This window comes from Heterodontus francisci, chromosome 47 (genome assembly GCF_036365525.1).
Source record: "Heterodontus francisci isolate sHetFra1 chromosome 47, sHetFra1.hap1, whole genome shotgun sequence".
In the NCBI taxonomy this organism is placed as follows: domain Eukaryota; kingdom Metazoa; phylum Chordata; class Chondrichthyes; order Heterodontiformes; family Heterodontidae; genus Heterodontus; species Heterodontus francisci.
Genome location: NC_090417.1, coordinates 6468629 through 6712421, shown reverse-complemented (window position 1 = coordinate 6712421; position 243793 = coordinate 6468629). Strand labels below are relative to the sequence as shown.

Genomic DNA, 243793 nt, shown 5'->3' with positions numbered 1-243793 from the left:
TGATAACCAATGGAATTCACTTCCTATTTTCAGATTCGAGTGACAGACATCTTTGTCAGTTGCTTCTGTTTCGAAAAAAAAACTCTATTTAAAGGTGTCCAATGCCTTTTGAGAAAGATGTCCATCTCTGCTTTGAGTAAAATGTGACTCCCCATCAGGAAAATAAAATTTCTTGAAGTACAATTCACAATTTTGCTCTTGAAGGATCTCACAATTGGTTTTTCAGGCTGAAATGCAAAAAAAAAATGGTTAAACAGTTAGAATATGCACTGCACACAATATGGCAAAGGATAATCCTCAAACATTTCTACAAAATACATCAAAAAACATTTTCTGAGATTCTTTTTACAACAGGATTACTGTTGCATTAAGGTTAAGCTCACTTCTATTATTTCCCGTCTTTTGAAATCTGACTGAGAATGCAGGCAGATGCTTTGCTCTCAGACCCTCTATTTATGGTTTCTGATAATTGGACAGCTTGAGATGACCTGTGACTTTTTTCCCAATTATTTTGCTGGTGCCTCATTCCGATGGGCAATCGTATAGAGCTCTGCTCATCACCTTATCATGGAAGGATAGCAAAAAATCTGTGCAGTTTCAAATCTGGTTCGCTTTCAGAATGATTCACAACATTATGTTACAGTTACCTTCACATGTAGGATGCTTCTCCATGCGTGCAACTGCCAAAGTCAAAGCTTCTTTACCCTTAAGTTGCACTGTATGGGCTGAATTTAGTGCTCCTGTCACGAGTCCCAGTGGCAGAGCCGAAAGCGGGTGCCCTTGTCATCTGTGATGGGTGCAGCCAGCCGACCGTCATTAAGTGGTGGGCAGCCACTTTGCATAATAGAGGCGTGGGGCTCGTCGCACGACAGGGAAGGGCTCTGAGGCGCTGATTGCAGCACATCCAAGATATAGCCCACCAAACCGTTGCACCTAATACAATGCCTACCCATGCAGAGTGACCCCCACACAGTCCCCACTGGACCATTGTACCTATTACTATACCCACCTGACCTCACCCGAGACCAAGTCCAGCCGTGCAGAGTGCACAGCCGACAGGCTTCCACTTCCCTTCTTCCCCTATCCACTGCTCCCGATGGCTACCTTTTCATTGCGGCACTTTGCACCTTTCACTGGCTGGGGATCCAAAGGCACATGAGGGCTGACCGTCATCCAATTAATTCCAAGCCCTCCATTGAATTGCAATAAATTGCCTTCAAATGTATTGTGTGCTTTGGGACATCCTGAGATTGTGAATGGGAGTATATAAATGCAAGTCTTTCTCTATTATATTTTCTACTTGATGTAAATATGCAGCAAAGGATTAAGATGCATCAGTTCAAGATACAAAAGCACAGAGTTAGGCTAGTTTCCAGGAAGTACCTCTTTACTCAGGCAATTATCGACCTCTGAAAGAGGCTGTCAGTGTGTACGGTGAGTGTGGATTCATTTCAGGCCTTCAAAAGGGACCTGGACAATTCTCTGCATGTGGATGGACATCGAAAGTCCTGGAAGGTTGATGGGTTAACTGGACCTAGTGATATCAGTTGCCAATTACTTGCTTACTTACCTTCAGGAATCTCCCAGAGTTTTTCTCCTACAGCATTTACCTTGGGGGTTGTGGGGGAGTTGATGGTGCTTCTCAAGGTGGAATGGGTCAAGCTTGATGGACCATTTGGTTTTTTGTCCTTTTTCAATGCATCGTAAAGCTGGGGTCCAAATTTACCTTTCTAACAAAAGAGCAGGAGAAATATATCTTGGAAATTAAAGACACTCTTGGAAAATTATAGCCTCAGTAATTGCACCCTTCAACGCTGTAGGCTCCTGTAAATTAATGGGTTAGTTACATTCTTTTTCCCTTGTTCCCATTTTTAATTTCAGGAGTGCACTGATGGACACACATGCACGAAGGCACCTCGTACAAAAAATGCCTACAAGGATGCTCTTTGACGCCAAACAATCCAACATGGAAGCACTACACCAAACAATATTTCAGATTTAATTTGGTAAAACTGAGATATCACAGGCTTCGCTAATTTTTAATACCTGAACTTTACAAATATTTAAAATTTTTCAAATTAAATGATATCGAGTGAATTTCAGCAATTTGGAGTCTATTATTGGTTCCAATTAAACCAACAGCTGAGGGTTCAATGAAAAGTGAAGTGTCACCTTTCTCTGCTCAAGTATGTAATTACCATTGACTACCATGCATATGTATGGGGATGTGAATATGACTGAGGACCCAAAGATAAAATGCAGCAGATTTTGACCTGTTTCATGAACAGCAATAATTTTGCAAATTTTCCTTTAAAATATAAAATTACTGTTGAGACCTTTTACAATTCTGATTCTACCTCCAATAATTTGTCAGTTAAAATGCAAGTTAGTAACCTCAGGCAGAGTGAAGTCTTGCTCCCGCACTGGGCCTGTGATTCTCAATGTTAGAGGTCTAAGCACACCATGGTTGACCATTTTCAACCACCCCTTTCTAAAGGAGCATGTGGCATTATAAAAGAATCTGAAGGCCCTGATGTTAATCCTGAGAAAAGTTGGGAGTGGTGGTGGGGGGGGATGTTCCAACATTGCATGGGAAACCTGAAGTTTTAACCCACCTGTCAGAGGTTTTTTAACCTAGCCAGCTCATTCGCATTTTGTCCGTCCATTGCACAGTGGCAGGAGTGATGTGGTCCTGAATAATGCGATCTGAACTCCAGTATTTAAAGGACCACTCTGAAGACAGAATTATGAAGTTTGAAACAAGACAAGGTGTGACAATAAACACCAGACTGGAAAAGGCTGTGCTGCTGGGGTCAGTGAGGAGCTGGAGAGAGATACAGTTCCCTGGCAATGGGACAAAACCTGCTGCCGACACTAACCAGGTTAGGCTGGAGATAGCCAAGGAGGTCAGCATGTGCCACGCTCATGACTTCCATGCAGAAAATGCTTTAATGACCCAATCAGGTAACCAGGTCAGGAAAGGCAAGTACAGTTACACATTCACCTACATCCTGCTGTGTGTATCACCCTATCCCCTCACTATGCCCTCTCAAGCTATTCTATCACAGCACTCCTCACTGTGAAATGCCCTCCCATTTAGTTTGCAGTTGCACCCATCCCTCTCTCTCACTATACACTTCTTCACATTCCTATCGATTCACCACTGTCGCTCACCAAATGAACTCCATCCACTGGCTGACCACATGCTATTACACCCACTCACAGGTCTGTTCTTTCCTTTGTTGCAGGAGGAGATTACAGAACATGAGAGGGAGAGAACTACAGGTGGTCCTCTACAGATTTGCCAACTCACAAATGCAGAGGAGGAGTGCTGGAGATAAGTGGTGGTTGGTTGTTTGCAGGAATTCTTTGCATCGGTGGCATTGGTGGAGAGGTGGGGGCTGGTCTGGTGCAACCTAAGTAAACTAATAAGTTGATCCCTTACAACCCAGAGAGCAATGTGAGCAGCTGGTGCTGCTTTGTCCTCAATACCTTCCTCCTCCATGTCTTCCTCATCTTCCTCCTCCTCCTTGGAATCATCCAAAGAGGATCTGCGCTCTTAATTTTGTTCTTCCCGAAAGCTCAAACTTCGGTCCCGCACAATGTGCAGCATGCAGCACATCACAACTATTTTGGACATCCTCGCTGGTGCATACTGAAAGGACCTACAGATCTGCCCAACACCTGAAGTGCATCTTCAGCATACTGATGGCTTGTTCAATCACACATCTGGTAGTCATATGGCATTGATTGTGGCACTGTTGGGCTTCATTAATAAGGTTTCTGACAGACAAGTTTGAAGTGGGTATCTCTTGTTTCCAAGCAGCCACTCCTAAGTCTACTGGCATGTTAAAAGACGTCCGGGAACTTGGACTGCCACAGGACGAAAGCATCAGAGTAGCTCCCTAGGAACCTTACACACACTTGCATAAATAGCTTTTTGAGGTTGTACACTAGGTGCATATTGATGGAGTGAAAGCCCTTGCAGTTGATGAATATTCCTGGTTGATCTGGAATGCGCATATTGCCAAATGTGTGCAGTTGATGATGCCCTACACCTGTGGGAAGCCAGTCTGAAACACAAATCCAAGCAGCCGCACATTCTGACTGGCATCATTGCAGGCCAAGTTCACATAATTGCTGGCACTGGCAAACAAGATATCAATCACCTGATTCATGCATTTGCATGTTGCTAACTGGGAGCTACTGGATATGTCTCTGGCAGAGCCCTGAAAGTATCCAAAGGCTAAAAAGTTGAGGTTAGTGGTGACTTTGGCAGTTACTGATAATGCATGGCACCAGGTCTTTTTTAAGGAGGCTGCAGATGTCTGATAGTATCTGACACAACAGCCTGAACCTCCTGAAACACTGCTCTTTGAGTGTCAAGGAAACTCAGGCTCTGCCTGTACACCCTATATCATGGGTAGTGTCTCCAAAAAGTTGCACCACTCTGCTGCTCTTCTTTCTGCTGCACAGCTACAGGTCTCAGGAACAGTCTGATTTCACTGGTACTGGTCGTATTGGTCCTAATCCAAGGTCCAGTCTAAGGCGGCCAAAGTGCCCCCAATCCCGCCATACTGCTGTGATTCAGAGAAGCCCTGAAGTGTAGAAAGTAAACTTTCAGTAAAGTTACTGTGCACAAATTCATTCCCACTCGCAGTTAAAAAAGCAGCTATGAGTATTAAGTATTTATCGCCATATTTCCATGAGATGGATTAACCCCTCAATTGCAATTGTGTTCTTGCCTTGATTTCAGTGGCGAGTTTCAGGAAGCCCAGGAAGTTCGTGGATACAGTGTTAAATTTCAAAGTGAATTGAAATATCATTCCAGTTGAGTAATTAGCATATGTTAATAGGCAGCCATCTCTCCTGTGAGGGTTGCACGCAAGCAGCCGAACATGCTCGAGTTAAAGGTGAAAGTTGGTGGGTTGGAGCCGGCTTTTGTTCGCATTAACCCCCACCCGCACCCAAACCCACCCGAACCTCCAGGTGAGAATCCCCTCCACCCCTCCCCCCTGGCTTCATTGTCATATTTATCATTGAACCAGATCTAGAAAAAGGAGCTGCTCAGAAGCAGGGCTAGGTGAACAAGGAAGTATATTTCCTAATTCCTGTTCTTCCATTTTCTCCTTTTTCCTTCCCTCCTCCCCATAAAATAATGAATTACCTTGAGGCATGTCAGTTGCATCTTGTGCCAAAACAGTCACATGCACGACCACTCTCCCAGTATATACACAGGCCTGGTTACTTGAGATTGCTTATTCATTCATCCTTTTACATTTTGGGATCCCACTTTCCTCTCAAAGACTCTGTACTGCCATTTCAATCCTGATTAAATCAATATCCCATCAGCAGGATGCTCAAGGTGCTGTGAAGTATGCAGGGTACATTAATAGCAATGCCATCTTAATATCAGTGTGTTTTTTTAAATAATGAATAACAGAATATAGCAGCCTGATCACTAATGGGGAGTTACTGATAGTCCAGCTGATGTAATTTGATGATTACTGCATTCTTGCATCTCTTTTAATTAAATGATAAATTATGGATCTCGCTCTGTTTTTGAAGCTATTTAATTCAACCATTTAACAAATAGTTTGAGACTGAAATGTTGATTATGCCATTGCTGCATTAAAAGACAACTCTTTTCCAGACGTTTTTGTTAACAGGCTGTTTCATTAACAGCCTTCATATCATTACAAGAGCTATGAAACAAAAATCAAATGTTTGAGGCTCTGTGGCTATAAATTTGTGCAACTTTCCACATGGAAAAGGTATATGGAAAGTCAAGCCAATCTAATTAGGAGTAGGATTCTTATGCACACTTGAAATTACCAGCTCGTGGATTCCTAAATGTCGAGGAGTCAGCAATTTATAATTATTTTACTCGTGAAACAGACCAGCGAAGCTCAATCAGAGCATTGCTGCTTTGAGTTATGTTGCTGCTTTTAACTAAGGAATACAGATCTTGCTAAATGATTCAAATTCCAGTTTCTACTGGAATGGGTCAGCTAATAGTTGATTTTGCTTTCTGAGCAGGAACTTATTCTTACACAGTAACATTTGTAGCAGAGATTTTCCATTGTCAACTGCCAAGCATAATCTGGTCAAATGTTATGAAATTCATGGATGTGCATACAGAATAGTCCTTGGGATCCCAAGCCACATGGCCTCTCAATAATATCATAGACAAGGAAAATACAATCAGATAATAAAAGCAAAATACTGCGGATGCTGGAAATCTGAAATAAAAACAAGAAATGCTGGAAATACTCAGCAGGTCTGGCAGCATCTGTGGAGAGAGAAGCAGAGTTAACATTTTGGGTCAGTGACCCTTCTTCGGAACTGGCAAATATTAGAAATGTCAAAGGTTATAAGCAAGTAAAGCGGGGGTGGGGCAAGAGATAACAAAGGAGAAGGTGTTGATAGGTCAAGGTCACAGAATAGCTGACCAGAAGGTCATGGAGCAAAGGCAAACAATATGTTAATAGTGTGTTGAAAGACAAAGCATTAGTACAGATAGGGTGTTAACGGACTGAAGATTGAACAGCAGCAAGCACAAACATGAAAAAAAAACAGTGGGTAAGAAAACTGAACAAACTAAGATGAAATGAAATAAACAGACAAAAAAAATGTAAAAAATGTAAAAAAGAAAAAATAACTCAAAATAAAAGTAAAATGGGGGGCCCGTCATGCTCTGAAATTATTGAACTCAATGTTCAGTCTGGCAGGCTGTAGTGTGCCTAATCGGTAAATGAGATGCTGTTCCTCAAGCTTGTGTTGATGTTCACTGGAACACTGCAGCAAGCCCAGGATAGAGATGAGAGCAGGGGGGAGTGTTGACATGGCAAGCAACCGGAAGCTCAGGGTCCTGCTTGCAGACCGAGCGGAGGTGTTCCGCAAAGCGGTCACCCCGTCTGCGTTTGGTCTCCCCAGTGTAGAGGAGACCACATTGTGAGCAGCGAATACAGGATACTACATTGAAAGAAGTACAAGTAAATCGCTGCTTTACCTGAAAGGAGTGTTTGGGGCCTGGGACAGTGAGGAGAGAGGAGGTAAATGGGTAGGTAATACAATCAGATCCTCCGAAAGACTACTTCTGAAAGAATAGAAAAGTTAAAAGGTAAGAAAATTTGCATTATCAAAGGAAATACATAAATAATAAAAATTTCAGTAAATTTAAGCTGATAATCAGTGTTACCTGTGGCTCAGTTGGTAGTGCTCTCACCGCAAAGTCAGTAGGACTTGAGCACAAAAATCTAGGCTGACACTCCAGTGCAGTACTGAGGGAGTGCTGCACTTCTGGAGGTGCTGTCTTTCAGATGAGATTTTACACTGAGGCCCCATCTTCCCTCTCAGGTGAATGCAAAAAATTCCATGGCATTATTTGGAAGAAAAGCAGGGGAGTTGTCCCTGGTCACTGGCGAATATTTTTCCCTCAATCATCATTTAGTTGTTTGGTAGTACAGAACTTGAGTATTGCTGAAAACAGAAACATTTTGTTGAAGCTTTCATCTTGCACTCATCAGGACAATTTGCAAGAGTACCAATGTAAGGGAAGTGAAAAATTTATACTGTATGAGAAGAGAGTGCTGATTGGTTGACAAGTGGACTCTGGTAGAGGTTCAGCCATGGAGAATGCAACAGTTTATGGTGACTAACAGTTAACTGCCAAGCTTTGTTCAAAATTTAAACCAGGCAGCTTGACTCTGATTGGTCAAGGCATTGCCCTGAGGAATGAACCAGCAGATGGCTGTCACTTACTTTGTTTAGCTGAAACAGGCACAATGTGTGTCCATGTTCTTTCTGTCTGCAAAGAATAGGGCCCTGCATATTAATTTATGTAGTTTCCAGTATGCACAAATGCACCACACTGCGAGCCCTACTGACAATCTTAAATTGGTTGTCAGCGTAGTTCATAGCACACTGAGGATTATTTAGCAAATGTTATCCAATTGCGGAATCACATCTCATGTTGGACACTGTTTTGAGTTTTTCAAGCACGGGCTGGTTGGGTATGGCCTGTACCTTGTCCGTTGCGAACAGCGGAAGGGGCATGTTGTTTGATACGATCTGCCAATCTTTGGGATGTATGGCCTATATACCTGGCATCACACTGGCATTGAAAGTCATACATCATATTAATCATTTGTGTGATAGGCAGAATGTCTTTTAGGATTGACGTTGTTTCACGCTGCTACTATGCAGTGGCAACACGTGTGGTGTTCGCCACTAACAGGATGGTGCCATCAAGCCAAAAAGACATTCTGCCTATCATTCGCTGGTTCATTCCTCAGGGCAATGCCTTGACCAATCAGAGTCAAGCTGCCTGGTTTAAATTTCAAACAAAGCTTTGCAGTTAACTGTCAGTCACCATAAACTGGTGCATTCTCCATGGCAATGCCTCTACCAATCAGAGTTCACTTGCCAACTAATCAGCACTCTCTTTTCATACAGTATAAATTTGTTGCTTCCCTTAAATTGGTATTCTTGTGGATTGTCCTGATGAGTGCAAGATGAAAAGCTTTGACAAAATGTCTCTATTTTCAGCAATTCTCAATCAACGTTACAAAAACTGATGATCTGGTCATTATCACATTGCTGTTTGTGGGTGTTTGCTGTGTGAAAATTGGCTGCTCCTTTTCCCACATTACAACAGCGACTACACTTCAACAGTACTTCATTGGCTGTAAAATGCGTTGGGACGTGTTGTGGTTGTGAAAAGCACTATAGAAATGCAAGTCATTCTTTTTCATTTTTTTAATCTTGAAATTTAGCTGTTAAATAATGTAGGAACTTCGGAATATAGGAACAGGAGTAGGCCATTTTAGCCCCTCAAGCCTGTTCTGCCATTCAAAGAGATCATGGCTGATCGGCAACCTAAATAGCTTGACCATTGCTGTCTTGTTACATGATGCCATATGAACTGCTCAGTCAGACTATTGCTTATAAGGTAAATATCATCCTATATTTATTTGACATGTGATCTGGAAACTGTGGTGGTATTTATCAGTTAACTACTTGTGATGTCATTTAAAAATCACGAAGACTGCCGATTTCCACCTACCTAACATTGCCTACGCTCATCTGCTGCTGAAACATTCATCGATTCCTTTGTTACCTCTAGACTTGACTGTTCCAATGCACTCCTGGCCGGCCTCCTACATTCTTCCCTCTATAAACTTGACCTTGTCCAAAATTCTGCTGCCCATGACCTAACTTGCACAAAGTCTCACTTAGCCATCACCCCTGTCCTCGCTGACTTACATTGGCTCCAGGTTAAGCAATGCCTTTAATTTAAAATTCTTTTCCTTGTTTTCAAATCCTTCCATGACCTCGCCTCTCCCTAGCTCTGTAATCTCCTCCAGCCCGTAACCCTCCGAGATATCTGTGCGGCTCTAATTCTGGCCTTTTGAACATCCCCAGTTTTAATCACTCCATTATTGGTGTCTGTGCCTTCAGCTGTCTTGGCCCTAAGCTCTGGAATCTCCTCCTTAAACCTCTCTGCCTCTCCACCTCTCTTTCCTCCTTTAAGATGCACCTTAGAACCTACCTCTTTGACCAAGCCTTTGGTCATTTGCCCTAATTTCTCGTCATTTGATTCGGCACCAAATTTTGCTTCATAATGCTCCCGTGAAGTGCCTTGGGATTTATTATGATATTATAGGGGATATATAAATACAAGCAGTTATTGTTGATGAGATGCGATGACATGGATCAACCGGCAGCTGAAATGTGATTTTATTTTTAAGGGTGGAGGGGAGGGGGTGGTGCTAAGGCAACAGACAAAAAAAAGAAAAGAAGATAGAAAAGGCTGTCAAAGAGGCCATGCAGCACTGGATGGTATATGAATTATCAGCAATGGACACAAGCCAGCAGTCAGTGAGGATTGAAAGCATACAGAAGAAAATAATACCGCTTGGTCCAATAAAGATGATTTGTCTTTTTCTGATTCAGTAACACATTCACAGTGAATTTTGACAACCACAGAACATCTTTGATGTCACTTGTGTGTCTGGCCTAGAAATGCATCAAATATACATGGACAGGTTGCAGATGTGAAAAGCGTTTCTTGTGTGGAGACACAGAAATCAGAGATTTTTGTTGCAAGGGAAATACATTTCAGGAAAGCAGAGTTGCCATTTTTAAAAAATAGAATTCAACCTGCCTTCGCTTAAGCAGTTTGAGACTTCCACTCGTAAATCATTGCAGAAATTTTCCTTTCATGGACATCTTTTTACAAGTTTAACTGAACTATCAGACTGTATCCCATGCCACTGTCACAGAGGTAAATTTATATTGTGTCGGACACTTTTATATGTTTTCACTATACTGCTGTCTTGCATTTACACTTAGATACGAAAGCCAATCTCTATCAGTACATTGTATATTATGTACATTAGTACATTACTACAGTTCTCTTTCTGTAGAAACCATCAGGCACCAAATGTGTAGGATCAGTACCTGTGCTTACAAAGTTGAAACTAACTGCCCCTATTTCCAACAGTGAATTTGTAGACCCATTTCAGTGGGTCTGTGTTGCTGTTAGTTCCCAGAATCTAGGCTTGTTTAAATTGTGAAGTGCAGTCAACACAGAAATACTGTGGGTCAACCATCAGTTGTACCTCTGGACTTGACTTTCAAGTTCATTCTAAGCCTTTCCCTCCCTTCCTCAGATCCAGATTGCGTGCAGGGAGATTTAAAAAATATATATTTTATTTAAACATAGGGCAAATCGGGGAGGCGGTGGCATAGTGGTATTGTCACTGGACTAATAACCCAGAGACAGGGTATTGCTCTGGGGACATGGGTTCGAATCCCACCAGAGCAGAAGGTGAAATTTGAGTTCAATTCATGAAAACCTGAAATTAAAAAAAAAAGCTCGTCTAACGATGGCCATGAAACCACTGTCAACCCATCTGATTCACGAATGTCCTTTAGGGAAGGAAATCTGCTACCCTTACCTGGTCTGGCCTACATGTGACTCCAGACCCAGAGCAATGTGGATGACTCTTAAATGCCCTCTGAAATGGCCGAGAAAGCCACTCAGTTGTATCTAACTGCTACGAAGTCAATAATGAACGAAACTGGACAGACCACCTGGCATTGACCTAGGCACCGGAAACGACAACGGCAAACCCAGCCCTGTCGACTCTGCAACGTCCTCCTGATGAACATCTGGGGGCTTGTGCCAAAGTTGGGAGAGCTGTCCCACAGACTCGTCAGGCAATAGAATCATACGTTATGGACAATGTCCCAGACACCGCCATTACCATCCCCGGGTATGTCCTGTCCCACTGGCAGGACAGACCCAGCAGAGGTGGCGGCACAGTGGTATACAGTCAGGAGGGAGTTGCCCTGGGAGTCCTGAACTTCGACACATGATCCTATGAAGTCTCATGGCATCAGGTCAAACATGGGCAATGAAACGACCTGCTTATTACCACTTACCACCCTCCGTCAGATGATGAATCAGTTCTCCTCCATGTTGAATACCACTTGGAGGAAGCACTGAGAGTGGCAAGGGCACTGAATGTACTCTGGGTGGGGGACTTCAATGTCCATCACCAAGAGTGGCTCAGTAGCACCACTACTGACCGAGCTCGCCGAGTCCTAAAGGACATAGCTGCCACTCTGGGTCTGCGGCAGGTGGTGAGGGAACCAACAAGAGGGAAAAACATACTTGACGTCGTCCTCACCAATTTGCCTACCACAGATGCATCTGTCCATGACAGTATTGGTAGAAGTGACCACCGCACAGTCCTTGTGGAGACGAAGTCCCGCCTTCACATTGAGGATACCCTCCATTGTGTTGTGTGGCACTACCACTGTGCCAAATGGAATAGATTTCAAACAGATCTAGCAATGCTAAACTGGGAATCCATGAAGCACTGTGGACCACCAGCAGCAGCAGAATTGTACTCGAGCACAATCTGTAACCTCATGGCCGGCGTAACCTTATGGCCCGGCAAATCCCCCACTCTACCATTCCCATCAAACCGGGAGACCGACCCTGGTTCAATGAAGAGTGCAGGTGGACATGCCAGGAGCAGCAGCAGGCATACCTCAAAATGAAGCGCCAACCTGGTGAAGCTACAACCAAGGACTACATGCGTGCCAAACTGTGTAAGCAGCATGCCATAGACAGAGCTACGTGATCCCACCATCAACGGATCAGATCTAAGCTCTGCAGTCCTGCCATATCCAGTCGTGAATGGTGGTGGATAATTAAACAACTAACTGGGAGAGGTGGCTCCACAAATATCCCATCCTCAATGATGGGGGAGCCCAGCACATCAGTGCAAAAGATAAGGCTGAAGCATTTGCAACAAACTTCAAGCAGAAATGCCGAGTTGATGATCCATCTTGGCCTCCTGCTGAAGTCCCCAGCATCACAGATGCCAGTCTTCAGCCAATTCGATTCATTCCACGTGATATCAAGAAACGACTGAAAGTACGGGATATTGCAAAGGCTATGGGCCCTGACAACATTCCGGCAATAGTACTGAAGACTTGGGCTCCAGAACTAGCCATGCCCCGAGCCAAACTGTTCCAGTACAGTTACAACATTGGCATCTACCCTGCAATGTGGAAAATTGCCCAGGTATGTTCTGTACACAAAAAGCAGGACAAGTTCAACCCAGCCAATTACCGCCCTATCAGTCTACTCTCAACCATCAGTAAAGTGATGGAAGGTATCGACGACACTGCTATCAAGTGGCACTTGCTGAGCAATAACCTGCTCAGTGACGCTCAGTTTGGGTTCCGCCAGGGCCACTCAGCTCCTGACCTCATTACAGCCTTGGTTCAAACATGAACAAAAGAGCTGAACTCGAGGTGAGGTGAGAGTGACTGTCGTTGACATCAAGTCAGCATTTGACCTTGTATGGCATCAAGGAGCCCAAGCCAATCTGAAGTCAATGGGAATCAGGAGGAAAACTCTCCACTGGTTGGAGTCATACCTAGTGCAAAGGAAGATGGTTGTGGTTGTTGGAGGTCAATCATCTGAGCTCCAGGACATCACTGCAGGAGTTCCTCAGGGAAGTGTCCTAGGCCCAACCATCTCCGGCTGCTTCATCAATGTCCTTCCTTCAATCATAAGGTCAGAAGTGGGGATGTTCGCTGATGATTGCACAATATTCAGCACCTTTCATAATTCCTCAGATACTGAAGCAGTCCGTGTAGAAATGCAGCAAGACCTGGACGATATCCAGGCTCGGGTTGATAAGTGGCAAGTAACATTTGCGCCACACAAGTGCCAGGCAATGACTATCTCCAACAAGAGAGAATCTAACCATCTCCCCTTGACATCCAATGGTATTATGATCGCTGAATCCCCCACTATCAACATCCTAGGGGCTACCATTGACCAGAAACTGGAAGAGCCATATAAATACTGTGGCTACAAGAGCAGATCAGAGGCCAGGAATCCTGTGGCGAGTAACTCACCTCCTGACTCGCCAAAGCATGTCCACCATCTACAAGGCACAAGTCAGGAGTGTGATGGAATACTCTCCACTTGCCTGGATGGGTGCAGCTCCAGCTTGACACCATCTAGAACAAAACAGCCCACTTGATCGGCACCCCATACACAAAAATTCACTCCCTCCACCACCGATGCACAGCGGCAGCAGTGAGTGCCATCTACAAAATGCACTGCAGCAACGCACCAAGGCTCCTTAGACAGCACCTTCCAAACGCGCAACCTCTCCCACCTAGAAGGACAAGGGCAACAAATGCATGGGAACACCAGCACCTGCAAGTTCCCCTCCAAGCGACACACCTGACTTGGAACTATATCGCCGTTCCTTCACTGTTGCTGGGTCAAAATCCTGGAACTCACTTCCTAACAGCACTGTGGGTGCACCTACCCTTCAGGGACTGCAGCGGTTCAAGAAGGCAGCTCACCACCACCTTCTCAAGAGCAATTAGGGATGGGCAATAAATGCTGTCCTAGCCGGCAATGCCCACATCCCATGAATGAATTAAAAAAATGTTAATTTACTTGGATCACAGCATGAGCCACATAATCTCCTCAAGTAATTCTCTGCTATTCAGCATTGCACAGCATTGCACCCTTCAGTATTCTCAGGCTTGCTTTGGCAACTGTAACTGTGTGGTGTCACAGTCAGAGATATCACTTTCCTTAAAGACCACATGCCACTCTACAAACATTCAGCATCATAGAAATTTTAGCACAAGAGATCATTCAGCCCATTGTGGTACAAGTGCTAGCTCTACATCAAAGTCTAATTACATTTAAAGCATCTTTCAATAGAATTCTTCAATAATTTATCTAGTTTGATTTTAATTATTAGGTTTTATTCAGTGCTCGACTGGAAAAAAATGCCCTCCCATTACCCGTCTTACACCATTTTCAGGCAGGCCTTGAAATGGGCATCTCAAACTGCATCGTGTTGCAGGCAGGATCCTTATTAAATTGGGGTTCTGTGTGAGTTGCAGTCCTATGCATAAATTGTGCACTATGGGCAGAGTGATTTTTGTGAAGCCAGCAATGCTCCTCCTGGCCCCTCAAAAATCTTCAGGTCCACTACTTTTTTTTAATTTCCAAAATATACTTTATTCATAAAAATCTGTAAAAAATACATTACAAACAGCACCAAGTCAAAAAATACAAACAGGGCAAAGGAGATCAGTTTCCTTCAATACAGGAGTGAGTTGCCTCACAACCCTTCCATTTCATTTTTCAAGCCATATACATTTTACGGCAAACAAAAATTTTCCAGATACAGTTTGAGGTGTTTTCCACGGATCCAGCTCCTCAGTTCAGCTTGGTGGGGGGACCTTACACAGGGGTCTTTCCCCATTGAGCATTCGCTGAGGCTGCCCCAAGCTTTAGTGTGTCTCTCAGCCCGTAGTCCTGAATCTTGGAATGTGCCAGTCTGCAACATTCGGTCGTGGACAACTCTTTGCGCTGGAAGACCAGCAAGTTTCGGGCAAACCAAAGGGCGTCTTTCACCGAATTGATAGTCCTCCAGCAGCAGTTGATGTTTGTCTCGGTGTGCGTCCCTGGGAACAACCCGTAGAGCACAGACTCCTGTGTTACAGAGCTGCTTGGGATGAACCTCGACAAAACCCACTGCATCTCTTTCCACACCTGCTTTGCAAAGACACATTCCAGAAGGAGGTGGGCAACTGTCTCTTCCCCACCACTGCCACCGCGAGGGCATTGTGCAGTGGGGGTGAGACTTAGGGTGTGCAGGAAGGATCTGACGGGGAGGGCTCTTCTCACTACCAGCCAAGCTACATCTTGGTGCTTATTTTAAGGAATACACAGCATTATGGGGTCTCGCAGTGGGGTTTTTTTTGCCAGTTGTTTGGGGTTTGGACAAGCTGCCTGGCCCTGTGATATGTACACATTTATCTGCATTGTTCTATTACAGGTCTGACAATGTTTTCCTTCCCAATGAGAACCACATGGAGCCTTTAAAAGAATTCTGTTCGTACATCAATATTTTCTATTAGTATGTTGTAAAGGTGGCTGTGAATTTTCATTTGGAGTGATGTGAAACTTCTCAAACAACTTATCACACACATATTTTGGAGGACCAAAGAATTATATCTGGTTCATGACCAGCTATTATTGCAATTTACACTTTCCATTATTCCATGGAAATGGGCCATGCTTACCATGAAATGAGTGATAAGAGAGGCAGAAAATAAGACAAGGACAGGCCATAGTGTCAGCTGCCAGTAATACCGCTGTATTTGAATTTTCCATCCGGTCTAATCAATACTACACTATTGGTCTGGCTTTGAATGAATGCCCAATGCATATTCAGATCACATAAGGAATGGTTAATGACAAGCTGACAGCTGCTGCTTTCTGCTGGGGAAAATAAATATCTGTGTGGCACAATGCACTTATGAACTCGCATGAAGCTACACTTTGACACAAGTCATTTTCAACAGAGATCTATCTGATATAGAAAATGGCAGATTCAAGAAGCTGTGGGATTTGCATCTGTAGGCACGTGAACATGAAAAGCTGAGGGGCAGGAAATACCAGCTGGTCCATCCATTCTGACCCACATAGTTATGTTGTAATTAAGCATCATGATCCTCAATGTTCCCCACCCACCAACAATTATGTAATCGTCTGGGAGATTTAAAAAAAATCTGAGATTAAGTCAGGGAAAAAGAAGTCTTGGACATTCCTTCATGATCCCCCCCACCACGCTGAAGGCAATGAAAACAAGACCACAGTGATCATAAGGATAACCACCGAACATCACATCTCCCTTTTTTCTCCAATCATTTCGGACTTATTCAGGAACTCAACCAGCACCCTTTGAACACTTGCAATGATTCACCCTTGACCACCGATCCATCAGGCAGTGGTCTGCACGGAATGTCCTCAAGGCCCTACGGGAAAAGGAGACTGTGGATCCGGTCGGATGGTTCCCCGAGCAGACCGCCAAAGTCATTTGGCGGAATGCCTCATCACCAGAACTTTCAAACAAGCACCAAGATGTAGCTTGGCTGGTGGTAAGAAGAGCCCTCCCTGTCAGATCCTTCCTGCACGCCTGAAGTCTCACCCCCTCTGCACAATGCCCTCGCGGTGGCTGTGGTGGGGAAGAGATGGTTGCCTACCTCCTTCTGGAATGTGTCTTTGCAAACAGGTGTGGAAAGAGATGCAGTGGTTTTTGTCGAGGTTCATCCCAAGCAGCTCTGTAACACAGGAGTCTGTGCTCTACGGGCTGTTCCCAGGGACGCACACCGAGATAAACATCAACTGCTGCTGGAGGACTATCAATTCGGTGAAAGACGCCCTTTGGTCTGCCCGAAACCTGCTGGTCTTCCAGCGCAAAGAGTTGTCCACGACCGAATGTTGCAGACTGGCACATTCCAAGGTCCAGGACTACGTGCTGAGGGACGCACTAAAGCTTGGGGCAGCCGCAGCAAAGGCTCAATGTGGAAAGACCACAGTGTAAGGTCCCCCCACCAAGCTGAACTGAGGGGCTGGATCCATGGGAAACCCCTCGAACTGTATCGGGAAAATTTTCGTTTGCCTTAAAATGTAAAAATGTATATGGCATGACAAATGAAATGGAAGGGTTGTGAGGCAACGCATGATTGTATTGAAGGAAACTGATCACCTTTGCACTGTTTGTATTTTTTGACTTGGTGCTGTTTGAAACTGTCTGGGAATGTATTTTTTACAGATTTTTATGAATAAAGTATATTTTGGAAATAAAAAAAACTTGCAATGATTCAAACTCACTGCACTCGTTGCTAACTTGCTCCAAAGGTCGATGACCTTCTGTGAATAGAACAACCTCCTGACAACCTATGCTAATGCATATTGTATTTCCCTTTGTTCTCCCTAACCGATCTAATTTCAATCGCCTATTCACATGAACAGTCTAATCCCAACTGAAGTCTTAAACTCAAGTTTACAGAAGGTAGAATTTGGGAAGCCAGCCTGGAGTCCAGACTCTCAATAACAAAGGCATGGGTGAGGGCTTCAGCAGCAGATGAGCTCAGGCAGAGGAGAAGTTTTTAGAATTAGAATTAGAATTAGAATATTACAGCGCAGTACAGGCCCTTCGGCCCTCGATGTTGCGCCGATCATCTGACCTACACTATTCCATTTACATCCATATGTCTATCCAATGACCACTTAAATGCCCTTAAAGTTGGCGAGTCTACTACTGTTGCAGGCAGGGCGTTCCACGCCCCTACTACTCTCTGCGTAAAGAAACTACCTCTGACATCTGTCCTATATCTTTCACCCCTCAACTTAAAGCTATGTCCCCTCGTGTTTGCCATCCTCATCCGAGGAAAAAGACTCTCACTATCCACCCTATCTAACCCTCTGATTATCTTGTATGTCTCTATTAAGTCACCTCTCCTCCTCCTTCTCTCTAACGAAAACAACCCCAAGTCCCTCAGCCTTTCCTCGTAAGACCTTCCTTCCATACCAGGCAACATCCTAGTAAATCTCCTCTGCACCCTTTCCAAAGCTTCGACATCCTTCCTATAATGCGGTGACCAGAACTGCACGCAATACTCCAGGTGCGGCCTCACCAGAGTTTTGTACAGCTGCATCATGACCCCGTGGCTCTGAAACTCGATCCCCCTACTAATAAAGGCTAACACACCATATGCCTTCTTAACAGCCCTATTAACCTGGGTAGCAACTTTCAGGGATTTATGTACCTGGATACCAAGATCTCTCTGCTCATCTACACTACCAAGAATCTTCCCATTAGCCCAGTACTCTGCATTGCTGTTACTCCTTCCAAAGTGAATCACCTCACACTTCTCCGCATTAAACTCCATTTGCCATCTCTCAGCCCAGCTCTGCAGCCTATCTATGTCCCTCTGTACCCTACAACACCCTTCGACACTATCCACAACTCCACCGACCTTCGTGTCATCCGCAAATTTACTAACCCACCCTTCTACACCCTCATCCAGGTCGTTTATAAAAATGACAAACAGCAGTGGCCCCAAAACAGAACCTTGCGGTACACCACTAGTAACTAAACTCCAGGATGAACATTTGCCATCAACCACCACCCTCTGTCTTCTTTCAGCTAGCCAATTTCTGATCCAAAGCTCTAAATCACCTTCAACCCCATACTTGCGTATTTTCTGCAATAGCCTACCGTGGGGAACCTTATCAAACGCCTTACTGAAATCCATATACACCACATCCACGGCTTTACCCTCATCCACCTGTTTGGTCACCTTCTCGAAAAACTCAATAAGGTTTGTGAGGCACGACCTACCTTTCACAAAACCGTGCTGACTATCGCAAATGAACTTATTCTTTTCAAGATGATTATAAATCCTGTCTCTTATAACCTTTTCCAACATTTTACCCACAACCGAAGTAAGGCTCACAGGTCTATAATTACCAGGGCTGTCTCTACTCCCCTTCTTGAACAAGGGGACAACATTTGCTATCCTCCAGTCCTCCGGCACTACTCCTGTCGACAATGACGACTTAAAGATCAACAACAACGGCTCTGCAATCTCCTCCCTGGCTTCCCAGAGAATCCTAGGATAAATCCCATCTGGCCCAGGGGACTTATCTATTTTCACTCTTTCCAAAATTGCTAACACCTCCTCCTTGTGAATCTCAATCCCATCTAGCCTAGTAGGCTGTATCTCAGTAATCTCCTCGGCAACATTTTCTTTCTCTACTGTAAATACTGACGAAAAATATTCATTTAACGCTTCCCCTATCTCCTCTGATTCCGCACACAACTTCCCACTACTATCCTTGATTGGCCCTGTTCTAACTCTTATCATTCGTTTATTCCTGATATACCTATAGAAAGCCTTAGGGTTTTCTTTGATCCTATCCGCCAATGACTTCTCGTGTCCTCTCCTTGCTCTTCTTAGCCCTCCCTTTAGATCCTTCCTGGCTAGCTTGTAACTCTCAAGCGCCCTAACTGAGCCTTCACGTCTCATCCTAACATAAGCCGCCCTCTTCCTCTTGACAAGTGCTTCAACTTCTTGAGTAAACCACGGCTCCCTTGCTCGACAACTTCCTCCCTGCCTGACAGGTACATACTTATCAAGGACACGCATTAGCTGCTCCTTGAATAAGCTCCACATTTCGTTTGTGCCCATCCCCTGCAGTTTCCTTCCCCATCCTACACATCCTAAATCTTGCCTAATCGCGTCATAATTTCCTTTCCCCCAGCTATAATTCTTGCCCTGCGGTATATACCTGTCCCTGCCCATCGCTAAGGTAAACCTAACCGAATTGTGATCACTATCGCCAAAGTGCTCACCTACATCTAAATCGAACACCTGGCCGGGTTCATTACCCAGTACCAAATCCAATGTGGCATCGCCCCTGGTTGGCCTGTCCACATACTGTGTCAGAAAACCCTCCTGCACACACTGGACAAAAACAGACTCATCTAAAGTACTCGAACTATAGTATTTCCAGTCAATATTTGGAAAGTTAAAGTCCCCCATAACCACTACCCTGTTACTCTCGCTCCTGTCGAGAATCATCTTCGCTATCCTTTCCTCTACATCTCTGGAACTATTCGGAGGTCTATAGAAAACTCCCAACAGGGTGACCTCTCCTCTCCTGTTTCTAACCTCGGCCCATACTACCTCAGTAGACGAGTCCTCAAACGTCCTTTCTGCCGCTGTAATACTTTCCTTGATTAACAATGCCACACCCCCCCCTCTTTTACCCTCTTCTCTGTTCTTTCTGAAACATGCGATGTTACAGAAGCAGGAGTTGATGGTATTCGTGGTGGCATGGATATGTGGTCGGAAATTCATCTTGAGGTCAAATATGGCACCTTAGGTAGTCATTTTATAGATTCAAGGAGAAAAGTACAAAAAACATAGACCATTTACTTCCCTTTCACCTGCCTTTTATTCACACCAGCCTTTATTCTCTGTTCCACATACTCTCTATGTTATTTTTATCATTTAAACTTTTACTTGCTCCTCGACCTCATTTTCTTTTTTTTTTAAGTGACTTTAAACATTTCCCTTTGCTGTTCATTCCTCTGGCTCCTAGACCTTGTCCATTTTGGAGGTGGAACTAATCTCAAAAACAAACTGACTGCACATTGAAAACTGGCTCTGAATAGACACATTTTAAGGAACTAGTCTAGTTCGCTTAACATCAGAAATGATTGGAATCCTTACTCAGAGATGTAACAGAAAAACATCTAGAAACTGAAAATATAACAAAGAATAATTAACACAGATTTCGAAAGCTTTGCTAACCTTGTTGAATTCTTTGAAGAAGTAACAGAAGGAAAACACAACGGTAATGCAATGGATGTGCTGCACATGGACTGGAGAACATAGAACATAGAACAGTACAGCACAGTACAGGCCCTTCGGCCCACGATGTTGTGCCGAACCTTTAACCTACTTTAAGATCAAACCTACCCTTCATTCTACTATCATCCATGTACCTATCCAAGAGTCGCTTAAATGTCCCTAATGTATCTGCTTCTACTACCACCGCTGGCAGCGCATTCCACGCACCCATCACTCTCTGTGTAAAGAACCTACCTCTGACATCTCCCCTAAACCTTCCTCCAATCACCTTAAAATGATGCCCCCTGGTGATAGCCCTTTCCACCCTGGGAAAAAGTCTCTGACTATCCACTCTATCTATGCCTCTCATCATCTTGTACCCCTCTATCAAGTCACCTCTCATCCTTCTTCGCTCCAATGAGAAAAGCCCTAGCTCCCTCAATCTTTCTTCATAGGACATGCCCTCCAGTCCAGGCAGCATCCTGGTAAATCTCCTCTGCACCCTCTCTAAAGCTTCCACATCCTTCCTATAATGAGGCGACCAGAACTGAACACAATATTCCAAGTGTGGTCGAACCAGGGCCTTATAGAGCTGCAGCATAACCTCACGGCTCTTAAACTCAATCCCCCTGTTAATGAAAGCCAACACACAAGACACCTCCTTAACAACCCTATCAACTTGGGTGGCAACTTTGAGCGATCTATGGACATGGACCCCAAGATCCCTCTGTTCCTCCACACTACCAAGAATCCTGTCTTTAAGCCTGTATTCCGCATTCAAATTCGACCTTCCAAAATGAATCACTTCACACTTTTCCAGGTTGAACTCCATCTGCCACTTCTCAGCCCAGCTCTGCATCCTGTCAATGTCCCGTTGCAACCTACAACAGCCTTCCACACTATCCACAACTCCAGCAACCTTCATGTCATCGGCAAACTTGCTAACCCAGCCTTCCACTTCCTCATCCAAGTCATTTATAAAAATCACAAAGAGCAGAGGTCCCAGAACAGATCCTTGTGGAACACGACTGGTCACCGAGCTCCATGCTGAATAATTTCCATCTGCTACCACCCTCTGACTTCTACGGGCCAGCAAATTTTGTATCCAGACAGCCAACTTTCCCTGAATCCCATGCCTCCTTACTTTCTGAATGAGCCTACCATGGGGAACCTTATCAAATGCCTTGCTAAAATCCATATACACCACATCCACTGCTCTTCCTTCATCAATGTGTTTTGTCACATCTTCAAAGAATTCAATAAGGCTTGTGAGGCATGACCTGCCCCTCACAAAGCCATGCTGACTGTCTCTAATCAAACCATGCTTTTCCAAATAATCATAAATCCTGTCTCTCAGAATCCTCTCCAATAATTTGCCCACTACCGACGTAAGACTGACTGGTCTATAATTCCCAGGGTTATCCCTATTCCCTTTCTTGAACAAGGGAACAACATTTGCCACTCTCCAATCATCCGGTACTACACCAGCGGACAGTGAGGACGCAAAGATCATCGCCAAAGGCGCAGCAATCTCTTCCCTCGCTTCCCGTAATATCCTTGGATATATCCCGTCTGGCCCCGGGGACTTATCTGTCCTCATATCATTCAAACTTTCCAGCACATCCTCCCTCTTAACCTCAACCTGTTCGAGCATATCAGCCTGTTCCACGCTGTCCTCACAATCGACCAGGTCCCTCTCACTAGTGAATACTGAAGCAAAGTATTCATTTAGGACCTCCCCTACCTCCTCCGACTCCAGGCACAAGTTCCCTCCACTATCCCTGATCGGCCCGACCCTCACTCTGGCCATCCTCTTGTTCCTCACATAAGTGTAGAACGCCTTGCGATTTTCCTTAATCCTACCCGCCAAGACTTTTTCATGTCCCCTTCTAGCTCTCCTAAGTCCATTCTTCAGTTCCTTCCTGGCTACCTTGTAACCCTCTAGAGCCCTGTCTGATCCTTGCTTCCTCAACATTAAGTAAGCTTCCTTCTTCCTCTTGACTAGCTGTTCCACATCTCTTGTCATCCAAGGTTCCTTCACCCTACCATCCCTTCCCTGCCTCATCGGGACAAACCTATCCAGCAGTCGCAGCAAATGCTCCCTAAACAACCTCCACATTTCTTTCGTGCATTTCCCTGAGAACGTCTGTTCCCAATTTATGCTCCCCAGTTCCTGCCTAATAGCATTGTAATTCCCCCTCCCCCAATTAAATATTTTCCCATCCCGTCTGCTCCTGTCCCTCTCCATGACTATAGTAAAGGTCAGGGAGTTGTGATCACTATCACCGAAATGCTCTCCCACCGAGAGATCTGCCACCTGGCCTGGTTCGTTGCCAAGCACCAAGTCCAACATAGTCTCCCCTCTAGTTGGCCTATCTACATATTGAGTCAGGAAACCTTCCTGGACACACCTGACAAAAACTGCTCCATCCAAACTATTTGCACTAAGGTGGTTCCAATCAATATTAGGGAAGTTGAAGTCACCCATGACAACAACCCTGTTACTTCTGCACCTTTCCAAAATCTGCCTCCCAATCTGTTCCTCCATGTCTCTGTTGCTATTGGGGGGTCTATAGAAAATTCCCAACAAAGTGACTGCTCCTTTCCTGTTTCTGACTTCCACCCATAATGACTCAGTCGACAAACCCTCCTCGACGACCTCCCTTTCTGCAGCTGTGATACTATCCCTGATTAGCAATGCCACTCCCCCACCTCTTTTACCTCCCTCCCTATTCCTTTTGAAACATCTGAACCCCGGAACATCCAACATCCATTCCTGCCCCTGTGATATCCACGTCTCCGTAATGGCCACAACATCTCCAAGTACTGATCCATGCTCTAAGTTCATCACCCTTATTCCTGACACTTCTTGCGTTAAAATAGACACACTTCAACCCATCATACTGGCTGCAACTTTGCCCTGTCAACTGTCTAACCTTCCTCACAGACTCTCTGCACTCGGTATCTGCCTGTTCAACAGCTACCCCATCCACTGATCCGTGGCTCTGGTTCCCATCCCCCTGCCAAACTAGTTTAAACCCTCCCGAAGAGCTCTAGCAAACCTCCCGCCCAGGATATTGGTGCCCCTCCAGTTCAGATGCAACCCGTCCTTCTTGTACAGGTCCCACCTTCCCCAGAAGGTATCCCAATGATCCACATATCTGAATCCCTCCCTCCTACACCAGTTCTGTAGCCACGTGTTCAACTGCACTCGCTCCCTGTTTCTAGCCTCACTAGCACGTGGCACCAGTAACAATCCTGAGATTACTACTCTGCTCGTCCTGCCTTTCAACTTCCAACCTAACTCCCTATATTCGCTTTTCAGGTCCTCATCCCTTTTCCTAGCTATGTTATTGGTACCGATATGTACCACGACCTCTGGCTGCTCCCCCTCCCCCTTGGGAATCCTGTGGACTGGATCCGAGACATCCCTGACCCTGGCACCCGGGAGGCAACATACCATCCGGGAGTCTCGTTCGCGACCATAGAATCTCCTGTCTGTTCCTCTAACCATTGAATCTCCTATCACTAGTGCTCTCCTATTCTCCCCCCTTCCCTTCTGAGCCACTAAGCCAGGCTCAGTGCCAGAGACCTGGCCACTGTGGCTTTCCTCTGGTAGGTCCCCCCCCCACCAACTGTATCCAAAACGGTAGACGTATTATTGAGGGGAACGGCCACTGGGGATCCCTGCACTGTGCGCCTATTCCCTTTCCCTCCCCTGACGGTCACCCAGCTACCTTTATCCTGTAACTTAGGTGTCACTACTTCCCTATAACTGCTCGCTATCACCCCCTCAGCATCCTGAATGATCCGAGGTTCATCCAGCTCCAGCTCCAGTTCCCTAACGCGGTCTGCGAGGAGCTGGAGTTGGGTGCACTTCTCACAGGTGAAGTCAGCAGGGACACAAGTGGTGACCCTCACCTCCCACATCCTGCAAGAGGAGCATGCAACTGCCCTAGCTTCCATCCCCTCTGCACTAAATTGACAACAGAGATTTAAAAAAAAAGGAAAACCTTACCTTACCAAACCCTCCACACAAGAGTCCTTTTTTTTTGGTTCGAGGAGAAGGATGGGTGGGAGACACTACACGTGTAGTGTTTCAGGTTTAGCCACTGCCCGAATATATAGGTTTACTTACCCAGCAGTCCCCCTGTCCGCCGAAACAAAAGGTAAGTTATTTTAAACTGAAACTCACCTTCCCAGCTGACACCTCGCTGGCACTATCGCTGCTTCAGAAAAAGCTGCTTCCCAGCTGACACCTCGCTGGCACTATCGCTGCTTCAGAAAAAGCTGCTGCAACAACTTTCAAAAGGCTTTAGAGATAAGGTACCAATAGACTCATGACTAAGGTCAGGGCATGTGAAGTCAGGGAACTAGTAGCAGAATGGATAACAAACTGACTACAAAACAAGAAACAAAATAGGGATTAATAGGGATCGGCGTTGGTAACACATAAATAATTTGGACTCGGGAATCTGAAGTACAATATCAAAATTGTGAATGATACACCAAACTGGTGTGTTTCGCTCACACTGAGGAAAACTGACAAAATATGAGATGACGTTAACAAACGTGCAGAATGGGTATGGAAATGGAAAAGTAATTTAAATATAGATAAGTGTGAGGTGGTGCAGTTCAGTAGGAACTTGGGCTTCATAATGGGCAGCACAGTGGCACAGTGGCTAGCACCGCAGCCTCACAGCTCCAGCGACCCGGGTTCGATTCTGGGTACTGTCTGTGCTGAGTTTGCAAGTTCTCCCTGTGATCGCGTGGGTTTTCGCCGGGTGCTCCGGTTTCCTCCCACAGCCAAAGACTTGCAGGTTGATAGGTAAATTGGCGATTGTAAATTGCTCCCAGTATAGGTAGGTCGAAATTGAGGGAAGGTGGGGATGTGGTAGAATATGGGATTAATGTAGGATTAGTATAAATGGGTGGTTGAAGTTTGGCACAGACTCGGGTGGGCCGAAGGGCCTGTTTCAGTGCTGTATCTCTAAATAAATAAATAATTAGAGGTATTGAGTACAAAAGCAGGGAAGTTATGTTAAACCTTTATTAAGAATCCTTTATGAAGAAGGGGGTCGATGTACTTATCTGGCAGTGGAGAAACGGTGATCAGAAAAAGTTTTCCCAGGGGAGAAACCATGATCAGTGACTTTTGATCCTGGGTATGCTTTGAGTAAAATGGCTATAACCAATCTTCGAGCTTCAGGCCAAGGAGTGAGTAACACCGTTCGGGTGGTGGTGAAGGACAAGGAAGGAGATGCACCGGTTGATTGCACCTTCTTCATCAAGAAAATCCTCATCGATTGCTGTGAATTCTAAGCTACGGACATCTTCTGCCTGCAGGACTTCCCCAGCAGTGGATATTTCGACGTGACATTTAAGAATGTGGCGGGATGCATCAAGTTCCTGAAGATGTTCAAGGAGAAAGGGAACCTGGCGCCGCTGTCCATCCTCAAAGCGGAGCCACTCTTCATGCTCCCATCACAACGTGACCGGGTGGTGACAATTCACCTCTACAACCCCCATGTTCCTGTGGTGGATGTCTTCGCCTTTCTCACCAGGTACATCAAGGTGGCCGGCAGCAGCACTGATGTCAAGGACCCATTTGGGATTTGGACCAGCAAGCGGCAGGTCAAGGTGACCTTGAAGGTCGATGCCAATGCAGCCATCATCCACCCTCCCTCCAGCTTAGCTATTGGGGGAAGTCCAGGCGTCTTGGTCGACGCTGGGCAGCCCTGAGTTTGTCGCACCTGTGGCAAATCTGGTCACGTGGCAGCTAACTGCAGCGCGGTTGTTTGCAAGAACTGCAAGAAAGAAGGCCATCAGATCAAGGACTGTAAGCAGAGTAAGTGTTGCAACTTGTGCGGTGCGGCTGGCCACCTCGACAAAACCTGCCCCAAACACTGCCTCAGTTATCTTCACGCGGCAAGGTCCAAGAAAAGGCCGGGAGAAGGAACAACGAAGGCGTCTGGTGCTGGAAAGGAGACAAGCAACCCTCTCCACAGCGAGGAAAGTCCACCTGAGAAGGAGAAGAAAGGGGAGGCAGCTGAAACCAGCGACCCAGCATCGACCCTGTGCCTGGAAACCCCTCCTCCACAGACAGAATCAATGGAGGAGAAGGCAGCAGATGGACAAACAGGTCAGTGGCAAGTGGTACAAAGGAAAACCACAAAGAAAACACCCTCAAAAGTGGAACAGGCCACCACCCAAACCAGTGGCAAGAGGAGGCTACCGTCTGAGACAGACTACAGCAGTTCCTCCTCACTGGACGAGGAAGTGCCGGAACGACGGCACCTTCAAAAGAGGCGGCAGAACTCAAAGGAGATGGAAGATAAAGCCCCCCAGCCCCCAGGCACTGGAAGCTGTGATGGGCCCAGCACGCCCCAAACCCAAAGCGCCAAATCTAGCGACATGGCCAGCGCATCCCAGCTCCGGGACACTGAGAGCAACGACATGTCTGGCGCACTCCAGCTCCGGGAAGCTGGGAGCTGTGAGGTTTTCGAGGAGGAACAGAGGGGAACAGCAGAGGACAGCCCAATCCTTGCTGCCTATAAGACCGCCCCCCGATGTCACCCCAGCGGAAAAAACCCTGCATGAAAAACTAGGAGGGGTTTCTGAGCCCAACGATCGTGAAACAGCTTGCATACACTATGGGTATGCAGGAACATACTGAAGGACTGGGACTAGCAAGGACAAATGGTATGGGAAGTAACAACTAACTTAAAAATGGGCATAAAGATTGCTTCAATTAACGTGCAGAGCACTAAATCCACTACGCAATGTGTTTCAACCTTGGATTATCTCGCCAAGGTCAAAGCCGACCCACTGTTTCTGCAGGAGTGTGGAATACCACACGTCAGCACCTACTGGCAATGGTTGCGATGGTGGTCCCACGGGCCATCGATCTGGTCAGGGGGGAATGATTCCCGTCCCTCTGCTGCGGGGAGGTAACTTCACCATCACCGAAGTTAAGGAGGTGGTGGGCGGTCGCCTCCTCATAGCAGATATAATGTACAACAACGCTCCGCTCCGGTTGAGCAACGTGTATGCCCCGGTTCAATGCAGCGAGCGGCTGACTGTCTTTCAGCAGCTCCCATTGCTGCTGGCAACGTCCAGGCCGGTCATCCTAGGCGGTGACTTTAACTGCATCATCGATGCAGCTGGACGATCTGGCAGAGACGACAGAAAACTGGACGCTACGTCCAGATTCCTAATAGAAACAGTTAAAGATGCCAAACTGCACGACGTCTTCAGCAAACCTGCAGACGGAGCGCAGCATAGATACACATGGTCAAGATCGGACGTGTCTGCCCATTCCAGGATTGACTTCCTGTTTGTGTCCCGTGCTGTCACGGTCAGATCCACCGACGTCAAGCCGGTGTTCTTCTCCGACCACTGCCTCTTACTGGCCGACTGTCACTTACAGGATGACCAGCGGGTTGGCAGGGGGATATGGAAGCTCAATGCTACACTGCTCACCCCAGAGAACGTTGAGGAACTCAAAAGGGATTACAAAGGTTGGAGGACCGTGAAACCCCTCTTTGTGTCTCCAGTTCACTGGTGGGAGGCGATCAAGGAGAACATCAGGAGGTTCTTTATCTTCAAAGGTGTTCAGAGGGCGAGAGAAAGACAGAGAGAAATGTCCCGACTGGAGAAAAGTATGCAAAATCTGCTTCGGCTGCAGTGGATGGGGGTCGAGGTCAAGGAGGACCTCCATGATGTGAAGAATCAGCAGCCTTGCTCTTTGCCACGGAGGCCTCCAAGATCATCTTCCGGTCCAGAATCCGCTCCATTGAGCAGGATGAGACGTGCTCGCGTTACTTCTTTCAAAAGGTACACAGAGAGAGCTCTGTCATCAGAAGCCTGAAGGAAGAGGATGGCTCGGTAATGTCTTCGCAGTCCGACATACTAAAGATCAGCAAATCCTTTTATGCTGGGCTGTATGACGCGAAGCCCACAGACAGCAGAGCCTCCCAGTCCTTCCTGTCATCTATCACAGAGGTCTTAGATGACAGCATGAGGGAGAGACTGGACAAGCCGTTAACTCTGGATGAGTCTTTCGAGACGAGTAAAACTCCCGGAAGCGATGGCTTACCGGTTGAGTTGTATTCGGCCCTGTGGGACCAGGTCGGCCCGGACCTGATGGAGTTATACAACCGTATGCTCCTGGCCGGCAGCATGTCAGAATCCATGAGGAAAGGCATCATCACCCTCATCTACAAGCGGAAGGGGGAGAGGGCAGAAATCAGTAATTGGCGGCCCATCCCACTGCTCAATGTTGACTGCAAGATTCTTTCAAAAGTCATAGCCAGTCGAGTCAAATCTGCTCTGGAGTTGGTGATTCACCCTGATCAGACCTGTACGAAACCTGGCAGATCTCTGATAGTCTTGCGCTACTCAGGGATACGATCGCCTATGTATGGGACAGGAGGGTGGACACCTGCCTCATCAGCCTGGACCAGGAGAAGGCTTTTGACAGGATATTACACACCTACATGATGGGCATGCTTTCCAAAATGGGGTTTGGGGAGGGAATCTGCAATTGGATCCAACTGCTCTACACTATCGGTCTCGCTGTCTCAATCAATGGGTGGGAATCAGAAAGTTTCCCGATCCAATCTGGAGTCAGACAGGGCTGTCCTCTCTCCACTGTCTTGTTTATTTGCAATATTGAACCTTTTGCTGACTCTATTAGGAAGGATGTGAGCATAAGAGGGGTAACAATCCCAGGCAGAGGAGGCACTCAGGTTAAAACCTCCCAGTACATGGATGACGTTGCCGTTTTCTGCTCGGACCCGCTGTCTGTGCGCAGACTGATGAGCATCTGCGACCAGTTCGAACTGGCCTCGGGAGCCAAAGTTAACCATGGCAAGAGCGAGGCCATGTTCTCTGGGAATTGGGCTGACCGATCCTTTGTCCCCTTCACCGGCAGGTCAGACTACCTGAAGGTGCTCGGGATATGGTTCGGAAAGGCCGGGGCATGCACCAAAATCTGGATGGAGCGAGTAGCCAGGGTACACATAAACTGAGCATGTGGGATCAGCGATCCCTCTCCATTATGGGTAAGAACCTGGTCATCAGGTGCGAGGTGCTCACATTGTTGCTGTATGTGGCACAGGTCTGGCTCATACCCCACTCCTGCGCTGTGGCGGTCACCCGAGCCATTTTCCGCTTCATCTGGGGATCCAAAATGGATCGGGTCCGGAGGGACACGATGTTCAAATCTCTGGATAAGGGCGGACAAAATGTACCCAACGTCGCCCTCATCCTGATGACTACCTTCGTGTGCATCAAGCTGAGTGTAGACCTCCAGTACGCAAACTCCAAGTGTCACTTCGTGCTGAGGTCCTATCTGTCCCCGGTGTTGCGAAGGATGGGCCTGGTCACATTGCCGTGGAATGCTCCATCCAGTTGGACTGTGCCATACCACCTATCCTTCATGGAAAAGTTTCTGCAGAAAAACACCTTTGACCACTGATCCATCAGGCAGTGGTCTGCACGGAATGTCTTCAAGGCCCTACGGGAAAAGAAGACGGTGGGTCCTGTTGCATGGTTCCCTGAGCAGACTGCCAAAGTCATTTGGCGGAATGCCTCATCACCAGAACTTTCAAATGAGCACCAAGATGTAGCTTGGCTGGTGGTGAGAAGAGCCCTCCCCGTCAGATCCTTCCTGCATGCCCGAAGTCTCACCTCCTCCACACAGTGCCCTCGATGTGGCTGTGGTGGGGAAGAGATGGTTGCCCACCTCCTTCTGGAATGTGTCTTTGCAAAGCAGGTGTGGAAAGAGATGCAGTGGTTTTTGTCGAGGTTCATTCCAAGCAGCTCTGTAACACAGGAGTCTGTGCTCTACGGGCTGTTCCCAGGGACGCACACCGAGACAAACATCAACTGCTGCTGGAGGACTATCAATTCGGTGAAAGACGCCCTTTAGTCTCCCCGAAACATGCTGGTCTTCCAGCGCAAAGGGTTGTCCACCACCGAATGTTGCAGACTGGCACATTCCAAGGTCCAGGACTACGTGCACTGAAGCTTGGGGCAGCTGCAGCAAAGGCTCAATGGGGAAAGACCACTGTGTAAGGTCCCCCCACCAAGCTGAACTGAGGGGCTGGGTCCATGGAAAACCCCTCGAACTGTATCCGGAAAATATTTGTTTGCTGTAAAATGTACGTGGCATGTAAAATGAAATGGAAGGGTTGTGAGGCAACCCACTCCTGTATTGAAGGAAACTGACCTCCTTTGCACTCTTTGTATTGTTTGACTTGGTGCTGTTTGGAACTGTTTTGTAATGTATTTTTTACAGATTTTTCTGAATAAAGTATATTTTGAAAATAAAAAAACGAACCTCAAATGAGAGTTATTGCATCCAGTCTGGTCACCACACTTTAGGAAGGATGTGAGGATCCTTGAGAGGGTGCAGAGAAGATTTACCAGACTGGTTCCAGGGATGGGGGATTTTAGTTACAAGATTGGGTTGGAAAAGCTGGGGTTGTCCCCTTCGTTAAAGGAGACTGAGGGGAGAGTTGACAGAGGTATGCAAGATTATGACAGGCTTAGATAAATTAGACATGAAAAACTGTTCCCATTGACTGATGGTACACGGACTGGGGGAGACAAATTTAAGGTTTTGGGCAAGAGATGCTGGGGAGTGTGAGAAGGAACTTCTTTACACAGCGAGTGGTGTTGACGTGGAACTTGCAACCCACAAGGATGGTGGAAGCGGGAACAATCAGTGATTTCAAAGGGAAATTGGATGGCACTTGAAGGAAATAAACTTGCATAACCATGGGGATCGAGCGGGGGAGTGGGTCTGACTGGAGTGCTCTGTAGAGAGCCAGCATGAACTTGATGGGCTGAGTGGCCTCCTCCTATGCCATAAATTACTCTCTATGACTCTATAAAGAGAGCAATTGAAGCAAATAACATTGATGCATTTAAGAGGAAGGCACATGAGGGAGAAATGAATCGAAGGATATGTTGATAGGGTGAGATAAAGTAAATAGAATGGGAGGAGGCTCGTATGGAGCAGAAACACCGGCATGGCCTGTTGTGGTGAATAACCTGTTTCTGTGTTGTAAATTCTCTATAATCTAATCTCAGGGTTGATAAATTAATCAAGCTTTGCTGTTATGATCTGGACCCCTCAATTTAGATTACTGCTTTGGAATTGCTCTTGGCTAACCATTATTCAGTGTAATTTTAGAAAGTGGCACAAGGTGTACTGTTGTGCTCTTGTTTATATCACATTAGGTTGTCCTATTGACAACCTCCTTCTCCTGTGGGAAAGCACTTCTGTTGCTAACTTCCATGAAGCATATTAGTGACAGCCCCTGAGTTTAATTTAATTCAAATACACCATCTGAATGGCACAAACTGTGAAAGAAGGGTCTGAATTTGAAACCAATGATGATTAAAGGCAAATGGCACAGCCTTTACGGTCCTGGCATCTTACCCAGCAAATAAGCAATGCTTATTACTTAAAAAATCTTGAAGGAATTTATAAAAACAACTTTTAATGGTGTACAAATTTAAAACAAAGGGAAGGAGCTGTTTCAATCACTGCATTTGGAAGCTTTCAGGGTTATGATTGCCAGTACTTTTTCTCATCAATTCAGAAAATCAGCTTTGGACATCAATTCTGTCCAATTATACTAATAGAGTACCATCCCTCTGACTGAACCTTTGCATTCTAATTCAATAAGCAGCTTCTGGCACTGGCTGGAAACAAGGATAATCTGGCAGAAGGAACACATTTCATTCTTTGACCAGTGCAGACCTCTTGCACAATTTCCTCCAAGTGATGGTTGGATAGTTATCCAGTAAGTATGTTCAACTGACTGTTATGACTGTTACATTTTGCACTCCAACAAGCCACATTTCTCACAATGAACACTAAAAGTCCACTCCGATAGAGAATACTCTTTTGATGGGAAGTTTAAACCAGTGTGCAATGCAATCTGGGATAGTATGCTTGGGGAAACAACAAACCCAGGCATTGTCTTTGAATTTATACATAGGTTTACCATTATGCACCCAAATGACTTCTCAAGATGATTCATATTAGTTACATCACTGCCAGACCCTACATATCAGACTGGATTTGTGAAATGGGCAGAGCACCTTGCAATAGCACAAAATTGTAGGCAGGTTTTGAAGTCAGCTCAAATCAGACAATCGTTTTGAACCAGGTCATGAAAGAGCTAAATAGTTAAACCAGCTAGAAGAGTTCCCTTTGAGCAGTCCTTCTTTATAGACAGTTCAGATGATAGATGGTATACTTTTGGGAACTTGTACTCTCAACCTGACTGGTTCAGAATCACCTAAACATTCCTAGCAATTGAGTTAGCGTCTTGCATAGTTCTGTCTCGCCTCGACCTCCTGCAGGTCCAAGCCAGAGTCTGCCCCACAGGAAAGCCCCAGGAATGCCAAGCAGTGTTAAAGTTTGCAGACCATTAATGCATGCCATCGACCCTTTTTCCTGACATTTGTGTGTGTAAAACTCTCAGTTGGCAGATGCAAGAGCCAGGAAGATTGACCTTAGTATCTTTTAGGCCTTGGCTTTCTTTTTTCAAATTTTTACACCAAATACACTGTTTCACAATATGCAAACTATTTTACTGCTTAACAACTGTGCTACAAATAAAGAGCAGAGTGCTACAAATGAAAGACATGTGCCTGTGAAAATGCAATAACATGCAGTATCCACTGTACTATTAGTTAATGTGAAAATAGTGGTTTGCAAAGTAATTTCAAACAGAACTGTGAACCAATACTTTTTATAATGGTAATTTATCATGTTTTCATTTTGCAAACTTGAAATTGTTTGTGGATATTTAAATGCAAAGCATACTTTGTTCATTTTAATGAGGTATAGCCGGAGGCCTGCATTATGTCTTTAACCTTCTTTGACTTGTTCTACTGGCAACACAGGCGAGCAAATTATCACACTGAACCTCAGTGTCCATGTGCAGATGTTTGCAATGTCAGAGACCTACGACAACACTCTTCAAGATGCGTAATGGAAACTTTTGTAGCATAGAGTGCAGATTAACAGTGAGTGACTCCCTGATAAAAAGATTCTCTCAACTATGTTTTCTATTTAAGGTAATGAAATTGGAGATCCTGAGCAGCATGGTTAATTACAACATCTTCCTTTATGCCTGACCTGCAGGCTTAAATCCAGCCCAGACTGATGGAATGGAAGCCACCTCTTGCAGATAGCCGGCCAGGTTCCAATAAGATCAGTTGAAACACTCACTCCATCTCGCTCTTCACAGTGATAAATGAACAGCACATCACCGCTGATAACTGAACACAAATTGGCAGTGTCACTCAGAAAGATGACCAAATTACAGTAGTGGGAGATGGAAAGGCCATAGTAATGCAATATGTCATGAATTGCCAAATGGGGCCCAAAAGTCATGTATGGTTCCTGAACCTTGGCAATAAGATCCTTAAGGTCCAGACAAATCAGACCTCTTTGTGTTTATATTTCTAATATGCTTGGTTTTAGTTCGTGGAGTGCTGTAAGTATAGCAGGCTTGGCACTCTTGATTATTTCAGGGGTAATGCTGTCCTTCCCAGGGGCTTTTCCACTGGCTAGAGAATCAATGGCATCACTGAGTTCCGATTTTGTTGGCTGCTTGTCCAGCTCATCCATGACTGGCAGAGACTGGGCTGCATTGAGGGCGGTCTCAGTGACAACATTTTCCCTGGAGTACACTTCTTGGTAGTGCTCCACCCAGCGGTCCATTTGCTTGTGTTGGTCAGTGATCGTGTCCCTGATTTAGACTTGAGGGGTGGGGGGGGGGGGCGATCTTCCTGATGGTTGGCCTAAAAGCTCTCTTAATGTCATCATACATTCCTCTGATGTTTCCAGTGTCAGAGGTCAGCTGAATATGACTGCATAGGTGTTGCCAGTAGTCATTTGCGCTGCGCTTGGCTGTTCTTTGTGCAGCGCTTCTGACTGCTTTAAGTGCTACGGATGTTAACTCGCTGGGGGCTTTCTTGTAGTTTAACAGTGCAATGCGCTTAGTGGCTATGATAGGTTCCAGCTCTTCAAAATGAGATTGAAACCAGTCTGCATTCTGCTTCACACGTTTGCCATTGGTGGTCATTGCTGAGTCATGCTGGGATGAGGGGGCAGTACCACAGGACATGCACAATGCCAATATCCTCTACTGGCAACACCTATGCAGTCATATTCAGCCGGCCTCCGACACTGGAAACATCAGAGGAATGTATGATGGCATTAAGAGAGCTTTTGGGCCAACCATCAGGAAGATCGCCTCCCCCCCTCAAGTCTAAATCAGGGACACAATCACGGACCAACACAAGCAAATGGACCGCTGGGTGGAGCACTACCTAGAAGTGTACTCCATGGAAAATGTTGTCACTGAGACCGCCCTCAATGCAGCCCAGTCTCTGCCAGTCATGGATGAGCTGGACAAGCAGCCAACAAAATCGGAACTCAGTGATGCCATTGATTCTCTAGCCAGTGGAAAAGCCCCTGGGAAGGACGGCATTACCCCTGAAATAATCAAGAGTGCCAATACCCTCTAGAAGAACAATGGTGACCACGGTGACTGCAACAACTCACGTGGAATCTCCCTGCTCAACATAGTGGGGAAAGTCTTTGCTCGAGTCATTTTAAACAGGCTCCAGAAGCTGGCTGAGCGTGTCTACCCTGAGGCACAGTGTGACTTTCGAGCAGGAGATCCACCACTGACATGCTGTTCTCCCTTCGCCAGCTACAGGAGAAATGCCGCGAACAACAGGTGCCCCTCTACGTTGCTTTCATCGATCTCACCAAAGCCTTTGACCTCGTCAGCAGATGTGGTCTCTTCAGACTACTAGCAAAGATTGGATGTCCACCAAAGCTACTAAGTATCATCACCTCATTCCATGACAATATGAAAGGCATAATTCAGCATAGCAGCGCCTCATCAGACCCCTTTCCTATCCTGAGTGGTATGAAATAGGGCTATGTTCTCGCACCAACACTGTTTGGGATCTTCTTCTCCCTGCTGCTCTCACATGTGTTCAAGTCTTCCGAAGAAGAAGGAATTTTCCTCCACACAAGATCAGGTGGCAGGTTATTCAACCTTGCCTGTCTAAGAGCGAAGACCAAAATACGGAAGGTCCTCTTCAGGGAACTCCTCTTTGCTGACGATGCTGCATTAACATCTCATACAGAAGAGTGTCTGCAAAGACTCATCGACAGGATTGCGGCTGCCTGCAACGAATTTGGCCTAACCATCAGCCTCAAGAAAATGAACATCATGGGGTTGGACGTCAGAAATGCTCCATCCATCAATATCGGCGACCACTCTCTGCAAGTGGTTCAAGAGTTCACCTACCTCGGCTCAACTATCACCAGTAACCTGTCTCTCGATGCAGAAATCAACAAGCGCATGGGAAAAGCTTCCACTGCTATGTCCAGACTGGCCAAGAGAGTGTGGGAAAATGGCGCACTGACACAGAACACAAAAGTCCAAATGTATCAAGCCTGTGTCCTCGGTACCTTGCTCTACGGCAGCGAGGCCTGGACAATGTATGTCAGCCAAGAGCAACTCATTCCATCTTCGCTGCCTCCGGAGAATCCTTGGCATCAGGTGGCAGGACCGTATCTCCAACGCAGAAGTCCTCGAGGCGGCCATCATCCCCAGCATATAAACCCTACTGAGCCAGCGGCACTTGAGATGGCTTGGCCATGTGAGCCGCATGGAAGATGGCAGGATCCCCAAGGACACATTGTACAGCGAGCTCGTCACTGGTATCAGATCCACTGGCCGTCCATGTCTCTGCTTTAAAGACGTCTGCAAACGTGACATGAAGTCCTGTGACATTGATCACAAGTCGTGGGAGTCAGTTGCCAGTGATCACCAGGGCTGGTGGACAGCCATAAAGGCAGGGCTAAAGTGTGGCGAGTCGAAGAGACTTAGCAGTTGGCAGGAAAAAAGACAGAAGCGCAAGGGGAGAGCCAACTGTGTAACAGCCCAGACAACCAATTTTATCTGCAGCACCTGTGGAAGAGTCTGTCACTCTAGAATTGGCCTTTAAAGCCACTCCAAGCGCTGCTTCACAAACCACTGACCATCTCCAGGTGCTTACCCATTGTCTTTCGAGACAAGGAGGCCAAAGAGAAGAGAGAATGCTTGGTTTGTTCTGTTCACATATTTTCAGGTTTGTCCTGTTTGAATTTCATTGGAGAAAACTGTATTTAACACTATTAGCACATTGGTCAATAAATAATCAAAACAACAAGATCTGTTGGTAGCAGCAAAAGTGGATTTCAGCTTTCAATATAGCTCCATCGTACACATCTAGACTACCCACAAATGCAAAATCTTGGACAATCCTGCAGTAGATGTTATTCAATGATATTCATACTCAAATTAACAGGCTACCCATATTCACAGCCACTCCCTTGACCTTGTCTTCTCATGTGGCCTCACTACTTCCATTTTGTCAATCACAGATAAGGCCATTTCTGATCATTTCCTTGTCTCACCTTCTACTCACATCCCCCTTCCACCTCCCAACCTCAGTTCCTTCTGTGTTTGCCCCTGGAAAAAACTCTCCCACCAAGTCACTTAAAACGGCACTTTCAAATTCCCAACTTTTTAGCCTTTGGCCCTCCATTCACCATCACAGTTCCGCAGCTACCAACCTGCTCAATCACACGCTCACCTCCACCTTTGATGCCCTGGTCCCAAGTAAAACCACTACTCTCTCCCTAACATTGGTTGTTCCCCCTGATATGAACCTCATCTCCACTCCCTTAACTCCAAAGGATGCAGACTTGAACATTTATGGCAGGCAACTGACTTAGCCATTCATCACCAGAGCTATCTTGGCCATATAATGCTCTCCTTTGCTAAAACTGCTCAATGTTCCAAGATCATCCTGGAATGCAAAGTTAATCCTGGGCTTCGCTGCTCCACTACAAACCGTCTTCTTAAACCATTCTCCCAAGCGTCCTCCACCCCAATCTCCAGCAACAAGTGCAAGGAGCTCATGGATTTCTTTATCAGTACGATTGAGACGATCCATTCAGCTGCCTCTGCTGTTTCGCTCCCTTCCCATAGCCCACCGAGCTAAATCTCCCCGAAGATTCCCTCATGCCCAAGTCCCAAACTTGCATCTTTCTCTAATTTCTCTTCTATCTCTCCACATGCCCTCTCCAAGATCATCTTGTCCATTAGACACACCTCTTGTTCTCTCGACCCTGTTTCCACGAAACTGCTAACCACCCAACTTCCCTTCCTGACGCCCCCACCCCCACCAATGTTAGTTGATATTGTTATTGGTTCCCTTTCCTCAGGTACTGTCCCCCTCCCCTTCAAATCTCCATTCGTCATCGCCCCTTCTAAAAAAACCTGCCCTTAACTCCTCTAGCCTTGTAAACAACCTCCAATTTCTCTTTTCTCTCTAAGGTCCTTGAATGTGTTTTTGTTTTCCAAATCTGTGCCCATCTTTTCCTCAACTCTATGTTTGAACTCCTCTAACCAGGTTTCTGCCTGTGTCACAGCACTGAAGTGGCTCTTAACAAAGTTACAAATCACATCTGTTGTGACAGTGACCATCATAAATTATCCCTGCTGATCTTTCTCAACATGTCTACATCCTTTGATATGGTTGACCACACAGTGCTCCTCCAACACTTCTTTCCTTTGTCCAGCTGGATGTGGCTGCACTTGCCTAGTTTGATTTTTAGCTATCCAGCGTAGTCTTGAATCATAGGTACATAGCTCCCGTACAGTTGCCTCTGGAGCCTATCTTTCGGCCCCTCCTATTTCTTACCTACAAGCTTCCCTTCAGTGGCATCATCCGAAAACACATCAGGTTCCACATGTATGTGGATGACCCCCAAGCTCTACCTCACCACCATCTCTCTAGACCTTTCAACTTTCTTGGATTCGTCATGCTTATTGCCCGAAATCCAGTACTGGATGAGCAGAAATTTCTTGCAACTAAATATTGGGAAGACAGAAGTCACTGCCCTTGCCATCTCTTTCACTGGCCATAGTCTGAGGCTGAACTAGTTTGTTCACAACCTTGGCATCCCACTTTACTTTGAAATAAGCTTCCAACTATATATCCGCTCCATCACCGCCAACTTACATCTCTGCAGCATTGCCTGTCTCCATCTGTCTCATCTCATCTGTTGCTGAAAACCTAATCCATGCCTTTGTTACCTCTAAACTTTGCTGTTCCCTCTTCTCCTGACCAGCCTCCCATTTTCCACCCTATATTAATTTGAGATCATGCAAAACTCTGCTACCTGTAGACTAACTCGCATCATGTCCTGTTCAGGCATCAGTCCTGTGCTTATTGACCTACATTGGTTTCTGGTCTGGCAACGCCTCAATTTTAATATTTTTATTCTTATTTGCAAACCATCCATGACCTCGCACCTCCTTAACATTATAATCTCCTCCAGCCCTCTCATTCTTCAAGATCACTGTTCTCCAATTATGGTCTCTTGCTCACCTCTGATTTTAATTGCATCACCATTGGCAGCAGTGCCTTCAGCTGCCTAGGCCCTAAACTCTGAAATTCTCTCCTAAACCACTCCTAAGCTATCTGTCCACATCTCTCTCCTCCTTTAAGATGCTCCTGAAAACTTGCTTCTTTGGCCAAGTTTTGGTCACCTGTCTCAATATCTGCATATGTGGCTTGATGTCAAATTTGTTTGATAACGCTCCTGCAAAATACTTGGGGTATTTTACTCTGTTAAAGACGCTATATAAATGAACAATGTTAATAGGGCAGTAATAGAACAATGGAAATCCAGCCTATGCCAAATCATTGCTGCACCTGATATGAGCTTTGTTGCTGGTCAGAATTAGCCTTCTACTCCCCTATACCAATAGTAATTGAGTACAGCATTTCACCCATCTTTATTCTAAAGTATTTCATGAAAATATGGAATGAACAACAAAAAATAAAAAGGTAAGTTTTCAAGAGTACAGTTCACCGAGAATTCTTATGGCTTTTTACTACTAACTTTTCAGGTTGATCTGTGATCACCAGAGTTAAAAATTCTTGGGGCCCTGGGCTCCATTCTCCTGCACCACTTCACAAGATCCACCTCGATCCATTTAAACACTAATGTCCACACACATCATTAATAATATGGCAAATCGTATTACAATATATGATGCTTAAATGAAACCTGTCAGGTAGTTATATGCAGTTTTTGTGTGTTACATTGTGTTTTACTGAGAGCCCCACTGGGCAGAAGCCCTGTAGCCTTTCTGTTTATCCAGCCCGGAAGTCAGTGCTTGGAGGTATCACATATTTCCATCAAGCACTCCAGGATCAAGGATCGCTGACAATCTTGAGCCTCCTATATTTAGCATGACAGATTCCAGGATCCTAAATTGAATAGAGGAGGGTGTTAGGAGGAAATACAGGCAATATTAAGAAAAGGGACAAGGATCAGGTAAACCAATCTGAGAACAGACACAAGCTGAGTAAAAGACTACACCCAGAGAAAAAGAAAGCAAGCAAGTGTCTGATACCACTGCACTACAGTAATGCAACCTAGAACATGTATTGTTCTGAACCCCAAATCTGTCATATAAACTGATCTTCTGCAACCCCTGAACCTTTTGAAGGTGCTTCAAGTGTTTTTTTATTCATGTATATGCAACTGCAGACAACTAATAATTCAAAGTTGTTCATTGTACTAAAAAAGGAATTATCCAATCATTTGAATAAAAGTGAAATGCAGCAAAATGATAAAATATTGCACTGTCAGATAATTTGAATTAAGAGGCAGGATGTTATATTTATTTTTGCAAGTGTAAGCCTTCTACAATAACAGACCCATGTAGTGGTTCACACATACTGAATGAAATTTAAAATATTTTTCATATTTCATGGAGACATCTCATAACAATGGAACCATTTTTGATTTGAAAATTTATTTGAAGTGAATCTTCTGAATACTGTGTTCAAATGCTGTACTTGTGGATGAATCAGAACTTGCATTGCCTGCAGTTATACTGGCACCAAACCAGAAAGAAATATAGTGGCCGATTAAATCCATTTCTTTCGCAGCTTTAGCTCATTAACATTACCTTGTTCTTTAACAGATTAATATTTAGCTTATGATCTAAACAGTATAAATTTGAAGACCTGAGAGATATAATTTGTAATTCTAGGAGTTGGCCAGTACTCTCTCTCAGCTTCATCGCTTATGCTTTGCCAGGTCAGTGAGTTGAGGATATAAGTAATATCTGACAGGTCTTCCAACTACATCCACTGCTTAGGCAATCAAGGCAATAGGGAAAATTGTATGTACCATTTAGCAGTCATGGGATTTCCTTGGAATCAATTTCACATGATTTCTTGAGAAACGTGTGGGAGTTACATCACAATCAGTCTTCATTGTCAGCTAATGGTCCTACAGTAATGATGTGAATAGATTAAGTACACTGGTTAGTGACTAGTGTCACTGAGGGAGATAAAGAATGATAAAATCTGAAAACCCATTCTCATAGTTTATTATGTCATCTGAGCTTTGTAACTGGATTGCTGCCTGCAGCTCATTATGGTAAGGTTTATTGGCTATAAATATTGGCCCTGGATTTCTTCACCATCAGGCATGTCATTGTTGCACTAAGTTGAGCTGGAGAGTTATGCTATTCACCAGCAGGGAGATTTACACTTAAGCTTCCTGGTGTGATTCAAGTATATAAGCTGAGCCCAACCGGCCCACCCACCACCCAGAAATTTATGTGCAACAACTGGGTAACTATTTACAAGTGCTCTAAAGCCGGAGCATTGTGCAGCTAAAGGTAATCAACTGACAAGTGTTTTTACTGCCAATTTCCAACAACTCACTAAATGATCACTTACTTCCACTTCTATAATATCGCCTGCCTTCATCACCCATCAACTGCCGAAATCCTCATCCATGCCTTTACCAACCTGCAGACTCGACTATTCCCATGCTCTCCTGATCCATCTTCTATCATATATAAACTCATCCAAAACTCTGCTGCATGTATTTTAACGTACACCAAGTCTCCTTTGCCCAACACCCAAGTGCTTGCTGATCGACATTGGCTTCTAGTCCCCAACATCTCAAATTTAAGGTTTTCATCCTCAGGTTTCACCCTCAAGGCCCCTCCCTATCTCACTAACCCTCTCCAGCTTTACAAGAACCTTCCAGATCTGGCCTCTGGACATCCCTGAACTCCCTCCGCCTTTCAGAACCCAGAAGATTCAATGAAAGGAAAATCATGTCATCGAGTCATTATGGCAGAGAAGCCGGTCATTCGGCCCATCGAGTCCATGCCACTTCTCTGTAGAGCAATCCAATTAGTCCCATTGCCCTGCTCTATCCTCGTAGCCCTGCAAGTTTATTTCCTTCAAGTGCTCATTCGATTTCCTTTTGAAACCATTCATCATTTCTGCTTCCACCACACTCGTTGGCAGCAAGTTTCAGGTCATTATCGCTCGCTGCGTGAAAAAGTTCTTTCTCACAACACCCCACTGCCCCCCACCTCATCTCTTGTCCAAAATCTTAAATCTGTGTCCCCTAGTCCTTGTACAATCAGCTAATGGAAACAGCTTTTCCATGTCTACCTTAGCTTAACTTATCAATCTCGTACACCTCTATCAAATCTCCCCTCAATCTCCTTTGTTCCAAGGAGAACTTCAACCTAACCTTGTACCTAAAATTTATCATCTCAAGAACCATTCTAGTAAATCTCCTCTGCAACCTCTCACGGACCCTCACATCCTGCCTAAAGTGTGGTGACTAGAATTGGACGCAATACTCTATTTGTAGCCTAACTAGCACTTTATAAAGGTTCAGCATAACTTCTGGGCTTTTGTACTGAATATCACCCAAGATTCCATGTGTTTTGCTAACTACTCTCTCAGTATGTCTTGACACCTTCAAAGCTCTCTGCACATGAATCCCCAGGTCCGTCTGCCCGATACACTCCATTCAGTCTGTATTGCCTCTCCATATCCCTCTGTCAAAATGCATCACCTCACACTTCGGTTTTTGATCGAGAAGGGAGTCAAAGATTATGGGGGCAGACAGGAAAGTGGATTTGAGACCACAACCTTATCAGCCATGATCTTATCAAATGGCGGAGCAGGCTCAAAGGGCTGAATGATCTACTCCTGCTCTTAAGTCCTATGTTCCTACACTTCTCTCCATTAAGTTCCATCTGCCATTTGTCTGCCCATTCTACTAGCCGACCTATGTCCGTTGTAGTCGATTGGTATCATCCTCACTGTCTGCCACACCTCCAAGTTTGATGTCATTGGTAAATTTTGAAATTTTACTCTGTATTCCAATAGCCAAGTCATTTATATATATCAAAAAAGCAGAGATCCTTGCACTGAACCTCAGGGAATATCACTGACTAACATCCTTCAGTTTGAAAAACAACCATTTACCACGACTCACTGTTTTCAAGTTTCTGGTTATCTAACTTAAGCCAGTGAAGATACTGAGTGAATTAGTCAGAATGGAGCAGTTTAGCAGGCCGACAGTAGCAGAGGCATCATTATGGGTGGTGGGCCAGAGGGGAGGCTGTTGGCATTTGGCAAGTGAATTAGAAAGGGAGCTGGGTGTAGAATTAATCTCAGTGAGCAGATGTTGAGCTTCTTGCGCGAGGGAAAATAGAGAGATATGGTTCTCAAGTGAGGTGAGGAAGCATTCAGAGATAGTGTTCTCCGTGATTAAGAATGAGAAGGCCACAAGTGATATCGAGACTGTGCACATAGATGAAGACTGCAACAAATATAAGCTTGGAAATTATGCTGTGCAATATTATCATTCAAATCCTTAATATGTTCTTATCAAATTAAACAGAATGACTTGCATTTTCATAGTGTCTTTCACGACCTCTGGGTATTCAATCATGTTTTACAGCCAATTAAGTGCTATTGTCATGTAATAACTTCATTATATTGACAAAGGCATTTTTAAAAATTCTTTCACGGGATGTGGGCATCGCTGGCTAGGCCATCATTTATTTCCCATCCTCAATTGCCTGTGAGAAGGTGGAGGTGAGCCACCTTCTTGAACTGCTGCAGTCTATGTGCTGACGGTACACCCGCAGTGCTGTTAGGAAGAGAGTTCCAGTATTTTGATCCAGCGACAGTGAAAGAATGGTAATATAGTTCCAAATCAGGATGGTGTGTGACTTGGAGGGGAACTTGCAGGTGGTGGTGTTCCCATGCATCTGCTGCCCTTGTCTTTCGAAGTGGGAGAGGTCGTGGGTTTGGAAGGTACTGTCGAAGGAGTCTTGATGAGTTGCTGCAGTGCATCTTGTAGATGGTACATACTGCTGCACTGTGCACTGGTGGTGGAAGGAGTGAATGTTTCAGGTGGTGGATAGGGTGCCAGGCAAGCGGGTTGCTTTGTCCTGAATGCTGTCGAGCCTTTTGAATGTTGTTGGAACTGCACTCATCCAGGGAAGTGGAGAGTATTCCATCACACTCCTTGTAGAAGGTGGACAAGCTTTGGGGAGTAAGGAGGTGAGCTACTTGCCACAGAATTCCCGGCCTCTGACCTGCTCTTGTAGCCACAGTACTTATATGGCTGGCCCAGTCAGTTTCTGGTCAGTGGTGAGCCCCAGGATGTTTTAAGTGGGGGATTCAGCGATGGTAATGCTCTTGAAGGTCAATGGGAAATGTTTGGATTCTCTCTGGTTGGAAATGGTCATTTCCTGGCACTTGTGTGTCACGAATGTTGTCCAGGTCTTGATACATCTGGACATAGACTGCTTATGTATTTGAGGAGCCGCAAATGATGCTGAACATTGTGCAATCATCAGTGAACATTCCCACTTCTGACCTTATGATGGATAATTTTTAAAAGGTTCGCACCAATATTAAAATAGCAGGAAAAACTTCACACTTCAATTTCAAGGCTATAAAGAAAGAAAGATTTGCATTTATATAGCACTTTTCAATGATCACCGGACATCTCAAAATGCTTTACAGTCAATGAAGTACTTTTGAAGTGTAGTCACTGTTGGAATGTCAGTAGTTTTGGAAGGTTCAGATTTTCCTTAGCAGTAAACATGGTGCTGCAACAGTGGAAGCTTTGGAGCTGTCAGTATGCTGACATTTGCATCCCTGACAGTGTATTTTTATGGCTGGTTTTGAAGCTTTTAGCATTTATTAGCTCCAAGCTGCTTCTGTACCATATCCAGATCTGCATTTCAATAAAACCATCGTCATTTAAAACTAATATTGTGTTGGCTTTTCAAACATCTCTGAAATATACAATGAAATGCTGGGCAATGTATTAAGTTTAAAAAATTAATTTAATTGTAAGATGCAGGGATAACCTTGACTCTAAAATAAATTCTGTGATGGAAAACAGTCCACAAAAAAGAGTAATTTGTCTTCCTGAAGGTCAAGTTGTATCCTTTTTTCCTGTTCTAGTCAGATAAACTCTTTATCTTGTTGAGAAAAATAGGATGCAACAATCATTTTTGAAATATAAGAACAAATTTGCCTCTACAGTGCACTGGCATGCTGCAGTCTGAATATTGCACATTCTGACATAAACTATGAATATTTCTGCAGAAGAGGGATTCTGAAACTCTTGAGCAGCTGAAATCCAGTGATTTGGTAATACATGTATTACACAAGGACCGAGAAGAAGGAGGTTTTTGTTATCAGTGGGGGCAATTAAAAAAGAGTGACTGAATGAATTCTTTGGGAAAGGTGAATGGAAATATGTTCGGCTCACATTGATATTGAAGAGAGGGAAGAGGTGCAAAATACACAAGTAATGAGCTGAGGTATTAAATAGGCTGTCAGTTTGATTGACAGTATAATGGGCTTTCATAATGTTCGAATCACACTGGAAGCGACAATGAATAATACTGTCAATCACTCATTTGATTTTTTTTAAAAACACCTGTGAAATTAAGTCATAAAAATACCTGCAGTCATGTCAGAAGGATATCTTTAGCTAGGCCAGCAAAATATATTTAAAACTAATTTGGCTGGTTATCACTGCACAGCACAGAAGATTGGCTCAAAGCTTTGCAACTGTCAAGCTTTGCACATTGAAATTTGTTCCAGTTGACACTTCTTTCATTATCATGTGGTGAATGAGCACTGTCTCCTTCAAGAAAGATGACCTTGCAAGATCAAGAGAAGGAGAAAAGGCCATTCCGCTTGAATTTTGGTTTTGGTTGCTCTAACAGTCTGATTCCTTCATCTTTGTACTAAACTTGATTCTGCTGAAATGGTAACTATCAAATTTTCCTTCAACCATGTCCCCTTTCACTGCACCAATTGTCATTTTATTTGGTAAATCTGATGTAAAGTTACTTTTGACGTTTCACTGAAAGTTTTCTTTTCACAAAGTATGTCTGCAGCTCAACACGGTTCTCATTAAAGCTGCTGTTATATTGCATGAGACATGCACTCATGCTACCAGTTCCACCAGGTATGGCCTTTGACATATGGATGTAAAGCTCAGACCAGCATCTTGAACGACTCACTAAAAACAAACAAATGGCGAGAACCATCCATGTCTTGTTATGTGCATGGTTATTTCCAATAGGATCACTTGCAACAGACAACTACTAATTTGCGACCTCTTCCATTACCTGTAAGCCCTTGAATTTTGTGGGTTATAAAACCCACATTGCAGAAAACTGTGATAAAGCTACCATCAGTGATGTGGGAAAACCTGGACTGTATTCCCTGGACCAGGTTAAGGATAGATCTAATTCAAAATTGTGAAAAAGGTTGAAAGGATAAATAGTGAAACATTACTTCCATTAGCAGATAAATCTGTAACAAATGGGCATGAATTTAGTAACAGAAGCATAAAGGCTGAAGTTAGAAGAACATTTTTTACGCAATGGATTATTAGCATATGGACTGTATTATCAAGAGTGGTTATTAAAGCTGAGTCACAAGTTTGAGAGAGAATTATATAAATTAAAGGTATGGGAAGGAGCCAGGAAATGGAAAGAGTAGAAACCTCTCATATGGATCTCCACCAATGAACAAGAAAATCCGGTGGGATGTATAGCGGGTGTTTTCTGTCATTCCCGAATGTGAACCATGAGCCAAATGGCCTCCTTTTGAGAAACTTGTATTATTTTCCATCTTCATCTACCTTCACTGCTCCCCTCCTCCCCCCGCCCCCCCCCCCCCCCCCACCCCCTCCCCGGCCCCATTCAAGCAGATGATCAGTTCTCAAGAGTGGATGCAACAAGCAGCTCCACTGCTTGAACAGATGTGAGTGCCTTAGGCTAATTTTCTTTGAGGTATTTGTATTTATAAGTGGCTGTTATGCACCTTCATCTCCTTTTAATAAAAAACTTGAAATGTATTGTCTTTGTCAAATGAAAATAAATGTCATTGTGGGTTTTTTCACCATTGAAGATCGCATTTCAGTGTCAGCTTATGGTGTAGTTTTTGCCAGAGTCAAAAACTGTAGAGCTCTTTATCCCTTTAAGTCTTTGATTCGTCTTACAGCCTCAGGCATTTTAGACACTAGCCGGCACCACCTGATCACTGCTTGTGATTTATCTCTTTTTTGCTATTTTCAACCTTGGATGTGTGATGAGCAATGGGTCCGAACCCATGAGTTCCAAATTTTAAAAGTAAAATGTTGGAGTTCCAAAATGCTTCGCCATTGAGCATTAAGATGCAGAATTACAGTACTTATTGTCTATACATTGAATTAAAGCCACTGGAACTAATTGTTTGATTTGATTTGCTTATGTGCGCTGACTTTATAAATGATTTACACTACCAGTGAAGGTGCCTTTATTTGAAACAAGTAACAGCTTGTTAGTTCTACTCTGCGCCAGTACTTAATAGATGTCAGCTGCTGTCCCCCAGGGAACTGGTGAACTAAGGAGACCATTCTTGGACACTATAATCCTGCTCCTTGCATTTCTATAGGTCCTTTAGCAGAATAAAATGTCCCAAAGTTTTTCAAAAAAGAGTGGGGCAAGCAGTCGTAGAAAAGTTATGAGAATTTATAACGTGCAGTTCAGAAAATAACTTTTGAGCAGGAGTTTAAAGCTGTGGAGAGAGGCCACAAGGCAATAGAGATGTAGCATGTGACTTTCAGAAGATTGGCTTTCAGCCAGGAGATCCTAAGAGGGAGGGGTATGATGCCTAGGAGACTAACTTAGGGATATGAAGGGCATGGCTGATGACGATGAGGTAGAGATAGGTTTGGGCATGGTCATGGAGGGGCTTGTAAACCAGGACAAGGATCTTGGCTTGAGTGTGTTATCTTTGTAGTCAATGGAGTTCAGTTACGACATGGATGATCAGTGAGCAGCACCTCATGTGGGCCAGGATACTGAAGGCTAACTGTTGGATCGGTTGGAGTTTGGAGGCCTGATGAGTACATTGAAGTCATACGATTCCACTGTGGAATTATATGTACACAATTTGAACTCCTTGAACTCACTCTCTAAACTGCGTAGAACAGTTTTTGTTCCAGAATCAGAATCTCATTTTACAGTGAACTAATTACATGCAATGCACTTCCTTCCAGTTTTTCTCCTTTATTCCCTTGTGGTTGATGCTGAGTAATTATAGTGAAAGTGCAAAGGTTACATATTAAAAGCAAACCAAATATATCAACAAAAACACATTTATTTACCATGAATAAAGACTAAATGTGTCAGTGGCTTATACAGACATCTATTAAAAACGACATAACACGATATACACAAGATAACAGCTATGTTGATGTGACAAAAGACTTGTTAATAGCATTGCAATTACTAATGATACAGTTATATCGTAACTTTTGCCTCAATGCAAACAGATTTTGTCTCTGAGGAATTGAATCCAAGATGGCTGTATAACTTGGGTGTCAGGCTCCAATGTATGTCCTGAGTGCACGATAGCCAAGTGGTGTGAGTGACCTCAGACATGGGCTCAATCTCCTATGAACACTCCAAACTTTTTAACCTCAAATATTCATCGAAATTGGTTGCTCCTGCCTGCTATTTACAAAAATGAAAAATTGGCTGCTCAGAGCCCAGAGCTATGCATTTGTGTTCAAGCGTGTATGCAGAGCTCTCTTGTCACTGATCTGCATGTGATTGGCAGCAAACCTCTTGTTTTCCCACTGTGCACTCACTGTATTGCAATAGTGGCCTGAGCCAGGCAGTGGCAGTATAACTGCAGCATGAACTGTTAACAAGGTGTCAAGAAATTTCCACTGTAAATATTTCACACAGCCTGTAAAATGGCAGGAGCATTGACTGACAAATTGGTCCAGATTTTGCTCGAGCGGGGCATCACACAGTGTGCACGATTATACATTTTCCGACACCAGTCAGCTCAAAAAACTTTGCCTTGAAAGTTGCTTTAAGTGCGAGCTGGTAATGGCATGGCAAGGGTAATGGGCCATCTGGTACCTTGGTGAATGATGGGACCAACAATCTCGGATTGAGGAAGAAAAAGAGGAATGATGGAGAAGGAGGGTGAATTAGAGTCAAATCATGAATAGAAAGAGAAATAAAGAGAGGGAAAAAAATATTGGATTAAGATGGAGACAAAAGGAGACAGAAAGGAAAAGTAAGAAAAAAACTAAAAGTGCAAAATGTTTGAAATCTCCGAGAAGAATAATTTACTATATTCAAGAGTGAGTCTCAACAGTTTACATTTTTCCATTCCTGGACCAGAGAGGTTGTTTGGAATTACATTAACAATTATCATGCCATTTAAAGGGTAGCCATGCTGTTAAGTACCAGCTCAAACATCCTGCGGTGAGTTTAATTCCAGTTTAATGTGCAAATGCAGCAATTTCTTAAAGGTAACAGGGAGGTTGAGGGTGAGCTGGCTCATGAGGCTAACGACGGAGCAGCGCAAATTGTTCAACTTGTGGCAATCTAATTCACAGGGTATCTCTTCCTCACCACAAGTCGCTGGATGATTTATGCATTAATAACAGTCAGCTCCGTTAAACACGCTGTTATTTTAGTGGCAAAATCTGGGCCAATTTTTGCTTTTCAATTGTGTTGAAGTAGTGAAAAGACATGCTGAAAAATTGAGTCATTTTGTCACATTAAAAATAACTGTTTTAAAGAGGCATAAGAATAATTGTGTGTGTGCTTGCAAACTGCATTATCAAAACATGGCTTGATATTTTCTGCTATGTTCAGATAAATTAAACAGAACTTGAATACTTAGTTATGTGGGCAGGATAAAATATGTCTGATGTAAGCTTCACTGAAATGTGTCCTCTTGCTGCAATCCATCAAAAGCAATGATCTTCTACAAAAAAACCTTAATCTGCTACATGAGGAAGATGTAAATTGGATAAGAGGCTCCCTTTGCGAAAAGGTTATGGTGAAGATAGAGCAACGCTATGTCAATTTTCATTTCGAAACAAGCAGTTGAAAGCACAGAACGGATGTTCCCAGGGGAGCCGGGAACAGTTCTCTCTGGGTGATTTTGTATTACCAATTATGCCCTATGTAATTGCTTTTTTAATTTTTAATAAAATGCCTGAAGTATGTGGGCTTCCATTAGTGCAGACAGTATTCCTGCAATGACAAAACCAGCCCACGTTTTTTTGCTTATTTGTCCACAATCTCCATGGGGTCACTGTTTCTTGCATTCAGTTTACCACTGAAGAAAAAACTACAGTAGATTAATAGAATTAGGCACTATATGCATCGTTAAGTTTCACAAAAAGTGAACCTGACATTCTCTGTGATCAGCTAATATTGTGTACATTGTAAAATTGAGCAGATGTTGAATACAGAGAGCAGTGAAAAACAATTCACCGTTATGCAAGAAATAGGCTGCATAAAATTTGATACATATTTATAACTTTTGAGTGCATGTCAGGTATTAGAAAGACTATCATTATTCTGTGTATATTTAAAGTTACATCTAATGTGGGGCAGTGGGCTAAATGAAATTGGGAAGTGCCCTCAGGTAGGTGAGTTTAGGCCAGTTCTTGTAGGAGCCATTTGACACCTTTGGCCTCAACTTCACCATTTCTCGATTCACTCTAGGCTAAGCCCAGAAATATGGAAAGTTTAGTGTCCTGCTCGACCCCACACTCAGCTTCCTCATTACATCTGGTCCACATCAGGACCATTTCACTTTTATTTCTGAACTGTTGCCAAGCACCCATAGCTCCAAGGATTAGATTATGAGGAGAGTTTCATAAACTTGGCTTGTATTCCCAAGAGTATTGAAGGTTAAGGAATGATTTAATTGAGGTTTTTAAGATTTTGAAAAGAATTGATAGGGTAGATGGATACTTTTTTGGTTGCGGAGAGTCAAGTCGAAGGGGACTTAACCATAAAATCATAGCCAGGCCATTCAAGAAGTTAGGAATCACTTCTTCATACAGAAGGTGGTAGAAGTATGGAGTTCTCTCCCACAAAAAGCAGTAGATGCCACCTCAACTAATAGTTTTAAGACTGTGATTGATATATTCTTGCTAGCTAAAGGTATTAAGGGAAATGGAACCAAGGATGGTAGATGGAGTTAGGTGGGTGGATGGAGTTAGGACACAGATACACCATAAAATGGTGGAACGGGCTCAAGAGGCCGAATAGCATACTCCTGTTCCTAAACAAAACAACTACATTTCTGAAGTTATAAATAAATAAATAGTGAGAAATATAACAAATACTGCTGGATAAAGTCAACGATACATGCATTTTCCCAGTTTATTTTTCCAACAACTAAAACAATATTTGATAGCTGTGGTCCAGCTTCCTGTCACAAGAGATCCCTTTGGCCTTTTATTGAAATTGGTGCTTTACTCTTTCTGTCTTCTCTTGTAATGCAATAATTAGTTACAACAAAGGTGTTCCAGCATTCTGACCCAATCATTATCGATATATTCATTTACACTTTCAGGTTTTCACTGAGTTTAAATATTTGAAATTGGTTTATTATGATTACATCAGTAAGCAAGGATGAGAGGGTAGCAACTCAGCAGCATACCAACATAACATTTTTTCCATTAAACTTTTGGTAACGCTTTCTCCAAATTGATGTTTTACTTACCTGTATGGTGATACAGAAGAAGCATTCATTCCATCTGTTAAACAGCACTGAAATTGTCCTGTCAGGTTTAAAACATCAGTGATCTGTAGTATTTTTCAGCTAATTTTATTCTGACTTTAACAGGAAAAAGATGCAACAACAAACCCCAAAACTGAAAAATGGGTCAAAATGCACAGAGAAAATTGCAAAAGGGAGACAGAAATGAAAGGCCTTTTATTTTTTTTGTTCAGAATTTGCTGACACTGACTGTGCCCCATGAGTGGATTACTTCCCAACACGCTTTAGTGGTAAATTGTTTTGCAGCCCAGTGCGAGTTGATCATGGTGTGGTGAAATCAATGGGGCACCTGAGACCTTGGTGAACAGCGCAACCAAAAGAGTATCTTCTTAACCAAAGACATTTAAGTATAGAGAAATAGAGGAATGACCAAGTAACAGGGTGAATTAGAGTCAAATTAGATACAGAAAGATAAGCAGAGAGAAGGAAAGATTGGATTAAAAGAGAGGGAAAAAGAGACAGAAATGAAAAGTGAGGAAAAAATGTTCAAATTTGAAATTGAAAAAGCCCCGAAGAACAAGTTACTGCTTGCAGAGTTGAGAGTCCATAGTTTCAGTCGTTTTCTTTGTGTCTTTGAGGTTGAGTGGCAGTGCAGGAACATAAAATCTCATCATTAAAAGTATTCTTACATAATTAAATACCTGCCCGAAATTTCTGTTTAATTTGTATTTATGGCATGAATGCAGCAATTTCTTGAAACCCATGGGGATGTTGATGGGGAGGTCCCGATTTTGCAAATATGACAGAGTCAAACAAATTGTATGGCAATTTGTGGCAAATGACAACCTGTCTCTCATCATAGATTATTAGGTTTTTAACATGCGAATAACAGCAAGTGCCATGAACTCATCATCATTTTCCCAGCAAATTCTGGACCATGATATAATAACAAGAAAAAAACTCCAAACCTGAAATGAGAAATAAAATCCTATAAATATACTCAACTTCTACCAGCACCGAAGAAAAAAATATTGATTAATATTTCAGATGGAGACTTTGATAAAGGGTATCGCTTTCAAGTATTAACCTGACTTTCAGATGCTGACTTATCTGGTGTGAATATTTTTGTTTTTATTCCAGACTGTATTCTTGGTTCATGTACTGCTATGGTTTATCTCGGAAGGGAACATTCATTCAGTGCAAGACCTTTTACAAAGACACCATCCAAGCTGTTGCAGTGACAGAGACAACTGGGATGTTTGCTGTAAGTATATTGAGACAGCTCTTTCAGAAAGGTGTCAAGCCGAACAGTGCTGAGAGCAAGGCCAGTGTTTCTCAAAACCACTAAATGAGTAGTTATGATGCAGAAACAGTTTTGTAAAAAATTTGGCTGCAATTCAGCAAATGCACTATGATATGTAGAGCAATCAGAATAATTAGCATGTGTGTCTGTATCTATCTGAGGTGTGGTATGATCTGACTAATTGCATACTGCATACAAAGAATTCTAATTCTCACAAATTTCATACAATATCGCTGCTCCAACCATCTCAACTTCCAAAATCTAACCTCAACCCCATGACCTTTTTCATTTCCCACATCAGCCATCCTCGTGGTGTTTGAGTGAACTACTAACTTTGAATGTTGAACTTGAATAGTTATATTCTGTGCACTCATTTCCATTGGATCTGTCAGTTGGCCACCTAATTTCACTTGGAACTTCCAAAGACTTTAACTTTCAAAATTGAATCATAGAATAGAATCATAGAAATTTACAGCACATAAGGAGGCCATTTGGCCCATTTGTACCCTCTCTATAGAACATTTCTGACATTCTGAAAATGATTTTAACACACAGACCCCAGAGATAACAAAATTGTAAGGAGACATGTGCTGTGGATAAAGGGGAACCGGTGGATCTACTGTACTTAGATTTCCAGAAGACAATTGATAAGATGCCACATGAAAGGTTATTGTGGAAAATGAAAGCTTATGGTGTAGGGGTAATATATTGGCATGGATAGAAGATTTGCTAGCTAACAGGAAACAGAGTAGGCATAAATGGGTCATTTTCTGGTTGGCAAGATGGAAGGTGTGGTGTGGTGCATGGATCAGTGCTAGGGCCTCAACTATTTACAATTTATATGAATGACTTAGACGAAGGGACCAAAGGTATAATTGCCAAAATTTGCTGATGACACAAAGATAGATAGGAAAGTAAGTTGTGAAGAAGACATATGGAGGCAATAAAGGGATATAGATAGGTTAAGTGAGTGGGCAAAGATGTGGCAAGTGGAGTATAATGCGGAAAGGTGTGAAATTGTCCATTTTAGCAGGTAGAATAAAAAAGAGGTATTTTATCTAAATGGTGCGAGATTGCATTGTTCTGAGATGCAGAGGGATCTGGGTGTCCTAGTGCATGAATTGCAAAAGGTTAGTATGCACGTACAGCAAGTAATTAGGAAAGATCATAAAATGTTATTGTTTCTTGCGAGGGGAATTGAATACAAAAGTAGGGAGGCTATGGGTGGGTTGTCTTATGAGGATGGTTGTAAGGACAGATTAGGCTTGTATCTGCTGGAGTTTAGAACAATATGAGGTGACTTGATTGAAACATATAATATCCTGAGGGGTCTTCACAGGTTGAATGTGTAAAGGATGTTTCCTCTTGAGAAGATCCAGAACTAGGGATCACAGTTTAAAAATAAGGGGTCACCTCATTTAAGACAGAGATGAGGAGAATTTTTTTCTCTGAGGGCGGTGAAAGCAGAGTCTTTGAATATTTTTAAGGCAGAGGTAGAAAGATTCTTGATAAGGAAGGTGGTGAAAGGTTATCAGGAGTAAGCAGGACTGTGGAGATGAGGTTACAATTAGATCAGCCATGATCTTGTTGAATGGCGGAGCAGGCTCGAGGGCCCAAATGGTCAAGTGGCTTACTCCTGCTCCTAATACGTATGTTCGATCCACTGTCCCATTTAATTCTCTCAGTGGTATAACCGACCAAAGTAGTTTAATTTCTTTGATAAAATCTAAGTCACTTTGATATGGAACAACAGGCGAGGGATTTGACACCCACTGGGCTCAATCTTAACTCTGTATAAGTGTTTTGAATGGGTTAAAATTGGGCCCATTATTTCAGTTAGCCTAGCTTGATGTGAACATAATACTTGAGGCCTGCTGCGGTCTTATGTTTATCAAATTCAGAAATTGATTTTCAAACTAAGTTAATTTTTGGTCTTCATTATCTCAAAATATACTACTCAGTTACAAACCTAATGATTCCCCTGAGTGGCTGTTACAGTTGACGCCTCCGCCAACACTTGTTTCAGGTGTGAATAGTTGAAAGCTCGTTTCTGTAAATTGGGCATGCCCCTTACGAACTGAAATATGCATCTTTTAATGTCGATAACATTGACTGAACGTGGCTGCTTGATCATTCATTTATTCTGTTCATGCTCACTGGAGATTATTTAGGATTCGCGCTACATTCATTCACTGGAAGGTAGCTATTATTCACACCAGCAGACTATTTAGTAAAGGCTATCCATATTTATTCACTGAGGAAAACAATTCTAACCAAGATACTACAAAGCACCGCCAACCATTTACACAACCTATAATGGTACCCATCTGTGCCCAGCTCCTTCCAGCAAACTCTTGGAAAGATACAGTTGCTGGTATTACAAATATAAGCACTGCTTATGGGGCTCTATCTACGCAAAACAGATACTGATGAGGTGCTAACATATTCCTACATCATGAAACCATTTTGCTTTTGTAATTCAATTTCTTTGACGACTGTTGCCCATCCTGCTTGATTACATTGAGCATCAGAACAATGGTGTATTGCTCCATCACAATAAAGCCAACTTACAATGGCTTCAATTGCTCAGCAAGTTTGGGAATCAAATGCTATATGCTTCCAGCAGTTAATTCATAGATACTGGAATAGCATTATTGGCATGTAACCTGAAAACACATGTGTCCACCAGATTTAAATAACACGTCGACAGTCTGATGAGTTCAAATGATTAAATTCTCTCATTTACGTGGCCCAGGACAGCTAAACAATGGGCAATGTTTTGGGGAAGTTTGTGCCATGAGTCATGCCAATTGCAAATAACTTTCCTTTCTGAGATAGCAATCACTGAATTAGCATTTTAAAATTACCTCTTCCCTTTCAAAGAAGGCTGCGTTTGCTGACAATGTAACCACTAGGTGGTGCAGTACTAGGACACGAGCAAATGCAGCCTCTTCCATTGAAACGTCACTATCTGCAACATTCAGGCAGCTGCCAGGATTAAAGATGGCGCTGCTCATTTCATCACAGAAAAACAGCTTCAACCTGAAAATCCCCTCAAAGGCTGCCATTGCTGCCTCCATCCCACCCCCAACAATTCCCCGCTCCCTCCTGCCAGTACTTCATTTGTATAATTTCTTGGATGTCTCCTGCTCAACTGTTTTGATTTTTTTTGACAAAGACAGAAGATCTCTGGTATGATACTGCCATTGAAATTTGGAATGTCTAGCAACTTTCTATGGGACAGTAAAGTCAACATTTACACTGAAGTTTATGGAGGAAATAACTCAATTTCTACCCCACCCCCCCAGACCTCCGCCTCCATTCCACAATCTCCCAATCCACACATTCACACTCGCGACAGCCATGCCGCTTTCATCCTCTCGGCCACTTGCTCCTAAGATCGATCGTTCTCCACGTGCCGCCTGAAGAAGCAAGGCGGGTCACAAGGGGTGACGGGGCAACGTAGAAGCGAGTGGCCGAGAGAATGGAAGTGGCACGGCCTAGAGCTAGCCTCTGGAAGTTGGGGGTGGGGGGGGAAGCGGGGAATGAGCGGCTGGAGAGCAGGGTGGCATGGGGGAGGGCGGGAACAATTGGCCGAGGGATGTGGGGGGAGCAGTGGCGAAGTCTGGGCTGAGCGGCTGAGGGGGGGGTGGGGGGGGGGTGGGGGGTGCTGAGAGATACTAGGGCTTATGGGAAATGAGGAAGGAAATTGGTATTAGTCTTAGTAAGAAGGTTGGATTGGAGATAAGGTTGATAAGTCCCCAGGACCTGATATTCTACATCCAAGAGTGTTGCAAGAGGTAGCTATGGAGATAGTGGATGCATTGGTGATCATCTTCCAAAATTCTATACATTCTGGAGAAGTTTCTGCAGATTGGAAGGTCATAAATGTCACCCCACTATTTAAGAAAGGAGGGAGAGAAAAAACAGGGAATTGCGGACCTGTTAGCCTTAAATCAGTCCTTGGGCAAATGCTAGAATCTATTCTAAAGGATGTGATAAATGGATACTTGGATAATAATGATCTGAAGATTGGGCAGAGTCAACATGGATTTATGAATGGTAAATCATGTTTGACGAACCAGTTGGAGTTTTTTGAGGATGTTACCAACAGAATTGATAAAAGGGGAGTCGGTGGACGTGGTATACTTGGATTTTCAGAAGGCTTTTGATAAAGTCCCCAACAAGAGATTGGTTAGCAAAATTAAAGCACATGGGTTAGGAGGTAATATACCAGCAAGGATTAAGTATTGGTTAACAGGCAGATAGCAGAGAGTAGGAATAAACGGGCCAATCTCACATTGGCAGGCTGTGACTAGTGGGGCATCACAGGGATCAGTGCTTCGGACCCAGCTGTTCACAATATACATCAATGATTTGGATGTGGGGACCAAATGTAGTATTTCCAAGTTCGCGGATGACACAAAATTCAGTGGGAATGTGTGTTGTGAGTAAGATGCAAAGTGGCTTCAAGGGGATTTGGACAGATTTAGTGAGTGGGCAAGAACCTGGCAGATAGAATATAATGTGGAAAGATGTGAGGTTATCCACTTTGGTAGGAGGAATAGATGTGCAGAGTATTTCTTAAATGGTAAGAGATTAGAAAGTGTAGATGTACAAAGGCACCTGGGTGTCCTTGTCAAAAAGTCACTGAAAGCTAACATGCAGGTGCAGCAGGCAATTAGGAAGGCTCATAGTATGTTAGCCTTTATCATAAGAGGATTTGAGTACAGGAGCAGTGAAGTATTGCTTCGGTTGTATAGAACCTTGGTTCGACCGCACCTGGAGGACTGTGTGCAGTTTTGGTCCCCTTACCTTATGAAGGATATTGCCATAGGGGGAGTGCAACGAAAATTCACCAGACTTGTTTCGGGATGGCGGGACTGTCCTATGAAGAGATTGGGGAAACTGGGCCTCTATTCTCTGGAGTTTCGAAGAATGAGAGGTAATCTCATTGAAACCTACAAAATACTTAAAGGGATAGACAGGGTCGATGCAGTTAAGATATTTCCCATGGTTAGGGAGTCTAGAACCAAGGGACACAATTTCAAAACAAGGGGGAAACCACTTAGGACAGAGATGAAGAGAAATTTCTTTACTCAGAGGGTTGTGAATCTTTGGAATTCTCTACCCCAGAGGGCTGTAGAAGCTCAGTCATTGAGTATGTTTAAAGCAGAGATTGACAGATTTCTAACTAAAAATTACAAAAGGGGATATGGGGATAGTGTGGGAAAAAGGCATTGAAGTAGATGATCAGCCATGATCACATTGAATGGCGGGGCAGGCTCGATGGGCTGAATGGCCTCCTCTTGCTCCTATGTTCCCTAGGAAAGCAGTCGGTGGGGAGGAGGGGGGAAGGGAAGAAAGCATCGAAGCCTGGAGCAAATGGCCAAGGGGGGAGAGCGACCGGAGGGGTGGGAGAGAGTAGCTGAGTTGGGGGGTGGGGGGAGCGAATAGCTGATGATGTTTTCCGACACATGCGCCAATTAGTCCTGGCAAGACGTAAGCTGCGCATGCGCAACATTTCACTGAGAGCAGGAGACCGTTTGTACATGTGCGCAGCTTGGAGCACTCTGATGATGTTGGCAGGCCGCTGCGTTGTCAGGAGTCACTTTGTTCAAAGAATACCTTGACCGTCACTCTTTTTTGATCAAAGATTGTGGCTGGATTTTCTCACTGGCGTTGGACCTGCAACGTCGAGACCAAATGGGGGTCCCAAAACTACACTTATAGGCAGGTCACCTGACGGTGCAATCTCCCAGAGGCAGCCTCCTAATTGGCTGCCTCCTTGCTCGCCGTCACACCCGATGCTGCCAGCCCTAGCCGGCAGTTCTGGAGCCTCGGCAGCCCCACCAGGAGAAGTAGGTGCCGCTGAGGCAAGTCAGGGACCGCGAGGCCACCTCAACATGGAGACGTGCATTTAAATTACAAATTCTGAAGGGCGAAGCCATTTGTTTCCTCAGAGCAGAGGGGACACCTCTCCGGGTGGATCGTTTGGGCGACCTGTGTGGCCTTTCCTGGCCACAGCCCCCACCCTTTGGGGCATGAAGCCTTTGGCTTTGATGACTTTCTGGCCTGCTGCAGGTCGGCTGCTTCCACTGCGATGGCAGCCTCAGCACCCATTTGGCCTGCAAATTCGGACCTAATTGGGTCTGTAATCAGCTTAATTGGCAGCCCGCCTCTGTGGAACCATGAAAATTCAGGCCTTTGGGTCTATACAAACCATGGCTAAGCAGCTAATTCACTTTTCAATACAATTTAGAACTAGATTACCACCACTTTAAAAAGCTATGCATACAAGATGGAGCGGTTGAATGGGATGAAAATCCTATTCTTCTAATATATTCTTCATATTTTAGGTTCATGACTTTTACTTGCAGCTTTCATTTCCCAATGACAGTTCATTTATATTTCTGATGATGGAGAACTTTATATCTCAGTGTCAATGGTCAAGATAGCGATGTGGGTGGGAGATTTGAAATCTCGATATGTAATGAGCCCATTACAGGCAGAAGCGCAACTCTTCAGCAAATCTAGGATTCTGGCTTGCTCACAATCGAACATACCCTGATTTCTACATGCACCAGGTAGGAAGCAGGAATGTCAATGTGATCTAGAACTTGAAAGAGACCATGTCAAGTCAGCATTTTAACCACCTTGTTCCAGAGTTCTGTAATTTATACAATTTTCATTTGAGAGTCTCTTTTAATGAGAAACTGAGGTCAGGTGTTAACACAGGGCACTGCGAAGGTGAACAAGTCTAAAAAAAAAATAAGGTCAGTTAAGGCTACTTACTTGGTCTGATGTTTGGATCCCTGTAGGTGGGCATAGTACTGTTCAATTGAATTCAGGATCACGTGACACAAACTGCAGGTGTAACTGCGCTTCAGTGCTGCAAGAGAAGATAGCTGGATCAAATTGATGATAAACTAATGATCCCAGTTTCAGGAGATACCAACTTTCATTGCTTCTGCTGAGTAGTACTGCTATTGGACCATTTTTCACAATCTGAAAAATATCTCAGTGATTTTGAAGTGCATAAATTAAGTAAGTTCGCAGATGACACGAAAATTGGTGGTGTCATAAATAGTGAGGAGGAAAGCCTTAGATTGCAGGACGATATAGATGGGCTGGTAAGATAGGCAGAGCAGTGGCAAATGGAATTTAATCCTGAGAAGGGTGAGGTGATGCATTTTGGGAGGACTAACAAGGCAAGGGAATACACAATGGATGGTAGGACCCTAGGAAGTACAGAGGGTCAGCGGGACCTTGGTGTACTTGTCCATAGATCACTGAAGGCAGCAACACAGGTAGATAAGGTGGTTAGGGATACTTGCCTTTATTAGCCGAGGCATAGAATATAAGAGCAGGGAGGTTACGATGAAGCTGTATAAAACGCCAGTTAGGCCACAGCTGGAGTAGTGTACAGTTCTGGGCACCACACTATAGGAAGGATGTGGTTGCACTGGAGAGGGTGCAAAGGAGATTCACCAGGATGTTGCCTGGGCTGGAGCATTTCAGCTATGAAGAGAGACTGGGTAGGCTAGGGTTGTTTTCCTCAGAGCAGAGATGGCTGAGGGGGGGACATGATTAAGATATACAAAATTATGAGGGGCATTGATAGGTTAGATAGGAAGAAACTTTTTCCCTTAGGGGAGGGGTCAATAACCAGGGGGCATAGATTTAATGTAAGGGGCAGGGGGTTTAAAGGGAATTTGAGGAAAAATGTTTTCACTCAGAGGGTGGTTGGAATCTGGAACGCACTGCCTAAAGAGGTGGTGGAGGCAGGAACCCTCAACATTTAAGTAGTATTTCGATGAGCACTTGAAACGCCATAGCATACAAGGCTACGGGCCAAGTGCTGGAAAATGGGATTAGAATAGTTAGGTGCTTGATGGCCGGCACAGACACAATGGGCCGAAGGGCCTGTTTTTGTGCTGGATTGCTCTATGACTCTAACTCTGACTCTATGACTCAATATAAAGAGATTTTCTTCTATGGCCTTCCTGGCATGGAACTTTGCCCAGTGGGAGCACGTATCAGGAATTTTCACACCTCTCCTGCTCAAGCCCATGATGGCACATTCATTCAAAATAAATCAATGGAACATCAGACTGGGGTTGCATGATCTTCCAATATGTGAACCTGATGTGTCTCTTTCCACACTGGAATTATAGATGAAAAGAATCTCACTTAATATTTATACATTCTTTTTTTAAACTAATAAAGCTGAGGTTGAGAATTCATTGGAGAAAAATGGAGGCAATGCACTTATGCTGACTTTGGCCCACATGTTAAATTTGCTCTGAATGCTTCTGCTTTCTTGTATAATATTCCTATTACAACATTAACAACTTGTGTTTCACAGGGGCATTATCAAACAAAAATTCACACTGAGCCACATAACATAGTTCAAAACTTGTAAGACTGCTTCTTTGGGATGATGCTGAAGGCTACACCTGGATGTACATGCTTGCTGTGCACTTGCAGGGCTTCGAAGGAACTTCTTAACCTGCAAAAGTAGGTTGACTTTTGGAAATTTATAGAAGCATAAGGGGTTGGCAGCAGTCTGGAGACGTTGGCTGCTGGAGGAACCTGAAATAGGCTCCGGATTGACAAGGTTGGAAAATGTAATGGGAGAAATGAAGCTGTGAGTTGGTAATGGAAAGATAATGAACAACAGTTACTCAGCTCATGCAGTAATGGGAAAGTGACAATCCAGCTGCTATTTAGGACACTTTCATTAACTCTAAGAAACGCAACATGCATGCTAATTAATTGTTTTGTGTGGCTTTTATTGCTTGAGAAATGGTATCTGTCTTGTACATGGTCCACTGAAGCTGTAATTAATGCATGGAGGCAGTGGGGGGATGAAAATTATCTCAAATTTGCACTAATCTACCCCAAATCTCCTGCAATCCTTAAGTATTTAATAAATATTACAAAAGCATACAACATTTAACTTTCAAAGCAAGCACAATGCCCTAGGACCCATTGACTACCCGATGTTCAGTCTGCAAATACAAGCAGCACTGTGACTTTGGAAGACCCAAGTCCCTATGTGTGCAACCTCTGAACTGGCCAGCATACTGGAGGTGCACTGAACATTGTTTCTTCCAGGAGCTGGGATTTGTTAACAACAACTAGCATTTATATCGCACCTTTAATATAGTAAAACATCCAAAGGCGCTTCACAGGAGCATTATCAAACAAAACGTGACACAGAGCCACATAATGAGATATTAGGACAGGTGGCCAAAATCTTGATCAAAGAGGTAGGTTTTAAGGAGCGTCTTAAAAGAGGAGACAAAGATAGAGGTAGGGAAAGTTTAGGGAGGGAATTTTGGTTCTTAGGGCTTCAGCAGCTGAAAGCACAATTGCCTCTAGAGAAGTGATTAAAATCGGGGATGCTCAAGAGGCTAGAATTGGAGTAAACACCATTGACTATAGCATAATAATTTGCTTCTTTATTGCAGCCTACAGAAAATAGGTGACACTGCTAAATGTTAATAGTGCTTTATTTACACGGACGACCCACATCTTCCTCAAAGTCAAGTTGATCTCAAAGTCACATAACTTTCCTTTTATTCTATGTGAGCAAGGTAAAGTCGAGAGGAAAGAAAATTATATAAAACACACCGAAAATAATTTCCCAAAAATTGGAAAAAGAGATTATGCAAAGGACCAAACAGTGGCAATTGTTATACCCCAATTCATGAAAGGGAGAAATCAGGAAGTTATAAGCCAGTTACATTTGTGGAAGAAGATGTCTAAAGTTGATAATGTGGGATGAAATTAGTGAACTCTTAGAAAGACATGGGGTAAATAGGAATGGGTAACATGGATTCATAAAGGGAAGATCATGCTGGATTACTTGAATGTTTTGATAAATGCATAATATATGAATAGAGGGATGGGTGGATGTATATATGGCTTATTCAGCAGAGTTTGAGAAGGTGTCACATCGGAGACATGTTGTAAAAATAGATGGACAGGGGGTGGGAGGATAGAAGAATAAATGAATGCTTTTAAGATTGCTGGGATGTGTGTTGTGCTGTGCCCCAGAGGTCTGCTCTTGGACCTCTTTTGTTTTCCCATTTATAGAATGGATTTGTTTACATAGATACAAGAATGATATCAAAATGCACCGATGATCGAAAGAAAGAACCTCATTTATTTAGCGCCTTTTATAGCCACAAGAGCCCCAAAGAGCTTCACAGTCAATGAAGTACCTTTTGAATCACAGCAGCCAAAAATTATACACAGTAAGGTTCCACAAACACCAATGAGATAAATGTTTAGGCAATCTGTTGAATTTTGTTGGTTGAAGACTGATTGTTGGCCAGGAGAACTCTGCTGTTCTTTTTCAAATCGTGCAATGGGATCTTTGACATCCACCCAAGAGAGCCTTTGTTTAACTTCTTATCTGAAAGATAGAACTTCCAACTCTCCCACTACTGCACTGAAATGTCAACCTAGATTATATGCGGACGTAAAGGCCTGCTCAAGTGACAAAAAAAACCCCATCCCAAACCACATGGGACCCGAGCCCGACCACCTCCATTTTCCCCCCGACCTGGCCCGACCACCGCAATGTTCTCTTCACTTACCTTCCAACTCCCAATCTGCCGGAAGCTCCAGCATGAGCATGATGACGTCATAGAGACGCTCACACGCTCACTGCACAGACTCAGAGTTTCCCTGCTTGACGTCCCGGCCTCGCAGCTCAGGTAAGTTTTTAAACTTTTAATACTTACCTTGCCGTGTGTGTCCGACCTGGACCCAGCCCAAGCCCGAAGGCCGGACCCAAAAGAACGGCCCGACCCAACCCGGGTCCCATCAGGTTCAGGTCGGGTAGCAGGCCTTTATCTGAAGTAGTGCTGGAACCCACAGCCTTCTGGCTTAGAGGCAAGAGAGCTATCACCGAGCCAAGGCACCTCATATCACAAATGTGTGAAGGAATGCAAGGGATCACAGGTTGACAAAGTGGGCAGTGACTGGCAGATGTTGTTCAATGTTGATAATTGTGAAGTACAGCATTTTGTGGAAAAGAAGATTGAAAAGAAGCGTACATTAAATGGTTAGATTTTTCAGAGTGGAGGGTGAGGGAGATCTCAAGTTACAACCACATACAACTTTAAAATTGGAGGTATAAAGAGAAAGACACATTAACGAGCTTGTGGAATATGTAGGGACATTGGATGAAAAAGCAAGGAAGTTATGAAGAATTTGTACAAGACATTAGTTAGGCTACAGTTGCAGCATTACTTCCAGTTCTGGACATCTGTTAGGGCCACAGAAAGGATACAATGAAGAATTTCACAATTGTAAAACGTTTTGAGACAGTAAATGGTGAAAGATTATATCCATTGGTTGCTGATTCAGTTTCGAGGCGGAAGTTAATATTTTCACACACAGGATTGTAAGAATGTAAATGACTTACCATAAGGATGATTTAAAAAGAAATTAGTTAAGGATTTGAAAAGGAAGAATATAAAAGAACACATCCCAAGAATGAATAAAAAAAATAAAAGCCACTGATCATGTTTCCATGCAAGTACAAGTAGCCCTTTCTTGTTGACAAATTTGTAAACCTGTTTCATCAGTTAGTTCTTGATCTTGACAAGCAAGATATAGTTATTCTCTGCTGCTGTATTCTGCGTTGGTCATTGAAAATGTTAAGTAGACAAGAGCAGATTTGTCACTGCTCACTGGTTACTTGTACAACGAGGTTAAAATGTTTCTCATTGAAAATTTCAGTGATTAACCAAAACAACTAATTGTTCTGCATTGATTTGCCATCTGTCTTTATTTTCCTACTTCTCCTCAAATGGGTTGAAAAAGCACAATTAAAGACTATAATGGAAATCCAATTAAAAGACTGTAAACTGCATGTAACCATCACAGAAATCCAAGAAGGTTCATTTAAAGAAAACTTAGTACAATTGCTGTTTATCAAGGTCTGCTATTCAGTTTTTAAAACTCTTTCATTCAAATGGCCCGTGTCTTTTTTTTTAAAGAGTAAACAATGTTTTCACTTTCAGGGAGCTGTAAAATAATGGTTATGTTCCTGGACTAGTAATCGAGAGGCCTGGACTAATGTTCTAGAGAATGAGTTCAAATCCCACCATGACAGTTGGGAATTTAAATTCAGTTAAATAAATCTGAAATGAAAAGCTAGTAACAGTAATGGTGACCATGAAATTTGTTGTAAAAAACCATCTGGTTCACTAATGTCGTTTAGGGAAGGAAATCTGCTGTCCTTTCCCAGTCTGGCATATATGTGATTCCAGACCCACAGCAATGACTCATTCCCACTTTTGAAATGGCCGAGCAAGCCACACAGTTAGGGAAATTAGGGATGAGCAACAAATGCCAGCAACTCCTGCATCCTGTGAATGAATAAAATAAATTGTAAAGCTAAATATGAAATTTCAAGAAAACTATGATTTTTTTTCTTTTTTACTCCCGGGGACTTACCTTCACCAGAGTCTGGAGGAGTCCATTTACCTTTGTAAGTTACCAGAATGCAATCTAATCTTGAGGTTCAGTCGGTTTTACACACGGGAGCACAGGATTCTTTGGGAGTGTTTACAAGGCTGTACTAGGGATTGTAGAAATACATAACATTTACGGCACAGAAGGAGGCCAGTTGGTCCAACAGGTCTCTGCCGATGTTTATGCTCCACACGTGCCTTCTTCTACCTTACCTCATCTCACCCTATCACCGTATCCTTCTATTCCTTTCTCCCTCATATACTTATCTAGCTTTCATTTAAATGGATCAGTGATTGCAGGTTTCCTATCAGAACAATATTACAGCCTTGAGATGCCACTTATCACTTTGCAGCCTGAATTTTTTTCAAACATACAATTTTGGTTTTGCCAGCACCCATCTGAAGAATAAACAGGATATATTGACAGCAATAAGGAGTTCCAAGCATTCTTTATCCATCCAAAGACGATTACACTTCATTCACAGCTTTATCAGATTGCGCAAAGTTTACAAGAATCCATCATAGAATCAAAGAATTTTACAGCATGAAACCAGGCCATTCAGTCCATTGTGCGCACGCTGGCCGACAAGTGTCTAGCCTAATCTTACATTCCAACTCTTTTCCGTAGCCTTGCAGGTTATGGCACTTCGAGTCTGAATCCAAGTACTTTTTAAATGTTATATGGGTTCCTGCTTCTACCACCCTTTCAGGCAGTGAGTTCCAGATCCCCATCACCCTCTGGGTGAAAATATTTCCCCTCAAATCCGATCTAAACCTCCTACCTCTTACCCTAAATCTATACTCCTGGTTATGGACCTCACAACTAAGGGGAATTGGGCCTTCCTATCACTCTATCTAGGCCCCTCAATTTTATACACTTCAATTAGGTGCCCCCTCAGCCGATGTTCAAAAGAATACAGCCTAGCCTATCCGGTCTTTCCTCATAACTAAAATTCTCCAGTCAAAGAACAAAGAACAGTACAGCACAGGAACAGGCCATTCGGCCCTCCAAGCCTGCGCCGATCTTGATGCCTGCCTAAACTAAAACCTTCTGCACTTCTGGGGACCGTATTCCTCTATTCCCATCCTATTCATGTATTTGTCAAGATGCCTCTTAAACGTCATTATCGTACCTGCTTCCACCACCTCCCCCGGCAGCAAGTTCCAGGCACTCACCACCCTCTGTGTGAAGAACTTGCCTCACACATCCCCTCTAAACTTTGCCCCTCTCACCTTAAACCTATGTCACCTAGTAACTGACTCTTCCACCCTGGGAAAAAGCTTCTGACTATCCACTCTGTCCATGCCGCTCATAACTTTGTAAACCTCTATCATGCTATCCCCCCACCTCCGTCGTTCCAGTGAAAACAATCCGAGTTTATCCAACCTCTCCTTATAGCTAATGCCCTCCAGACCAGGCAACATCCTGGTAAACCTCTTCTGTACCCTTTCCAAAGCCTCCACGTCCTTCTGGTAGTGTGGCGACCAGAATTGCACGCAATATTCTAAGTGTGGCCTAACTAAAGTTCTGTACAGCTGCAGCATGACTTGCCAATTTTTATACTCTATGCCCCGACCGATGAAGGCAAGCATGCCGTATGCCTTCTTGACTACCTTATCCACCTGTGTTGCCACTTTCAGTGACCGGTGGACCTGTACGCCCAGATCTCTCTGCCTGTCAATACTCCTAAGGGTTCTGCCATTTACTGTATACTTCCCACCTGCATTAGATCTTCCAAAATGCATTACCTCACATTAGTCTGGATTAAACTCCATCTGCCATTTCTCCGCCCAAGTCTCCAACCGATCTATATCCTGCTGTATCCTCTGACAATGCTCATCACTATCCGCAATTCCACCAACTTTTGTGTCATCTGCAAACTTAATCAGACCAGCTACATTTTCCTCCAAATTATTTATATATACTACAAAGAGCAAATGTCCCAGCACTGATCCCTGCAGAACACCACTAGTCACATCCCTCCATTCAGAAAAGCACCCTTCCACTGCTACCCTCTGTCTTATATGACAGAGCCAGCTCACCTCTGATCCCGTGTGCCTTCACCTTTTGTACCAGTCTGCCATGAGGGACCTTGTCAAAGGCTTTACTGAAGTCCATATACATAACATCAACTGCCCTTCCTTCATCAATCATCTTTGTCACTTCCTCAAAAAACTCAATCAAATTAGTGAGACACGACCTCCCCTTCACAAAACCGTGCTGCCTCTCGCAAATAAGTTTGTTTGTTTCCAAATGGCAGTAGATCCTGTCCCGAAGAATCCTCTCTAATAATTTCCCTACCACTGACATAAGGCTCACCAGCTTATAATTTCCTGGATTATCCTTGCTACCCTTCTTAAACAAAGAAACAACATTGGCTATTCTCCAGTCCTCTGGGACCTCATCTGTAGCCAATGAGGATGCAAAGATTTCTGTCAAGGCCCCAGCAATTTCTTCCCTTGCCTCCCTTAGTATTCTGAGGTAGATCCCATTAGGCCCTGGGGACTTATCTACCTTAATGCTTTGCAAGACACCCAACACCACCTCCTTTTTGATAATGAGATGACTGAGACTATCTACACTCCCTTCCCTCAGCTCATCACCCACCAAGTCCTTCTCTTTGGTGAATACTGATGCAAAGTACTCATTTAGTACCTCGCCCATTTCCTGTGGTTCCACACATCGATTCCCTTCTCTGTCCTTGAGTGGGCCAACCCTTTCCCTTGTTACCCTCTTGCTCTTTATATATGTATAAAAAGCCTTGGGATTATCACTAATCCGGTTTGCCAATGACTTTTCATGACCCCTTTTAGCCCTCCTGACTCCTTGCTTAAGTTCCTTTCTACTGTATTTATATTCAAGGGATTCGTCTGTTCCTAGCCTTCCAGCCCTTACGAATGCTTCCTTTTTCTTTTTGACTAAGCTCACAATATCCCGCGTTATCCAAGGTTCCCGAAACCTGCCAAACTTATCCTTCTTCCTCACAGGAACATGCTGGTCCTGGATTCTAATCAACTGACATTTGAAAGACTCCCACGTCAGATGTTGATTTACCCTCAAACAGCCGCCCCAATCTAAATTCTTCAGTTCCTGCCTAATGTTGTTATAATTAGCCTTCCCCCAATTTAGCACATTCACCCGAGGACTACTCTTATCCTTATCCACAAGTACCTTAAAACTTATGGAATTATGGTCACTGTACCTGAAATGATCCCCTACTGAGACTTCGACCACTTGGCCGGGCTCATTCCCCAATACCAAGTCCAGTACGGCCCCATCCCTAGTTGGACTATCTACTTATTGTTTCAAGAAGCCCTCCTGGATGCTCCTTACTAATTCTGCCCCATCCAAGCCCCTAGCACTAAGTGAGGCCCAGTCAATATAGGGGAAGTTAAAATCACCCACCACTGCAACCCTGTTACTTTTTACATCTTTCCAAAATCTGTCTACATATCTGCTCCTCTACCTCCCGCTGGCTGTTGGGAAGCCTGTAGAAAACCCCCAACATCGTGACTGCACCGTTCCTATTCCTGAGCTCCACCCATATTGCCTCGCTGCACGACCCCTCCGAGGTGTCCTCCCGCGGTACAGCTGTGATATTCTCCTTAACAAGTAATGCAACTCCCCCACCCCTTTACATCCCCCCCTATCCCGCCTGAAGCTTCTGAATCCTGGAACATTTAGCTGCCAATCCGGTCCTTCCCTCAACCAAGTCTCTGGAATAGCAACAACATCATAGTTCCAAGTACTAATCCAAGCTCGAAGTTCATCTACCTTACCTGTTATACTTCTCGCATTGAAACAAATGCACTTCAGACCACCAGTCCCGCTGCGCTCCGCAACATCTCCCTGCCTGCTCTTCTTCTTAGTCTTACTGGCCTGATTTACTAGTTCCCCCTCATTTATTTCACTTGCTGTCCTACTGCTCTGGTTCCCACCCCCCTGCCACACTAGTTTAAACCCTCCCGAGTGACGCTAGCAAACCTCGCAGCCAGGATATTTGTGCCCCTCCAGTTTAGATGCAACCCGTCCTTCTTGTACAGGTCCCATCTGTCCCTGAAGAGATCCCAATGGTCCAGATATCTGAAACCCTCCCTTCTACACCAGCTGTTCAGCCACGTGTTTAGCTGCAATATCTTCCTATTTCTAGCCTCACTGGCACGTGGCACAGGGAGTAATCCCGAGATTACAACCCTCGAGGTCCTGTCTTTTAACTTTCTACCGAACTCCCTAAACTCCCCCTGCAGGACTTCGTCACTCTTCCTGCCTATGTCATTGGTACCGATGTGTACCACAACATCTGGCTGTTCACCCTTCCCCTTCAGAATGCCCCCTGTCCATTCAGAGACATCCTTGACCCTGGCACCAGGGAGGCAACATACTATCCTGGAGTCTCTTTCACGTCCACAGAAGCGCCTATCTGTGCCCCTGACTATAGAGTCCCCTATAACAATTGCTCTTCTGCGCTTTGTCCCTCCCTGCTGAACAACAGTGCCAGCCATGGTGCCACTGCTCTGGCTGCTGCTGTTTTCCCCTGATAGGCCATCCCCCCCAACAGTATCCAAAACGGTATACTTAGAGAGGGGGATAGCCACAGAGGATTCCTGCACTGACTGCCTGCCCCTTCTAGCAGTCACCCATCTATCTGCCTGCACCTTGGGTGTAACCACTTCTCTAAAACTCCTGTCTATGACGCTCTCTGCCACTTGCATGCTCCTAAGTGCATCCAGTTGCCGCTCCAACCAATCCATGCGGTCTGTGAGGAGCTGCAACTGGGTACACTTCCTGCAGATGTAGTCGTCCGGAACGCTGGAAGCGTCACAGACCTCCCACATCTCACAGGTGAAGCACTTCACCCCTCTAACTGACATTTCTAGCACTAATTAATAAATTAATTTAAGATAAATAAATACTTATTAAATCCTTACTAAATTGTTATAACTATATGGTCCCTGGTGCTAGATTCCTACTATAAATATTAAATGCTAACTAAATACAGTAATCTCCTCCCTCTGGTTTAGTTACTCTACTTATTAATTAGTTAATTAGGGTTTTAATCAATTTTTATCAATGTTTTATTTTCAAATTCAGTAAAAAAAATTCCCTACCAGCCAATCAGGTCACAGCTTTCCTGTGACATCACTTTCAGTTTTTTTTACCAGAGGTAAGTTTTTTATACTTACCGGTCCGGAACTCTGTCCTCCGAGTCTTCTCCCAGTCAGCTGTGCTCTTTGGAAGCTCTGGGCTCCCCTCACTCTGAGGACAGGTAGGAAATGAAAGGAGCTCCTCACTCCCTCCTTACCGAACTTCCGAACTTACCAAACTTCCACTGTAGCACTCTATTGCAACCCAAGTCAGCACTCCAGTGCAAACCAGACATCATCCTCGTAAATCTCCTCTGTATCCTCTCTAGTGCAATTATATCTTTCCTCTAGTGCAGTGACCAGAATTGCACTCAGATTTCTATCTGTCGCAGAACTAGTGTTTTATACAGCTCCAGCATAACCTCTCAGCTCTTAATATTCTATGCCTCGGTCAAAAAAAGCAAGTATCTCGTATGCCTTCTTGACCAGCTTAAACTAGCTGTCCAGCCACCTTCAGGGATCTGTGGACATGCACTCCAACGTCCCTCTGTTCATCCACACTTCTCAGTATCCTACCATTTACTGTGTATTCCCTTTCCTTGTTAGGCTTCCCCAAATGCATTACCTCACACTTCTCTGGATTGAACTCTATTTGCCACTATTCTGCCCACCTGACTAGTGCATTGATATTTTCCTGCAGTCTACAGCTTTCTTCTTCATTATCAACCACATGGCCAATTTTTGTATCATCTGCAAACTTCTGAATCATACCTCTTTCATTGACATATGCCACAAAAAGCAAGGGACCTGCGGAACCTCACTGGAAACAGCCTTCCAGTCACAAAAACAACCATCGACCATTACCCTTTGCTTCATGTCTCTGAGCCAATTTTGGATCCACTTGCTTGCCACTTTGAACTTTTGTGACCAGTCTGCCATGTGGGACTTTATCAAAAGCCTTGCTAAAATCCATATAGACTACATCAAATGCAGTACCCTCATCAATCCTTCTTGTTCCCTCCCCAAAAAATTCAGTCATGTTGGTCAGACATGACTTCCTCCGAACAAATCTGTGCTACTGTCTTTGATTAATCCATGTCTTTCTAAATGAAGATTTATCTTGTTCCTCAGCATTTTCGATAATTTTCCCACCACCGAGATTAGGCCGACTAGCCTGTAATTACTCAGCCTTTTCCTCTCTTCCTTTTTAAACAATGGTCTAATATTAGCTGTTCTCTTGTCCGCTGGCACCAAGCCTGAAGCCAGAGAGAATTGGAAAATAATGGTCAGAGCCTCAGCTATTTCTTCTCTTGCTTCCCTTACCAGCCTAGGATACACTTCATCTAGGCCTGGGGATTTATCCACTTTCAAAGATATTAAACCCCTTAATACTTCATAACCAGAGAGCTATTTGGTCAACATTTGTATAGTATTCACTTCCAGAAACTGAATTTTCCTGGTTGTGTTGTAAAGATCTCTTGATGGTGAACAGTTTTGCTACACTGCTCTTTTGGAGATCCATTGTTGGAGCATCACCATAAGGCATTCTTTATAAGTCTGACCTAAAATTGTGCACCAACAGTTATTAACAACCAATTTTGAAGGCATAATAATGAGATTTAATTCAACAAATACTTTAAATTAGATTGGACATGTATATGTAGTTGTCCACATTACATCCTACAGATTGTATTTCTTAAATATTCAACAAAATATAACAGTAAATCCATTGGTTCAGTATTTTCCTTCATGCGTTTCATTGCATGTGTGTTCAAGAAGAGTGATCAAAAGTTTACTTGATAAGGCGGGGGGGGGGGGGGGGTCAATAATCTGTGAGTACTGTATTTTTTTGACAATGAATAACAGTCTTGACATTTTTTTAAAAAGTTCTGACTGATTTACCATTTTTGATATTACTGAAAAAAGGTGGATTTCTTGCGAGTATCTGCATTTAAGAATATTGTTGAAATTCTTTCCTTTAATCACCTAAAAATTTGTTAGTATTAAAGGGTTTGTGTGGATTGGTAATCCTATGAGTGCATGAACAGAGAACTTTTTCAGGACTGCTGGCCATCTTTGCAAATTCTTTGCTCTAAGATGTTTGAAAGATAGTTTTACCAATCTTCAAATAGGGGAATTATCAGATATCAAATGTTACAAAGGAAATTATTTAGATATAATTGAGTAAAGGTTTTGAGCCTGTATCGGCAGCAAGTTACCTCGCTTGCTGCCAATGCACACCAGAAAATCACAACTGCATTGCAGACGAGTCTTTGATACCCACCAGTGTTGAGTAAGGTATTTTGCCAATGGGCTAAAATTAGAAAATCTTATTGCTGTCTCTCAGTTGTTCCTCTTTGATATGTTTTAGATTAGATTAGAGATACAGCACTGAAACAGGCCCTTCAGCCCACCGAGTCTGTGCCGACCATCAACCACCCATTTATACTAATCCTACACTAATCCCATATTCCTACCAAACATCCCCACCTGTCCCTATATTTCCCTACCACCTACCTATACTAGTGACAATTTTTATAATGGCCAATTTACCTACCATCCTGCAAGTCTTTTGGCTTGTGGGAGGAAACCGGAGCACCCGGAGAAAACCCACGCAGACACAGGGAGAACTTGCAAACTCCACACAGGCAGTACCCGGAGTTTAAAATTACTAAGTGGTCAGTCAGGAAAGAAATACATTGTCAAGAACTCTATTATGATCTGGAAGTTCTATTCCATTGATATCCTGATTGCAAATGGTGACTGTGCACTGCATCACCCTATTCACATTGTCTTTGGAAAAAACTGCGCATTGACAGGTTCTCTAATTAGAATCCTTTTCTCCTTAAATGTTTTCCATAAATGTTTTCTTGTGAAAGCACTTGGGATGGTTTTCTTTCCACATTGGTCAAAGCTGTTTGCAGGGTGTGATTTACCTTCAGTGTTTGCTTCACTTCATTTTGATTGACCCATCTGGACCAGTGAGATTTCACAAAAATAACAGTGGGGAAGAATGAACCCATTCTTTTAACAATAGATGAATGGGTGTCAACAGAATGTTCAACCACAGAGATGTTGCCACCATACCCAGTTTTGTCATCCCCGGCTCTGACATTGAGACAGGAAAATGAATATGTCTCAAACAGGAATGGAAATGTTGCTTTAATTATTCATCTCTTCAATTCAAGAATGTTGACAGCAATTGTAACACTGATATTGCTGTCCTGGTGGAAATCAGCCCAAATCAGCGATTGAATCTGGGATTTTCCAGTTTGTATGGTTCACTGCTACAGGCAGTGCATTTATTGATCGAGATTAACGGTTGCACGTGAACCCAGTTTTTGTGTTGTAGGTATAGCAACCTGCTAGAAAATGCACACCGTTCTAACTTACAAACTATGCATCAAGGCATCTTTAGCCAAAGCAACCATAATAACACTCGACCCATAAAGAAAGTACAAAGAGTTATATGTTATGGTGTTGTGTGTTTTCTATCTATCATGGATACCTGGGAATGATGACAAGCCAGGAAGGTGAGTGAGAGGTTTGAATGCCATTATGAACTCATGTGGTTTACATTCCAGAGCTATATTTCAGTGTAAGCCCTGGCTAAGTTGGTAGCACTATCAGCTCTGAGTCAGAAGGGTGTGGGTTCAAGCCCCACTCGAGGACTTGAATACAAATTCAAGGCTGATATTTCCGTGCATTGTCAAGGGAGTGCTCACTATTGGAGGTGCTGTCTTTTGGATGAGATGTTAAACAGAGGCCCTGTCTGCCCTTTCAGATGGATGTAAAAGATCCCCAGATACTGTTTTGAAGAAGAGTAAGGGAGTTATCCCTGGTGTCCTGACCAATATTTATCCCTCAATCAACATCACAAAAACAGATTATCTGCCCATTATCACATTGCTTATCGTGGGAGCTTGCTTGCACAAGTTGACTGCTGTACTTTTTAAAATACTACAGTGACTACACTTCACGAAAAGACTTCACTGACTGTAAAGTGCTTTGGGATGTCCTGCTGTCATGAAAGGTGCTATATAAATGCAAGTTTTTCTTTTCATTTGACTGGAGCTTGAAATCATAAATTTCATTCAGTATATACTGTGGGATTTTTTTGTTCAATTTTGAGCTGATTTTTGCAAAATGGTGGCACTGTGGATTTCCAGTACAGTCATTATTATTGATGTGTGACAAGATATCTGCTAAGTGATTAGCGGTTGTGACATATTCCCTGTAAGTTTGCTGAAAAATAGTGAAACCTAATAAACTCAGCTTGAGTCACAGCTTTGAGTCTTTTTCGTGAGGTTGGGTGTCCTTTCCTCATCAGTTGATCTCAAACTTGTGCTTTAGCCAATGCTCTTCAGAACTAAGAAGCTAAGTAACAATGCCCAGCCAAGTGTAGAAGAGTCCTGCTCTATTGATGGCTATGGCCCATTGAGCATCGTGTCCTATTCCTGGACACAAAATGGAAATACAATAACATCACACTCTATTGTACTGTCATTCTTCATTTGACTAACTACTCACAAAACAGCAATGCCACTTATGCATAATTATCACTTGTAAACTAGCCTTGTTCAAGGAGAATATATATTTGAAACTTAGTACCTGATCTAACAATGGATTTTTGATAATTAAAAATGGTTTTAATGACCTAACACCTCTCATCAAATACTTGTGGAGTTCAATTTGTTTGTTTCATTTGCTTACTGTGATAAGTTGATTTACCCTGAAGAATCATTTGGATAATCAAGTTTCAACTCTATTTCCTTATTCTGTGCTCAGGAGGGGTGTCCTAGCATTACCAGCAGGATTGTGACTGCAATTCAGTCAGTGAAACTGATAATTAACCAGATCCTGATGGCCATGGGGAGGGGCAGGGTAATATTTTTCCAAATAGGCAGTTAACTGCAAGTAGCTATTGAAATCACAATCAGTGGCTCAGTTGGTAGCACCCTTGTCTCGAAAAGAAAGTTGTGGGTTTAAGTCCCACTCTAGCAGAAACATTTAGGCTTCACTCCAGTACCGTACTGAGAGAGTACTGCACTGTCAAAGGTGCTGTCTTTCAGATGCTTTGTTAAAGTGAGGCCATGTCTATCCTCTCAGATGGATGTAAAAGATTGCATGGTGCTACTTCAGAGAAGAGCAGGGGAGTTCTCCTTGGTGTCCTGGCCAATATTTACCCCTCAATCACTATCACAAAAACAGATTATCTGTTCATTATCATATTGCTGCTTGTGGGAGCTTGCTGTGCAAAAACTGGCTGTTGCATTTTCTACATTGGAAGTGACTGCACTTGAAAAAAGTACTTCATTGGCTGTAAAGTGCTTTGGGACGTCCTGAGGTCATGAAAGATGCTATGTAAATACGAGTCTTTATTTTAACATACAACGTATGGAATACCTGAGAGTACAGTCAGCCTTGACAAATAGGATTTACTCATGGGCTGTGATTTTTGCTTGCTCATATTCTCCACTACTCTCTTGAAAGCATGTACTTCTGTTCTGGTATAGTGCCAAGGAGGCATTCTTCAAATGTAAGCCTAGACTGTGAGTGTTAGGAGGTTATATGACTAAGGAGACATCATGAGTAAGCCTGTCCTCAACAAATGCCCAAACAAATTCTTTTCAGCAAGCATCCAGGATCCCGAGTGATCAAGTATTTCGGGAAATGCACCAGGGATTATCTAATTTGCACAATTCAGCACCATAAGTGTGTACTCATTGTGCCATCAAGGAAGTTGCTTGTTGTGGTCACTTGAACCCTGGCAAACAGGTCTGTCCTTTAGTTCATGTTGTATGAGCATCTTGTATATCAGTTCTGATGGAAGATGTTTTGCCAGTTGACTGGCTAAGACCCCAGAACTCTGAAAATTAGCTGTAAAACAATTTGTTGACAAAGATGTTAGTATTTGCACATACTGCCAATACTGAAAATTAACCATGAATCAAATTGACACAATTTAACTTGCGGCAAACATCTGACAAGTTTTATGAGATTGCGAAGAGTTTACGGAAATCTGATTGGATGCTTGTAAATTCATTGTGGTTTTGGTTTTTCTCATCGAGCCAAGGAAACAATCTTAATTACTTCATAAGGGAGGGAAGTCAGTCAACAAAACAAACAAAGATACATTCCTTCTGATGGGATGGTGCAGTTTTAAATTTGGATTTATTCATCAAAGTGCAGCATAGTTAAAAGCACAGTATTCCATTAGTAAATTTATTCCTTAGGGAGGAAGGGAAGCCTATGAAAATAATTTTGCTTGTTCCAAGTATTCCTCCATACTATATATCAATTGTTGAATTGAGGACACACAGCCTGCCCCTGCTGGCCCCTTGACAAGCAACAAGAAAAGCCTAACCAATTGAGCCTTAGTGCTGCTCAGAAAATTAATGTTTATTGGAAATACCAAACCCCATTATCAGCAAAGTAAATTTGAAAAGCACTCCCCATTGACTTTCTTCTTTGTTAAGCAGAGGAGTTAATAACTGCACAGAATATGAACTGATATTAGGCGAATAGATAGGCTACATAGAGAGAAAATATTTCCACTGCTTACAATGTCCAGGACTAGGGGGCATAGTCTATAAATTACTGCCAGACCTTTCAGGAGTGAAATTATAAATCACTTCTACACAAAAAGGGTGGGAGAAGTTTGGAACTCTCTTCTGCAAATGTCAATTGATGCTAGATAAATTATTTATTTCTAAATTTGAGATTGGTATATTTTTGTTAGCAAATGGTACTAAGGGTATGGGGCAAAGGCGAGTATATAGAGTTAGATCACAGATCAGCTGTGGCAGATCAGGCTCGAGGAGGTAAATGACCTATGGTCCTACTATCAATACTGTTTTTTTGGTAATTTAAAATCAACTCAAATTATGGGGTCATCTCGGTTGGATGAAGATAAACAGCTAGGAAAGGGGAGAAGGATATAAAAGTAGAACTGCCCACCTGTTCTTCTTCTCTGCCCAAATGTTTTGCTAAGAGGTAGAAAATACTGTATGCAAAAGCATTAGCAATAGACTCTATTAGAAACCAAAGTGCCAGGGACTCCTATGGTATGGTCAATTAGATTTGTCAATTAGCTGACAAAGAATCAATCTTATTTCCGTTAAAAGCCTTTCTGTTACATTAAGTCAGCAACTAAATTCTTTTTTCCCAACTAGAATACAATTTACTTTTCTCCCAAGGAGTCCATACTATGGCTTTGTTATATTGTCACGCTATTATACAGCTCTGTGTTTTCCAGTGCTAAACTGAGAACTTTTTATCTGAATTTTTAAAACTTACTTATTAAAAAGTAATTCTACCAGTCCTAAGTTCTGGCATTTAACAAGGAAGATATGTGATTGGAGCAGGGTCAATGGAGGTTTAACTGTCATCAATGAGTGGGGTAATAAAAAAAACTTGGAGTCATTGAAGATCTATAGGGGCTTTATAGGATGGTTTGAACTATTTCTTCATTTTTATTTATGATCAAAAGATTTAGAGAGAGTTACCAGAGTAAGATTCCACTGGTTGGGTAATGGTTCATAAAGAAGTACAAACTTAGGACGACAACTAGAAGTGTATGGAGGAGGTTGGTAAAATTATTTTCAGGTGAAAGGTTATTAAAATATGGAATGCATTAGCAAAGTGGCTACTGAAGCTCGGTGAATCATGACTTTTCAGAGAGAATTGGACAAAGGGCAGGGCAGTAGCTTTCAAGTTAATAGTTCTGATGCACAGCTTCCAATGCAATAATTACACTGACCTCTCTTCCTGAGCTGAAAGTTCTCCAAAGCTCTGTGACATGCAAGTTGCAGCTGATCCAAAACACGAAAGTTAAATTTGTTGTTTACTTAGGAACAAAAATAGGTCATTCAGCCCCTTGTGCCGTTCAGTGAGATCATTGCTGAACTGTATCCTAACTCCATTCACTGTGGATGGCACAGTGGCGCAGTGGTTAGCACCGCAGCCTCACAGCTCCAGGGACCTGGGTTCGATTCTGAGTACTGCCTGTGCGGAGTTTGCAAGTTCTCCCTGTGACTGCGTGGGTTTCCTCCGGGTGCTCCGGTTTCCTCCCACATGCCAAAGACTTGCAGGTTGATAGGTTAATTGGCCATTATAAATTGCCCCTAGTATAGGTAGGTGGTAGGGAAATATATAGGGATAGGTGGGGATGTGATAGGAATATGGGATTAGTGTAGGATTAGTATAAATGGGTGGTTGATGGTCGGCACAGACTCGGTGGGCCGAAGGGCCTGTTTCAGTGCTGTATCTCTAAAAAATAAACCTTTCTTAATACCATTCACTAGCAAAAGTCTGTTGGTCACAGATTTTAAACTATTGTTTGAGCTAGCATCTGCTGCATCTTTTAGGTCAGAGTTCCTCATTTCTATCACCCTTTGTGAGAAGAGTTTCCTAACTTCTCTCCTGAATGGCCTGGTTCTGATTTTAAGGTTCTGTTCTCTTGTCCTGGATTCCCTCACCAGTATAAAAAGTTTCTCTATCTCCCTATCAATTCCTTTCAAAATCCTATAAACAGCAATTAAATTACCCCTTAACATTCTCTGTTCTAGGGATTATAAACATGGTTTATGTAATCTCTCCTCATAATCTAATTCTTGAGGCCCTGGCAACCTTCCTGCAAATCTGCGCTGCACTGCTTTCAAGGCCAATATATCCTTTCTCAGGGTTGGTGCCCAGAGCTTTACACAATACTCCAGTTGTGGTCCAACCAGGGCTTTGTATCGCTGTAGCAAAACTTCTTCCTCTTTAAATCCTTGCCCTTCAGTTATAGAGGCTAACATTCCATTCGCCTTTTTGATCATGTTTTATACCTGACCGCTACACATGGACCCTAAACTTTTTCAGATCTCCACTGTTCCTAGCTTTTCACTCTTTCAAAAATACTTAGATCTATACCAAAAATTTTCATCTGTTGGCATTTTTTGTCATTTGTCAGCTGCTAATCGTTTGAGATTCAAATAATTGGTTTCCAACTCTAAAATACAAACATAATAATAGCTCTGCATGATTTTTGTGCTTTTATATATTTGACACTCATTGGTTTATTTGCAACATCTCGAATTAGTGGTAGCTTGTCAAACTGCAGATGGCTGTAACAAACACAGTGTCAAACATGATTTGCTGCAGAAAGAAGGGAACAAAATCTCACTTTTGCATTACTCAATGAATCCTGATGAGCAAGAGTAAATACGAAAGAGGATGGAGTGTAAAAATGCCCAATACCCTACGTCATGAATGCAAACCCATGGGAATTGGGTGTGTGGCTGGTTGCAATAGTATTTGGGCGCTTCCTGCTAACTACATTTCATTCTTTCTTGCCAGAGGTAAGCAGGTGGAGCTGGCACATGGCTTTGCTAGTCTTGCAAGCTGCCTTGTGGTGCAGGGTATCATTTACTGCCCATCCATCACTTTGCAAATGCCACATGTCCACTCTGCCCTTTACTGGAACTGAAATGGATTCCACTTCCTCAACGTCCAGCTGGTGCATAAACATAGGCAGAGAACCATGCAGGTCAGTGCGTGGTATCCTAGCAGCAGTCATGATGCCTTCATTCTGCAGCTGTCCACTGTGCCAGCTGCATTCCTACCGCAGCAAACCAAAGCTGGTCAACAAGGGCTATTTGCTGATGACATTGTTCATAACTTTGATGCGCTACATAGGCACATGTGCACAACATGCATACAATGGAAGCCATACAGCCACACAAAACATGATAGAGCAGACCATGGTGTGCTGAAATAATGCTTGCATGGTCTGAAGGAGCCCTGCAAAATTTGGCAGAGTGGCCTTCAAGATTCGCCATGAGGGGTCAGCCCTTGCCACTAGCTGTAGTTGAGGAGCAGGAGCATGAGGAGGGGAAAGAGGAGGATGGAAGTGGAAGGAACAAGGAAACAAAGTCAGTCCCTTTCTGTCCATGGTGAACTCTTCCAAATGTGATACCTGCAACTGCAGCCTCAATTCCCCATTCACCAACCTTCTATTACTGACCATTACAGTGACCACTTGTCTTGGCATTTCTGCATTTTGGCCAAAATAAACATTCCAAATCAAATTTATAAATTAAATCATGCCATATTGTATACAGGTGTCAATCACGCACCCTTTTGCATCCCCTTAGTGCCTGTCTTCCATGTGCCTTTTTTGTCCGAGTGCTCCTATACAGTGCTACCCCAGTGGCTGCAGCTTGGCTGGTGAAAGTTTGGCTGGCCTTCAGTGGAGAAGACTGCAGATGGTCTGGAGCAGCTCTGGGTCAGAAAAGCCTGGCTGCAGACTGCACCATCTTGGCATGGGCGGCAGGAGTCTGAGCTGGTTATTTGACAGGCATAGAAAGGCCATTGGTGGAGTGGCAGTGCGGTGAGAATGAATGCTGTCTTCCTGAGAGAGGACAGCAGGCTCATGCTACATGGTGGTGCCTCAGTAAACCTGAGGACAGATTGCTGGACTGCTGTGACATCCTGCAAACCCCTTTTCACACTGTAATCCACAGTCATGATGGCAGCAGTTTGGCCTTGCATGACAGCAGTCTGAGCTATTGCTGCACCGAGACGTTGGGTGGTTGCTGCTGGTGCTGCACTGGAAGCTGCAACATTGACCATCAGATGCTGCATCATAGCTGGGTGCACAACTGTGAAGATGGAGTTGGCCACCACTTCCATGCTGGAAAGGATGATGCCCAAGCTCAATGCAAAACTCTGTGCCATTTTAATGCTGGATTCCTCCTTGCTCCTTCAAATTAACTGTAGACTTTCTGATAGGCTTCCCAGTGCACCAAGCCTTTCATTGTGCATATCCATCAGTATTCTGCTGTAGACAGCCCCATCAGTGTCCTCATTTAAGTTCTCTGCAGAGGGACTTGTGTGTGACTTCACCCTTGGCGAGCTGGCACCTACACGATCCTTGCTCCACACCCTGGCTGCAGCCCACGTGCCCAGTGTCCCACCATGAGCAGCTCCCACCTTTAATCTATCCTCTCAGAGCTGGTGGCTGAGTGTGTGAAATCACTTGATGGTGTTGTGTCTTTATCATCACTCTCTTCTTGATGTTCTTCCATTGCCAGGCCAGGTTGCAGCTCTTAGATATCTGAAAGGAAAAAGGTAAGGTTGCGGTATGGGGCAGGAGGTGCATGCTAACACCATCAGCAGCTTGTAAATCAGAAGAGTGATGATGTGTGTTGAGGGGGAAGTGGGATGTGAGAAGGAGGATTAGGAATCAGGATACAGTCATCTTCAATGGTTTCAGCCCTGCTGCTGACCACAGCCAAAGCAATGGCTGACCCAATAATGGCCAGCACAATCTCCTCTATGGGAGTTAGGACATGCAGCAGTGCCCCTCCCACTCCGGTTAGTTCCTGCTGCCTCCGGTTGTGCAGCGCCTTATCCTTTAAGAGAGTGAAGTGTGTCAGTGAGTGTGGTGCAATCTGTTTGGCTGATGTGGTTGTCATGTTTGAATAGCTGGCAGCGTGTGCAAGCTGTGAGATGTGTGTGTAAAGCTTGCTGCAGTGCTACGTGAGTGAAAGTGAGGTGAAACTCTGAATGTGAGGTATGAGGCCTGCTTGATAGACATTGTTGATCGATGAGTGATGGAGGTGAACTGAGCAATGTGTGAGGCCAGTGGTGCATTTGTAGGATATGGCATTTGAAGATATATTTGCTGACCTGACCACGCGTGTGAAATCATTGAACTTCTTGTGGCACTGAATCTAGATCCTTGTGGCTTGACTCCTGGCATTGACCTCCATGGCTATGTGCTCCCACTGCTTTTTCAGCATGTGTGTGGCAGGCTCCTGGACCTCTGCATTTTACAGGACATCGCTCCTATTTTCCATCTCTTCCACTAAGGCCTCCAATGCAGCATCTGAAATAGTTGGAGCCCACGCTTTCCCGTGTTGTGCCACTCCTTATTGTTTGCCAGGTCAGGTTCACCTCCTGCATGACTACCAGCACCTGGTCCAGCCACAATGCACTTCCCCTTTAAGAGGTACAGGCCAGTTTTCAGCAGTGCAAGCTAGCCTATTTGGGCCCCCTGCCGATTTGTGCAGCCAATGAACAGCATGGTTAGTGCTGGATGCATGCAGATATAATTGAGCTGATCAGGCAGAATGGATTTGGCCTGCTGCCTGCAATACATTGAACTGGCATGGGTCAAACATGCATTTAAAGCGGCATGTTGGAGTGATACATACCATTTGAATTGCGATAAATCTCCTATTCATCATTTTGATTCCTGACAAATATCTTTCCAAATCCATTCTGGAGAGAGGTCTCATTCCATATCCCTGAATCATTCCGTCCCTATCTCTCCTGCAACTGCATCACCTTTGACTTACTCCAAACAATGAAATGTAGATCTTATTAACAGAGACACCAATGTTGTGAAAGAAATTTACCAGGCTTAAGAGCTGAGATCATGATACCAGGTAGAGTTTTTGCCAGTGTACAGACTGAGCCTATTTAGTTTTTGCAAACAGTACCAGACATTATGAGGACTCAATAGCAGATAAGACAGCCGAGGCGTTTTTAAGTAAAACTGAATTATTTAAATTGCAGCTTGAATTCCCTGAATAAAAAAAACCGAAGTAGTAAATTCAAAGAGGTAAAATAATCTTGGTTTGTTAAACCTTCAGAACTTTATTACCTCAGGGCAAAATGAACTTCATGTTCAAAAATACCAGAGACAGTAAACGAAAATGACAAACAAAAATGAAATGTGTTATAAGTGAAGTTAATGAACTAAAACTGCATTGAAACAAAAGCAGAATAAATGTACCATGTTAAATATAAAAATGAAATTAAAGCTGCACCAATAACAATGAAGCTGAGGAAATAAATACTGTGGGTTAAAATTAAAATTAATCTGTATAAGATTTATTGAAAATGAATTAAATTCTATGTATTGCAATAAATTAATAAAACCTAAAACAAGAAACATTAAAAATTAAAAAGGAAATAAAAATGACAACATAAAAATAAATCAACTGTCACGACATTAAAGCAATAAATTCATAACTGAATGAAATTAGACTCAATTGCAATATTTGAAGAAAATTCAAGTGGATCTGTAAAGGAGGTTTCTCATTATATCCATTAACTACCCATATAACATCACATTAATCTTATATTTGATTGATACCTGCCAATTAGAACCTTGATTATTGGATTATGACTAGCGTACTGATGTATCAAAATATCACACTGATATGCTTTCTGTTCAAAAAGGTAGCTGAACACAGATTTTGCAATTTCTGTTGTATTTGCAGACTGGTACAAAAAATATTTCTCCCTAACACAGATTGGTTAATGCTTCTCTTAATCCCTCAATGCAACAAAAAAATGTAAACACTGATCTGCAGGAAATAGGGTGAAAATAAGGAAGAAGTGGAACTGAAAGTTGAACATAGAGGAGGAGCTTCAGAAGGCTTTTGAATTGGCGATCAAGATGGCAAGGTACAGACACATAGGGACAGAATGCCATAAAGTAATGGCTGAAAGAGTGGCCAGATTGGAGAATAGACCAGTGTTTGGGGAACTGAGTATGTGGGCAGGGACATATGACTCGAGGTAATTGATAAAGTAGGGTGAACCAAACTCATGGAGGGCTTTGAAATGGAGGACTTTTTTTCCCCTACTCTCACTAGGCCTGGAATGTAGGCAGGCAACTTACTGCCAAGCATCTGTCAAAGGTGTTCCAAATGAGACACTAAAATGTTCACATAAGCAACCCTAGGACAACTCTCCCACTGATTAATTAATTTACTTATTTGTCCCTTCGGAAAAGAACCTTTGACTCTGCTCAACACCTCCCCACCTGGGTATACTGAGTCTTCTAACTGAATGGAGCAGTGTAACTGAACTAGTAACTGCTTACTCTGTGATAGTGTGCATTGATGCCCTTGATGTACTGCACCATGACCCTGACTCATGGGACTTAGCAACTCTGACTGTTGAGATAAAATGCTATGAACTTGAATTCCATGCAATTTTGTTTCAAGTTTTACCTCTGAGCGCTTCAGGGTCTAGTGTTTGACCGAGCTGTTCTAATAAATCTGCTCGCGCTGCATTCTTCTTGTGTTTTTTACCATCATAGTGTTGTTGAGCCATCATTGGATTATTAAACCAGGCATTACAGAGCTGACAGAACCTGTCCGAATCTCTCCTCTGTTGTGATGGGTTTGTTATTGGAGTGGGACTCGAGGAAATCTGCTTTGGTTCTGTGATGAGAAAAAAGAATAAAGGGATTAAATGGGAGAAAATCATCATGCTGTAATGTGTGATTGAAAACACAATACTTAAATTCTTCGAACAGACAGTGAATTAAACTGATTCCCCAACTCATTTTATTAATTTCTACTATTTGATACGTTTGTTTTTTGGTTACTACTATTGGTTTTGTTTGACAACATAGCGAGATGAGATCAACCATGATCATATTGAATGGCGGAGCAGGCTCAAGGGCTGAATTTCCAACTCCTGCTCCTAGTTCTTATGTTCTTATTTGCATTGGATGGTGAGAAAACTGTAACCAGTGTCCTGTTATATCTGCCAGTGTCAGCCTCTCTGGTTAAGTTCCCTAAAATGTGGTTTAGGCTGCCATTTGGTAAAACCCATTTACATTGTATTGATATATAAGTTGCTCACATATATTTAAAAATATAGAACCACACATGGAGATCGTAAATACAAGATTTTACAGAATTCATATTCGCTTTACAGATATCACTGTGAATGTGAACGTTGTTATGATTTTCATTTGGTGAAAAAAATGACTATTACAAGACGGATAGGTTGCACCTAAGCAAATCAGGAACAATGGATCTTTAAGGAGCAACTAGACAGATGAGATAAAAACAAGAAATGCTGGAAATACTCAGCAGGTCTGGCAGCATCTGTGGAGAGAGAAGCAGAGTTAACTTTTCAGATCAGTGGTCCTTCTTCAGAACTAGCAAATATTAGAAATGTAAAAGGTTATAAACAAGTAAAGCAGGGGTGGGGCAAGAGACAACAAAGGAGAAGGTGTAAATAGGACAAGGTCACAGAATAGCTGACCAGAAGGTCATGGAGCAAAGGCAAACAATATGTTAATGGTGTGTTGAAAGACAAAGCATTAGTACAGCTAGGGTGTTAATGGACTTAAAATTGAACAGCCGCAAGTACAACATGAAAAAAAAGTGGGTAAGCAAACTGAACAAACTAAGATGAAATAAAACAAAATAAACACTAAAAAATATATTTAAAAAGAAAAAAGAAAAAAAACCTAAAATAAAAGTAAAATGGGGAGCCCGTCATGCTCTGAAATTATTGAATTCAATGTTCAGTCCGGCAGACATTCAGTGTGCCTCGTCGGTAAATGAGATGCTGTTCCTCGAGCTTGCGTTGATGTTCACTGGAACACTGCAGCAATCCCAGGACAGAGATGTGAGCATGAGAGCAGGGGGGAGTGTTGAAATGGCCAGCAACCGGAAGCTGGGGGTCCTGCTTGTGGACTGAGCGGAGGTGTTCCGCAAAGCGGTCACCCAGGGGACGAGTTGGTGGGGGTAATGGAGGAGTGGACCAGGGTGTCCTGGAGGGAACGATCCCTTCGGAATGCTGACAGGGGAAGGGAGGGGAAGATGCGTTTGGTCGTGGCATCACGCTGGAGGTGGCGGAAATGGTGGAGGATGATCCTTTGAATATGGAGGCTGATGGGGTGGAAAGTGAGGACAAGGGGAACCTTGTCGTGATTCTGGGAGGGAGGGGAAGGGGTGAGGGTAGAGGTGCGGAAAATAGGCTGGACACGGTTGAGGGCCCTGTCAACCACAGTGGGGGGAATCCTCGGTTGAGGAAAAGGGAAGACATATCAGAAGCGCTGCCATAGAAGGTAGCATCATCAGAGCAGATGCGTCAGAGACGGAGAAACTGGGAGAATGGAATGGAGTCCTTACAGAAGGCAGGGTGTGAAGAAGTGTACTCGAGGTAGCTGTGGGAGTACTAATGGATATTAGTAGACAGCCTATCACTAGAGATGGCGATAGAGCCTCTTCCCTTCCCTTCCTCGACATATTGTTTGCCTTTGCTCCATGACCTTCTGGTCAGCTATTCTGTGACCTTGTCCTATTTACACCTTCTCCTTTGTTATCTCTTGCCCCATCCCTGTTTTTCTTGCTTATAACCTTTTACATTTCTAATATTTGCTAGTTCTGAAGAAGGATCACTGATTTGAAATGTTATCTCTGCTTCTCTCTCCACAGATGCTGCCAGACCTGCTGAGTATTTCCAACATTTCTTGTTTTTATTTCCCATTTCCAGCATCCGCAGTATTTTGCTTTTATATTAACTAGACAGATGGGATTTGGGCGAAAAGCAAATTAAGACTGAATGGATAGAAAGCGGCTGACAGGCAGGTGTGAACGCAATAATGCAAGGAGATCTACAGGCACCAGACACTGGCAAAAGGAGGAGGCAAATCTACAATAAGGTGAATCTGCACGAACGCCAGAAGCATTTGGAATAGATGCCTGATTCATTGAATTCTGTGATATAAACTAGAATGGATTAGGAATATGAATATGGCTGACTCCAGAAGATTATAATGAATACCACGAGGAGGAGTATGGAACAATCAAGAAAGAAGATGAGTTAACCTTGTAAATCAATGACATGAGGATGTTAAAGAAGTTCATCCCATTGGTGGTAGAAAGTAGCTTCATCAACTGCTTCTTTAACATCAAAAGACTGAGTCTAGCACAAAGGAACTTGCAAGGTACTGTTAATTCAGTTTATTAAAAAGGGCAAACAAAATGAATCCTGAAAAAAAATTGCTGCAGAAGCAAAATGCAACAGCGGAAAATGGTTTCAGCTCTATAAACATAAGAGGGCAACAGGAGAAGAGGTGAGAATCATGAAAGATACTCATGGGGCCAAATCTGAGGATAAGCTTAAAATAGTTCATATACAGAATGATAATTTTTTCAAGTATTTGCAAAGAAAGATGTAAGCAACATACCATCCTTTGTTCTGATAATACAATGGAATTAATGATTTTACATAAATGAAATGTTCGTGCTGGGCAAGCTAAAAAGGCTCAAAACAAATAAATAGATGACATTTTGTGATGGAATACTCCCTTCTTGCCTGGATGAGTGCAGCTCCAACAATACTCAAGAAACTTGACACCATCCAGGATAAAGCAGTCCGCTTGATTGATCACCTTCAACATTTACTCCCTCCACCACTGACGCAACATGACAAAAAAAAAGTGTGTACTATCTATAAGATGGTCCGTTTGAGAATGTGACTGGGGAGTTAATAGTGGGGAACACAGAAATGGCAGAGACACTAAATCAGTATTTTGCCTCAGTTTTCACGGTGGAGGACACTAGTACCATCCCAATAGTAAAAGGTAATGCAGAGGTTATGGAAAGTGAGAAACTTGGAACAATCATCATCACTGGGGAAAAAGTACTGAGCAAACTATTGGGATTAAAGGCAGACAAGTCCCCAGGGCCTGATGGCCTACATCCTAGGGTCTTAAAGTAAGTGGCAGCGGAGATAGTGGATCCATTGGTTATAATATTCCAAAATTGCCTGGATGCGGGAAAGGTTCCAGTGGATTGGAAAAATGTTAATATAACGTCCTTATTCAAAAAGGGAGGGAGGCAGAAAGTAGGAAACTATAGACCAGTTAGTTTGATAGCTGATGTTGGGAAATTGTTAGAATCCATTATTCAGTAATAACAGGACATTTAGAAAGTCAAAACGCAATACATCAGAGTCAGCATGGTTTTATGAAGGGTAAATCATGTTTGATTAATTTGCTCGAGTTCTTCAAAGATGTAACAAGTAAAGTGGGTAATGGGGATCCGGTAGATGTAGTATATGTGGACTTCCAGAAGGCATTTGATAAGGTGCCGCACAAAAGGTTAATACACAAGGTAAGATCACATTGGGTTAGGGGCAATTTATTAGCTTGGATAGAGGATTGGCGAACCAACAGAAAACAGAGTCGGGATAAATGGGTCCTTTTCTGGTTGGCAAGATGCAACTAGTGGGGTGCCACAGGGTTCGGTCCTCGGGCCCCAACTATTTACAATTTATATTAATGACTTAGATGCAGGGATAGAAGGTACGATAGCCAAATTTTCAGATGACACTAAAATTGGTGGGATAGTAAGTTGCAATAAAGTAATAAGAAATTTAAAAATGGATATGGATAGGTAAGGTGAATGGGACAAAATTTGGCAGATAGAGTTTAACGTGGATAAGTGTGAGGTTATTCATTTTGGTCAGAAAAATAGAAAGGCAAATTATTATCTAAATGGAGAAAAACTTCAGAGTGCTTTGGTGCAGAGGAATCTGGGTGTCCTCGTGCATGAATCGCAGAAAACTAGTATGCAGGTGCAGCAGGTGATAAGGAAGGCAAATGGAATTTTGGTATTTATTGCTAAAGGAATAGAGTATACAAGTAGGGAAGTGTTGCTGCAGCTGTACAAGGCATTAATGAGACCGCACCTGGAGTATTGCATACAGTATTGGTCCCCTTACTTGAGGAGGGATGTCGTTGCTTTGGATGCAGTTCAGAGGAGATTCACTAGATTGATTCCAGAGATGAGGGGTTTGAGTAATGAAGAGAGATTGAGCAGTTGAGGCCTTTATTCTCTGGAGTTTAGAAGAATGAGAGGAGATCTAATTGAGGTATATAAGATGATTAAGGGGATTGACAAAGTAGACGTAGAGAGGATGTTTCCTCTGGTGAGGCAATCTAGAACGAGAGGTCATAGTTTTAGGATAAGGGGTAGCAGATTTAAAACAGAGATGAAGAGAAATTACTTCTCTCAAAGGGTCGTGAGTCTGTGGAATTCACTACCTCAGAGTGTAGTGGATGCCGCGATATTGAGTAAATTTAAAGAGGAGGTAGACAGATTTTTAATTAGTAATGGGTTAAAGGGTTATGGAGAACAGGCAGGAAAGTGGAGTTGAGGCCGAGATGAGATCAGCCATGATCGTATTGAATGGTGGGGCAGGCTTGAGGGGCTGAATTGCCTACTCCTGCTCCTAGTTCCTATGCTCTTATAAGATGCACTGCAGCAACTCGCTAAGGCATCTTCAACAGCACCTTCCAAACTTGTACCCTCTACTGCCTAGAAGAACAAGGGCAGCAGCTGCATTGTAACACCGCCACCTGCAAGTTTCTCTCCAAGTCACACACCAGCCTGACTCAGAAATATATTGCCATCATTGCTGGGACTAAATCCTGGAACTCCTTACTGAACAGCACTGTAGGTGTACCTACATCCCACAGACTGCAGTGGTTCAAGAAGCTGGCTGACCACTACCTTCTCAAGGGCAGTTAGGCACAGACAATAAATGTTGGCCTTGCCAGTGAAGGCCACATCCCATGAAGGAATAAAAAATTTATGCCCCAGTACCAAAAGACAAGGGAAGAGATATGTGATGCAATGATGTTAATGAACACTGGAGATGTACCTCTAGTTTGGAAAAAGGATGGCATGGTGGCCCTTCAGAGAAATGTTAGGAAAGGTAGGACTGAAACCACTAAGGAGCGGTGCCATGATGGCAGACTATGGCAAGGAACTGGACTGTCAAAATATCCATGGATTTTGATAAGAGTAAATAAGGAGAAACTGTTGACAGTGACAAAAGAACCGGAGACAGCATGTGAAAACAAGATACTCAGCAAGTTGTTATGATCTAGAATGCACTACCTTAAAGGGTGGTGATGGAAGCAGGTTCAATAATAACCTTAAAAAGGGAACTGGGCAAATACCTGAAAGGGAAAAAACTGCGGGACTAGCAGGAAAGTGCAGGAGAGTGTAACTACTTGTATAGATTTTTCAAAGAGCTGGCAGAGGCACGATGCACTGAAGAGCCTCCTTCTGTGCTGTGCCACTCAATGATTCTATAAAGGACAGACAATGAACATGGATGTGATTGGGTGGGTTGACAACGAAGCCAAAGAGTTTGAAACAGAAATTGATGAGATTGTTGACTGCGCAGCTGAGCGGCTATGATGCATTTAGTACATTTAGAAGAAAGTTCAAGTTCCAGATGGGTAGTTTGAGAAGATAGAGAGGTCATGTGTGGACATTTTCTTCCTTCTCTCTTTGGTAAATTTCTCTGCAATACACACCATCTTTAGCAATGGGAGTGTGGGTGACAAAGGCTGCGCTTTTTTTTACAGCACAGGCGATGCAAGATAAATGCACTAGTACTTTGCCAAAGCCGCTGTAGAACAGCACATAGTGAGGCATCTTTTGTGCAGTGGGATTATCACCATTGAAACATATATTTTAAATTAATTTCTGTCATTTTTTGTGTTGTCTCACCACCTGCTCTGTTATTATTGTTACTTAGTATATATAATCCACATTCAAACTTTTTTAATGTTTCTTGATTTCATCAGAATGGAAAATGGAAATTTTTCCTTTTTTGCCACCCCAGTGTCTGCATCAAGCATGGCCATGACAGGTATTCCTCAAAACAACCCTGGAAAGGAGCATCTGATTTCACTTTCCATTCCCTACTTCAGCTATTTTTGTTGGACTCTTGTTACCTTGATACCTTTAATTTTTTAATGCCACATTCACGTTGCTATGATTGATAGAGTATTACTTCAGGTTTTAAGTTAGTGCAATACCAAACTTAACTATGCTGACAGAAGCATTCAATACTTACAGTGTACAACTCCAATCCAACATCCAAAGTTGACACAATAGACCGGACTTATATTGTCATGACAGCATCGCTGTTGTCTCATTTAACTGCTGCCATAATCCAAACTCCCACTCTCAACAGACAATGCATATGTAAATAATTAGGGCTACTGCAAATCAAATAATGATTCCTGCACGCAATTGATCATCTGGCTTTCTCTGAATCACAAAGCACTACCAGTGCACACATTATGCTGCACATATGCATTCTCATGATATTCTGCATCTGTACATGGATGCATATTCATTGTGGTGGTATTTGTGAGTCTTCACAGTTTGGAAAGAGAAAAAGAATGTTTGGAAAGTGTAACAGGGCAGGCATTAGTACCTAGAGAGTTCGGACTTGTGCCTCAGAACAAGTATAATAGTTGCTGGAGTAAGGTTGGCAGGTGAGAGCAAATTAGTGAGGAATTGAGCCTTGCTCTTATGGCAGCTGACATAATCCCAAACTCTTCATTGCATTGATGTTGGAACAGGCATGACATATGTTCATTGGCAGGGTGGATACAAGATAAACTGGATTTATCTGTCATCCAGTAAACATTGTTTGTCAGACAACAATGGCCAGTGTTCTGCAGTTTAGCCATTTGTTATTTTCTTCGACAAGCTCAGTAAATGTCATTTTATTATTGGATACTGACGGTAAAATAGGAAATTAGCAACTAATTTATTTGAGACTTGTCTGTTGCAGCCAGACGTAAAGATTGGAGACTGTTTTCATCTGACAGTTTTGCAGCGGGAAGGAAATCTGCTGTCCTTACCTGGTCTGGCCTACATGTGACTCCAGACCCACAGCAATGTGGTTAACTCTTACATGCCCTCTGAATGGCCTAGCAAGCTACTCAGTTGTACCTAACCGCTACGAAGTCAATAAAAAGGAATGAAACTGGACGGACCACCCGGCATTGACCTCGGCACCGGAAACGACAATGGCAAACCCAGCCCTGTCGACCCTGCATCGTCCTCCTTACTAACATCTGGGGGCTTGTGCCAAAGTTGGGAGAACTGTCCCACAGACTAGTCAAGCAACAGCCTGACATAGTCATGCTCACGGAATCATACCTTACAGGCAATGTCCAGACACTGCCATCACTATCCCTGGGGATGTCCTATCCCATCGGCAGGACAGACCCAGCAGAGGTAGCGGGACAGTGGTCTACAGTAGGGAGAGAGTTGCCCTGGGAGTCCTCAACATTGACTCTGGACCCCATGAAGTCTCATGGAATCAGGTCAAACATGGGCAAGGTAACCTCCTATTGATTATCACCTACCTCCCTCCCTCAGCTGATGAGTCAGTACTCCTCCATGTTGAACACCACTTGGAGGAAGCACTGAGGGTGGCAAGGGCACAAAATGCACTCTGGGTGGGGGACTTCAATGTCCATCACCAAGAGTGGCTCGTTCGCACCACTACTGACCGAGCTGGCCGAGTACTAAAGGACATAGCTGCTAGACTGGGTCTGCGGCAGGTGGTGAGGGAACCAACATGAGGGAAAAACATACTTGACCTTGTCCTCACCAATCTGCCTGCCGCAGATGCATCTGTCCATGACTGTATTGGTAGGAGTGACCACCGTACAGTCTTTGTGGAGACGAAGTCCCGCCTTCACATTGAGGATACCATCCATCGTGTTGTGTGGCACTACCACCGTGCTAAATGGGATAGATTTCGAACAGATATGACAATGCAAAACTGGGCATCCATGAGGCGCTGTGGGCCATCAGCAGCAGCAGAATTGTACTCAACCACAATCTGTAACCTCATGGCCCGGCATATCCCCCACTCTACCATTACCATCAAGCCAGGAGACCAAACCTGGTTCAATGAAGAGTGCAGGAGGGCATGCCAGGAACAGCACCAGGCATACCTCAAAATGAGGTGTCAACCTGGTGAAGCTACAATCCAGGACTTCTTGCATGCCAAACTGCATAAGCAGCATGCGATAGACAGAGCTAAGCGATCCCATAACCAACGGATCAGATCTAAGCTCTGCAGTCCTGCCACATCCAGCCGTGAATGGTGGTGGACAATGAAACAACAAACTGGAGGAGGTGGCTCCACAAATATCCCCATCCTCAATGATGGGGGAGCCCGGCACATCAGTGTGAAAGATAAGGCAGAAGCATTTGCAACAATCTTCAGCCAGAAGTGCCAAGTTGATGATCCATCTCGGCCCCCTCCTGAAGTCCCCAGCATCACAGATGCCAGACTTCAGCCAATTCAATTCACCCTATGTGATATCAAGAAACAACTGAAGGCACTGGATACTGCAAAGCTATGGGCCCTGACAATATTCCGGCAATAGTACTGAGACCTGTGCTCCAGAACTGGCCACGCCCCTAGCCAAACTGTTCCAGTATAGCTACAACACTGGCATCTACCCGGCAATGTGGAACATTTTCCAGGTATGTCCTGTACATAAAAAGCAGGACAAGTCCAACCCTGCCAATCACTGCCCCATCAGTCTACTCTCAATCATCAGCAAAGTGATGGAAGGTGTCATCAACAGTGCCATCAAGCAGCACTTGCTTAGCAATAACCTGCTCAGTGATGCTCAGTTTGGGTTCCGACAGGGCCACTCAGCACCTGATCTCATTGCAGCCTTGGTTCAAACATGGACAAAAGAGCTGAACTCGTGAGGTGAGAGTGATTGCTCTTGACATCAAGGCAGTATTTGACCGAGTACGGCATCAAAGAGCCCTAGCAAAACTGGAGTCAATGGGAATCAGGGGGAAAACTCTCTGCTGGTTAGAGTTATACCTAGCACAAAGGAAGATGGCTGTGGTTGTTGGAGGTCAATCATCTGAGCTCCAGGACATCACTGTAGGAGTTCTTCAGGGTAGTGTCCTAGGCCCAACCATCTTCAGCTGCTTCATCAATGACCTTCCTTCATTCATAAGGTCAGAAGTGGGGATGTTCGCTGATGATTGCACAATGTTCAGCACCATTCATGACTCCTCAAATACTGAAGCAGTCCATGTAGAAATGCAGTAAGACCTGGACAATATACAGGCTTGGGCTGATAAGTGGCAAGTAACATTTGCGCCACACAAGTGTCAGGCAATGACCATCTCCAACAAGAGAGAATCTAACCATCTCCCCATGACATTCAGTGGCATTACCATCGCTGAATCCCCCACTATCAACATCCTAGGGGCTTCCATTAACCAGAAAATGAACTGGAGTAGCCATATAAATACCGTGGCTCCAAGAGCAGATCAGAGGCTAGGAATGCTGCGGCGAGTAACTTACCTCCTGACTCCCCAAAGCCTGTCCACCATCTACAAGGCACAAGTCAGGAGCGTGATGGAATACTCTCCACTTGCTCGGATGGGTGCAGCTCCAACAACACTCAAGAAGCTCGACACCATGCAGGACAAAGCAGCCCGCTTGATTGGCACCCCATCTACAAACATTCACTCCCTCCACCACCGACGCACATTGGCAGCAGTTTGTACCAACTACAGGATGCACTGCAGCAATGCACCAAGGCTCCTTAGTCAGCACCTTCCAAACCTGCGACCTCTACCACCTCGAAGGACAAGAGCAGCAGATGCATGGGAACATCACCACCTGCAAGTTCCCGTCCAAGTCACACACCATCCTGACTTGGAACTATATCGCCGTTCCTTCACTGTCGCTGGGTCAAAATCCTGGAACTCCCTTCCTAACAGCACTTTGGGTGTACCTACCTCACATGAACTGCAGCGGTTCAAGAAGGCAACTCACCACCACCTTCTCAAGGGCAATTAGGGATGGGCAATAAATGCTGGACCAGCCAGCGATGCCCATATCCCATGAATGAATATTTAAAAAAATTAAGAGTAAGACAAATGAATTCTTTGTTTTTTTGTTAGGTCTGAAAGGTCTCTGTTTGTGTCATTGTAGACACAATAACATCAAATGACTCATGGATAATTTGAAACTTGGGCAATGCAGTTAAAAGTCAGATTTACAAATACAGACTTTCCCAGAAGATATTTAAAATAGAGAGAAGCTGCGTGCTTATTCAGCACATCTGTCACTGATAGCCTTGGAGTAGGGCAGGGGCAATGCAGATTGGCAAAAGCAATTTCTTAGCAAATGAACTTGTATTCTTAACTGTCCTCTCTTGAGGAGGTGAGAGGTACAAGGGGCAGCTTCCCTTAGGGAGGAATATTCACCAAAATCAAATTCCTTTGTTAACTCTTGTAAATAGCTTAACTATAATTGGAAGGAGATAATGAAGGACATTGATTGCAGAAAAGTTCTTTCCTTGTTGAAGAGTCATCTATGGACCTGTGACTACAGTCATTATAACCATTGCCTGCATTCTTTAGTTTGGAATACAGCATTGACATCAACCATCTACTATTGCTTTTCATACACTTCTCTTCTGATGATGCCCATGGAACGAAATACTGGGAAAGCTGAATTTGATGCTCATTTTGAATCTGCTGTGTTATCATCGCGACACAATTGCTGCTTCCATTGATTGTTTGTGAGCAGTGGCCAATGAACTTAGCATTTCCAGTGGGGAACAATGAGAAACATAGGAACAGGAGTAGGCCATTTAGCCTCTTGAGCATGTTCCACCATTCAATGAGATCATGGGGGCACAAGAGGAGAGTGACTTGGGAGTGTTTGTGCACAGATCTTTGAAGCTATCAGGACTGGTTAACAAAGCTGCTAACAAAGCATATGAGATCCTGGGATTTATAACTAAAGGCCTAGAGTACAAAAGCCAGGATGTTATGCAAGGCCTATAAAAATTATTAATTCGGCCCCAGCTAGAGTACTCTATCTAATTCTGGGCACCACACTTAGAAAGAATGTGACGGCTTTGGAGAGGGTACAGAAGAGATTTACTAGAATGGTTCCAGGGATGAGGGATTACAGTTACATGGATAGATTGGAGAGGCTGGGTTTGTTTTCTTTAGAGCAGAGAAGGCAAAAAGGAGATTTGATAAAGGTGCTTAAAATCATGAAGGGTCAGACAGAGTAATTAAAGAGAAACTGATTCCAATGGTGGAAGGGTCGATAACCAGAGGGTCCTGATTTAAGGTGATTGGTCAAAGATCCAGAAACGACATAAGGAAAAGCTTTTCTACGCAGCATGTGGTTAAAATTTGGAATGCACTGCCTGATAGGGTGGTGAATATAGATTCAATAATAGCCTTCAAATTGGAATTGGATAAATACTTGAAGGAGAAAAACATGCAAGAATATGGGGAAGGAGTGGGGACTGGATTGCTCTTTGAAAGATCTGGCATGGACTCAATGGACTGAATGGCCTCTTTCTGTGCTGTACTATTCTATGACTCTATGGCTGATCTGTGACCTAACTCCAGAAAGTGCTATTCACAGTGGGGATCAATGAGCACCATTCATAGGGAACCGGTCAGCTGATTCAGAAGGAACACTCACCAAATTATAAAACAAAATTCCAGGGTTCCATTGCACGGCACCATCTTGGTTTATATCTGGTTTGTACTTTCATACCATTGATGTGTGAACACTGAGTGCTGGCAAGCTATTTGATCTTGAGGTAGGAATGTCACTTTGAGCCTGATCCCGTACAGCCTTGGAGGCCCATGCACGCGCAATTTCCCCAGGGGTCACTGACAATGATCACGAGCAAAATCTAAGCTTTTATTTGCCTTTCCCCAGCCCAGGATTGCTCAAGTCACTTGCAATGCTGCTCTGTCACATCAGCACATTTCTGAAAACATAATGTTTTTGATTTTTGTACGTCATGTACAATGACAACAATCACAAAGCAGTAATAATAATAATTTTGATGTAGTAGTTGCAAATATGCTGTCATGCAGGCCCCCGCCTGCCAAGAATGAGGCACACATTATTTTGCCACATGAACATTAAAACTTAAAATTGCTGCTGAGAAGAAAAGAGAGCCTATCACAAAGGGTTGCCAAGCCCCTGACTGGAAAGACATTTGCATAGTAACAGGCAGTTCTTGGAAAGGACAAAGGGACCATCCCTGCTCCAGTTTAATCCACAATGGATTTTTGATACCAGACATTGAAGGTGGAGAGGCTAGCATTCATGGTTAACTGCTAACTAAGATGGCTGAAAACACAAACAGACCTGGTCAAACCAGTTTAGTCACATGACTAACTGGCTGTTGGTTTTTTTAAAAATTTGAACTTGCCACAGAGGATTAGAACTCAGAAAACTGTTTGCTCCTGGACTGAAAAGACCTCTCTCCTGCCTGCTCTCATCTCACTCTTACCAGCTTCAGAAACCATTGAAGACATAAGAACTCCAAAGGAGAAAAGTCTCCTCCAGTGAACAAAGTTTAAGAAGAATACCTCGCCCCAACGAAAAGCAAGACTACCGACAACAAAGGACAACAGCGAGCTCGAAGCACAGTAACAAGAAACTCTTCTGATATTGCCTCAAACCTCTCTATTTTTCTTATGCCCTTTTCTGTCTCTACATTGCATGTGCATATCGCGTATGCATGCTAGCGTGGGGTTCGGCGTGTATTCGTAGGCGTTAATTGAATTAGATTTTAAGTTCTATAAATTTCACTTTTCTTCTTTAAACCTGAGAAAACCTGGCTGTGCTCATTTCTTTGCTTTGTAATTGGAAAATGGTGAACAAGGATTCACCAAGTGGGACTCAAAACACAGTGTGTTTAAAAAATTAAACCCTGTTAAAATAAGACCAGGCGAAGACAGTAAAAGACCCCTGAACACCTTTCTCACCTGGTCGTGACAATGCTGTCAAACTATTTGCAATAGGAAAAAATTCTGTTGGTGGTATAAATTATGATCTCCTTGGAGTTTATGCTGCTGCTGTAACTTCATGGGAAGTGCTATTGAAATGGAGTTTAGGCATCACTTCCCACAACGTTACAGCAGGAGAAGATCTGAGGAAATTCAGGGTCTTAACTGTTGGGATAACAAGGCCTGGTAGGATGTACAGTTAATCATTTAATTAATTGGTGAGATGATCAGAACTGAGCTGTTAAAGAACGAACGTCAATGATGAATGACTCTCCGCATAACCTCAAAATTGAATTTTATCTTTATAATTACCATCTCCTATTTGTCATCATAGACTTATTTTGTACCGAACTTGTTGTTTTCCAGCTTTTCTTCGTGGGTATATTAAGCTTAGTTGGACTACCTCACAAGAGTGGTGGTGTGAGAGGATAATAAGCATGATGGAGAGCTGTTAGAAGTGACATTTCTGATCAGCTAGAGTGAAGTGGACTGCAAACCATTAAGACATTATCAGCTTTGTTTATTTCTTTTTAAAGATCGACGTATGTCAAAATGGAAGGCATTTTAAACCAGAATGAGTGATGTCTAGAAGTTTGCTGATGAAGTGGCGCTTCAAGGCATATGACATTTGCTGACAGGAATGATAAATTGCCAGGTTTCTTTTCAGAAGTTTATTTCAGTTAAATACATTATTCTACAGCTTGGACGTCATTGCTCACTCAATTCAGGAGGTACAGAAGACAAAAACAAATCTCTACTAGAGAAATGTCATTAGATTTTGTTGCAAAGCACATACTATAATGGCAAAAAGGCACATTTTTTTGTGAGAAAATGTTAAGCCTTTGTCTATGTTAATTTGTCATTTCTGGCTGATCCACCCGATGTGTTGTTTTGAAAGGGAAACCAGAAATGAACTGGAGGACGTCTTATAAATATTTTCAACTGGTTTCCTGTCCAATAGACAGCTAGATTGATAGGGAAAGCATCTGGGGACAGGTAATGTCAGAGTCAGAGATGGGAGGGATGTCAGAGATTATGGGGGATGGGGAGTCGGAGACCATGAAGGGAGTTGATGGTGGGTAGGGCTAGTAGAAGATGATGGGAAGTTGGAAATTTGGGGGCAGAAGAGTAAGAGATTATGGGGTGGAGTCAGAGGTGGGGTGGTGAGGTAATCGGAGATCGCGGCACGGAATTGGAGATCGGGGTGGTGAGGAGGTGTTGGCCAACTATTAGGTGTATAAAGGAGATTAGCTTGTTAAGCCAAGAGGAAACACCCTTGCTCCTCCTGGCCCACAAGCAGTGCTGTAAAGTCACTTACCTTATGGATCCGATCTTTCACTCCTCCTTTTACTTTCCAGGATTTCCAAGCCCAGGGAAACCTGACCTCCATGTGTTAAAAATATAAAATCTGTTAAAATGAAGCCATGCAACCTCCTTGGAAGACTTTACTGACTGATCCACCTCCTGAGAGCAGATTGGTCACCCACCCTCCCCATGATCTGCCTCTGTTTAAACCGCAGGTTGATTGGTTGGAAGTGGGTTGGGGTTGGGTTTGAGATTTTAAGTAACTTTACTCCCCAAAATCTTTGTAGGTGAATATTCCTTCCCAATGATTCATCCAATTCTTTAAAGAAGCAATTAATCCATTATTTTTATCCATTGTGTTTTTGGTTAATATTTGGTCAAAAATATTGTTTGTTGAATTCTTTTGAGATTTATTCCAGTGAATTGAAAATTAATATTCTGATCCTAGTTTAATATTCTGCCACTTCTGAAGAGAGTGCGCAAATGTGAAACAAAATAACTTTTATTATAATATTGTTACAAGCCAAGTAATTATTAATCTTCAGGAGTAGAAAACTAAGCAGAGTTAGAAAACTGAAAGGATACAGACTCCAGACAGGACAAGGACTGAAAATGGTATATCTGTTTTAGAAAGTAACTGGAACATAATATTTTACTAATTTCTTTTTGACATATTTAATTGTTGATGTGAGCCAGTGTTACATGCACATTACAAAAATATCAAGGAACTTGGGAGTGAAGTTGGTGATCTGATTCCCAAAAAGATTAAAGCAAGACATTGAAGGCTTCTTCTAGTAAGTCATCTTGGACTTTGTGTCCAGGTGTGAAATAGTTCCAATCTTCTGCAAAACCACAATTTAGAACTGCCAGGTGCCCCATTAGACGTCTTGGTTTCAACTCTTTTCATGTTATGAGGAGTGATATTCCCACTTGTATTCTCATAATGCCAAAAAATAAATGGTAGTGGAGCGCTGCACCCATATCCACACAATGTGAGATGCACAGATCAGTATCTCTGAGCTCACAGCAAGGCATAGTTGGCAGCATAACTTAGCCGTCTCGGTGTGCGTTACTATATATAGCCTTGTTAAATTTAACCAAAACTTGATTGAGCGTATCTGCTATGGTTTCTTCTAATTAATCTTGAGACTAGCATAATGGGTAGGTCTTGCTCCTTCTGTGCCGACCATTCCACACCACCCAATCCTAACCCACCTTGAGATAAACCTATCCAAAGATGCCTATTCCTGTCAAAGCACCAGTTTCTGAAATATCTGCCCAAATCTATCCACCAAAGCTTTGAAAGCAGCATCAACAGGCTTTTTACTTCTCTCAAAAACATCTTGATTTCATATAGCAGTCGCCTGATCTTAAGGAATAAAGTAAATGTATGTATTTAGAAACTGAATAGCATTTCTCAAATAAATTAAGATCGGAACTCTCAAATCGAATATTCTCCCAGTAATTTGTGCACAAACTCAAGCAGTTAGTGAATTTCATTGCTTTCAACTGTTATCTATATCCTATTTGGTGATATGACCAGTGTTAACGTCATGTTGCAGGGTGGATTATCAATGATCGGGAAAAGGAAAACATTTCCAAAGTATAAAATAACACAGCCTTGATTCATTCTAAAGAGTGTTTTGACAAATGAAAGTATGTAATACTTTCAAGTATTCAAGAAAGATTATTAATAGAACAAACTACTCAGGATCATTTGAGGTGATTAACCAAAGGATTTTTGAACTGTCCTGTTTTAGCAGACATTCCCAAGTGTGTACTTCCAGCAATAGTCACTGGATTGAGACTGGGAGCAGGAGCCCAATGCCATTTTCCCTGCTAAGCCGGGGTTGATGAGGTCAGTTCACATGGATCTCCTATCACCCTGGTTTGAGATCTGCAATCTTGATTCAGATGGATGGTTAAGTCTAGGACCTTCTGGTCTGCTCTGCATAGGTCAGTCACATACAGATTTTCCCAAATAAACTATGGGAAGATGTTTCTAATTGTAAACAATTAGGGAATAGTGAACAGATGAAATCTGTTTGCAATTACAACGTTTTCAGCATGAACTACGCTAGAATGTTATTAACCAAAACAAAACACATGTTTTAAATGACCTGAAGCAGAGCTGCATTTTCATTTAGCTGCAGTACTCTCCTTTGCCTCTAATAAGCATCATTATTCTCAAGAGTAGTAAGAGAAATATTGTCAAGATTGCCTTACTATCTTGGATGGCAGCACCATGCTGAGAGTTATGCAAAATTAATTTCTGAATTATATGTGCTATCTTGAGCCACTTTATAGGATTTCACATTACTTTTTTGGTTAGTTGTGCTCTTCCGAATTCAGCTGAAAGAGTATATGCTTTTGAAAGCCAATCAAGCAAATGCTTTTTCAGATTGTTCAGGTATTTATTATTCATGTACAATATGTCTGCTTTTAATGCTATTTTTATATTGCCAATATCATTTCTCTGTTGTTTATTTTGACCGTGGGTCTCCTGCTGTCAAAGACCTGTGTTTCAGTTTGAATGAAGCGTATCCCCGGTGACATTTGATGGGAGAACTGAATATGATTTGAAGCAAAGCACAATGATGCAATGTCGCTGCTTTTGAATAATACTGCCAAAAGCAAAATAATACGGATGCTGGAAATCTAAAACAAGAACAGGAAATACTCAGTAGGTCAGACTGCAACTGTGGAGAGAGTTAATGTTTCAGGTGAATGTTCTGATGAAAGGTTACCAACCAAAAACGTTAACTCTGTTTCTCTCTCCACAGATGCTGCCTGATCTGCTGAGCATTTTCAGAATTTTCTGGGAATAATACTGTTGAATGTTGAGTGTAATAATGGAGCTATTTTATAGCCCCAAAACAAAACTAGAAGAGAATTTTGAGGCCAGTTTGTATTGAAAATAACAGACAATAATTAATGCCCCCTCCCCAAAAATGTAGGTAACTTCACAATAAGTAGAATAGTGAGTGTATGATTGAACATTAATGGAAAAAGTCTGAAAAATTCTCCCCAGTGTTAACCTTTGATCAAATGGTGTTTGCACTGAATACTACCGTCTAGTCTACTTGACTCTAAGTATCTCACTGTAGGTACTGGTCATATCTTGTAATTGTTTCCACATTGGAACTTGATGGAATAGCGATTGTAAAGTTGTTACATCATCAGATAGGTATCTTGGACCCCATTTTAAGATAAGGTGGCAAAACCACATCACCAACTGCAAACTATGTTCGGTGTAGCTGAAAATTGTTGGTGTTTGGTGGAAAGAAGAAATGAAACACTTTTGGATGAGCTATACTCGCCAACAAGTAATATGAAATTGAGGTCCCGAAGTGGGCATGTCTTTTCCATTGGGAATATATATCTGGAAAACACTGGTTGGCAGTCCATGATTTCTTGTCTGTTACTTCTGACATGTACTGCCGATGGCAAAGATTGCAGCCAGAATCCTTCATAAATCAGCATGGTAGTGTTTCGTACAAATGCATTCAGCTGGTTAAATCTGAAGTACCATTCACAATTAGTTACTGATAGCCACACTGCTCTTTGTTGTCTGAATTAATGCTAAAGTTTTGACGTCCATTAGCCACCAGACCAAAAGTACAGCAAGGAAAACAGACTCATCAGTGCTAAGATTTGCTCCATTTGTGAGCTAACCTGGAAGAAGAGGTCTTACAGTAGAAAAAGAACACACCAGCTGCAGTGCAAAAGCAGCTGTTGGAAAAACCTGACAGAACTGAAAATTAAAATTAAGACTAACAATCCATGAAGCCTGGTTCTAATGACCTGAGTGGGAAAATCACGCAGACCTTTTCCCTGAAAAGGTTGACTCAGCATGTCTATTAGTAGCTGTACCAAATGACTTAAAACCACTGGAAATGCAAATAATCCATGCTGCATTTTATTGATCATATGAAAAAACAGTCTATCTGAAGGGCAAATACAAGTTAGCCAAAAAAAGAACATTTAAATGAATCCCTTTTTATCATGACCTGTTGCATTTCCATGCCAAGGCCACAAGCCGTTCCCCCAGCTGAGTGAGCATTCAGCTATTTCACTTGCACACCTCTGTTAAGATTGGATGAAAATCCAAGAGTGACCTCTGACAACTTGCCCTTGATGTCACTTCATTCCCTTGGAGAAGTACCTGAATTCTGCTCAGTTCTTCACTAATGTGTCATGGCTGAGATTGCAAATCATTGCTTGTGGGAAAGAAAATATGAAATTTTGCCACACTCTTCATGATACCACTGACTGGAACTCTTAATGTGCACTTGAATTTCTAGTTCCTTAACCAGCTTTTATTTAAATTTATTCTTCTATGTCTATTTACGGATTTTTTCTTCTACACGTTTCCGCCAAACTACATGGACCTTATCTCTTTTACCAATTGAATTTTCTTTGAGTTGAAAGCACATGCCACCATACTGTGCTATAGACTCAATTGTTTTTGGAGTTTTGATTCCCTCGCTTGCTCTATGCTAGGTCAAAGTACAATATGAAGAGCCCACCTGTTCCCAAAGGCGGCTCCTCTCCCAGCAATAGTCTTAGCCTTTTGGCATGAATTTTGCCTTGGTAATGTGACTGTGCCACCACTGCAGATGTAAATGACATATTACAGAGTGTGCAGCATTTGTTCTTGTCCACATCTCCATCATCACTTCCCTGCACAAAGGAAAGAAGACAAATATGTTAGTTGTCCCAAAATCTGTCCATCCCCACTTCTGCGTCTTTCCACCCATTTTCAGTGAAAAGGGAACATAGCTGGTGAAAAACACTTGATGTTAGTCAATTATTCAAACTTTTAAAACCCAAAGAGAAGATTGGTTCCCACTCCCAAATTTCAAGGAGTGGCGATGAGTGAAATGAAGATGATTTCTTTCTCCTTTTGTATTCTTTCTTTTCATTTATCATTCATATAAGTTCATTTTAAATTGTGTTAGTTTTTACTTCAATAGCCACTTGCGTTACAACAGTCCATGTTCTAATGACCCTCTGTGTGAAAGAAAATCCTTTAACCTTTCATTCTTCAGATGATAACCAGGAGTCTATGTCTCCTTGTTGCCAATTTGCCAACTAGTGGAAGCAAAGTTTTACTGCTGACCCTCTCAAAGTTCTTCATAATTCTGAAAACCTTTGTCACATCCCCCACAGGCCTTCTCTGTTCCAATATAAAAATCCAATTTTTTTTAGATTTTCTTCCCAATTCTTACGGTTTGTTTCAATCCTGGAATAGTATCAGGATGAGTATGTAGAGAATGGAAATGTTGTGAGCAGCAAAGTTGTCTTTTGGGAATGGTGATGAAAAGTGTTGACAGAGGGAAATGGAAGGGGAGGGACTGGCGACTCATGGGGTCCATATCAGAAATCAGATTAGTCAGCCCGCGGACTCGAAGGATGGAAATTGGCTACTTAGTTGAAACAGATGCTGTGCATAGCAATGTATGGTATAACCTCGTGATGCATGAAGTTGGTGTGTTCCTGTGTTGCACTGGAGTCGTCCAATGTAGGTGGTTGATGTGATTCACAAACCAGGAGATCCTGAGGCAGGACACTTACCCGCAGTGGAGGAGGGCAAATGAGAATTTGGATTAATTCCTGTTGCTGTCTTAAACCTCCTCAGGCACTTGTGCCTTAGAGTGAAATTAGGACGAGGGGCAGAATTATGTTTTAGTCTTGAATTTCTGGAAGGTGAAACCAAAAGCCAGGGCAAATAAATGTTATAAGTTAGGGAGACCTAAATTTCAGGTGATTTGAAGGCTCTTTAAATACACTGCAATTGTGACACTGATGTCTGCAGCCCCATGCATTTACTTTGATGTAATAACAGCATCAGTATTGTTTTCCCAGGATGAGAAAGGGGACTAGGAACAAAACCAATCCCCTTACAGAAAGACTTAACCTACACTGAAATATTATTTCACCATGTGATCCTTACAAGCTTGTGATTTCATTGCAAATTGAATTTTGAAAGCTATGACTTCCAACCTTACACATGAACTTGCTAGACCTGATCAGACTTTTGAATAAAGCTCACAATGAGACTGTTCGACTCCAATGAGGCAATGTGACCACCCTTTCGTTACCAAACAAATGTTCACCAGGTCTGTCTTCCAGAAACAGTAAGTCCTTCAGCAAGGTGAGCTGCAGAGATTGTTGGGGCAAAGACTCCCTGAATGAAATGTGACTACATTTACATGTGTGAATGGAGGTTTGTTTGACTGTTGGCTCAAGCAGCTCTTCAAATGAAATATGAAGTATATGCATGGCTGCTGGACCATGCTTCTGGTGGTTTTAATGGAAGTCATGCTGGTAAATTGGTTGATGAACTATCTCCATTAGCTGTGCAATTAGCAGGTCATTCAAACAACTTTTGAGGTGAGTGACAGTACAGGGAGGTTCATCATGACCTGTTTTTTAAAGATATTTTACGACTGCTAACTATGCCTTGCTGAATACTGATTGAACATGTCTGGTTTACCCTTTGTCACTGTGACTCCGGAACTTGATTAATCTGTCGAAAACCAAACCTTAAAAGATGGCTGTCTTAATATTAAATTTACATGCAGACCACAAGTTTGAAATTTAAAGTCAGTTTGTACTTCTGTGAGACGTAGACTGGTGAAAGACTGAGCTGAGCAAAGTTTGAACTTGCAGAAGCAAGAACCTCAAGTTTAAATGGAAAGGGATTAATAAAAAGCAGCACAATATTTGGTTGGTGCCACTATAATTCCATCAAAATGAATTGTAATAAGATGAATGATGAAAGCTGCCGCTTTGTTTGTGCCTCCTGTTATAGTTAAGACAGTGTACCCAAAGGGAAAATTCCCAGTTACACTTTCAAATCAAAATTGGGTGGGATTGAAAGATTAATTTTCTGACAAGAACACAGCTGTGCCAAACTTCACATATATTTAAATTTTAATAGAGTCAACAAAGACTGAGTGGCTAAGAAAAGGCCAGATGCAATACAACCTGGTGCTTAAACACCTCCTAAACATTACATTGAGGTGACCACTATGGAGCAGCTGTCATGCACTGTCAGATCATCACAGTAACAAGACAAAAGGAAAACACACATGACCTGAGCTTAAAATTATCCTCTGTGATATTTGTACATGAACGCTCAATTCTTCCTCTGCTATTTTAACAGGTTTATTTTAAAAAGGTAAATGACAGTTAAAATAGCAGAGGAGAGCAATGTTTAATGAAAGCTAACACCACAAGCAAGTCCTGATTTTTACTGGTTGGGGGGGCAACCCTGGTAGCAAAGGATATACTCAGAGAGTTTGGGGGCATGGAGACCCTTCCAGTCTTAATATTTGAGGGATGTGAGGTGGGGGAAGGCAGTTTAAAATTGCAGCATGCTGAATTTCTCAGACCTCTTTCAGCTTTGTATCTTAAAAGTTGTCACATAATTTCTAAGTTTGGCATCAGATGGTGAAGTGGAGGATGGCATAGGACAAACAGGAGCCAGAGTTACAGGAATGGAGACTGTGGCATAAGACGTATGGTTGGAGAAGTTTCCTTAAGGAGAGAGTAAATGTCACTCAGCAAGGATGGAAATGATAGGATGTGCCAGATTTTGAGAGGGAAAGGACTTGAATCACATAGATCGGGATGAGCTGCAGTTTATACAAGGTGGTGTCAACTCACTGCATGGCAGACTACTGAGCTGATACAGGAAAGTAGGTCTCCACTTTCAACACTGGTCCATGTTAGTTGGGTCTTGGCATTATGCCAGTATAGGTTTGCAACAATTGTCCACAGCAATGATGGGCTAGTGAGAGGTATAATGGGCAAGTGTTACTGCTGCTCATAGTTATGCCGTGGCCCCTGTTGTTAAGAGGGTGCTAGTGAAGGACAGGATGCCTTTGACAGCTGAAAGGTCTGTCAACACTCACTGTGCGGGCTCAGAGATAATGAATGGCCCCACATTGAGGGACTGCAGGGTTGAAGGCACCAGTGGAACTGTACCCCAACATGGATCAGTATCCTCAGGAGAGGAAATATGCAAACAGTTACTAATAGCAAAAAAAAAGAGAGCGGGTGGGAGAACTTCATAGCACCTTTCATCAATCTGAGTCACTAGTTATTGAAGCTTTGCAATTAGGAAGCAGAGAAGAGCTTAAGACAAACAGAGAGTGGGAATGCCAATGACACTAAACATTTGTTAAACAGGCCAAAATTTCATTCGAGCTGCTTATCGCACAGCAGGGACAGCTGTAGTATTACCAAGCATATGGTTTTGGTTCCAAATCACTTATCTATAAAAGATGCAGCAGACATGGAAATAGAAACTGCGGAAATGAACAGGTTTTAGCACAGCAGGATGGCATACAGTTGCAAAGAATTAACCACTTACCTGAAGGATAATTATTCACAGTCAGCAGTAAATTCAAATAATGGAGGTGGAGGAGAGAGAAAATTGTGACTCTCCTCCTTTTAATATGGATAATGAATATAAAAATAAGTGACTGTTTTACACAATGGAAATATTTTGAGAGTTTTCCTCTTCAGGCTGTTGCTATTTAACAAGGTGTAAATATGTTCCATGTGCTTTTTAACTAATTTTTCTAAGCCACCTATATTCAGTCACCTTTTACCAAGAAAAGTGTACACAGGAACTTTGCTCCATGTTGTCTATACTTTCTGTTTGTTGAACTCGATGACAATGCTGGCAAGATGTGAGACATAGAATAGATAGAATCATAGATTGGTACAGCACAAAAGGAAGGCATTCGGCCTATTGAGTCTGTGCCGGCTGTTTGGAAGAGCAAAAAGTCGGTACCTAATTCCAGATCTTTCCCCATATCTCTTCAATTTTTTCTCCTTCAAGCTTTTATCCAAATCCCTTTTGTTTCTGCATGATTTTCTTCACTACAATGATCCCCATATGTCCCTAAGGAAGTTTCACCTAAAACAAAATTATACTGTTCACACAGATGAAACAGTATAATCATGCAGAGATGAATTCACATTATGGTGATACTTGTGACTGGTTGTAACCATAGAGTACCACCATAATCCTGCCAGGGGAACTAGTAGAACTAAAATGGGAGGGGGGGGGGTGGGGGGGGGGGGGGTGGGGGCTGACTTTCTCTGTATAATTTGTTTATAATTTGCTAAAATTGTTTATAAAGATGGAATTTACACTCTCATTGCACACAGAACACAGAGGAAAGCTTCCTGCCATATCAGCAAAAACCTACACTGCAACATTATCTCCTCTATCCATGAACCAGAAGTGTAAGAGCTGAACTGCACATCTTTGTTGTGTAGTCAAGGACTGCTGGTGATGCTTTGCTTCAAGGGAAAGGCTGCACTGAGCCTGAGATGGTTTTACAAAATCTTAAAAGTGAGTCTTGGAACATTGAAAGATAGATTTTAGGAAGAGAATTCAGGCCACATTACACAGCCAAGATAGAATATAAATACTAAAAACTCGGAAATTTCGACAGATAAAATCACTTATAAATAGGAAGGTGTTTGGATCCAAGAGCAACGTGACACTTTATACTGCATGCACGCAAGTAGTTAGGGATAGTTCTTTCTTCTTTGTGCTGAGGTAGAGAGTGCCTGTTCTAAATAAACCTGGAAGACATCACTGGGTTATCCCAGTGTCATCAAGAAAGCTCCGAAAATAATTGGCCTCTTCTTAGAGGGGCACAACTAATAAGGAACGAACCTATTAAAAAAAAAGGCAAAGGAAACTTGTAAGTTGAAATCGTAAAGTTATTGTCAATGCTCACTGTGCACTCCAGTGCCTGCAGTACCCACTGGTGATGATACAGATCAGCCATGATCTAATTGAATGGCAGCACAAGGGGCTGAATGGCCTACTCCTGTTCCTATGATCAAACAGGAGGCGACACTATATGTAAATGATATCAAACAAATTGTTAGTAGTTAACTAGCTGGAAAGTATGTGGTGTTAAGCCATGTGAAGCAAATGATGACCTTTTGCACGTGGCTTCTCTGCAAACTGAGTACAATATTTCCTTTTTTTGTATCAGTTGGCAAAGGACTACATTGACCACGGTGACGGGCCATTCATTCAACTGACTCCTGCCGTGGAGTACAGAACACAGAGGTAGGTGCTGAATCCCCCTGGTGGTGCAGTGGGCAACAGAGGCGCCACTGTTGATCCTCACAGCGGAACCGCACTTCACGCTTCCGTCACAACGGGATCGGGTGGTGACGATTCACCTCTACAACCCCCTTGTTCCAGTGGTGGATGTACTCACCTTTCTCGCCAGGTACATCGAGGTGGCTGGCAGCACTGATGTCAAGGACCCATTTGGGATTTGGACCAGCAAGCGGCAGGTCAGGGTGACCCTGAAGGTCAATCCCAGTGGAGCCATCATCCACCCTCCCTCCAGCTTCGCTATCGGGGGAAGTCGAGGCTTCTTGGTCTACGCTGGGCAGCCCAGAGTTTGCCACACCTGTGGCAAATCTGGTCACGTGGTGGCCAACTGCAGCACGGTTGTTTGCAAGAACTGCAAGGAGGAAGGCCATCAGACCAAGGACTGTAAGCAGACTAAGTGTTGCAACTTGTGCGGTGCGCAGGCCACCTCTACAAAACCTGCCCCAAACGCTGCCTCAGTTATGCTCAGGCGGCAAGGTCCAAGGAAAGGTCCAAGGAAAGGCCGGGAGAAGGTTCGACGAAGGCGTCCGGTGTTCGAAAGGAGACAAGCAACCTTCTCCGCAGTGAGGAACTTCAACCTGAGAAGGAGAAAGAAGGGGAGGCAGCTGAAACCAGCGACCCAGCACCTACCCTGCGCCCGGAAACACCCCCTCCACAGACAGAATCAATGGAGGAGGAGGCAGCAGATGGACAAATAGGTCAGTGGCAAGTGGTCCAGAGGAAAACCACAAAGAAAAAACATCCCAAAGCGGAACAGGCCACCACCCAAACCAGTGACAAGAGGAGGCTATCTTCTGAATCAGACTGCAACAACTCCTCTTCACTGGACGGGGGAATGCTGGAACGACAGCCCCTTCAAAAGAGGCGGCAGAACTCCAAGGAGATGGAAGATAAAGCCCCCCAGTCCCCGGGCACTGGAAGCTGTGATGGGCCCAGCATGCCCCAACCCCAAAGCGCCACATGTAACGACGTAGCCCACGCATCCCAGCTCCCGGACACCGAGAGCAAAGACACGTCTGGCGCATCTCAGCTCCGGGAAGCCGGGAGCAGTGATGATTTCGAGGAGGAACAGATGGAAGCAGCAGAGGACAACCCAATCTTTGCTGCCTACAAGACACCCCCGATGTTACCCCAGCGGAACAAACCCTGCATGAAAAACCAAGAGGGGTTTCTGAGCCCAACCAACATGAAACTGCTTGCACACACGATGGGTATGCAAAAACATCCCGAAGGACTGGGACTAGCAAGGACAAATGGTATGGGAAGCAGCAACTAACTTTTAAAAAAAATGGCTGTAAGAATTGCTTCCATTAATGTGCGTAGCATTAAATCTACTATGCGATGTGTTTCAACCTTAGATTACCTCGCCAAGGTCAAAGCCAACCTACTGTTTCTGCAGGAGTGTGGAATACCACACCTCGGCAGTGGTTGCGATGGTGGTCCCACGGGCCATCGATCTGGTCGGGGGGTAATGATTGCCGTTCCTCCGGCCTGGGTATTCTGCTGCGGGGAGGTAACTTCACCATCTCTGAAGTTAAGGAGGTGGTGGACGGTCGCCTCCTCGTAGCAGACGGGGTGTATAACAACGCTCCGCTCCGGTTGATCAACGTGTAGGCCCCGGTACAACGCAGCGAGCGGCTGACCGTCTTCCAGCAGCTCCCACTGCTGCTGGCGACGTCCAGGCCGGTCATCCTAGACGGCGACTTCAACTGCACATTCGATGCGGCTGGACGATCCGGCAGTGACGACAGCAAACTGGACGCTAAGTCCAGATTCCTAATAGAAACAGTTAAAGATGCCAAACTGCACGACGTCTTCAGCAAACCTGCAGACGGAGTGCAGCGCAGATACACATGGTCAAGATCGGACGGGTCTGCCCGTTCCAGGATTGACTTCCTGTTTGTGTCCTGTGCTGTCACGGTCGGATCCAACGATGTCAAGCCGGTGTTCTTCTCCGACCACTGCCTCTTACTGGCCGACTGCCACTTACAGGACGACCAGCGGGTTGGCAGAGGGACGTGGAAGCTCAATGCTACACTGCTGACCCCAGAGAACGTTGAGGAACTCAAAAGGGATTACAAAGGTTGGAGGACCGTGAAACCCCTCTTTGAGTCTCCAGTTCACTGGTGGGAAGCGATTAAGGAGAACATCAAGAGGTTCTTCATCCACAAAGGTGTTCAGAGGGCGAGAGAGAGAGACAGAGAGAAATGTCCCGACTCCAGAAAAGTATGCAAAATCTGCTCCGGTTGCAATCAATGGGGGTCGAGGTCAGGGAGGTGAAGAGCCAGCAGGCCTCGCTCTTTGCCAAGGAGGCCTCCAAGATCATCTTCCGGTCCAGAGTCCGCTCCATCGAGCAGGATAAGACGTGCTCGTGCTACTTCTTCCAAAAGGTACACAGAGAGAGCTCTGTTATCAGCAGCCTGAAGGAAGAAGATGGCTCGGTAACGTCTTCGCAGTCCGACATACTAAGGATCAGCAAATCCTTTTATGCTGGGCTGTATGACGCGAAGCCCACAAACAGCAGAGCCTCCCAGTCCTTCCTGTCATCTATCACAGAGGTCTTAGATGACAGCAGGAGGGAGAGACTGGACAAGCCGCTAACTCTGGACGAGCTGACAAAGGCCGTCGAGTCCTTCGAGACGAGTAAAACTCCCGGAAGCGACGGCTTACCAATCGAGTTGTACTCGGCCCTGTGGGACTGGGTCGGCCCGGACCTGCTGGAAGTATACGAGAGTATGCTCCTGGCCGGCAGCATGGCAGAATCCATGAGGAAAGGCATCATCACCCTCATTTACAAGCGGAAGGGGGAGAGGGCAGAAATCAGAAATTGGCGGCCCATCTCACTGCCTAATGTTGACTTCAAGATTCTGTCCAAAGTCATAGCCAGTCGAATCAAGTCTGCTCTGGAGTTGGTGATCCACCCCGATCAGACCTGTACTGTACCTGGCAGGAAGATCTCTGATAGTCTCGCGCTACTCAGGGATACGATCGCCTACGTGCGGGACAGGAGGGTGGACACCTGCCTCATCAGCCTGGACCAGGAGAAGGCTTTTGACAGGATATCGCACACCTACATGATGGACGTGCTTTCCAAAATGGGGTTTGGGGAGGGAATATGCAATTGGATCAAACTGCTCTACACAAACATCAGTAGCGCAGTCTCAATCAACGGGTGGGAATCGGAAAGTTTCCCGATCCAATCTGGAGTCAGACAGGGCTGTCCTCGCTCCCCGGTCTTGTTTGTTTGCTGTATTGAACCCTTTGCTGAGTCTATTAGGAAGGATGTGAGCATAAGAGGGGTGACAATACCAGGCAGCGGAGGCACTCAGGTGAAAACCTCCCTGGACATGGATGACGTCGCCGTCTTCTGTTCTGATCCGCTGTCTGTGCGCAGACTGATGAACATGTCCGACCAGTTCGAACTGGCCTCGGGAGCCAAAGTTAACCATGGCAAGAGCGAGGCCATGTTCTTTGGGAACTGGGCTGACCGATCCTTTGACCCCTTTACCGTCAGGTCAGACTACCTGAAGCTGCTGGGGATATGGTTCGGAAGGGCCGGGGTGTGCACCAAAACCTGGGAGGAGCGAGTAGCCAAGGCACAACAGAAGTTGAGCATGTGGGGGCAGCGATCTCTCTCCATTGTGGGTAAGAACCTGGTCATCAGGTGCAAGGCGCTCACGTTGTTGCTGTACTTGGCGCAGGTCTGGCCCATACCCCACTCCTGCGCTGTGGCGGTCACCCGAGCCATTTTCCGCTTCATCTGGGGATCTAAAATGGACCGGGTCCGGAGGGACACGATGTTCAAATCTCTGGATAAGGGCGGGGAAAATGTGGCCAACGTGGCCCTCATCCTGATGACCACCTTCGTGTGCGGCTGCATCAAGCTGTGTGTAGACCTCCAGTACGCAAACTCCAAGTGTCACTACGTGCTGAGGTTCTATCTGCCCCCTGTGTTGCGAAGGATGGGCCTGGTCACATTGCCGCGGAACGCTCCATGCAGTTGGACCGTGCCGTACTACCTATCCTTCGTGGAGCAGTTTCTGCGGGAAAACACCTTTGACCACCGGTCCATCAGGCAGTGGTCTGCACGGAATGTCCTCAAGTCCCTATGGGAAAAGGAGACGGTGGATCCTGTCGGATGGTTCCCCGAGCAGACCGTCAAAGTCATTTGGTGGAATGCCTCATCACCAGAACTTTCAAACAAGCACCAAGATGTAGCTTGGCTGGTGGTGAGAAGGGCCCTCCCTGTCAGATCCTTCCTGCACGCCCGAAGTCTCGCTCCCTCCGCGCAATGCCCCCGCGGTGGCTGTGGTGGGGAAGAGACGGTTGCCCACCTCCTCCTGGAATGTGTCTTTGCAAAGCAGGTGTGTAAAGAGATGCAGTGGTTTTTGTCGAGGTTCATCCCAAGCAGCTCTGTAACACAGGAGTCTGTGCTCTACGGGCTGTTCCCAGGGACGCACACCGAGACAAACATCAACTGCTGCTGGAAGACTATCAATTCGGTGAAAGACGCCCTTTGGTCTGCCCGAAACTTGCTGGTCTTCCAGCGCAAAGAGTTGTCCACGAACGAATGTTGCAGACTGGCACATTCCAAAGTCCAGGACTACGTGCTGAGGGACGCACTAAAGCTTGGGGCAGCCGCAGCAAAGGCTCAATGGGGAAAGACCCCTGTGTAAGATCCCCCCACCATGCTGAACTGAGGGGCTGGATCCATGGGAAACCCCTCGAACTGTATCGGGAAAATTTTGTGTGCTGTAAATGTAAAAATGTATATGGCATGAAAAATGAAATGGAAGGGTTGTGAGGCAACTCATGATTGTAATGAAGAAAATTGAAGAAACAGTTTTAAACTGTTTGGGAATGTAATTTTTACAGATTTTTATGAATAAAGTATATTTTGGAAATATAAAAAAAACTGCATTTCTTACTGTGTTGCTGAGTCATGCAGATCAGGCTGCATTTTACATTCAAAGCACAAAGAACAGTACAGCACAGAAACAGTCCATTTGGCCCTCCAAGCCTGCGCCGATCTTGATGCCTGCCTAAACTAAATTCCTGCCGATGAAATCGGTGGTGGACATAAACAGTGGCGTTCCACCCAAGAGGACCACATGTCGAGGAGCAACCATGATATTAAATGCGGCGGCTCATTTAAATGGCTGGGACAGACCCACCTCCCACGCGCCCCCCCCCCGCCCCACCCTCCAGACGACGTAGAGGAGGTGGGCGGTCCATCCCCGGCAATAGAGTCAGCAGCCTTTGCGTAGGCACTAACGCCATTTTTACGGGGCTTCGAGCTGAAATAATCTGAGTTGGTTGCAATGCCACTCTTGGTTAGCAGACCCATAAGCGTTCATTGTGCAGGCCACTGTTTGATCCACATGCTCCACAAATATCACAGGAAAACAGTAAAATAAACATGAGCAATGCGACAAAAATGAAAATAGTAATTGTACATCAAAGCAATGTCTGATTAGCAAACATGAGCATGATAAGCTAATCACTCAGGGAACACGCAAAAACTTATCAGAGTGCACTTAAAATGGAATCAATATCAGGAATTTCCAAAATAATGCTGCAGCAGGGACTGTCTAGCAGATGAGAAGCGTGCACAATACAATAGGCACTGTTGTTCACTGCAGTCTGCATAAATATTCAACTGAGTCATGCACAGAATCCCAATGTACGTTAGCATAGTCTCACCATATAATTTATTCTGAGCACAGTTACAGGCTGAATAAGACATTTTGTAAACCATGTGTTCTGCCTATCTGCATTAAACTGAATGCTCCTGTAGTTTTTTGCCAGGGAAATAGGACCAGCTAAAATCTCAGAAGTGTCTGTAGAAGTCACAAAGTAGCAGTTAAATGTCATGAAATTCAAACAAGTTGACTTCACCAGTTTCCATTTTGCCGTGTCTGATAATATTTCCATCTGTTAGGATTTTCTTTAAAAAGGAAGTATCATAAACTGGATAATTTTGTCAGTCGTATGGAGACTGTGCAAAGAACTGCTCCAGCCACTGCCAGCAGGTTGACAAGTGCTGGAGAATGGAGCATTTTCCTAATGGGTATTTTTGTCCCTCTTGCTTCTCCTCACCTGTCCCAAGACAGTGATTCACACAGGGTTATAGTTCCGCTTGTGCTGACAATGCTCAAGCACCTTAATCAAACTGAGTGTATGAATGTATGAGCTTAAACATTGGTTTCATCTGACATCCAAATTCAGTTACTGCATTTGTCATTGAACACCAGTCAAGAATCAGAACTGGGATTTTTTTCCCCAACTCCTTTGTTTGGGAGAATTGAGGTTAATTGGAGCACCTTCACTGTTGGCCACCTGAAATCAGTGAAGTCCAGCACAGAGCAGAATGGAAACTGGGACCTTTCTGGCCTAAATTGGTCATCACAACTCGATCTGGCACATTTCCCGATGGATCCGAGATTGATGCTAAGACTTTCAGCCCAAGTAATAAATGGTTCTCTAATCTGATAAGCTTGTCCAATTGTGATGGGCTTCCAAAATGGTATCAGTCATTTGTTGTTCCTAAGAGCTTTTTCACCACTTCCATGTTGCAAGCAGTATTTAAAGATGACAAACAGAAGGGAAATGCGCATTTAAAAAACATGATTCAGCTCCAATTTGCAGCTCTAAACATATAGATCATTTGGAACAAATAAAGACTAGCTTTTTTTGACTGTGTTTCATCTCTCTGAAAGCATGAAATGCAGATCTCGCACTTGCAGGCTTCAAATATCAAGCGGGTAATGGTGAAAAAAACAAGACACTCGTTTCCTTTGTGTCATTCTTGCAACATTTCTATTCTCCCTTAGCAGTTTAATTGTTCTTCAATTGTGCTTTTCTTTTGGTCATATTAAATTTGTAACAGAAATTAGTTTTTTTTGAAGTACTTGTGTACTACTGTGCTGTGGGTAGCAGGATACAAGCTTTGCATGTTGGAAAGACAATGTTTGGGTGCTTGTCTGCAGACCCTCCACTAAACTAAAGATGAATAAAGATGTAACCCTTTCCTCCCACTGGATCCGAGCTTATAACTATTGCTAGGTCACCAGAGACTTTGATGCATGCCCATTGCTCATTGGGAACTGAACACATAACCACCATCAAATCCCCAGCCAGAGTCACATGTACACCACAAAGCCACAAAGGGTTGGACAAATGCTATCCACTTGACCACAAGAGCCTTGGACAATCCCCACAAGACCATTGGAGTCTTGACCAGAAGATTATTGCTCAGAAACCAGTGACTTTAGCCTTCTACTGACTGTCAGAGAGCTGGCATACAACCAACTGGACCCACAATGAAACAAAGGCATATTCATGATGAGAATATGAGGGATTCAGACACATACCCAACATTTAATTTGAACTAATTTCTTATAATTCTATATTGTAGACTTTGCGGATGTCTAAATTAAGAACTTATCAGTCTAGTGTGCAGAATTCTCTATTTCCACTTGCGACAGAAAGTGTGTTTTGAACCAGAGCAGGATGGAAATCCCGAGCAGTCTATTCACTGCCTGAAATTGGGCTGCTCCATCTCATGGTCAAGATGAGAAGTGGCTAAAACTCAGTCATTAAAGATTCCTAATTTCAAATGACCTGTGATTTGGATTCAAATGGCAAATGGTAACTGAATCATCAGAAAAATCAAAATCAGATTTCCACCCCATTTGTCACAATGAGCACAGTCAATTGAACCTCACCTTTTTGCTTAGCTTCGTTTATTTTGGAAGGACAAGATGCAGTGTTTCTGTCAGTATTGTCATGCTGGTGGAAGCCAAATTCTGCACTTGAAAAGAAAGTGAATTCAATACGCAAAAAAAGACTAATTTTTCAGTTCGGCTTTCAAATGTTAAGAAGCAATTATGACAAAAGTTGTAACATTTTTTATTTGTTCTCAGATGTGGACATTGCTGGCATGGCCAGCATTTATTGCCCATCACAGTAATTATCCTGAGAAGGTGGTACATAAGAACTATGAGCAGGAGTAGGCAATTCAGCCCCTCGAGCCTGCCCCGCCATTCAATACGATCATGGCTGATCTCATCTCGGCCTCAAATCCACTTTCCCGCCTGTTCGCCATAACCCTTTAACCCATTACTAATTAAAAATCTGTCTATCTCCTCCTTAAATTTACTCAATATTGCGGCATCCACCGCACTCTGGGGTAGTGAACTCCACAGACTCACGACCCTTTGAGAGAAGTAATTTCTCCTCATCTCTGTTTTAAATCTGCTATCTCTTATCATAAAACTATGACCTCTCGTTCTCGATTGCCTCACCAGAGGAAACATCCTCTCTACGTCTACTTTGTCAATCCCCTTAATCATCTTATATACTTCAATTAGATCTCCTCCCATTCTTCTAAACTCCAGAGAGTAAAGGCCTAAACTGCTCAATCTCTCTTCATAAGACAAACCCCTCATCCCTGGAATCAATCTAGTGAACCTCCTCTGAACTGCCGCCAAAGCAAATACATCTCTCCTCAAATAAGGGGACCAAAACTGTATGCACTACTCCAGGAGCAGTGTCACCAATGGCTTGTACAGTTGCAGCAACACTTCCCTACTTTTATATTCTATTCCTTTAGCAATAAATGCCAAAATTCCATTTGCCTTCCTTATTATCTGCTGTACTGCATACCTGCTCTCTGCGATTCATGCACGAGGACACCCAGATCTCTCTGCACCGAAGCACTCTGAAGTTTCTCTCCATTTAGATAATAATTTGCCTTTCTATTCTTCCGACCAAAATGGATAACTTCACACTTATCCATGTTAAACTCTATCTGCCAAATTTTGGCCCATTCACCTAACCTATCCATATCCATTTGTAAATTTCTTATTTTTTTATTGCAATTTACTCTCACACCTATTTTACTGTCAACTGCAAATTTGGCTATCGTACTTTCTATCCCTGCATCCAAGTCATTAATATAGTTTGTAAATAGTTGGGGCCCGAGGATCGAACCCTGTGGCACCCCACTAGTTACATCTTGCCAACCAGAAAAGGACCCATTTATCCCAACTCTCTGTTTTCTGTGGGTTAGCTAATCCTCTATCCAAGCTAATAAATTGCCCCTAACCCCAGGTGATCTTACCTTGTGTATTAACCTTTTGTGCGGCACCTTATCAAATGCCTTCTGGAAGTCCAGATATACTACATCTACAGGATCCCCTTTATCCACTTTGCTTGTCACAGCTTCGAAGAACTCTAGTAAATGAGTCAAACACGATTTACCCTTCATAAAACAGGGCCTTACTCTTGAATTGCTAGCAGTTGGATACAGATGCCACTTCAGAGGGCAATTGTAGTCACATATAGGCCAGACTGAGGAAGGAAGGCAGGTTTTCTTCACTAAAGAATGTTAATGAATCAGTTGGGTTTTTAACAATCTCACAGCTTCATGGTCACTTGTACTGATACCAGATTATTTTAAACTGAATTTTAATTCTTCAAACAGCCACAGCAATAATTGAACTCTCATCCTCTGGATTATTAGCCCATTGGATTATAAATCCAGTGACATACCCACTATGCTCCCATACTCAATTGAAAATATAAATTAAAAAATTTCTAAAGCAAGATTCTGAGAAATGGGAAACAGATTTTCTTCTGAACTTTCTTCAGAATTAAATCTGTGATATTCCACAATTAAAAAAGCACCGAAGCAGATGTTTAATCCTTTTGTTTGCCTGAAATATTGTAACCTTTTACTTAATGCAGATATTAAACTTCCTCGAATGCTCAGAATTTGAGTATTCTGCTCACAGCAATGACTATTTAAAACTGTGGTGAATGGTTGTTTTTTCAGTTAAGTGTATGAACTTAACAGATGGGATGAGGTCACCCTAGAGTTTTCTGTTTCATTGCTGTGTGTTATTGAAGACTACAGTTTTTTTTTCTGTTTGCTTGTTTCATGGTTGAATGTTTTGGTGAAAGCAAGTTAGCATTTATTCCAAACTGCAATGAAGTACAATTTTATTTTAAAAAACACAACCCAGCAATAAATATGAATCTTCCAGCTGTGCTACATCTGGGAAGCTCAGCTTATTTATTACTCCACTGCCCCACCCACCCACACCACTCGATACTTGCATTTTTCACATTTATTTTAGAAACGTTAGAACTGCAGAAGAAAATCTGCCCTGTCGGATCTCTGAGGGTTCCCACTGGAAGCAAGGTACTAATATGTCCACCCATTTATGGGCAGGTGTGTTTAATAAGGTGCAGGTTATGGGAACAAATCATGTGATGTTTCCATCGTTTCCACCATAACCATACTGGATACGTTGTGTTCATGGTGTAGATCCATTGTGGATGGAACCCTGGAAAGTGAGAATTTTAACTCATCAGCCTCATGTCAATGCCCCAACTATGACTTCCGTGGTAATGCCATTCACATCAGCAGGAGTAAATACTGGCGGTGGGGGGGGCGGTTGGCAAGCCACTGCTGGAGACCCATGGATTCAGTCCCGAGGAAGGTAGGTATAGGGTTGGGTGGAGAGGTGGTGGTTATGATTGGCAAGTCTGCCATCAGCAGAAGGGGTAAGCCCAGGGCAGGTGAGGCCCAAGGTATCCTTGTGGGAATAGAAGTGAACCCTTGCTCATCCAGGCCCACAAGGAACCTTTTAAAAAAGGAAATCACTGAACTGACTTCTTGTGCCAGGATGCTTGTCGCCCCCAGTTTTCACTGGCAGGATAGAAATTGTGCTGGCCTTAGTCAAGCCTGCAGTTAAAATGGCATGTGCGTACTGATGAAATCATCAGGTTGCGACACTGCCTTTAAATTAGGCCCCCACTCCTCTGGAGCAGGCAGCCTTCCCACATTTGAATTTAAACAAGTAGAAATGGCGGAGGAAGTGGAAACCATAAGGAAAGTGGCACAAACTCCCCCTGCCGTCTCTCTCCACACCACTGGCACTGTTTCTACTGGGCTGGGGTGGTGGGGATGGTGGTTAAAATCAGCCCTATAATTTCAGCAAACCCCCTCAAATGTTTAGAGCTCTGCAAAACCAAATTCAGATCCTGAGTTCAAATATTACACAATTCATATGATTACAATTATTGGCAGTGATAGCATGGCATAAATATTAATAAATGGAAAGTCAGACTAAATGCTTCAATTGTTGATGCACCATGAAAAAGTGGAATCTGACCACTGGGACTACTGCTTCATTATAGAATATGGCTGTGCTATTTTGCCTGATGTGTTAATTTTTATTTAGCAAGCTCAATATTTAAGCAGTATTGTTTAAGAGTTCTTGGCGTTACAGCCCATTAATTTGCCAGTGCATTATGCCACACAATGCAGGATGTGTGGGTTCCATTTTCTGTCACAGTTTGAGTCATAAGTCAGGCTGCCTGCACAAGATGCCATGTGCAGGAGTCTGAAGGATGGATCAACCAACAACCTGCAAATCTCATCTCCAAGGTGAGAAAAACAGCAGGAACTGTCAAAAGCAGTGCTTTAGTCAGTTTAGCAAAAACATCTTTGTTTTACTCCTGACTCTTCCTGGAAGGAGGATTACCTGCAAAATTAACACTATGTGGCATAACATGCCAGACTAATATTCTGAGATAATTAATTGTAGCATGTTTAGTGTGGATGACAGTTGTAAAGCTGCATCCTGAAAGCTCCTGCACATACAGCCGTAAGCAGCGCTGCAGCTAACTCCAGTTGCTCAAAAGATAAATTCTATACAACATTAATACCTGTCTTTTGCATTCAAATGCATCAATGATTGACAGGAGTGCAGCAGCGTCTCCAACAATTCCATTTATATTAGAGAATTGCTTAAAAGAAGCTCTGCTGTGCCAGCTCCCAACCCCATGACCCACAGCTAGGAAAGTGCCTCGTGTAAAATGCAGGTCGTTTCAAATGCATTGGGATTTTCTTATGCTGTTGATGTCAGTTTCCACGACTCTTTACTCCAATGACTGGACTAGGTCCACACAGAGCAGTGGGAGCAAAACCCTTTCAGTTGCTGCATGTAGGTAGACAGCAGCAGCTCAGTCTATCATGGCTTTTGGCTACCTCCGCCTCCGACAGCAGAGCTTTCATTGAAGGCTGAAAAGGCATTGCCATGAGAGAATGAACCTCTGTGAGACATTGGGCTTTTGACAGGAGCTCCGCCACTGCATGAACAGTCAGATTTTGCTGCTGGTGGCAATCACCTAAGATTTGAACGATTGCTGTCATTTTCACAGTTTTGTACCCAAACGGTTGGGTAAATTGTTTGTTTAGGTAAAATCCTGAAGTTGGTACTTTAACTGACAACTTCAGATATCCCAAACTAAATTCCTACGTGTAACAGTGAAACCTCTGCTGGCAAAGCAGGGGCATTGTCTGGTCTCCTTTTGGACACCCCATGTCCCTGAGTGCAAGTGAATTCTTTCCAAATGAAAAGGGTAAAAGTTGAATTGCCCGTGTGTATATATGTGCAATAAAAGCTGACTTTTATTGGCCTGTGAATGCCATTGGATGCCTATACACTGGCGTTGCAAAAACAGTAGCAATTCCAAACTAGACTTGCTAAAGCCAGCGTACAGGCCTTCCGAGAACTAAAAGCGATATAAAAGCACTGAAAAACGTAAAGCCGTTTATAAAGAGCAGCTTTAATTCCTGCTTAAAGTGGACAGAGGCCTTTCTCACCAGACACCAGACAATCCCAGGGTCGAGTTAGCAGGTCTTACAGCCAGGATAGCGATTGACGCACACCAAATTGGTTTTGCTGTCTTTGGAACAAGGAGGGGGAAAATTAGCCAGGACTTCTGCTTTTGAATTCGGCCTTGTCACTGGCTAAATAGCCACCAATGCTCAACGAGCACTTCAGATCATGTGAACAATACAAGTGTTCAAGGAACCGTAGCCCAGCAAGAGTTTGTGGCCTCAAGGAAAGAGGGAAAAACAAGTCACAATTTTCTTTTGTTGAATTGCTGATTGTTTATTCAATATCCTGCCAGTATAAACAAAGTATTTGATACAGTAATATAATGTTTACCTTTTTAGATTGATAATTACATATAATTTTGATCGAATCACCGTTGATCATTATTATCCACCTGCTTCATTCACTTCACTTTGTTACTTTGAAGAAAAGGGCATTTTTAAAAAAATGCTGAACATTTTGCACAGAATTGATAATTTTCTACTGGCGCTTAAATGGACTGCACCATGGAGAGATCGGGTTTCTGTTTCCTAAATGGTGAAGATTTTCTTTTTTGTTATTTTGCAACACCAGGGTTATGCAGAATGAAATCTTCCCATGTCTCAGCTGCATGCTATTATATCGCAAGCTGATTTGCAGAAGTCAGGTGCTTCCCCACAGGGAGCAAGAGGAAATCAGAGAAATTTACCCAGGCCAATTTCACACACAGTAGCATATGAAGAGGACTGTAAGACTCTTTGGCCAGAGCTGATACCCGAAGTATGGAAATTAGGAAGAGTGGGAGAGGGGTGGAGGGTTGGGGGGCGGTGGGATACCTTGTTGATCCAGGTCTCAATAAGACAACAAAATAAGGAGCTGCAGGGAATCATGTAGAAATTCTTAAGGGAGATGAGCCACATCTGTTGACCTGACCATTGCTTCTTCAGGAATCGAAATTTAGGGCAACAGTACTAATTATTAACAGAAGTTGCCTGTTTGCAGTAAATCAAAGCAAAAGAATGTCTGCCAGAATAAATATTTCCTGTGCCTTCCGTGAGTATACATTTACAGAGGTCTGTGCATTGGAGGTGGCTTGCAAACATTTCCAAGATGTGATGATGTAATAATAAATATTAATCAGCAATGGCAAGTTTTCATTCCCCTATCAAACGGGGTAAATTTCTGACAGCGCAGATTCATTTCTCGATATACGGGTATCAATCAAGCAGATGTCTTTGAGGCCTGTCTTTGTTTAGCTCTGTTTCAGATCTGAAATTGGGCTGGAAGATCTTATAGAGATAAGGAAAGGTGAGGTGACGGATGGATGATAGATGAAGAGTGAATTGAGAATTAAGTCAACCTGCAGTTTTTTGACAAATACCTACATGCTCCAGCTTTGCTGTAAATCATGAAAGAAATCAGTTTAAATACCACTTATTCCTTTAATTTTGTTAGTTTTCAGCAGGTCTTATGTGAGTGGAGGAATCACTTTGGTTCCTGTTGCCTCACATCAGCACAGAATGTAGGGATAGCAGAGTGAAAACCTTCTCATGGAACAGAAGGAAGTACCCGTTCCAGTTGATGCAACTTGACATGGACAGGGCAAAAATATCTGTTTTTATTTCATCTCAGAAGAGATGTTCTCTCTAATGGCTGTTAAATATTGAATGCTGACCTAGAATTGCCCTGATTAACAACTCATCCATTTCAATGCTACAGTCTTATTCCAAGCAGTGAGGATATGATTGCACTGGTATCATTCAGTATACTGGTTGAGAATTTATCAGGTGGGGGAGTGACAGTTAGGTCAGAGACCCAGGTCATTGCTCTGGGGACATGGGTTCAAATGCCACCACAGCAGAAGGTGGAATTTGAATTCAATTAATAAATCTGGAATTAAAAAGCTAGTCTAATGATGGCCATGAAACCATTGTCGATTGTTGTAAAAACCCATCTGGTTCACTAATGTCCTTTAGGGAAGGAAATCTGCTGTCCTTACCTGGTCTGGCCTTAATGTGACTCCAGACCCACAGCAATGTGGTTGACTCTGACACGCCCTCTGAAATGGCCTAGCAAGCCACTCAGTTGTATCTAACCACTACGAAGTCAATAAAAAAGAATGAAACCAGACGGACCACCCGCATCGGCCCAGGCACTGGAAACGACAATGGAAAACCCAGCCCTGTTGACCCTGCAAAGTCCTCCTTACTAACATCTGGGAGCTTGTGCCAAAGTTGGGAGAGCTGTCCCACATACTAGTCAAGCAACAGCCTGACATAGTCATACTCACAGAATCATACCTGACAGACAATGTCCCGGACACTGCCATCACCATCCCCAGGTATGTCCTGTCCCACCGGCAGGACAGACCCAGCAGAGGTGGCAGCCCAGTGGTATACAGTCATAAGATCATAAGATCATAAGAACTAGGAGCAGGAGTAGGCCGTCCGACCCCTCGAGCCTGCTCCGCCATTCAATAAGATCATGGCTGATCTTTTCGTGGACTCAGATCCACTTACCCGTGCTCCCACCGTATCCCTTAATTCCTTTATTGTTCAAAAAGATATCTACCTTAGCTTTAAAGACGTTTACTGAAGAAGCGTCAACTACTTCACTGGGCAAGGAATTCCTTCTTAATTCAGTTCTAAACCTGCTCCCTCTAATCTTGAGGCTATGCCCTCTTGTCCTAGCTTCACCTGCCAGTGGAAACATCCTCTCTACTTGTATCTTATCTATTCCCTTCATGATTTTATATGTTTCTATAAGATCCCCCCTCATTCTTCTGAACTCCAATGAATATAATCCCAATCTACTCAGTCTCTCCTCATAAGCCAACCCCCTCAACTCCGGAATCAACCTAGTGAACCTCCTCTGCACCCTCTCCAGTGCCAGTATATCCTTTCTCAAGTAAGGAGACCAAAACTGCACACAGTACTCCAGGTGCGGCCTCACCAGTACCTTATACAGCTGCAACATAACCTCTCTGCTTTTAAACTCAATCCCTTTAGCAATGAAGGACAAAATTCCATTTGCCTTCCTAATTACTTGCTGTACCTGCAGACCAACCTTCTGCGATTCATGCACAAGGACACCCAGGTCCCTCTGCAGAGCAGCATGCTGCAACGTTTTACCATTCAAGTAATAATTCTTTTTCCTGTTTCTCCTACCGAAATGAATGACTTCACATTTATTAACATTGTATTCCATCTGCCAGACCTTTGCCCACTCACTCAATGTATCTGTGTTCCTCTGCAAAGTTTCACAGTCATCTGCACACTTTGCTCTGCCACTCATCTTAGTGTCATCTGCAAACTTTGACACCCTACACGTGGTCCCCAACTCCAAATCATCTGTATAAATTGTAAATAATTGCGGTCCCAACACCGATCCCTGAGGCACACCACTAGTGACTGAATGCCAACCAGAATAGCACACATTTATCCCCACTCTCTGCTTCCTGTTAGTCAACCAATCCTCTATCCATGCTAATACTTTACCCCTGACGCCATGCATCCTTATCTTATGCAGCAGCCTCTTGTGCGGCATCTTGTCGAAGGCCTTTTGGAAATCTAGGTACACCACATCCACTGGGTCCCCATTGTCTACCTTGCTCGTAATGTCATCATAGAATTCCAAAAGATTTGTCAAGCATGACCTGCCCTTCATGAACCCATGCTGCGTCTGCCCAACGGGACAATTTCTATCGAGATGCCCTGCTATTTCTTCCTTGATAATAGACTCAAGCATCTTCCCCACTACAGAGGTTAAGCTAATCGGTCTATAATTCCCCATCTTTTGTCTACCTCCCTTTTTAAACAGTGGCGTCACATCTGCTGTTTTCCAATCAACTGGGACTACCCCAGAGTCCAGCGAATTTTGGAAAATTACCGTCAGTGCACCTGCTATTTCTCCTGCCATCTCTTTTAGTACCCTGGGATGCATTCCATCAGTGCCAGGAGACTTATTAATCCTGAGCTCCATTAGATTGCCCAACACTACCTCTTCCGTAATAATGATTGTTTCCAGGTCCTCACCTACGTTCGTCTCTTTGTCAATTACTGGCATGTTATTAATGTCCTCCACTGAGAAGACCGATACAAAATACCTGTTCAATGCCTCGGCCATTTCACAATATCCCATAACTAAATTCCCCTTCTCATCCTCTAAAGGACCAACGTTTACTTTAGCCACTCTTCTTCGTTTTATATATTTATAGAAACTTTTGCTATCTGTCTTTATATTCTGTGCTAGTTTTTTCTCATGTTCCATCCTACTTTTCTTTGTAGCTCTTTTTGTAGCTTTCTGTTGACCTTTAAAGTTTTCCCAATCTTCTAGTTTCATGCTGCTTTTGGCCACTTTGTATGCCTTCTTTTTCAATTTGATAGCCTCCCTTATTTTCTTAGACACCCATGGCAGATTACCCCTTTTCTTCCAGTCCTTCCTTTTCACTGGAATATACTTTTGCTGAGCACTTTGAAAAATTGCTTTGAAAGTCCTCCACTGCTCGTCAACTGTCCCACCGTAAAATCTTTGCTTCCAGTCCACTTTAGCCAAGTCCTCCCTCATTCTATTGTAGTCCCCCTTGTTCAAGCACAGGACCCTGGTATTGGATTTTATCTTCACACTCTCCATCTGTATTCTAAATTCAACTATACTGTGATCACTCCTTCCAAGAGGATCCCTAACCATGAGGTCATTAATTATTCCTGTCTCATTACACAGTACTAGATCTAGGATAGCTTGCTCCCTCGTCGGTTCCATTACATACTGTTCAAGAAAACTATCACTCAACGAATTCCTCCTCAAGGCTACCCTGACTGAGCTGGTTCGACCAATCTACATGTCGATTAAAATCCCCCATGATAATTGCCGTACCATTTTTACAGGCATTAGTTATTTCTTTGTTTATTGCCTGCCCCAATGTGATGTTATTATTTGGTGGCCTATAGACTACGCCTATCAATGACTTTTTCTTCTTAGAGTTTCTAATTTCCACCCAAATGGATTCAACCTCATTCTCCATAGAACCTATATCATCTCTCAGCACCGCCCTAATGTCGTCCTTGAGTATCAGAGCTACACCACCTCCCTTACCTTCCTGACTGTCTTTCGGGAGGGAGTTGCCCTGGGAGTCCTCAACATCGACTCTGGACCCCATGAAGTCTCATGGCATCAGGTCAAACATGGACAAGGAAACCACCTGCTGATTACCACCTACCGCCCTCCCTCGGCTGATGACTCAGTACTCCTCCATGTTGAACAGCACTTGGAGGAAGCACTGAGGGTGGCAAGGGCACAGAATGTACACTGGGTGGGGGACTTCAATGTCCATCACCAAGAGTGGCTAGGTAGCACCACTGCTGGCCAAATCCTAAAGGACATAGCTGCTAGACTGGGTATGCGGCAGGTGGTGAGGGAACCAACAAACGGGAAAAACATACTTGACCTCGTCCTCACCAATCTGCCTGCTGCAGATGCATCTGTCCCTGACAGTATTGGTAGGAGTGACCACTGCACAGTCCTTGTGGAGATGAAGTCCAGCCTTCATATTGAGGACACCCTCCATCGTGTTGTGTGGCACTACCACCATGCGAAATGGGATAGATTTTGAACAGACATGACAATGCAAAACTGGACATCCATGAGGTTCTGTGGGCCATCAGCAGCAGCAGAATTGTACTCAACTACAATCTGTAACCTCATGGCCCAGCATATCCCCCACTCTACCATTACCATCAAGCCAGTAGACCAACCCTGGTTCAATGAAGAGTGCAGAAGGGCATGCCAGGAGCAAAACCAGACATGCCTCAAAATGAGGTGTCAACCTGGTGAAGCTACAACACAGGACTATCTGCGTGCCAAACTGCGGAGGCAGCTTGCGATAGACAGAGTTAAGCGATCCCACAACTAACGGATCAGATCTAAGCTCTGCAGTCCTGCCACATCCAGCCATGAATGGTGGTGGACAATTAATCAACTAACTGGAGGAGGTGGCTCCACAAATATCCCCATCCTCAATGATGGGGGAGCCCAGTACATCAGTGCAAAAGATAAGGCTGAAGCATTTGCAACAATCTTCAGCCAGAAGTGCCGAGTTGATGATCCATCTTGGCCTCCTCCTGAAGTCCCCAGCACAACAGATGTCAGACTTCAGCCAATTCGATTCACTCCACGTGATATCAAGAAACAACTGAAGGCACTGGATACTTCGAAAGCTATGGGCCCTGACAATATTTCGGTATTAGTACTGAAGACCTGTGCTCCAGAACTGGCCGTGCCCCTAGCCAAGCTGCCCCAGCACAACTACAACACTGGCATCTACCCTGCAATGTGGAAAATTGCCCAGGTATGTCCTGTACACAGAACGCAGGACAAATTCAACCCGGCCAATTACCGCCCCATCAACCTACTCTCTATTATCAGTAAAGTGATGGAAGGTGTCATCAACAGTGCCATCAAGCAGCACTTGCTTAGCAATAACCTGCTCAGTAACGCTCAGTTCGGGTTCCGCCAGGGCCACTCAGCTCCTGACTTCATTACAGCCTTGGTTCAAACATGGACAAAAGGGCTGAATTCAAGAGGTAAGGTGAGGTGAGAGTGACTACCCTTGACATCAAGGCAGCATTTGACCGAGTATGGCATCAAGGAGCCCTAGCAAAACTGAGATCAATGGGAATCAGGGGGAAAACCCTCCGCTGGCTGGAATCATACCTAGCACAAAGGAAGATGGCTGTGGTTGTTGGAGGTCAATCATCTGAGCTCCAGGACATCACTCCAGGGGTTCCTCAGGGTAGTGTCCTAGGCCCAACCATCTTCAGCTGCTTCATCAATGACCTTCCTTCAATCATAAGGTCAGAAGTGGGGATGTTCGCGGATGATTGCACAATGTTCAGCACCATTCGTGATTCCTCAAATACCGAAGCAGTCCATGTAGAAATGCAGCAAGACCTGGACAATATCCAGGCTTGGGCTGATAAGTGGCAAGTAACATTCACGCCACACAAGTGCCAGGCAATGACCATCTCCAACAAGAGAGAATCTAACCATCTCCCCTTGACATTCAATAGCATTACCATCGCTGAATCCCCCATTATTGACATCCTAGGGACTACCGTTGACCAGAAACTGAACTGGGGTAACCATATCAATACCATGTCTACAAGAGCAGGTCAGAGGCTAGGAATACTGCGGCGAGTAACTCACCTCCTGACTCCCCAAAGCCTGTCCACAAGGCACAAGTCAGGAGTGTGATGGAATACTCTCCACTTGCCTGGATGGGTGCAGCTCCAACAACACTCTGGAAGCTCGACACCATCCAGGACAAAGCAGCCCACTTGATTGGCATCCACAAACATTCACTCCCTCCACCACCGATGCACAGTGGCAGCAGTGTGTACCATCTACAAGATGCACTACAGCAACGAACCAAGGCTCCTTAGACAGCACCTTCCAAACCCACAACCTCTACCAACTGGAAGGACAGCAAATGCATGGGAACCCACCACCTGCAGGTTCCCCTCCAAGCCACACACCATCCTGACTTGGAACTATATCACCATTCCTTCACTGTCGCTGGGTCAAAATCCTGGAACTCCCTTCCTAACAGCACTGTGGGTGTACCGACCGCACGTGGGCTGCAGTGGTTCAAGAAGTCAGCTCACCACCACCTTCTCAAGGGCAATTCGGGATGGGCAATAAATGCTGGCCTAGCCAGCGATGCCCACATCACACGAATGAATAAAAAAAAGATTTATTAATTTCTGAAAACCTAGAGGAAAATTATAGTCATAAAACCAGGTTCCCACGTCATTTTAGAGTGCTTAGGAGTTCTGGCTGTAACGAGCTACACCCATGAGGGGATTGTGCCCAGAACACTTTGCATCAGTCAGAACGGGTACCTTTCCATTAAGTACACATGTTAAGCCAAAAATCTAAAGTTGTAAGTTTGTGCCAATTTTCCAGGATGTGAAGCTTATGTTTTCAACCAATCTACATGGCTGTGCATCTTGGAAAGAAATACAGATTCCAGGGCTAGCTTCTAGGTGGCATAACGTATGAGTTGATATCCTATCTTATAATGCATCTCTTTAATCCATTAATTTTTGCAGAGCATTATTATGAGAACAGCATGTGATAATTGGTTCTTGAAACATAGTTTTGACAAGTCACATCAATTATGTATCATGTAATAAAACTACACTCAATGATTCATTGAATAAAAAAAATCACCTGTCATGAAACAATTATTGGCCTTTAGTACTTCACTACCAAGGGGCATCAGTACCCCTCATTAATTGGGGCATCCAAGCTCTGTGTCCCACCTTATTACTAGTGGCTAGAAGAAAAGCAGACAAGTCTATTTTTACATTGAGAGGTTGTAAACTTGAGCAAATTGATGGAAACTAAGGACCAGTTGGAGGCACCAGCAGCGGCGGCAGAGAATAACAGAAAGAGGAGAGGAATAGCACGGATCTGATTGGTGTATTTCTAAAACAGCAAGGAGTGAAGTTATATGACAGCAGGTAGATGTTTGGCTGGTGAGATTTAAGGATTTTTTCCCCCACTAAACTATGCTAGTGGTTTAAACTAGGACTGGGAAACTATAAAGTACTATAAATTTACAGCTTAGCTAGTTAAACTAATGAATAAAATTTAAATTCTAGTAAGTTTAACAGTGAATGAATTAGTATTAAGAATATTAGCACAGAACAGCCCGAGAGGCATTAATTAAAATTAATCATTTATGCAAGTTATAGCATTTTGAAGATGTACCCTTGCATGTTGAGTCACAAGCTTTGTCACTAATTTTAAACATTTGTTCAAAGACCCCTATCTGATTCAGTGATTGTGATATGAATGCCATCAATTTCCTTCAAATATTCACACCAACAATCAACAGCCTCTGGTTGAATGAGTTCACTCCAGTGACTCCATAAACTTGGCACTTTCATGTGACCTTCTCCTCAAGAATCAATTTGGAATTAATGAAGTACTTCCTGATGCAATATTATTCGCTTATTGTGCAATGTCATGTTCAAGCTCTCAACAACTTCATCACACCTTTTGACAGACTTTGTACTTCAAAGCCATTCGTAGAAATGGAGGACCATCTTTCCTCCACAACAAAATGGAAACTCTTCGCTTGCTTCGAAAGTCTTTGGCAAAAATGTCATTTTGCAGAATGCTGCATTATTCTTCTTACGCTGTAGTAATCCCTGTGCTGGATTCCTAACATCTTAAGAGAATGAAACCAACCATTGACAATGTGTTTTGCCTTGCCAGCAAATTGCCATGTCGGAATGTGGAAAATAGCATTCTACGAGCAATGCAGTAACCTCACACATACCAGCATCAAACTTTTGGTCCCACAAAGGGTAGTCCCAACTCAAAGGAGAATCAAAACACCATTTGTACATTTTGGAGTGTTGAACATGGTGGTTTAACAAAGTAAAAGATGACAGCTTAGCTTCTCTCTTCCTGGATTTTGAACAAAATTTGCTTTGTTCCCTCATTTAGATCTCAGATTGCACAGAATAAATTTGCACATCAAACAATAGAAGGTATTAATATTAATATGTAATGCATCATCAATATTAATGCCACACAAGAAAACACATGGAACTTTGAAAAACACCAAATAAATAACAGCAGAAATACTGTGGCTCGTGGACACACTATTGGCATTCCAGGAAAATCGCTAAGATTAATTTTTTTAATGAGGCCATCTTTAAGCAGATAAAGGATTCCTGTTTCCTCGTACAACAAATATTCTGAATTGAAACTGTTAACCAGAATGAACAGATTAATAGACAGATTAATGTCTTTCAGCATATAATCAGCAAGCTCAGAAGAACCTTAACAAAGCTATTGATATCAGAAGGCTATCTTCTTTATCATGATTCAAGCACTCAAAAGAAGAAGGAAGTATAATATATAATTGGAGTTTCATCTTTTGTCAAACTTTTTTTTACAAATGTGAAAGCAATAGAGGGTTATGCCAATAGGTTTAGAAGAGAGGTGGGAGGCAGCTCGTATGGAGCATAAACACCAACATCAACTGGTTGTGTGGGCTGAGTGACCTATGCTTTGTATTTTATGTATTTCAATAATTAAGTTTAAAATCTGGCATTACAGTTTCTGAGGTGTGCCTGTTTAGTTGAAAGACACCTTGGAAAACGTTCTGTCTGACTCAATGGCTGGAATTTTACGCCACCCCAATGAGCTGGATGGTGGTGGGGGGGGAGGGGAGGTGGCGTAAAATGGAGCGGGAGGCTCCGGGAGGCCTTTCCAACCCGCTCCCACCTCTGCCCCTCTTTACATAGGGCAGGGGGGACGAAAAACGGGCTGCCCGCCCCAGGCCAATTAAGACCGTTAAGTTGCCAATTAATGGCCACTTAATGGCCTTCGTCCACCTCCACGCAGATTTTACACATGGCTGGCGGGCATCCTGGAGCCGGGAAAGGCCGCCAGCTAAAAGCTGGTGGCCTCTCAGCGCCCTGGGGGTGGGCCCTGAAAATCGGGCACAGGGTTCCCGCTTCCCCAACTGCCCCCAGGACCCAACACGTCCCCCTTCCCCCCCAAACGACCACACTTGCCTCGTCGGGGCCCGACCGATTACCCCCAGGTAGGCAACCAAAACTTACCTGAGATCCCGGCTCCATGATTTCATCTGCTGTCGGCTGGCCTGCAGCCCCAGCAGTTGCCACTGCTCCCAGTGGTGCTGCTGGGACTAAGAGCTGTCGGCCCGCTGATCAAGCAGGTGGAAGTCCTGCCTCTGAATAATTAAAGCCTGGGGACCCGTAAAATGCGGGACAGATTCCCAGGCTAGGTGGAAGCCAGTTTGCCACCGACTTTTATGTAAAATCCAGCCCATTGGGTCATTTTGATTGGCCACAAACGGTTATTTCTCCTTGGTGCAATTCATTGTTTTAAAGTCACTGCTGGTCAAGTCAGAGGATTTTAACAAGTTCCAGAAAGATTTCAAAGTAAAAAGAAAGTTATAAACGGCTTTAGAAACATGTCTTCAAAAGCCAAAATGTACTGAGTGGTAGTTGGAAGTTTAAGAATAGTTATATTTAATGAAACAGAAGTAAACTACAAAGGTCTATCACAAGTGCCAATAGCTTATATCTGTGAACACACAGCAGAAAGTCCAAGAAATTAGACACAGAAATAACATATGTGCAAAGTTAGTTAAACCACAATGACGATGACAGCTTGCTGCAGGCAACCCCAGATGTGAAGCCCGAGCATCCCACTGTTGCCTAGTGCCACAGCAGACAATATGCTACAGAGGAAGATATATAGTGCTCATGTCACAGAGGATAACCCGAATCCTGGAACATACCAGTGATACGTTAAATAAGAACTAAAGCATGTTCAGTTTGTACCATAGTCTTGGACACTAAAGTCATTTTTTGATACGAGAGCTGGTGCTTAAATATAGCAATCCACCTCAGGCACTGCCACGTACATGGTGATTTAGACAGGAAATTCAACTGACTGAAGAATAATTTTAAATATACAACCTGTTGATGGGGGTTAATTGTGGTATCTTGGATTCTGTGAAAAAATGTTAAGGATCACTGTGTCTGACTTCATCTTTGATACTGGCGAGTAGCAGTTAATTACACTACGTTCAGTAATTGATTTGTCTTGGTAATTATTGATTAAATTTGAACTGGGTTGCATAAGACAGATGAAAGGTGAGCTAATTTCGTAATCTTATATATTTTAGACATGAAAAGTAGATCCAAATCTGATTTTCCAACCCTCTCATCCTAGGAATCAATCTCGCGAACTTCAGCTGTACCCCTTCTAAGGCAAGTAAAACTTTGCTCAGGTCAGACGATGAAAACTGTACACAGTACTCCAGATGTGGTTTTATCAAATCCTTATCATTGCAGCAAGACTTCTTAATGTTATACACCAACCCCCTTTCAACAAAGGCTATCATACCATTTGCCTTCCTAATTGCTTGCTGTACCTACATGTTAACTTTCTGTGATTCATGTACGAGAACACAGAAGTCTCTTCGAATATCAACATTTGCTAATCTCTCGCCTTTTAAAAACTATTCTGCTTTTCCATTCTTCCTACCAAAGTGCATAATTTCAGATTTCGCTACATTGTATTCCATCTGCCACCTTCTTGCCCAATTATTTAACCGGTCCTCCTTTGCTGCCTCTTTGCATCCTCCTCACAATTTACTTTCCCATTTAGCTTTGTTAGCTTCGTATTATCAGCAAACTTGGATATATTACACTCAGTCACCTCCTCTAAGTCACTGACGTTGTTTGTAAATAACTGAGGCCGAAACAGTGATCCTTACAACACTTCACTAGTTACGTCCTGCGATCCTGAAAAAGACCCATTTTTTTTCCTACTCTCAATTTTCTGTTAACCATGGATCAATCCTCAATCCATGGTAATATCTTACCCCCAATCCCATGAGCCCTAATCTTGTATAACAATCTCTCGTGTGGCACCTTTTCGAATGCCTTCTGAAAATCCAAATGTACGACATCCACTAGTTTCCCTCTTATCCACCCTGCTAGTTACATCCTCAAAAATATCTAATAGATTTGTCAAACACTGTTTCCCTTTCATAATACTGTGTTGACTCTGGCTAATCATATTGTCACTTTCCAAGTGCTTTGTTACCATGTCCTTAATAATAGATACTAGCATTTTCCCTACTACTGATGTCATGCTAACCGGCCTGTAGTTCCCTGTTTTCTCTCTGATTCCTTTCTTGAACAGCAGGATTATATTTGTGACCTTCCAATCCACAGGGACTGTTCTAGAATCTAGGGAATTCTGCAAGATCAAAACCATGTCAGAATTTTGGATACAATTATTTTTACATATTGTATCTATCTGATACCTACATGTTCCAATTTAATTACCATCTATATCCCTATTTTCTCTCCTGCATTTTCAAAAAGAAAATAGCCTCAACTCCAGTAAGTAAGTAAACATGTAGTCGTGGTTATAATCCAGGCTGTTTTTTTTACCATGATAGTAGTGTAGCTGGAAGTGTTGAAATTTGAGTTCCCAACTGGTGCCTCTCTCCATTGCACTGGTTTGACTTGGTAGTGTATGTCTGATAACCCAACTGAAAATTAGGCAGAGAGGAAGCATCCAAGTGTTACTATGAGCCAAACCTAATGTCAAACTTGGGATCACCAACTGGCCCTCGAAACACTGGTTCCAATTTCAATTCCTTAGTCTCCTGGTTGTTGACATCATCAACCTGTTTCTTTCTTCTAGCACTGTCTCTTGGCCCATCAAAGCTCTTGTATATTAATTCTCCCATCATGGGTTCTAATTATATTTGAAATGACCCCAGAGTTCTTGCCTCTGTCCTTGTTTGGTAGATTATTTCAACATTTATCACATAGTTCTGCTCTGTTACGAAGAACACTTTCTTCCACCATTGTAACATTACTCTCCTCCACCTCTATTTCTCTCTCTGGCACCAAAACCCTGGTTTCTATCTTCAACATTTGGAGACTTGACTTCTCCAGTAACCTAACTGGCCTGATCTATCCTACATTTACGGTCCACTGATTTCTACTGATGTCTCTTGGTCCTATTTCCTTGCTTTATTTTGCAGAAGTAATGAGGGTTTAATTTATCAGTAGCATTTAATATTTCAAAGTGAAATCTGTGAAAAAATATTTATCATGTTGCTTTAATTTGCTTGATTTATTAACTTTTTTGTTGTGATGGAAGTCGGTTGTTCCAGTATATCTAGGCACAGTTATGTAATTATAAATGGACTCAAGAACTGCTCCTAAATGTTCTTCTGAAGAATAAAATATATTGTACAGACAGTATCTTCAGTTTCCGGTATCTCCAAGACTAGCAAGGAGCTCACTGATGTTATAAAACATTGCATCTGATGCCTGTGAAATGATGGCTAGTAGGTTTTAAAATAACAGATTGGTTTAGATATATGGTTGATCATTGGTGCTTGAAATGAAGCAACTGATTTGCTGATCCACTGCTAAATTTCTGCTGACAAATCAATCAGTTATGCTGGGCGTTAACCCACAGAGAACCCTGTACAGCATATATGTTCTATCTGATAAACCACTGTCCTTGATACAGAGGCATTTTAAATTATAAATTGATTCCAGCAATGAAATGCAAAATGATATAAAACAGCTCATTAAAGACATTACAATAGTATGATCTATTGGAATCCTAAAAGGTTCTGTTTGCATTTCGTGCATATCGAACATTTTGTACCAGCATTTGCAGTGAGCATTTGCACAGGCAAGAAGATGTCTGGAGACAGTGAGTAAAATGATAACACCATCTTCCAGATGGACAGGTAACCAGAAATCCCATGGATTTTTCTGTGGTCCATTCTAGAATGACTGCATCACATTTCCAGAATGGAAATTTCCGCTGCAAGCTGCATGCCCCACATCACAGGCGAGTAGTTTGGGTGACAACTAATGTTTGGTAGTGAAAACATTTTGGGCTGCATCTTGTTCTCCCCCAGGCATTGGATTCTGTGGTGGGGGGGCGGGGGGGGGGGTGGGTCTGAAGATGGCTTTGGATGAGGCGTGCCACAGACTTTGATGCTGTGAGGGTCTGGCCCGATCCTCCGCCGGCGGCGAGACTCCGTGGTGCCCCCCCTCCCCCGACACTGGGCAACGGGGCCACAATGAAAACATTCAAATCAATAAAATGAATGAATGAACATACACATACCTGTGATCTTGAGGGCTCTCTCTGATCTTTGGCGTGGCAGCCAGCACTCCCGTGCCTTCAAATCCCTGTCTGGGGAAAGGCGGCGCCACATTGGTGGGGAGGGGGAGGAGGAGAAAAGATTTTCAGTGCGATGGAGCGGGGTGGGGGGGAACGGGGTCAAATACTCGTAATGGTTGTAGGGATTGGTGGGAAGGGTTGAACGATAAGCTTTGTGCAGTTTGGGGGCGGGGGTAAAGGCTAGATGTTTAAGTGTTCTGAGGGAAAGAAAAGGCAAATAGTTAATGTAATTGTTATGGGGGGTGGGAAAGGGGCATTAGAAATTTATTTATTTAATTTTGGTGGGGGGTGGGGTCTGCCTTAAATATTTAAATTAGGTGGCAGGGCTGGCTGCCCTTTAAAAAGGGCACCTGTGCACAGGCAGCTGATGCCATTGCCGGGGATGGACAGCCCAACCCCTCCACGAGATTGGCGGGGCAGGCCACACCGGCTATTTAAATGAGCTGCCGCGCTTAAGATCGTGGCGGCTCTTTGGCATGCAGCCCACATGGGTGGGCTGCCATTTTTTGAGCTCACCCCCGAGATTGGCGGCGGGCTCTTAAAATCCAGCCCTTTATGTTTTCCTGTTCTTTTACCTATTGCTGCATACAGGAAAACAGCCAAAGACTCGTAGAGCTTTGTCTTGGGGAAATCTGATCATATCATGGACATGCCTAATTTAATTAGCTGGGCTACATGCAAAGAGCAGGGGAGTGGGACGAATCGAACAGCTCTTTCAAGGAGCTACTATGAGGATGCGCCAAATGGCCCTTTCTGTGCTGTATCATTCTATAATTCAAATGGTGGAGCTCTATAAACTATGCAATAACAATCAATCCCAAACCACACGCATAACTCTTCAGTCATTTATGTTTTGTAAATGGCAACACAAGAAACAGATCTATGCTGCATTTATAAAGTGCTTTTCCATATCAACAAACTAAGATTTATCTTCCATAGTTTGGAGAAAGGTTAAACACCAAAATAGTGTGCATCTTAATGTTTATTGTGTATTGGGAGATTCCACTGTTTCTGTCACTGCAGGTTGCCTTTGGGCTTTCTTATTAGGGTTGTAACTGTGTAATATTTTCTCACCATTTCTCTCCGATTATCTTCTTGGTCTTGAATCACCTGGAACCTGGCTGGAAATCTTTACCCAAGCCTCCTAAGTAATCATCAAGTGGCATACCAGAGGATTTTACTTCCTCTCAATGAGAAGCAGGGCAAAAACATATGGCCAACAGCCAATTCCTCCTGAAAGTGACACAGCTGAGATTGGGAACTCAATAGAATGGGTGGGGGGAGGGGGGGAAGAGTTGGAGTGCAATCCACCACTGTAATCAGTGTTACCATGTACTGAATCACAATTATTACCAACCATTATAAAGATAACTGATGGTCCATTGGTAATTTTAGTTCTCCCATTAGGAGGCAAAAGCGTTGCAATTATTCAGTCGGGTTTGTGTAGAAGAATGAACCAGATAGTCTGATTACCCTCCATCACAATTGAAAAGGAGAACCGACAGAATTTAGGACAAATGCATCATTGGCAGGTTTGTCTCCTGCTGCCTCCTTAGTTAACTGAGAAAAAAGTATCCAAGAATCATACCCTATTTAAACAGGATATTGTGCTCCCATTCTGTCTGATTTTAGGTATGTGGGTGTGGAGAGTTGGGCAGGAAGCTGTCATGCTGACATCTGCCAGTCTCCACCAGTTCCAGATTTCCCATTGAACAGCAAGCATGGAATACATCTGCTCAAAGATTCAAAATTGCTGATGGGATGATGCTCTGTGAACTATTTCTCGTCACTGCTGCACAACAATACTGGATGTGAGGAACCATAAGAATGGTGCCTCTACAGGAACACAATCAATTGCATGGTGATCAATTATACTCCAGGAGCCTGCAATTTCTTTGGTAGAAAAATTGGACTCCTTTTCATTTGCCTTATAGTCAACTGCTGCAGTCACTTCCTTCCGTCATGGCTGCTCCCCCTCTTGAGGCAGGTTCACTGAGGCCTGCCAAAAGAAACATTTAAATTAGCCAAACCCCTGTAAAAGTGCTGCAATCAGCTGGTTAGCTGCAAAGCCAAGCCATGCCAACTTCCTGATAGGCTTCTGCCAAAGTCAAAATTCCCACTGTTTATTTCTGCAGTATGATGGCAGGGCAAGAGAAGTTTCAATTGTTGGATGCCTGTCTTTCACCACAGTGCCCATACGATTCAATATTCAGGCAGGCCTTTAAATGGGCTGGAGGCTTTTTATGCAAGCAGATTGGGGTCCTGTGCCAGTGGTAGGATCCTCTTTGCAGTTTTAAAGAATGGCGCATGTGCATCCATTGTAATGGGCATTGAGCAGCCTAACCAAACCCTTAAATAGACAGCTGGAGGCTGTTCAGATAAAAGCTCAGTTTATTGCTTTAAAATATTTTTGTGAGGTGTCCAAGGGGCAGCTGAGGTGCCCCCAATTTTTCAACTGCCAGCTGCCCAATTTTCATATGAGAATGGTCTCTGCTTTGAGTTATTTTGTTAACAGCACGAGAAATTGAAGATAAAAATTTGCTACATTTAAATGCACATCATCAAATTTTGTATTTTAACTGGCAAAGTCGAGAAATCACTGTAAGTAGTATTATTACCCGACCAAAGGATGTGTTTGTATCAATTCCTCAATGTAAAAAAGGCGTCAACTCACTTATTTTAAGTATGTTAATGACTCCATTAAAATAGTTAACAGAAGAATCTGATATGAATTCATCAGGCATCATACGGTAATGTCACACAGTTATTTCTTTGCAAATTTTTTCCAAATTAAATTATATGGCTTCAAGCTGTCATGATTTAAAACCACATTTATTGTACACTTTGTGAATATTATTTTCCATTTTCCACTGGAGTATACATCACTACATTGTTCCCATTGGATACATCAGCAATCTGCCAAAACTAAAGGTGAAAGGAATTTGTAAATGTAATGTAGATCAGTCGCTTGAGGAAAATAATATGCTGTATGATAAACGCAAGAAATATAAACAGATCTTTTCTGACTGAAGGATTTGTTTGGGTGTATGTGGAGAAACTGTAGCCATTTGTATGTGAGTCCAGAACAAGGGGCATAAATATAACAAGAGTCGCTCACAGATCAAACAAAGAATTTAGGAGGAATTTCTTTACTCAGTGGTGAGAATGTGGAACATGCTGTCACATGGAATGTATGAATATGAAGCAGTTAGCACTGACATATTTAAGGGGAGGCTTAATGCATGCATTAATGCATGGAGAAGGGAATAGGAGCATTTGGGGCAGAATGGGGGGGGTAATTATGAGACTCATGAGTAGTAGAAACACTGGCATAGACCAGTTATGCTGAATGCTCTGTTTCTGTGCTGTAGATTCTGTGCAATGCAATACTATCCTAGAATTTGTGTACTAAACATTTGTTGAATAAAATTATTTCAGCATTTACAAACTAGAAAATGTTCTGAAAGGGTCGTTGTTGCCTGCATGAGGAGGTTGATGACAAGCTGAATTTGAGTAACAGCCTTCACCATAAACTCTGCTGTCACAGAGCAGCTCTGCAAACGTGAAAGTTTATTCAGAGAAGATATTGGCCCAGAATTGTCTGGAGCAGGGCATATCACAGTGAGTGCTGAGAGTTGGATTTCTTTCCTCACCCATCAGCTACAATTAATTCAATGCCACAAACTGCTGAACGTGCAAGTTGTGAACGATGAGATCAATGGGGCATCTAGGGTCTTGTTGAATGACTGAACAAACAGTCTGTCTCCTTAATCAAAGAGATGTAAGGACTGAGAAAGAAACAGAGGAATGATGGAGAAAGAAATAGGGTGAATTTCGTCAAGTTAGATACAGAAAGAGAAATAGAGGGAAAGAAATATTGGATTACAAGAGAGAAAAAAGAGACAGAAAGGTAAAGAATGAAAAAATTAACTTATTTCTTTTTAGATCTTTAGGAACATTTTACTATCTGCCAGGACCTTTTTTTACTTTTTCATGGGATATGGGCATCATTGGCAAAGCCAGCATTTATTGCCCATCCCTAATTGCCCTTGAGAAGCTGGTGGTGAGCCACCTTGAACTGCTGCAATCCATGTGGTGCAGATTCTCCCACAGTGCTGTTAGGGAAGGAGTTCCAGGATTTTGACCCAGTGAAGGAGCAGCACTATATTTCCAGGTCAGGATGCTGTGTCGCTTGGAGGAGAACTTATATGGCAACATTCCCATGTGCCTGCTGCTTTTGTTCTTCTAGGCGAAAGAGCTTTCTAGTTTGGAAGGTGCTATTGAAGAAGCCTTAGCAAGTTGCTGCAGTGCATCTTGTAGATGGCACACACTTCAGCCACATTGTGGTGGATGGTGTGCCGATCAAGCAGGCTGTTTTGTTCTAGATGGTGTCAAGCTTCTTGAGTGTTGTTGGGGCTCCACTCATCCAGGCAGGTGGAGAGAATTCCATCACACTCCTGATTTGTGCCTCCTGAGACTCCACTGTTTCAATTCTTCTTCTTCTGGACCGCCAAGGTTGAATGCCTTTGCAGGAATATAATTCTCAACATTAAAAATGCCCTTACATCATTAAATACTAGCCCTAACATTCTGTGTCAGGTTTACTTTGTTTAAACAGCTCAAATCCAGCAATTTCTTGGAACTGATCGGGAGATTGATAGGGAGGTCCTGTATTTATGAGGTGAACAGTAGAGTGGAAGTATTGCTTCCTCGTCACCTGTTGCTGGGATCTTTACACAGTAATAACAGTGTGCACATTTAACTCAATGATACTTTCCCAGAAAATTCTGGGCCTATATAAAAACTTGTTGCATATTTAGGGCAAGATAATTAGCTACTACAGTCCTTGTCCCTGAGGCAACCTTACTCTTCGAGAAACGCTTTTCTGTATTTAGATCTATTTTCAGAAAATCCCTGAAATTCAGTCACTTTATCACAGATTATTGCACTTGTTCCCTTTTAACTCCAGACTATTGCTCGAAAGAGTACATATGTGACATCAACCAAATGTCCATGAGGCCAATTACATAGAAGTTACAGCACAGAAACAGGCAATTTGGCCCAACTAGTCTATGCTGGTGTTTATGCCCCACAAGACCATCCTCCCATGCCTTTTCATCTCATCATACCCTTCCTCAGGTGCTTATCTATAAATGCATCTATACTGTTCACTTCAACTACTCCTTGGGGTAGTGAGTTCCACACTCTAACCACTGCTTTCTGTTTTGTTTCAGATTCCCAGCTTGTTTTTAAGCTTTTTGTTACCACTTTATAAGTTGGCAAGTTTCCCTTCAGGTGAACTGTCGAAGTTTTAAAGGTTATTAAATCCTATTCAGGATTATTGAGAATGCAGGTACCAATGATTGATTGATAATGTGTGACTTAGTGGTTCGGGCTCAGGTTAAGATTTGGTCAGGTTAAGGATAGCAATGTGAGTTAAAGATCAACTTTAAGTTTGTGGTTAGTTTAGAGTTCAGGTTAAGATTTGGGCTAGTGGTAGGAGTTAAGGTCAGTTACTGGTGGCTCCAGGTCCCTCATCCCTGTTCCAGCGGTTAGGATCAGTGGTTAGGTTTAGAGTTAAGATTAAAAATTGGGTTAGTACCAGGGGTTAAGGTTAGTGGCTAGATTTAGAGTTCAAGTTAAGATTTGAGTTAGCGGTTGCGTGCAAGCTAAGGTTTGGGTTACTGGTAGCAGTTAAAGGTTATGTTTTGTGGTTAAGGGTTAGTAAATGGCTAATCGCCAGCGTAGGGACGGGGCTTGTTTCTTATGAACTGGTGATTGAGCCCCTGGCTCCAGTCAAATGTCGGGCAGGGCTGCACCTCACCACGATTAATTTGGTCAGGGCGGGTGGACTGCCCAAAGCCAGAAATGTGCACTTGTCTCTGCTTAGAAGTGTGCATTTCCAGTAACCATAAATAAGGAAGCTTCTCTCTTTAATGGCAAGTTGCACAAGATTGAATTTGGATCCAACATACTCACAATCCTCTTAGTTAGGCAAATTACTTTCCTTTTATAGATTAAGAAAGCTGGCACTTGGCTTCATCATTGCAGTTTATGTCACTGAGGAAGACAGGATTATGAGACTTGAAATAAATCTCAGGGATACAGAGCAATTGTAAAAAGAAGCATCAGTATTGCAATAAAAAAGAACCACTGTTGAAAGAGCTAAGAATCCATGCATTCTTTGGGCAAAATAATTATGAACTTGCACCATACCAAATTATGGTGCACCTTTCCATGCAGGCTGCAGGGACTTGCTTTCTGCATCTGCTGACTTGGTCTTGGTATTAAAGCCACTGCAATTACAGGTTTCAACTTGATTTCTTAAAATAAAGGCATAATTCAGTCATTGCTGATTAACTTGCTGTTGTTATCTGTCACATTCGAGTTGTAGATCAATTAATAAATCTAAAAAAGGATGTAGGGGCTGAATGTTAACGATCATTTTTGGTGGTAACTTTGTTGAGAATTGTCAAAACACACCGCCTATGGTTTTTAAATGCCCAATTAATATTTGAAGTTTGTCGTAGGTGTGATTTTTAAAACAATCTGGGCAAGAAGATGCTGTTGGAGTTACCCCTTCCATTTCCATCAGGATGGAGGACAGTTTAACTGGATCAGAGCTGTAAAGATTCAAGCTCTTTCTCTCGCTTCTGAATAAGTACTCCATGTCCTTTTATTCATTCTCTCGCTCTCTCTCTCTCTCTGTCTCTCCTTGTCTCTGTCTCCCTTCATTACCAAGAACTAGGTATGATGAGATATTTCCCTGGCAACAGAGATATGATTGTGCATGAAATGGATAAATTTATTTTGTTTGATTTGTCTTGCTCTGCTCAATGCAGAGTGAAACCTGATAAAATGGACCTAATTATGTTGTCAACATTGATTCCAGCATGCCTTGTTGCATTTTTGTACAATGTGCCTAGCACTCCACTTGAACTTGATAATAAAGAGGTGGTCAAGTCTCTGAAAAAAAAAGGGCTGTGAGGTCCCTAGAAACTCCCTATAAGATGATGTTGTTTTAATTTCCAACAGTCAGAACCAAGCTTTTGGTTCGTGGTTGCCAGCACTTCGATTCATGTAATCATACCCATCAGTGATTAACATCAAGGAAAATGTAATTTATGTCTTGGATTGGATATTGAATATGTAGGTTTCCTCTAACACTGATAAGGGCCTCGTTTTATTTTCCATAGCCACATGATCTTTCATTCCTCACTATTCTGCAATGCATATATATGCAAAAAATTATATTTATAATGAACAGTTCACCTTACCTGTTGTGGAACATAGAAATATAGGAGCATCGGAATAGGAGGAGGCCAGTTAGCCCCTCGAGCCTGTGCCACCAATCAGTGAGATCCTGACTGATCTGTGACCTAACTCCTTTGTCCCATTTCCCTTAATACCTTTGGCTGACAAAAATCTATCCATTTCCGATTTAAAATTTGGCTGCGTTTGCTGACAATGCAACCACAAGGTGGCGCAGTAATTTCACATGCGCAAATGCAGGCTCTTCAACTGGAACCTCAGTGTCTGCGATGTTCAGGTAGCTGCCAGGATTAAAGATGGCGCCGGTCAATTTATCACAGGAAATGCTTATGGTTAGATTGTTCCAGCAAACTAACCTTACATTAAGTTGGATGGAAGCCCGTGTAATATGTTACTATGTAGTTATAGAATACTATCTGTAAGCCTCAGATTCAGTTAATATTCCAGTAATCCTATGAAATCCAAAAGGAATTTTATGATTGCATTTCCGTTGGAAGATAGTGAATTGGCACCCTGATGGATGGAAAGGAAAATCAGGCAGAGTATAAAATGTGCTGCCAATTCGTTATTGTGATTCGATTATATGACTGACCAGGACTGATTTCACCCGAACGCAGCTACTAGCTCCCGCCTCACTGGCCGTTTTCCCCTGCTCGGCAACTAGCTTTCTCCCCCTCCTCCCCACCGGCCACTTCCCCCCCTCAGCCGCTTGCTCCAGACCTTGGTGCTCCCCCTGATTCCCCTGCCCGATTGTTCCCTGCTCCTCACTTCGCGCCACCCTGCTGTCCGGTTGCTCCTTCCCAGCTTCCCCGCCCCTCTCCTGCCGCTAGCTCCATGCCACACCGCTTCCCTCCTCTCGGCCATTCGATCCCATATTTGATCGGTTTCAACGCGCCGTCCAAAGAAGCAAGGGATAATGGGGCGACGTGGGAGCGAGTGGGCGAGAGTATGAAAGTGGTACGGCATGGAGCTAACTGCTGGCGGAGGGGTGGGGGGTGAGGTAAAGCAAGGAGCAAGTGGCCGGAGAGCGGGGTGGTGCGAAGCGAGGTGCGGGGAACAATCGGCCAGGTAAGTGGAGGGAAGCAGCGTGGTCTGGAGCAAGCGGCTGTTGGGGGTGAAGCATCTAGGCCTGGAGCGAGGGGAGAGAGCTCCAGCCTCAAAGTCGCCCGTTCAGCTGCTCGCCCCAACCAAGTGCGGGGGGGAATGAATACCCAATGATGCTGTATCGCACATGCGCGAAGATGGACCAGGCGCGGATACGCGATAACCTTGGCTCTGCGCGGTGACGTCATCCCGCGCATGCACCACTTAGTCCTGGAAAGAATGCACAACTTGGCGCATTCTGATGACGTCAGCGGGCCGCTGTGTTGTCAGGAATCACTTTGTTAAAATTAACAATTGAATTAGCATCATTTACCGTTTGCGGAACAGGCTTCCAAACATCTACCACCCTTGGCATGAAGAAGTGTTTCCTAATTTCACTCCTGAAAAGTCTGGCTCTAATTTTTAGACTGTGCTCCTAGTCCCAGACTCCCCAACTAGTGGAAATCATTTCTGCCAATCTATCCGATCTTTACCCCATAATAACATGAAAGCTTTGATCAAATCACCACTTAACCATCTAAATTCCAGGTAATGCAAGCCGAGTTTGTTTAATCTCACTTTGTGGCTTAATCCCTGGAGTCCAGGTATCATTCAAGTAAATCTGGGAAATACCCTCAACTTGAACTTCTGGATGATCAAATATATTTGGAGAAACCTTCTAGGTGACAGTCCAGTGAATCCATTATAAATGTGTTTGAAGACTAGCTTTGGAAGGGGAGCTGATTATAAAAACAGACTGACCCTGTTGGAGCTTCCAGTTGACTGGAAGTTTTTGTTGTGTTTCTGGGAATGCAATGTTCTGAAAATACTGTATTACAGATTAAAGAATCTTTTTTATTTGTTCATGGGATGTGGGCATCACTGGCAAGGCCAGCATTTACTGCCCATCCCTAATTACACTTGAGAAGGTGATGTGAAATGCCTTCTTGAACCACTGTAGTCTGTGTGGTGTAGGTAAACCCACAGTGCTACTAACCACAGCCAATTTTGTGATCTTTATCCTTAGGCTTATAGTTAGAAACCATAGAAAGATTACGGCACAGAAGGAGGCCATTCAGCCCGTTGTACCCGTGCCGGCTGAAAAAACTAGCCGCCCAAACTAAGCCCGCAGTCCAGCAGCTGATCTATAGCCTTGCAGGTTACAGCACTTAAGGTGCAGGTCCAGGTAGCTTTTAAATGAGTTGAGGGTTTCTGCCTGCACCACCATTCCTAGCAGTGAATTCCAGACACCCACCACCCTCTGGGTGAAAATGTTTTTCCCCATGTCCCCTCTAATCCTTCGACCAATCACCTTAAATTTGTGCCCCCTGGTAATTGACCTCTCCGCTAGGGGTAACAGGTCCTTCCTGTCGACTCTATCTAGGCCCCTCATAATTTTTTACACCTCAATTAAGTCACCCCTCAGCCTCCTCTGTTCTAAGGAAAATAACCCGCGCCTATCCAATCTTTCCTCATAGCTGCAACTTTCAAGCCCTGGCAACATTCTTGTAAATCTCCTCTGTACTCTCTCCAGAACAATTATGTCCTTCCTGTAATCTTTTAGTTTGCATCATGCTCAGAACTGTATGTAATATTCCAGCTGTGGCCTAACCAGCATTTTATACAGTTCCAGCATTACATCCCTGCTTTTGTATTCTATATCTCGGCCAATAAAGGAAAGCATTCCATATGCCTTCTTCACCACTTTATCTAACTGTCCTGCCACCTTCAGGGACCTGTGGACGCGCACTCCAAGGTCTCTCACTTCTTCTATCCCTCTCAATATCCTCCCGTTTACTGTATAGTCCCTTGTTTTGTTTGCCCTCCCCAAATGCATTACCTCACACTTCTCTGGATTGAATTACATTTGCCACTTTTCCGCCCACTCAACCAAACCATTGATATCATTCTGGAGTCTACAGCTATCCTCTTCACTATCAACTGTGCCTGAATGTAAATGATTCAGGCTCACTGACACCAGCATCGGGCAAACACTGCAGCTGCTCCACTGACTTTGCCCCCGTTTTTGGGTGGAAGTTGATGATGGGTTCCATGGTCTGAAAAGTTATAGATGGTGGTCAGTTAATCTCAAATTGAAAAAGAAAAATGCACCAACGTTTGAATTATTTGATGCTAGAGCAGCTGAAAATACTTTGTCATTGTTTGTGTATTCATTTAATGATGTGTGTATTCCTAATAACATTGAAAGCTCTGAAACCATTGGAAATCCAATTATTGTTGGACTAACATTGTAAAATCAGTTCATATTAGTAGATCACTGTGGCTTTGCTCATGTATAATCTTGGACATGAAGTCTAACATGACGTTAATTGCTAACTTGGTTTTTACTTTGAAAGGTCTAAATAAGAAAATCCAGCTAATTATAACTAATCATTGACTGCTGACTCAGTCGAAGAGCAGTTGTGGTTGCTTGTGTATGTTTCATGCTATAGATCAGTAACTGTGTTTTCTCTCTTTTTAAAGATTTTCTGACATCCATAATGGAGTGTGATGTCCAATAAACATGCATTAAGTGCAAAAAGAAACCTATAAAGGCTGCATTTTCTGTCAAGTGGTCCAATATGCTGTCAGATTCTAAGTCAAAAACCAGGAACATCTTTTAGTTTGCATCATGTGGCATGACTTGCATAATTCAAATAACATGAGAAACCCCGAAGGCAAAGAAATCGACTTGAGAGAAATGCTAACTCATTTGTAAATTGAGGAATGCGCAGTGGGGAATTGGTGAAATAATGATACCATTTCATTGCTAATGACATGGCCTAACGAATTTTTAAGCTTTAATTACAAAATGAATGACTAAAGCATGCATTCCAAAATACTTTACTGCAGCAGTATATTGCACTCCTTGCAGGTTTAACTTAGCCCAGAGAGCTACCATATCGCACTATGAGTGGAATTTCCCAAGCAGCCCATTCCAAGAAAATGAGTTTGCCTTAAACTTAAGGGCGCCACAGTGGCGCAGTGGTTAGCACTGCAGCCTCACAGCTCCAGGGACCCGGGTTCGATTCTGGGTACTGCCTGTGTGGAGTTTGCAAGTTCTCCCTGTGTCTGCGTGGGTTTTCTCCGGGTGCTCCGGTTTCCTCCCACAAGCCAAAAGACTTGCAGGTTGGTAGGTAAATTGGCCGTTATAAATTGTCACTAGTATAGGTAGGTGGTAGGGAAATATAGGGACAGATGGGGATGTTTGGTAGGAATATGGGATTAGTGTAGGATTAGTATAAATGGGTGGTTGATGGTCGGCACAGACTCGGTGGGCCGAAGGGCCTGTTTCAGTGCTGTATCTCTAATCTAATCTTCCTCCATGTACCAACAATTCCCCTTTCCCAAAGATCATTTTCAAACTGTTGCCATTTATCTTTCATTGACTTGGCTGCTCATGTTTCCCACACTTTGTCTAAAAGTAAAACTACTTACATTTTCCGACCTGAGTTTCTTTGCTGGACATCCTCCATCAATTGGGTGAAGCATGTAGTAAAGTCGAACCTTGCTGGCATGTTTCCGGCTCTGGAGAAAAGAAAGTTATAAGTCTGTAGAAACTCTGAAATGTAACTGCAAAAATCAAGTCCCTATTTGACTCCCTGTTCTATCTTCCAGCACTGAGAGCAGTAATGGAGATCCCTGTGAAGCATTATGTTCGAAAAACTTTACCATTTTACTAAATAGGCTGCTCTCTCCCTCTCACAATCACTCACTCACATTAACAGGCATGGCAGTTAGCTGGCAGCTGTCAGAACAACTGCATTTCTTCAGCCACAGAGAATGTTTCCTTGAGGCCAGGACAAGAGTATTACACTCAGAAAGCAGGTATCTCAAGAAATTAAACGGTACAATTACAACACAAAACCTATTGACTTTGAAAAAATATTCTTTTAGTGACTGAACCCATGCGTATACTTTAAAATCCTTGCTTTGTACTTTTGAGACATTTTTCTACATTCAAGGTGCTGTTTAAATGTAAATTGCTGTTTAATTAAACAAACAGCAATTTACATTTAAACAGCAACTTGAATGTAGAAAAATGTCTCAAAAGTACAAACCAAGGATTTTAAAGTATGCGCATGGGTTCAGTTAGGATAAGAATTTTTTTTTAAATTAAACAAACACACGGTACGTATTTGTTTCTGCAGACCTATAGTGATTTTGATAGTAACAGACTTGCTAAAAATTATAACCTTGATGATATTTGCAATTAAAAGTCATCAATTTTTTTTGAAATACTTTCATTTGTGATCCCTACCCTGTTTAGCCACATCTATTGACCCTGCTGGTAATGTCAGCACTTGTAGGTTAATCCATAAACCAGTAGAAGTGAGCAGAATAATGTTAACTAAAACTGTTTGTATTGACTTGCATTTTTAAAAGTGGTTGTGTTAGTGACACTCTCTTCATGCTGAAAACTCAGGGCAATGATACTGTGGTCGACTCCTCTTCATTTAAATTTGTATAATTTTAATTTTTTAGTTTAGATATACAGCACAGAAACAGGCCCTTCGGCCCACCAAGTCTGTGCCGACCATCAACCACCTATTTATACTAATCCTACACTAATTCCATATTCCTACCACATCCCCACCTGTCCCTATATTTCCCTACCACCTACCTATACTAGGGACAATTTATAATGGCCAATTTACCTATCAACCTGCAAGTCTTTGGCATGTGGGAGGAAACCGGAGCACCCGGAGGAAACCCACGAATTGTTTGCTTTCAAGTTAAAATTGTGCAAAGAATTGACTCAACGACAATGAAGGAACAGTGATGTATTTCCAAGTCAGGATTGTGTGTGGCTTAGAGGGGAACTTTCTATGTGCCTTCTGCCCTTATCCTTTTAGGCATTAGAGGTCGTAGTTCTAGAAGGTGCTATTGAAGAAGACTTGGCGAGTTTCAGCAGTACATTTTGTAGATGGTATAAGTGTGCCGGTGATGGAGGGAGTGAATGTTTAAGCTGGTGGGTGGGATGCCATTCAAGAGGGCTGCTTTCTCCTGGATATTGTCGAGCTGCACACCTCCAGGCAAGTGGAAAGTATTCCATCACATTCCTGACTTGTGCCTTGTACATGCTGAAAAGGCTTTGGAGATTGAGGTGGTGAGTTACTTGGTGCAGAATACCCAGTCTCTGACCCGCTCTTGTAGCCACATATTTATGTGGCTGAATACTATACTAAATTGAAAGAAATACAAGTAAATTATTGTTTCACTTGGAAGGAATATTTGGGGTTTTGGACAATGAGAAAGAAGAAGTAAAAGGCAGGTTCTGACCTCAATGGTGGGTAAGTTATTAGAATCAATTCTGAGGGACAAGATAAACTGCTACTTATAAAGGCACAGACTGATCAGGGATAGTCAGCATGGATTTGTTAAGGGAAGGTCATGTCTTACGAACTTAATTGAGTTTTTTGAGGAAGTAACAAGGAGGATTGATGAGGGTAGTGCAGTGGATGTGGTCTATATGGATTTTAGTAAGGCATTTGACAAGGTCCCACATGGCAAACTGGTCAGTAAAATGAAAGCCCATGGGATACAGGGAAATGTGGCAGGTTGTATCCAAAATTGGCTCAGTGACAGGAAGCAATGGGTAGTAGTCGACAAATGATTTTGTGAATGGAAAGCTGTTTCCAGTGGCATTCCACAGGCCTCAGTGTTGGGTCGCTTGCTGTTTGTGGTACATATTAATGACTTGGACTTAAATGTGGGAGGCATGATTGGGAAATTTGCTGATGACACAAAAATTGGTCGCTGGTTGATAGTGGAGAGGATGGCTGTAGACTCCAGAATGATATCAATGGTTTGTTGAGTGGGCTGAAAAGTGGAAAACGGAATTCAATCTGGAGAAGTGTGAGGTAATGCATTTGGGGAGGGCAAATAGAGCGAGGGAATACACAATAAACCGAAGGATATTGAGAGCGGTAGAAGAAGTGAGAGACCTTGGATTGCATGTCCACAGGTCCCAAAAGGTGGCTTTCCTTTATTGGCTGAGGTATAGAATACAAAAGCAGGGATGTAATGCTGGAACTGTATAAAACGCTGTATAAAACCATTAAGTCCATTTAAGATTGGATAGGCTAGGGTTGTTTTCCTTAGTACAGAGGAGGCTAAGGGGTGACTTAATTGAAGTGTACAAGATTATGAGGGGCCTAGATAGAGTGGACAGGAAGGACCTGTTTCCCCCAGTGGAGAGGTCAATTCCCAGGGGGCACAGATTTAAGGTGATTGGTAGAAGGATTAGAGGGGACATGGGGAAAAACATTTTCACCTAGAGGGTGGTGGGTGTCTGGAATTCACTGCCAGGAATGGTGGTGGAGGCAGAAACCCTTAATTCTTTTAAAATGTACCTGGACATGCACCCGAGGTGCTGTAACCTGCAAGGCTATGGACCAGGTGTTGGAAGGTGGAATTAGATTGGGCAGTTAGATTTCGGCTGGCACAGATACAACGCTGAATGGCCTCCTTCTGTGTTGTAATTATTCTAGGGTACTATAGGTTTTTTATCTCCTGCATTTGCATGGAAAGATGCCACTGGAATGGGAGGGAATACTGGGGATGATTGAAGAGTGGGCCAGGGTGTTGGGGAGGGAACGGTCCCTTCAAAGTGCTGAAAAGGGAGGGGAAGATGTGTTTGGTGGTGGCATTACACTGGAGGTGGCGGAAACAGAAAAGGATACGAACATACAAATTAGGAATAGGAGGAGGCCACTCAGCCCCTCGAGCCTGCTCCGCCATTCACAAAGATCATGGCTGATCTGATTATAACCTCAACTTCACATTCCCGCCTACTCCCGATAACCATTTATCACCTTGCTTATCAAGAATCTATCTAGCTCTGCCTTAAAAATATTCAGGGACTCTGCTTCCAACGCCTTTTGAGGAAGAGAGTTCCAAAGACTCATGACCCTCTGAGAGAAAAATTTCTCCTCATCTATGTCCTAAATTGGCAACCCCTTATTTTTAAACAGTGACACCTAGTTCTACTTTCTCCCACAAAAGGAAAAATCCTTTCCACATCAGCCCTGTCAAGACCCCTCAGGATATTATATATTTCAATCAAGTTGCCTCTTACTCTTCCAATCTCCAGTGGAAGCCTTGCCTGTCCAACCTTTCCTCATAAGACAACCCGCCCATTCCATGTATTAGTCAAATAAACCTTCTCTGGACTGCTTCCAATGCATTTACATCCTTCCTTAAATAAGGAGACCAATACTGTACACAGTAATCCAAATGTGGTCTCACCAATACCCTGTATAACCATAGCATAACCTCCCAACTTTTGTATTCAATTCCCCTCTCAATAACATTCCATTAGCTTTTCTAATTACTTGTTGTAACTGCATACTAACCTTTTGCGATTTATGCACTAGGACACCCAGATCCCTCTGCATCTCAGAGCTCTGCAATCTCTCACCATTTAGATAATATGCTTCTTTCTAATTCTTCCTGCCAAAATGGACAATTTCACATTTTCCCACATTATATTCTATTTGCCAGGTCTTTTTCCACTCACTTAACCTATCTATATCTCTTTGTAGCTTCCTTATGTCCTCTTCACAACTTATTTTCCTACCTATCTTTGAGTCATCAGCAAATTTAGCAACCATACCTTCGGTCCCTTCATCCAAATCATTTATATGAATTGTAAAAAGCTGAAGCCCCAGCACTGGTCCCTGTAGCACACCACTCGTTACATCTTGCCAACAGCAAAATGACCCATTTATGCCTACTCTCTCCTGTTAGCTAACCAGTCTTCTATCCATGCCAATATGTTACCCCCTACACCATGAGCTTTTATTTTCCGCAATATTCTTTGATGTGGCACCTTATCAAATGCCTTTTGGAAATCTAAGTACAGTACATCCACCGGTTCCCCTTTATCCATCGCACATTTTAATTCTTCAGAGAATTCCAGTAAGTTGGTTCAACATGATTTCCCTTTCACAAACCTATGTTAACTCTGCCTGATGACCTTGATTTTTTCTAAGCGCCCTACTATAATGTCTTTAATAATAGCGATGATCCATTGAATGCAGAAGCTGATGGGGTGGATGGTGATGACAAGGGGTAACCTATCGTGGTTCTGGGAGGGTGGGAAATGGGTGAAAGCAAAGGTGTGGAGCATGAAAGGGACATGGTTGAGGTGGAGGCGAATTCTCAGTTGAGGGAAAAGGAAGACTTATAAAACGTGTGTTCGACGAAATGTTGGAGGCTTTCCAAATGACAACTTTTCATCTTTATAGTGTTGAAGGTTAGTTTGGGTGAAGCAGCATGCTGATGTGCAAGATGACAAGTTACTATTTAATTTTGAACTGAGAACCAGAAGTTAACATGTCAGGCACTGCAGCACACAATTACATCAGCAACAAGCGGTCGTTGGTAACAGACATGTAAAATTGCACTCAAAGCTAATTTGTCCCCCTCCCCACACCCGCTACACCCCTACACATTTCCACCTCCACCAATCTAAGAAAGTCACCTTTGTCTTGCTTATCAAATTCAGGATGAAAATACATTACAAGAGACCTTGTTTGTAATAATTCTCTGATATTTCTGGAGAGCACTGTTTCATTGCTGACATTTTTGTTGCACCTTAGCAGAAAAATGAAATGTCATTTTATTAAATCTTATTCAAAATATTTCTCCCAGCTTTATCAACACAAATCAGTTTTGTTTAAGTGATGCAGAGGGAAATCCCATCAGTGAAAAAATGAAAGTAAATTATGCAATTTGTAAACATAACAAATTAAGTCCAATTATTCTTTTGTCTTTTACTGCTTAAAACATTTGCACTTCTTGTGTTACAGAATAATACAATCATAGGTTATAGGATTGTGAATGCTTCTACAATTCATCATCCTGAATGGCTCCGTAATAGTATAAAAAGGATAAACTGTGAAGTTTCCATGAACCTCACAATCAGTGATGTCTTGAGCGTTAAAATTCACAATCGGAGATCCTGCATCATTTTTATAACTGGCCATATTACGCCCACTGAGAGCACAGTTAACTCTTGTTTTCTGACCCTCACTAAATTCTAACACCTATTAATATAAATTTATTAAAATCATTTTGTGCACTATATTAGCCAATAATTTTCTGTCAAAGCAACTGCGAGGTTAATAGCACTTTCTGTTATTTATGCTACAGCAAGTTCAGGCAAGGAGCAGATGCTCGATTAAATGCAGAAATTGAAAAGGTTCTGTTGTGTTGCTTTGCTGTTAGCTTTGCAAAAACAGCATCTCGGGCCAGGATCTTATCGGCACACACTGGGTCCCAACGTCAGGATCAAATGTGGCTCCTGGCAATATTATGAGCAGGAGCCAATTGAGGTTGTCACCAGGGTCACCGTCCCATTAAGGACAATGGCCTGCTTTGCGGAGCTGCCAGGCCAATCAGAGGACTGGCGGCTCTGCAGCCTTAGCAGTGTCACCGATAAAAGGTGATCGCTGCTGAGACTGCAAGGAGAAGGAGTGGGTGCCTCGACAAGCCAATAAGAAAGGAAGGCCGCATGTTCCCAGGAAGCCACTGGGAGGCTGCATCAATGAGATTGGTGGATTCACCACATGGCAGGGGGACGTTCCAAGGTTCGTAAAATCCGAGCGGTCTGGTAAAATGGCTGTAGGTGACCAAGCAGCTCCCGTTCCCGCCACTGGGAATATCCTCCAGTGGCAGGAACACGTTGGGCATCCCTTCTGACCCCATATTACCACCAACTACCTCCCAACCCATTTCCAAAGAACTGGTAAAATTCCAAGCTCAGTGTCTGGCTGCTCATTATTTAAATGCATTAAGTCTTAGTACCCTTTTATCAACCTATGTGTTAATTAATGGCAGTCAACCTCATTGGTACTGAACAATATTACAAGCATAGAATCTAATTTCTTCAGGTTTTAATTGTTGGGAGATTTTTTAAAACAAATAAAAATTTACTTCTTTCTCACTTAATCTAATCTTACCTTCCCTCTTTATTTCTCTTTCTGTAACTGATTTTACATTGAATTCACCATTCTAAGTTACACTTCCTTGTTCAGCCCTTTTGCTGGTCATTTCATGAGTCTTCAATCTGATTACCCAAGGAAGCACACAGTTGCATGTTCTGCTCACTAAGATCCCAGGAGCTTGATTTTCAATATGGGGTCAGGAACCGGACACCGGGTAACTTCTGGGTCCCAACCCGGCAATGCAGTCTTCAAATGTAGATGGCCTAATTGGGCCAGCGGCAAGCTCGTCATCAAATTAGTGGCACCGAGCTCTTCCAGGAGGTGGGAGCTGCCTGCTGAGCACGATTGTCATAGGCAGACAGCAGCCATGCCTTGCAGAAGAGAGGAGGCAGGGTGAGAGAAGTGGCCAAACGGCCAACTAAAAGCTACTGCGCCCGATCTCGCACAAAAACCCCCGCATGGCAAAAAACTTTCCTCATTAAAGAAAATTACTTAATTGCTTCCCGCATTGAACCCGACAGGCGTGCACTACCGTGCACCAGACTGTTTGAGTTTGACGAATTGCTATTTGAAAATCACTTTCTGGCCCTCCCTGCTCTGTTAACGAGCTCCTCAAGGAGCTTAACAGGCCATTAACTGGAAGTGAGTGGGTTCCCGACTCCGCTTCTGCCACCTTTGAAAATACCAATGTGTCCCTGAGGCATCGGGACGCCGACACACTGTCCGGGAGCGCTATTTTCAAAGCGACCCTGGCACCCCTGCCCGCACCCCCCCCCCCCCCCCACCCAACAGGCAGTTGAAAACTGTGGCTCAGATGTCCTATAGAGGGCATGCAGCATTTCCATCTCACAATTCCAGCAAGCACAGTTAAACAGGGAAGGGCAAGTAAAATCACAGCCGGTGCCATTCCTTGACAGGAAACGCTAAGTTGCTATTTAGGCCGTCAAGTCAGGTCCCTCCCTGGACCATTCACAATTTGCCATTTTTTGGACTCTTTCCCACTCACAGAAAAACCACAAAGAAACTTACAACCCAAATCTTTAACTTGGCAAGTTTAATTCCACTGCGCGCACCATTTGCGTAATGATTCTTGTAACCTCAGTCCTGTTCATTTACCTACTTGTGTCTTCTGAAAAAGAAGTTAATCTAGGCAGCATTACTTACTTTTGCCGGTAGCCTAGTTTGGATGGTTATTGCTTGAGGTGAGGCAACAATCTTATCTCAAGTCTGAAAATTCAGGTTCAGGCCCCTTTCAGGAACTTGGGACATCCCAAAGCACTTGACAGCCTTCCAGACTTTACTTCTGAAGTAAAGTCATTGTTGTACTGGAGGAAATGCAGCTACCAACTTGCCCACAATGGACTTTTTATTTGGAAGAAGATTCAGTGCTAATTTTAGTGTTTATTTTGAATAATTATGGCAGAAAAGCATTCTTTAAATATAGTGCAAGCTGGGTCTTCAATCAATGTGAAAACCAGTGCCATATATCTGTGGAGAGAATGTCTCGCTTAATGAATATTCACTTTGGTTATTTGATGAATTAAGAAAAATTGTATATTTAAAGTACGAAGTAAATGAACATTAGTATCAGATTATTTTTAGGCATTGGGCTTTTTGAAAATCATAAATAGCGCAATTTATTTGTTAAAATTACATTCATTTTTGGGAGATTTGGGTGTCACTAGCAAGGCCAGCATTTACTGCCCATCTCTAGCTGCTCCTCAGAAGGTTGCTCCAGCAATGATGAAGGAATGGCGATATATGTCTAAATCGGAATGATGTGTGACATAGAGGGGAACTTGGAGCTGCTGCCTTTTCCCTTCTAGATGGTAGAGGTTGCAGGTTTGGGAAGTGCTGTTGAAATTGTGGCCTGCTTGTTTATTACTTAGGATCCACGTGTAGAGAAAAAATCTACTTATGAGTGTGGTATAAGGCTAGAAAATCTACAAGGCAGATTTTTCTGTAATGTTTGTTTGAAATAAAATTCCCTGTTGCTGCAGTATGAGTCATTTGAGTCATACATGGTATGAGAACACTGTAGGATGAGTCAGCCCTTACATGTACGTTCCACACAACCTTTTGTGGGAAATAGACTTTCTCAGTGTTATTCTGTAACAAATTACAAGTTGATGACAGGCTGTTCAGCGTGACTTGCCTTATTGTTATCCTGCTACTTTTTTGTAGAAGCAGAAGAGTTTCTGATGTTCAAAGACATAAAAGCACCAGCATAATTCGGGAGTCTTTTTGATGCACTGACTTCTGAGCAAACAAAGCCAAGAGTTGGGAGACTTGTTCCAGGAAGTAGTCTCACACCTCTTGAGATTTACACAGGGTTGTCGTTTAACTCCATCCTGGTGTAAAGCAAAATATTAAAAGTTCCTATCAGACCATCTGGAAACTTTGTAAACTTAGATTTTAATGTTTTTGTTAATGGTAAGAGTGATCCCAAACTCTTTCCCAAGCTTAAAACTCCTTTGCCACTCGGTGGAATATGATGCAAAGCCAGCAGCGTAACTCTGGTCCAATAAAGTTATCACTCTGAAACTGGTATCTGTAGTACAATGACACTTTGAAAATACAGTGTGGTATATCAAATGCCCCAAACTGTAGTAATATTATACCATAAAGCTCATATCGCTGTAATGTTGTTGAGTTTTTAATGAATTTTCAGGGTTATAACACATCTTCCCCTGTATAATAGAAACATGGTGAACCCACCATTGGTCTAAATGATGCATTGAAATAGAATCCAATCAAAATCACGTGGGACCAATGCACTTGAAATTAAATCACATAAATTGGTCGCTTCAACAATTTGTGACACATTATGGGTCTTTGTGCCAAATGTTTGATATCGAAGCAGCCTTCTGTCCTACACGCTAGCTGATCTTCTTTTCCATGACACCGATGAAAATAGGCAGCTGATTTGTTATTGCCCACTTGGGACGACCACTGAAGACCAATTTCACCCCTACTGGGTCACAATTACTACAATTGATATAAAAAAACCACGGCCCCATGGAAAAAAACCATCCCTTTTAATGACTGTGTAATAATTAAGTTCATAATGATCAATTCAGCCAATAAAAATTGAGTTTTCAAATTAATTAGCTGCCCCTCACCATTTGTAAGCCAGTTTGTAAACTGGAATTAAACCGGGAATAGTAAGGTTACGTACTGATTCTAAGTTCTGTTTCTAAAACTCTACCTGAAAATATTTTAATACATGTACCTGAACTCTTCATCATGTTATTACTTTTTAACACAAACTCTTAGATCAAGCAGGCTGAATGGGCTTGCACTGTTCCATATTTTATTGCACTTTAACGTTTTGAAGTCAAAAACTCTTTCAAGACATTCAGTCTGTATGTCATTTGACGCACAACACATTTTAAGATGTTGAGTTTCATTCCACTGAGCCACAGATTTCTTCAATTATTAGATTTCCTGACAAACTAAAACTAATTATAACTTACGCTAATCAAAGCTCATTACGGCAAACTCATGGGGAGCTGGCAAAGTGCTTCCTTTCGAATGACTGACATAGTCTATAATATTACACAGGAGCATCTGTCACAACCAGGAAATTATATTTTCAGAACTTTATAATACTACATTTTAATTATTTTGCTTTAAGTATGCTTGACTTAATCTTAAAATAGTTGAAGGTAATATTTTTGAGAATAGTGACTGATTGATAAATGTCTTTTTTTTGAAATTGTCAACCCATTTAATTGAATTTTACATCAGAGTTAAGCAATGATTTTTGTAGTCTTCACAAACTGCATATTAACATTGACATTTCAAAAGCACTAAAAATATATCAAGGAGGGAATAAACTGAATGCTTTGACAGATGGGAATGACAATGACAATTTAAGGAGTGTTGCAGGGATTTATGGAGATTTATTTGAAATGGAATGAGGTTGATCCCTGTATTATTTTTTTCTTTGCCAAGGGGCCTCATGGTTGAGGAACCATCAAATTGCTGTTGACTTGCTTCATTGTACCAGAAGAAGGACATTGCCAGAACAGACAGGTTTAAGTAAGTTCTTTCGTATTCAGTGGAATCCTCTCATTACAGTGGCAGCACTGTTTGTCCTTAATTATGTATCCATCAGCAACCTAGTGCCTACATCAAGAACACTTGTGTTTAATCTAGTGCTGGACAACTGCAGGGTAATGCTCTCTATTGTGCAACAAAGGTATGCTGTGCTCACAGTTTCGGAAGGGAATCCCTGTTACATCAAGCGTGATATTGACATTTTCAAACTAGCCTTCCTTCATGCTATTTTGCTTATTATTTTATGCTATAAATTCACTGCTTTAGAAGTAGCGGGATTGAGATCGATAAATTGATTTCTTTACTTCACACAGATAAAAACATTTCTTCATTCTCTTGTTTGGTGGTGAGGTTAGAAGAGGCAGGAAGCAGAGTTAAGAGATAAGAATTAAGGGTATGTAATAAGAATATATTTACACAAATGTGGACTGGGGGCTTACCTAGATACTTAGCTTTCAGTGCTGAACTGAAACACGTGAAATAGCATGGACTGAAAGGGTTGAACTATCCCGTGTATTTTGGTAAATGCAATCTGCTTTTGTCTGCCTACTTAGCAGGCAGAGAATAGTTTTACGCTAGCATAAAATTACAAAGTGATATTGATAGATTAGGTGAATGGGCAAAACTGTTGCCAATGGATTTTAGTATTGGCAAATATGAGACCATCCACTTTAGACCTAAAAAGGATAGATCAAATGAAAAGCTAGAAATAGTGGATGTCCAAAGAGACTTGGGGGTCCAGGTACATAGATCACTAAAATGTCATGAGCAGGTACAGAAAATAATCAGAGATGCTAATGGAATACTAGCTTTTATATCTAAAGGAATAAAATATAAGGGGTAAAAATCATGTTTCAGCTATATAAAGCCCTGGCTATGCCACACCTGGAGTACTGTAAGCAGTTCTGGGCACCAAATCTTAGAAAGGATGGAGGGAGTGCAGCCTATATCTGCCAGAGTCATACTTGGACTCCAAGGGTTAAATTATGAGATTACACAAACTAGGGTTCTACTGCTTGGAATTTAGAAGTCAAGGGATGATTTGATTGAAGCTTTCAAGTTATTCGGGTGGATAGAGAGAAACTATTTCCACTGGTTTGGGAGCCTAGGACTAGTGGGCACAGTCTAAAAATTAGAGCCAGACCATTCAGGAATGAAATTAGGGAAACACAAAGGTTAGTTGAAGTTTAGAATTCTCTTCCGCAAAAACAATTGATGCTAGATCAATTAATTAATAAAATGTGAGATTGATAGATTTTTGTTATGCACAAGAATTAACATATATGGGGCAAATGCAGGGATATGGAGTTAGGTCACAGTTCAGCCACGATCTCATTGAATGGCAGCAGAACAGGCTCTCGGGACTAAATGGTCTCCTCCTGTTCCTATGTAAGTACTCCTGAAATTCACTCCTGGAAGAGAGAAACTTATTGGGTGTTTTTTGTTTTTTCCCCCCTTTGTGGGCTCCCAATTACACCAACTGCTTGCAGCCACACAATGTGGGCTCCTGATGTTGGCACAGTGTACTGGATTGCAGTCAAAAACGCAAAAGCAATCCAGGGTGACTGGACCACTGTTCTTTTAAGATCATGCTCAGTTCCACTCACACCTCCTGCACTCCTGAATCAGGAAGGGTTAATCAATTTTCAAACCACAAAGAAAAATGCGTTCCGCAAAATAGGACATACTGAGCCTTAGTCGCTGTTTTGTTGCCTGTTGCCAGAGCAAGATGACAGCCCGCTGATGGAAAATTAGGCAGTAGGGAATATCATTCACTCACACCTCACAGCTTTCTTGTCACATTTACTGTTTAAGTCCAATGCTATCATAATTTAGTAATATTTTGTAACAGAAATTACATTAAATCACCAGATTATTGAGAAAGCAGATTGCATGGTGAGCTTCAGATTGATGCAGATCATGTGTACTCCAGACTATATGTACCAGATGGTGCAAAAGAGGCACCTGGTAATATGCCATACAATAGGCACCTTTTTTAAAAGCACTGTAAATGGGCAACCAAAGGGTACTGCCTACCTACACCTTTGTTAAGTGGGAGAAAAGCACAACTCTGCATGTGGACTTAAACACAGGTTTGAAGTACTCCTCACCCACCTATTACTGTCACTGAAATGGTCGAGGGAATTTAGGGGAAAGATCTGATGGGCGTCAGACTTCTGCGTGACCCTCTGTATCCAGCCAAGCCCAGATTCATTTTCCTGGGTTGGGGCTCATTACATATGAGCTCCTGGCGAGAATTACATTGTCAAAGAGGGAGCTGGTTGCTGCAAAGGAGTGAGCTCCTGACCGCATTGCAGAACAGAAGATCTAGTGACGGACCTTAAAGATGAGGAAGCTCCGCAAAAGTCAGAGTCTAAGACCTACTGAGGGCTTTGGTATAGACTGGGGCCTTCAACAAGTTAGTCATCGAGGACACTTCGATGGGGACACCTCAAGAGACACCTCTGCTTCCGAGGGCTCACTGCTACCTGCCCCAATATCAGCCCAAGGAAGTGGTGGTAACATGACAGAAAGAAGGAAACTCCACTGAGATCCAGGCGCAGCACCCCCAGCCCCCTTGTGTCGCCTCCTTTGGCAGGTGTGTAAGGAGCAGAGATCGCCAGCCCCTATTGGGGCTTGGGGTCAGCCTCACCCATCCAGTCTTCCCAATTTTGGAGCAGGATCGCGGAGGAAAATCTCCTCCGATGTCTGATATGAAGCTGATATGAGCATCTGAATATGGTGGACAGAAAAAAACTCTGTGGTCAGTGCAGCCTGTCCCATTGTGATATCTTTTGTATCTCCTGGCCAATATTTATCACTCAAGCAACATCACTAAAGACAGATGACCTGGTCATTATTATATTGCTGTTGGTGGGAGTTTGCTGTGCGAAATCAGCTACAGAATTTCCTACATTACAACAGTGACTACACTTCAAAAGTATTTCATTGGCTGTCAAGCACTTTGGAATGTCCTGTGGTAATGAAAGGCTTGATAGAAAGGCAAGATTTTTTTTATCAGTTTCAGTGCTGAAACAAAAATTCTGTGCTCACGATGGTTACTGGAAAACAATGCTTCAGGTTTAAACTGTGTCTTCCTACTGAGTCTTCATTCAAATCTTTGGGAAACTTGCTGAATCACAGAGACTATCTCACAGATTCTTCACTCATCTTCTTCAGTCATCAAAAAATGATCTTGGTTTATTCTTTGAAAAATATTACTTCAAACATCAGTGTGAATATGAACAAGAATAAAAATAAAATGAAAAATAGCACTGATTTTTGCTGAATTAATGTGATGAGCAATACCCTTTCATATATTGTTATTTTAAATTGGAACACCAGAATCATCCAATGTGTAAATAGTGCAAAATACAAAACCCATTTTTCCATCACAAAAGCAGAATACTGCGGATGCTGGAAATCTAAAATAAGAACAGGAAATGCTGGAAATACTCAGCACATCAGGCAACATCTTTGGAGAGAGAAACAGAGTAAACGTTTCAGGTCTGTGCCCCTTCATCAGAACTTTCAGATCACTGACTCACTCTTACTGGGGTACAATACCAGAGGCCTTTAATATCTCGTCTTATTGTCCATTCTGCATGTTTAGGCTAGGGTGTCTGCTGGCTATTTGATGAGAGAAAGAAAAAGATGTATTGATGTCATCGGAAGCTATTAGCTATGAACAGATAAACCACTGTCAGCTTCATTGTTGCACAGTGAAAGAAATTTCTGAAGCCTTCATGCAGTCTTTAACCTCAATTCAGAAAACTGCAGTCAGTGTTTGATTTAGTATACCAGTGCACTACATTTGTTTCAGTCGAACAAGAGCAGGGGAGGCTCCCAAGTCCAGGTTAATATTTATCACTCAACCCACACCACTAAAACAGATTACCCGGACCTTTATCGCACTATTGCTTGTGGGATGCTGCTGCTGTTGTTCACAGATTAGCTGCTACATTTCTCTACAACTGTGATTACAATTGAAAAGTACTTTGTTGGCTGTGCCCTAAGGTCAAGAAAAGCATTATTTGAATTCAAGTTTGTTCTTTTTTTATCTTCTCTATTCAATAAGAATATGTCTGTCTCAGTAGATTAATTAGCATCTGGCACAGATGTAAAAGTTTGACAGATTAAAGCAGTGGGGATTTGAAATAATTTTGTTGCTATAAAAAAATACAATTTTTCTGAAGAACTATTCCGTTCCAATTACTTTCATATCTTATTGTTTAGTTACCAGAGGATCAATGAACTGAACTAGATAAATGGCTTCAAGAGACAAGTGAATGCATTGTTGGATAGAGATAGATTTAGGATTATACTAAGAAGGATATAGGTGAGGTTGATTTTTGAAAGAGAGCTGGGTCTGAAAATTCTGATGTTCTAACTCAGAAAGGAATAGGAATGGAACAGTTCATTTAAATGGTATAAAATATTGAGGCAAAAATTCTGCATTCCTCTGAAAACACAATCCACAGTCAAAAATGGGGAGTAAAAGCAAAATACTGCAGATGCTGGAAATCTGAAATAAAAACAGAAAGTGTTGGAAATACTCAGCAGGTCAGGCAGTATCAATGGAGAGAGAAGCAGAGTTAACGTTTCAGATCTGTGACCTTTTCTCAGGAATGAAAAAAGTCCTATACTTTTCTAAATACCAATGAATGGTCCCAGATTATTGACTCTAAAGGTTTCCCCATCATTGATGTTAGGCTGACATCCCTCATCTCCTTTTTAAACAGGGGTGTAATATTTGTAATCTTCCAGTCCTCTGGCACAGCACCATATCCAAGGAGGATTGAAAGACTGTGGTCAGGGCATCTGCAATTTCAACCCTTACTTCCCTCAGTAACCTAGGATGCATCTCACCTGAATCGGCTGACTTTTCTACTTTGAGTCCTGCCCCCACTTGATATACTTTTATTCTTTTCAATATCATGCCTGCTTCCTCCCTTACTGCAACATTGGTAACATCCTCTTCTCTAGTGAAGACAAATGCAAAGTGCTCATTTAGTACCTCAACCATGCCCTCTGCCTCCACAAGAAGATCTCTTTCTTGGTCCCTAATCGCATCCCCCGCCCAGTCCTTTTATTACTTCCCATTACTATTTGTGTGCTTATGAAAGACTTTTGGGTTCCCTTTTATGTTAGCTGCTAATCTATTCTCACACTCCTTCTTTGCCTTTCATTCACTTTTTTAGATCTCTGCATAGACTGCTGGCATGTATTTGAGGCTGAGGACAACACAAAACATAATTGTTGCGCTGTATTTAATGTAAGAAATACATTGATTACTTGTATAATTTCACCCAAAATTTGAAGAACAACTCAAGCGCAATGTTTTTATTGTCATTTTCAGTCAGACTTTTCCTTCCCTTTCACTCCTGTTACTCTTCTCCTGGTTCTCTCATGATGAAAATCCCTTCTATACTCCCATTATGTCAGCCATTGAAAAATGGGACAGTGTCTTCTTTGGATAACTTACTGTGGTTACAAAGAGGAGCCTTAGGGATTCCATTTGTTGCAGCTCACAATTGAAAGATTTAGGCCAATTTCTACTGCGACACACAGTTTGAATCTGATTGGACCCATGGCTTGAAATAGGTCAAGTTGAAAGAGCAGCAGGAAAGGATAACAGGCTTACTGGCTGAGGCATGAACTGGTATCAAAGAGGTCTGCAATGCCCACTGAGCTTATTGCCACTACCTTCCAAAATCATTACTGCCACCTGACCTCCAGGCAGAAGATTGCCTCTGTGAATCCTGGAGTTCTATAAAATAATAATGACGTTATATTATTTTTTCTTCTGTTCCTGATTTAATAACACAATATTATATTTCTGATAATAGGTAAACTACGTAGGCTTAATTCAATCAAGTGTTTATGCTGTTCCCACTATTTATGAACGTCAGCAGAATCAAGAGAATAAATTGCAGCCCTAAACTCACTGCCTGCTATTTGTACTGCAGATAATTATATGCTGAACAATCCTTTTTCCTTTTAAATAATATTTGTTTTCTACCTTCTTCACTGTTACGTGACAGGCATGGCGAGAACACCATGACGTGATGTGACGTTTGGGATCGTGAGAAAGCACACAAAATTGTACAACAAATACTTTGAGATTTAGAACTTTTTCCGCACATTAACTATTCACTTTTTCCTAAACAAAATATAGAACATCTGTATCAGTCCATAAGATAAATCACTGTTTGTCAGATAATTATCTGGTATAATGCTGTTACTGCTGTAGGAGTTGCATGAAGTCTGTGAAGAGCCACAACATTGCACAGACCTTGTTAAATTACTCACTGTCCACTAAAATCAATGTAAATGCAACAGAGTCGCTGAATAATTTCATGGGGTCTCCCTGACCACACACACACCCCAGACATTCCTTGGGAAAATCGCAAACCCAGTTTGGTGCAGTTTAGAGTGAAATGATGATTGGTGGGTTTTGCAGACAACTGTTGACAACCAACTTTCTGAGGTCAGCTTGTTCACACAGCTTCAGGTGAAGATTTGGGCAGCTACAAAGAGCACATTGGCAATGGGGTCAGAAATTAGCTTGTAAGTGTTATTTAAAAGAGAGGGGGATAATTAATGAGATCCAAATACGGAGAGAAAAATAGACAAAGTCTTTGGAGAGTTGCATTAAAAGGCTTTGCCAAGAATGAAGTGGCAGGGGACTAGAAAGTGGCAGACAAAAATGAAGTGAAAGGATACCCAAAGTGCAAGCATCTTTGCAGGGATGCAATGCAGTACCTGACCCGTTGATTGCTGCTGATGTAGAGGTGGTGCTGGATGAGATGATTGATGTTGCCACCCCATAGCACAATTCCCATGTGTGAGCATTGCCACTGAAAGCATGGAATTGTGTGATTGAGATGCTTCGGAGGAACCAATATCCATCAACCATTCACATCCAAATGGGTTTATGCTCCCTGCTTCCATTGCCAAGAGCAGCCTCTGCATGTACTAGTTGATTACCAAAGTGAGGTTTGGCCGCTTCTGTCTACAGATCTGAGGGCAGGAATCCTGCTCGGTAGGTACAGAACACCTCCTGTGTAGCCTGACCTGCTGGCTACAACCTCTTCCCTTTCCAAACACGTCAGATAGGGGAATTCCTATTGGGAAACCCACAGATGCCAGGAGTAGCTCTGACAACAACACCAAAATTGGCAGAAGGCTTGTGAATCTAACTGCCAGCAGAAAAGAACAAAGAGTGGTCAAAAGGTGACAGATTCAGTTGATTTGTATGTGCCCTTCAAATTTAAATTTAATTGCATTTAAAGACATGCAAGCATATGTGACTGGTCCAAAAACAATGAGACTTACCAAAATCACTGAGACTTTCAAGTGGCTGGGTGTCAAGGGATGCCAGTTGAGCAGCTCATGTCTGTTTAGTTGCCAGCAACAGCTGACTAAGGGAGGGGCGGGGAGGAGAGGGTTGGTTATGGCATGGTCTGAACCACAGGGCCTCTGGAGCAGTGAGTTACAGGAAATTTCAAGAAAATAGAATGAGAATTGTCATATGTGCACATTGCTAGTTGCAAATCAGTCAGTGCGAGAGTGAGCTCAACTTCCCTGACAACCTCTGCATTGAAAGATCTCAAGCAAATTTTTATAATATTCGAAGCTTTGGAGGTACCACGTGTCATGTAGGGAACAAAGAAATGATGCTTCTGGGCTTTAGCAGAAATAATGAATTCTGACAGAACTCATTTTTTTCAACTTTTATAAAGCTTGCTAGCTGTTGAAATTAAATGTATATTTTCAAGTAAACAGCTGAAATCTTACCTCATAATGTGCCACTCTCTGGGACTCTGAGATCAGCTGGGCACTGCATACCTTACAGTAGGTGTCAGTAAATAAATTCTGGTCAACAGCTCCGGCAGACTTCATCTAATGGAGCAAAATAAATGAGACAAACCACATTAGACGCAGACAAATGGAAAGGATCGAAGGGAGCTGTAACTTCTCTATCAGCATCTTACACTAGGTCGTCGGTTCAACTATAGTCAGTGCTCCTGTGAGTTAGCCCTTCTTTTTATTCCTCCAATGTTTCAAATACACCACTCTACACATCCTTCTTTCTCACTGCATCCAAATGCTATTGAAATCAGGACTTCTTACACTATCTATTCAAAGAAAGTAATTTTCACTCTAAACAAGTGTAAACTGGTGATATCAGATCATCATCTGAAATACATCTATCCAAATTTTCATTTGAAATTAAAAATGAGAAAGATGTATAAAGGACAACTGATCTGATATCATCCAAAAACAAAATTACCCCCAACGCATTATTCTTAAACAATGGGACACCTTTGCTCCTTCAGCTTTGTCCTCTTACGGTCTTCCGGCTTTTAAACTCACCATTCCTTCATCTCTACTTTGATTTTCCTTCTGCTCTTTCTCAAACTTGGTGGTGCCCTGTCTTATAGCCCCTTAATTAGGTTTATTTTGATTTTTTTTCTAAAGTCAGTACATTGATAAGTTATCTGCAGTTTTCACTTGGAACTGTGTCAGCAGTGGCTCAGTCATCGCACTTTTGCCCCTGAGCCAGAAGCTGGTGGATTTAAGTCCCACTACAGAAACTTAAGAACATAAGAAATAGGAGCAGGTGTAGACGATATGGCCCTCAAGCCTGCTATGCCACTCAATATTGATAATTTCTGATTTTAACGCCACTTTCCTGTCCACTCCCCATATCCCTTGATTCCCTGAGAGACTTGAGCACGTAATCTGAGTTGACAATTCAGTGCAGCACCGAGGGAGTTAAGTTCTGTCTTCAGGATGAGATGTTAAACCATGTCCCCATCTGACCTCTCAGGTGGAAGAAAAGGATCCCATGGCCCTCAGCCTCACTAAAACAAGTTATCTGGCCATTATCACATTGCTGTTTGTGGGATCTTGCTCTGTTCAAGTTGGCTGCTGTGTTTCCTACATTACAACAGTGACTGCACTTCAAAAGTAATTCATTGGCCCAAGCGCTTTGAGATATCTGAGGTGCTATATAAACGTAAGAGTTTCCTTTCTATTTTTCTAATGACAAACAAAAAGGGTTTCTTAGAGAAACTAGATAGCTGTTTCAAGGTCCCAGAGACGATGGGTCGAATAGCCTCCTTCTGTACTGGACTATTTTATGATTCTATAGCATGCCCTTCAGAGATTGGATAATTTTTTTGTAACAAATCATATGGAACATTTAGAAAATGTTCTTTCAGTCAAAAATTATTTTGATATAAAACTGTATTTATGTAGAATAACAGATATACTTTTCCAATGCTTTTACATTTTGACAAACGTGTTTCCCGTTAAAACCTATGTACAGGGGTCATAATGACATTACTTTAAAATCTAGCGTGATTTTTACGAAATGATAATAAATGGAATTCACCAAATATTACTTTTAATGAAAATGTTGAGCTAAACTGGTCCAAACCTTTCTCTTCACTTTCATATAAAAAAATTAATCTGTTCAGTGCTAATACTTAAATTTAAATTTCCATGATTTATTTGCATAACATGCTATGAATTTGCTGCATTCTATGCAACTTTAAAAATTCAAAAGAAACACAACAATCATTTACAGCTCCTTCAATACAATAAACAACATGCACCCATTTTGGCCATGGGCTTTACGGCCTTTTCTTTTCTTGTCTTCCATTGCATGAGGGATTTCTACCATTTACTGACATGCTGGCAAGGTGTGTTGTCAGTAGAGGTTTCTGTTGGGGTTTCCTCACCCATAGTCTCTGGTCATGACGATGCCCTTCCCCTAAGACACAGGTAGGATGGGCAAGAACAGCAAGTGATAGAGATAAATGGAAAAGGCATGAAGAGGGTGACATCCTACAGTGGATGAAAGCCTAAATGAATGAATGAATGCAGTAAACCTCCCAACTTCAAAGAGCCAGAAGGAGCACTGAGCTGGATGGGAAAGTTGAAAAAAGGCATGGCCGAAGAGGAGCCTATAAGGAGGTCTTTGAAGGTTGGAAGAGAGGTGCCATGATGGAGGAGGTTAGGAAGAGCTTTCAATGGTCGAGTTCAGATGGCAGATGGTGGCCGGTGAGGGGGCTTTGTGGGGGGTGGGGTGCAGTCGGTGCAGAGGGGCAATGGGGTTCAAGATGCAACTAGTACCGGAGTAAAAGAAAGTGAACACAGATCTGTGGCTGGAAGGGGTTCTGAAGATAGGATGAGGAAAGGCCATGAGGAGATGTAATGAGGATTTTCACTTTGATGTGCTCAGGGGACTGGGAGCTGATGAAGCTCAGAGATGACCTAATTGATATGGGAGCAGGACTTAATGCAGGATGAAATGTGGGTAGTTGGGACTTTGGACAAATTGAAGCCTATCTAGGCTGCAGCACAGGAAGCAAGAATATTGGCATGTCCAACCTGGAGGTGACAAAAGCAAAGTACTGCGGATGCTGGAAATCTGAAACAAAAACAAGAAATGCTGGATTCACTCAGCAGGTCTGGCAGCATCTGTGGAAAGAGAAGCAGAGTTAACGTTTCGGGTCAGTGACCCTTCTTCGGAAGAAGGGTCACTGACCCGAAACGTTAACTCTGCTTCTCTTTCCACAGATGCTGCCAGACCTGCTGAGTGAATCCAGCATTTCTTGTTTTTGTTGCTGGAGGTGACAAATATGTGAATGAAGTTTTCAGTGAGAGTGAGGTCAGTTTTTGGTAATTTTGAAGAGATGGAAATTGGTGATCTTGGTGAAGGATTGAAGTTTGAAGCCTCAGCTCAAGGTCTAATAGGATTGTCAGGTTGTGCATCATTTCTTTCAGCTTTAGCATGGGTAATTAGTGGGTACATGAGCAGTTTCTGTTGGGAAGCAACTGCTGATGTTAACTTGGTAGCACATCTGACTTCTGAAATAATAGAATTTTACAGCCATTTGGCTCTTCATACTTGCTCTTTGAAAGAGATATATACTGATCTCTTTCACCCATATTCCACTTGATTTCCTTTTGGAATTTTGGCCCTAGATATGTTGTAAAAAGAGGTTTAAGTCTCATTTTAATTTCTCTGCTCATCCAAAGAATTGCAACGGTTACTTGGACCACCTTTACTTCTTGTAGGAATATGCCCAATTTATATCCTAATCATCTCCTGTTTGAAAGTTTCCCATCACTTGATGCAGGATAAGAAGTCCAATGTCATCATGATCATGGAGTTGAGCGCATGGTGGCAGAGAGGTACAGCTGGGGTTGGTAGCATCCGCATGGAAGTTGATCACGTGCCTACATGTCGTGTCGCCAAGGGCATCATGCAGACAAGTTGAATTGAGTACACATTCAACTCATAATGCAGGGATCTGAAGAAACTAATGAGCTGTCAGATCAACCTAAAACACTAAGAATTGCCAAAAACCATGCAGAATTAAACTGAGCTGCTTTACACTTACGTACATACAGGTGAAATTTCATTTTCAGGTCACTGCAATTCACAAGGTTCCATTTTTCATAGTGAACAGTACAATACATTTAATTTGATTTCAGATGTTACAGAATAATTTAGTTTTGTTTCATAATACTGACTTTGCTGCAGTAAGTTAAGAGCTGTGTTGTCCATTTTAACTTTTTTAAGAATGCTGCAATGGAAGCCACACCCTCTGAATCCAAGACTGAAAGAAATTCACATGCTACACAATGCACCTGCTGTACTTTCCTTTAATTACACGTTCAATTAAAGAATTACGAATCAAGTTTTTTTCTTTCATACATTTTCTCTCCCATCACCATTTTGCTGGCTCAAGCTGTGATATGCTTTTACAGGCACTATCTGCCATCTGCTGACTACTTATACTGGCTGTTCTTCAGGTGTGAGTCCAGCCATTAGGGACAAGATTTTCCTTCCGGGGGCAGGAAACAGACGTCAGGACTGTTTCCAGGTGCCGATCCTGCACCTGGGAAAGGAGTCACAGCCCCTGAATTTCACAGGGAGGACTGTTAATTGTCTGGAGGGTGGCTGCACGTTCAATTTGTGGCTACAGGGAGCAGGAATGGAGGCAGGTCTGAATAACAGCAGGCCCGATTTAAACAGACCACGGTAGCCTTCGCTGAACCATTTGCTGTGGTACTGCTAGTGATGGCGCAGGAGAGGCAGAAGGCTGAAACCTGGGGCAGGGCTGCCCCTCGCTTTGTTGATGTCAACCTGAGGTCTTCCTCAAGGCAGTGAGGGAGAGGAGAGAGATTCTCTTTCTGGAGGGTAAGAGGAGAAGGCCGCCCTCCCTGGCAAGCCTGGATCGAGGTCACCGAGACTGTCAGTCGACGGAGTGTGGTCCGCAAGAACTGAGTCCGGTGCAGGAAGAGATTCAATGACCTTATTCATTCAGGACAGGCCTCAGGTTATTCAACCTCCAGCAGACACTCCATCTGGGGAGCCTGATGGTGCATGATGCTTCTGAATATGGCAGGAATGTGTCCAGGGATCTGACTCAGTAAGGCTCAGAGCTATAGTGTTGCTGAGGACCTGCCAGCACTGATACCTGCAGCCTCTTATGTATCCTTGGAGGAGAAACGGGCATATAATGCCCACGAGAGGGCTCAGATAGGAGGAGAGGCTCCCTACCTGCTTGTAATCACCACAATGGAAGAGGGAGCCATGGTGATCACCAGGGTCGCTGACGAAGAGGAAATCAGGGAAGGCGAGATGGGCATCCTGGTGGAGATATATAAACTGGAATGCATGCATTAAGGGGATACATTACACTCCTGCCCAACCGACAGCATGCTGAAAACTGAGCTGCATTGGGAAGCCTCAGCATTGCAGAGGCTTCTACTCTCCAAGGCTAGTTCTCATGATCTTGTCTTGTGTCTCCCACAGGTGCTGACATCGACGCACAAAGACCGATTCCTACACCATTACCGGGCCAAGCGCTCAGATGAAGCACCGTTACACCTTACAAGCACACACACCATCAGTGCAGATACAGTCACGTTGATGCGATTTGATAGGGAGCCCTTGCATGCGATTCGATAGGGTGGCACTGGGTGAGGAGTACGCCATGAGTGTGCAGGAGGAGATGGCAATGGCAGAGGCAGCTGTGGGCAGCCCCCCTCAGAGGATAGAGGACAGCCCTGCTCTGCCAGGCACAGATGCAGGGCCTTGGGAGTCACAGGAAAGGAAGCGCTACTTAGACCAGCAGATATGCATCCACATGTCGGAGTTCCCTGAGGCAGTGCGCGGTCATGGGCTGAGAATCGAGGGGTGATAGGCAAGGTTCTGTGAACGGTGACAGTGAAATCTCTGGGCAGATGTGCATTCTTCATAGCTGGTAAGAGTTAAGCTGTCCCAGGCTGTGTCTTCAACGGAAGTGTTCTTGTGGGCAGTTTGAAGTATGTTCCATACCATTCTGTTCATCATGGGTTAGAGGGGCTCAGCTGAAACTGAACGAGCCTGGATCAGATGATCCTTGACGTTGGTAACATCCTGACAAGAACCCCGAGCCCTGGCCACCTCCCTGTGCAGCTGGGGCTCCTCCGTGCTCTGCATCTTCCTCCTCCTCTTCCACATCCTGCTGCTCCTCTTGCTGCGATGAGCTGTGTTGTTCCAGGGTCTCAACCTCTTCAATGTTCATACCTCTTTGGAAAGCCATGTTATGCAGTGCACAGCAGACCACCATAATACACGAGACCTTTGCAGCAGTCGACTGAAGGGCACCACCCAACTGGTCAGGCACTGGAACTACATCTTCAGAAGCCCGATGCCCGCTCGATGATGGTCCTGGTGAGAAGATAGCTTAGATTGTAGAACTTCTGTGTCTCAGTCTCAGGTTCTCGTGGAGGACTGAGCAGCCATGTCTCTTCAAGTCATATCCCTTGTCCCTTAGAATTCATACAGGGAGTTTGGGGGATGGAATGAAGAGCTGTGGCAACCTGGACTGGCAGAGGATGAAGGAATCATGGCAGCTGCCAGGAAAGCAAGCTCATACATGGAGGAGACTCTTGTGGTCACAGACCAGCTGAACGCTGATGAATCTCATTGGACAGTCACTCAGTGGCTTGATAGCCACATGGATGCAATCGATGACACCCTGCAACTGGGGGAATCCAGCAATGGAGGCGAAACCCACTGCCCTTTGTGCCTCCGAGGCCCCATCGAGCTGGAATTGAATGCACTGTCTAGCGTTTGCAAAAAGGGTGTCAGTGACCTGTAGGATGCAGTGGTGTGCAGCCACAAAAGTCCACTGCTGATTCTTGGAAGAAGTTCGAGACCACAATGACTTTGACAGCTACTGGCAGGAGATGACTAGCAGTGCTATGAGGTGTGAGATCTTCTGCCCAACAGGACCTAAAAACTCAGCCCCTGGTGTTTCAGGGGTTTCAGCCATAGCTAACTTTGATGTTCTTTTCATCCATCTACAAGTGGACTTCCAGCAAGAGTTACAAGTAACTAATCAGGAGCACAAGTCTGCTACTATACAAATTTGTAGTATGCTATATGGACTGAAATCCGATAACTCAGCAGCTTAAAGCTGGACGTTCCCATCTGTGGTACTCATATGTGTTTTGCTGTGGCTCAGTGTGTAGTATTCTCATCTCCAAATCAGAAGATTGTGGGTTCAAGTCCCATTCCAGAACTTGAGCATGAAAATCTAGGCTGATGCTTCAATGCAGTACTGAGCGAGTGTTGCTTTGATGGAGGTACCTTCTTTTGGATAAGACATTAAACCGAGGCCCCGTCTGCCCTCCATAGTGAATGTAAAAGGTACCTTGGCACTATCTCTTTGTCAATATTTATCCCTCAATCAACATCATAAGAACAGATTATATGGTTATTATTTGATTGCTGTTTGTCGGACCTGACTGTGTGCAAATTGGTTGCTGTGTTTCCTACATTACAACAGTCACTATCTTTCAAAAGTACTTAATTGGCTGTAAAATGCTTTGAAATGTCCTGAGGTAGTGAAAGATGCGCTATAAATGCTTTTCTCTGTACATAGTGGATGGACTTATGTCACTGCTACATCAATGAGGAAAATTAATTATTTTCGAAAAAGGAAGCCGAAGGTCGCTGAATCAGAAGAAACAGTATTCTCTTGTAGTTAAGCGACTGCCATCGCAATATTCCCCAAGAGACCTGTTGAGTTGAAATTTCCTTGGCATCAATTTGTTTTCAGTTTAATGGCCTCCTTGCATGCTAGCTGGGTTTTCACTTTGTTTAAAGCTTACTGATTAATACCACACTTTGGAGGACCTTGCTGTCTGCAAATTGACCAACAGATGGCTGTATTTTAAATGTTAATGAATTGGCTGTGAACACAGCCTAAGGATGAAATAAGGTGCTATTTAAATACATGTGCTTTCGACCTGATCTCACAAAGCTGTCAACTTGCGTCAGTTCGTAGCACTTACATCAGAGTCAGAAAGTTGTGTCTTCAATTCCCGCTCTAGGATTTGAGCATATAATCCAGATTTGGCACTCCAGTGTAGTGCTTGAGCAGTACATTATCAGAGATGATGAATTACCGCCTATCTTCCTGTTCCAGTGATTCAGTTGGATGTTAAAAATTCCATGGCACTATTTCCAGATGATTCGATGGAGAGTGACCATATTATTTTAGATGCCATGCAGTTCAGGCTGAAGGTCAGCTCCACAAAGGGCGAAGAAAAGCTTTTTCTGAACTGTTGCAGTATCACTATTGGTATGACCTTAAATCTTTCAAGCTAGCAGTATTATTGTTGCGGTATATACTTTGAATTTTCAAGCTTCCTAATTATTAGCCTTATTCTAATTGATTTCAATATGCACTACAGGCCAGTCAGTTTAACCTCGGTGATGGGAAAGCTTTTAGAAATGATAATTAACAGGATAAAATTAACAGTCACTTGGACAAATGTGGATTATTTAAGGAAAACCAGCATAGATTTGTTCAGAGCAAATTGTATTTAACTAACTTGCTTGAGTTTTTTGATGAGGTAACAGAGAGGGTTGATGTGGTGTACATGGACTTCCAAAAGGAATTTGATAAAGCGCCACATAACAATCTTGTCAGAAAAGTTAGAGCCTGTGGAATAAAAAGGACTGTAGCAGCATGGATACAAAATTGGCTGAGTGACAGGAAACAGAGAGTAGTTATGAATAGTTGTTTTTTGGACTGGAGGAAGGTATACAATGGGGATCACCAGCGGTCGGTGTTAGGACTCCTGCTTTTCTTGATATATATTAATGATCTAGAGTTGCGTGTGCAGGGCATTATTTCAAAATTTGTGGATGATATAAAACTTGCAAGTATTGAGGAGGGTAGCAATAAATTTCTAGAGGACATAGGCTGGTGGAATGGCAGATGAAATTTTAAAGCAGAAAAGTGTGAAGTGATTCATTTTGGTAGAAAGAGAGAGGAGAGGCAATATAAAATAAAGGGTAGAATTCTAAAGTGAGTGCAGGAGCAGAGGGATGTGGGATATATGTGCAGAAATCATTGAAGATTGCAGGGCAGGTTGAGGATGCGGTTAATAAAGCATTTGGGATCCTGGGCTTTATAGACAGGGGCATAGAATACAAGAACGAGGAAGAAATGATAAACCTGTGTAAAGCACTGGTTCGGCCTCAACTGGAGTATTGTATCTAGTTCTGGGCACCAGACTTTAGGAAGGATGTTAATGCATTAGAAAAGATGAAAAAATTCATGAGAAAGGTTCCAGGGATGAGGAACTTCAGTTACATGAATAGGTTGTAGAACTTGGGGTTGTTCTTCGTGAAGGAGAAGATTAAGAGGAGATTTGATAGGAGTGTTCAAAATCATGAGGGGTCTGGACAGAGTAGATAGGAAGAAACTATTCCCATTGGCAGAAGGATCCTGAACCAGATGACACTGATTCAAGGTGATTGGCAGAAAAATCAACGGCAACTTGAGGAAAAACCTTTTTTACATTGCGAATGGTTAGGATCTGGAATGTACTGCCTGAGTGTGTGGAGGAGGCAGATTCAATCAAGACCTTCAAAAGAGAACAGGATAATTATCTGAAGAGAAACATTTTCAGGGCTATGAGGAAAAGGCAGGGGAGTGGAACGAGGTTAGCTGCACTTGCAGAGAGCCAGCATAGACACGATGGGCTTAATAGGCATCTTTCTGTGCCGTAACCGTTCTATGTATCAGTGCAAAATAAAACCAAAATAAAAGCTTGCCTGGATGTATGTAACCCCAGCAACACTCAAGAAGCTTGACACCATCCAGGACAAAGCAGCCTGTCAGAAAAGGTAGAGCTTACCACCTTAAATATTCACTCCCTCCACCATCAGTACACATTGCGAACCATCTACAAGATGCACTGTAGCAACTTGTCAAGGCTTCTTCAACAGCACCTTTCGAACTCACAACCTCTACCACCTAGAAGGTCAAGGACAGTAGGTGCATGGGAAGAGCGGCACCTGCAAGTTTCCCCCCAAGTCAAACACCACCTGATTTGGAACTATATCGCCATTCCTTTACTGTCGCTGGATCAAAATCCTGGACCTCCCTGCCTAACAGCACTGCAGGAGTACCTTCACCACACAGACTGCAGCAGTTCAAGAAGGCAGTTCACCACCACCTTCTGAAGGGGAAAGGGATGAGCAATATATGCTGGCTTTGCCAGTAATACCCACATCCCATAAATGAACAATTCAAAGAAAAAGTGGCATTAATGCCTCCGAGACAGAAGATATTGCTCAGCGTTCTGTGCCATACAGATTCAGAGGATCCCAGGATTCATCCCTATTGTCATGCAGACCCCCACCTGCCAAGAATGAGGCATATTAATTTTGTCATATGAACTTTGATTTTAAACTGTTGCTGGAATGAAGAAAAGACTTGTTTAAAAAAATTACCAGACACTGGGCTGAAAGGACATTTGCATACTAAGAGACGCTGCTTGTGGAGACAAAGGACTATTCCATGCTCCAATTAACCCAAAAGGATTTTGATCACCAGACGTTGAAGGTATAAGGAAGGTATATTCCAAAGACTGCTCAGGTGATACAAACCACAAAGCCAGAACTGGTTAAACCAGCTGGTCACATGACTAACTGGCTGGTCTAGGTTTTTTTGAACTTGTCACAGGACGGTTTGAATTCAGAAGGCTGTTTGAACTGGAATCTGTAACAAGGAAGCCTCTCTCTCTCTCTTTCTCTGGTTTACTCCCCAAGCCACCAGACCCACGGAAGACATGTGAACCTCTAGAGAGAAAAGACTCCGACATCGAAACAAGTTGAAGCGTGACCTGGGCCCCAACGAACAGCGGGATTTACCGGCAATTAAACACTCCACATTGAACTTAAAGGACAGTGAATACCTAACAGATATGTGTTTATGACGTATGCATGCTAGCGTAATCGCGTTGCATATTCGTAGTCATTAACCTGATTAGAGTTTAAGATTAACAAAATTTTACCTTTACTTGTTTCAAAAAAAAATTAAACCCTGTTATGGTTAAACCAGGCAAAGGCTGAGAGGGAACCCCTAGACCCCACTCTGGTCGTAACATCTAGTATTCAGCTAGCTTATCCCAGCAGTGTGCTACAGTTGCCCTTCATCTCTAATGCAGTAGAAATTGGCCATGGTTCTCACTCCTGATGACTGCCCATTATATTTACTGGACAGCGCATGTGTGTGGATAGCATGTGTGAACAGAACTGGGCTCAGCTGTGATCCCTCTACGGTCAAATAGCCAGTTGAGTCAATGTCTTGGGCAGCACCTGAAACGCGATGCTTTAGTGAGTTATTACAGAACTACTGGAGTCCATGGAACAACCCCAGCAAGAGTCAATCCATTAGGAAAAGGGAGAAAATAAATATATATGAGAAACTTCAAATGGAGCATTTCCACTGCAGGCACATGGTCCCTTTTCAATGCAGTCAATTAAAACTTTTGGCTTCTGGCCCTGTCCTATAGTACAAATGCAATCACCAAAAATTAGATTTCATAAAATCATAGATACAGCACAGAAGGAGGCCATATGGCCCTTTGAGCCTGCTCCACCATTCAATAACATCATGGCTTATCTTCTATCTCAACTCCACCTTCTCCACGTAACTGAAGTGTTTTATACTTAATACCATTCTCGTAAATCTCCTCTGCTCTGACTCTCTAAGGTCTTGACATTCTTCCTAAAGTGTGGTGCTCACAATGGCCACAGTACTCCAGGTGAGGCCTAAATAGTGTTTTATCAAAGTTTAGCATAGCTTCCTTGCTTTTATAATCTATGCCTCTATTTATAAAACCATAGATTTTGTATGCTTTTTTGAACAGCCTTCTCAACTTGCCCTGCCAAATTCAAAGATGTGTTCATACACCCTCAGGTCTCTATATTCCTGTACTCCCTTTAAAATTTTTACCATTTAGCTTTTATTGCCTCTCCTCATTCTTCCTACCAAGATGAATCACTTCACACTACTCTGCATTAAATTTCAACTGCCATGCATCTGCCAATTTCACCATTCTCTACCCTCTTAGAGTCTGTTACTATCCCCCTCACTGATAAAATTTCTGAAGTTCTGCAAACTTTTAAATGATTCCCTGAATACCCACGTCCAGATTATTAATACATATCAAAATCATCATGTCCCCTCGGGGCAACCACTGCACATTTCCCTCCAGTTCAAAAAACCAACCATTTCAATTTGTTGGCACTGGTTTATTAATTTCAGAACACTTTGATTTGACAAAGATGGACTTTTAGGTGATCATCTTGCAAGGTTTTTATCTGAAGATTAGTTTACCTGATCGCTTGCAAGGTAAATACTCCATCTGGTTTGGCACTCAGTCAGAGAGGCTGAAAGGTTCCTGGTTCAATATCCAGTCTATATGGAGCTAGCTGATCTCTGCTGGGGTGACAGCTAGGGTGCCACAAATGGCTTCAGTGCCAGCGATAGTCAGTGTTAAAAACCAGTTCCTGATTGCTATCTCCTGACTCTGACTGGAAAGTGTTCATGAGCGGATGGCAGGTGAGGACAATCTGCCTCCGGTGAGATGTTTGAAGGTGCTGTCTATCGGACGAGATGTTAAACTGAGGCCCCATCTGCTCTCTCAGGTGGACGTAAAAGATCCAATGGCACTATTTTGAAGAAGAGCAGGGGAGTTATTCCTGGTGACCTGGTGAATATTTATCCCTCAATCAACATCATAAAAGCAGATCAACTGGTGACTATCACATTGCTGTTTATGGGCGCTTGCTGTGTGCATTCTGGTTGCCATGTTTCCTATTTAAAAAAGTGATTACATTTCCAAAGTACATCATTGGCTATAAGGTGCTTTGGGTCATCCTGAGGTTGTGAAAGGTGCTATATAAATACAAATCTTTCTTTTTCATTTCTCCCATGTTGATATAGCCACCTGAGGATCATTACTTAAGTCAAAGATGAAGCACAATTTGGATGAGGAACTTTATTCCAGCACCCTTCCAACCTAGCAAGAGTCTGCACATTCCAGAGGAAACTGGAGGTGCTGGGTGGTAGGGGAGGCAGGGAAAGTCACCCTTGATTGATCGAATTTGAATGCACAGTATGCATCAGAAAGCATTTTGTTTTCTTTCCTCAAGATGTTTGTACCTGTCTGAAATCAACTAAAAATTTCCTTTGTTGCTGTGCACAGAGATTTCACACAGCAATTTCCAAGACAAATACTAGGCTAAATTTTGAATTTTTAAGGACTGCTATTTTTCTGTTTGACAGAATGGTCCCCTCTCAACATTACTTGATCTGTAAAAGCGTTACACAAATGAATAGCTTTGTTGTGGATATGATGGACACAGAGTATTAGCTATTTAGGATATGCCAAGAGCTCAACCAATTCAGATTTATTCTTTTTTTTGAACACCTTGGGGCACCACTACCTTCAGACCTTTGCCTTGAAAGCTTTCTGATGTACTGTACGCATATGCTTGATATAGTGAGAGAGAAGGAGGAAACTCTTTCTGTAGCCTGCATACCAGAGTGATCACACAACCTGATCCAGGATTGATAAAGCTGCTTTATGGAACCATAGAATCATACAGCACAGATGGAGGCCATTTACACATTTTGCCATCTCTTTGAAAGAGCTCTCCAATTAGTCCCACTCCGCTGTTCTCTCCCCCTAGACCTGCTAAATTTTCCCCTTCAACTATATGGACAATTCCACTTTGAAAGTTACTGTTGAATCTGCATTCCAGATCATTAAAATTCCTTGTGTTTAAAAAAATGATCCTTTTTTGTCAATTATCTGAAATCTGTGTTGTCTGGTTACCGATCTTCCTGCCAGTGGAAACTGTCTCCTTATTGACTCTAACAAAACGCTACATATTTTGAACAGCTCAATTAAATTCCTTTTTTTAAAACACAGCCTCATTGTGAATGGTGTACGTCAGTTATCACATCTCATTCTTTTTCTGGTCTTATAATTTGATGACTGTGTTGGAAGGTAAGGCACCTTATGAGCTATTTACAAGATCCTGGCCTGGATTTTCCTCAGGGAATTCATTCATTTTTGGGTGGTCCAGGTGTGGTGAAACAGAGGGATTATTATGCTGGAATTCAGGAGAAACCCTGAAAGGAGGAAAAGGACCTCATTTTGGTCACCTCTTTCTCATTTCCTCTCCAGTTGCTGGCAGGTCTCCCGAAGGCCTCATTCAAAGCCATCTACCATTCAATTTTTTGCTTTTAAGGCCTTTCAATTCTTTTAACAATGGACCTGGTATTTCAGGTGCTGCAGAAGTACAGCATTTTCCACCCTGGCACTGATGGACTCCCTCTTCAGAGCAGAGAGACCACTGGGAATCATGTAGATATATTGACGCTGAACCAGGAAAATCAATCAGGGTCATGAAAGAGTCTGCACCTCGTAGGCGTCCCATCTCCCATCTGCCACCTCCAGTGAAAGGAGGGAAATACAGGCCAGCACATCAATGATTGTCTACACTGACACAAATTTCAGCCCTCCCCTACTGAAAAGGCTGTCCATTCCTGCAGTATAGTTCCATTGTCTGGTTCTTTGCCTGAATGTCTACTCTGAGATTCAAATGCTATACGCTATCCATTAACACAAACTTTGGTCTTTGAAAAACTGGTAGAATCTCAATATTAAAATCCTTTTCAAGCTTTCGTCACCTCAAAATTTGCTTTCTTCAATGCCCTCTTCATCTGTCTCCCAAGCTGTACAATCTCCAAGTTTCAACTTGTCCAACATTCTACTGCCAATATCCTGTTACCTATAAACCTTGTTTCTGTTGACCCTTGTTGACTTCCTGTCTCCCATGCACCATCTTCAAAATAAATGTCATTGCTCATAAATCATCCCCCATGGCCTTGCATCATCCTACCTCCACAGTCTCCTCCAGCCCTAAGTCTGAAGCTGTGCCCAGCCTGCCACATCAACCTTTCCATGTGTTCCTCATCCCCAACATTCCTCACTTGTTGGTAGAAATTTCAGCAATCTCGGTCTTAGCTTCTGGAAGTGTGACTCCACAATTGTGTTGCCACAACTGAAGAGTTCACATCAAAGTTCAATCCTGTCCTCAGCCCATGTCCACACGTATTCTTTGCAATAGGAAGGAAACTTAGTAGCCAGGAACACCTTGCTAGCCTTGGGGTAATTGTTTCAACTCAATTGCTGGCCTGGACGAGGTGAGCTGACTCACCATACAACAGAAAAAAAACGGAAGATCTTCCAGTCTTTGTGGCCTCGTGCTCTACTAAGTTGTGCCTTCACATTGTGAAATAATAGTAGTGTATGAATGCTTAATGAGTACAGAATGGGTTAATATTTCCCTGAAAGTAGCAAAGAAAGGAAGGTCATGTGAATGTATTAAGTATTTCATACACAGCGATCCCATGACCTAATTTCAAGGCCACAGAGAAAGTGTGCACTAAATATAGTAATATTGTACAGAGCTATCTTGCCAAACAGATGAACACAATAGTATGGCAGTAGAGTTTCATAGAGAAGTTGCAAAAACCAAATCTACTTTAAAATGTCCGCCAAACTTGACAATACTATTGTAATTGAAATTCATTGTTTTTTCTGTATCTATTAGCTTATATGACGATATATATTACAGCTATTTCCAGCCTGATGTACTGTGGCAGGCCCAACAGCTCAGCACATTTGTGCTCAGGCTACAGATGTTCCTAGAAATTGGTGATTGAGATTCATGAGGAAAAATAGATGGCAAGTCAATCCACTTAACTTTCAGGACCCACAAATTGTCAGAATTGTATTGGAAAAAGTTCGAAAACAAGTTTCAATACTGCATTAATTGTTGGAAATGGTGCGTGCTGTAGCTTGAGAAATCAACTTAAAAATCGGTCAAAATAATACAGCAGAAGCTTGTTAATGCTTAGAAAGGAGCGAAAGAGGGATCTCAAAGGTTTGGCAGTTTTTGAGATCCTAGATAAGAGCGAGTTTGAACAGCGTTTGAGTGATATTTATTTCAACATAGTGAGGACATAACGGAATACGTTTGTTTTGGGGAAATAACAACTGTTCATCTCCCCAGAAGATAAAACAAGTTGATGTTCTCCATTCTAGTTATTTTTGATGAACAGTGATGATGTGGGAATAAAATTTCCCCTCTTGATTATTTTATCAAAAGTGGTCACAATATGAAACAGGAAATCCTGTTTCGTACTCCTGCTTTTTAACAAAAGGAGATTCCCTCCCACTGTATCTACGCAGGTCCACCGATTTTAATTCCCTCTCTCCCCCATTTTTTCAGTAATTTTTCTTACTCTGTTGAGGATACACGCTTTGTATCATTCCCAATGCATCAGCCAAGTGACAAGCTCTGAGGCTTCTGCCAATGCTGCTTCCGAATTTAAATGCAAAGGGGTAACTTACAGTATCTGCTCTGCGTTTTCTTTGGGACTTAATGCTTTACCTGCACCAAGCACCTCCACCTGATAACCAAACAAAATCGAAAGCAGGTTTGAACTGCCATACTGCTCCGCAGCTTAACACATCAGTACAACGTGACTTCTACTGCAAAGCAAATCCACAAAAGTCTTCAGAAACACAAATTCCTCACACCCCAGGTTCACAAGCCTGATACTTTCCAATACTATCAGATTAGAAAGAAATATTGGACTCCCTGTTTCTCCACGAATAGCAAATCTACTCTTCAAACTGAGACACTGCCAGGGGCTCTCATAAATATTTCTGGTTCATTCTGAAGAGAGGTCATTTGTATTCGGCCAATTCAAAGCAGCTGTTAAATATTAACTTACATTTATCACACTTGCTTCATACAGTAATAAAATTATCAGCATGTTCTTTCAGTGCGCAATATCAAGTGATATATTTTATTCTGTTCATGACCTGTGTAGTTTCAAAAATATTTATGACCGATTGCTAGATTCTCATTACTCAACCTTTTATCTCTATTTATTTGTTCTTTTTTCTCTGCCGAGGCAATCACTCATGTTTCCTATAATTGACAAAATTCTTTTGAACAGCAAGTTTTTTTGTGTGTTTAAAAACAGGTCATAAATGTTAAATGCATGGCAGCATATGGCATGGCTAGCTAGTGCTGATTGACTGCTTCTGTAATAACTTAATGCCCTGGCAGCTCTCCCTCGTGTCACTTTACAGAATCTGAATAGTCATTTTGTTTGAAATCACAAGCCATGCTACTGTTTTGGAAATTTGGGTATTGACACTGGAGACGTATAACCTTTCATTCTTCGATGCAACAGCAAGTCTGGTCTGGATTTGACACTGTGAGCTCCTGTTTGTCAGGTGAAATCGAAGCACAAATCCTACAGTGGTAAATTTGTGCCATTCAAAATTCTACCAAAAATATGTCGCAGTGACTTGTTAGTCAAGGATAGAAATTAAGGATATTTTAGCAAAGGTGAGCACTTCATTCTATGATCCATATGTTTTGTGGACGAGAGGGCTTCATATATTGTGCTTTTCTGCCACGCTTAAATCCATGGTGACAATCTGCATGTATGAAAACAGGACACAATGAGCAAAACAACACACATCAGTAACATGGGCATTGGAGTGCAACCCACTGCTGGCTCATTGCACCCTCTAAAATGCAGAAAAAAACTTCAGCAAAAAAGGGTAACTTTTGTTGGGAAAAAAAGTGTGGCAAGTTTTAGCATCCCAAACCCTTTTGGTTGCAAGAATTGTACGAGAAATACAAGAAAGTTACAATGCATGATATTTTTAACAGGGAAAATCCCATTGTACAATACCTGCAATTCCAAGCTCGCCTCTCGGTAATATCCAGAAGGCACCACACAGAGATTATGCTGTAGTTTGACGGAGACACTATAAGCCATTCGAAGTGAACATTCAAAAGTAAGAAGACGGGAGGGAATAAAATCATCACCGTATTTTTTTTTCTCTCTCTCTGTAACTGTAACATTTGATGCTCAGTGGCTGCACTGGATGCAATGGAAACTCCCGCCTTGGCCCCACCCCCCTGTCTCCTCCCGCTGCCCCATTGGTTCCTATCCCCACAACCCTGCCATCGCATTGGATTAGACCGCTGTCAGTCATTCCTGCCTGGCTCCCTCGCAACCAGGCTGCTCAGCTGGAGCTCGATCCTGCTTGTCTCCAAGAAGATGAAGGGAGACCTTGATTCTCTCCAATGTTGACTAATGTTTACTTTACATGTAATTAGATTACCATTCGTTCATCATATTAATGTATTTCTTTAAAGAAAGATGAGGGATTCATTTTTTATTTTGTACTCAATCCAGAAAAAAAAAGGGAAATATTTGCAGTCTTCTCAAATTTAGGAGTTTTGCAGCATCACCTGAATTGTAGTTTTCAGAGTATGTCCTTTGCACTGCTGTCTGCAGGTCCCTTTAAAAACATCACCCCCACCCACCCTAGAGAGGTGGTACTCCACCTCGCTTCCAAATTGAAGTTCTACTGCAGATTGCATCTATTTGCGTTTTTTTTTTAATGAACATTATTTTGAGCCTTAAAACGTTATTTTGGCCGTAGCTTTCAAACACATTAGGAGTTATTTTGGACCTTGCATTCCAAACATTATTGGTAAGACCTATGAGGGGAAGCCTCAACGGAAATGAAAGAAATAGGACATCACAGTTAAAAAAATAGAATTGACCTACAAATCAGCCCAATCTAATATTCTAGGACTTTAAAGAAAGCCAAAATATTTTCAATACAGAAAGTGCTGGAAATACTCAGCAGGTCAGGCAGCATCTGTGGAGAGAGAAGCAGATTTCACTGTCAGGTCTGTGACCTTTCATCAGAACTGATTGAACGGGTTCTGATAAAAGGTCACAGACCTGAAGCGTTAACTCTGCTTCTCTCTCCACTGATGCTGCCTGACTTGCTGAGTATTTCCAGCACTTTCTGTTTTTATTTCAGATTTCCAGCATCTGCAGTATTTTGCTTTTAATATACCAAAATATTTTCAGTTGAACAACAAGTTTCTTTTGGTGCTGCTCACATTAAATCAGATGTTGAGCTAGTTTCTAAAGCCAGGCACATCATAACTTGGAAAACGTGATGGCAGACAGAATTTAACTGGGAGTGGGTTTCAGGGCACCCATCTGGCCTGCCCTTTGCAGTTTAAGGCCAGTCTGTTTTCACTCTTGGGCCTTATTTGCTGGCAGGCTGCCCTCCGGCATGCCTAAACCTCCCCCCCCCCTCCCCCGTAAACCTCCAAAAGGGCTAATGGGCAACTGGCAGACATCCGGCTGTTCAAGATCGCAGGCCCCAGAGGCTGCCTGCTGGCACCCAGGTAAATCCAGAGGGAGAGGGTCATCAGGCCTATTTTGCAGGTGCAGAAGAGGCCCACACCTCACTTGTATGATCCAGAGGAACACTCCTGCCCTTCATCGGCCTGAAAATGAACGTTTTTGACTTAACCTAGAGTACCTCGTCTTCTTTCTTATGACAGGCGCCCAAGTCAGTGGGTCGTTAAAATTCTGGCGGGTCAACATTATTTCATAGGACCTGATTTGCATGCATTAAATGAGCTTCCCATCTAAGTCAGCTTATGATAACTTAAACAACGAGCACAGTTAAATCTTTGCACAAGACATTATGACGATATTCACATCCCGCTCACAGTGAATGGGGCAGGCAAAAATTCCCCCTCAATGGAAACACTGCTAAAATAGCATGTCTTTCAAGTTAACTCAACACAGGGTGAGTTAATTCCAAGGTTAACTACTGTTGTGACCAGAGAGCAGACCCCTGGCTTTGCAATATGGAAGCCCATTAAGATCCTGCAGACATTGTGGCTCTGGTATTTTCTGCATATTGCCTTTGTATTGCTAGCTCTGCTGAGTTAGCTTACATCGCTAAGAACAATAGTTATGGCCCTTAGATTTATTTCAGCATTCTAGCAAGAGAGGTGAAAATAAGCTAGGGTTTCTAGCCCTGACTACCTCCCATTACTGGAGTGAATGAAGTTAAATCTGGTTTTGGCTGTGGAGTAAACTGCCTGGTTGAAATACTGGAAAACTGTGAGTTCTTATAAAACCATCACTCCAGCCAGAAAGAAAGAATGTCTTGCATTTATATAGTGCCTTTCATGGCCTCAGGATGACCCAAAGCACTTTACAACCAACCACTTTTGAAGTGTAAGTGCTGTTAGAATGTAGGGAAGCACCTTTAGGGAACATAAAATGTAGTGATGATAAGAAAAATAAATAAACTTGAGAACCAGAAAAAAAAACTGAAAGGGCTTCAAATTCGCATCAAGTTTGTAGGAAATGAAAAGGTTAAAATTTTAAATGGGTCTTCTCATAAGAGACATTGGGCTGGATTTTCAGCACCCGCCGGGGGCCAGGATGTGAGGCCACCTGAAGCTAAAAATAGCCCCGGCTGCTGGCATTCCAGTATCCCTGGCTCCATTCTGCCTCTGGGACATTTTTTCAGAGGCAGGATGAGGGTTGGGGGGCATGGTAGGGCTACTTGCCCACATGGCTCATTAAGGACCTATTGGGGTCAATTACAGGTGACCGACTGGGATTTTCCAATTGGCCTCCAGGGACACGCAGGTGGTGGGGGCCAGTATAGGTGCCTGGAGGTGGCCTCCTGGCGGCAGGCTGGGGGAACAGCACTCCAGGCAGGCCAAAAGGCCCTTCATGTCTGCATAGTTGCAGAAGCAGCCACAGGCTGCGCTGTAGAGGGGTCTCCCCCTCCACCCACCCCCCTCCCCCCCCACCCCCCGACTGGCTGCAAAACACATTTTTAAATTTAAGTTTAAGAAGTTGGAGAGTGGGCGCCTCCATCTTGAAGTGCTCTCTCCCTTACTTACCCTCTACTGCAGCCTGCTCTTCCTTTCAAGAGCCCACCCACCATCCTTAATTGGACAGTGAATCCATCTCCATGTCAATTAAGGGGCGCCATTCATTGAAAATCACCCAGGGAGCTGGTTTGAGACTCTGTTTTCCGCCCCTGGAGGCAAAATCCTGCTGATTATCCTGTCTTCTCTCTTTCAAGCACTGACTGAATTCCTCGCCAGCTTTATCTGTTTTCACTTGCATATACTTTGTTTATATATAAATACTGATGTATATGTTCAAGAACTGTTGATGTTTATCCTGTGTTGTGTCTTTGCAGCTGGGATAGTGAAGTGAATTAACACTATCCGAGTTCAGCATTGCTGGCAGCTCAGTCTGCGAAAATAGATGTTCCTTGTCCATATCAGGGTGTTCAATTCAATAAGACCAGAAGGGCAGCATTAAGGGAGAAAGGAAAGCTGAAAGAGAAATGGCATGGTGAAAGAGAACAAAGGTTAGATCTGAAAAAAATGGGAAGCAGGAGCGAGTGTTGAAAGAAAGTAAGTGTCTCTAGGGAGGAAGCTAATCTGAAATAGTTTCCTTGTTGGCCTAACTTCAAAACTATAACTTCCCCTCCCTCCACAGCCAGTGTCATGCTGTGATTGCCCCAACAGTCATTGTACAATATGAAATCAGTTTAAGCTAGAACATATAAATGTACAGAATTGGAAGAAAAAAAACCACTGCAGCCTTTCGGCATCTGGGAAGTATCATGTCTCGCCACACCTCTCATATCCCTTGATCAAAATGATCAACAGGTACTTGTCCAACTCTGTCTTGAATTTCCTGGTAAAATCAGGCCTCCCAGGCAGCCATTCCAAACCTTCATTATTCTCTGTGTAAAGTTGTGAAACTGTCTTGCCTCCCCTAAGCTTGCAGACATGACCTCTTACCCTCTTACAGTTGACTATTTTAGACATGTTGATGTTTGCCTTGTCCATACACGTTTTGGGTATGATCATCCTCTACTTCAGCAACATCTCATCAGAACTGAAGTCCTGACAAGCAGTTTAACTGCTTCTGGCTGCACCCTCTCCACAGCCTGGATTTCTTTCTCATAATATGATAATTAGAATTGTGTACAGTATGTTGCATGGTGCTCAATAAGCAGCCTGTACAAACTCAGCACCACTTTGAGATTTGTATTCTAATCCTTTGGTTGCACAACCCAGGATCCCATTTGCTCTCTTTACTGCTGTTAGACATGTGCTGATGGCTTCAGCAATCTATCTGCCAGCACCCACTAATCCCCTCTCTTGTTTAGTGGCCTGTAGAATAACACCATTTAGCTTGCACTGCTGTATACAGGATGCTGAATAAAATCAGTAATTCTGACATGATACTACATTCCTTTAGATGATAAGTTAATATTTTATTACCCTTTTTGAGGAATCATTATAAATCGATAAATGCTTATCTTAAGACAGGAATTCTTCCTCAAATACTTTGAACAACAATTACTAATTTTTTGGGAGGGCTGTTATAGTATTTTGTAAGCAGTAGCAGATAGATTATTGATTCCTGATCGGACAGTTGGCTGAGGGAGAGACTATTAATGCATGGTTGAAGCCAGCATTGCTATAACAAGCTTAACTGTCACAGGTCAATAGATACATCGCCAGCTAACCTCCTTGTCACAATGAATCATTCCAGCAAAAAGAATATCGAGCTGAGTTAATCACGCAGGTGCACCTCTTGCTTCAATCAGCATTTGGCGTAGTTTTTGCAGCAAAAAACATCATATTTGTAAAAATAATGCTCGTTTGTCATTTGAAAACCACTCCTACAAAGGTCTCTCAGCAGAGTGCAGATTCAAATTGGGACAGGATTGATGAAAAGAAAAATAACTCCTGAGGTTTTACATGCACTGGAAACTAAGCATTTTTTAAAAAATGAATCTTAACAAGATTTCACAAGTTCTGGAGCATATAGCATGCAAGACACAAACAATTGTCTGTTCTAATTCAATTTCAGGAATCTGACATTTCTAAAAGGCATTTATTCTGTCCTCTTGAGGTTTCTGATGATGATCATCAGAACACCTCTATGAAATTGCAGCATTGTAAATCCCTTATGCTGGTAGTATTGAGCTGAGACTGGATGCTCTATTTTGTTTGAAATTTGTAAGTTCTTTCTCTCCCATACCCCAAAAAACGTATTTAAGATTAAGTCCAAAATATCATCATTACACATGCAATTCTTAAAATAATTATGCCTCGCTCATGTTAATGAAAATCAGATGATAAAGTATTTGCTTCCCTCTACTTTGTTGATCCAAACCTGCGCCACCCGTCTCAGAAAAAGTCTCAAAATACTTCAGTAAATTTGCTGCAGCTGGTGTTGAATTCAGAGATTGACACAGGCTTTCTGGCCAACAACAGTGACTTTAGTTCTGTGAATCAAGAGAGGGTTGTAGTAATGACATGGTAATTGCATTGAAATTAAATCTGGGGTTGTTGAACGGTCTGCTCTACAGCTGATAGTGGTAATTTGTTTTGGAAAAACAGTGCCATTACCAGTTGAAAAAAAACACTGACTGCTGGTCGAAAAGAGTACAAAGCGTGAAATGAAATAATTGTACTAATACACAGAAAATATTATATCACAAAGTAATTGCAGAATGTGTAAAAAGGGCAAGATTCTACCTGTCACGAATTTCCATCAGGTGGGTGTCCCCAAGCTTCTGTACAAATACTGAACTTCATAAACCTGCTGCATTCAGGAAGCTTTGGCCCTTCATGTTCCTCTGTCATTTGTCCTGAAACTTAAATTTGACAGGAAACCTCAAAGGGAAATGACTGATGACTTTCCTCAAAAGGACTGAAAGTTAAGATACAGCGAAAATCGTGCCAGAGTGAACTACATGAAGAGACATCCGATAAGGTTTTACTACCTCACAGGTGCATTGTAGTTCCAGCCCAGCCACAAGTTCCATGTGTACAGAAATATTCTGTTGGGGTGGAAGGAGGGGATGGTGGAGAGAACAGGAAGCAGAGGGGCAGGGGCACACATCTGCTTTCTTGCATGGAGAGCTCCTTTTGTCTTAACAGTCGCGTAGCCCTCCCTGAATAGTAACTGCTCTGAAAAAAAGCTTACAGTTGGGTGAGAAATAAACCTCTCAGTACAGTCGCAGTTGTCAGTAAGCTCTGCAATCAATTAATCCCAATTGAGAACTGCAGTAGAATTTCAGGATTAATCTATAACAATATATAAGGAGATCACAAAGCTTTGGTATATTCCAAGGTCCATAGGAATTAAGCTTGATTTTTTTTTAATCAATTTCTCAGCTTCCATGTTAAAATGCAAGTTGTTGGAATCTAAAATTATGTGATTTACACAAGTCAGTCACATGACTTAAGCAAATTGAAGCTTTTGGGACATACTTCAATATCACCATAGCAATTGAGTTCCTTCCATATTTGTCTTGGTTATCAAAAAGAAAATAATCAAGGACAACAGTTTTGTACGGGCAAAACCAGGTTATGGTATGAGGGTAATGTTGAGTCACTGTTTCAGTTTGGAAATCTTAGGAGGTGGTATATACCTAAAGTTGTTTGTTTTTGTAGGGGGTTGAGGAATGGTGGTGGAAGACAGCATAAAATAGCACAAGAAATACATTTTCAGCTTGTCTTTTCCACACTTTCCCTTCTCTATTTTCTGCAACCTCCTGGTTTGTGTGGGTCGGTCCCATGTCTTTTCAACCTCCACTATTTTGCATATAATTCTGTCCTTTTCATGACTATGGAGAGCCTGACTGATCACCTTCCACATCATCTATCAGTTTTCTATTAAAGCAGCTGGCAGGCTCATTCAATCTATTCACTCCCTCTCTGTGACAGGCATATCCGTTGATTCTCTGCAACACCCTTTTCCTCCAGCCTTACTAAAATATGAGTTTATTTTTCAGTCTTCGGTTCTGGTGACGGCTGCAAATCTGAAATGTCAATCTTACTACAGATGCTGTCTGACTTGCTGCGTACTTCTGGTATTTTCTGTTTTTATTTCTCACCATGATAATCTTACAAAAGCCTTTCCATTGCAAGTAACAGAGCAATCATTATAATCTTTGCTGTGTGACTTCCTTTGAAGACAGGATAATTGCTTTCACCTTACAATGCTTGGTGAAAACTGTAAAAAATTTCATTTGAATGCCATTACCCATATAACCAATGTTATTGCTTCCAGCTCACAAGTAGCAGTAGTTCACCCCTTATTGGCTGGACAGGACAATGTCAATTACTGATTCTGGGTCCAATTAAATATACACTCCATCCCTCTGCAATTTATTAAAGTGCTTGCAACAAAGATAGTGAATAGGTTTGGGAGGGAACTGTCTGCCCTTACTCTTCTGTTCAATATTTTGTTCTGTCTTTCACACAGACTGAAAGCAATAGGATGATTTGTTTTGGACTGTTTAATTGAAAGGCAACAAATATTAAGTGAAAATAAAAAGTAGTTATTCTTCATTTTATATTTACAATTTGCTTTTTTTTTATCAAGTTGCTGTACAGTTTAGGAAGAAGAAAGTCTTGTGTTGATATAGTGCCTTTCAGCCAATTAAATTCTTTTGACGCGTTGTCACTGTTGTAATGTAGGAAACGTGGCAGCCAATTTGCACACAACAAGCTCCCACAAACAGCAATATGATAACGACCAGATAATCTGTTTTTGAAGGATAAATATTAACCAAGAAACCAGTCCACTGCTCTTCTTTGAAATAGTGCCATAGGATCTTTTGTATCTCATCTGAAAGACGGCACCTCTGACAGTACACACTCCCACAGTACTGCATTGGAGTGTCACCTTAGATTCTTGTGCTCAAGTCTCTGGAGTGGAACTTGAGCCCACAACCTTCAGACTCAGAAGTGAGAGTGCTACCCACTGAGACATGCTGACACAGATACAGTGCCAATTTTTGGGCAGCAACTAATCTGCTCCTCGGCCTCCTGCTCACACATGGCACAAGAGTTGACTGGGAGTGAGTCACTGACTAATTTATTTTCACCCCAAGAAAAGAAAGGACTTGCTTTTAGCTCACACCTTTCATAGCCTGACAATGTTCCAAACTGCATCACAATTAGATAATTACTCCTGAAAGTAACCACCATTGTTATGTCGGCCAACATGGCAGTTGACACACAGCATGTCCCACAAACTGGAATGTGATAAATCACCAGTTGACGTCTTTTGGGTAGAGCTGTTGTGGGAGACAGAAGAATTTCCCAACCTTTCTTTGAATAATGCTATTGGATATCTTATATCATCCCAAAACTAATTTTCAAATCATTCATTGGGAGGTGAACCACTGCTTATCAAGTGGCCCATGTTCAAGAGCTCCATTGTGCTTTTGATCTGGTTTGATTGCTAGTTCTATGCTCGGAGGCTGCTATCCCAGCCCCCCATTTTGAATTGGAGTACAGTTTCTTCATGATTGCCATCAATACTGCATTGTGATTGACCAACTTGATGTGTTGCAAGTCTTATTTTTGTTCTGTCACACTCCCAACAGTAGCCTTCGTGAGCATGTGCAGAGATGTGTCTGAATAGAAGTTTGTGTTCCAATTACAGGGCTGGATGAACAGGATAGGCCAGTAAAGTAAGGAGAAAGAAGTATGGATAAAATATATGCACACAGACGGGAATGCAGAATTTTAAAATACTAAGCACAACTGATCATGGTCAACAAAAGGTAATGGACTGTAAATTAAACTGCATGTAATACTTCCATTAAATCTTATTAAATTGCCCGGTTAATTTGTGATCGCGTATGTTATTTACTCTGTAACTCATTCATTTCACATTTCCATTACCACTTGATGAACTATGATTCCGCACAGTGTGAGCTGTTTTCTTTTTCCATTTTATACTGCCCAGTTTTAAATGAGATTTTTACCCACAAAGTAGTAGTGACACTTCCCTGCAGCTGATGAGATTTCCAGAGCCCAGTGGAAGAGAAAATACACAGAGGTATATATAATGATACATTTTGTTCTGTGAAAAGAGATAATTTCGTTTTTTTTTCTCCACGCTGATGATTCCTTGTCTTTGTTTAGCTTCTGTGATGTCTTTGACCTTTCTAGTCCTTTGATGGTTGACCATTTACAAACATGGAGAATAACTGAGCAGTTCAGCACCATCCATCATTCAGGAAAATATATTTGGTGAGTCACTTATGTGTTTGTATTTTTTGAATGTATTGAATCTCTCTTCCCAGTTCCTTGTTACCCAGGGCCATGGACCATGCTGCAGACAACAGGAACGTGAGAACATTACAGGGTTAATTCTTATACATAAAATTCCACGGAAATTTACAGCACCGAAATAGGCCATTTGGCCAAACAGGTCCATGTTGGTGTTTTGCTGCACATATACCTCCTCCCACCTGACTACATCACACCCAATCAGCACATTCTTTTATTCCTTTCTCCCTCATGTACTTGTCTAGCTTCCATTTAAATGCACTAGTGATATTTGCCTCGACTACTCCATGTGATATTGAGTTCCACATTCTAATCACTCCCTGAGCAGGGATGTTTCTCCTGAATTCCTTATTGGATTTATCAGTGACTATCTTATATTTATGGCCTCTAGTTTTGAACTCGCCACAAGTGGAAAAATCTTCTCTACCCTAACAAATCCCTCATAATTTTAAGGATCTCTATAAGGTCACCTCTCGGTCTTCTCTTTTCTAGAGAAAAGAGCCCCAGCCTGTTCAGTCTTTAGTTATACCCTCTCGGTTCTGGTATCATCTTTGTAAATTGTTTGCATTCTCTCCAGTGCTTCTGTACCCTTTTTGCAATATAGAGATCACAGTTGTGCACAGTACTCGATGTGTGGTCTAACCAAGGTTATACATAAATTTAATGTGGCTTCTCTGCTATTGAAATTTATTCCACTAGAAATGAATCACTGTACTTTGTTTGCACTTTTTATGGCTTGGTTACCCTGTGATGCTACTCTGTAATTTTGTGCTTAGCAAGGTGAGGAACCTTGGAGCTAGAGAATGGAATACTTTTCATTTCAGGCATCTAGTGTCCTCAAGTGTTCTTTGGTTAGGTTAGGTGCAGAGCAAAACTTCATCCACTCTGCCACAACAGTGTGCTTCAGCTCCAACATCTGAAAGGTGCTTTTTAGTGTACAATTGTGGTGTTTTCTATTTTCCACACCAGTTATTTTGTGACCCCCATGGAGCACAATTGCCACTTGCTTAATTAGTGGCAGTTCTGTTATTCCCATTCAGAATTGCATCCAGACAGTAAAAAGAAGCAGTTCTTTTTGATTAAGACTGTCTCATTGAGGTAGCCTTGTATGCCGCCCAGAATTGTCCTCAGGCTAGTGAATTTAAACAACAATTATTGTAACAGAAGTTGAATTGTTGGTTCCATAAGATCATAAGAACTAGGAGCAGGAGTAGGCCGTCCGGCCCCTCGAACCTGCTCCGCCATTCAATAAGATCATGGCTGATGTTTTTGTGGACTCAGATCCACTTACCTGCGCTCTCACCGTATCCCTTAATTCCTTTATTGTTCATAAAGATATCTACCTTAGCTTTAAAAACGTTTACTGAAGAAGCGTCAACTACTTCACTGGGCAAGGAATTCCATAGATTTCCAACCCTCTGGGTGAAGAAGTTCCTTCTTAATTCAGTCCTAAATCTGCTCCCTCTAATCTTGAGGCTATGCCCTCTTGTCCTAGTTTCACCTGCCAGTGGAAACATCCTCTCTACTTGTATCTTATCTATTCCCTTCATAATTTTATATGTTTCTATAAGATCCCCCCTCATTCCTCTAAACTCCAATGAATATAATCCCAATCTACTCAGTCTCTCCTCATAAGCCAACCCCCTCAACTCCGGAATCAACCTAGTGAACCTCCTCTGCACCCTCTCCAGTACCAGTATATCCTTTCTCAAGTAAGGAGACCAAAACTGCACACAGTACTCCAGGTGCGGCCTCACCAGTACCTTATACAGCTGCAACATAACCTCTCTGCTTTTAAACTCAATCCCTTTAGCAATGAAGGACAAAATTCCATTTGCCTTCCTAATTACTTGCTGTACCTGCAGACCAACCTTCTGCGATTGATGCACAAGGACACCCAGGTCCCTCTGTATAGCAGCATGCTGCAACTTTTTACCATTCAAGTAATAATTCTTTTTACTGTTACTCCTACCGAAATGAATGACTTCACATTTATTAACATTGTATTCCATCTGCCAGACCTTTGCCCACTCACTCAATGTATCTATGTTCCTCTGCAAAGTTTCACAGTCATCTGCACACTTTGCTCTGCCACTCATCTTAGTGTCATCTGCAAACTTTGACACCCTACACGTGGTCCCCAACTCCAAATCATCTATATAAATTGTAAATAATTGCGGTCCCTGAGGCACACCACTAGTGACTGATTGCCAACCAGAATAGCACTCATTTATCCCCACTCTCTGCTTCCTGTTAGTCAACCAATTCTCTATCCATGCTAATACTTTACCCCTAACGCCATGCATCCTTATCTTATGCAGCAGCCTCTTGTGCGGCATCTTGTCGAAGGCCTTTTGGAAATCTAGGTACACCACATCCACTGGGTCCCCATTGTCCACCTTGCTCGTACTTAAAAGAACAAAATGGTTAATTTTCTTAACTAAAGTAACACTACAGTTCCTTTGGGATGAAAGAACTTATGTAGAGTTTTGAATAATACACACAGAGATATGAAGGGCTCATATCCAAGTCCTAAGCTGCTCATTTTAAAAGTAATAACATCTCTCTTAAAACAATGACGGGAATGCAAAGGAGACCAGAAGCAGAATAACAGAGGATCTGTGTTGGTATTTGGGGCTGGATAAGGTTGCACAGGCAAAGAGACCCAAGCCAATAGAGGGATGTGTACAGGAGAATGGGGACTTTGAACTCCATGTGTTCACTGAGTGGGAAGTCAATGGAGCATAGCAAATATGAAGTATCAGGGAATTAGAACTGCTCATGGCACAGAATGCATTTTGTGGCGTTTTGGATGAATCAGAGTTTACGTAGTGTGGTGTCATGCTCGGCCCCCACCTGCCAAGAATGGGGCACATTGATTTTGTCATGAACATTGATTTTAAACTGTTACTGGAGTGAGGGGATGACTTGTTGAACAGATCAGGCATGGCTGGAAAAAACATTTGCATATTAACAGATGGTGTTTGGAAGGGCAAAGCAGCCATTCCCTGACATTCAACCACAATGGACTTCTGATCACCAGACGTTGAAGGTGGGGGAGCTCGCATTCCAGGTTGACTGCCAAGATGGCTGAATATATAAACGGACATGGTCAAACCAGCTAGTCACATGACTAACCTGCTGGGCAACCTGAGTTTTTTGAATTTATACAAACAGTTTTGGGCAGAGTGTCTGTTAGCTCCTGGACTGAGAAGATCTATCCTGTCTGCTCCTATCTCTTTCTCACAAGTTCTGAATCCACTGAAGACTCATGAACCCCAAGAGAGAAAAGTCTCCTACAGCGAATAAGGTTGAAGAAGAATACCAGGCCCCAACGAAAAGCAAGATCTACCTGCAATCAAGGACTCGACAGTGAGCTCGAAGAACCATAACAACAACTCTTCAGATATTGCCTCAAGCTTTTCCACTTTATTTTTCTTCTGCTCTTTTCTGTCTCTATTTGCATGTGTATATCACGTATGCATGCTAGCGTGGGGTGCGTCGTGTATCCATAGGCTTTAACCGACTTTGAGTTTTAGTTTAAGTTTAATAAAATTTCACTTTTCTTCTTTAAACCTAAGAAAACCTATTTGTGCTGGTTGCTCTGTCTTATAATTGGAAAGCAGTGAACAAGGATTTACCAAGGGGGAGCTAAAAATACGATGTGTTTAAAATTAAAGTTTTACCAGTTTTGTGTCCCCATGTCAAATTGCCTTTAAGATATAGGGGTTTCTCTGGAACTTACAAAAATGAAACACAGTAAAAGACCAACTGATGCATCACACATGCCCCACATCTTCTCCACCTTCCACTTCCACAGACATGTAATGGGAGCCTGTTTTTATAAGAAGTATATTTACACAGCGCCTTCAATGTCAAAAAATGTCTCACACCATTCAAGTTTAAAAAGTCTCATTATAAAAAGCCATCATTTAAATATTTATGTGGAGGAAGAGAAGAAACAGATCATATTTTGAAAGCTATTAAAAATGACCATCTTTTGTGGTGACAATCAAATCAATTCAGAATAATGTTTTTGAAAGACAGGAATTGTATAAGTGAACAAGAAAATATAAATTTGCATTGCTTGCCATGCTTTCTCTATTTTATTTATCCACTTCCTTTTTCAGATATTGTATACTTAACAGAAAATTTGAATAATGCAACATTTCCTGACTTTTGAAATATATATATATACTTGTGGAGTCTGAATAAAACATGAAGAACTATTTTCTTTGGTAACAATTTTAGAGACGGCATCTGCGGTTACTAACAGGATTAATGTCCTGATTTTCTTTTTGTTTGAAATCCTATCAAGCTGTGGGATAAGTAAAGGTAATTTTCCAAAAGAATTTCAGTGATAGAGATTTCAGCTCTGCTTTGCGCATCTTTACTCTTGCACGGGGAATTATGATTGGAGTGGGGACTGTAACAGAATACCATCAGAGGCATTGTGGAAAACATGCAAAAGCACAAATTACCCTATGTGCACAGCAATGCCCAGACAGAGGTTAGAAAACTATTTTTTATCCAGCACAGGAAAAAGCTGTTAATGATAGACTAATATCAGCGTGATAAGACACCAAATGTTTGATGTGACAGAGCAGGTACTGCAACACACTGTGCAACAGAGTGGTGGTATGTGAGTTCCTGTAATTCTCCATCTGGTGAAGACTCAGTGGTGCCATTACAGCATAATGCTAAGATGTTGCTAGCCCAGTTTCACCAAAAGGGAAGAATGGATAATGAAAGGAGGTCACTCTAGTACACTTCTTAGCAAGTGGTTATATAGTGACTTTCACAAAAGTATGCAAGCCACCTTGTGTATGGTTTGAGGCATCACCAAAGAAGGGAAAGGATCATCAAATAACGTAAAGCAAAATTGGTGAAAAATATGTGCTACCAGGGTAAGCAAGATTATAGCTTGGCTTTTACCTACACAGGGATGATCATATTTCTACTGTATTCATGACAGGATTGATTGCGAAATGTTGAATTATTTAACCAGCCTTCTTGAATAAATTGAGCAAATAATTCTTGAGGTCATTAGTAACTGCTAAGTGAATGGACTTAGCACTAAGAAAAACATTTTAATCGTGTTGGGCACAATATTGCACCATGCAATACAAATACCTCATGTGCTGACTTTGTTGCCTTTGCTGCACTGACATTAATTTGGCCATGATTTTAATGAAGGAATTAGCCCATTTATTTTAAACTGATTAATGACATCCTTAAGGTTGCAGGCACATATATTTGTTACTGATATTTAACAGTGAGTTCAACCCATTTACACTTTGAATACCATGAAATATCAATTGACCATAAAATTCACCTGAAATTAATTGTAGCTTACTTCTCCAGAAACTTGCAGCATAGAAGTTGTCACATTACTTCCAGAGCAGCTTGGTGGTTACCATTCACAATGAAAACCATTATCAGCACTAAAATGGGCCTTATATAAGTTTGCATTACATATCATAAAAAGATAGGTATCCTCAAGTAAATTACAGGCCGTTATCTAATTGCTGGAATGGGAAAGCAGATCAAAACCATATAGGCTTCACTCTTGTGGTTTTTGAGGTCAGGTGGACATCTTGATCAGATTATGACCTTGCTCATATGTCTACTCTTCTCCATGTAAACAATGTTTCAGATATAGCATGATGGAAATGAAAGGGGTACTAACCGCTATAAAATTTAATTTCAATCAATTATACTCATTATTTTGAAAGTAAAATAATGTTTGGCTTCATAAATTCATTTTTGTAGATTGCTACCAACTTAAAATAATTAATATTAATGAATACATACAGGCTTTCCACTAGTTGGAAATCATATGCAGCTTCTTCACAAATAGCTATTGCCACAACCAAATAATTTCCTCCTTTCCTTGGTGCAGCTGTTGGATTTCAAAGTAAATGCACCAAGCATTATCAAAATATTCCTTGTCATACCGTACAATAATTAATTCAACTATCTTCAGTATTAATTTTGAACTGGCAAGTAGATCAGATAGTATCATTGGGTCTCTGGCTCATGTTCATTACAAAGCTAATGAGAACTGTGTTTTTTTATATGCCACACATTCAGATGGCAAGCATACAGCCACCAACTGGGGAATGGCAGGATATTGAAAATAATCCCACCCCTGACTTCAGGAAGTGTTTAACATATTCCATTTTCTGTTCCTTGTATTGCCTCTTCTCATTATTCTCTTTCTGTCTTTCTGTAACTAAATGGATTCTTTATTAGATTTATTATGGATCCTTAACAGTGTATACTGTTATGCCCACTGATTTGAACCAAGCTTCACATGTAGATTAAATAATGCCTTGATACAGAAACAATACAGACTTTATTTTCATCTCGATGAATAAATTCATCAAATTTCCACTCATTGATTCTGCCGAGCAAAGCACCATGCTGGAGTGCTAGGCTGTATGAGAGTTCTTCACTGATACTCTGCCAGTGCCTCTCTCAACCAGCTGCTATGAATTGCTTGTCTTAACTGCTCTGAAGCTTGGTGTGCAGGGAATTCTATATTTTCCAGTTTCTACACAGGTGTATTGCACTGTGATATTGCACTTGCCAATTCCATCACATTACTCAGTCACATTCTTGTTTTCCAGCCTCCTGATCTATTCCCAGCAACCTTAGGGGCGGCACAGTGGCGCAGTGGTTAGCACTGCAGTCTCACAGCTCCAGGGACCCGGGTTCGATTCTGGGTACTGCCTGTGTGGAGTTTGCAAGTTCTCCCTGTGTCTGCGTGGGTTTCCTCCGGGTGCTCCGGTTTCCTCCCACAAGCCAAAAGACTTGCAGATTGGTAGGTAAATTGGCCATTATAAAAATTGTCACTAGTATCGGTAGGTGGTAGGGAAATATAGGGACAGGTGGGGATGTTTGGTAGGAATATGGGATTAGTGTAGGATTAGTATAAATGGGTGGTTGATGGTCGGCACAGACTCGGTGGGCCAAAGGGCCTGTTTCAGTGCTGTATCTCTAATCTAATCTAAAAAAAACCTTGAAGATAATAACAACCCCAGCAACTGCCCTTCCTACTCCTAAATAACATGCTCCCAATATGTCATTTTCTCATCATTATCTGTCCTGCTGCTTCTATCATTTCTTCAGCTCGCTGAAGGACATTCATATTTGTTATTATTGTCCAACACATTTTCAGTATGACACAACAACTCAAAAGACACTATTCTTACTTCACCATTCAAGGTCCAATTTCCCCATTGTGCATTCACACACACTTTCTCCTTTGTCACCATTTGATTGTATACGAATATAGAGACTTACACAACCCTTTTTACCCTTGGATATCTTCATTTACTTTCTTCAGTATTTCAGCATTCTGATATTACCAGACTTCCAAAGCAAACAACTTCACCTATTTGTCCTATTTCTATATTGTTTATTTCAGTGATTTATTTTGAATTCTTGTTCTTTGTGATTACTATTTTGAAGTTGCTAAAATTATTATTGCTTGAAAGAGTTAGTTATATTTGCAATTTTATCAGCACAAGTTGTTTGAAACTGGTAACTATAATGCTGCCCAATGTTTGTCGACTTCTAACTCTCAGTGATACCACATCATAGTCATGGAAAAGGTAATTTATCATCTGCCCTTTATGATTGCCTGATAAACACATGGATTTGGATTATCATTAACCACTTTGATGCTTAAAATGCCTGTAGATTGATGAAATAAGTTGCTTCTAAATTCCCAACTGCACGGTCACCCTGTTGTTCAAAGATGGCAGTAGTGAGCTGGGTCAGAATCAGAACAAATTTTTTTTTTAATTTTCAAAGCGCTATGTGGAAAAACCTTCATCTTTTAATGTTACCTGAAAGACTTAGGAACCAAATCACCACACCCCCAACCCTCCAGCAACGAAATGAATTGCCAAAAGGCTTCGTATGATTGTGGAGCTAAGATCTGTTGATCTTGAAGTATTATTTAGCTGCAGCAGAATTTTTAAGAACAGATGTGTGATTAAACATGGGCTTACAAACATTTCAGGGACTAAGATGGTGGCCACTTTGGCAAAGAAAGAAAAGGCTGCAGTGGTTAATGAGCATACTTATAATAATATTACGACCAGGCGAGAAAGAGGTCTTGGGATCCCTTTCAGCCTTCACCTAGTCTTACTGTCACAGGGTTTAATTTTAAACACATCGTATTTTTAGCTCCCCTTTGGTGAATCCTTGTTCACCGCTTTCCAGTTACAAGGCAAAGAAACCAGCACAAATAGGCTTTCTTAGGTTTAAAGAAGAAAAGTGAAATGTTATTAAACTTAAACTAGAACTCTAATTCACTTAACGCCTACAGATACATGACGTGCCCATGCCAGCATGCATATGCGATACACACATGCAGATAGGGACAGAAAAGAGCAGAAGAAATAAAGTGGAAAGGTTTGAGGCAATATCTGAAGAGTTTTTGTTACGGGTCTTCGAGCTCACTGTGGAGTCCTTGCTTGTAGGTAGATCTGTTGGGGCCCAGTATTCTTCTTAAACCTTAAAATAAAAGCAAAATACTGCGGATGCTGGAAATCTGAAATAAAAACAAGAAATGCTGGAACCACTCAGCAGGTCTGGCAGCATCTGTGAAAAGAGAAGCAGAGTTAACGTTTCGGGTCAGTGACCCTTCTTCGGAACTGACAAATATTAGAAAAGTCACAGGTTATAAGCAAGTGAGGTGGGGGTGGGGCAAGAGATAACAAAGGAGGTCGAGAATTGGACCAGGCCACATCGCTGACCAAAAGGTCACGGAGCAAAGGCAAACAATATGTTAATGGTGTGTTGAAAGACAAAGCATTAGTATAGATTAGGTGTTAATGCACTGAATATTGAACAGCAGCAAGTGCAAACCTGAAAAAAAACAGTGGATAAGCAAACTGAACAAACTAAGATGAAATGAAATAAATGCAAAAAAAAAAGATCGTAAAAAATGTAAAAAAGAATGTCAAAAAAAAAAGGAAGAAAAAATAACTAAAAATGAAAGTAAAATGGGGGGCTGTCGTGCTCTGAAATTATTGAACTCAATGTTCAGTCCGGCAGGCTGTAGTGTGCCTAATCAGTAAATGAGATGCTGTTCCTCGAGCTTGCGTTGATGTTCACTGGAACACTGCAGCAATCCCAGGACAGAGATGTGAGCATGAGAGCAGGGGGGAGTGCTGAAATGGCAAGCAACCGGAAGTTCAGGGTCCTGCTTGCGGACTGAGCGGAGATGTTCTGCAAAGCGGTCACCCAGTCTGCGCTTGGTCTCCCCAATGTAGAGGAGACCACACTGTGAGCAGCGAATACAGTATACTACATTGAAAGAAGTACAAGTAAATCGCTGCTTCACCTGAAAGGAGTGTTTGGGGCCTGGGATAGTGAGGAGAGAGGAGGTAAATGGGCAGGTATTACACCTCCTGTGATTGCAGGGGAAGGTGCCCTGGGACGGGGACGAGGTGGTGGGGGTAATGGAGGAGTGGACCAGGGTGCCGCGGAGGGAACGATCCCTTCGGAATGCTGACAGGGGAAGGGAGGGGAAGATGCGACTGGTAGTGGCATCACGCTGGAGGTGGCGGAAATGGCGGAGGATGATCCTTTGGATATGGAGGCTGATGGGGTGAAAAGTGAGGACAAGGGGAACCCTGTCACGGTTCTGGGAGGGAGGGGAAGGGGTGAGGGTAGAGGTGTGGGGAATGGGCCGGACACGGTTGACGGCCCTGTCAACCACAGTGGGGGGAAATCCTCGGTTGAGGAAAAAGGAGGTCATATCAGAAGCACCGTCATGGAAGGTAGCATCATCGGAGCAGATGCGTCGGAGACGGAGAAACTGGGAGAATGGAATGGAGTCCTTACAGGAGGTAGGGTGTGAAGAAGTGTAGTCGAGGTAGCTGTGGGAGTCGGTGGGCTTATAATGGATATTAGTAGACAACCTATCCCCAGAGATGGAGACAGAGAAGTCGAGGAAGGGAAGGGAAGTGTCAGAGATGGACCATGTAAAGGTGAGAGAAGGGTGGAAATTGGAAGCAAAGTTGATAAAGTTTTCTAGTTCGGGGCGGGAGCTGGAAACGGCACCGATACAGTCATCAATGTACCGGAAAAAGAGTTGGGGGAGGGGGCCTGAGTAGGACTGGAATAAAGAATGCTCAACATATCCCACTTCTTTCAATGTAGTATACTGTATTCGCTGCTCACAGTGTGGTCTCCTCTACATTGGGGAGACCAAGTGCAGACTGGGTGACCGCTTTGCAGAACATCTCCGCTCAGTCCGCAAGCAGGACCCTGAGCTTCCGGTTGCTTGCCATTTCAACACTCCCCCCTGCTCTCATGCTCACATCTCTGTCCTGGGATTGCTGCAGTGTTCCAGTGAACATCAACGCAAGCTCGAGGAACAGCATCTCATTTACCAATTAGGCACACTACAGCCTGCCGGACTGAACATTGAGTTCAATAATTTCAGAGCATGACAGCCCCCCATTTTACTTTCATTTTTAGTTATTTTTTCTTCCTTTTTTTTAACATTCTTTTTTACATTTTTTACCATCTTTTTTTTTTGCATTTATTTCATTTCATCTTAGTTTGTTCAGTTTGCTTACCCACTGTTTTTTTTCAGGTTTGCACTTGCTGCTGTTCAATATTCGGTGTATTAACACCTAATCTGTACCAATGCTTTGTCTTTCAACACACCATTAACATATTGTTTGCCTTTGCTCCGTGACCTTTTGGTCAGCTATGTGGCCTGGTCCAATCTCGACCTCCTTTGTTATCTCTTGCCCCACCCCCACCTCACTTGCTTATAACCTGTGACTTTTCTAATATTTGTCAGTTCCGAAGAAGGGTCACTGACCCGAAACGTTAACTCTGCTTCTCTTTTCACAGATGCTGCCAGACTTGCTGAGTGGTTCCAGCATTTCTTGTTCTTCTTAAACCATGTTCGCTGAGGGAGACTTTTCTCTCTTGGGGTTCATGTGTCTTCAGTGGGTTTTTGGAGTTCTGTGAGAAAGAGATGAGAGCAGACAGACAGGCAGGAAGTCTTCTTCAGTCCAGGAGCAAAGAGCTTTCTGCCGGCTCTCTGTTCAAAAACTGTACAATTCAGAAAAAAACCCAGACTACCAAGCAGGTCAGTCATGTGACCGACTGGTTTGACCACGTTTGTTTGTGTATTGTATCATCTTCGCAGGGAATGGAATGCGCATCCCTGCCTTCAATGTCTGTTAGTATGAAAATGTGTTTTTTTTTCCAGCCAAGATCTGGCAGTCCTTGTAACAGGCCTTCTCTTCTTTCCAGCAACAATTTGAAATTTAATGTCCATCTGGTGAAATTAATGTGCCTCATTCTTGGCAGGTGGGGGCCTGCATGACAATAGTCATAATTATAAATCAAGCATTTGAAACTTATTAGAAGAAAAATACTTTTACAGTCAAAAGGGCGGCACAGTGGCGCAGTGGTTAGCACCGCAGCCTCACAGCTCCAGCAACCCGGGTTCAATTCTGGGTACTGCCTGTGTGGAGTTTGCAAGTTCTCCCTGTGTCTGCGTGGGTTTCCTCCGGGTGCTCCGGTTTCCTCCCGCATGCCAAAGACTTGCAGGTTGATAGGTTAATTGGCCATTAGCAATTGCCCCTAGTATAGGTAGGTGGTAGGGAAATATAGGGACAGGTGGGGATGTGGTAGGTATATGGAATTAGTGTAGGATTAGTATAAATGGGTGGTTGATGGTCGGCACAGACCCGCTGGGCCAAAGGGCCTGTTTCAGTGCTGTATCTCTAAAAAATTAATATATCAGGTAATATTTATGATCAGTTCAGTTTACAGCACTGGTCCGCACTCTGAGGTTTACAGTATCACATCACTGCTACAATTAGCTCAGAATGTTTGTATTGGACATGCTGTAGATGGCCTGACTTATGTTGAGGTTCAGGTATATTTGACAGAATCTCTTGTTTTGATGTGTTTGCACGAGCCACAGATTGACCTTCTTGTGTCATTTGCAGCTATGAGATTTAGAATTTTCAATTAGAGGGAATACGTGCCTTTAACGCCAGTGAAAACACCTTTTTGAAATGAACTTATCTTTGCACTTTAGGATTACTGCTCCAACAGTAAAGAGGCCATGTTGTATTCATATAATCAGAGCAAACTGGTACAGGGCATAAATAAGTCAATGAATATTCCTTGAAAAAGGTCAGGATTTAGCCTGAGCTCTGTAAATGTCCACAAGTTAAACATTCTAAGGAAATCTGTGGAGTTTCACTCATAAATGCCTATGGAGTATATTGTGTAATCTTCCACCATAATTGTAAAGTATTTTTCCTGTCAATCGAATGATGAGGCTCAAGGCGTTCGCTGTTATTAATGCACCAATGCTACAGCAACTGCAGGCAAGGAACAGATACATGGTTAAACTAAAATATCCAAATGTTGGTGCTGCTCTGCCATGAGCTTTGCAAAAACAGTGTCTCACTGACTGGTCCACCATTGAAATGCATTGAACGGCCTTGATGTTCTTGCTACAGCAGATACAAGCTAAACCCGCCGCAGAAAGTTGGTCTTGTCCATTTCGGTCTAAGTCGCTTCTAACTATGTGATAAATGTTAATTACTGTCAAATGCGCCCTCTAGCACTGATAATTAACTATTAGAAGTACGGCATCTCATTCCTTCAGGTTTTAATTGTTGGGGATTTTTCAAATGTTAAGTTTTAAATTAAAAATTTTGTTTTTACTTTTGTTTTCTACTCTTTTCTCTCTTATTCCAATATTTCTTTCCCTCTCTTTGTTTCTCTTTCTGTGCCAGATTTGGCACTGAATACACCCACTCTAATTTACATTTTCATCTTAATCCTGGGTAGTATTTTCCTGTGGGGTTCTGAACCCACTGTCAGGCTCAAAAATGGATCAGAAGCCCACACTGTGTAGGAAACTGTCACTCCTTGTGATTTGGCCCAAATTGGCCAATTAATGGCCAAAGGGCAGGCTCCCCATCCAGTTAAGGATGGTGGGCGGGCTTTCAAAGCTGGAGGACTAATAAAAAATAGATTCAGCAACACTGTGTTGGGGGGCCCATAGGGCGGCCTGCGGCTGCTCCTGAACCCAGGCAGGGGCGTGCCTCTAAGCCCGCCTGGAGCGCTGGCCTTCATCTGCTGTCGGGAGGCTGCCTCCAGGCAACTAAATTGTCCCTGTCACCTGCGGGGAACTGGAGACTGACTGAAAAATCCTAGTCGGCCTCCAACAATAGGCCTCAATAGGCCTTTAATTAGTTCAATTTGTGGATAGCCTGCTGCCACACCTGCCCCCATCCTACCTTTGGGAAAATGGCCCTGGGCCAGGATGGAGCCAGGGAATTGGCACATTCAGCAACTTTCCATCAAAAATGTTTGAAAACCTAAACATACAAGGGCAAGTCAAATTAATGGCAGACGTCTTAGATGCCCTGCTGCAGCAACATTTGGCTCATTTATTTTCTTCATACTTTTTGTCCCTTAATCTTGCACAATGGCCAAAGATTGTCAGTGAATACCAGCTCCAAAGCCTCTGAAAATGTTGGCACATAGCTCACCACCAAGGGCCATGCATCATTGTCCTACCCCAGCAGTGATTCTTGCTTTGATTCCTTTTCCTACCTGTGGAGGTGTTTGACATTCCACTCTCTACCTCTCCACAAGCACATTCCTGAAATTAGAAGGTCACGGGGCTATGAATCTTGGACATGAGTATGTGAGCACTGTGCAGGACACGCACAGAGTGTCAATATGTCAGGTCACTGCATTATCCTTTAAAGATGCAGTTTGGGGGCTGCTGATAAGAGGGCAACACATGCACATTTAACTTGGAAAATAAATGCTTCTGTGTTTTTCTTCCTGCTGCATTCTAGTGTAATGCTGCCAATGCAAATATCTCCCTTTCTTTCTGTCCTTCAACCCCCCCCCTCCCCACCCCCACATCATCAACTTTGACTGGTCATTTTACATAGGGTAGGATAGCAATTCCAATTCATAGTATCTCAGGCTGTGGGCAATCTGCTTTCAAGCCGCAATGGACAAGAATTGCCAAGGGTGAACAGCTCAGAAGTAAAATTAGGAACTCAGAGTGCAGGGAATCTAATCCATGAGCATGTGCTCTACCACAGAGAGACAGACACCAGCATAGTTCAGCATGACAACCAGATAAAGTCATACAGCACAGGAGGAGACCATTCAGCTCATTGTGCTTGTGCTATTCTCTAAAAGAACTATCCGATTAGTCTCACTCCTCTGCTCTGTCCCATAGTTCTGAAGATTCTTCCTTTTCAAATATATATTCAATTCCCTTTTGAAAGTTTAATTGAACCTGTTTCCACCACCATTTCATAATTTTGAATGCCTCTATTAAATCTCCTCTTAACCTTCTGTGCTCTGAGGAGGACAATGCTAGCTTCTTTCGTCTCTCCACATAATTAAACTTCCTCATTCCTGGTAACAGTCCACATAACTGAAGACCCTCTCGTTGCATTGCAGGTTTGATTCTACATTATGAGCTATTTTACCTGAAATAAATAATATACTTTATGTAGCTGCTGATGTGACAGAGGGAGAGAGTTAATGTGGGGTGATAGTTGATTCCACAGCACCCAACTGTTATAAATTATTTTTTCTTATACTAAATTTGACTAGATTTATATTAAAATATGACACACGATGACATTTCTGAATAATTGATGACCTCCTTTCACAAGGAACATATCAGACCTTTTCTTTTTAACAAATGAGACTTCTTTCAGTTTACAGCCTTAACTTTTTGTTTTCATGCAGTTGATTAAATTTTTCCATCGTTCTGGCTTTTGCTGGAAGAAAATAAATTGCCGACTAAATTAGAATTTGGAGAACAATTTTACAAGGAACTTCTGTGGAATAGAGCTGTGCAAACAAATAGCTTAAATGCTCACATTTATATTTGAAAGAGAAAAACAAGTCAAAGAACCAAAACATTAATTAGGTCGCTGCTGCTTTAGACACTGGTGTAATTCATAATGCTACAGAAAAACTGAGATGAATAGAATTAGGCTGAGGGTGAGGTCTCAAAAGTAATCTTTCTTAGAAAGAAAAATAAACTATTATTTGGGGTTTGGACAGAAAGAAATCAACTATGAACTAGAATTCCTGGCTGGGAAGAAGTGCAGTGACCCATATGCAAATTCAGCACCAGTGGGATCATATATATTGCACCTGCAATCCTGTTTCCCACTGAGTTGAGCAGAACTGGCCAGGCTATCTACACCAGGGGTGCCCAACCTTTTCGTGTGGGGGAGCCACATTACAATTTTTGTTCTACGTAGGAGGCCGGTGAGAAAATTTCAGAAAGGTTAAAAATTTATCTTACTATCAAAATACAACAAACATGCATTTTTGTGAAGAAGCTTTAAATGAGAAGACTAATTTATTGATACTTTTTCATCGCTATGTTGAACACTGATTTAGTGACATACCTGGCATTGTTTTTGCTTCTGTAAGTACTCAGTCTCTGCCCGCACACTTGATGTAGTGATGTGGAGTATTCCTGATAGATATCCATCTGTCGGGTCTGATCTTGATCTCTTTGTCCCCCTCTCCCCCTCTCTCTCCTCCCTCTCTCTGTCTCTCTCTCTCTCCTCCCCCTCCCTCTGTCTCTCTCTCTCTCTTTCTGTCTCTGTCTTCCCCCCTCTATGTTTCTTTCTCTTACCCCCATCTCTCTCTCTCTCCCCCTCCTCTCAGTTTCTCTTTCTGTCTCTGACTTCCCCCCCTCTCTGTCTCTCTTCCCCCTTCTCTCTGTCTCTCTCTCTCTCCCCGTCTCCCTCCGTCTCTCTCTGTCTCTCTTCCCCCGTCTCTCTCTTTCTCTTCCCCCGTCTCTCTCTCCCCCGCTCTCTCCCCACTCTCTTTCTGTGTGTCTCTCGCTCCCCATCTCTCTCTTTCTCTTACCCCCGTCTCTCTCTCCCCCGCTCTCTCCCCACTCTCTTTCTGTGTGTCTCTCACTCCCCGCTCCTCGCTCCTCGCTCTTCGTTCCCCGCTCTCCGCTCCACACTGTCCGCTCCTTGCTCTCCACTCTCCACTCACTATAAACATGGATTATAGAGGCAGGCTGTGAACACCAACTCTCCGCTGGGCGCAACCATATTGTGTGGGAGCGGGGTCCTAAAAAACCTATAGCTGCCACCGAGGTGCCTGAAATTCTGGCAATTGACATCCACGGGCTGGATGGAAACGTTTGGAGGGCTGGACTCTGGCCCACAGGCCATTTGTTGGACAACCATGATCTACACCATTACACCTGTTCTGAAACATCAAGCACAATAACAAGGTGTCAATGGGTGCTGCAGCAAACATGTACCCAGTTGTCTTCCTTTTGGAAGCTGACATGTATGGTCAATACATGTATGGTTCAGTTATGGGGAGAGACTGGAGAAGCTAGGGTTATTCTCCTCAGAGCATAAAAGGTTAATAGGAGATTTGGCAAAGGTGTTCAAAATCATAAATGGTTTTGATGGAGCAAATATGGTGAAACTGTTTCTAGTGGCAGAAGGGTCAGTAACCAGAGGACAGAGATTTCAGAGTAATCAAAGGTAACATGAGAAAAATATTTTTTACACAGTGAATTATGATCTGAAATGCACTGTCTGAAAGGGTGGTGGAAGCAGATTCAGTAGTAGTTTTCAAAAGGGAACTGGATAAATTCTGCAAAGGGAAAAAAATGCAGCAGGGCTATGTGATAGAGTTGGGAAATAGGACTAATTGAACAGCTCTCTCAAAGAGCCTTCACAGGCATACTAGGCCGAATGGTCTTCTCTTGTACTGTATCATTCTCTAGTTCCAATAAAACAATGAAATTCCTTGCAAATGTCCAGTGTCTAATCACATCCTTGAAGTACTTCATACAATGGACTACTTTCTATTGTGCAATTGATTATTATTTTCGACATTACAGCAGTGACTACACTTCAAAAAGTTCATGATTGTCTGTGAAGCACTTTGGGATGTCCAGAGGTCATGGAAGATGCAACAGAAATGCAAGTCTTTTTTTAATGTAGGCCGAGTTCTGTCAGTTCTGAGCTTTTCACACTTCACCATTTCCATCCAGTGCCCTGCAAATGCGCTGCACACAGAGCCTGTTGGCCAAAACAAATACTGAGACACAAGGAAAGCCAGTAAGGATCAGAAATGTTATGTGCTAAATGAGGAAAATAACTCTCAAATGGCTTCTGACTTAACAGTAATATGTAAAGATGAAAATAGTGTGATGCATCCCTCCAAAAGTGAAGACTGATTATATACTGGGAGCAATACACTGCTTTAACTGAAGTTCTACGGTTGCAATTAAATTGAGGGGTTCAGCTAGTATTTTGGTCAATCTTCATTAAAGAAGGATTTGTAAGGCTGTAATTCATTCTTGGCACTTAGGTTTATGATTATCAGGAAAAGCCCAGGATTGAATTCCAACCTTAAATCGCCTTCCTAGAATCTGGTATTTTTCATTTTATATCTTTTATATAATGTGCACTAGCATTGTTTTCAAGGTACATCTTATTATGACAAACATCTGATACTACTTTACGCTGGTGGCTAGAGCGCTCTTTCAGTTAACCCTTTAAAGAAGTGGTATGAGTGGAAATTTGCCTTTGAACAGGGATTTCCTGGGTGCCTGCTGGTCACATGCTTTGACTGCTTGTGCCAGTGAAAAACTTGCAATCGTGGTGCACCTGTAACAATCATCCTTGAATGTTTCTTGAGGTGTGAGCCACTCAGCTAGCATATGTGTCCTGCCAATAATATTAATTTAGCTGAGGAATGTAGAGATTTTATGGTAAATGGCTGAACACAATTTAAAAATCCTGATTTACCGATGAAGCCTTGCATGTGCTTGAAGCTATCATGCATCTACAACGAAAATGTTTCAGCATCACTTAGAAGAATGCTCCTTGATGTCTATGTTGCAGAGAACAGCTGTTTCTCCCAGTCATACACCCACTATCTCATTGAACAAGTCTGACTAATATCAAAGCTGCGTTTAAGACAATTTGATATAAGGTGTCAGTCGTGGCTCAGCAGCCGCACTCTGGTCAGTAGCCTCACTCTCGGGCTTGAGCATATAATCTAGACTGACATCTCACTGCAGTGTTAAGGCTATCCTGCACTGTAGGAGGGGTCATCTTTTGGATCAGATGTTAAACTGTTCCTGTTTGCTTTCTCAAATGAATGGAAAAGATCTCATGGCACTATTGGAAGATGAGGAGGGGGATTTCTCCTGTTCAAATTTATCCCTCAACCAACATCACTCCAACTGATTATCTGTCCATTGATCTCATCGCTGTTTATGGGTCTTTGTTGTGCACAAATTGGCTCATATTTCCTGCACTACACAGTGACTACCCTTCAAAAGTACATTCTTTTCTTTTTTTTCTTTCTTTTCTTTCCTTCTTGGTTTCATTCTTCCTTCCCTCCCTCCCTTTCTTCCTTGACTGTAATTTATAAAAAGAAATGTAATTGCCTGGAATGGACGCTCCCTTTATCCCCTTAAAACTGCTTCTGATGGAGTGTAAAATGGACTGATAATTTGCGATTGCCCATTTTCATTACCACCCAAGTTAATTTTCACCTGTAATAAAACCAAAAATGCTGGAAATACTCAACAGGTCTGGCAGCATTTGTGGAGACAGAAGCAGAGTTAACATTTCAGGTCAGTGACCTTTCATCAGATGACCAGACCTGCTGAGTATTTCCAGCAATTTTTGTTTTTATTTCAGATTCCCAGCATCTGCAGTAGTTTGCTTTGATATTAACTTTCACCTCTCTGTGTTTAAATTTAGAGTTAAAGGCATTTCTTGACTCCTGAGCAAAGCAGAATGACCCGTCATGGCAGCTGTCACAGTTCCATCACTGCTGATGGTGAACACTTTGGGGGCCTAGTCTTCATGCAAGCCTGTTCTAACAAAAGACACAATGGATCCGGCTCCTTTTCCCTCAAAGCCACTCTGAATAAAGCATGAATGGAAGTGACCCCTATCACTGCCTACTTTGGCGGAGATTTTAGCAAGTAAAAGAATTGCCACCTACTGTATGCCATGCCTATCATCCCATCCTGCAGCAGCAGCACTCAGGTAGAAGAGAGACGAAGGGGATGCAAGGCAATGGATGGCTTTGAAGGAAAAAAGAGGAGGGAAGAAATGGATGTCAGGAAGGAGAGAATGGTGGGAGGAAATGAAAGGCAATCAGCAGTAGAGAGAGAATGGAAAAGCGAGAAGCAGCACTTTAGAATAGGAACCAAGGAGAGCTGCCGCATTAACTAAGAGGGAGTGGAGAGAGAGAGAGAGAGAGTTCCAGCTCAGACTGAGAAGGGGAAGAGCATGCTAGTGAGTGGGTAGTGTAGTTCTCAGTTACTGGACTAGTAATCCTAAGGCCTTGGTTAATGATCTGGAAATATGTGTTCAAATCCCACCACAGCAGCTGGGAAATTTAAATTCAATTAAATAAATCAGGACTAAAAAGCTTTTATCAGTAATGAAACCATAAAACTACTGGTTTGCCATAAAAAAGCCATCTGGTTCACTAATGTCCTTTAGAGAAGGAAATCTGCTAATCCTCCACAGTCTCGTCTATATGTTACTCCAAACCCACAGCAATGTGGTTGAGTCATAACTACCCTCTGAAATGGCGTCGTCAGTCACTCAGTTGTATTGAAGAAGGTGGCTCACCACTGTTTTCTCAAGGGGGAATAGGGATTGGTAATAAATACTGATCTTGCTAGTGATGCCTACATCCCATGAATGAATTAAACAAAAACTTGCAGTGGAGAGGTGGAGAAAGAATGCCAGCTTGAATAGCAAGATGGAAGACAAGTATCAACATGTTGGAAGGGTGAAGAGTGCCTGTTTGAATTGAGGGACAATAAAGAGATGACAGCCAGTATAAACTGTGAGGGTTGGAGAAGGAGGCAGTGTCTCTGTGCAAGAGTGGGGAATTGCATTTCTGAGATGTTTTCTTTCGCACCACACCGTCCCGCCCCCTTCCCCTCTGGCCACCCAGGCAGACATGGGTCGGCTTTACAATCAGGAGTTGTGATGTTGCCATCGGTGCTGTGACGCATTTTCAACTTCCTAAATTGGGAGGCCAACCCATTAGCTGCACCATAGCAGCAGTCATCGAAGAGACTAACCTAAGGAATTAAACGACCTTTTCTGTGGATTCCCTGTAGGTCAGGAGGGGCAGAAGTGCCTCCCTGGGCCAGCAAGGGGTCCTTCCCTCTCCCTGCCTTTGCCGGCAGCCCAGAGAATCCCTCGCCTCCAGAACTAACTTCATTCCTTTGGTTTCCCAGCATCCTTGACCACCTGGCATGATTTCTGCACCTACTCAGTCCTGCCAGTTTCTGGCAGGAGACAGTGATGGACTATTCAAAAGAGGCCTAGGAGTTAAAATCAAACCCAGAATGTCAAAACTAGCATCTGGTTTTTTTCCCACAACACTGTTTTCGAACTTGGCTTCACCTTGCACTAAACATTCACTGGCGACATGAAACCTCACTGTATATATACTTTCAAATTCCCATTCTTAACAGGGCTTCTGCAGAGTATGAGACAGGTCATTCATACCCTTTTTATAGGAACATTGGATTAAAGAGAATAACTACAGATACACTGCCTGCACAATTTAATGGAAAACTGCTATTTTACAGGAACAGTTCAGACTAAGATTTGTGTCTAATCGGCAATAGTCCTGGGCAGTACTGCAACTATTGATCCATTGCTGGATTAATACAGGCAAGCATGCTACACAATTACAGGACACGTGGCATTACAGAACTCTTTCAGTAGATTTAGCACAGCCTCCTGTGTTGCCAAACAGTGTAAGAAACGCTGACACCATGCAACAGATATAACAATTAGCTCCACTATTGGACATTCAAATTCTGAAGAAGTTATCCTGCACCCATTTTAGTTTTGCTGGTTGGTTGTGTGATATTTGCTTACACAAGTCCATTGAATAATAAAACTAATGCATTGTTATGAACAGCTTAAGAAAAGTTGCAAACAGGCAAATGTCCACATCAGTTTTCATACCTATACATATCTAGTATCTTGGCCTTGTCAAGAATAGGGTCGTATCAAGAATTGGTAAGAAAAGTGGTAAGATCCATGACCCTGAGCTGGTCTTGCTTGCAGCCTGCTTCTTAGCCGAGCAGTAACAATGTGGTAGATTCCAAAATAGTCAGTTGATTGTGAAAGAAAGTACAAAAGGAAGGAAAGGCACAGCACCTTTCACAGACTCAGGAAGTATAGAGACTGTTGTAATGCAGGAAATACAGCAACCAATTTGTGCACGGCAAGTTCCCACAACCAGCAATGTGATAATGAGTAGTTAATCTGTTTTTTTTTACTGATTTTGGTTGAGATACCACAGAGAACTCACCTGCTTTTCTTCAACTCCATAGGATCTTCTATGTCCTCATGAGAGGACAGATGGAGCCTCAATACAATATCTCTCAAAGGAAGACATTATCTTTGACAGTACAGCATTCCTTCAGTACTGCACTAAAGTGTATGCCTAGATTTTATGCTCAAGTCTCTGGAGTGGGACTTGAACTCACAAGCTTTTGACTCAGAGAAACTGTGCTACCAAATGAGCCACAGCTGATACATGGAGGGAGAGAGTGTGTGACACAAGAAGATTTGACCAAACAAAGGACGGTGGGGAAGTGGTTAAATAAATGCTGGGATGGAAAGTTTAAAAATAAGTAAGGAATCTATTTGTTTTTCCGTCAGATTGCTTCTCTCTTTATTTAGACCATCATGCAGTATGTCTGCTGAAAGACACAGGGAAAGGGAACAAAGGCAACTTACCACGGGCAGCATTATGAGTAGACTTATTTTTTCATTTAACAAACTCATTATTTTTAAGTTGTCTGAGCAACTTCTTTGCTACTTGCATGAGATGCTTTGGGATGAAAAGTACAGCTCCTGGGAGCAGGCAGGAGAAGCTCAGAACTGTTGTACAGTAATGTACTCAATGAATCATCTCATAAGGGATGCAGACTGGAACTGCGTCCATTGTGACCTCTGAATCAGCTTTTTGGAACAGCCTATAGACTTTGTGAACTGCAGTCAGTGGAACAAAATGTGGCAGGTATCAGATTACACGGTCTACTTTTCAAACTTCTTGATATAATATGCATGTGGAATAGGATGTCAGGGCCAAGAAGGCACCAAATAATGACAGGCCTTGTAATGATTAACATCTGGGCTTATCATCATTCATCATTGCCTAGTACTTTAAACTCTGGTCGATATTGGTGCAAGCTTTCTGCATAATTTTTGACAAGGAGTAAGTCTCACCAGTGGGAGGTCTTTTCAAATCTTTAAAAATCAGTTTTTGAAGGCCAAAAATCTTCTGAGACTGGCAGTTCAGTTTCCAGAATACAAGCATACGAATTCGGAGCAGGAGTAGGCCACTCAATCCCTCAAGCCTGCTCTGCCATTCAATAAGTTCATGGCTGAACTGATTACTCCACATTTCCACCCCCTTGCTTATCAAGAATCGATCTACCTCTGCCTTAAAATTATTCAAAGACTCTGCTTCCACTGCCTTTTGAGGAAGTGAATTCCAAAGACACACGACCCTCTGAGAGAAAAAATTTCTCCTCATCTCTGTCTTAAATGGGCGACCCCTTATTTTTAAAGAGTGATCCCTAGCTCGAGATTCTCTCACAAGGGAAAACATTCTTTCCACATCCACCCTGTCAAGACCCCTCAGGATCAATCAAGTCGCCTCTTACTCTTGTAAATTCCAGCGGATACAAGTCTAGCCTGTCCAATCTTTCCTCGTAAGACAGCCCACCCACTCCAGGTATTTAGTAAACCTTCTCTATACTGCCTCCAACATATTTCCATCCTTCCTTAAATATGGAGACAGTACTGTACACAGTACTCCAGATGTGCTTTCACCAATGCCCTGTATAGCTGAAGCATAATCTTCCTACTTTTGTATTCAATTCCCCTTGCGATAAACAATAACATTCTATTAGCTTTACTAATTACGTACTGCACCTGAATGCAAGAACTTGGAGTGAGGCATGACTTAGGTGCACAATACTAAACCTTTTCTGCATCTTGTGCAGCCCAGATGTTCCAAATAGAAAACGTTAGTTGTAGATATGCAACAATTGTGTGTGTTAATTAATGAGACAGCAAACGGTATCAGTTCAGGCTAACTTTATGCCAGCTGAGTAAAATGGAAAAAATTCCTATGATCTAATGTCAATCACTCTAAGCCGAGCATGTATCTTGGCATGTAACCACTGTAATCTGTTTAAGTACTCATCTTTAATTTGTGATGCTGAAGTCCAATTTTATGTCATTGCTTTAAAAGGATAAAGCAAGGTTTGAACGAGGAGGCTATAGGTACAATGGAAAATTTGGGCCAAAATCAAACTGTCCAAGATTATTTTTGGATCTTCACCAAATTTGATGGACTCTGATACATGCATGTTTCTATTTGCCTAAAGGTCTGATTTTCTGTTGACGTAATGCTCAAATAGCAAAATAAGTGTTAATTTTTCCGAAGAATCTACTTCTGCAGTGGTTGTTATATTGCAATGAGGAACTCAGTGTTAGATGCCACTGCAATGTTGGAAATGAGACATATACTTGACACTTTTTGCATTAATCACTTGCAAAGCCTGCATCAGTCTCGCGACTTTACACATAGCCTTGTTTGATACGTGATCCTTGCCACCTTATTCAAAGTATTGCCTGAGACAGCAGTTGCCAAAAATTGAGTGTCATCTCCCGTCAAAGTCCACATTTCAAGCAATGTTTCAGACATGTTATGACAGGGAATTGACACAAATGAAAGAGTAATATATTAAATATTGTGTTGACATTTTTTCCATTTCCAGTTTTCTCTCCCTTTCTTTAATTTCCTGCAGCTATAGGCCAATCCTTGAGTGAAAAATAATCAAGAAGACCATTTGATCCCAGACTTCTGACAATTCCACTCTTGACCCAATTGGAAGGATATTTGCCAGGAATAACCCTCGCTCCAATTTTTCCAATATTGATCGTGGAAGATGAAGTATGTGGTCATCACCATCCCTGATCAGGATTTGAGCCCTGCTCCGGACAGTCCCAGCGAATGGGCACTGGAACTTTGGCTCTGAAAGTTGGTAGGAATGCACACATCCAATCATTATAGGGCTTGTGTAAAGATAATTAACAGCCACTAAAGGAGCATTTACGTTGTGGCCTGTCAGACTGTTAATCAGCCTTGTGAATCCTTCCACTACTTCACACTATTCTCCACCAGAAGATAAGAAAAGTCAGCAAACCCCCTTGATGTTACTGCCAAGGTCAGAAACTAGCTCTGTGGGAAGTTTATGAACTCAATCTATATCCTGTTGAATATTATTTAACTGAGCTATACTTTTACCAAATGTTGAAGATCATGTCCTATTGATTTCATAAAAATGTAACAAAAATTGGCTAAAACTCACTCTCTTTATTTCCACTTTAAATTGAAGGTTATGGTTTCAAGCTCCACTTCAGCACTTTAGCACATCATCTAGCCTGAGAATTCAGTGCAGTAATTAAAGAGTGCCTCATTCTCAAAGGTTCCATCCCTTGGATTAGACATGAAACTGAAGACCAAGCTCACTGTTCAGGCAGACAGTAAAGACCCTTTAAATGTATTTGAAAACGAATAGGGCATTTCATCAGTAACTGAGCTGAACGTTGACCAAAACCATAGAAATAAATATGAATTGGTCATTCATCTCATAGATGTTTTTGAAATATTGCTGTGCACAAAATATATCAAAATAATAGTTATTCTACTCCAAAGTGATACATTAGATGTAAAGTTCTTGGACCGTCTCTGAGGGATGTGGTAAGGGTTTATATAAATGCACTTTCTTTCATTATCAGTGAAACCTGAAGGAACTGGTACTCTGCCACTGTGTCTATAATTGCTTAAGCTAACTGTGCATTGGAGGGCTATAAGCCATGAAACTTTCTACAATTCACCATGGAGGATAATTGGGCAAAAAGCAAAATACTGCAGGTGCTGCAAATCTGAAATAAAGAGAAAATGCTGGAAACATTCAGCTGGAGAATTATAATGGCAAACGATGGGAAGGTCAGATCAGGAGTTTGAGATGTTCAGCAAAGTGATCACCCAATGTGCTTTTGCCACCCCTCCCTCCCCCCCCCCCCGCCGCCATTGCATTGTAAGCAGCAAACACAGCGTACGAGATTGGAAGAAGCACAAGTAAATTGCTGTCTTACTCGGAAGGGGTGTGAGGGGCCCTGGATGGTGGAATGGGAGGAGCTGAATGCTGTACAAGATTAACCCGCGCCCATTCACTGTGTTGCAGGCAACGTGGTAAATTGGTGCTGCCTGCTGGTTTAAATGATTTCTGCATGCAGCCAGTAGTAAATACGCTTTCCATTGGCTACACGTATCAGCAGGGGTCCCGATATCACGAGTGGCTAGTACTACCTAAAGGCAGACCGCACCATTTAAAGGGGAGGGATATTGTGACTGCAAGAAGTGATGGGAGTCTTTTTGAAAACTGGATCTGTGCCATGATACTTTGGAGAATGGTGGGACATGTGGAACAGCATGCATCAAGGTTCTCTGACAATGCACTGAAGGTCTTGGTGCAAGACTTGGAGAGAAGGAGAGCCATTCTGCATCCACAAAGAGGGTGGAGTCCATCAAGGCACATGCACAGGAGGCAGTGAGAAGAAGCGATGGCAGAGGACAGTGCCAGGAATGTTACTCCAAGAACATGGATGCAGTTCAGGAAGAAGTTTAATGATCTGACACCAGTTGTCAAGGTGAGTGAGTTCACCTTTAAATTCCCCATCCTACCAACTCAGCCACTTGTCTCGACCACTGCTAAATTCACTACACACCCATCACTCACCTACCAACAATCTCTATCAATTAGTACTCAACCCTTCAGTTCATATGCTTTACCACACCCTCATACACTTAATATTGTTGCAAACCTCACACCAACAGCTCACAACTCACAGACATTGGCAGCTATTCAATCATATTTCCACATCACCCAAGCGTATTGCAGGACACTCACTGACCCCTTTTCCTTGCAGGAGCATAACCAGGAGGCAGCATGAAAGAAATAGAGGAGGCCAAACATGCCTGCATATTCGAAGCTCCATGGAGGAGACAGTGCTGATCATCATTGAAAGGGACACACTGAGGCTGTGGCCACTAGTGGTGCTGGAGGATATCTGGATTCCTAATCCTCCTCCTTTCATCCCATTTCTCCCTCATCCCACAATCTCTTCTGATTCACAAGCTTCAGATGGTGTAATCATGCACTTCTTATTTCTCCTCTCCCTCACGACAACACAACTCTCGTCCCTTTTTCATTTCAGATGATCAAGAACTGAAACCTTCTCAGTCAGTGGAGGAAGAGGAAGAAGACCATGAAGATAAAAACTGTCACTCAATCTTACACTCGCAGCGACCAGCTCATACACTGACACTGCGGATATTTTAGAGGCTTGGAGACAGGAGGGATCTACATGTGGTGAGACACTGGGCACAAGTGTGCAGGAGGCAGTGCAGGAGAAAGGATAGCATTGGTGCCAGCTGTTCGGAGGGGAAAGTCACACACTACTTCTGTTGCACTGGAGTCAGATGAGGACTTTGATGAGCCAGGCGACAGAAGAAGGCTGCTGGCTGTACAAAATCAAATACTTGGTACACAAGAAAGCCTGTGAACCATGTTGAGGAGCACGGAGCTGTGCAGCACTAACTTGACACAGGACTTTGCACAGATCCTTTCAATATGGAACAGGTGGTCACCTCCATCAGTACACCTGTAGAAGCCAGCATGATGCAGTGTCTAATGGCTCATGTCACAGCTTGCATTGCAGCACGTACAGGATACAAAGGTCTTGCAAGTTCTGACTACTGCTATCGTGGCTCTGGATACCACTTTTCAAAGGGACTTCCAGAGCATTACAGCAGTCCATCAATCTGTTCTCCCATAGCTTCGTATGATTGTCAAGGTGATGCCCAGGGAGAGTGGCAGTGGATTCATAAAGCACGAACCTGCTGCCCTGTCTCAGGATGACAACATTGCTACTCCCACTCCTGCCACTCAGGCAGTGCCCTTGCTGTTGCCTGTCAGCCAGCTAACCAGCCCTGGTTGCTGCAGCCCGTGCCAAGAGAATGCAGTCTGAAGCCAGACTCCCTAGGCCCAGGGATGCTCAAGGTTGCCTCCAAGGTTATTTGCAGTCTCCTCAATCGATAATCAGCAACCTTCCACCACCCATGCTGCAGCCATTTCACAATGATTGAATTTAGAAAATTGGATCAGAATGTGTATTTTCTGGTGCTTATTATTTTTGTGTTGTCGGAAAGAGGATGCTGTGATGGCCAGTATAGAGGAATGGTAAGGAGGGCGGGACTGTCGGTGAATTGGTATTTTCTCGATTCAGGAACCGATCCTTTCGATTGAAAAATTGCATGTGTCGCTCCGCTATTTAAGAAAGGTGAGAGAGAGAGAAACCAGCGAATTAAAGTTTGGATGTTCGATATATGGACTTCCAGAAGACAATTGATTAAGTGCCTCATAAGAGACTGTTAGTTAAGTTGAGTTTCAAATAATTGAGAGCAACTTATTGACTGGAATCAAAAATTGCCTGAGAGGCAGGAGACAGAGAGTAGGGATTGTAATTGGCAGGATGTGACTAGTCCTGTCTCACAGGGATCTGTGTTGGGGCCTCACATATTCACCATATTTATTAATGACTTAGATGATGGGATAGAAAACAATGCATTCACATTTGCAGATGACATAAAGATAGAGGGCATTGTAAGTGGTCTAGATGAAAGCGTAAAATTACAAAGAGATATGAATAGATTAAGTAAATAGGCGGAACTGTGGCAAATGATTTTAATGTCGATAGGTGTGCGGTCATGCACTTTGGATCTAAAGGTAGGTCAGAGTACTTTCTAAATGGTGAAGAGCTAGAAACAGTGGAGGTCCAAAGAGACTTAGGGGTCCACATAGAGTTGACAGATTTCAATAAAGATCTCTTTTGTGAAGCAAAAACATCTCAGGCATTGGTTCTAGCTGAAGTTGAAGTAAGAGAATTGCTTCCTAAAGACTCTCAGTGCAGATGACTTCCTACTGAAAGCTACTTCTCCCTCTCCTTCTCACACTTCTAGCAGCTTGTCCTGGTCTTCGTGGCCTCCTTTCATTCTCCTAGTCATACTCAATTCCCAGAGGAAGGCCTACCAGACCATTCATGTCTGGAAGCAACTTGTTTTAGCACATGTGTTTAAATGAACAGAAAAGTACTTCAGCACCAGCCAGACGGCTCCCTGTAGACTATTCAAATTTTAGCCAAGTATAAGAAAGTTCTAAAAACACAGACAATTGCACGAGCAGCCAGAAGAAATAATTCAACAACTAACCTGTAAGTAGCTCATGAACCCTTAAATAGCACTGGTGGGGTATCTTTCATTCCGTTTAATGTCGTGTTCAGCTGTGCAAAGTTAAGACAGGACATTGGCTGGAGCATGGAATTCGAAAATGGCACTGTTGGCGTCAACTCAGCGTTGCATAGTGTTGCCAGCAGTCGTTTGGTATGTGGACACAAACCCCTTTACTAAGATGAAGTTGGAATTGTGCATGTGCATCTCGTACCCCATTTTCAAGCATTAGGTTGCTGTGTAGCGCCCAAAACAATAGGCCTCTCACCTCTTTGGCCAGGCTTTTAGTCACCTCTCCCAATATCTCCTCCTTCATCTTGACATTCATTTTTGTCTGATTGCATCTCCGTGAAGCACCTTGGGATATTTTTCCACATTAAAGGTGCTTTTTAAACACAAATTGTTTGCACAACAATTATTTCCAACACTATTGCTTTGGGGTTGATTTTAATTAGCGGATTAGCGGAGTAACGGATCAACTGGTCATTTTATACCTAGCACCTTTCCAATGGGAAGGAGAATGGGGTGGGGTGTTCCCCATTGCCTGGCGGAAACAGTCAAAATCAACTTTCTCATCCACATAACCCTTTTCAAGTGCTTATATTTTTGTGTTTCCATTTAATCAGAAGAAAGATGTAGATTATTTTTCATCAATCTTGTAGAAGAAAGATAGGGCAGAGTGAATTAGTGATAGACCTTTTCCCTTTGCCTTGAATTTGAATACAGTCCACTCTGATCACTGTGAATTGCATTTGGTTGCCTTGATCTGTTTCTTATTGGAAATGGGAATAAAACACAATATTGTTCATGAAGTGGCAGTTCCACTCAACAAAGCCCAAGGAATGCAGCGAAGCTGCTCTTCTGAGTTTGCTGATGTGGCAGTTCATTAGAATCAATTAAAAGGAACTACATTGCATCTAATTCTGTTATACTAGCCCCATGGGTGCTCGATACTGCCCCAGGTGCTGGAAATGATTCATTCTCAGCATTGATATCCCTCACCTCAACAATTTCTTAAATTCAAAAAAAAGGAGGCCATTAAGCATTGAACGTACATGAAGCACACAGTGAGAACAAATTGTGCTAACAAATTATGGCATTATTTGTGAGGTATGCAGTGGCAAGAGTAGCCCATATTACAGCCACCATATGGGGTGTACGGCAGCCCATCTATCAGCAACCACAATAGCCTGAATTTCGCCTGCAATACACATTTCACCACAAGTCTCCATTGTAGCCTTGTCTGTTTCTCCTCAAGTTGCAATCATTTTTCTTCATAATGAGATAAAAACTTTCTTATGATGGACGACTGGTAACCAGGGAGTTAGTTTCCTGGAAACAGACTTAAAAAATCAGATGATTTAATTAAAGGTACTTTTAGTTTTGCACATTGATTTTTAGACACACAAATCTCTACAGTTTAAAAAATGTATTGCTTTATTCCCGATCAATCAAATGCAACTATTTAATAAACTTTCACTCATTATCTCACGATTGTTAATTCTTCATTGTGAACATAATAGCTGCCATCCACTCAGGTTTTTAAGCTCACAGTGTGCTTTTTGTTTTGAATGGCTCATCTAGAAATTTCTAAGCAATGAATGGCAGTTTTTCCCACCTCACTGACCTGCAATGTGAAGACATTAGTTTTTGAGGTTGTGATGTAAGTGCTTCTATTTTTTTTTAAAAATTTTTTTGGGGATTCATATTTTCAAATTATGGACATTCAGTTGGGAAAATTGAAAAGATTCCATGGATGTGTTTTTTACAAGGTTCACTGAGAGGTCTTGTTTGAAAACAAACCTTTACTGGATGCCACATGCCTTAAGATCAATAAACAACAGAAACCCTGGGAACTTGAGGGAGATGTTTACAGAGAAGTGACATGTCAAGATTTATGGTGGTCAGGAGGTTTTGCCTTTGGGATATTGTTGGTTCAGTTGGGGTGTGGACTGTTGTAAAAGCAGAGGCTTGTAGACTGCTGAAAAACACCCAACACCTTTTTCTTGACCTCTTTGAAAAAAACCCTGTGAACCCAGTGAGAGCTAAAACCCCTGATGACGCATTTGTCCTGAGAAGCGCCTGGAAAGCCTGCCAGATTACTTTCCGATGCTGCCTGAAATGAACTGCTCCAGAAAACGCTAGATTGCATGCCATTTTTGGGGCACAACGTATCTCATCCTTTTTCTTCAAGAATTAGCAAGTATTTGGACAAAGTATTTTTTTGTCTTCTGTTATAAAAGACTTGTGCTGAGAGAGAAATTATTTTCTTTTGCTTTAATGAGTGTGTGTGTGAGTGTGTGTTGGGTATTTAAAAAGGGAACTTCCATATTTCAATCTGTGTGTTAATGCCTTGCTTCGTGACTACATAATTCTTGTTGAATAATAAACTGATAATTTTGTTGTTTATGAAAGAAACTTGGTTGGTGTATTTTAATCTGAAATATAAAATAGAGTATATCATTGGCCGTTTTGGTAACTGGGTAAACATTTAAATATATGTTGTGACCCGTGGAGAACTGGGACTGGAGAAAACAGTGCACTCCTCCCGCCTTGGTTGGAACAAGATTAGTATAGTTTTGGATGAATTTCCAGCATTGGAAAAGCAAATCCCAAAACTCTAAAGGTTCCCTGCCTTGTCTCATTGTTGTTATACCTCAATCCCATTTCTCATGTGACAAAATGCAGGAACCCAAAGATATTATCACAGATAAACTTCAGAGAGTGCACTGATCTGGACCTTAACATTCACCAACATAGTAGGGGGAGGTGATCCCAAAAATGGAGATGAAAACTTATCGACCTGAAATGTTAACTCTGTTTCTCTCTCCACAGATGCTGCCTGACCTGCTGAGTATTTCCAGCACTTCCTGTTTTTATTTCAGATTTCCAGAATCTGCAGTATTCTGCTTTTGTAATGCAGAATCAAACCTCTTTCACATGACAAATAATAATGGTTGTGTGAAAGCTATTTCAAGATGTATTCTTAACATGGATTTCCATCATAGTTTAGAATTAGAACATTACAGCGCAGTACAGGCCCTTCGGCCCTTCGGCCCTCGATGTTGCGCCGACCTGTGAAACCATCTGACCTACACTATTCCATTTTCATCCATATGTCTATCCAATGACCACTTAAATGCCCTTAAAGTTGGCGAGTCTACTATTGTTGCAGGCAGGGCGTTCCACGCCCCTACTACTCTCTGAGTAAAGAAACTACCTCTAACATCTGTCCTATATCTATCACCCCTCAACTTAAAGCTATGTCCCCTCGTGTTTGCCATCACCATCCGAGGAAAAAGACTCTCACTATCCACCCTATCTAACCCTCTGATTATCTTATATGTCTCTATTAAGTCACCTCTCCTCCTCCTTCTCTCCAACGAAAACAACCTCAAGTCCCTCAGCCTTTCCTCGTAAGACCTTCCCTCCATACCAGGCAACATCCTAGTAAATCTCCTCTGCACCCTTTCCAAAGCTTCCACATCCTTCCTATAATGCGGTGACCAGAACTGCACGCAATACTCCAGGTGCGGTCTCACCAGAGTTTTGTACAGCTGCAGCATGACCTCGTGGCTCCGAGTTTACTGTTCAAAATTTGCTCTACAATTCCCTGCCTTCTAATCAAGGGGGTGAAATTGGGGGTCGGTGGGAATGTAGAGTTGAGGTTACAATCAGATCAACCATGATCTTATTGAATGGCGGAGCAGGCTCGAGGGGCCAAGTGGCCTACTCCTGCTCCTAATTTGTATGTTTGCAATCGAACTTGGGTGTTGAAGCTGACTATGCTTCAAGTACTTAATTGGTTGTAAAGCACTTTTGAAGTCCTGAGGTTGTGAAAGGCAAGTTCTTCCTTCTTTCACTTGTGTGTTCTTATTTTTCACATCCAGAGGGATGTCTGTTTAATTGGCATTGGAGAATTATTTTTTAATGAAAGCAGACTATGGCATGAAGTGACCTCCATCCAAAGGAATGAAGTCTCCATCTTTTAGATTTCACATCAATTCTTGAAATCATCCACACATTTTGACCTGTATTTGTCAACAGAAAGGAGGGAAAATTTTGCATATTTATTTATCTTCAGACTTAAAGTTCTTTAACAAGTTTCTTGAAGCTCTTCAAAGCAGTCTCACTACAATTCAGTGCAGTGTTCAGTGAGAGAATATTATATGGCAAGCAATTTAACTTGTGGAAATCTAGAGACATGTTGAAACTTTTTGTCTTGCACTCATCAGGACAATCGCAAGAATAACCAATGTAAGTGAAACAATAACATACTGCATGAGAAGAGAGTGCTGATTGGTTGGCAAGTGAACTCTGATTGGTAGAGGCATTGTCATGGCGACAACTCTACCAATCAGAGTTCACTTGCCAACCAATCAGCACTCTCTTCTCATGCAGTATAAGTTGTTGTTTCCCTTACATTGGTTATTCTTGCAATTGTTCTGATCAGTACAAGACAAAAAGCTTTGACAACATGTCTCTATTTTCAGCAATACTCAAGTTCTGTCCCACTAAATGACTATTTGTGGAAATCTAGTCTGGACATCAAAAGACAACACAGAATAAAGGGGAGGAATCAATCAGGGCAGGATATCTATAAAGAAGTGGGCTTTGTTTGCAACAGGAAAAGAGAGGAGCCAATGGATATTTTATATGTTTATGAATTTAAAATTGGAAGAAAATATTAGCCTCATGTTATTAATGGGTGATACTGTAAGTCATTACGGTTTTAAACCAGTCAGACAGGATAATCTTTTGGAACACTGGTGTTCATTTAAACCCTCTACTGAGGCAAATTTTGGAGAAAAAAAAATTGTGTTTTACTTTGAACCAGAAGGTTTTATTTAGCATGGCAGCAAGAAAACTGCCTAAACTTCAGATCTCGAATGTTTGGCACTGGCTCAAAATGTGTCTGGTTAAATATCGCAGATGGAAGACTGCAGCCTGCAGTTTCTGCTGCTGTCTGCTCAGTTCTTATGGCAGTATTTGGCAACGTGAACTAGAACAGAGATCCCCTTTGTCAGGTTCCCGCCCTATTTTTTCTTCTCATTTCTGATGGTGAATGAAAGTGCTTGCTCATTTATTGAGCAGGCACATGTGAATATGGTGACAATGCCAGTTTGGCTCAGATGTAGCACCCTTACTTCTCAATTAGAATATGCGTTCAATCCCCACAGTAGGATTTGAGACTAAATCTAGGCTGACAGTTCAGAGTATCAGACGAGTGCTGCAGCGTCATCTTTTGGATGAGAAGTTAAACCATAGTCTGTTCAAGCTGGAACAGAGAAAATATCTTTGGCACGCAGCCTCATTAAAATATTTAACCGAGGGATTTGTGTCCTGGGAGCAGATTGGTCCCTGCCACTGGTCTCACCATCGTTAAAACTGAAATTGGGTGGGTTTGAGGTGGATTTGTTTGGAGTTTGACATTTTTTTAAATTTTAACTTCCCACCCGACTCAAACCCACCATTTTTGGGGGTTATAATTGCACCCTGTGAATCTGCACAGCTTGCTACCCTCCTGCACACCTCACAGATATTTTTCCACAAAGAAGCATTAACATATGCTACCATGAGAGCTGCCAAATGAGTGACATTCCTCACACTTGGAACAAAACCAAATTTTTAAAAATTACACTGATCCGGAAACTGCAGCAGGGTCAGGCCACTGGACTTGTCTGAACTTAACCTATAATTTTGAGATATATTTTCTTTCCTTCTATGAATTTTGGCAGCAAATCATCTCGGTCAAGCAACTTGTTCCAGTACTTCACTACTCTTGCTTTTAATTCAACCCTATCCCTCATCACGAATCATTGAAGGTTGCAGGGCAGGTTGAGAAAGAGGTTGAAAAGGCATACGGGATCCTTGGCTTTATAACTAGAGGCTTTATAAGTAGAGGCATAGAATACAAAAGCAAGGAAGTTATAAAGAGCCTTTATAAAGCATTGGTTCACTCAACTGGAGTATTATGTCCAATTCTGGGCACCCCACCTTTGGAAGGATACGGTGGCTTTGGAGAGAACAAGAATGGTTTCAGGGATAAGGGACTTCAATTATGTGGGTAAATTGGAGAACTTGAGGTTCTTCCCCTTAGAGAGGTTGAGAGGAGATTTAATAGAGGTGTTCAAAATCATGAGAGGTCTAGACAGAGTAGATAGAGACGAATTGTTCCTGTTGGCAGAAGAATCAAGAATCAGATGGCACCAATTTAAGGTGACTGGCAAAAGAACCAACAGCAACATGAGGAAAACCTTTTATACGCAGAGAGTGGTTAGGATCTGGAATGCATTGCCTGAGAGTGTGGTGGAGGCAGATTCAATCATGGCTTTCATAAGGGAATTGGATAAGCACCTGAAAAATTTGCAGGGCTATGAGGAAAGGGCAGAGGAGTGGGACTAGCTGAGTTGTTCTTTCGGTGAGCTGGCATAAACGCGACAGGCCAAATAGGCTTCTTCTGTGCAAGAACCATTCGATGATTCTATGATTTTTAAAAACACCTTGTTCAATGCTCAGCGTCCATTTTGTATGTGCCTTGGTAGCCTGGATGGGATCAGGAACTCGAAGTATGTGAGACTATGGCACAAAACAGTGATGTTCCTGAAGTGCTGTGTTGGGGACCACTTATACATTGCATCACTATACTCGTCTGTCTTACTTCAAACTTTCTGAGATATTAGTTTTACAGAGATATCACTGAATGTGCTGGACCTTCTTGACCCACCCTGAAGTAATTTCCAAAGCAGTAAGTACATTCCAACTTGCATTGGTGTACAGATTTTATTGTATTTATTGGCCAGTAATGACTTCCTTGTACATGCAATATCTTTGACGAGCTTGCCGTACAATGTGTCCTTGGGGATCCTGCCATCTTCCATGCGGCTCACATGGCCAAGTCATCTCAAGCGCCGCTGGCTCAGTAGGGTGTATATGCTGGGGATGTTGGCCGCCTCGAGGACTTCTGCGTTGGATTTACGGTCCTGCCACCTGATGCCAAGGATTCTCCGGAGGCATCGAAGATGGAATGAACTGAGACGTAGCTCTTGGCTGACATACGTTGTCCAGGCCTCGCTGCCATAGAGCAAGGTACTGAGGACACAGGCTTGATACACTCGGTCCGTTACTATCTTCAAAATAACTCTAATCTTCAAGTAACTCTACTTATATAAGATGATAACATCATTAGAGCGCCTCAATTTGGTGAATACGTTGTACCTGCAACCTGTTTTTGAAATAATTACCATGTGACGTTTAGAACTGGTTAGCTGTGGTTATAGTTGGAATTGCTGGCAGAGCTGCAAGAAAAAAAAGAAGATTGTTCATTGTGTGCACTAGTAAACAGCTAATGTAGGCAAGACTGGCACTGGATCTGAAGGGTAATAGCATGCATGACTAGTTCTATTGTAACAAGTTTCAATTTTGGGGCCCATAATGCAGGGAGGTGCATATTAATTATATTACAAGGCAGTAGTCGAATTGAATAACTTACTTGGCATCAGTAATATCCTGAATATAGCTCCAGGGGTTTTATGACCCTCATTTGGAATTCAGAGATTTGAGTTATTGTCTTAAATTCACCGAGGCATCTGACATGATTTATAATGTGCACTAGAGAGAAATTTTCATTGTAAAAAGTTATTTTTGCTAATGAAAACACAGTATTCATGCAGCTTATTATTTTTCAGATGGGACAATTACTGTCCCCTTTGTTGCGCCACCAGATTTGATTCCATAATCATATGTGTCTCATAATGCAAAATTGCACAAATTACAATTGTTGTGCAGCATCATCTGGGAAATTGAATTACAGCAAATGTCACTATCCAACACATTTTCACACCCATAATCTAATAGCAATAGTAACATCAGAGGTGAGTCTATTTGGGCGCTAGTAAGAAACCACTTGGAATGACAGTGCCTTTGTGGATCTCTCCTGCCCCTCCAGTCTCGTTGTCAGTGTTATTTTTGTGTGTAGTTGCATTTTCTGACAATTTGCAACATGCATTTTTATTATATAATTTTCCAGCTGACTGCATCCACCTATGTTCCTTACATCAGCTCTGTAGTTATTATTACTAAACAGTAGATGGCCTCAGGAATTCTATAAAATACTGTTGCTTGTTATGTATGCCTATAATATGTTTAAGCTGTGCAGTAAATAACAGGGCACAAGATGAATATTGAATGTCAGGCTCATGAGCATGAAGCTGACTCAAAACGATCATATATCTCTGGTTACAAAGTATGAGTGGCTGAAGCCTAGGATTAGGTCCCTTCCTAGATCTGTAACCTATTCCAGCCCTACAACCCTCCGAGATCTCTGTGCTTTTCCAATTCTGGTCTCTTGCACATCCCCAATTTTAATTGCGTCATCTTTGGCAGCTGTGCCTTCAACTGCCTGGGACCTAAGCCCTGGAATTCCCTTCATAAAACTCAATGCCTCTCGACCTCGCTCTCCTCCTTTAAGATGCTCCTTAAAACCGATGCCTTTTACCAAAATTTTGGTCATCTGTCCCAATGGGCAGAATTTTATTAGCGTGCTACCGATTGCAGCGGTGCGCTTTGAAGATGGCAGTTAGTCTGCACGGAATGTCCATTGCAGAGCCGCCGTGATATTCAGCACGACGGCTCGTTATCATCACGGCAATGTGCCCCCCGGATGTGGAGGGGGCGGAATTTCTGGTGCCGGTATCAGCGTCGGATCAGCTGATCATCAGGTACTGGGGCCCTATTTAAAGGGCAGCCAGAACATCTGTCATGCCTCCAATGAAACAGCACAGTGAAAGTCAAATCTCTTTGGGCTGCAGAATACTAATCATGTGTGGACAGCATAAAATTTGCTTAATGGCATCAGAGGAGCATTCCACGATGGCCCCATGGTTCAGTGATGCCTCCCTACTCACTCTCTTCCAGGTTGTGCAGGCAAGGCGGGAGGTCCTCTTCCCCAGCGATGGCAAAAAGAGGCCCTTCCGCAAGACCAAGGCAACCTGGCTAGAGGTGGCAGAGGAGGTCAATCCTCTGGCCATCCGGCGTGACTGGGTCCAGTGCCAAAACAGGATGAATGATCTGCTGTGATCTGCAGAAGTAAGTGCCACGTTAGATCAGGTCTCCACTGAAACTGGGTGTGCCCACACAGAGTGGCACATGTGTGCCACTGCCATGCCAAAGACACGGAGGTTGAGCAGTGAAGAAAGACGTGACAAGAATGGATAAATGTATGATAGAACTTACCCTTGCCTGCTGCTCAGAGCATGGCACCTACATGAGATACTCACTCAGTAGTGAATACTAAGCATCGCCCACGATTGTGCTTAGCATCCGTCTTGTGACATGTGTCATGCTGTTGATACGCCATCCTTAACATCTGCCTCCTTGCTCCTCCATGCAAACGGGGCGCACAATTCAAGAGAGGTCACCCATACCGGGGGTGGAGGTGTCCCAGAAATAAGAAGGCTCACAGAAGCGGAGGAGGAGGCCAAAGGAGCTAACAGGAAGCCATGTGCCACGCTTATTTGGTGAAGTAAATGTCAGGGTCCATGGTGAACATATGTCCATTTGATATAAACAATGATAATGTGAAATTTCTGTTGTGTGATGCAATGCTGTTATAATTGTGACATGTGCAACATCAAGACTGACAGCGTGCTCTTCCCATCGTATCTTCCAGCTCAACGTTCTGAACCGACCTCGGCTGCACATGGCACATCTCACACCTCGGAGGAAGAGACATCCTCCGAGGAAGCAGCGTCCCCTGACACTGCCGCACCTTCCACCAGTGCAGATACAGTCACCTCGGTGGGTATCCATTAGGCCTTAGAGTCTGGGTCACGAGCTGGCAAGAGCACTGCACACACGACCGAGCAGCTGACTGAAACTGAGACAGCCAAGGTCCCTGACAGTCTGTGAGGCTTATCCAGGCCTATGCTAAGCCCCTTGCTAGTGATGACCCCCTGCTGTCGACATCATAGGGCATGCTGGAGCTGATGCAGAAGTCCTGGCAACATCAGGCAGAGATCAGGCCTTGTGCAGCCTTGATGGGGGAGTATATCCACGCCATGACAGCTGCCATGTCCCAGGCATATGAGCATTTGGCGTCATCCATTGAGACGGCGGCGGCCCTCATGGTGAGCCAGAATCAATTAATACGCACTGACCTGCAATCCCTCGCTGCAGCCATGATATCCAATCAGCAGTGGCAAGACGAGAGGGGAACCAGGGGCATGGAGACTGTTCCTGCCACTGGTCTTTCCCAGGAGAGCAGAGGAGTTCAAATGAGCCCTGAGATGGACACCTCCACCCCTCTGTCGTGAGTCAACCTCCAGCAGCCACGACGTCTGAGGAGAGTTCCGCACTAACGCAGGATCCCCCCAGCCAGCCCGGTTAGGGTTAGGGTGCTTATCACTAAACGCTCGTCACTAACATGTATGTTGTTTTTACTGTGTGAATAACATATGCCAGCATGTACCACTCACGTCTCATCCCTTTACATCTTTGGCCTTTCAGAAGTGCCAATGTATGGAATAATATTGCCATGCCAGTGTTCCTAATGTGCGTCTCCACAGATGCAGTAATATGGACAATGCCTCAGTAGGCTGCTGCTCTAATGGTTGAGACAAAGATGTTGCAGATGCTGGCTGCTGCACAGAGGGTGAGCGAGGGTGCTCTGTGGCTTGCCAAGCTTACGGTGCTTCCTATGGAATGGAGAATCTTTGATCAATAAGACGCTTCCGTGCATCCCTAGCTCGCTGCTCACCTTGCATGCAGCACCTGGGTGCGCTCTGCCCTCCCATGTGCCTTTCCTGTTGTAAATCCTCAGCATCTTCATAGTCCGAGAGGAGTCCTGCTGATGTCTGTCCTCATCCTGCAAGGCCTCCCCTCTATTGAGTGCACAGTTTTGCAGAGCACAGCAAACAGCAACGATCCAGCTCGTACTGCAGAGCACCACCTGATCTACCCAGGCAACGGATGTGCATCTTCAGCATGCTGATCACCTGCTCAATGGTGGCTCTTGTCACGCCATGGCTGGCGTTGTATCTCTCCTCTGCAGCAGTGGTGGAGAGTCTAACTGGAATCCCTTTCGGTTGACGTATGCAGCTGGTCACCCGACGAGAGCCTTGATGGCTACATGGGTGCAGTCTACGATCCTTTGTACCTGGGGGAATCCCGCGATGGAGCTGAAATCAATGGCCTTCCGGTCCGGGTCTCAGGGTCCGTCATGCAGCAGACATAGTCACCGGCCCTCCAGTACAGGGCGTCAGTGACCTTCCTGGTGCAGCGGTGCACTGCTGACTGTGTGACTCTGCAAAGGTCTCCGGTGGGCCCCTGAAATGATGCAATGGTGTAAAAGTTAAGAGCCACTGTTACTTTGAGGGCTACAGGCATAGGATGGCCACCAAATCCCATGGGCTGCAAGTCATCGTTGAGCAGCGCACATAGATGTGTCACCGCCTCTGTGGACATACAGTCGCCTCTGTGGACATACAGTCGCCTCTGACACTGGCACTCTGACATCTGCAGGGATGTCATGTGGGAACTGTAGATGCATGACGTTCTGTAGTGACAAGCTCTCCTTGGGGGCTGCTGCTGCTCACGACCGGGAGCCTCTATGTGGGTTGCACCTGCCTGCTAGTTTTGCCTGCGGTGCATATGGATCCTCACGACAAGCGGGACAGTGAACATAAGGTGAAACATCTCCATTTCCACATTGCAGTTACACTTGCTTCCTTCACTTCTTCAAAGGCACCCAACATGCCAGAGATTGAAACAAAAACAAGAAGGCTCACTTCTTCGACCAGGAGTCCTCCCCCCGACCAGCAGACCCATTCACCCGCCTCCAGCATTCTCCCTCTACCTGGACCCCTCCCCCTGGCCTCTTACCCGCTCTTGATCTCTTCATTGAAAACTGTCAGCGAGACATTGGTCGTCTCAATTTCTCTGCCCCCCTCACTCACTCTAACCTGTCCCCCTCTGAACTTGAGGCACTCCATTCTCTCAGGTCTAACCCCGACATGGTCATCAAACCTGCAGACAAGGGTGGTGCTGTTCTTGTATGGCGTACCGACCTCTACCTTGCAGAAGCTCAACGCCAACTCACAGACACTTCTTCCTACCTCCCTCTGGACCATGACCCCACCACCAAACATCAAGCCACCATCCAAAGGACTGTCACTGACCGCATCTCCTCTGGAAATCTTCCCTCTACGGCTTCCAACCTCATAGTCCCACAACCCCAGACAGCCCGCTTCTACATCCTTCCCAAAATCCACAAACGGGACTGTCCCGGCAGACCCATTGTGTCAGCCTGCTCCTGCCCCACTGAACTTATTTCTTCCTATCTAGACTCTATCTTTTCTCCGCTGGTCCAATCTCTTCCAACCTACATCCGTGACTCTTCTGACGCCCGACGTCATTTTGATAATTTCCAGTTTCCTGGTCCCAACCGCCTCCTCTTCACTATGGACGTCCAATCGCTCTACACCTCCATCCCCCACCAGGATGGTTTGAGGGCTCTCCGCTTCTTCCTGGAACAGAGGCCCAACCAGTCCCCATCCACCAACACCCTCCTCCGCCTGGCTGAACTTGTTCTCACATTGAACAACTTCTCCTTCAACTCCATGCACTTCCTTCAAGTAAAAGGTGTCGCAATGGGTACCCGCATGGTTCCTAGTTATGCCTGTCTTTTTGTGGGATATGTCGAGCATTCTTTGTTCCAGTCCTACTCATGCCCCCTACCCCAACTCTTTTTCCGGTCCATTGATGACTGTATCGGTGCCGTTTCCTGCTCCCGCCCCGAACTAGAAAACTTTATCAACTTTGCTTCCAATTTCCACCCTTCTCTCACCTTTACATGGTCCATCTCTGACACTTCCCTTCCCTTCCTCGACTTCTCTGTCTCCATCTCTGGGGATAGGTTGTCTACCAATATCCATTATAAGCCCACTGACTCCCACAGCTACCTCGACTACACTTCTTCACACCCTGCCTCCTGTAAGGACTCCATTCCATTCTCCCAGTTTCTCCATCTCCGACGCATCTGCTCCGATGATGCTACCTTCCATGACGGTGCTTCTGATATGACCTCCTTTTTCCTCAACCGAGGATTTCCCCCCACTGTGGTTGACAAGGCCCTCAACCGTGTCCAACCCATTCCCCGCACCTCTACCCTCACCCCTTCCCCTCCCTCCCAGAACCGTGACAGGGTTCCCCTTGTCCTCACTTTTCATCCCACCAGCCTCCATATCCAAAGGATCATCCTCCGCCATTTTCGCCACCTCCAGCGTGATGCCACTACCAGTCGCATCTTCCCCTCCCTTCCCCTGTCAGCATTCCGAAGGGATCGTTCCCTCCGCGACACCCTGGTCCACTCCTCCATTACCCCCACCACCTCGTCCCCGTCCCAGGGCACCTTCCCCTGCAATCGCAGGAGGTGTAATACCTGCCCATTTACCTCCTCTCTCCTCACTATCCCAGGCCCCAAACACTCCTTTCAGGTGAAGCAGCGATTTACTTGTACTTCTTTCAATGTAGTATACTGTATTCGCTGCTCACAGTGTGGTCTCCTCTACATTGGGGAGACCAAGCGCAGACTGGGTGACCGCTTTGCAGAACATCTCCGCTCAGTCCGCAAGCAGGACCCTGAGCTTCCGGTTGCTTGCCATTTCAGCACTCCCCCCTGCTCTCATGCTCACATCTCTGTCCTGGGATTGCTGCAGTGTTCCAGTGAACATCAACGCAAGCTAATCCACAGATGCTGCCAGACCTGCTGAGTGATTCCAGCATTTCTTGTTTTTGTTTCAGATTTCCAGCATCCGCAGTATTTTGCTTTTATTATTATGCCAGAGATTGATGCTGACTGGTACATCAGGTGCTTTCATGCACCAAATATGTGGAGTGGCATGGCATTGCCGGTCTTAGCTCTCAATAAGAGTGGCACAGCATAACCACATTCAGATTGTCACAGCTGCATCGATTGCCCCACCAGCCAGATAAACTTTACATGCCTACCATTGCTGGCACTCTCCCCACATACAGGGTGTTTGGAGTGCCATTGCTACTTCACTCACACAATCAATGGCGCAGAGCGAACATTCTCTGCGGAAGGAGGGTACGTGAGTGACGCCCATTCACAGAAAAATACGGAACTGTGGAATGATAGGCAGCGGGATGCATAATGAGGCAAGGTAAGTAGGCTTTGCATACTTAAATTAGGGTGCTGCCGCCAAGCGGCGGTGGGGGGGGCGGGAGGGCCATTCCGAGGTCCCGCCATCACCGGTAAAATGGGGCGGGGCCTTCCCGGCATCAGGAAGTGTGGCGGCCTCTCCTGGAAGTATTTTCTGGGCGCCCTGCCCCCACCAGGACCCCCGACGTCGGGGAGGTCATTAAAATTGAGCCCAATATCTCTTTATGTGGCTCAGTGTGAAATTTTGTCAGACTATGCTTCGATGAAGTGCCCTGGGACATTTACTAAGTTAAAGGCACTGTATAAATGTAAGTTGAAGCTGTCTGCACCCTTTCTGTGGTGCTTGGCTTTGTAAAACAAAAGCTGGGGACTTGCAGAGAAAATAAAATAGCTTATCTTCAAAAAGTAAAGCCTCTATCAGAATGCCACAGTATCTGCTATGACCTGCATGATTTTGATCAGATACCCATGAATCCTTCCATGACAGCCAATTCCTCTTTATTGTATTTGGCAGCTTTAACTTCACAGCCCAGAATTTCTGATGGGCAAGTACAGACCTTCTCCAACTGTGCACTTTACCATTTTCCCTCTGTAGGTGATTGATTGTACACACATAATGTTGTTATCTTACACAGTGCATTTTGTTGGAGAAATAATCCTGCTCTTATTCAGAAACTTTGCTGTGGTTTTGGTCATGAGCTCTGTTTTCTATGATTCATAGAAACTCTTTCTAAATTGATTCTGGTTTCTGTAAGACTGCTTCAACTCCCAATGTCATTTAACCGGCACAGTGGTATCAATAAGCTTCTCTCTAAAGTAGCTGTTACAGGCTCGTAGCAGTGTTGCCTTTGAGGGAGTGTTTTCTGAAAGCTGGGCTGATGATTATTGAATGCTGTGATTGAACTTGGAGCTATGATTTCACATCCAATGTTCCACACACCTTGAGTTTGATGGAAAAGCTAAAACAAAAAGGAGGCAACATAGGATACTTGGAGATCCAATTGTACAGAACTGGGCTGCCCATGTCTGCCAGTTCCGAAGCAACTATGTCTACAGGCTCACACACAGTTAGCTCACAACATCAGAGGAGAACTGCCTTCGCAAGCTTGGGTTCAATAAGGAGGCAGTTTCAGAGCTGTGCCATCTGCTGTAAATGGTATCACGAACAACCTACACCATAGGTTGGCAGTGGCAATGGCAGTCAAGGTCACCACTGATCAACTGATGCCTTCAACTATTATATTTCATGCTTTTTTGAGGCTACCATAGGAAGCTTTGGAATCAGAGCCAATCTGCAGCACAGTTGTATCTAATAGGTGACAGCTGCATTGCTCAGCAGAGCCATTGAACAGTTACATCAGTCTAATAGGGCTGCCCAACTTCATTTGCATTACTGGATTCTCCGAAGACCAGAGGATTATTAAGGCACCAGTCAATCCAACAGCAGCCTTTCAGTTTAGTGCCTGATCTGGTGCCTCATAGAGGAATGTGATGAGGTTCACACTCGACAGGAAAGATGTGTCTAAGGTGTGCTCTCTACTCCATAATTATGCATGGGGAGAGTCGACTACCCACACTGTGCTACCACTGCCCTCAACTTTTATGCTGAGGAACCCTTTCAAACAACAAAGGGCAAGGTCAGGACTGAATTGCTACACATGAGCAAAGCCACCAACACCAGCAGCAGAGGCAACTGTTTTACTGGATCAGCTTAAACCCTAAGCGATAGGACATCCTTGACTGCATGCATGTAATCATTCAGGTCTCTAATCATGGGGTATAGCTTGATCGAAGGTGATATTGTTTGAGTGCCCCTGCCCCAAGCAGAAAATCATGTACATGTATTTGCTTTCTGAGGAGTATCCATGTGGTTTTTATTCTTAGGTAATTAATGGGCGTGAGCTAGAAGTGCACTGTCCTTTGATGGCATTAACTGAGCGAAATCATGAGTTTATTGTACATTTATGTGTTTGTAGAGTGAGATTGGGGCAGGAGCAGGTGGGGGATGAAAATACCGGCACCTGCAGGCATGCCAGTTCCCCTTCACCATTCCCAGTATCAGAGCATTTCACCAGGGCAGGAAGAGGGAGTCCCTGAGAACCCTCTGATCCAGCAATAACAGTAACTATTCATTTGTTAAACTGCTCGTTAATAACTCATTGAGGGCCATGTTCAAATTCTGGCACGGCGCAGGGGCTTCTCACTGGATCTGGGGCTGACCAGGTGCATGGAGGTGGATTCACAGCAGGGACTCAGTCATGGTCAGCCCAGGGAATTAGTTGTGCAGAAGAGGAATCGCCCTTTAGCACACAGCTGCCATCGGGTCAGCGCAGGTTGTGGGGAAAATGACCAGTAAATGCTGAGGCAGAGCAGGGTACCGTCAGCCTGCTGGCATCGCAGAGGCATAAGAGGAGGGGGCAAGGCTTCCAAACATAATTGGGAGGCCACCTGAGCACATGGAAGGCAACAGCTGGAAATGGGAGGGCAACTCTCAGATTTCAGATGGAGAAGCAACATCCTCCACAGGAAGGGCCAAGTCCTGGGCATCAGGAGGGCAGAGGAGATAGATGCGGAGCAGGAAAGCAATGGAGGTTATACCCTCAGCAAAGGATCTACCGCTGAAGGTGGAGCTACCTTGATATAACCGAGAACCAGTGCTGCAGGAGATTGTGGGTCTCCAGGTTGATGGTCACAGAGATTGTGCCCTCATTACAGAAGACCTCACACTATGCAGCACTTCTCTCCATGCCCTGCCAGTAGCTGTCAAAGTCACTGTGGACTTAAACTTCTTTGCCTCTGGCTCCTTCCAAGCATCAGCTGCAGACCTTGGTGGCATCTCACAAATGGCTGCACACCACTGCATCTTGCAGCTCCCTGATGCCCTTTTTGCAAAAGCTGGATAGTACATTCAATTCCAGGCAGATGGTGCCTCGCAGGCACAGAAAGCTGCCTGTGCTGACACTTCCATTGAAGAGAGAGCCTAGAACAGCTCAACTCTTACCACCAATGAAGGTTCACATCTGCCCAAAGGTTTTACCATCACTGTAGATGCACCCTTGATCCCCTTCACTACTTCATCCTTCTTTTCCTGTCCCACCATTAATTCCTCTTGTGGGGGAGTCCAGAACTAGGGGGCACTGTTTTAAAACTAGGGGGTCGCCCTTTTAGGACAGAGATGAGAAGAAACTTTTTCTCTCAGAGGGTCGTGCAACTTTGGAACTCTCTGCCTCAGAAGGTGGTGGAGGTGGGGTCATTGAATATTTTTAAGGCGGAGGTAGATAGATTCTGGTTAGGCAAGGGAATCAAAGGTTATCGGGGGTAGATGGGAGTGTGGAATTTGCAACACAAACAGATCAGCCTTGATCTTATTGAATGGTGGAGCAGGCTTGCGGGGCTGAATGTCCTACTTCTGCTCCTTATTCGTATGTTCGTGTGTAAAGGGAGGCTCACACATCTGGCTTCATGTGTCAATATTAACACAGTGCTCAAAAAGTGCATGGTTACCTGTGATACACCCCCCCAATGACCCCCCTTAGTGCCCTGCTTGATGCAGTGGCCTCTGCACTCAGCCACGTTTATGTGGTTCTCCCATTGGGGATGAGGTGGAGGCAGTTGTCTTGGCTTGTGGATGAGATGCATGTGACGGTCATCCTCGTTGTGGAGGTGCCGAGGATGGGCACCACCAGAGGCTGCTGGACAGGCTTCATTCAGGGGCAGCCTCCATCACTAGGCCCTGCTGCACAGATGGTCCCTCAGTCAAAGGGGCCAAGGAGGCCAATGATATGATGCGCCCCGTGAGGGAAGGCAACCTCATCCTTCTCAGTGACAGCCTCAGCCCTTGGATGGCTCTCCGGATGGTTTGGAGGGTGCATCAGCTGGAGCATTCCTTCCAAACATATCTGCGCCACTGGTCAAAGCTACATAGTGTGGTGTGCATCATATGAACGTCAGTGCGGAATTCCTGCATGCACTCCAAGTGTTAAACTCCAGAAAGCTTGTAATGGAAGAATAATTCTGGATCCTATCTTAATTCAATTTCAACTTTATTGTGCAGAGTAAAGGATTACAAACATGTAGCTCCTCAATCAAAACCCTCCACGAGTCGCAGTGAGTGTCTGCATAAAAGTGCTCAAGTAAGACCCCAATTAACACCCTTCACCATATAATCAAACAATTGATACACAATTAACAGATTCACACCAAGTGCTGCTGCATATGGCTCTCCATGAGGCTGGCCATTCTCTCAATGGAGGAGCTTATGCACACAAAGCCCTGGGCCATTGTGGCACACATGAGATGGATGGATTCCTCCATTCTCAGCCCATGACTGTGCACTGCCTCAGGAAACTACAACACGTGAGAGCGCATCTGTTGCTGCTGATCTAAGTAGACCGCCGAGCTCCTGCATCTGTACCCAGCAGAGCAGGGCTGTGGCTGTCCTTCCTTTTCCAATGGGGACTGCCCACAGCTGCCTCTGCCCCTGTCACCTCCTCCTACACACTTGTGACGTCCTCATCACCCTGTGCTGCCCTATCTAATTGCGCGCAAGGACCCACCAAAGTGACTGTATCTGCACTGTTGGAGACTGCGCTTGTAAGGTGTGATGGTGCTTGAGCTGAGCTCTGCTCTGGCAGCACTTGGCCAAGTGATGGTGAAGGAGTCTGTCATCATTCCTTAACATCAGCACCTGTGGGAGGCACAAGAAGATATCATGGGAACCAGTCTTGAAGAGCAGAAGCCTCTGCAGAGCAGAGGCTTTCAATGCAGCTGTCCATGACATGCTGTCGAACAGGCTGGATTGCAGTCCCTTAAGAAATATGGGTGACTTTAATCTGCATACAGATTGGGCAAATCAAATTCGTCACAATACCGTAGAGGAGGAATTCATGAATTGTATACGGGATGGTTTTCTGGACCAATACGTTGAGGAACCAACTAGAGAACAGGCCATCCTAGTCTGGGTATTGTGTAATGAGAGAGGAATAATTGACAAACTAGTTGTGTGTGACCCCTTGGGGATGAGCGACCATAATATGATAGAATTCTTTATCAAGATGGACAGTGATGTAGTTGATTCTGAGACAAGGGTCCTGAATCTTAATAAATGAAACTATGAAGGTATGAGGCGTGAGGTGGCTATGATGGATTGGGAAACGTTACTTAAAGGGATGATGGTGGAAAGGCAATGGCAAACATTCAAAGAGCGCATGGATGAAGTGCAACAATTGTTTATTCCTGTCTGGCCCAAAGGTAAAATGGGAAAGGTAGCCAAACCATGGCTTCCAAGGGAAATTAGAGATAGCATTAGATCCAAGGAAGAGGCATACAAATTTGCCAGAAAAAATAACAGACTTGAGGATTGGGAGCAGTTTAGAATTCAGCAAAGGAGGACCAAGGGATTGATTCAGAAGGGGAAAATAGAGTATGAGAGTAAGCTTGCGGGGAACATAAAAACTGACTGTAAAAGTTTCTATAGGTATGTGAAGAGAAAAATATTTGTGAAGACAAATGTCTTACAGCCAGAAACAGGGGAATTTATTATGGGAACAAAGAAATGACGGACCATACTTTGGTTTTGTCTTCACAAAGGAGGACACAAATATCATACCAGAAATGTTGTGGAACACAGGGTTTAGTGAGAGGGAGGAACTGAAGGAAATCAGTATTTGTAGAGAAATAGTGTTGGGGAAATTGCTGCAATTGAAGGCTGAAAAATCCCCAGGGCCTGATAGTCTACATCCCAGAGTACTTAAGGAAGTGGCCCTCAAAATAGTGGATGCATTGGTGGTCATCTTCCAAGATTTTATAGACTCTGGAAGAGTTCCTACAGATTGGAGGGTAGCTAATGTAACCCCACTATTTAAAAAGGGAGGTAGAGAGAAAACAGGGAATTATAGACCAGTCAGCCTGACGTCGGTAGTGGGGAAAATTCTACAGTCCATTATCAAAGATATTATAGCAGAGCACTTGGAGAACAGTGGTAGAATCGGACAGAGTCAGCATGGATTTACGAAAGGGAAATCATGCTTGACAAATCTTCCAGAATTTGTCGAGAATGCAACTAGTAGAGTTGATGAGGGGGAGCCAGTGGATGTGGTTTATTTGGACTTTCAGAAGGCTTTCGACAAAGTCCCACATAAGAGATTCTCTTTGGCCTCCTTGTCTCGAGAGATAATGGGTAAGCGCCTGGAGGTGGTCAGTGGTTTGTGCAACAACGCCTGGAGTGGCTATAAAGGCCAATTCGAGAGTGACAGACTCTTCCACAGGTGCTGCAGATAAAATTGGTTGTCGGGGCTGTTACACAGTTGGTTCTCTCCTTGCGCTTCTGTCTTTTTTCCTGCCAACTGCTAAGTCTCTTCGACTCGCTATGCTTTAGCCCCGCCTTTATGGTTGCCCGCCAGCTCTGGCGATCGCTGGCAACTGACTCCCACGACTTGTGATCAGTGTCACAGGACTTCATGTCGCGTTTGCAGACATCTTTAAAGCGGAGACATGGATGGCCGGTGGGTCTGGTACCAGTGACGAGCTCGCTGTACAATGTGTCCTTGGGGATCCTGCCATCTTCCATGCGGCTCACATGGCCAAGCCATCTCAAGCGCCGCTGGCTTAGTAGGGTGTATATGCTGGGGATGTTGGCCGCCTCGAGGACTTCTGTGTTTGTCGTACGGTCCTGCCACCTGATGCCAAGGATTCTCTGGAGGCAGCGAAGATGGAATGAATTGCGACGTCGCTCTTGGCTGACGTACGTTGTCCAGGCCTCGCTGCCGTAGAGCAAGGTACTGAGGACACAGGCTTGATACACTTGGAATTTTGTGTTCTGTATCAGTGCGCCATTTTCCCACACTCTCTTGCCAGTCTGGACATAGCAAGGAAGCCTTTCCCATGTGCTTGTTTAATTCTGCATCGAGAGACAGGTTACTGGTGATAGTTGAGCCTAGGGAGGTGAACTCTTGAACCACTTCGAGAGTGTGGTCGCCGATATTGATAGATGGGGCACTTCTGACGTCCTGTCCCATGATGTTCGTTTTCTTGAGGCTGATGGTTAGGCCAAAATCATTGCAGGCAGTCGCAAACCTGTTGATGAATCTCTGCAGACACTCTTCAGTGTGAGATGTTAATGCAGCATCGTCAGCAAAGAGGAGTTCCCTGATGAGGACTTTCTGTACTTTGGTCTTCGCTTTTAGACGGGCAAGGTTGAACAACCTGCCATCTGATCTTGTGTGGAGGAAAATTCCTTCTTCTGAGG

The 243793-nt window shown here is 43.1% G+C and overlaps 1 protein-coding gene across 1 annotated transcript; it reads right to left on the bottom strand.

The window, feature by feature from the left end:
• Positions 1–222: 222 nt before the first annotated feature.
• Positions 223–184698, bottom strand: zmat4a (zinc finger, matrin-type 4a). Its single transcript, XM_068023252.1, has 10 exons — positions 184612–184698; positions 167237–167341; positions 148860–148949; positions 103973–104126; positions 84696–84908; positions 59894–59990; positions 55966–56107; positions 4059–4229; positions 1571–1730; positions 223–227 (listed from the first exon to the last, which is right to left on the bottom strand). The coding sequence occupies exons 1-10, from the start codon at positions 184696–184698 to the stop codon at positions 223–225; spliced, it is 1224 nt and encodes a 407-aa protein (XP_067879353.1).
• Positions 184699–243793: the final 59095 nt, after the last annotated feature.

Excerpts from the sequence above, each read along its gene's own strand:
- zmat4a (XM_068023252.1), bottom strand. The coding sequence starts at position 184,698 with ATGGCTTATAGTGTCTCCGTCAAACTACAGCATAATCTCTGTGTGGTG. Across the intron at positions 167,342-184,611 it reads AGGCGAGCTTGGAATTGCAG|ATGAAGTCTGCCGGAGCTGT; the intron begins GTATTGTACAAT and ends TTGCTCCATTAG. Across the intron at positions 148,950-167,236 it reads AGAGAGTGGCACATTATGAG|AGCCGGAAACATGCCAGCAA; the intron begins GTAAGATTTCAG and ends TCTTTTCTCCAG.